Source organism: Gobio gobio, assembly GCF_949357685.1.
Source record: "Gobio gobio genome assembly, chromosome: 12".
NCBI lineage: Eukaryota > Metazoa > Chordata > Actinopteri > Cypriniformes > Gobionidae > Gobio > Gobio gobio.
Window position 1 is genome coordinate 42,510,639 of NC_137105.1, and position 270,117 is coordinate 42,780,755.

At 38.9% G+C, this 270,117-nt stretch overlaps 3 protein-coding genes and 1 long non-coding RNA gene across 4 annotated transcripts; 2 read left to right on the plus strand and 2 right to left on the minus strand.

Annotated features, from left to right (window-relative positions):
• Positions 1 to 39,620: 39,620 nt before the first annotated feature.
• kcnh5a (potassium voltage-gated channel, subfamily H (eag-related), member 5a) lies at positions 39,621 to 234,274 on the minus strand (the record flags this gene model as incomplete). Its single annotated transcript, XM_079831381.1, has 12 exons — positions 39,621 to 40,787; positions 71,821 to 72,017; positions 76,830 to 77,082; positions 84,847 to 85,046; positions 135,581 to 136,010; positions 142,796 to 142,888; positions 156,824 to 157,216; positions 159,659 to 159,774; positions 177,713 to 177,841; positions 187,727 to 187,833; positions 191,062 to 191,185; positions 234,202 to 234,274. The coding sequence occupies 12 exons, from the start codon at positions 234,272 to 234,274 to the stop codon at positions 39,621 to 39,623; spliced, it is 3,282 nt and encodes a 1,093-aa protein (XP_079687507.1).
• Positions 79,261 to 83,302, plus strand: LOC307135617 (uncharacterized protein; the record flags this gene model as incomplete). The annotated part of the gene is made up of 3 exons (XM_079832190.1): positions 79,261 to 79,266; positions 82,015 to 82,252; positions 82,451 to 83,302. 3 exons carry the CDS (start codon positions 79,261 to 79,263, stop codon positions 83,254 to 83,256), a joined length of 1,050 nt encoding a protein of 349 aa, XP_079688316.1. The 3' UTR covers positions 83,257 to 83,302.
• LOC307135671 lies at positions 180,464 to 181,996 on the minus strand. Its single transcript, XR_013817699.1, has 3 exons — positions 181,868 to 181,996; positions 181,694 to 181,753; positions 180,464 to 180,574 (listed from the first exon to the last, which is right to left on the minus strand). It is a non-coding gene; the product is annotated as an uncharacterized lncRNA (long non-coding RNA).
• Positions 234,275 to 237,417: 3,143 nt separating the features above from the next.
• On the plus strand, positions 237,418 to 266,993 carry rhoj (ras homolog family member J). The gene is made up of 5 exons (XM_079831659.1): positions 237,418 to 238,101; positions 253,383 to 253,441; positions 260,801 to 260,965; positions 261,333 to 261,428; positions 264,450 to 266,993. The coding sequence occupies exons 1-5, from the start codon at positions 237,888 to 237,890 to the stop codon at positions 264,594 to 264,596; spliced, it is 681 nt and encodes a 226-aa protein (XP_079687785.1). The 5' UTR covers positions 237,418 to 237,887; the 3' UTR covers positions 264,597 to 266,993.
• The last annotated feature ends 3,124 nt before the right edge of the window (positions 266,994 to 270,117 follow it).

Sequence of the window (270,117 nt, forward strand, 5' to 3'; positions counted from 1 at the left end):
ATCGGTGGATTAATGAGGTCTACACAATCACACCTGCCATCTGTGTTGTTGCATAAACCTCTCTAAAATGGAGGTTCATTTGCAAAAAAAAGTGGCGGGGACATATATTATTTTATAATATTGATAATATGTGTGAATTTTAATATGGTCATAATTTATGTGCCAAAAATGTTATATGATATTTGACTGTTTTTATGAATACTCTATGTGATGTATTGAACCGGACATCAGGTCTATTTGCTTACTAAAAAAATGAAATGTAAACCATAATATTTTGACTTGATATGCAATAAATAATGAAATAACCATTTCAGTGCTTTTCAACAAAGGAAGCTAAAATTATTCTTGCATTTTATAAATTAATAGTCATACACTAATCTAACATAACATGATGACCACTGACATTAAGTGAATAACACTGAATATATTTTTAGGTAGCAAGTGTCCTTTGTCCTCAAAGTTGATGTGTTAGAAGCAGGAAAAATGGGCAAACATAAGGATTTGAGCGAGTTTGACAAGGGCCAAATTGTGATGGCTGGACGACTGGATCAGAGCATCTCCAAAAATGCAGCTTCTATGGGATGCACCCAGTCTGCAGTGGTCAGAATCTATCAAAAGTGGTCCAAGGAAGGAACAGTGGTGAACCGGCGACAGGGTCATGAGCGGCCAAGGCTCATTGATGCACGAGGCTGGCCCGTGTGGTCCGATCAAACAGACATGCTACTGTAGCTCAAACTGCTCAAGAAGTTGGTTTTGATAGAAAGGTGTCAGAACTTACAGGACTTAAAGGATCTGCTGCCAACATCTTGGTGCCAGATACCACAGCACACCTTCAGGGGTCTAGTGGAGTCCATGACGGGGACCAACAAATCAGCATATTAGAAGGATTTCAGAAGGATCATGTGACACTGAATACTGGAGTAATGATGCTGAAAATTCAACTTTGACATCAGAGGAATAAATTACATTTTAAAATATATTCAAATAGAAAACAGTTGTTTTAAATTGTAAATATATTTCACAATTTTACTGTTTTTAGTGTATTTTTATTAAATAAATGCAGCCTTGTTGAGCATAAAAGACTTATTTTCTGTGTTTCTATTTAAACCTAAATTGTAGCTGTACCTCATTAATTTGCCACAAATTCCAACACATGGTCATAACATTACACCACACACAAACAACCCCCAGCTCGACAGCTTCCGCATTTCCCAAAGGTGTAGTAGGGGGCAAAACCGGCCATGGTAAAAAAAAAAAAAAAACAAGGTGTTGACATGTCCCTGTCATTAAAGATGCCTATGGACGGACAGTTCACAAGGAAAAAGCACAGTTAATTTAACACATCAGGCCACATTAATGTTAGCAGAAATGAGATATTCCCTGTTGTTCATGGCAGATTATGTGTGTTGCTGTTTTGCACATTTAAACGGTAACACTTTATTTTAGGGTCCAATTCTCACTGCTAAGTTGCTTATTAGCTTGCATAGTATTAGTATATTAGCTGTTTATTAGTACTGATAAAGCACATATTAATGCCTTATTCTGCATGACCTTATTCTACATCCCTTAATCCTACCCAATACCTAAACTTAAACACTACAAAAACTACCGTACTAACTATCAATAAGCAGTAAATTAGAAGTTTGAGGCAAAATGCGTATAGTTTATAGTGAATATGTGTCCCCATACTAAAGTGTTACCATTAATTCTGGAGACGTAACTGCACCTGCAACAACAGCTATAGTGGGAGCTCAGAAAAGAGAGAGACCGAAAGACAGAGATAGACAGGGCGAGGGTAAAAAAAACTTTTGTTGAAAGTATTTTATATGCAGAAAGTATTCAAACAAGACATATCTGAAAGAAAGAGACTTTCCCTTACTTGAATTTGTATGCAAATATAGCCATATAGTCATTTTCACAAAGAAAAAGGCTAAACAAACATTTGGCTACCCTCTAACTTTATCAAGCCAATTCCTAGATATATAACAGTTTTATTTATGTCCTGGTGGCTTTCTGGACGGATTAGACAGTGGTGGGACTTCTGGGACAGGAGACTGTAGAGGGAATATGGCTGAGAGACTCAGTGACTCCCGTCACAGTCATACCTTGAGACACGCACACATACACAGGGGACCTAAAACGCACTGGTGTGAATCAGATTTGAATGCCCCTCCCACCAAAACACAAGGGCCCAAGTGTGTGTGTGTCTGGAGGCGTAATTCTCACAAAAGTGTACTTCTCTCCTGAATTTCTGTATAATGTGAGAGCATGTGACTTTTTTCACAGAGAATACGTTTGTTGTCTAACACAAGCTTAACTAACAATCTGTTGTTTTTTCATATTTTTTGACAGATGTACATTCAATTGAGATTATTCACCTAGGACGTTATAACAATTAAAAAACGTTCTGCATAATAATGTTATATACTACCTGATCATTAGCGTAGTTCATTAGTGACTTCACAAAGCAAATAATTCACTGTTTAAACCATAAGTACAATATTGTGCTATGCATATTTTAGTCTTTAAATACATTGAAATTTAAATTAATACACAGGGCTGCTTTTTGCCTCAGCTGTTCAATCAGCTTCATGTCTTCAAATCACACTAGCATTCTCCCTAAATAAGAGCACTTTCACTTTTTATTGAAATAAGGTGCCATTTTGTATAATAAGATACTACATTCCAATTGGAGTATCATCACAGTTTCACAAGAAACTGTTGCTGGGTCAAAGACAAGACGTCACCATTTTGGTTTCTGCATCAAATTAAATTTACAAAAGTGATTTTACAGTATGTACATAAAAAAAACATTAAATGTTTCAAATAACAACAAAATATGGGTGAAATTAAGTGTAAAATTGTCATTCAGCGTAATATTTCGGACTTTATAAACATAAAATAAAGTTTAAAATATATATAATTTTTTTTTTCATTTTGCCTATGATTTATTCACCCTCAAGTCATCCTAGGTGTATATGACATTCTTCTTTTAGACAAATAAAATCAGAGTTATATTAAAAATTTTCTGCCTCTTCCAAGCTTTATAATGGCAGTGACTTGTTGGGTCATTTTTGAAGTCCATAAAAATGCATCTATCCATCATATAACTGCTCCACACGGCTCCGGGGGTTAATAAAGGCCTTCTGAAGCGAAGTGGCACATTTATGTAAGAAAAATATCCATATTTAAAACTTTATCGATTAAAATAACTAACTTCCGGCGGTCAGCGGTACGCAAGTCGACAAACGAACGCAGAAGCGCAGAAGATAGAGCAAAACAAAACACCGGTCATGAATTAGAGTCTAAAATGAGAAATGGCAGAGGATTTCAATATTAGAGAAGTGGGGCTTGAGTTTGTTGCCCAGCCCTATCCGCAAAAGGCGTCAAAGCTTGCGATGCTCATGTCCATCGCGTCAGGAGATACTCGCAAGTCGACTTGAACACCGCCGGAAGCTGTTATTTTTGTCTATAAAGTTTTAAATATGGATATTTTCCTTACACAAATGTGCCACTTCGCTTCAGAAGGCCTTTATTAACTCCCCGGAGCCGTGTGGAGCAGTTATATGATGGATAGATGCCCTTTTATGGACTGAAACAGCCATTCACTGCCATTATAAAGCTTGGAAGAGCCAGGACATATATACATCTGATTGTATTTGTCTGAAAGAAGAATAATGACGAGAGGTGTATGACTTCAAGTCTGAATGACAAGAAGTCATTCTTGGGGTGGGTGAGTAAATCATAGGCTAATTTTCATTTTTGGGTGAACCATCCCTTTAAGTGTTCAGAACATTGACAAAACAAACACTTAGGCCTACATTTAATCAGATTATTATATATTAAATATTACAGATGAAATCCAGTCATTTCAATAGGAATCAACGCCATTTGGAATTTCGCTTGAGGTACAAATATTTCCCCACACAGATTTTGTATCAGGTTTTAGTGAATTCGACACATTGTCCAATTTCACCTAATTTCACCCAAATCTTGTTAATGTGACTGCAATGTCTTTATGATAGTTGACATTTGACTAACAAAACATCCTTTAAAATGTTATGCAAAGTTATTGTATAATATGCGAAGAACCCAAATCTTATTTCTATCTGGAGTCTCTCTTAACGTCATCCTTGTTTTCTTCTTCTTCAGCTCTTCTTTCACTGCAGAGACCGAAGTCAGCGGGGCACTATTTGGAGCAAACCCAAAAGCTGAGCCAAACTGAGTCCTCTTCAGTCACTAAAACGTACAGTATTTTCTCTCATTCTGCTCGCTCTCTCCCTTTCTTTTATCCACTGTTCCATTCATTCAAAACACAGTCGGGGTCTCCAAGAGATCTCAGCAATGGTCCCTGACCTTCCCAGCCTTCTGTTTGCACTCTCAGGGGTAAACGAATGTGCAGCACTCAAAACAGAATGATTACTTTCACAGACGACTGCTTACCGACTCCCCCATTGCAATTAAATAACATTAAAGTTTAAGGTGAATTGACATCTTTAAAAATTAAGGAAGCAACAATATTGATCAGCTACTGTCCAGTATGGGGGACTGGAGGGCAGGGGGATGCTTCATCAGTGTGGCCGGTGGGTAATGAGTAAATATCACTGAGACTGCTCAATACAAAAAAATACAATTACCAGAATGTAGCTCAAAATTTTTACATTTTTTATAAATTATGCTTTTTTTTTACTTTTGCAAATAGTTAGTACAGTATAGTGTACAGCATTATTATTCACTGAAACGAATGGCTAAAAAAAGCAACCTCGGCACATTATGCTGAGAACAAAAACTATGTCCATTTCCTGGTTAGGTTGTTTGTTAAAACGGCAGACTTTGTTTTTCTTTAAAGGGAAGAATGTTGCAAAAAAGTAATTGCATGTCGTCTTGGCGGAACTGGGCAATTAGTTAGTTTATATGACAAGACACTGCAAATACTTTTCTTCCAAACTGCCCTTTGCAGCACCTCAGATTCTTCTTGTTCCAACATACAAATGCAAACAAGCACCTACATTTTACTCGAGTCCTCGCACTTTTCACTGCAAGCTTTGTGAGTTTTTGCAAGTTGTCATGTAAATCAACATTATGACCACACAAAAACATTTCCCCTCGCACAAACACTCAATATTTCATTCTTAATGTACTTTCCTCAGCACTTACTCGTGCAATACTGTCAGCCTGTGTGTTAATACGAATTTACCCACTTTTTCATGCTGTCTTTGCATGTTTGCTATGAAGTCTTGACACCTAAGGAAATTCGAATGTGCTTACTGATGCACTTTCTTGATTTAAAAGTCTTGAGATAAAAGTCTCAAATGACTACTAATTTCTTTTCTGTTCTTTTCTTTTCTCAAGAATCTTAAAAATACCTTCTACAAACGATCTGAGCTCAAACTGATTCTCTTGGGAAACTGAGGTTATGGAGGTTAGTTATAGAAATTGGTTGGCACCAGGTGCCTTGTTGCCAGGGCAACTAGTCAGCACGCGTGATTTCATAAAGTGAGAAATAATAAAGTTGCCGAAAGATTGAGATCTTTTAATGTTATGGCAATATGTTTGCAGTAACAACCATTCACCAGTGAGTTGACTCCAACTGTGTTAAAGTATCTGGGATAGTATAATGCAGTCAGAGGGATTTCTGTCATTCACATGTACTTAGTTGTAAATCTCACGTGTTTTGTATTTGAGTATTTACCTTGTTAGGTGTGCAGATACATAACACACTCTAAGAAAAGTCTGTAAAATGGGCTCCAATGTACTACTTTGTTAATATGAAGGAACTTTCCGTAGGCCTGTTGATTTTTCACAGGTGTTTTTGACCTGTATTCTGAAATATGCATTGCATCATGTTTTGTTTTAGGGTTAAAGGAAATGTCCGTAAACGTAAAGGGATAGTTCACCCAAAATTGAAAATTATCCCATGATTTACTCACCATCAAGCCATCCTAGGTGTATATGACATTCTTCTTTCAGACGAACACAGAGTTATATTTAAAAAAAAAAGTCCTGGCTCTTCCAAGCTTTATAATGGCAAAGAATGGCGGACCTGATTTTGAAGTCCAAAAAAGTGCATCCACCCATCATAAAAGTAATCCATACGACTCCAGAGTGTTAATAAAGTCCTTCTGAAGCGAAGCAATGGGTTTGTGTAAGAAAAATATCCATATATAAAACTTTATAAACTAAAATAACTAGCTTCCGACAGACAGCCGTAGGCATCGATTTATGGCGAAAGAGTCACCCTGACCTGACGCTTGACGTATTGATGAACACGGAAGCGCAGAGGATAGAGCAAAACAAAACACCGGTCACGAATAAGAGAAATGTAGGATGATTTTGATATAAGAGAAGAGGAACTTGAGTTTGTTCCCCAGCCCTATTAGTTTGAACCGCAAGAGGCATCAAATCTTACGCTACTCCTACATCCTACGTCATACATCGCGTCAGGGGAAACTCTTGGCGTAAGTCGACTTGCGTAGGCCGTCTGCCTAGTTATTTTAGTCTATAAAGTTTTAAATATGGATATTTTTCTTACACGAACTCATCACTTCACTTCAGAAGGACTTTATTAACCCCCTGGAGTCGTATGAATTACTTTTATGATGGATGGATGGATGGATGCTCTTTTTTGGACAAATTTTAGGACAGAATCAGGGCCGCCATTCACTACCATTATAAAGCTTGGAAAAGCGATTATATTTTTTAATATAACTCTGATTGTGTTCGTCTGAAAGAAGATCATATAGGATGCCATGAGGGTGAGTAAATCATGGGATAAAAAAAAACATCCCTTTAATGGATTATGTCCAGTCAGAAGGCTACCTTTTCCGCTATCAACAGATATTTGTCTGAGGGTGCTTTCACACCTGCCTCATTTAGTTTGGTTGAATCGTACTAGAGTTTGTTTTCCCCTTTGGTGCGGTTCGTTTGGTCAGGTGTGAAAGCAGCAATCGCTCTGGTGCTCACCAATAGCAGACCAAACAAGTGTACCGAGACCTCCTTGAAGAGGTGGTCTCTGTACGCTTTCAAACGAACTCTGGAGTGGTTCGTTTGTGGTGAGAACGTGATCCGACCTCGAACAGACCCAACTGCAAAAATTACTGATCATTTTTGGACTAAACCAGTTGCCATAGTCGCTGAGCTGTGCATTATGAGGAAGTGTTTGTTGACAGTTTGCACTTTAGCATGGCAGCTCGCAGACAAACTTGGAGTAGTGAGGAGGTGCGGAGCCTCATAGAAATTTGGTCTGATGGCCATATTAGGTCCCAACTTTCGAAATCTCAAGCCGCATCCGCGCTTCATTATAGAAATTTATTGTTTGCATATTGTGGTGTATACAAACAATGTAATATATTATGGCCAGGGACAAAACCAGCCCGTGCAGTCACAGTTTAGGAAATGCGCCATAACCAATGAGCGATGTGGATGTTGTCATATGACTGCATTTTGGTTCGTTTCAACTGGTTTGGACCAAAGCAATCAGTGTGATGTGAAGAGGAACCAAAAAAGCTGAAAAATGCTACAATGTATAATTGTTTGCCCTTGGTTCAGACCAAATGAACCGAACTAGAGATGTGAAAGCACCCTTACAGTGCTAATTCTAAATTGAAAGAAAGTCTAATGACATGGCATATAGGAAAGTTATCCTTTAATTTCTGTGAGAGAAAAGCATGATAAAAAATAAATAGATTTGCTGACAGGTTGATTATAAAACAGCTCAATAAATGTGGCCATTTCAGATCTTGTGAAGTGCTGTGTCATTGTATCTCTCAATAGAATTATACAAATTATTGTAAAATGAAACAGATGCAGATAGTTCTTTATTTTGAGAAGCTGAATTGAGTGCAACATTTGCATTGTAAAAATGGAACAAATAGTTGCCAACTCAAAGCTTAGCAACTTAGTAAGCAACTTCAAACAAAATAATGACTGAAGATGAATGGAAATCCGAAGAAACGGCACATAATGAGCCATCCATCTACATGCTGTTTACCTTCGGGATGTCACCATTGTTTCCAGAGGATTCATCATGCTATTCAGCATTATCCCAGAAACATATTGTGCCTGGCTGATGTTCATAATTCATCAACTGCCTCTAAGTGACTTGCACAGTGTCATCAGAAAATGGGCTCAGTGTAAATGTGTTGATCTTTCAAATGCGGTACACTGGATTGTGGTTCCTCATTAATGCTAGTTGGGGATATCAAACTTTCATCAGGATTGAGGAGATCAGTTACACATGCATGAGCCGGAGCTCCCTCATATCTGTATTCTCCCATGGCCGATTTTTAAAACACTCTTCTCACAAAGCACCCGAAATTGGGAAAAAAGGGCATGTTTGACATGTTTGACAGGTATTATCGGATTTAACAATTGTAACCTTCATTATGCCTTCAAGGAGTTTAAATTCGATGCTGACCTCATGTGCTACATGCAAAACCAACACACATTGCGATTTTATATTTTACGAATGATATGAGTCTTAAGAGGGGGTGCGTTTTAGTGAATCAAACCCATACAATGACTCTTATCATCCATTTTTAATGAATATTTAAAAAAGGCTTAAATCAGTCTGAAACACTACGCTGTATATCTTGTAAGCAAATGGGCTTATAACCGAATATACCCAAATGAATCGGAATCGAAACCAATCATGTTGAAATCCAAATGGAATCAAATTGGAGTTATATAAAATAGCATTTGCTGACTTATCCAGTGGGTGTCAGAGACTGTATGTACCAACTCACACACATTTATTCCACCTGAGGTTTCCTCACGTGTGCCGCCTGCTCTGGGCCAGATAAGCCTGACTCAAGGGATGAGTCCGTTTAATGGAGCTGAACACGCAAGCCCTTTCTGTATATCTGGGTGAGTGCCCCCATAAAGATGGAACTCTGTTTACTAAAGCGGGTAAATAGAGAGGAACCACAAAGTCATGCCTCATCAATCAGACCACACATAGAGCTGTTAGTGCCAGAATGCACTTACCAATACAGTCTGACAGTTCTCGCACCCTGTAACCGTATCACCCTGTATCCCAAGACAGGTTGCCCACTGAAGTTAAGCAGGGTTGAGCCTGGTCAGTACCTGGATTGGAGACTTCCTAGGAAAGCTGCTGGAAGAGGTGTTAGTGAGGCCAGCAGGGGGTGCTCACCCTGTGATCTGTGTGTGTTTTCAAACTGGGGACCGGGACCCCCAGGGGTCCTCCAAAAGGTTCTAAGAGGTCCCCAGAAAAGTTCAGAGAATTAAAAGACAAAGTAAAAATGTATGAAGTCTACCAAACATTCTAACGGTTTGCTTTGTGAGTTTTTCTCACTTTATCTTACTCGCTGTTAGGCAGTATAACGCAGTATGTAAGCTGCTTATATACATTTATTGTGAATTTTTTTTTAATTTTCTTCTCCCGGTTTATACATCCAACATTAAGTATAGGCAATTTAAGTTTGGAAACAATATGTTGTATTTATAATGTCACACTTACTACCTATTTATCTAACAGTTTGAATGTTTTTTTCATATATAAAAATATATAGATTAGAATGAAAGATTAATCATATTTGGGGGTCCTTGGCATCATAACGTTTGAAAACCCCTGATGGGGACACTATACTGTCAAAAAGCACCATCCTTCAGATAAGACATTAAACTGAGGTCTTGACTCTCTGTGGTCGTTAAAAATCCCAGGAGGTCCTTCGGAAAAAGAGTAGGGGTGTAACCCCGGCATTCTGGCTAAATTTGCCCATTGGCCTCTGTCCATCATGGCCTTCTAAACATCCCTATATACTGATTAGCTTTATCACTTTGTCTCCTCTCCACCAATAAGTTTGTGTGTGCATGGTGGGCGTTCTGGCTGCCATCGCATTATCCAGGTGGTGCTGCATTGGTGGTGGTTGAGGAGATTTTAACAATGTAAAGCGCTTTGTGTGTCGAGAGCCCTATATAACGAATTATTCTTATTCTTTCAGAACTCTAATTGCAGGCAATATTTAAACACACACACAACAAATTATATATTTGTTGTCTTTTATTTTTATTTATAAAGTTATTTGACCGTCAATGGAGAAAGAACGACTTTTAAAGATGGTGCAGTTATGACATCTACCAGCTGCAGTTAACAGGCTCATGCTTGCTAGCCAGACTTTGACCCTCTTTTAGTATTTGTAACAAGTGTGACCAATGTGGCAGTGTGTCCAAAAATACAAAACTGAATAAATAAAACCTAGGCCTGTTCAGTTGTCCTTTGGGCATAGGAGAAATTCTTAAATATTAAAACATAAGTGCTGATCAATGCTGGGGGCATCACTAAAAACCTTTGGGTTTTCAAGCCACACTTAGAAACCCTTGCACAAAAAAACCGCCCTCTCCCATACTGCAGGCACATCCCTACACACACATATTTCATGCATCCATGCGCACACACATTTACGTGCACACACAGAGTCTCCTAAAGTGATTACTCCTGACAGCTCCGCTTTCTGTGATGGGAAATCTGGGGTATTTGCATCTGATCCAGGCACATCTCTTTTTCCAATCCTCTCCACCAACAGGCCATTTCAGCAGAAACAAAAAGTGCCACATACCAAATAAAAATGCCATGAAATTTTAAAGATTTAGCTAAATTTCTTGTCCTTGAGCCCCAGGCATTTTTAGAGCTGACAGTCAAATGAATACAGGTATAACAGGGGGGGGAAATAATAAAAGGGGCTATATTTAAGGTCCGTTCACACCAAGGATGATAACTATAAAGATCACTTTCAGAACGATTTTATCCAGCTGATGAATGATAAAAAAAATGGAACGATGCCGTCCGCTGGTGTGGGCGCTAATATAGTTATCTGTATAGTTATCGTTCTTGGTGTGAGCAGGCCTTTATTCAGAAACCCTTGTTATTAGCGACACCGATGGCCAATAGGTGAACTGCAGCCGGCAACTTATTGCTCGATATACTCACGCCAAGATCTTTTTCATTCTTAGCTTAAAAGTAAAAAGAAGTTGTAAATATCTTTGCAGTGATATAACCTACTGTTAATGAAGATCCAGATGCTGTCCACGCTGCTGAAAAGCGACGTTCAGATGTTAATGTAAATATGTGCTGCACACTTGCTGTCCTCTTAATAACAAAATGAACACATGCCAAAACAGCAGTTAAGAAAGCATCTGATCGTGTGGATGTTTGCAAAAGCTCTGCAATTCACCAACATCCTTTCGACAGATGAGGTCATTAAAATGACACTGTTATGATAGTTTGACTATAAAGGATATTTGAGACTATAGACTGTATAGATCTGGCTATGTGAGATGATAGTTTGAATTATCCCTTTTCTTTGCACGACACGTTGACATTACAGTATAGAATGGCTCTTTCCTGCTTTTGTTTCATGTGTCATCACAGAATGGAAAAGAGGTTCTCGTGGGTGCGCGTAAACGTCACATCCTTTTGATTATCTCAGAAAATAAAGGATTTCCTTCACATAAAAATCAGAAAACCTCGGAAGTCTGGGAAGGGCGCGTTTTTTAAGTTTTGTTACAAGCTGTTCATATAATGGCAGTAAGAAAGTGAATAATACATGGAAATTCTTACATATAGCCCCTTTAAATGTGGACATTTTTGGACATGTGGACAGTTCCACTTAGTGAACAATTACACAGCACAGTGCAGTAAAAGTTATTAATGTCTCAGAAGTGCAGGGAGGAGACTGTCAAAGAGCTGGCTTCTCAGCTGTCTATGAGCAATATAATGGCTTTTAAAGGCAACCAAGCGTTTCCTGTTAAAGGTCCAAAGGCACCCAATTACTAAAGAGTTTTTAAATTAGTTTAATTGGAACAAGAGCTCATGAGATTATGTGCATTAGAAATGCTTTGGGGAAAAATGAATACAGAACAATCGTGCTTTCACGGTGAGTAGTCCTAACTGACTGCATAATAATGTATAGCAGTGGATCTAAATCAGGCGGCCGGGCCCACTAGGGGCATCAGTAAACTTCCAAGGGGACTCAAAATTATTTAAAATAATATAAAACAAGCATTGAAATCAGCAAAACAACCCAAAAACAAGATATTCCTTAATTTAATTCAGCCACACAACTTTTTTTTTGTTCTTCAGAGAATCAGGATTCCCATTGTCTTAAAAAATCTATAGATATATGAGGTAGCCTAAATTTAAAAGATTGAAATCTAGGCCTGGAAAAGTCATGTATAATAAAACCATGTAACTCAATGTTCTTCTAGTTATGCCAAGCTCTAAAAAATGTATTGGATCAGTTATACATAATAAAAAAAAATTCTCATTCTTAATCATTATCCAGTAAATCACGGAAAAGTCATGGGGCCTTCATTTATTGGTATGGAGAATGCCGGGCTTGAGGGGGAAATGGGGGGGTGTTATCTTAACCTTTCAACGCATACCTCGATCGGGTCTTTAGTGAACCGGGACGTCCTTCACTACCCTCCTCCTCATTCAATTTTTAAAGTCAGTCATCAACCTTCGTTGTATTCCTCAATCTATTCATTATAAACTATATGCCTGTTTTCCCATTAATTTTTTTGTACAAAGTGTGTAGGGTCGCTACCAACCCGAGGTGTGTAACAGTTTAAGTATATTTTTCTGCACAACAATAATTGAATCTTTGATGACTGAATAAGTGCAATTCACTTTTATTCCACAAGGCGGAAATGTCTGATACACAATGATGAAGTGATGTTTCACTCATAGTTACCGCAGGCAGAAAACAAAAGAATAGCGATTTACTGCAAAGCAAGCACTGAACGTAATCAAATATTAGTGTCACTGTCACTTGATGGTGGATCTGGTGAAGAAGCTGTCAACGATCAAAATACTGATTTTGAAGATGCTGACATTGATAGTTTTGAGAATATGTTTGAGATGGCGAATATGAGACAGATGCTGAATGTACTGGTAGATGAGCTCTGATGATGGTATAAAACATCGACTCAAACTGAACCCTTCCAAACTCCAAAATGAAACTAAATGCTTTATTTGATTCTTCTGTAAATATAATTTTTACTCTAATATCAGGAGAGTTTTATATTATTGCAACTGGTAATAGATTGCTAGGGTCGCTAAAGACCCGAATATGTAATAATAATAATAAGTGTTGGGGAACGTTACTTTGAAAAGTAATGCATTACAATATTGTGTTACTCCCTTAAAAAGTAACTAATTGCGTTACTTAGTTACTTTTTAAGAAAAGTAATGCGTTATGTTACTTTTACGTTACTTTTTCTCATCTGGGCTGAGGTTTTTTAACAACAATATTTGTTTGGGAAAATATAGGCTCTTTCACACCAAAATTTAAATTATAAGGCTGAAGGAAATGCAAATTCACACCAAAATTGAAGATACAGAACGTGTACAGAAGAGAGCACAGCTCAAACAAACCTTTCAGCTGTGCTGCCATTCTGGACTGCAGAAGAGTGGGATACAGAAAGTACATTGGTCAATAAAGTGAGATTAAATGCATACAAATATTTTATTTTTAACCTATTTAATTGGAGGTTTGCGTAGTGTTCTGATTTTGCATTTCACTTATTCATTTTGAGGAAAACTCAATCTGTTTTTATGCAAATGAACTCTCATGCACTCTAAATGCATGCTCACATTTAGTCTAAAACGACAACGCCTCTGCACTTAGGTGCTCCTGATTTCTCAACAGAGAGATGTCAGTCAATAAATGGGAAAACAAAGTAACTCGTGTTACTTATTTGAAAAAGTAGCTCAGATATTTTGTTGTAAATTTAAATGTAATGCGTTACTTTACTAGTTACTTGAACAAAGTAATCTGATTACATTACTCGAGTTACTTGTAATGCGTTACCCCCAACACTGATGATAATAATTGGTGAAACATTCATGCATTAAAAGATTTTCCATGGCTTTCCTTTTTGATCATATGACGCCCACTGTCCCATTGTTTTCATTTTTTAGTCCTTGACAGACCTTTACAACAGAAGATATAAGAAATGCATTGTCTGTTTTCCTTCAGATTCAGCTCTTCTGCTCTGCAGTATAGAGAACCATGTAGAATTGTTGTTCTTAATATAGAGCAGCGCTATGATACATCCACCATCGTACTGTATATAAAAAAAAGTGAATACCTGGATGGATAAATCAGCTCTTCTGCTAGTAAAGAAGCTTCTCTATGCGCTGGCGGAGGGCTTATTATTGGATTTTTTTTTTTTGCCCAGAGGGTAATAAGGCAGGGAAGGTAACAGCCCACAGGAATGAAAATGAAACCAGCAGACCCACCATGCCTCATCTGCCAATGTCTACTTATCTGTATCCCACAATTTCACATTCTCCTCCAGATCACCTCCAGATTTCCTACATATCTCAACACACTGAAAAAAGACAAGACATGCTCGAGTGACTTTAGAAGTAGAGGGATGAATTCTTTCTCTAGCTTGTCAGAAGTCAAGCTGCGAAGGCCGTCCTCAAGAGGTCCCACATTTCCCTCCGGGCATAATTAAATCAGTCTTGCAGGTAAAGGCATTCAAGTGGCCTATACTGTACGAGAAGAGGTATTTTTTCAGACTATAAAAAGTTTTAATTGTACTGAATATCCATTATAACATACCTACATTATAAAAATGGAATCATCTTGTTATGAACTGTGAACAGTTTGCCTGGAAAATGATATTAATATTCTGTTCATAAATATGTGATTTCTGTCATGCCAAGGTTCTTCAAACTGTGTCCAGGGACCCTCAAGGAGGTCCTTGGGGGTTCATAAAAGATTTAAGGGGAGATTTTGGGGGGCTGTCAAAGTTAATGTTTTAACATAAGATATCAATTTGATACATTTTAAGCTATTATTTTTAAACACATTTTCCAAATGTTGTATTATTGTTTAGTAATCATTCTGTTATCCTGAGATTAACTGTGATTATTTAATTCAATTGATAGCCATATGGTTAACTTAATCACATATAATTTTATGGGGACAAAAGAAAACTCCTGTTATGCAACAACAACAACAAAAAAAGGTAAGAACATAATTTCACATGGAAACTGTGACTGTGTTTTATATCTGTGCTGACAGAGGGCAGCACCCCTTTAAAAAACTCACTAAAAGGGCACTATAGAGAGTAAAAAAGAGTACTAGGGATACTAAGATGCTCACATTCTTAATTCATGTCTTCCGTGTTTTACATGGAGAGAATACAGGAAACAATGCATTACAATGCAGTTACCCAAGAAATAGAGTAATATCTGTTCATGTTCGATGCCAAAACCAATATTAACGCCAAACATTTCACGTTTTACTATATCTATGGGGGCGTTTGCTCGTAGGGTTTTGCATAGGGTTTACCAGGACCACACACACATTGATGGTGCATTTTATAATGCAACATCATAAAAAAATACATCCTGCTTTTTTACACTTAAAAAAATGCAATACGTTCAAATAAAGAACCAAAAATCCAAACTCTCGTGTCTTTAACAATTAAATGAATCCAAACAAACAAGTCAATGCTAGAAACAACCACCCAAAGCATTTGCAAGACGTTCAACACACATCAACATACAACCACAACATATTCAACGCATCAATCACAGCCCATACAAATCATAATTAGCCTTTATTTAAATCTAAAATGACAAAACAAATACTTACAAAACCTTCAAATCAGAATGAAAGTGTAGGACGATACGACACATCAGGCCAAAAGCCATTAATCCATATAACCATCCACTTTCACTGAAAAAAAAAAAAAAAAACAACTGATTGCAATTTTGGTACAGCATGTAAATGGAAATGACATGGCAGTTTCTTTAATATTAGATGGTAATCTGCTCTTTGTGCTGGTGTATAAGTGGATGGTTGTGTATGCTTCAGATGTCCTTCTTACATAAGACTGTACAGTGCCAAGCCACACCAGGCCTTCACAGTATGAGACTGTGTTATACAACTGAAGTACACCACCAGCACCACATTCATTGGTTTCACGAAATGACTAGACATGAGACTGACTTTCAGAAGACAAGATGATAGCTGGATCATGAACAATAATGAGTGCTGGTTTAAAACTGTTTCAAAATGTCAGGCATCTGCTATCCACAAGACAAGACAAGGGCCCAGTTTCACAAACAGGGTTTAGATTAAGCCAGGATTAGGCCTTAGTTCAATTACGGCATTTAAGTAGCTTTTATAAACGTACCTTAGAAAAAGAAAAAAAAAACATTACTGGTGTGCATCTTGAGACAAAACAATGTCACTGACATATTTTAAGATACACTATATTGCCAAAAGTTTTGGGACGCCTGCCTTTACATGCACATGAACTTTAATGACTTCCCATTCTTAATCTGTAGGGTTTGATTTTGGAGTTGGCCCACCCTTTGCAGCTATAACAGCTTCAACTCTTCTGAGAAGGCTTTCCACAAGGTTTAGGAGTGTGTTTATGGGAATTTTTGACCATTCTTCTAGAAGCGCATTTGTGAGGTCAGACACTGATGTTGGACAAGAAGGCCTGGCTCGCAGTCTCCTCTCTAATTAATCCCAAAGTTGTTCTATAGGGTTGAGGTCAGGACTCTGTGAAGGCCAGTCAAGTTCCTCCACACCAAACTAGCTCATCCATGTCTTTATGGACCTTGCTTTGTGCACTGGTGCTAAGGTATGTTGGAACAACAGGAAGGGGACATCCCCAAACTGTTCCCACAAAGTTGTGAGCATGAAATTGTCCAAAATGTCTTGGTATGCTGAAGCATTAAGAGTTCCTTTCACTGGAACTAAGGGGCCAAGCCCAACCCCTAAAAAACAAACCCACACCATAATCCCCCCTCCACCAAACTTTACACTTGGCACAATGCAGTCAGGCAAGTACCGTTCTCCTGGCAACCGCCAAACCCAGACTCGTCCATCAGATTGCCAGATAGAGAAGCGTGATTGGTCACTCCAGAGAACACGTCTCCACTGCTCTAGAGTCCAGTCGCGGTGTGCATTACACCACTGCATGCGACGCTTTGCATTGCACTTGGTGATGTAAGGCTTGGATGCAGATGCTCGGCCATGGAAACCCATTCCATGAAGCTCTCTACGCACTGTTCTTGAGCTAATCTGAAGGCCACACAAAGTTTGGAGGTCTGTAGCTATTGACTCTGCGCACTGTGCACCTCAGCATGCGCTGACCCCGCTCTGTGTTTATTTACGTGGCCTACCACTTTGTGGCTGAGTAGGTGCTTGATTTTATACACCTGTGGCCATGGAAGTGATTGGAACACCTTAATTCAATGATTTGGAGGGGTGTCCCAATACTTTTGGCAATATAGTATTTGTCGGTGGAGGTTGTTTGCAGTTAAAACCGCTCAAACATGCATTTTAGTCTGGGACTATTTTAAGCCTTGTCTTTGAAACCGGGGCATACTAACATAGGCTAATTTTAAAAATAGGGCTTTAATTTATCTTCATCAAAATCTTCAATCATTAACGGTGCTCCAAGTGACACCAACCATATGTAGAACATTATAAAGCTCTGTGTTGTTTACATGCTGCTGCTTCACCAGTTGTCACCAATCTATTTTTATATAACTGGCCTATTTAAAAAAACATTTGAGATTGTTACTTTTTATGAAAGAACAAATGAATGTCAAAATGACATTTATGTATGTTCTTGAAATATTGAAATATAGGTGACAGAATATTTATTTTGATCATAAATACTGTAAATTTCAGTAAGATTTTTCAGCAAAGACATTTATAATGTCGAATAAATGCTGTTCTTTTTAACCTTCTGTTCATCAAATCACTGTTTCCACAAAAATAATAAGAAGCACAACTGTTTTTAACATTGATAATAATAAATGTTTCTTGACCCGCATATTAGAATGATTTCTGAAGGATCATGTGACACTGAAAACAAAAAATATTACATAAAATATCTAATTTATAAAATAAATTGAAAAAATAGTTCCCTGTTTACAGTAACATATGGTAACTTAAATCTCAATCGATTTTCTTGTCTCATAAGGTTGAGTGCTGGTGGCACGACTAAAGTTGCCATGGAGACGCAGTGGCCCTATCAAGAATGATTGCCATGGTTCAGCTCTGTGGTAATACCATGGAATATAGTTCTCAATCACTGGCTTTATTCTTCCACTATCTCAGATGAAGTCTTCACCTCCTCATAAGTACAAAATCTGTGCCACATTCTCCATAACAGTAAAATGCAGTGTTGTTGTTTTACTTAATAGTTTTACTTCAAGAAAAGCTAATTTTTGTGACAATACTAAAAAAAGTCAATAGAAAAGCTACTTTTCTAAAACTTAACTTTATGAGATTGTTCAGCTCATACATTTTTTTTTCAAACCACAATATGCTACTTGTCTGAAAATGTGTGGTATTTAAGTAAACATAACTAAATTGCTTTTAGCACATCACATCAGGGTTTATCCGGACACGTGATTTACATGGATCTGCAGTGCTGGTATGTTATACTGCATATGTCTTCTCACAAAGCACTGAAGAGGAGCCGTCTGTCAGTAAATGCTAGCAGACTGTCATCATTAAGATCAACCCAAGGGATCAGGTATTCTGCTGTGGCACTGGAAGGGAAGTGCGGTATCTTTAGCATATGCATTAAGAGTGTATAGAGTCCCCATATGTGCAAGATGTGCTCATTATCTCTGGCTATTGTAAATCAGTCTGAAGTGGCGTCACTGGGGCATCTGCAGGTACTGAAAGTAAGAAAGCCAATAGCTTACAATGATATGTTTGTCTGAGCATTCGGCCAGGGGTGCGTTTCCCAAAAGCATTGCTGAGCCTAAAGTATCTACCTGATTTTTCAGTTCATGTGTCTGGCTTCCGGTGTCATTTGCTTCCAGTTAATTTTAGCTGTACAAACAGCTTGTTAGTGCAAACTGGTGTTTCTTACCATGTTATTTTAATGTATTGTATTAATTATAAACATGCTGGTTTATAGCGCAGATAGTTTTACAGTTTACTGCACGTTGATATATTCTTCTCGTTATCTCCCCATAGTGGCTAATAAAAATAAGGTGTTGAAAAATAAGGTGGATAATGCTTAGTGTATGCATACAGCCAAACGGACAGCCTTTTAACCCCTTAACTATCCCGCTAGCGGGACTCCTGGCACTCTTTTTTTGATAGCCTTTTTTCGTATCGTATATTTTAGTAATTATCATAAATTAGGAATCATTCCAAAGCCTACGGACTCAAAATTCATCCTGTGAAACCCATTGTGAAATCAGATGTTGCGTTACCGTGGAAATGGTACTCTAAATTCTTCTAGCGGGCTCCTCCCTTAGTGGGTGGTGTCATGTTTCATATTACAAAATGTATTTTAACTACTTTATAATCCAAATCTTTTCTAATCTTGACAAAACACATATCGTCGGTTCCAAATTTGGTGACTGTTCTGTGATGGAAGTGATATTTGGACAGAAATCTACAGGAAAATGCATACAAAAAAAACAATCAATGGAATGTGGATGACACCCGGTGGCTATTTTTGGTATAGCGCCTAAACAATGTCATTGGGACTTAAATTTTTGTGATATCAACTTCAAATTTGGAACCCAACTTGGTTAGACATATGGCTTTGATTTTATTTTTTTACTTTCATAACTTTTTCATACTTTCATATTATGAAATGCTTTAATCTGCTTAGTGTCTTCTTTAAAACATGACCAAAAAGGTCTATATTCCAAAGCATTCTTGAATTACAGGATAGTGCATTTTCATGACTATTCTCAAAAAGGGAGGTGACAGTTAAGGGCTTAAAGTATATTCAGTTTGATTGCATGTGCAAATACAGGTGCTCGACACATGCACACTAGAAAGTTCATCCTTGTTATCACTCTTTAAACTAGAGTTGCGAGTATCTCTTAATCCCCACACAAAAGCAATCATCATTGCAGTTGTTGTTCCGTCTCACTGGTTTCTTTTCTCCACACTTTCTTTATTGGACTGACATGTACAGTACAAGTGTACTACTGTATGCGAATGCTGTAATTTGCATCACACGTACTGTATGGATATCGTAGCATATATGTAAAATGGTCTTGATTACTCTTGTAACCTCCGTTCCCTGATGGAGGTAGTAACAAGACTCTGTGCCGATGTGATGACAGTAGGGGTTGTACTTAAAGGGGTCATATAATGCCATTTTTGTACAAGTTAATACGATTCTTTAGTGTCTAAATGAAAAGTTTGTAATATACTTTAATTCAAAATTCTCATTTAGTATTGTAAGAAAACACTCATTTTACCAGGTCAAAAACAGCTCTGTTTTCAGCAAGCCATTTCAGTGCATGTGACTTTAAATGATAATGAGCTTTGCTCACCCCGCCCCTCTGTTCTGTGGGGCGTTTTGACACAACACGCGTGGAGTGTTGCCTTGACAACAGTTAAGTGTATAATTTGGAGAAAGAAGGGCAATGGGAGTCTCTGAGGACACATCTGTGCAACCGTATCAATTTAAACCAGAGTTGGACCCGGAACAAGATGACGGCCCCAACGAAGTTTGACAATTAAGGCTCGAACAGGACGTTTCTGAATGGTTGGTTAACGTAATGTCACTTTGATCTATCTTTGTACTGGCAGGGTAGCGTAGTGAGATACGAATGTTATGTGTGTACTGATGTATACGTTAGTTCATTGACAGATTTTAGTGTTACCACATTAACTTTATCACCAGTGTACACAGTTTGTAATAACACAATAACCATTACGCGATGTTCATTATAAACGTGGGATTATGAATTATATTGAGAACGTCACCATACATAGAAAGCCTGCCGTAATGTAACTTACCCTGTAAACTTTAGCCACATTCATCGTGAAGTGTGCAAGCGATTTTCAAAGATTAATATAAAGGTTAATAAAACATTACACTCACTTCTTCTGGAGATGCAGCAGGAACACGAATAGTTGGTACCGATCCTTTTTTCAGGAGCAGCTTCTTAGCAAAACCTGCTTTATACTGAACCTCATTTATAAAGCAGTCTGGTGAGAAATGATTTGCGCAAAAAATTAAAGCATTGACGTTGATCGGGGGAGTATTCCCTTCGAAAACAAACTCAGCCACTGCGTCTTCAGTGGTTCGGATTTAGGAACATCAAAATGACTGCTGTGTTCATTATTACACCCAAGAACAGAACACCACAATCGCTTAGAAACCATTCTGCTCCAGCGTATCAACAATGGCGGACTATGATGACAGCTCGCTCAGGGCGGGTCTGTGTTGAAATGCTGCTGTCAATTAACAATTGTGGGAGGGGCATCCGACCGTGTGACGTCATACGGTCAGACGGCTCGATTTGAGACAGGGGAAAACATATAAGGAGATTAAAAAAAAACACTGGATGGATTTTGATCAAGGCAAGGCAAGGCAAGGCAAGTTTATTTGTATAGCACATTTCATACACAGTGGCAATTCAAAGTGCTTTACACAGAAATGAAGTTAAAATAGTTATAAGTGAATAAAATAAAAATATATATAGTATAATAGTTATAATAGGAATTAAAAGGAAATTAAAAGGAAATAAAAATAAAGATGAAATCCCCTATCTGGGGTGGAAGAAAATGGAGAGTCAGGTTTACTTTAAAAATATTTGTCAGGTAACTGTGTGTTTAGACAGTACCCTTACAGACAAATCTTCTTGGCCTAACTTGAGGGCGTTCTCTATAGATGTTTTACCCGTCAGAGCAGATCTAAACGGGTCTTCCTCGCACCGGAGGGAGTACTCAAAAAATATTTGTCAGGTAACTGTTAGGGCTGTGCAATTAATCGAATTTCGATTTCGATTTTGCCTCCCAACGATCACCAAAATAGTACAATCGAGAAAAAACGATTATTTTGCCATGTTCAGTTTTGCAAGAACACTCTTATTTTGTCTTGCGTTCTGAATGAAACGCGCACGCGCTCATCCGCCCCTCTCGAAGCCACAAATCTCTCTCAGGTCGTGAGTCTTGTGAGTCTCGTGTGCATATCATTCGCTGGAATTTAAAAACTGCGCGAGTAAAGATGGCAGAAGGAGGGCAGTTACAGCAGCGTTTGGTGAGCAAAAAAGGCAAAACCAACTCCGTTGTCTGGGAACAGTTTGGCTTCGAGGAATCAGACGACGAGCAGAAACATGCTACGTGCAAGATTTGCTACATGGTAGTGGCTGCAACGCAAGGGAACACCACGAATTTGTTTAACCACTTGAAAATTAAACAGAGTGACCTATGACAATCTAATAAAGAAACAAAAACTGACGAGATCAGGGGTGCCGTGTAAACGTCCTTTTTTCCCCTCATATTTTTCAAATAATTCTCTCTTTGTAAACTTTGTTCAATGCATGCGAGTGCTGCCATATTTTCGAATATGACCAGTCGTTTTCCCCCTCATCACCCGGGTTTGGTGCCAGAAGACGCGAATGAGAAGCCGCGCGCGCTGTGAGAAAATGTGTCTCTGTGCACTCATCCGAGAGCGCGCACACGTCTCACAGCGCGCAAATATTGAGTTCTCTTTCAAGTCTTGCTCTTGAACGGACAAACTCACACAAAACGTATGTCAACATGTCCATCTTGATGAGTATCCTAGCAGACATAGTCTGTATATGCCTTAAGTGAACTTTATACAGTCGATAAAGACGACGCATATCCGATCATTAGGTCTTAAAGAGGCAGTAGCCTTTACTGCTGTCTGTTTAATGTTAAACAACAAAAAACAAGGACATCATTCACTGCACTTGATTGAATAGCTTTTGTAAGTTTAATAGGATTAATCTTTAATTTATGCACTCAAATATGCAATGTTATTTTACATTTGATACATTTCTGGACCTGAAAACTAATGTTAGACGTACCTGAAAAGCATATCTAGCCGAACCATATTGTTGATCTTATTTATTTGTGGTTATAATTTTTACGCGAATACTTTTATACTTTGATTTGAATGTTATATTATTTATTTTAATAGTTCAAAAAGTACAACAAATGTTACAATTTCAATTGAATTGTTGAAAGGTGTATTTTTAATAAATACAACACATTCCCAAAGTCATGTGAAATAATCGTGTTACATAATCGTGATTTCAATATTGACCAAAATAATCGTGATTATGATTTTTTCCATAATCGAGCAGCCCTAGTAACTGTGCATTTAAGCATTACCCTTACAGACAAATCTTCCTGGACAGGAACACCAGGGCTATCTCTACTTTGTTCGACCGTCAGAGCGGATCTACACGGTCCTTCCTCTTACCACCAAGGCTATACAGATCTATCCGTCAGAGCAGATCATTATAAGATGGTTGTGTACAGGCACTGCCAACACACATTTCCGTACAATCAACTGATGGTACATACCGTAGAAGTGCATGTACCATTATATGACCCCTTTAAGAGCCCCAATCACCTCTGATACTTCAGAATAGGCCAATGAAAATTAGCAAGTGGAATTTGTATGCCACTCCCCTGGACATACAGGAATAAAAGGAGGCGGCTTGCTCCACTCATGGTAAGTGTTCTTTTTCCTATGAAGAAAAAAGGACTCTATGGAGACCACACCCTACCCAAAAGGAGATAAACATGTGAATAATAAATCACATGAGCTGCGTCCGAAATCGAATACTTCTCCTTCTATGTAGTATGCGAAAAACAGTACGCCAACAGAGTAGTATGTCCGAATTCATAGTACTCGAAAAACAGTAGGCGAAAATTACCCGGATGACCTACTACTTTCAGCTAGATTCTGAAGTGCGCATAGCATGCACACTTTACTATCCCATGAGGCCACAGGAGACGATTTATGAATGGAGGTGATGGGACGCAACTGAAGCTGGTAGGGCACATGATCAACATGGCGGATGTAGTACGTCCGGATTACATTCATACTACATTCATTCATACTATATAGAACATACTTCGCGAAGTTCGTTCAAATTCAAATATAATATCTACTCACGCGATTTTGGACACAGCCATGGACTTACTAAACAGGAAGTATCACGCATGGAAAGAAATCTCTGTGGTGGGTTCTGACTGAGAAGGAACACCCACAGTGAATGGAGACCATCAGGGAAACTGAACAGTGGAGAATACATCATGTGGGATTTCCATCAGAGAATCAGCTTATATGGAGCACTTAACCCAAGTACAAGGGCTCACCTGAAAAGGGGCATACCACAAGTAATGGGCCTGGCAGCTGATTCCTCCGGCAAATTTTAATACAGATGAGTGCTTGAGAATAGGTGAGTGTCTATGGTTTGTTGGACATCTGTCCGGTCCAAATAAATGAGCCAGGTGCACACTGGACACAGCAAGGATAAGATGGAGTCTGCCTTGACACAAGGGAGTGCTTATAAGTTTACAACTTGATCCCTAAAAGGGGTAGTGGGAACTTTGGGCACATAGCCGGGCCAGGGACTCAGGACAACGTGAGAGTATGCCGGGCCGGACTCAAGGAGCGCTTCGCTACCAGAGAGCACTTGTAGGTCTCCAACCCACTTAATTGAGGTGAGTGCGGTCAGAAGGGAGGGCGCTAAGCTCGAATGACTCCAAAGGCTCAAACAAAGCACTGCAGGGGCAGCAGCACCAAGGTGAGGTCTCAAAAGGGAATAAGTCGCAGTCTGGAGGATTTAACCTCTTCACACCACTGAAGAACCTAACGATCAGGTCATGTTTCCTAAGGTCTTACCGTCCACTGCATTGTGATTTGCTGCTATAGTGGCCACATACAGCTTCAAGGTGGAGGGAGACCTCTCAAACCTTTCCTGCCACTTCAAGCATACAGCAGCTCATGAGTGATGAATTCTATCACCGCTGGTGATAGCCTACTCGGGTCTTCCACATCCCGCCCAGGGGCCAGACGTGGAGGTTACAGAGGTCTGGGCGTGGTTGTCCGATTGTGCCCTGCTCCTGAGAAAGGAGATCCTTCCACAGGAGAATTTGCAAGGGAGGGGTTGTTGAAAAGAGCGTGAGCTCAGTGAAGTCTGGGTGGGCCAGTAAGGCACATCCAGCAAGACTTGATCTTGATTTTGCACAGCTCATTGGGAGAACACATAATTGCGCAGTCCCCAGGGTCTACTGTGCCAGGACATTCGTGCTGAGCGTAGCTTTGGTCAGGGAACACAATGTGGGCAGCGGGAGGATTTCTGGGAAGCAAACAGATCTATCTGTGCTTCACCGAATCGACTCCAGATCAGCTGGACTGCCTGGGGATGGAGTCTCCACTCTCCTCGAAGCGTCGCTACTGACTCCAAAGATTAAGATGGTGGGCGGATACCACTCTGGCACTTTATATACATCTCCACCGCTGTGTTGCCGTCCGGGCTAACACATGCTTACCCTGGATCAACTGCCGAAACCTCCGCAGGGCCAGCAGCCAGCAACTTGATTTCTGTCCAGGGTCCCAAGATGCATACAGCGCCCCAGCCTTTGTTGGATGCATCTGTTCTGAAAACAACAAAGATTTGGTAATACTTGAGTCATTACTAGTGGGTTACCATGATCTTCACTTTAGAATTAATTATACATTATGCATTATTCACATTATTTACGAAGCTGTATACAGTAGTTCTTAGCAGTACTTCAGGAGGTATAAAAAAAAGAATAGTTATTGATTAGCTAATAGTACATTCGACTAAGCACTATTACTTACTAATTTATTAATCAGAGTTTCTTGTTAGTTAATAGTAGTTAGTAGAGTGTTAATATTGCATTACTCATTTGTTCCTGGGACAGTATTCTAAAGTGTTACCCAATTTTCACTCAAAACAAATTCACAAATAATTACAACGAATCGGCAAGTAACACACTGAATTGAATGTGAAATTTTGAAGTAGAAAGACTGAAATAGCATTTTCTTCTGAAACACACTAACAATTTTATTTTTGTCGTTCACTTTGACAGTGAATCACTAGAAAGAATCAAGCAAACATACAGTTACAATTTTACACTTACAATACAAACATAACATTAACAATTTTTGGCATTCTCATCAATATCAACAGCAATATGTTGACTTGAGAAGCATTACCAAATGTTGTAAAAATGCATCAAATGTTTGATGTACTAATTAGATTAAAATACAACATTGGCCGGCAGCCCTTGGAAAGCTGGCAAGCAGGCTTTGATTTCAGTCCAGTAAGTATTTAGAGAAGCCTCATGTCTTCTTGCAAAGATGGTGTTTCTTGGCGAGACATCATACAGTGTTGAAACACACTGACAGATATTCAGATATTCTGGTATTCTGAAAAAAAGCTTTTCCAAGGAAGAAAAAATATAGAATATCAAAACGCAAGCTCTTCCTGATATTATTTTCACACAATTATAAGAAGCGAAGAGAATTATGTGGGTGGTAGCCTCAACTCTTCAGGAAGGCTTTGTGCTAAGTATAGCTGTGTTGCACAAAAATTGCATGTTTTATTTTGGCATTTAAAATGGAGTTATCTTGTGCTGTGTGTGGTGTTTGGAGAGAACTGACCATAAATGTATTAAGTGAACACAGCGTATCTCTGTTAGTTGGATAAGCAGCAGTTCTTTTTATAGTATTGTCAAAAAAACAAACAAACAATTTTTCGTTTGCTGGATTCATAGTCAATTTGTATGAATGTGTACAATATGCATACACTATACTGAGGGTTAGGTTTGGGGGTGGACTTTCATGCTTAGTTTTTTTCTCGAATTCATACATTTTCCTATGAAAATTATGAATTCAACAACAATTCGCCAAAATGTAAAACAGTTAGGTTTTGGGTTGGTATTGCGCATCTCTGGGCCAAAGCATGTTTCCTAGCCAGTAGCCAGCATCGATCCAATTATCACCCCCACCACCCCCTACCTCAAATTCTGCCACTGGCCCCCCCGATAAATCAAATGCACACCCACTTCCTGGCGCCGACTCTGTTCCTAGCACTGCTAGAGCATTCAGAATCCCCTTAAACAGTGCTGGAATCATGACGCAACATAATTGTAACATACACAACCTTGATGACATTTCCTCCCTCCCACAACAAGTACACATATCATGTAAATGAAGTATTGTCAAATTATTATGATGAAAAATGCTTCACTGCATTGCTTCTCAGTTTGGCTTGACACACATGAAGCTGCGTCATCTAGACAGTTAGTCTGATGGGGCACAGAAAAGCAGTCTAGTTTCCTTTTTCACTTTTCAAAAATACAATATTGCATTACTCCCTTAAAAAGTAACTAATTGCATTACTTGGTTACTTGGTTAATTTCACACCAAAATGAAAATAATAAGGCTGAAGGAAATGCAAATTCACACGTGTACAGAAGAGGGCACAGCTCAAACAAACCTTTCAGCAGTGCTGAATTACAGAAGTAACCTATTGGTTGCACGAGAAGAAAGTTTAACACTTACTTTTTGCTTATGGTTTAACTGAATCATCGAAGGTCAGCAGCAAGTACATTAGTCAATAAAGTGAGATTAAATGCATAAAATTACCATATTTAATTATTGGGGGTTTGCAAAGTGTTCTGATTTTGCATTTCAATGATTGTATTCATTTGGAGGAGTACTGCATCTTTTTTGTGCAAGTGAGATTAGTAAATGCAAACTCATAACTAAAATAACCATCATGCTTACACACAACGCCTCTACACTTATGGTGCGTTCAAGTCATGTCGTTAAGATCGTATTTACGAGTTCACATCATATGCACATGAACGCCATCACGAAGTCGTAAATATCAGTGGGAAGTTTGGGATTTTCTTTAAACCCCGATCTGTTTGAGTTGGAGGCATGTCTGTGAGAAACATGGCAGAATCAATGGATGCAACGTCTGTAGTTGACGGTCAATTTTTGTTGAAATTATATGTTTACTCGTCCTAGAAACTGCCATTTATCATGTGCTTGTTATAATTACAATTAGCCTAATATACACTCAGCTAAAGGATTATTAGGAACACCTGTTCAATTTCTCATTAATGCAATTATCTAATCAACCAATAACATGGCAGTTGCTTCAATGCATTTAGGGGTGTGGTCCTGGTCAAGACAATCTCCTGAACTCCAAACTGAATGTCAGAATGAGAAAGAAACCTGATTTAAGCAATTTTGAGCGTGGCATGGTTGTTGGTGCCAGACGGGCCGGTCTGAGTATTTCACAATCTGCTCAGTTACTGGGATTTTCACGCACAACCATTTCTAGGGTTTACAAAGAATGGTGTGAAAAGGGAAAAACATCCAGTATGCGGCAGTCCTGTGGGCGAAAATGTCTTGTTGATGCTAGAGGTCAGAGGAGAATGGGCCGACTGATTCAAGCTGATAGAAGAGCAACTTTGACTGAAATAACCACTCGTTACAACCGAGGTATGCATCAAAGCATTTGTGAAGCCACAACACGCACAACCTTGAGGCGGATGGGCTACAACAGCAGAAGACCCCACCGGGTACCACTCATCTCCACAACAAATAGGAAAAAGAGGCTACAATTTGCACAAGCTCACCAAAATTGGACAGTTGAAGACTGGAAAAATGTTGCCTGGTCTGATGAGTCTCGATATCTGTTGAGACATTCAGATGTCAGAATTTGGCGTAAACAGAATGAGAACATGGATCCATCATGCCTTGTTACCACTGTGCAGGCTGGTGGTGGTGGTGTAATGGTGTGGGGGATGTTTTCTTGGCACTCTTTAGGCCCCTTAGTGCCAATTGGGCATCGTTTAAATGCCACGGCCTACCTGAGCATTGTTTCTGACCATGTCCATCCCTTTATGACCACAATGTACCCATCCTCTGATGGCTACTTCCAGCAGGATAATGCACCATGTCACAAAGCTCGAATCATTTCAAATTGGTTTCTTGAACATGACAATGAGTTCACTGTACTAAAATGGCCCCCACAGTCACCAGATCTCAACCCAATAGAGCATCTTTGGGATGTGGTGGAACGGGAGCTTCGTGCCCTGGATGTGCATCCCACAAATCTCCATTAACTGCAAGATGCTATCCTATCAATATGGGCCAACATTTCTAAAGAATGCTTTCAGCACCTTGTTGAATCAATGCCACGTAGAATTAAGGCAGTTCTGAAGGCGAAAGGGGGTCAAACACAGTATTAGTATGGTGTTCCTAATAATCCTTTAGGTGAGTGTATAACCTAATATATAATGATACAGTGGCTTCATAGATGAATTAAAAATGTAAAAGATTCAAACTTACCTGATGCGCAGTCTTTGTTCTTCATTTTCTATAAGCAGAGTTAACAAACCTTGCTGTATTTTCGTGAAATTCATTAAAAGAAGGTACACCGCCATCTTCCTCCGACCAAAGACTTGAACGCACATGTCGTAAACACGACTTCTCACATCGTAAATACAAACATCCCAGGAGGACTTGAACAAATGGGAAAACAAAGTAACTTGCGTTACTTATTTGAAAAGTAACTCAGATATTTTGTTGAAAATTTAAATGTAATGCGTTACTTTACTAGTTACTTGAAAAAAGTAATCTAATTACGTAACTCGAGTTGCTTGTAATGCGTTACCCCTAACACTGCTTTTCAACCTTTAAAAATGTCCATATAATATTATATGCATATTTATATATTTTGTATTTTATAAAATTGTATTGCCCATCCATTACTAATATGTGTAGCACAACTTAACACTTGTGATTTTGGGACAGGGCTGAAGTCTTTTGTGCTCTCTTTACAATACTTCTTACCTCTGCGCAGTGTCAGGATGGCCAGTTATTCAACTCTAGTTGAATTCCACATTTGAAATCGGTGAAATTTGCCTGGATGGTTTCAGCGAATGAGCTTGATTTTGAAGTAACTCTCCAGTCCATCTTGAGGGATCTGATTATAGAAAATAGATTCAAAAGTCCTCAGGTCAACACTGTTGGCAAGGTAAGACATTTCCATGGAGATTATGGTTGAAGTTGTCAAGGAAACAGCTGCACTGTATCACAACTCGGAGACAAAGACGGGAGATTCTATTTAAGTTGGGTCATGGTGTCAGATCATTCTTTTGTTTTGTTTTTTTACATTTTAGATTATCAGAGACAAATTAAATAACTGAAACAGGACAATATCAACATAGTGGACAATATTAAAACAATGTGCAATGACATTTCTAATAATACAAAAACAAAGTGCATTGTAATACAAGTAAAATGGAAAAAAATGACAAGATGAGTAAATTAGCACAATTAAAGTTTTATTTTATAACATCAGTGTATTACACTGTATATAACAAATTATTAATATTCATGCCAGTGTGGTAAAAATAAACACTTTCCCCCCACCTCCCTCAGAAATATTTTCATAACAATATTTTTTTACACTGATAAAAAGGCAGTCTCATTTACAGTGGAAAAGGAGCTTAATAAACTCAGTGGTCACTGCTTCCAAAAGGGTAAGAGGAGCCTGGGCAGCACTTCAGCTATGAGAACAGATGAGCGCGGGGAAATTCTGCTGATGTCTGAAAACATGGTGTTCTGAAAGAAAGTGATTGTGATTGACCCTTCCTCCAGTGTGTGAATGAATTGATTTATCTGACACATATTTCTATCCTGTTAGAAGCTACTTAAAAAAAAACTTTTTGTAAACGAATAATATTTGCCTTTACAGTGCCTATAAAATATATTCACTTAATTGTTCATGTTTTATTGTTGCACAACACTGAATCGTTTGGCTTTTTGACAGCGGTCAGCAAACAAATGACTACTTTCAAAAGGTAAAGTGATTAAAATAATGATGAATATAATAATGGTATTTATTCTTTAATGTGACTCACCAAAATCATCGCTGGTGCAGCCAACTGGTTTGTAGTCATATAAATACTTGTGTTAAATGACTAGTTAAATGGATCTCACTTGTGTGTAGTCTCTGATGATTATCAATACCTCTATCTGCAAGGGCCAAGTTTTGGTACGTCAGAACTGCGACTAACATAAACCATGAAGAAAAACTAATATTCCAAGCAACTAAAAAAAAAAAAGAAGCACAAGCCAGGAAATGGATACAAAAAGTGTTAAATCAGTAATTAAGAAATGGAAAAGCTCTAGTCACAGCTTTATGGAGCGTGACAAAGAGAAGTCACTGTTAGAAAATGGCATACTGTATGACATCTCGTTTACAGTTTGCCAGAAGAAATGTGGGAGATTCTGAAGCCAGCTGGAAGAAGGTTCTGCTGTCTGATGAGACTAAAATTGAGCTTTCTGACCACCGGACTAGATGGCATGTTTGTTGTAAGCCAAACTGCACATGATCAGAAACACAGCCTCATGGGGATGCTTCTCTACGAAAAAAGCCCTGGCAGGTTTGTGAAGGTGGAGGGTAAAACGAATGCAGCAAAATACAGAGAGGTTCTGATGGAGTCCGCAAGACACCTGCGACTTGGGAGAATCAATTCCCAGCAAAATGGTGACCTCGTGTATAAAGCTAATGATTAGTATTAACAAATTCAAAAAGTCCTAGCTTGGATGACAGCCGAACTTAGCCCCGCACACAACATTTGAGGTCGGGTAGTTCGGTCTGGACTTGATCCGTTGTGGCGCAACTATGCTCGAACCAGAGCTGTTCGGACTAATCAAATTGTCAGGCCGGGCTTTATACGATAATGGACAGACGAACGTAATCATCCACGTCACCAAAGAGCGCTTGGGTTGAATTCGTTCTAATCCTAAACGGAGAACTTGTTCGTATATGGATTCGCCTTTACTATTTCTCTCTGAAATGATGATCGTGTTGGTAAGTACTCCGTGTATCCTTAAATATATCCTTGTCCATTTAATGAGATTATTTTATACAATTGCATACAATACGGATAACCTATGTTACTGAACAGTTGAGTAGTAAAGGACTATTTTCCTGCTTATCTGAACCATGATCTGAACGCACGCAAATGCTGCAAGACAGAACTAATCAATCACAGAGAGAGCGTATTCTGTATTCAAATAGAGCGGCGTTTCCCAAAACTATCATAAGAAACCATTGATGCTTTTGGAAATGCAGCCCAGAACAATACTCATCAGCAGACAAAAAACATATGTTTAAGTTATTTCCCAATAAACAAATAGAAATTGTAGCCTACATAGAATTACACTCTTTAAATGTAATGTTAAAAGTTGATATTGATCATGTTCTTTTCTGTAACTAATGTTCATATAAATCACATCAGAATAAAAAGGTTGCATTTTATGGGTGCAACGTCCTGTCACTGGCAGTCCCTTATGAAAATATTTTTTTTTACTACAGTGACCGTAGTTCAACTAGTGTTTGTAAATTTCTATGGTTACCACTACAAGTAAACGTATTTTAACCATGTGTAAACAAAAATATGATCTAACATAGGCATATTGAATGTTATAATACCTTTCAAATATGATGTTAAGTGGGTATCTTTATCCATTTTACTCTTAGTAATTTTAATAATTGAATAAATTAAATAATTAAAAAATTCAGTTTAGAAGTATCATATCGATATCGGCGATACTGGCCTAGAAAGTATTGGTATTGTATCGAAAAGAAAATAACTGGTATCGCCCATCCCAACTGTTGACAACTATGCGTCTCTCTGTTGCTCTGATTGGTTGTAGGTCTGTCCAATTGAGTGCAGAGGCATTTTCTTTCCTGGTTCGGTTGAAATATGCCTCCTAATCACAGTCCAATGGCGCAGTATCAGACTCATATTCTGACTAGAATTGAGTATGACGACGTCAGGCTAAAAAAGTCCAGATGTCGATCAAACTTCAGGAATGAATGGAGCAAAACTGTGCCAAGCAATAATTTTGTTTAACAAAGTTCTGATCAATTGGAAATGCAGACATTGGACATAAAATATTTGTATTAAAAAAGCCTAAATGTATCCTGTGAGGTTTAATGTTGTAAAACAATACAACACAACTTCCAATGGCATGAATTCTTTTTAAAGGCACTGTAGCTAATATTTGGTGAGAGACAATCAATATTCCTGTTATTAAATAAAGAGTTGTAGGTAAAAAAAAAATGCATTAAATTATATTTTCTTTAAATTCCTTTAGTTCCTTTAGGGTCTTTTTCATCATCATCCCACCTTTTGGTTTTACCTTTTATGTTTTTTTCCCCCCTTTTATGACTGGAGATATGGCAAATGAGTTACTATAAATCTGCTGATTGTGTTGCAGTGGCCAGCATGTATTGATAGTCAAAAACGTCCTGTATTGGCATGTGATGTCTTTTAATGAACAGCATAACATAGTATTTTGTGATGTGTTTTTTGTGATTTAGTGCCCAGGCCTCTGCCCATTTTGTGTGTGCATGAAAAGTCGCAGCAAAAACACTGCTTTGGCAGGCAAATATCATTCTCATTGGCATTAAGTTTTATACAGTTCAAAAATGCAGCATGCAGTCAGATGCCAGAGTCCAACGCCTCACCATCGGCTCCGGCATGTGTAAGGAACGGGCACGTCATCCCAAACCCTCCCCACTCCAAAAAGTTTCAATACCCAGTGGAATTGAATACCCTCATAATTTTCCCGAAAACTGTGTGTAATCCTCGGAACAGGCACCCTGGGGTTCACGCAGCGAGCCAGCTCCATTCGATTACGGAGACTTGCGTCGTCTGCCACACTATTACAGCTTTTAGCATCTATTATATCCATCTCTTCAATTTCATGGGAGATTCAAAGAATAATCCTTTCACTGTCTGTGCTCCTCGCTGCTGGGCTGAATGACAGGAAAAATAACTCAAACAGAATGAAGGAGCACAGGACACTGAAATCTCAAGGCATGAAACCAGTGAACGAAAAAATAATCAACTGTGTTTTATATTATGATCCTCAAAGTGTGAGATATTATTAGAGGATATTATTACACTGTGTCTACACCAGATGCAAGCGGCACGGCGTGTTGCGTCAAAAGCAAATAGAACCCATTATAATCAGTCATGCTGTCTACACTGGATGTGGCGGGACAACAAATCCCAAACAGTAAACTGATGCCCCATTCTATTTCTGATGTACTCCACTTTTGACATGAAGAACAAACAGGTTTGCATCGGCCGTTTTGTCGCGTCCAGTGTAGACAGCCTCAAGCTGTTGTGGCATGGCGTCCAGTGTAGACAAGGTGTAATTGTTATTAATATTTTCATGCTTCAAAAAGTTGTCCGCTTGAAAAGTTCACCCGGAGATGAAAATTCTGTCTTCCTCTGCTCACTCTCAAATATGACTTAAGCCCTATTCGGACGGTAATTGTTGCTCACGTGGAAGTCTGTAAAAATAAATTTGCATGCCACCCATAGACTGTAAAAAAAAATATGACCGTAGTGTCCGTGATGTCACCCGTAGGATTATGATGAGCAGTTTTGAAACTAAAGTAGGGACGAGCTGGCTGTTGCCATCTTGGCAGCGCGTCATCGCGCATCACTCCCGGATAACAGAAAATGGGCAAAGAGGCGGGACGTGGGCGGAGGTGAGGTGACGTGATGACTAACAGAGAGCAGATAAATGGCTATCCACCTGTCACTCATAGTGGCCACGCCCTTAATTATGCAGAACTTTAAGGCTTTCTATAATGTAAACGAATGAATTATACAAAAATTCACCCCCCTCACAGTTGTCATGAAGGGGAAAATGAGCCGTATTGACCAAAACCACAATTTGTACCAGGCTGTAAACATGTTTTAATCTGCTGTAAAGTTGGCCATTTTAACATGAGGCTCAATGAGATTCTCCTCCCTTCTTAAGCCTGTGCCTAGTGGCCAGTCGATGAATTGCAGTATAAGTCACTGCCGTATTGGCTTCAAGAGAAACTGCGTGAGGTTGCCGCTTGATGCCACCTCAGTGATAAAACTCGTGCATTCGGATGGTGATTTATTCACCGTTGGAGGAGCGAGTTTTGTGATCGGGAACGCGTTGCTCACGTGGTCAATAACATGATTGTATGCTGTAAATAAAATGTAAAATGCTTGGTATAATAAGAATAAATGCATATTTAATTTAATAATAGGAAAATAATATCCTAATTATAATTTAATTATTTAAATCTGTGCAAAATTAGAACAATATATATAGATGTGCATTATGCATGTACATTAAAATGGTTTTCTGTCTTGTATTTTGTCTCAAAATAAAGGATGTTATTTTATTCCACATGGAAATGAGCAGAAATAAGTGAATACAGCCTCTTATTTACATGAGGTAAACATAATGCAGCTTGGTTATTTAAACTTATATAATTGCTGCCGTAATAACGGCCAATTTCAAATGTTTACGTGCTTTTCTTTTTTGAGCAGTGATGAAATATATTGCTCTTGTAAATACTTGCCAGCATTTCAGTAATATAAAAGTCTAGATCTTTAAAATGCATCCAAATTACAGCGAAGCGCAACCGTACGGTGCTCTGCAGTGGTCAAAAAGGAAACTTTGAAGTGATATGTTCTTGAAAACTCAGAGATGTGGATTCGGACGGCGATTAAATTACCACACAACCTTGGTGTTTGTCAAAAAACAGTAGGCAATTCGGCCGGGGATTTTTACGCGGGTGGTGGAAGAAAAACACTGACATTCTGGATTCGGACGGCAGTAAAATCACCGACTAGCCCCTGTCAATGATGAAAATACCTTACGACCCCACGAGAAACAATTACTGTCCGAATAGGGCTTTATGTTAACGAATATACTAGCCCCTCTTTTCCATATAATTTAAGTTAATGGGAATCCAAGCTGTCAAGTTACAAAATATTGAAACAACACAAATAAGATGTAGAAATGACCAGTACATCAATATTTCTCATTTTGTGTCCCTCTGAAGAAAGAAAGCCATACAGGTTTGGAATGAAATGGTGATTCTCACACTACACCCAGTAAATTATATTTCTCTGAACACCGTCATCTTTCTCATGTTTATTTTGCTTAAGTAGCAAAACAGCGATGCCGAGTGTCATTTACATCAGTATAGCCCAATAATGCTTTTATCACCATCCACTTGTGACAGGTAATAATGGGATTGGGAATTTGAGCAGGATACGGATGTAATGTTATTAGTACAAAAGTTCTAACGTCTTTGGTCCCGATGAACAGCATAACCTCTGAAATGATGATTAGACAAAAAGATTAGCAGTGATCTAATATTATTATCTGAGCACTTATAGTGATGAGCATGTGTTTATCGAAGACAGAAGCAAATTAGGGAATAAGTAGAGGGATATACAATAAAGGCTATTGCTTTGAAGTACCGTTGAAGGACTGTTGCTTGTTTGTGGATTGCTTTATGACAGAACATTTTCATTTTAAAGTATCTATTGGCAGTGACAGTAAAATCAATACAACCACACTCCTGTTGGTGTAGTATTAATTTTAATAGTCACTCTTCTGAACCCCATTCACAACTGAGCATCCCTTGTGTCGGTATGAGCATCACCAGAATAGACTAATAACATTACAATAGAACTGATGGGAAATAAGAGGTGAAGGAGCATTACGCTATAAACCTTCTAAAGCACCCTTAATGCTGATATGCGGTGAGTCAACGCCTGTGGATATAATAACATAATATTAAGAAAGTTCCCCACAGCACTTTCAAATGACCATCCATTAGGTACTTTCAAAAACAACACCTTAGTAGGCGGTTTAGTGTGGCTTTAGTTTGGGTATTGGATTAAGATATGACGTTTTTGAAATATGCATCTGGACTGAAATTAATTGTGGGTGCTATATATTGATATCTATTGGGAAACAATACCAGGGATCCATGACCTCTTATATGAAACACACAATGTTGATGTCATGCAAAGAATTCAGTGCTTGTAATGCTTGTATAATTTCCAAATGACCTGAATGTGTTCATGCTTTCCCAAAATGCAGGCCCCCCCTTGGTGACTTGCACTTTGTATGTTTGCATAATTGATAAGGGAAAAATAATTAGTCCCTAGTCCTACCATGCCAGAGCTAAATCCATCCAGCATGCAGACATGTTCTCTCTGAAACATGTAAAACAGCTCCCCAAAAACTGGGCAAAGTCATTTCTCTCTTATCTATCATAACGTTCCACAAAATAAATACAAGGCAATAATGATAATGGAATTGGAAACAGCGGTGGTAATGAAATGGCTTTCGCATATCAAAAATGAGTTTAGTTATTGGATTATCTCCTTAATCACATCCAAGAAATCATCTAGGCAAACAATTTCAGGGGGGGGGGGGGGGGGGGGGGGTAGTTCACCTATTAAAGAAAGTTCTGTCATCATTTACGCACCCTGATGTAATTTCAAATCTCAATGACTTTCTTTCTTCTGTCATACACAAAATCTTGAAAGATATCTTAGTGTTTTTTTTGTCATCATACAATGAAAGTCTATAGTTTGTAATGCAATAGGCCTATATATTCAGTACACGGAACTCACTCACTGACAGACGGCTGCTTTCAAATGCTCAAGTGGGCTTTGTGAAGAGCACTTGCGGAAAGCGGTTGTGTGTGAGCGGTTAAATGCCCTTTCATCTCAAAATGCTTTTATGACGCAAAATTTATGTAAACACTGTCAGTTATGTCTTAAGGAATTAAACAGGCAGGACAAAACATCTGAAGTGTCAAAATATGGTTGAACTGTTCATTTGTGCAAATGCAGCCTATTAGATCTCCCGCTGTCTATGATGTCATCAGTAATAATCAAACAGCTGTAAAGCTGAGAAAAAGAAAAATCAATGCTTTTGACTGGAACATTCAGATACTTAAACACACTGTTTATTCCTTGTAATACGTTTATTTGTTCCTCTTTCATATTTGCTTGTATGTTTTGAAGCTATATGTGACCCTGGACCACAAAACTAGTCATAAGTCGCATGGGTATATTTGTGGCAATAGCCAATAATACATTGTATGGGTCAAAATTATCGATTTTTCTTTTATGCCAAAAATCATTAGGATATTAAGTAAAGATCATGTTCCATGAAGATATTTTGTAAATTTCCTGTAAATGTATAAAAAATGTATTATTAGTAGTAATATGCCTTGCTAAGGACTTCATTTGGACAACTTAAAAGGTGATTTTCTCAGTATTTAGATTTTTTTGCACCCTCAGAATCCAGATTTTCGAATAGTTGTATCTCAGTAAAAAACTGTCCTATCCTAACAAACCATACATCAATTGAAAGCTTATTTATTTTAAAAAAAAATTGACCCTTATGACTGGTTTTGTGGTCCAGGGTCACATATTTAGTCAGTTGAAAAATTCTTAACATACAACTGTTTTAATTAAATTTTTATTATGTAATTGTTTTTAAAAAGTACTTATAAAAATTCACAAATAAATTTAAGATTAAAAGTCAGTTAAAGGTGTACTATGTGATTTTTCCGTCCGCTAGAGGTCGCCTATTCAAAACAAAGGCGTAGCTTGATGACGCCAAGTTTGAGCGCAGAATCTTGGGACATGTGGTCTTCACCTCACAGCCGGTGGAAAAGAATCGGGATAAGACTCAGGCAGAAATCATGTTCACGGATGCGATTATTAACGTTACTGTAGTATGAAGCAGAGCAGCACCGAGTGTTGTGGAGCTGAGCAAAGCCGCTGGAGCGATTGTTAATAGAGTGAACGCAACACACGCCTCACAAGCAGCGGGACTTTTATTATGCCACAGTCGCCAGCGCCATTTCCGCTTTTCCGGTCATGAGTATGAGTAATGCAGCTCTGTTGATCATATTAGATACATCTGAGTGTGTTGAAAATTATGTTATGATGTTCCTCTGTGCGTTCGCTCGGCGGCTACTATGACACTTGTTGCAGTGAGAGTAAAGCGTTTCTGCAAAATAAAACGGGAAACCGAGGGTAACGCAGATATGACACAATTAACAGGCGACTCCCTCACACGTCCCGGTTCCTTGGTTAAAATTGCAATTTTCTCACCATTTACAAATAGTTGGAAACACTTGGGATATTGTAAGTACTCAACTGAACAAAATATATAACACTGGCCTTGTGGTTTTGGGATATTTAACTGAAAAAAAATTACATAGTGCACCTTTAATTAATTAAGAAATTTTTTTAGAATCGGATCGTGACTCAGAATTGGAATCGGATCAGATCATCAGGTGCCTAAAGATTCCCACCCCTAACTGGAGATAAATTCATTATGTATCATTACACATTCTTTGCTTTGGAAGTACCAAGTCATCACACAGTGAGAAACAATAAATCCTGTATAGAAAAAAAAGAGAGCTGTTATTCAAAATATCTTCTTTTGTGCTTTGGAGCTACATGAGGGTGAATAAATGGCAGAATTTTCTTTTTTGGGTGAACTATTCCTTAATATAACTGTAGCTATTAATAGCCATTTCACTATGAACAATGACCGATGGGGGTATTAACCAAGCCTGATTCTGCCTTACAGCAACCCAAGATCCCACATCTGGGATGTCAAGCCGTCACTCAAAGAGAAAATGCCCTGAAATATCACCTGGTTATATCCCGTTTACAATGTCAGAATAAAATCTTCTCCGCATGCAGCCGATTCCGTACGTGAACAAGCAACTACGATCCATAGAGAAGATTTCATTGGCAGGCCAGATTCCAGCTGGACATGCAAGTATATATTTACAACAGCAAGGATCCTTCCCCTAATCATCAGTATGCACCTTTCCTTCCTGAGTGAGAGGAAGGGAAGTTATAAATAAAAACAGCATATCAATATCTAAATATATTTCTCCTAATTCAAAGGGGTTCATCGTCCCCCTCCGTCTCTGGCGTGACAGGCTGAGAAAGGGCTAAGATGTCCTGGCACTGAAGTGTAGTTTTTGGTGAGGAGGTCTGAGGAGGTGGGGAAGGTTTCCTCTTCTCTGACAGAAGTCTCAAAATCTCCCCCACCTGGTCCTCCAGAGCTGCTAGCCGGCTATTTAACGTCTGGATGTCACCTTTTAGTTCCAGCTTTGCCTCATACAGGCTGTTTTGAAGCACGGCCTGTTCAGGGACAGGCTGAAATTGAATTTCCCGAAGGGTCACGTCACCCACTCCGGGACTGGGCTGATCGAATGGGCTCCTTTCCATAGAGGCCCTCTCGTTCGGGCTGCGTGAATCGCCTACCCGGTCAATACGCAAGTCACTCTTTGTTATCCCGCTGTCGCAAGAATCAGTCTTGTGTAGGGCAGTATTCTCATCAGTCTCATCACTACTGTTACCGTTTCCACCAGGACCCCTTTCGTTAGATCCCCCACCCTCTGCTTCCTGGCTCTTCTCAGTCTCTGAGATCAAATTCAGGGGCTGGGACACATCCCCCCACTCCTCTTCCTTCTGCTGCGGCTGCTTCTCTAGTTCCAGCGGAAGCATGGGAGATGATCCTGATGCAATGTTATGAAAACGCATCCAGCCTCGTCCCCTTCCTCCTCTGGGTCTCACGGGACTGGTTACCTTTAGACAATTTGAGTCCTCTACGGCAAAGCTGGGCTTGAGCTCCATAGCCTCATGGCCTTCGCTCCTGTTGGGTTCCTCAGTCTGAACGTAGGCTAGGGCGTTCTGGATCGGGGTTATCTGCGAGACTGTTACAACGCTAGAACCACTGTTCCCGTTTCCTGAGCCTGGGGCCCCGTTTTGCATGGTGGTCACATGTTGGTGTTGAAGAGGATGGTGGACCTGGTACTGGGGCTGATATTGCTGCTGATGAAGCTGGTGGGACAATGGATGGAGGTGATGTTCCACCTGAAATTGGTTCCTCTCCATGTCATGCTGGGATGAACCCTGCGTACGCATCTCCTTCTGCTGTTTAAATTTTTGGAAAAGTTTGCGGACAGGATGGTCCACAGGGATAGACAAGGTCACCTCGTTTTTCTGGTGTCTCCTCTCCTCTTCCTCTTTCTTCACATCGATAATCTTGCGAAAAACAATCTGTGGAGACACAATGATATGTAAGAAATCTGCATGTTTGGAGTCCTTGTCTGCACTGAATGAATTAAATAAAGACTTGATTCAAGCCCTAAAGGTGCAACAGATAATAAGGCATGAACAACTTTTATGCTGGTTAAATCATTCACTGACTAATTACATCCAAACAAGAACGTATTTGTCACGGCTAGCGTTGCAGAGAGTAAATTCGTAAATTATTCTTCACTCATGACCTTTACATAATAAGTAGATTGGAATAGGTCACCAAATATAACTTAACCATAAATAATTCACAGCTAAAAGGTTACTAATACCTTACACCTCTTAGCAGAAGATAAGGTAAAAAAAATCTATTTAAGGGAACTGCCCCATAATCCTGCTCCTGGAGGGCCACTGCCCTGCTGAGTTTAGCTCCAATCCCAATTAAACACACCTGATCCAGCTAATCAAAGTCTTACTAGACATACTAGAAACTTCCAGCAGGTGTGTTGAGGCAAGCTGGAGCCAAACTCTGCAAGACGGCGACCCTCCAGGACCGAGTTTGGACACCCCTGTCCTAGGCATACTAGAAACTTCTAAACAGATGTGTTGAGTAAATTTGGAGCTAAACTCTGCAGGACATTGGCCCTCCATGACACCCCTGCCCTAAATGTATAATTGTTGCAATTTTTTTCTGACACTGTTTGTGAAATATAAAGTCATACTGTGAGATATAAAGTCATAACTGTAAGAAACAAGGTTACAATTCAGAACTATAAAGTGGCATATTTCAGAAATAGGCACGTTGTGGTATATAAAGTCAAAATTGTGCGATATAAAGCCATTATTGGGAGATATACAGTCACAATTATAAGAAAGAGATATACCTAGTTATGCCATGAAACTATAACCCCCGGTTTCACAGACAAGGCTTGTTCTAAAAATAGCTAAAATGCATGTTTGAGCTGTTTTAACTGAAAGCAACTTGCTCTGCCTCATCTTAAAATATGTCAGTGCCATTGTTTTGTTTTAAGATTGTTTTAAAATGTTTTTTTTTTTTTCCACGGCACATTTATAAAAGCTACGTAAATATCCTAATTGAACTCCTGGCTTAGTCTAAACCCTGTCTGTGAAACCAGGCCTAGATAGCACAGGATGATAGGTCCTTAACCCTCATCTTTACCTCGGGTCATTTTGACCCGAAACTGAAATTGAATGTTCATCTGAGTAGTCCTAGACCTTGGGACTTTTGCCGCACTTGAACCACGATTACACAAAAAAATTGACTGGATTTGAGGAGTTTATGTGGTTGAATTAAAAAACAAACAAAAAAATCCTTTCCTCGCGGGTCACCCCCTTATGAATGAATGGAATGCGAGGAATCCTTCAGTATACATAGAAAAACTAACTTTTTTTTGAATGTCTACATGTGTATCTGAACGCATACTGAAGAGAAATTTCAAAAACTGACTTTAGAATCAAACTGAACAGCTCATTTGCTCCGCTATAGCCCCATTTCCATTGAAATAACCAGGAAAAATTTGTCCCAGGAACTTTTCCCCCAGACCTGTTGCTGTACTGCGTTTCCATTGTGGTCTAAAGTACCGCAAAGTTTAGTCCGGTGACGTAGTACTGCTCACAACTTTCCAGTTCCCGTTGAATTTCGTCCTCTGCACATAAGCTTAATAAAGCCTGAACCTCGTGGTCGGTCCATCTGTATTTTTTAAACTCCATTGCTGATTAGAATAGCAAACAACTCTTACTGTACGCACCGCAACAGACTTTTAAAAATGGTGGTTGAAATAAAATGCTGCGAAGAGTCAGCCAATCAAAATGCTGCGTGAACTCAAGTCCCACCCCCGAAAGTACCTGAACCGTGAAATAGTACTACCTCGCAAGCAGGTATAAAGCAAACACAGTTGACACATATCAACTGATAACGTGGAGCGTAAAAACTGAACAAAGGAACACATGATGAACATGAAAACTAAAAATCCATGATAATGAAACTAACAGAACATAATGGTGACACAGGGATGTTTTGAGGGGGAAATGTTTACCCGGAACTTCATTTAGACCCTGGTCCCTGTGGTCAAAACACACAGAATATCACTCCAAAGTCCCTAGTTCCTGGGAAAGTTCCTGCGGTGGAAAAGCGGCTATAGATATTTAAGGCTATCTAGTGGCAAGAGTCAGAAAATATCATGTTATATAATTTTTTTCCCCACAAGAGGTCGGCAGAGACACCCAAATTAACTCAATGTGAGATATTTTGAGCTGATTTGAGCTGGTTATTGCATGTATTAGAGTTATTTTGAATTTAAGTTGAAAGAATGTGCTTAAATTAGATTATTTATTGATAAAATCTAGAAATGTAAAGGTACAAAAAAAAATTGCATTAAAAAATATTATAAAAATGAAATTATATAAGCTTTCTGGACAAAAAAAAGGTAAAAGTTACAGGATACAAGGTCTCTATTGCATTGGCAGCCATTGAGCTTGCTTGCTCAGCATTTAAGTATTCTGGTTCATTGTTTGCTGGTCCTACAGCACGCTATTGGAGTTCCTCTGATATTCTCTATCCTCTACCAGTAGCAAAAATCTACACTTGCTCTGCAGCAGCAATAACAGCAGCAGAAGCACGTGCAGCAGATCTGGTTTGCCAAGGCCAAATACATTAACATTGTCATATTCATTAACATACCCAACTATCTATCCTGAGAGTTGTCATTAAAGAAATAAGATCACATTGAGACATACAGTCACACTGCAAAGTATAACAATAGGCTGCATAAAGATATAAAGGAAAAAAAAACACTTTTTACTGACTTTTTACTGAATGAAACCATTTTGCAATGCGATGTGTCCTGTTGTGCAGCCTGGTTTCTGTTTCAGCGAGAGCACTTAATGATTTACATATCAGTGTAAAAGATATCGCTCTCATGCTTGCAGCCAGCCATGGGGTCAAGTGCAACTGGCATGGTTCCTGAGGCATGACAGTACTGTGCAGGACAGTAGTACACAAATGAAACTAACAACACTGGAGATGTGCCAGGTGGGTCAACATTCAGGTTCAGGAATTACAACGGCGTCAAAAGTTATAGCATTTAAACCGCCTATACCTAGACGAAATCTGTACACTGTTTCTGAGCTTTCAGCCAGCAGCAACACAGCACCTCGCAGAAACCGACCGCCTGCCTGTCTTCCTTCCCTCCGCATCTCTTTCGGCTGTGTGTATACGCATGGCACTAGCTTTGATCGCATACATTTTAATTAGAGAGTGTTAATTAGCCACCCAAGCCCCCTAGCTGAGGACCCTAGGGAGGTCTGTACAGCCCCACCTGACATACTGAGGAGGTCATGCGGCCACACGGCTTGTTAGTTTTAATGGGATTTCATCACAAGTTCAAAACCAGCCTGGAATAATGCATTTTGTTTAGTTTAAAACTCACACTTGTAGAGAAGTCTTTATATCACTTACACATTATAGTAAAAAATATATATCATGAACTCAGAAAATTACTGCATTCTTTTTCATCACTATCACTGTCATGTGCGATAACATAACAGCGACCTTGCTGACTTAAAAAAAAAAATTCCCTCGGGCAAACATTGGTCTGTAGTGTTAAAAATAGAACAGAGCGTGTCACGTGCCCTTTAGTTATCCCTGTGCAGTCTTTCGGCACCCTGAAGTGCTGCGTCGCATGTCACTTCTCATCTCCCAGGAGGACTCTGGTAAATAATGAATCCAGCCCCCTTCTGCCTCTTCATATTATTTAAATGTCGCTTAGTACGAGCAGAACGAGATGGGAGTGATGGAATCAACTAGAAAAAAAAGTGGGCTAGGAACGCTGTGTAGCCAAATACTAAATAAGCGCTAGAGTGCAGGGTGAGAAAAGAAACAGAGGTGTGTGCTGTGATGAACGTTAAATATGCTTGGGAAATTGTTCTAAAAATTGGAAACAATAATCATCACATAGCTGATATTAACAGTTGTGACATTTAATTTGAATTCTGAAGCTAACAAAGGTCTATTTAGTCACTATTCAAATTGGTGATGCACTGATATTAAAAGTCTGGCCAATACTGATAAGCCGTATTTTTTATGTCACTACAGATTATTAATGGTCGATATTAAAATTCAATGGTATTTTGTCTAAATAAATCGAAAATACAAAAAAGTAGGCATTACACGTTACAGTATGAAAATGGATATTAATTTTGAGATTTGCTAAAGATTACATTTAACAGTGTATAAATTAGTAGTGTTCTTAAAGATCAACTTTAAAAGTGTTAGATGACAACAAAAGTAATCTAAAAGTAAAGAAAGAAAATGATCACAAACGATACCTGTCAATTAAAAATTACGATTAATCAATGTTTACATAATATATGTGTGGGTACTGTGTATAATTATTATGCATATTTAAATACACATACGTATGTAATATGTAAATATTTGCATGTATATACTGTATATATACTTATATAATTTATATATCAATATTTTATATATAAATATATATTTTTTAAATTATTAAATATATACATGCATGTGTGTGTATTTAAATAAGTACATAATAATTACACACACACACACACACACACACACACACACACACACACACACACACACACACACACACACACACACACACACACACACACACACACACACACACACACACACACACACACACACACACACACACACACACACACACACACACACACACACACACACACACACACACACACACACACACACACACACACACACACACATATATTATGTAAACAGCACTATTAAAATAAAATATATATATATATAATATTGCCAATAACCAATATGATACTGATATATAATGCATCTCAAGTTTAAACAGTTTAAATGTGTTGCTGAGCAAACTTTTAAAACAACCCACACCCTTAAAAGGGTGATGGGTAAAGCTGTTTAATAAATCTAAATAATCTTCTCTGTCCACCATTAAATACCATTACATATAAATGTGAAAATGCAGTGTAAGTGATGTGCATAATATATGGATGCGATATGATGTACCCATGGAATGATACAAAAAAAGAGCTGTGAATTATGTGGAGTGCCATTATGCCAGAATATAAAGAATTTACTCTTTGGGCTCGGCTACGCACACTGTTTAATTATTCCCTTTGTGCCTCTTATTGGATAATGACAATTATCACAATGCTCAAGCTATCTGCAGAGTAAAAGCAGAGACAGAAAAAAAAAACAAAACATGTGTCAACAGCCTGCATCTCTGCTACAGAGGAAAACTGATTAGGGATTTATAATGATCTCTTTGCATCCATGGGGAATTTTAATGAAGAATCCAATATTTCATTTACACTCTCTGGAGCCAGCGCTATTATTCTAACATTCTTCACCTGTGTGAAGTGACTTTTTTCCTCTTCCAACAAAGATTGTATAATTGGAATAATTGCACAGGCATGCCGGGTCAGTCTTGTTTTATTTAACACAGCTGTGAGTTCATTTCTGGACAGAAACTCAAACTAATGAGCTGTAGTATTAGTGTAGTGTTGCTGCATGTCTGAACACCAAAATCTGTCCAGCTAGCAATTCAACAGAACTGTCACAGTAAGAGTCACAGGGACAAATCTACACAGTATTTCTTCTAGATTTCCTGAGATAACATCAGCCCCACACAGCAACAGCGGCTCAACCAATGGCGAAAGTGTAGGGGCGGGGCTATCTGTTTGGCCAACCAATGGCAGACAATTTTGCCTGCCATTCAAACTTGTTCAACAGAGAACCTAAGAAGATTTTTTTATGTTTTGGCGTTGTGCCAATACACTGAAAATGAATGGGGTCCTACTGACTGTTTGGACCCCATTGACTTTCATAGTATGGACAAAACGTTTTTCAAAATATCATCTTTTATGTTTTTCATTCAGTTTTGGAACAACCTGAGGTTCTGCTGGGCAGTATGACCAAAAATTTAGATCACAGTATTTTTCTAAATTATATCGGTTTGGCGGTATATGACGGTATTTTTTTCCCCTATGCATGACCAGGTGTTAACCACATTTTCTACTAATTGAGAGAGGAAATACTGCCGTAGATTGACTGGAATGCCCTATTTTACTGTCACAATGCGTGAATATTGTAGAAAAATTCCACACTAGAGTTAATACAGGTTTGCAAAGCCACACAAAATGATGCTGTTGGGAGACAACAACCAATAAAACAAAGACCTGCAACACGCTCATTCCAGACACCTGAATATTAAAATATGACCACGGAGAGTTGAGGGCACCTTAAGCCTTTAAAAAATCTAGCCCTATATAACAAAAAACTGCCAAAACGAGGGAGAAACGGAAGAACATTTAAAAAGTCTAGAGATATTTTCAATACATTTAAGAGCACCACAGTCTCTGAATAAATGACACACGTCAGTTTAACACAGAAAGAATAAAACAGTTACTTTTTTGCCCATTCTTCTTTGAACTGTCAGTCTATTTATTAACTAACATCATTGTCTTCCGTGTGGCAGAATAATCTATCGTGTCATCGCGGTCGTGATCAGACGTACAGGGAGTGCAGAATTATTAGGCACGTTGATTTTCTGATCATATTTTTTTTCCAGGCACATTTGACCAATTCCAAACCACAGTAATCCTAATAACTACTATTGATTTAGTATTTAATAATGTATAAGTGATATATAATTGTTCATGAAGGCTGGAAATGAAAATCACCTTATATTCAGGTGTGCAGAATTATTAGGCATGTTTTCTTTTACAGATAAATTGAGCCAAAAAAGAGATTTAACTCAGACTGAAAAGTCAAAAAGTATTAAATGCCCATGAGAAGGATGCAATACTAATGCAATACTAGACATTGCAGTTAAGGCGTGACCATTGGACAGTGAAATGCTCGTTGATAGGTTGAGAGTGACTCTTGAAGGACCAGCACCACATCCTCTTGTACCACTGTTTGAAGAATTCATCTTCCAGAATCTGGCAGTACGTTTTGGGAGTTCATTTTTAGTCCATCTCTGCAAAACGGACTTCAGGATGGACTAAAATGAACTCCCAAAACGTACTGCCAGATTCTGGAAGATGAATTCTTCAAACAGTGGTACTAGAGGATGTGGTGCTGGTCCTTCAAGAGTCATTCTCAACCTATAAAACCTATAAAGCCTATAAAAAAGCAGGCTTCATGTATTTTACAACACTTCAGCTTATGATTCTTATTTAGTGGGGGTAATTTTCTAGGATTCTTTACCTAACTGAAGTCTCTGAGATCCTGACACCTTGCACTTCTGGAGACTCCAGGTAGGTTGCAGCTCTGGAAAATGGTGGCGCTGGAGACTAAAGGGTTCCTGATGGTTTCACCCTTAATTCTTCACCTTAATTCTTAATTCTTTTGCAGTTAACAGGTGTCTTTTCTCCGCCACATGTTTTTGTCAGATCCTGCTGACCCAACGAGCATTTCACTGTCCAATGGTCATGCCTTAACTGCAATGTCTAGTATTGCATTAGTATTGCATCCTTCTCATGGGCATTTAATACTTTTTGACTTTTCAGTCTGAGTTAAATCTCTTTTTTGGCTCAATTTATCTGTAAAAGAAAACATGCCTAATAATTCTGCACACCTGAATATAAGGTGTTTTTCATTTCCAGCCTTCATGAACAATTATATATCACTTATACATTATTAAATACTAAATCAATAGTAGTTATTAGGATTACTGTGGTTTGGAATTGGTCAAATGTGCCTGGAAAAAAAATATGATCAGAAAATCAACGTGCCTAATAATTCTGCACTCCCTGTATGATTGTTTCAGTGTCCTTTGCATACATTTCATTTGAAGAAGACGTGAGGAAATATGTGTGCATACACCCTGCTGGTTCATGTTTAGAGCACTAGAGTATATGAAATAGGTCCATAACAAACTTAAACGCGCTCGCTCCAGGAGTCTATATATGTGCTATACGATCCATGTGGAGACCGTTGTTAATCTCATCACGGCGCTCCGCGCAGAAACCGCTCTCTCGCGTGTGTAGTTTGAATTCTCTGCTGTAATCAAGGGCTGAATCCGAAATCCCCCCTTTAACCTGAAATAGGGCATTATTTGAGGGGACAGTCATTTGTAGTGGTGTCCGAAACCATAGTGGACGTTATTGAGTGCACTCATTCAATCTCACATTGCACCACAATAACGAGAGTACAGCCGGTGTACACACAAAGGCTGTCCGAATTCACTCACTCATTTTCATTCACTCCTTCAAGTGAACAATATAAGTGGATAACGTAGGGAATAGGGAATGAGGCTTTAGGGGGCGATTTCGGATTCAGCCATAGGCTGTGATGCGATCTCAGCTGTGCTTTCACTACAGTGCAACAGTGAAACGGGACCCCTCAGTGTTACGCTGTGCCGTGTTCCGAACGTTGTTTAAGCTACATATACCGGTATAATCAAAATTCATATCATAATAAAAATAACCGGTATACCACCCAGCACTAACCTGAGGGAGAGTAAATTTTTTTGTGTGAAACGTCCCTTTAAAGTGAACAACATTATCAAGAAAAATTTTCAAAGAGGTCAAGTTTACCAGTAGAAATTGTCAGTGTAACACAAACACCAACAACACCACGTGGAACATACTTGAGTGGTACTTGATGCAAACAGATATTGAGACAGAAGTAGAGCAGATCCACAAGCTCAAAAACAGGCTACGTGGTTACAGAGGACAAAAGACAACATGAATGATTTATTGAGCCAGCAGAATGTGCTTACTTCATCACACTTCACCTAATTTTAAAGTGCCCCTATTATGCTTTTTTGAATATTACATTTCATACACTGTGTAATATAGCTGTTTTGTGAATGTAAAAGGTCTGCAGAGTTTCAAAGATCAAAGTGCATGACAAATACAGTTATTGTCACCTAAAAGAACAAATCGATGCTGAACTGCCAAAACGAGTCAGCAATTCCAGTCTCACTTCCAAATAGGCATAATGGCAGCCTATATGTTCTTCATTGAAGAAGAGAAGAGTAGGCTCACGGAAAGGAGGGGTTTAGAGAAACTGGATCTTCGAATGAAGTGTTTTCAGAGACTTCGAGAAATGAGGTGATGCAGGGGGGGACTGGGGCAAAAAAGTTGCCTTGTTTTTTTGGCACAAAGCAGCACATAATAACCGGTCCGCAACACGTCAAGTCAAGTTACCTTCAGTTGTATAGCGCTTTTATAACACAGATTGCTTCGAAGCAGCTTTACAGTTATAATAGGAAATTCATTTTACTTTTGAAGAAAAGTTTTTCATCTCACCATAAACTCACCAGCTCATTATGCACAGAGCAATTTTAAACTCCACTTACTAACATACAAATATAGATGCTATTTATACAGAAATATAAATGCAATTTTTTATTGAAATGCTTATCATTAACATTAATAGTTTAATATCACTAAAGTTCAATACCTACCATAAAATCAGACTTAGTATGTAGTGCAGAATGTGGACTATTTTATGGTGCCTTTCTAGTGGTTATTTGTCCTTTCAGGAGCTTGACATCTGTCATTTTATGGAATAGAGCTCCAATTGTCCAATTGTAAAAATTAAAATTTAAAAATTATATCGGTCCTGAAGTTTTAAAATGAAAAATACACAAATATAGCCCTCATTTATTTTAGTATATGACACGTTTCTTCACGGGACATACTTGAATATGAAAGTTGCCAGTTTTACCAGGTTTTAGTGAAAATAATATTTTGAGTTTTATGAATAATTTTCAAATGACTGTGATATTACTGAAGAAAGCCTGGAAACAGATACACAAACATTCACTCTGATATGCAGGAAACTGCTACGTTAATGTTTATTTATGCATTGTGAGTCGAATAACGTGAATGGCATTACAATCTGAGAAATTTGAAAAGGTCAGCAGTAGTTTGCATCCCTGGAAATGAATGTGTATTGTTTAAAAATGTTTTAATCATAAACAGTCGGGAAATATTGCTGTATTGACTCCTCAAGTTCAGCTGTTTATCTTACCTCGACTCGCATTCAAGTGCACCGCTGCTCAGTTTCTGTGGACAATAAATCCCGCCTCCTTCAATTTGATTGGATATCTCAAACATTTTGACATTGACGAGCGCTTTTACACCACTGAGACTTATCAGGCTAAATAGATTTGAGTTTTTCCCCCTTAAGTGGGCTGCGCAGGCCATTCGTCTGGGCTGACGAAAGGAGGCTACATAAATTTACTATTATTCATTCTTCATATATATTTACGTAGCAACAGGCCGGCCCACTTTGTCCAGCGGCCCACCAAAAAAACCTACTAGTGCTCCCGATGGCCAGTCCGCCCCTGAGGTGATGTGCAGGGGCGCATTAACGCCAAGGCTTCCATGGGCTGATGCCCAGGCGCCTACACTGGGGAGGGACCTACTGGCTGCATGAAAATTATATTTTTCTAATAATTATTTGTATATATGGGAGTTTGCAGCAGTGACAACAGCATTAAACCAACTCACAAATTATCAGGACTCTCAACTGCATTTTCGGCAAAGCCCTGCTCTGTGAACGAAACCGGACAGGACAACCAGATTTCTGTAATGTCATTCAGTGCGAGAGAGCCGCCCTGCGCTGAACGCGTTCAGTAACTTGCATGTGGACATAATCTGCGTGTCATCTGGAGGATCCAGTCCCTGTTCCAACAGTGCTGCTTTAAAGACTCAATTTTAATTTCAGGAGGTTTTAAAATACGGGACGGAAAAACATAAATCGCAATATTGCTTAAAATGGGATTAGGGTTATGATTTAATTAATTAAACGCCAGCAGTGCATGTTTCAAAGTAAAGCTGCGGTGCTGTTGCACATTCTACGTGCTCGTGCTTTTAGAGCAGTTTTCAATAACCAACTAGCCCACATTTATACCAAGTGATTATTTTGATCTACTGCTGATGAATAATAAATATTTTGTATAATTTATGTTATTTCCAACTAGTGTGCCGTGACAGGTTGTCAGGTGTGCCGGGGAAAGGGGGGCCTACCGCAATGCTGTAGCCCAGGGGCCTTTGGTTATCTTAATGCCCCCCTGGCGATATGCAATGTATATTATGAGAACATTTTTGTTTTTTGACCTTGGATGTACTGTATATAAACCTATTGTAGCAGACATCCAAAACAAAACGAGGAACCTTTTAAAATACCATAATAAGTGCACTTATTATGAAACAGACTAAACATTCACCAAACACCTAACCAAACTGTTTAGTCCAAGTATAGGCAAAGATTAAGGAACAAAGTGAGCTTTTGTTAATAAGCCACTCTCTAGGGAGGATTTTTATATTAGTTTTGGTTGCTTTCCTTCAGAAGTTTAAGAGTACTATTAAACAATGTTTGTATACCTGACCAGTGTTGGGAAGGTTACTTTGGAAATTGAATAGGTTACAGATTACAAATTACCCTATTTAAAATGTAATCAGTAGTGTAACCATATCAATGACTTGATGACTAATAAAGTAATGTAACGGATTACATTTGATTATTTATCTAAATTTCTAATGAATGTTTTCAACTGTTAATCATTCTCAAATATTTAAACCAGGCAGGATTAACCTCTAAAAAACAGAGATGGTATTTAGCTATATTTAAGAGAGAAAACACAATTCTAGATCATTATACTGTAGTAAAAATCATTATGTTTTTCTTCTTACTGATATAAAAATAGTAAAAATCTGCATAGTATTCTTTTTACCACTGTGTGGGTGAAGGGAAAATATTATATTATACCATACAAGGCTTCAAGTATAAAGTCTAGTTTCATACTCACTCACAACCCACATAACATGCATGGTATTGTTTAAAAAAAAAAGTTCCCTTTCAGTCGGTCACTACGACGTACATCGGTAATACCGACGAATTGGGATCACTTTAGAGAGCCCCTATCAGCTTCGAGATTTAGAGAACAGGCCAATGGGCCATTGGCGTGCGAGATTTGCATCTCGCGCTCCGCCCCGCGGGTATAAACAGGAAGCGAGAGCATCACACTGACGTCATTCACTTCGGAGCCGAACGGCGTTGATGAAGCAAGCCTGCTTTTCTAAAAGAAAGCCTATCTGCAAGAAGAGAGATGCTCCAGAGAACGAGAAGGACGCTCTGTGTTGGCGAAAAGGCACAATCAGTGCGACCGCATGTTCACCGCTGCATCAGCATAACAAACTGCTGTTCTCACAGCAACTGTTGGTCTGGTGAGGGCGTTTGTTTCAGTGAGTGCACCACAGGACTGCACTTACCACCTGTGTGTTGCCGCGGTCTTCCCCTGGGTGCTTCAGCACTGTTTAAAGAGCGTTTCCTCACAAAAGAGCAACACGGGTGTGACACTGCGTCTTTTTCAAGACGTCATTCCACTCGTGCGTTTCTGGATGCGGTTGTTTCCTGTCCTGACGGCCACGATCCCTCTCGCATAAACATGTTGAGACTGTGTTCGTGGGTGATCCATGTTCTCTCAGGGGAACGGGATTACGTCGACGCGCTGGTCATCTCGTCTTCCGCGTGAGGGTTTGAGTGTTCAGCGCGCCGTGTGCCGTCTAGCTGCCGAGTGACAGCGCGTCACTCGCCGGCTACGCATGTTGAGACTGTGTTTGTGGGTGGTCTATGCTCTCTAATGAGAGCATAGCCACGTCGGCGCGCTGTTCGTCTTGCCTTTTTCGACGGACAGGCATACCAGTACAAAGTCCTGCCCTTCGGGCTGTCCCTGTCGCCCCGTGTCTTCACGAAAGTCGCGGAGGCGGCCATTGCTCCCGTGAGAGAGCGTGGTGTTCGCATCCTCAACTATCTCGACGACTGGCTGATTCTTGCCCAGTCACAGGAGCAGTTGTGCGAACACAGGGACATGGTGCTCCGGCACCTCAGCCAGTTGGGTCTTCGGGTCAACTGGGAGAAGAGCAAACTCTGTCCCGTACAGAGGATCTCTTTTCTCGGGATGGAGATTGACTCGGTCGCCATGACTGCGCGCCTCACAGAGGAGTGCGTCCAGTCGGTGCTGAGCTGCTTGAGTACGCTCAAACGCAGTACAGCGGTTCCACTGAAACATTTTCAGAGGCTCCTGGGGCATTTGGCAGCAGCAGCCGCAGTAACGCCGCTAGGGCTGCTCCATATGAGACCGCTTCAGCACTGGCTACACGACCGAGTCCCGAGATGGGCGTGGCACAGCGGGTCCCTCCGTGTCCAAGTGACGCCGAGATGCCGCCAAACCCTCACCCCATGGTCGGACCCTTCATTTCTACGGGCAGGAGTGCCTCTAGAAAAAGTGTCCAGGCATCATGTTGTCTCCACGGATGCCTCACCCACGGGTTGGGGGGCCACGTACAACGGGCTTGCAGTATCGGGTCTGTGGACGGGGCCCCAACTGCAATGGCATATCAATTGCCTAGAGTTGCTGGCAGTTCGTCTTGCTCTCAGCCGCCTCAAAGGGTCGCTCAAAGACAAGCACGTTCTGGTCCGGACGGACAGCACGACGGCCGTTGCGTACATCAACAAACAAGGTGGTCTACGCTCCCGCCGTTTGTCCCAACTCGCCAGCCATCTCCTCCTGTGGAGTCAGAAGCATCTGAGGTCCCTTCGTGCTATCCACATTCCGGGCCTGCTCAATTGTGCGGCCGACGAGCTGTCACGGTTGCCAGTGCTTCCCGGAGAGTGGCGACTCCACCCCCAGGTGGTCCAGCTGATTTGGAGTCGCTTTGGGGCCGCACAGATCGATCTGTTTGCCGCCCACGACACGACCCACTGCCAGTTGTTTTATTCCCTGTCCGAGGGGACCCTCGGCACGGATGCACTGGCACACAGCTGGCCCCGGGCTCTGCGCAAATATGCGTTTCCCCCAGTGAGCCTTCTTGCACAGACACTGTGCAAGGTCAGGGAGGACGAGGAGCATCTCCTCTTGGTAGCTCCGTACTGGCCCAACAGGACGTGGTTCCCGGAACTAGTGCTCCTCGCGACAGCGCCTCCTTGGCCCATTCCTCTGAGGCAGGACCTTCTGTCTCAGAGACGGGGCACCCTATGGCACCCGCGTCCAGACCTCTGGAAACTCCATGTCTGGTCCCTGGACGGGACGCGGAGGTTCTAGGTGACCTACCGCAAGCGGTAGTCGACACCATCGCTTCCGCCAGAGCCCCCTCTACGAGACGGCTATATGCGTTGAAGTGGAACCTGTTCGTCGACTGGTGCTCTTCTCGCCGAGAAGACCCCCGGAAATGTTCGATCGGATCTGTGCTATCTTTTCTTCAAGACGGGTTGGAGCGAAGGCTGTCTCCCTCCACCCTCAAGGTATATGTTGCCGCCATCGCCGCAAGCCATGACCTCGTTAATGGTGAGTCCTTAGGCAAGCATGATCTGATCGTCAGGTTCCTAAGGGGAGCGAGGAGACTAAATCCTCCTCGCCCTTCTTCTATACCCTCTTGGGACTTGACTCTGGTGCTGACCGCACTGCAGAGGGCGCCCTTCGAGCCTTTACAGTCAGTAGAGCTTAAGATCTTGTCTCTAAAGACAATACTCCTGATTGCATTGGCCTCAGTTAAGAGGGTAGGGGACCTGCAGGCATTTTCGGTCGACGAATCGTGCCTGGAATTCGGGCCGGGTGATTCTCAGGTGACCCTGAGACCCCGGCCTGGATATGTGCCCAAGGTTCCCACTACTCCCTTCCGGGACCAAGTGGTGAGCCTGCAAGCGCTGCCTTCGGAGGAGGCAGACCCAGCCCTAGCTTTGCTCTGTCCCGTCCGTGCTCTCCGGACTTACGTGGACAGAACGCAAAGCTTCACGACCTCAGAGCAGCTCTTCGTCTGTTACGGAGGACAGCAGAAGGGAAAGGCTGTCTCCAACCAGAGGATGGCCCACTGGATAGTGGATGCCATCATCTTGGCGTATGAATCCCAAGACGTGCCCTGCCCGCTCGGGGTTAGAGCTCACTCCACCAGGGGTGTAGCTTCTTCCTGGGCGCTGGCTCGTGGCGCCTCGCTGACAGACAATTGTAGAGCTGCGGGCTGGGCGACACCCAACACGTTCGCTAGGTTTTATAGCCTGCGTGTAGAGCCGGTGGCTTCTCGTGTGCTCGCTTCCCATAGTCAGCTTCACTGAAGTGCCCGTTCTAGTGTCGGCTTGCTGCGCCATTCCCTTCCCCTGGAACGGATAAGTGCGCTTATTTTCTCCAGTCGAGTTCCCCAGGATTGGCGAACCCTGTTGAGTCCTCCGCACCCCTCGGCAGTCGGATGTTGCGGAGCGTCCGACGCCAGGTCTGGCACTCGTATGCATTGGTGGAACTTGTGTCAGGCTGGGTTCCGTATGTCGTGACTCCTACGGCGGTCCCATAGGTGTATTCTCCACGGTACAGCTCCCTACGGCGAGCTCGTGTCTTTCCCTTGGCAGAATTCCTCTGCCGTCTCAGTACGGTGTCGTCCCCCGCCTGCATTAGGCCGGGGCCTCCCCTGGGACTTCGTATGTTGAGCTGCCCACGGCCAGCCCATACGTATTCTTCCACATGGTAACTCCCTCTGGGCATGATGTGGCTCCCGCAGCGTCCTTCGGGCACGCTTTCCCAGCGTTATCCAATCAAGTCTGCTGAATGGGTCTTGCGGAACAGCAGTATGACTCTTCTGGCGTGAATCTTCCCGCCCGCTTCAGAACGGGGTCTGAGGGGCTCTCGCTGGGCGCTGGAAGTGGTAGTAACTGTGGCGTTTTCCATAGGGATCCCAATTCGTCGGTATTACCGACGTACGTCGTAGTGACCGACTGAAAGGGAACGTCTCGGTTATGTATGGTAACCCTCGTTCCCTGAAGGAGGGAACGGAGACGTACGTCCCGTCGCCACAGTTCCTTACCATCACTGCATGGCCGAGTCACTAGTTCGGCTCCTCAGTGAAAAACGTCAGTGCGATGCTCTCGCTTCCTGTTTATACCCGCGGCGCGGGGCGGAGCGCGAGATGCAAATCTCCAACGCCAATGGCCCATTGGCCTGTTCTCTAAATCTCGAAGCTGATAGGGGCTCTCTAAAGTGATCCCAATTCGTCGGTATTACCGACGTACGTCTCCGTTCCCTCCTTCAGGGAACGAGGGTTACCATACGTAACCGAGACGTTATATTCCACCTAAAATATTGTTTTCAATATTCAATGACCAATCATTGTATAGTTAAATATAAATAGCTCTATTTTGCAGGTCAAAACGGGACAAACTAATAAAGAGATTTGTCCACCAGGTGGGGTTTTAAGTTATCATTCATCATAGGAGATGCTTCCTCAGGTTCGACTTTGAAATCTTCTATGTAAATAGCATTATTACTTCTATGTATATATTATAGCAATAATTGCAAACATATTTTGCAACTGTTATATTTGCACACTTTTCTAATTCCTGGATTAAACATTTTTTACATTTCCAGCACTGGAACGCATTTTTATCACTCGCCATTGTGGCTACTCTCAGACAGGTTGTAGCCTAAAGTTTTCAGCAGAAATGTGGATTGATGTAATTGGCAGACGTGGTGCGCAGCAAATTCAAACTAGAACCAATCAAAAGCATCAGAATAGCATCGCTTTACTAAACGGCCTTTAGATGGCAGGAGGCATTGTGCACAACAGAAACAGGCAAAGCAACAAATTAATATAACTCAAATTATCCTAGCTTTTTACAGAAAATATTCAGATGTAACTCCATTTGAAATCGTTAACATTTTATTAAATAACTGTAATTTAATTACACATTTTTTCTCAGTAACTGTAACAGATTACATTTAAATTTTTCTGTAAATAAATTACATAACTCAGATTACGGACCTAAATGTCCATGTTATGGACCTAAATTACATTACAGTTACTCTCCTACACTGTACCTGACACATGCAATACTTTTAAACAAAGCAATTATGAAGCTGAACTATTTAGGAATTGCTCTCAAGAGATGTCCAATTTAAATGGTACAGTTTTTCTTGTATATGGCTAAAATGAGCACTGGGAAATACTGTAAGAAACTCATAACAGCATTTTATCAAACAGAAAACAGAGTGCAGTTCTGAGAGTGAGTTTTCTCTTAATTGCCTTTCCTCTTTAATGCACCTTCAATTTTGGCTAAGTGTGCTAAATATATTGAGCCAAATATAGAAGGATGCTCATTTTTCATTATAAATTAAAATACAAACTTAAAATTAACATGATCATTAGGTTTCACACAAATTGTGGATTCATGCAGCTCAAGTGCTACTGTCATTAAGGCAAAAGAGAGACAAAAGACATTCTGAGAGTATTCAATTAGATAGATGCCATAGAATAGAAGCAATTTAGTGGTTCTTTGTTTTGCATGGCAGAGGTTTAAGATGTGTATTAGTCATTATTAGTTCTCATGCAACACGTACTGTACAATTATTCAGGCAATATGCTGTCTGATAAGTTAAACTCTCAAATACTTGTTTAATAACTACTTTTAGTTAAACAACAAAAAGGGGCCCGGAAATATTCTCACAATCTTGTTTATTCCCCTTGGACTGTGGCTGACTTTGATAAATACATGAAGAGAATGAGACGACACTTTCATCACTCATAACAAGAGCCACATGGAACATAACATGCCCTGACAGTGACTGAGTGACAGACAGCAGGAATGGTGACAGTTAACCCGCCCCGCCGTATCCTTGGGGATGAGGTGGATTATGAGAAAAAGGCCGTAACGTTAAAAAATCAATTTCTTCTCATCCAGGTTTTTTATTTATTTTTATGAATACCTCTTCCTTCTCACAAAATCTATTGATATGCATTAAGGTAAACACTATAAATAGATGCTCGTTCTAGTTGTTTTGCTACTGATTAGATTTACAATATTTACTTTTTCATTTAAATTGGTTATTGATGGTAAAGCTACCAAAACAATTTTGGGTAACACTTTATTTTGCAGTGTCCATGTTACATTTGTTACATGTACTTACCATAGTAATAACAGTAAATTATGCATAATTACATGCAACTCAAACAAATCCTAATCCTACCCTAACTCTATACTAAGTTCATGTAGTTAATCAATATTACTCACTACTTAAATATATAAGTACACTATAACAATGACTCCTTAAAATAAAGTATAACCCAATTTCGTCATGTTGACATCACATCTTTGAAAATTAAAACAAAAGTAAACCCTAGTTTGGGCTATAATGGGAATAAGTAAGGCTGTTACTAAGTAAAATGTTAAAAAATGAAACAATATACTGTAACAAATTCAAAGAATCACTAAAATAAATAAATAAACCAAATAAATACATATATTTTAGTTCAGAAGCACTTAAATGTAGTTAAGTGATATTTACAGTAATGAACCTTGAAGCCCTTCACATGTGATTAACAATGTAAAGTATGGAGAGTTTTCTAGTTATAAAATACCATGCAAACTTTTATATGAGCTTTTTTTTATTAAGCCTGTGTTCTCTTGGGTATTCTGATTCAAGAGAAGAAGAAATGTGATAAACTATATACAGTTTGTGTGCGTGTGTGCACATGTACTGTAAGAGTAATTTATATTTCATATGTAGCTAAATTATGCTTTACTGGTTTGGTGTTTATCATTCTTTATTGAGCAATAAGCAAACCAGCAATGGAAAATTAATCAAAATGTCAAATGCACAGCATGACGGCTGACACTTCTTGTTCTTGAGAAGCATGAAAACATCTCCCCTTGTTCTGGTTTGCATTGTGACGTGGTTTGAAAAGGTTACGAGTCATATTATACCCAGGTGCAGAGATCTTTTTTTTGTGTGTGTGTGTGTGTATTACATGATAATCAACTCAAGGTTTATTTCTGTGCCTGGTTTGAAATTATTCAAATTACTCACATTAGCCCTGCTGAGGTGTAGTAACAGCAGCTGTTGAAAGCCTTCCAGTCTCTGCGGTCTTTCGTACAGCTGATGTAGCTTAAGTGTTGTTAGAAACTGTTGAAAATACATCCAGTTGTAGCTGAAGATAAATAAAGTATCTGTTGACTGGAATGCCAGTCTAGGCAAGTGGTTTAAAGCTGAACCTAATCTGATCACAGTCACAGCTCTGCTATACCATGACCAAAATGTTACTATATGGTTACACAAATAAAATCTTTAGGCTCACTGTGTTAGAGCGGGACTGGAACTCAATTTTGAAAGATGATGAGCACATCTGCTTTAAACAAAAAGTCTATGATAGTATATCAGCTGAAAATAAGCCAAATGTTGTAAATAAATAAAGGGGCAAATAAACTGAAAAACGAGTCCCACAAGGGTACTTGTTTTTATGGTTGTTATAGTAAATGTTTGGGTGTGAAATAACTTACTGACAATCGCTGCAGGAGATTTGAAATGTTAAGAAAATATGCCCACGAGTTTTGAAAGATTCTGATGATTTTTCTGCCGTGCAAACTGGTGTAACAGCAAAAAGCACAGGGAATTGAAACAAAAGTGCACTGAGTCTTCCAACACAGCAAAATCCAACAGTGTAGATTAATGGGATCTGGCAAGCATTTATCCTTCCTTCGCAGCCCCCCTCCCATTCAACACTCCTCCGCTTTGCTACTTTAAGTATAGTGGGATGCTGAAGATCTGCCAGAGATGGGGTACACTCCACCCCCCTCATCCCAATGCTGAGGCATCACCAGCCCAGGAACACCCCGCTCAGCATTTTCCAATCAGCAGACTACTGCCCACTATACAGGAGTCAGGACTTTGATAGTCCCTCTCAGACGATCACGTCCATTTCTCTGCATTCAGACATTCAAGTGCCTCTTTACACTCACCTTTAATGCTTCCTGTCAAAAATACAATGGCTACAGAGAGCTGGTGCCATTTTACAAGCTATAAAATTAGAGTCTCTGTTTAGGGATCAATACCTATCTTGGCCTTTGCTCCCGGAGGCAAAAAGCTGCATTTAATCAATTCATGTCTCTGCCTACAGACCTGCCAGCCAACTTCAACAGAAACTACAAAGTCTGAAGGATCATTTCCGGTTCAGCACAGATTTAATGACAAGCTAGTGGAATAAATCTCAAGACACTAACAAAGAAGAATATCAGCCAAGAGTTGATAAAAAGAGTTATAATATTATTCATTCAAATCTTAAATGAGATATTACCTTTCTACAGATATAGAAATAAACCGCAAAGAAAATAAGGAAATAACTTTCCCACCACTAGGTTTCATGTTCGCTATATAAAGTTTTTAGATATCATCTATGTGTGATCTTTATGCTGTTCAGGATTATTGAATTTATTTAATGTCTCCACAAAGTTCACAGAACTTAATAAGAACGGAGATCAGGGCAAATGCAGCTTCATGGATACTTTTGAAGTAATTTTGGTACACTGAGAAATTGCCTTTGAAGTTTAGATCAATCCCTTAAGTAATTCTGTAAGAGAAGCCTTATGGCCCATTAGAGTTACTATTTTTATCCATAATGTCCACAGTGGCTATAGGAAATGTTATAGTGATCTACTTCTTTTGGGTCCTGCCCAGTTTCCAGGAAGCATATCTACAGATACCTCATACTGCAGACACTGTGCCCCTCTGGCAACAAAACGGGACAGCTCTAATTGTTTCTATTCATTATTTACCAAAGAAAAATGGAAAAAATGTGTCTTGCCTCTTTGGGAGACAACGGACCGCTTTTCTTCCACAACATCTCTCAAACTGATCTAATGCTTGAATGTTCTTTGTTTCATGTTTTTAGATGCCCATGTATGCACATATAGACACACAACAATATGTAATATGCAAATTCACTATATTTGTGGGGACTTTCCATAGACGTAATGGTTTTTATATTGGACAAACTGTATATTCTGTCCCCCTACACTAACCCTACCCATCACAGAAACAATTTTCAAAAAAACTAAATTCTGTACCATTTATAAGCTTCTCCACAGGGTCTCCACAGTGACACAAGTCCCCATGAGTCTGTGTGCATTCAGGTTTTTATACTGTACAAACTGTATATTCTATCCCCTTACACTAACCCCATATCCTTAAACCTACCCATCACAGAAAACTTTCTGCATTTTACATTTAAAAACAAAACAAAACCTCATTCTGTGTGATTTATAAGCTTGTTTCCCCATGGGGACCTAATTTGAGGTCCCCACGGTGACAAGTCCCCATGAGTCTGTGAGCATTCAGGTTGAAATCCCCACCGGGATAGAAAAACATGTACATGTCGTTTTTTCATGTTTTATGGGGACTATCCATAGACGTAATGGTTTTTATACTATACAAACTGTATATTCTATCCCCTTACACTAAACCTACTCCTAAACCTACCCATCACACAATACGTTCTGCATTTTTACATTTTCAAAAAACATCACTTACAGTAGAATGATTTATAAGCCGTTTTCCTCATGGGGACCAAAACATGTCCCCACACAGACAAGGATTTCGGATATTGCCATTTTTGTGGGGATATTTTGTCTCCATAACGTAGGGTTTACCTGGACCACACACACATAATTGTTGATGCTTCCAAGTGTATCACATGTCCTTTTTACAAATTCAACAAAAACCTCATACGCATCGCATATCTAAATAACATCCCTCGGGCTCTGTGACAAATCAGCACACAATGTTGAGTATATCACAGAAAGCCAAATGTTTACAAGGCATAAAAAATGTATGTACGAGATCAATGAATGCACAAACGTCACAGTTTTTGAAAAGATTTCACTTTAGGACAGATAAAAATAGCCACACCGGTCACCAAACAAATGAACTGTTCTATTAAGCACAGCTTTATTATCTGCGTGGACACACCGTTTGCTGATGATTTCTGCATGAATCTTTCTCTTGTTGCTGAGAGAGCATCTCTCTGCCTGTCCTGCTGGTAATGGAGGGGATGATAAAGTTGCTTCGCCCACCTTATTGGCAGGGGTTTGCAGCTTTCCGAAGGCCTTGTAAATCTTGTTAGGAGGAAAGCGTGGCAGGTGTGGAGGATTCTGCTTCCTCTTTACGTTTGCTGCCGAAATGATTCAGCCCGGGCAACAAAAAAAAGACTCCGATCTGACACTAATCAGCAGCCAAAGACAAACAGTTGTGTGCCCAGCAGGCAATGGTGAAGATTCGTTTGAGATTAGTTTGGATTGTCTGCTGATCTAGCAAAGGTTTTGTCTAGTGAACATGTGGCCTCGGAACGGGATCGACATCCTCAGGCCTTTTGAACTGTATGCTGTACAAAGCTGTCTGTCAATTTCAAACAATCAAAGGTCATCAGTTCAGCAAAGCTTAATGTGGTCTACTCTAGCCAAAATGAACCAAGTTTGAAATTGACTTACTTTAACTGAAAAAGGAAGTTCACAAGAACAGTCCTTTACAGGCCAATTGCACCACAAAGCAAATCCATGAGTGGATGTAGAGCCGTGGAAATAGTCACTCACTAACACCCTATTGACCACAGGCCTGGGGCTCTGCTGCTCTTTTTTGAGTGACCTTTCCTTTCAGAGATATTTACAGGGCTTTCACTGAGCTTTTTTCCTTCCAATCAGAACCTCAGTGAGCCATTCAGACATTGACCATAGGAGATAATGAGGGAGTCTGAAGGATAGCTGAAGAAGTGTTTAAAGAAAGTGTGAGAACTACGGCTGTGAATCTTTAGTTTTTATAATTATGCTGCCTCAAAACATCTTTCGCACAATGCCAGAGTGCATTACCCTATGAAAAAGAAGTTTAATAAAGTGTGCTATTAATATACTTACTTTAATCAAAAAATAAGTATACTTTCAGTCTACTTTTTATGTACTTCTCAGAAATATACTTAAAATTGCACTTAAGTGTATACTTGACTTATACTGACAGAAAAGTCTAATGCTGCATCCCAATTCACATACTATCCGTCCTAAATAGTATTCGAAAATAGAATTAGTATGTCCCAAATTGTATTATGTTGAAAAGAGTATTCCAAAGACACCTGGATGGTCTACTATTTCCGGTCAGAATTCGACTTCCACTTGCCTAGACTGGCATTCTAGTCAACAGATGCTTTATTTATCTTCAGCTACAACTGGATGTACACACTCTAACGGCTGATATTGCCTATAACCCATTGCGAGTTGGAACTACAAAGAACTACAAACGTAGATAAAAAGTGTTAAAAAACTACAAACATGACGGGTGTGCGAGTCCGACAGTTAAGTAGAGAGGTTTAGATTAAGGGGCTTGAGTGATCAATTATCAGTATTTAATCTGACGAAAATATATTTATTCAATGTTATCCACATTATATTTCACCTGCAGCAGCATTGAGAACTTTTGTACTGATAGATTTAGACATTAACTTTTAAATGCATCATTATATTTAAAGGGGTGGTAAAACACATTCTTTTGAAGGCTTGACTGTTTGTGGGGTGCACTGTAACATGTGTTCATGCTTCGTTTTAAAAAAAATTGCCTTATTTTTCATATATTTGACCTTTATTCTACACTGCTCTGTCCCTCCTTGTAAAACGGTCTGATGCTTTCCGGGTTGTATGAAGCCAGTCCCTCAAAAATACGCGATGGGCTCAGATTGGTTAGCTGGCCCAGTGTGTTGTGATTCGCTAAACGCCTAGTGCACGTATGTCGGAAACGTCACGCCCCTTACCTTTATCGGAGGCTGTGCTTTGGTCAGTGTTAGAAACAACGGCGTCAATAAAACCATACCAATCTGAGCCCGAATCAGACCCAGAACATTTGAGTGAAGATGATCGAGCAGAACCTGTTCAGTCCTCAAGAGTAAAGACTGCGGATCTATAATGATCGCTACTGAATGGCACTTTAACTTTTGTATTTTTAGAACGATTATAGCCAAATATCTGTCACAAGAACTAACCCAAAACAAACACTAAGCACTGGCTTAAACTAGTAAGTTAGCCAAATCACACACAGAACCATGTTTAGCATGCCTGTAGATAAACAATACATAAAAGCTCTAATCAAAGAATCATTTACACTAATGCCAGGTTCGCTGTTGAGATTTTAACGTTAGTATTTGTAACGTTAGGGGCCCTATTTTAACGATCTGAAACGCAAGTGTAAAAACGCGAAGCGCAAGTAACTTTGTGGGCGGGTCTCGGCGCTGTTGCTATTTTCCCGGCGGGATAAATGGCTCTTGCGCCCGGCGCAAATCTAAAATGGGTTGGTCTGAAGTAGCTTCATTATTCATAGGTGTGGTTTGGGCGTAACGTGAATAAACCAATCCGAGCGTCATCCAACATTCCCTTTAAAAGCAGGTGCGCAAGTTCCATTATGGATTGCTATTATTATGGCGTATTTACCAGGCGCACGCCAGGAGCGGTTCACAGCCGAGGAGACTGATGTTCTTGTAGAGCAGTGAAAGACAGAGAAGTGAAGTTGTAATGTTGTACATTATGGTAAAGGTGATTTCACAGTCTTTTTTTTTTCAGTCTTTCAGTTTTTTCAGTTTTTCAGTCGATTTTTGTTCCTGGTTCTTGACGGACAAACCAATTTGTCAGATGTCCTTATATACATATATGTCTTGCCACTATTGGGCAAACAGGTCTTATCCTTAATTATTACAATTAGCCTGAATCATTTGTAAGCTAGATTTATGCCTATTTTTTCACATCTTCGTGGCACACCACAATGATTTCCGTCATATGACGGATGAAGATGAAGATATCTCATGTGTTAATATTTTTTTAGTGTAACAATTTATGATTTGCAAAAATAACTGTTGCATCTGTGTAGATTACATGAGCAAAGTGTATGCGCGTTGTGCACGCTATACATTATGGTCAAGCATGCGCCCTTAAAATAGCATAATGAACAACGCGCAACGCGCCACTGACTTTAGACTAGGTTTTTTCTGGTCAGTGGCGCAATTGTTTAATGAAACAGCAAAATAGCACCAGGGATTGTTTGCGCCGGAACACGCCTCCTTTTTTGCGCTGAACCGCCCAGGGAGCGCAAGTGCATTCACTAGTTTAGCGGCGTGCTTCTGTGGAGGGAAAAGCGCGCTTTGCGCGGGTGCAAAATAGGAATGACACATGCGTCGGTGTACAAAGTCAATTGCGCTGGGTGCAAGATAGGGCCCTAGGTGTTCGTCAGATAACGTTAAGTATGAATGAGCATTTAACAGACTGGTTTGCAGAACAGCGCTGTCATCTGTTTACTTCCTTGCTACAACCTATTACAGGAAAACACATCGATGAAATATAAATCAGACTTACAGGTTGTGGTCCGTGAACAGCTTCTGTTTGTAAATCCAGCTTTCAGGACAAGCCGTTGTGCATATCCTGTATTGAACTCGCGAAGTTTGTGGAAGTTTGTGTTGTCCTCCGTGAAATGTGCAGCGCGCGCGTCATGCATCCACGCACCGGCAGTGTTTTTTTCACGCAGCTGACGTTCTGCAAATCTGGCATTGAAATCGCGAAGACGGTGGATGTTCTCCTCCGTGGATGTGCTGCAAGGGAGCCCTGCGCGTGCCTGATTCCCCGCTGACTCAAACACACGTGCATATAACATGTTTTATTTTAAACGCTCTGCAACGCACCCCCGTCCCTATGAAGGCTGAACAGAGCAAGTACCCCAGACCTGCAATCCGGATGAAAATAACAGCGTTTCCTTGGCATCGCGGCAACAACACTCCAGCCTACTATACCACAACAGCGCCGCGATACAAAATGGCCTCACCCCCCCTTATTTCATATTCCCCGGAGGAGGGGTTTATGTAAATATTGGGCCTGGTGATGTCAGCAAAACCTGGGTGAATGTGTAGTAGTCCCTAGCGGCCGTTTGCTGTAGTCCTTAGAAACTGATTTCTTTAAAAGCAAATATCTCCCTTTGCTTTAAACTTTGAACGTTGTAACTTTGCAGATGTTGTTTATGCTCAAGCAGCAACATTACACGTTAGCTAAAGTTAGAATAGTGAAATCGTGGTTTACCACCCCTTTAAACTGCAATTATGAGGAGAGTCTCTGCATTAAAGACCCACAAGTGGCAGATCAACGTGCTACTACATTTCTCTCCCATATGGTAGGAAATTAAATTGAATGTGGAGGATTTTAAGTGTGACGATGATTGACAGAGCTGTATAAACAGTGACGGGACGCACATAACTAAGCAACAGATGTTATAGATGACGAAGTAGTATGTCCCGAAGCTTGCATACTCTTCTGCTACACACTTAAAAGTATGTACTTTTTCTTCACAAAAAGAGTACATACTTTTAGCTTGTAGTATAAGTAGGCGAATTGGGACGCAGCATAAGTATATTTGGCCTATAACTACTAGTACTCAATCTTTTGATCGATATATCCTTAAAAGTATAAGTATTTTGGCTTGTAGTTGTGTTTAATCTTTTGATTGAGTAGCCTATTAAATACTTTTTCTCATAGTTTTACATACAGTCTTATAAACTTAAATCGTTTGAAATAATTGATTTACAAAGAAAACTGATATGTTCCTAATTCTGAGTATCTGAATTTTTGCTAGTCCACTGGTAGTGTACATAGGAATTCACTTCAAGTCTACTTTACTCTTTCCCCGCCACTGACTGAATTTTCTGGCTATCCATGTTTTCATTGTTAGGGGGCGCTATTATGCATCTTCTAGTACAGAATCTCCGGATCAAAACACAGGTGAAGAAGCATAAACACAAAGTACACTTAAAAATATACTTGAACTTTACTTAAGTATACTTCATAAAATGAACTTCTTGTTACTTGAAAAAGTCCAAAATGGTGGACAAGGTATGTCACTAAAATAGTCCAGTGCAATGACAAATTGATTATATTCTAGGGCTGGGCGATAAAACGATAACGATATGTATCGCAATAGACACGTAATCGATATCAATAAAAAATGCGCTCAATAAAACGTTAAGATTTTTATTTTTTTCTTCGTTGGAAGAAACCGAAGCAAGTTTGGTTGCATGAACAAAGGCACTCACTCTCTGGTAACCTAGCAACGTAGGGAGTGACACGCTAACAGCCAATCATGTAACAGTATCAAGTTTGGTTGGGCCATATCGTTGTCTCGTCTCGTGTTGGATTCTTCAGTAACAGAAACGCCGTGGAGTGATAAGTGGAAAATGAGTGCCGCAGCGAGCGAGGAAAATGTAGATAAAACAGGGAAACAAGTCAGCTCACCAGTATGGCAGTGTTTTGGATTTTATAAGTCTGACCGTAGTCAGACCAAACTTGTTTTACCACCTTAAGCCTTGTTTATACTTTCGTCTGTCTCTGCAGCGCGAGCCTCCGATGATTGCGCGCGCACCTCGTCCGTTTGGGGACGTGTTTATACCCGCCGTTGTGCTATTCTTTGAAACGACATGGAGAGGTACTCTGCATCAGTGCCTTATGACAAAGCATACAAAGAAATGCGCCAAGCCCTATTCTATTCACACATATTATTTTAAACAATGAAAATAACTTAAAGTTTCCACCTTTTCATTGACATCATGCTCGCCGTTATGACTAGTCGGGAAACAACGTGTAGTCTGACATGTTTCTTGTCCACAACACAACAACAATTTATGAGTCAAAATTGCATTATCTGACACAGTGACGCATAATCTGACAGTGATTATCGTAGCAGACAAAAATATTGTGTAGTCTGAACCCGGCATTAGTCTTTTCATTTTAGCAATGCAAGTCGATGTTTGGCCAACACCAACACAACGTGAACAACATTGGTCATGTTGTGTGTAGGGTGAAGATATAATGACAATGACTTCATAATTATTAGTAGGAGGCCACACTTCTTGTTATTATGCATGATAAATGTGTGTGGTGTGTACGAGTCGGTGTGTGTGCGTGTATTCCCGCTGATTTGACTCATGCTTTATTCAGAGTGTGCGCCGCGGGGGCCGTTCCTCCTCAGTAATGCCGGCCCATCAGCAGCGTTACCCAGTCGACTGAGCACAGCGGGGCAATGGGGCGGCCTCTGTCACTCCACCGACAGAGAAACCAACGCTCTGCCCTTAAAACACTTCACACTATTTTCACCTCACCCTGGTCAGTATAATTGATGGTTCTCTGCTTGCTGTAACCTCTGTGGTAAGCCTAAGTTAGGATATTCAAATAATAATCATCAGCAAAACCCATCAAAAAAATAAACAGTATGTATATTAAAAGACAAGACACGAGAATATTAATATTGCAACAAGAATTTTAAAAATAAAGCAAGTCGTCTACTAAAGAAAGTTGTACCCTGAGCTCCACAAATCAACTGCATGCAAAATTCATGAACTCAGTTACTCAGAGACCTTGAAGAACCATAAACCTTTAAATCAATTAATTTGTGCCCTTAGCAAAATATCTACTCATTAGACAGGTCCTCTTTTGCTGTGGCCAGTGGAAAAATGTATATCGTGGCACTGTGATTCCTCTAAGAAGTCCAGCAGCTCTATGAAATAATTTACCAAATTTAACTTGTTTACTTGGGAGAATGCAAGATCTCCTCCCTCATTATTTAAAGATGACATTAACACACCTAATTTCAGTGCATCGTTTCCTCAATGATAGAGATTAGATCTAGCAACAGAGGAGATCTTTGCATCTAAATATAGTTTTACACAATGCTCACTAGTAATTATGTAACTCAATAGCAGTAAAGTGCACAGCTGAGGTCTCCTAATTGTGTTGTGAGTGCACAGGGTCTTTCTTTCGTCAAGAGATCCAAAGTTCTCCATAGGCGGTCTGTCAGAATGAATCATTTATGTATTTAAGGAATGTGAGGTCAGGTCTGAAAGCCACAACAGAGCTCTGAACTCATGCCAACACAGCACACAGCAGGACGGCACACCACACATTCAGGTCAAAGTGCACCGGAATGTGCTTGAATCTCTGAAACAAATAAATCTGATTGATAAGACATGGAAAAAAAATTATATACAAAAATTAGCGCATGCGATAAATTTTTTTCAGTTGAATGCGCTAAAAATATTTAATGCAATTAACGCAGCATCCGTTCTTTATGTCATCCTTTGGCTAGCGTTACATTATATGATCACGCTCTTCATTCATAAATGCTTTTAAACCATTCAAGCACGACAAGAGAAGTGTGTGACACAACGCACAGAAAGACGCACGTCAGATCGTGTGCAAAGACAGCGCATCTGAATCGAGTTCTCATTCGAGAACAAACAATAACACACAGAATTGTCAGTTTTGTCATGTATTCTCATAAGAGCAGTCTTAAATGAGTTAAATAACATCTTAAATGAATGCAGCGGCAGATCTTAAAGTGACAGCAGCCTAATAAACCAGTTGCTGTGATGTCTGTCATTTGCTAATCAAAGAACAAAGGTAACTTGTAATTGTAGCTTTAATTAGGATTAATCTATATTTAATTTATAATTTATGCAGTTAAGACTATAAAGTGTCTGATAACTTTATTCAATTTCTGTATATTTCCAACCTGTAAGACAAGACTAATACGTGTAGAAATTGATAGCTTTCAATTATACTGTAAATGTTGAATGTCTATTGTCTTTTTCATAGAGACATCGGTAGCAGTATTAGTATCAGTGATACTGGCCTTCATTCATAAAAAGATGCCATTACAACAAATATTTTAAAATATAATGTCTTTAAGTTGTTTCTACATTAATTTGGAGTAACTGTGAAATTACAATTACAACTGTGGATTACAATATAGCAATAATATATATATATATATATATATATATATATATATATAAAATAAGAAAAGTGAAATGGAGGTTTCAAGAGCAACAACATTTTCATGAAGCATTGCATTTGCCACATTTTGCCTAAAATAAATGACAATCATTTAAAATGCATTTTAAAGGATCGAATTTCTCTAATCACAAATTATTAAATTAATTAGTGTTTTCAAAAGTTAACTGTGAGGTGCGCATTAGAGGACAGCAAAGGTAATCTATTTGTTATTATATTAATTATGATCTATATGTAAAAATAGAGGAAATAAACATGAACAATCAAATTTCCAATATTGACCAATACCTACTGATAGACTAAAAATAAAAATAATGCTGATAACCAATATGCTATCCATATGCCGAAAATCCCTAGCAATTTTTTAAAATCTAATTATGTTATTTGCAATGCTTCAAGAGATTGTTGTTTAATTTTTCTGGTTTTCATATGCTGTACTTTTTGCTTTAAAGGGGTGATTGATTATGATTTCAGTTAGTGTGTAATGTTGCTGTTTGAGCATAAATAGCATCTGTAAAGTTACAACACTCAAAGTTCAAAGCAAAGGGAGATATATACTTTTAAAGAAATTGCTTTTTAAGGACTACAACAAACTGCTGGTAGGGACTACACAAGCTTTCTCCCGGGTTGGTGACATCACTAACCCTGATATTTACATAAACCCTACCCCCGGGAACACACAACAAAGGGGGTGAGATTATTGTGACAGAATATGCTAATCAATGACTTGAAGATAGTTAACTCCACATCAGCTACATAAATTAATCAACTAACCATTCAGAAACGTCCCATTGCATTCTACATGTTGTCACTTCTTCTCGTCTCTCCATCATTGTGCAACTCCGGTTTGAACATAAAAGGCTGAACAGTTTCATTGCCAGTCTTCACGAGGTAATCAGAGCTGCTAACTGGAGCTCTTGAAGCTCCGCCCCATGACCAGCAGCTCATTTGCATTTAAAGGGACACAAAAACAGCATGTCTTTGCTCACCCTCAAAAAGTGACCATTTTAACATGCTATAAAAATTATCTGTGGGGTATTTTGAGCTAAAACTTCACATACACACCCTGGTGACATCAGATACTTATTTTACGTCTTGTAAAAAGGGGCAATCAACCACCCCTTTAAATCAAGGTTTATCATCATGTAATTTGCAGAGCAAATGCAATTTTGCTCAGGTTTTTAATGTCATGATTTTTACATGCCAATGCAGAAAATGAATGGGAAAAAAGCAGTCTTGAACCAAGACTGGATAAAAAGTAGGCGATAACGCATTATATTCTCCAAAGCTTTTCAACTATCAGAATGGATTCAGCAAAGTCTATTGCCTTTAGAATGTGATATTTGGTCAAGAGAAGTGTCGGTATGTGGCGCTTACCCGCTTGCGAAGGTTGCAGGTGAGGATGAGATTTCGGGAGAAGGTGTTGGCGAAGGCTGTGTAGAACTCCAGCACTTTGAGTAACGCGTCCCTCCTGATGACATGCAGGTCGCAGTACGTCAGAGCCCTCACATTAGCACAGGCATGAGCCAGTGTGGATTCCTTCCAGAACACGTCACCAAACACATCGCCCTTACCTGGGACAGACGAGAGGGATTATAGTTTTAAATGACACCATTAATAAAGTTGCAGGAAAAAAGCATGTGAACCCTTTAGCTTTTCTTGGATTTCTGCAATTGGTCATAAAATGATTCCAGTGAATTTTCAGCATCATTACTCCAGTCACATGATCCTTCAGAAATCATTCTGATTTGCTGATGTGGTGCTCAAGAAACATTTCTTATTATTATCAAAGAGTTGTTTAATATTTTTGTGGAAACCGTGATTTTTTTCTGTATTCTTTCATGAATAGAAAGTTCGAAAGAACAGCTTTTGATCAATTTAATGTGTCTTTAATTATTAAAATGTTAAAATGACTTGAAGATCGGGTCACATTCAATGACACATTTTTTCAGAAATGGTTCACATAAGTTTTACTGCAACTGTAAATATTGATAGTTCTAGCTATGGGGCTTGTATTTGACCTTTTTTGTGTACTCTGAATCAGACAGACTGACTTGATCTTACTACAGTAGGACATAAGTATCTTCTAAGTTCTCACACCACGCTCATGAGAGAATCAGTACAAAGTACCCAGTGTTCAGAGCTTTTGATGAGGGGCATCATTAGGAGCCCAGCAGGTTTAGTCTTCTGGGTTCAAGTAAACGCCTTGGGGCTAATTAACTAACAGCACTCGCATCTTATTTCATTTCATAATCATTAAAGTAAAAGAGCATCTGATATGATTCCCCATTAGAGAAAAGAGGCATTAACTTCCTCTGTACAGTGTTTCATTAGGTCTAATGTCACATTATTTGTGGTTACACCATGTCAGTGAAGAGCAAGTCACATTCTTGTGGCAGTGGTACATCAGCAAGGCTCGCGAGATAAAGAGATCAAAATAATAGTCCAGTCAAGGAGAAAGAGAAAACTCTTAAATATGCACACGTGTTCTTCACAACAAAATAGCCATCTGTTTTTATTGTTCATAGTGGAATTGGTTTCAGGCTCAGAGTTAAATACAGCGTTAGTAAATGTAGCAGAGACATTTGGAAAAATAAAGCTACAACACATCTAGAAGATGCACGGGCCAGGATTGTTGTTGCTTTCTCAAATTCCAATAAGATGTTTACAAGCCTGGACTTCCTCATCTTTTACGAGAGAGGTCTGTATTTGTGCTTAAAAATATGCCTGTTTCTCTGGTCATCGTTATAGCACTGGCTGCACTGAGGCCGTGTGAACTATCAGTACACATCCCTGTGAAACAAAAGACTCAACAATCAATTGAAGGAGAATCGGCCCCCACAGTTCCATTACAGCAGGATAAGACGCCGTGGACAGAGTAACAAATGCCACATATAGCACACGGAGTGGACCGTGGGCTTTTATGTTACTTCAGAGAATGAATGTTAGCGAGTTCACTGTGCAAAACCCTGTGTGAGAACCATATTTTAGGATCCACTGCGTTAGTATTGTGTCCTTTATACGTTTATTTTTCTGCACTTATCCAAAGCTTTATATGTTTTTGGAGCTGTATGTGCCCTCAGGAAAAACCTGCAGAGCACTTAAGTATTACAGTACTACAATCTGCCAAATTTTGCAGCATTAGCCTTTCTTGATTTTAATGAGAATGCTGGGATGTCGTGCAGGAATTATTTATATATTGAAGTAAAACAGATTCTTTATTTATTCAAGAATATCCAACCTGCTTAAAAACCTGTGACCATGTCTTATGCCACTGAATATTTCTTAGGGTGGCTTAATTTTTGTACAGGGACCTATTTTGGCCATTGCTATTAAACACAATGGTATTTAACATTTTCACCATTGCAACTGGACAATGACCGTGAGAAACCAAGGAACTTAAATATACAAGGTGACAAACTTAATTACAAACATGTGTGTGCGTTAAATTAGTATCCATGACAACCGATGGTGGTGGGAAACTAGAACAAAGGAAACAGGTAACAGAAGAGAAACAAATGAAAGCCCTTGAAAATGAAATGAATACTAACTAGACATGACAGAACTCCCCCCTCCGGAAGGCAGCTCCCGACGCCATAAAAGAAGAGAGTAAATAGTACTTTTAGGAGGGAGAGTCATAACAGGTTTTAGAAGAGAGTACCATGGTGGATCTGATAGAGGGAGGAGCTAGGGAGGAGATTAATGCAGGCGGAAGCAGACAAAAGTCCCAATTACAGGCGGCAGAAGAAAGTACCAGGGTGGATTAGATAGAGGGAGAAAACAGGGAGGAGGCGATGGTAGGATGATGCAGATGGAAGCCTAGAGCACAGGTGGTACAAAGGCCCATGGCGGAATGGTAGAGTTAGCGGCCCAACCGCCAGCGATAGAGTAGAGAGACCTAGGCGAGGCTGAGGCCATAGGATCCAGAGGCCTATGCGGAGCCACAGAGTCAAGCACTTGAGGGTGTGGGTGGACTGAGGTGACTCCAGTGCGACCGAGGACCAAGACGGATTCAGGGGTGAGGCAGAGCCCGACAGAGCCGAAGGGACGAAGCACAGCAAGAAGCCTAGAAGTCGGCGCCGCAGCCAGAGTGACGTCTGACCAAGTTAGAGTCGATGTTGAAGATTTTATTATTTAGAAAACTAGTAATTTAATATAATATAAGCTGTATGTGAGAACACTATTATATTTCAACTGTGTGCTGACTGAGTGGACTTTTTGAAGCCTGCAGAAGGCCTGAGGTGCCTCCAGGCGACAATATGTCTACAAAAGACTGGATATGTGTGCTGGGCTAATATATGTTTGCTTTGTATCTTTCTAGAGATTTTTTCTCACTATAGTCCCCTTTATCTTGCTCACTGGGGTTGTAAGGCAGTTAACGCAATACGTAATCTGTTTACATACATTTATTGTGACATTAATTTGCTTATACAAATCACTTTTAATTGAAAATGTTCTTCGGGTTTATACATCCAACATTAAGCATAGCCGATTTAAGTTTGGAAACAATATGTTGTATTTATAATGTCACACTTACTACTTATCTAACAGTTTAAATGTTGTTTCATACATACAAATATATAGATGGATTTTAGGAAGGGTGTCCCTCATAAAAGGTTCATCATATTTGGGGGTCCTTGGAATCATAAAGTTTGAAAACCCCTGATGTATAGGAAGAATGTATGGTATAAATGTGTGAGCAAAGCAGAAGCCTGGAGTTGTCTCCTGCAGGAGACGAAAAATAAAGCCTTTCTGAAATCAAAGATCTTTGAAAAGTGATATTTTACAAGAGAGGAAAAAATCTACAACACCGACTGGGAAATGGGCTGAGGTATTGAATTAAGGGAATGGCGACGTGAAGCAAAGCCATGGGATCCACACTCCAAGTCAGAGCTGGTGCCCAGAAGCTCTAAGGCAGATACAACTTAAATGATAAATCCAATGTTAGAGCTGAGGGAAGGCATCAGCGAAGGTGGGGCCGAGAAACCACCTAGCCTAGGCAGAGGAGGTGGACAAGGGAGGCAGGGTGGGTGTATTCTCCACAGGGATTTAAGCTGGGCAAGACCAATGGCAATGAAGTCTTTGAGCTGGGCAGGACCAGCGGCCATGATGGCTTTGAGCTGGGCTGGGCTGGGCCGGAACAGCGGCGATGAAGGCTTTGGGCTGGGTGGAATCAGTGGAGGAAGGCTGTCATCTTCCTCAAGCTCCTCTGAACATCCCACAGGCTCATGTGTAGAAGTCGGCCCACACCTGGTCAGACAAGGCGATGACTTTTGGTTCCAGGATGTACGTGGCTCTGACTTCATTGCAGGCATTGGTATAGGCTCAGGGTCCGTGACGGGGGTCAGCGCAGTGTCCAGCTCTGTGTTGGGCTCAGGCTCCTTTCCTGCCGTGGGCGAGTCCTCTGGCTCTACAGTGGCCGTTAACGCTGGCATCAGCAGAGGGTAAGCACACTATAGACACCAAAGGTTCTCCTCTCTCTAGGTTCCTTTCTCCATGTTCTGCAATTCCAGGGGGCTAAAATAGTTAGCCCCTGTCCAATACAGAGACTTTAATGTCTCACATCATTAAAGTTTGTTTTTACAGCGAGTTGACAAAAGCGGGCAAAGTACTTCACGATAGAGAGGTCCTCACGGGCTAATTCACTGAACTCGGCTGCAAAATCCTTCTTCTTTTCTGGTCCGATATTCTGTTACATTTTATCCCAGGGATGAAGAAGGTGGGCGAAGTATAACTTGATTTATTAACATAAAGAAAAAACTCAGGCAATACACTAACAACGAACACAAGCAAAACAATACGAACAGAAACACAACCCAGACCATGACAGTGAGAAACAGAGGAACTTAATGAGGAAACATTTTTTTACAGTGAAGACAAAAGGAAGATTGATAACACTTTATTTTACAGTGTCCTTGTTGCATATGTTACATGTACTTACCATAGTAATAACAGTAAATTATGCATAATTACTTGCAACTAACCCTCAACCAAACCGTAATCCTACCCTAAACCCTATAGTAAGTACATGTTGTTAAATAATATTACTCAGTACTTAAATGTATAATTACACTGTAACAATGACACCTTCAAATAAAGTGTAACTGGACAATTTGATCTTTTATAATTTAATTTCATTACCTGAAGAAACTTATTTCACTATAAAAAAAAACTTTGGAGCAATGAAAAGGTTCTACGGATGTAAAAAGTTCTTCATGGGACTATCAATGCCAATAAAGAACCTTTATTTTTAAGAGTGTATATTTGTGTAATTGGATTATAGTAACTGATAAATGTACCAACTCCCCAATGTGACAACTAACCCCTGAGGTCTCCCTTGAATTGTTGTTTTTATTTCCAGAGTGGAAAGAATGATTTTAGCTCACCTAAAATGGCAATAACCTCATCATCCTGAATGACCTCCAGCGATCCAGACACCACGAAGCAAAGAGTGTCCACACTCTCCCCTGCGTGGAAGATGAGATCTCCTGGAGCGCAGTGTGTAGTCTGGAACTCTACCGCCAAAGAGCGCAGACAGCCGTCACTGGCCAGCCGAAAGGCAGGGTGCTCGTTGAAAACCTGGCGGTTCAGGTGCACACAGATGTCTGCACGCATGTCCTTAGGACAGATGGACAGAACCTAACAAGAAAGCAAGGAAACCTATGTCTTAATGACACATTCTCTCAAACGTATGTACAGTACACAATGAAACTCTTATAGTAGCTGAGATCATTTGTTCTATTTTTGACCAGCAACTGCATATTAAAGATATTTTTGCTACAAAAATAAGGAAAAAGTGAAGTATAAATCAGGGATAAAGTACAATACCAACCCCTTCGTATTGATTCCAAAGCTCTTTGCTTAATATTTGGGTCCTGATCCCCCTCTCAGGGTTTATGCTACATTAATGAACAGCTGATTGCACATTAACCCACTTATTATATGGCTACTTGTACAAAATAAAAATATATAAATAATATACATATAATATAAAATATTTAAAAGATAAAATATTTAAAAAAGTATATAAAATATGAATGAATGAAAAGTGATGAATGAATGAATATTGATAAGTAAAAAAAATGGAATGTGGAAAATGGAATAAGTCAGTTATTAAAATAATAGGCTACAGCACAGAGTTGCATTGGTAAGCAGAGAGTTTATTTGCCGTTGCTTCACTTCATTACTTAGGCTAGAAAAAAAAGAAAAGAAAGTCAAACAGAAACATGTTCAGTTGGTGGTATTTGGAAATGTCAGTTTCGGAATATTTCACTTGTGTGCTGTGTACAGTGAGAGCTAAATTAACACTGAGCTGGAGAACTTATTACAAAAAAGATCCAGAATGTTTGTACTGTAATGCTATTAACATACTAAAATGAGCTGCCTTTAACACAATTGATTAACAATTAACTTTTATGTATAATAAAAGATGATTAGAACTGATTCAGCCAGTTAATAAACATTTCAAAATGTCACACCATGTCAAATAGGGGTTTATGGAGATTGCTAAGAAAATATGTATTATCTGTAAATATCTATATCTATATCTGTCTGTTTCTCTTCATACATTACATATACAGTATATCTCCGAGTGGATTTGATAGTAACTGTAAAATAACTGACAGGAGCAATAATGTGGATTCATTTAAAACCTTTTTTTGCTGTCTTTATATCAGTATTAATTTTAGACATGTTGCAGCAGTGTACAATTATTTAGAAATATTATTTGAATGCATTGACCAAAAATTCTGTGGGTAGGTATGAATATGTATGTGTGTGTAAATGTGGCATGTACTGGACGCTTCATAAGCTAATGTTTCCATTATAGGCAGAAGCACATGCAGGGCGCTCAGTGCATGGATCTAATACACTTTACTTCACCAGAATGCAATTAAAAGTCTGCAGAAACCAATTATACTTTGTGCCTCAGTCACCTGTACAGGATCTTTCTGGTCAGGCCTATTCTATGTTCAAATTTGAACGTAATTATGCCATATGTCAATAAATGGAGAGGATTTCTCACCCCACGCTGCATTAAAACCAGTTATGAGAATCCTTTATAAGTCTAAATTTGAGCCAGGGGTTGAATAGATCTACTATATTCCCTGAGGCTTGATGCCTCCTGGGATATAATGCAATTTCCCATTCCTCTTCTAGAACGAAATAAAAAACGGGGTCTTGATGGAGAGACACTTACACAAAAAGATAGATTTTTTTGTTTAACGTTTCTGACAGAATGCTAGCATCCATCATAAAAAAGAACGTAAATGATTTCTCTTTATTTTTGGATTTTTGGAAGAGAGGATAGAGATCTGATCATGAGCCGTTATTTATGTTACCACTATAAAGAATAAAGAGAAAGTAATTAAACAATACCTTTCATTAGGGGCCAAGCACCGAAGGTGTGTGTGTATTGTATCCGTTGGCATTCTTCTTCTTCCGCTCTGGAATTCTATGGCAGCCCATAGAACCGCTCGCGGGAAAGTTATGAAATTTAACACACAGATAGAGGACAGTCTAAACTGTCACCATAACAAATTTGGCGTCTCTAACTCAATCCCTCTAGCACCACTAACTGTCCAAAGTTTCATGTACATTTGTGCTAATAACTTTTGAAAATGTTTCTTATTCCTTGGCTCAAGATCATTTTCATTTTCCGTCGTGAATGTTTTTTGCCATTTTGAATCTTCCGAAAAACCTACTTTTGAAAATTGAACCAGATCATCTTCAGACCATGTTGAAAAGTTCAAATTCAAGTTTCATTCGTCAAACCGTTCTCAATTAACACGCGATTTATTTCGAAAAAATCACGCCAAAATGGACGTGAGGCTGTTTGAACGCAACACTTTAGCTATTTTTGCTTATAACTTCTGAAATTTTGGCCAAAAATCACAAAACTGGTCTCTGTAGATTTGGTGTTGCATGCCGAGACACACAATACCCAATTTTCCCATATCGGACATTTTTAATTTTGTTGTAAAATGCTATATTCTGTTGTATTCTGTTGTTGTAAAATGCTAGAGAGAGAAGCACCGAACATCAGGGAGAACAACTAGTGTGTGAGTTTCTGTATTCATTTTCCTCACTTGATCTGTAGTTCAACTTTTGTTTAGAACATTGTATGTGTGCTGTAGTTGGCCGTTTGTTGTAGTCTCGTTTGTTATCGTTTGACCTCGTGCGAGCTAACGCGTTTCACTGGGCGTGGCCATAAGCCAGCGTGGTATTTAGAGCGTGCACTGTTTACATTGTGTCAGAGAGAAGCACCGAACATCAGGGAGAACAACTAGTGTGTGAGTTTCTGTATTCATTTTCCTCACTTGATCTGTAGTTCAACTTTTGTTTAGAACATTGTATGTGTGCTGTAGTTGGCCGTTTGTTGTAGTCTCGTTTGTTATCGTTTGACCTCGTGCGAGCTAACGCGTTTCACTGGGCGTGGCCATAAGCCAGCGTGGTATTTAGAGCGTGCACTGTTTACATTGTGTCAGAGAGAAGCACCGAACATCAGGGAGAACAACTAGTGTGTGAGTTTCTGTATTCATTTTCCTCACTTGATCTGTAGTTCAACTTTTGTTTAGAACATTGTATGTGTGCTGTAGTTGGCCGTTTGTTGTAGTCTCGTTTGTTATCGTTTGACCTCGTGCGAGCTAACGCGTTTCACTGGGAGTGACCAGCTGTATTCACTAACGACACTTACCGTGAGTATAAATTGAGTAGTACTCCGCGGCAGCGGAAGCGGCAGCCCTCGTGTGAAGACCGAAGAGTGTAAAGACATCGACTCTACTCTGTGCGACTCCACTCGAGCAAGGACACCGACAAGGCACTTAAGTATAGCTTTCCTTCTACTTTGTCCACTTTTGTGTTTTGCTTGTTTTCATCTGTTTATTTGTCTGACCTGTTTTCATAATGTGCTTCCAAATCTCTACTATTACCACACACACCCGTAAATCACGCTCAGGAAATTCTAGACGCCGTAATCCCAATAATCTGCGTAGTGTACCTATTTCCTCTGCTACATTAATGTCCATTCCAATTGGTCTCTGGAATTGCCAGTCTGCTGTAAACAAAGCAGACTTTATTTCATCTCTTTCCACTCATTCACATCTCAGTCTCATGGCTCTAACTGAGACATGGATCAAACCAGAAGACACTGCCACCCCTGCAGCTCTCTCAAATAATTTCTCTTTTTCACACACCTCTCGCCCGATTGGGAGGGGTGGAGGTACTGGTCTGCTCATTTCAAAGGATTGGAAATTTGAGCCCATCCCTTCTCTATCTGGCAACAGTTCATTTGAATCACACTCAATCACGATCACTCACCCGGCTAATATCCATGTTGTAGTTATTTATCGCCCTCCAGGTCAACTGGGTAACTTCTTGGAGGAGTTGGATATGTTACTCTCTCACTTCCCCGAGGATGGCACTCCTCTGGTACTGCTCGGTGACTTCAACATTCACCTTGATAAACCACAGGCTGCAGACTTCACCACTCTTCTGACCTCATTTGACCTTAAGCGAGTATCTACTGCAGCTACTCACAAATCAGGTAATCATCTGGACCTTATCTACACGCGCTACTGCTCCACCGACGACCCTTTAGTTACTCCATTGCACACCTCAGATCACTTTCTCATCACTCTTAACCTCCTACTGACTCCTGACACAACACACACTCCTCCCCAGATCACCTTTCGGCGTAATCTACGCTCACTCTCTCCCTCCCGTCTATCCACTATGGTTTCATCCTCACTCCCTCCACCTGCTCAGTTCTCAGCACTGGACACTAACAGTGCTACTGACACTCTTTGCTCCACTCTAACATCTTGCTTGGACAACCTCTGTCCCGTTTCAACCAGGCCAGCCCGCACCACTCCCTCTGCCCCCTGGCTGTCTGATGTTCTCCGCGAACATCGTTCTGGGCTCCGGGCGGCAGAGAGGAAGTGGCGAAAAACTAAAAACACTACTGACCTGACCCTGTATCAGTCTCTCCTTGCTTCTTTCTCTGCTAATGTCTCCACTGCTAAATCTACATACTACCACAACAAAATCAACAACTGCTCTGACTCTCGTGCACTTTTCAGAACATTCTCTTCACTCCTTTGTCCTCCTCCCCCCCCTCCTTCATCAACTCTTACAGCTGGCGACTTTGCATCATTTTTCACAAATAAAATCTCCTCCATCAGCAGCCAATTCTCCGCACCACAAACCGACACGCACATCTCAACAACCATCACACATACGCTCCCCTCTTTTTCTCTGCTCTCTGAAGCTGACATCTCCAAACTCATCCTTTCCAACCACCCCACTACCTGTCCACTGGACCCTATCCCCACTCACCTCCTTCAGGCCATCTCTTCTTCTGTTACTCCTGCACTCACTCACATTGTCAACACCTCTCTTCACACCGGGACTTTCCCCACAGCATTTAAGCAGGCTCGGGTAACCCCACTGCTTAAGAAACCCTCTCTGAACCCAGCACTTTTAGAAAACTACAGACCGGTATCCCTTCTGCCTTTCATTGCAAAGACACTCGAGCGAGTTGTTTTTAACCAGCTCTCTACGTTTCTTGAACAGAACAACCTCCTGGATATCAACCAATCTGGCTTCAAAAGTGGCCACTCAACTGAGACTGCCCTGCTCTCGGTTACCGAAGCACTGAGACAGGCAAGAGCGGCTTCCAAATCCACAGTACTTATCTTACTGGATTTGTCTGCTGCTTTTGACACAGTTAACCACCAGATACTCCTGTCAACTCTCATGGAGATGGGCATCTCAGGAACTGCTCTCCAGTGGCTCAAGTCTTACCTCTCAGGTAGGTCCTTCAGAGTGTCATGGAGAGGTGAAGTGTCTAAGTCACATCATCTAGCCACTGGAGTACCCCAGGGCTCAGTGCTTGGACCACTTCTCTTCTCCATCTACATGTCATCACTGGGAACTGTCATTCAGAAACATGGCTTTTCCTATCATTGCTACGCTGACGACACTCAACTCTACTTCTCATTTCAACCAGATGATCCCACGGTTGGTGGTCGTATCGCTGCCTGCCTAACAGACATTTCTGCCTGGATGAAGGAACATCACCTGCAACTCAACCTTCCAAAGACAGAACTGCTTGTGGTCTCAGCCAACCCAGCACTTCATCATAATCTCTCCATTCAGCTAGGATCATCAACCATAACTCCGTCCAGGACAGCCAGGAATCTTGGAGTTGTGATTGATGATCAGCTAAAATTCACTGACCACATTACTGCAACATCCCGGTCCTGCAGATTTGCGTTATACAATATTAGGAGGATCAGACCCTTCCTATCAGAGCAGGCCACACAACTCCTGGTCCAAGCTCTTGTTCTCTCCAGACTGGACTACTGTAATGCTCTTCTAGCGGGCCTTCCGGCATGCACTATCAAACCCTTGCAACTGATCCAGAATGCAGCGGCAAGGGTGGTCTTTAACGAGCCGAAGAGAGCGCACGTCACGCCTCTCTTCATCAATCTCCACTGGCTGCCAATAGCTGCTCGCATCAAATTCAAGTCACTGGTGCTCGCCTTCAAAGCAACCACTGGCTCTGCACCAATATACCTAAACTCGCTTGTTCAGACTTACACACCCTCCAGGAGCTTACGGTCTGCCAGTGAACGACGCCTTGTAGTGCCATACCAAAGAGGCATGAAATCACTCTCACGGAGCTTTTCCTGGACTGCCCCCACCTGGTGGAATGACCTGCCTATCTCAATTCGAGCCGCCGAGTCTGTAGCCATTTTCAAAAAACGGCTAAAGACACGTCTTTTCCAGCAGCACCTAACCAATCAAGAATAGCACTTAACATTCCATTCGATTCATTTTCTGTCTGTCTAATTTATTTAAAAAAAAAAAAAAAAAAAAAAAAAAAAAAAAAAAAGTTGTGTGTTCTGTGTTAGATTAACTGAGACTTGTTACAGCACTTGCATACTGTAGCCCTTGACCGTTCTAGTTGCTTCTATTGCTCTCATTTGTAAGTCGCTTTGGATAAAAGCGTCTGCTAAATGACTAAATGTAAATGTAAATGTATATTCTAACGCATTGGTGTATCGTTATGAATCTCGGCACGTGTCTTCGGCACCATGCCTTGAAGGTACTCAAAAAGTTTGAGGCAGCGACACCTTGTAGTCAAAAGTTATAATGAAATTTCCAAAACTTTTGATTAAATTTGCCAATTTTAATAGACTTAATAGATTTCTTGGGTCATGCCGAGAACATAGATACCAGATAACTTCCTGTTCGCCATTTTGATTTTCTTTTAAAACCTACTTTTTCGAACAATTCCTTTTGTTTGTCCGATTTTCACCAAAATCGAATTGTATCATCTTCAGACTGTGCCAACAAAAAGTTAGGGATTTCGTGTTGATAGACAAAACCGTTTTCGTATAGCGCTGCAACAAAGCTGAGGCATGATGCCAAAATGACTCTGAGGCTGTATCTCTGCAATGCTTTGGGATATTAATACCAAACTTTGCATGTGTCATTGTCACCTTACTCCAGGGGTGTCCAAACTCGGTCCTGGAGGGCCACTGTCCTGCAGAGTTTAGCTCTTACTTGCCTCAACACCTGTCTGGAAGTTTCTAGTATGCCTACTACGACCTTGATTAGCTGATTCAGGTGTGTTTAATTGGGGTTGGAGCTAAACTTTGCAGGACAGTGGCCCTCCAGGATCAGGATTGGACACCCCTGCCTTACTCTGACCACAACACATCAGTTTCATAACAGCGCAACCTATTGGCCGAAAGTGATAATCCATTAAAACACATTACTAGTGATTGTATTAGATTTTTCAGGCATTTTGCCTAAAATCATCTTAATATGCTTTTAATTGCTCATTGTTGCAGTTGGTCTGATGCTTCCAGCCATGTTGGCTTGACTTGTCGTGTTCTTTGCGCTTGGCCCCGATAATTGCTGCTTGCAGCTATATTTATCAGTGTTTTTTTAAAATGTGTCTTTCCCAGTCAACAAGAACTGGTGGAATCAGCCACAATCGCTGTCTGAAGAAATTAAACATGCATAAATAATTAATAAATTATGCAGACCGTTAAATTGCAAAGTTTCACACATAATTGTTCGATAAAAAGTAACAAAAATGTATAAAAAAGACCCACAAAAGAAAAGAGGCTATTGATTTTTTTATGGTGACAAATTGTGTGGGGTTTAAATGCCCTATAACTTGTATATTTATTAATTACATGATTTTCAATCAAAAATATCCAAACTTTGCATTTCTTTTTACACTAATCATATTTCTCCATTCAAAAAAATTTAATAAGCGAAAATAACAAATTTCCCTCAAGGGGGCTTTTCTACACTTTGTACCCTACATTTAGATCTCTGCACAAAGTATGTGTTAAGTGCATCAGAAAGAGGAACAGGTTTACTCACCTTTTCTGTGTCTATGCCTTTGGTCATGGCCCATGTTGACACAATGTAGTCCATAACTCTCTCACTCAATCCTTTAGGCACCTGATAGAGCTTCAGGAAGTCTCTCACATTGTTCAGCATCTCATGGTAGCGATTGGTGTTCGTGTACATCTGCTGAAAGATGGTGGTCACGTTTCCAAAGATAGTGGCGTACAGAAGAGCTGCAAATCAGAGAGGGGAGAGAATGAACTACAGGGCACTTTAGAAAGCTGCTATATATAAAAATCAAAGGCTAGACTCAAGTGAGAGTGTCTAAAAGTATCTGAAGAGAAATGAGGGCGGTCAATCGCTGGTCGAGGAGAGTTTTATATCGATGCTAGTGTATGAAATAGAGATCAGATGCAATTTGGACATTCTCTGTGTTTTAAAATCAATGTAATATACCTTATCAATCACAAAGTAAAACCTGCAGTGCTGTTAAAAACATGATTCTGACTGACAACTGAAAACAATCATTTAATTTCCTAACTGTATGCATGCACATATTTTTGGATAAAAGCTCCTTGCAAATATTTTCACACAAAATTCATGTTTCATCAATAATTTTACACCGCAATTGGAGCTACAGTAGGGCCAGCCTTCGCTCCCCACGTGCATCAATGAGCCTTGGCCGCCCATGACCCTGTCGCCGCTTCACCACTCTTCCTTCCTTTGACCACTTTTGATAGATACTGATTACTGCAGACCGGGAACACCCCACAAGAGCTGCAGTTTTGGAGATGCTCCCAGTCCCAGTCGTCTAGCCATCACAATTTGGCCCTTGTCAAACTTGCTCAAATCCTTATGCAAGCCCATTTTTCCTGCTTCTAACACATCAACTTTGAGGACAAAATGTTCACTTGCTGCCTAATATATCCCACCCACTAACAGGTGCCGTGATGAAGAGATAATCAGTGTTATTCACTTCAGTGGTCATAATGTTATGTCTGATCGGTGTATATAAATATATATATATATATATATGTGTGTGTGTGTGTTTGTGTCTGTGTGTAAATATACTGTATATATCAGCAATTATTAGTGAATGACACAATATAAAATGAAAAAAAAAATGTAATCAAACTTATTATTGGCTCCTAAATATGCCAAACGTCAAAGAAGATTTCAAGCCTTCACAGAAATATCTTCAAAGCAACAGCTATGAAGCTTTTTGTTCTTCTAATATATATTTGCAAGCAGACATTGGCAATATCCCCCTAAATCCTATCCCAACGTACACCCGAGCGTTTCCATGGAAACACAGACTAAAATAGTTTCTGAAATCTATTGTTATTTTGTTACCAGTATGTTCTCAGAGGGTGGACAGGGAAATGGCTTAGACAGAAAGGATGATCAGCATCGGCAGAGAGGTAAGATTCCAGTGGAAACCGAGAGGTGTGGGTAATGCACTTTAAATCACATCAGTGATTGACAAGATCCCAGTCATTCAGAGAACAGAGCGGGGTCTGTGCACCAGTCTTCCTTTGCATTCAACCTCTTTTGACATGCATTCCAAAGACCAGCGGGAGCTTGATCAACATTAATGGTCTATGCAAACCAAAGCATTAATTAACTGCCCATGTGAGTGAACGCAGGCTGAGTGATGATAATAGTGTTTGCACTCTGATGCAGCAATTCATTTCTAGCCAAGATACCAGTGATGCAGATCAATTTTGGGCCAATGATTCATTCGTGTGACAGTCATCTGCCTGTTTTTACTAGTGTAATCAATATGAACGAGCACAATAAAGAGTCATCAACAGCGACATATTTTAAACTTGTCTTGTGCGTGTAAGACGAATACGTGTCGGCCCACATGATAACACACACCTGAATGATAACCAACAGGGCACAGACAGTGTCATTTATACACACAGGCAATTGTAGTACAATAAGTTCAGTTTTACATAATGTAAATATGTGTTTGATTGGCAATTAAGCGGGGATTATACAGAGCTTACAGTTAATTGATAGGCTTGTTTTTTCAGTGGCTGTGTTCACTGTTATTATAAAGGTCATGCAAGAACATGATGAACAACAAGAAACTGAGCTAACGCAATAGGGAATTGCACTCCATTGCATAGACTGTGAAAATTGAACATTTAGAGCTAACAAAAGAAAACAGAGAGAGAGAAAAAATTTGAAACAATAAGGAAGCTCATAAAGAACATGGGAAAGGAACTGGGTAAAACAAATTAACGTTTTACGGTTCAAAAGTTTCAGGTCTGTATTTTTTTTTGTAAAGAAATTAATATTTTTATCTTGCAAGAATTCATTAAATTGGTCAAAAATTACACTAAAACATCTGTAATGTTCTTTTGAACTTTCTATTCAGTAACAAATCTTGAAGCACTCAATGGTTTTCAACATGGTGATAATAACAAATGTTTCTTGAGCACCAAATCAGTAGCCTGGCTCCGCCCTCCTACGTACTTCCGCTCAATTTAAATTTTCCTTCAGTACTCCGTCTGGGATTGCGGTATATTCTCTGGTTTTCTCCGGTCAAATTTTAACCGGTCCAATCAGCGAACAGAGGGAGTGGCTGAGAACGATGACGTTGATGTTGTGCGCTAATTTGAGATGACACATTTCACGACCATTCTGATTCTGATGAGCTGTTCTGAAGCGCAAAGTATGGTCGAGATGGCCGTTGCCATTTTGGCAGCGCGTCACTCCCGGATAACAGAAAATGGGCAAAAAGGCGGGACGTGGGCGGACCTTAAGTGACGCGATGACTAACAGACAGCAGATAAATGGCTATCCGACTGTCACTCGAAGTGGCCACGCCCTTAATTGTGCAGAACTTTAAGGCTTTATATAATGTAAACAAATGAGTTATAAAAAAATTCACCCCCCTCACAGTTGTCATGAAGGGCAAAATTAGCCGTATAGACCAAAACCACAATTTGTACCAGGCTGTAAACATGTTTTATTCTGCTGTGAAGTTGGGCATTTTAACATGGGGCTCAATGAGATTCTGCTCCCTTCTGGAGCCTGTCCCTAGTGGCCAGTCGATGAATTGCAGTTTAAGGCACTTCCGTGTTGGCTTCAAGAGAAACTGCGGGAGGTTGCCGCTTGGTCACGACCAAACGTTAGCGATTAGTTATGGCAGATCCAGAGTGGCTCTGGGCAGATCCAATAGTTTTAAACTTCAACAGAGTACCCGCCTACAAGGAAGTAAACGCTTGTCAATGGAGAGTGGCCAGACTCTCTGTACAAATGAAATGTACGAGAGTCTGGTAGGACCAGGCTACCAAATCAGCATATTAGAATGGTTTCTGAAGGATCATGTGACACTCATAGAGGTTTGGAACAACTCGAGTGTGAGTAAATGATGACAGAATTTATTCTAAGTTTTTGAGTGAACTATCCCTTTATGCTAAATTAAAAATGCAAAACTATAATAACTTTTTCTCTTGTATGGAACAGAAAAGAAGATATTTAGCAGAATGTCCAAGCTGTTTTTTTTCCCAATCAACACAAGTGGACAGCTGTGGAATTGTCCATTAGCAAAGATGGCATGATGATGTGATTTGGAGGGGGGATGGTGCACATGGAGTTAATATTCCATCTCTTTAGCTCTGTAGTCTTACTTGCTCTCCATGAGCATCAAGCCCCATCAATTCTGCATTACTTCGCATTCATGGCCTAATCAAATCTACTGAAGACATGATAGTGGGTGGTCCCTTCACGAGAAGGAAATATTATATCCCTATGGGTGTTGAATAAATGTTGATTGATGGAGTCAAAAAATGGTTGCGTGTTAGCCAGACATCATTCCTCATCGCCATTTCTGGCACCATCGTTTTCATAAATGTCTTCTCTTCTCCACTGAAGCAGACATTTTCTCATTAGGTCAGGGTAATAGCCAATTTGATGCCATTTTATGCGGCGGTAATGGGAATAACAAAGGCCTTGCAGATGCACTTTTGATGATGGCTGATGGAATAAGAAAGAGTGGTACCGGACTGGAGAGGATTTTCGATTGCACTGGATTTATTATGCGCTGAATGCAAAAGGAGGAAATAGTCAACCTTGCCCTTTGCAATTACAGTAAAATGATACATGTGCCGTGGAGGAAGCATGCCTTGTGTCATTTACTGTTTTCAGATAGATGGGTTTTGAACTTTGAACTACTGAGTGCATGTAGAAGGTCCACCTATAAAAATGTTTGTGCAGGTCCTGAAACAGCCCATAATAAGAAAATACAGTTTATTAGAATCATTAAAATATTCTAACGCAAGGTTTCCCCAACAAAGGTTCACAGCCGAATAACAATGATTCGTTTTCTGTAGATGAATGTATCCAAAAAGTTGCTCACCTGTCTAAAAGCGTCTTTTGTGTTTTCATGGTTTCTACAAAATATTTGTAAAACTGGTTAAAAATTCTCTGGATTTAAACATTCTTGGAAATGTTTGGGATAATGTAAGGACACATCAACAAAATATACAACATTGTTCTTGTGGTTTTTGGAGATTTTAAAGGGGTGGTAAACCACGATTTCACTATTCTAACTTTAGCTAACGTGTAATGTTGCTGCTTGAGCATAAACAACATCTGCAAAGTTTCAACGTTCAAAGTTTAAAGCAAAGGGAGATATCTGCTTTTAAAGAAATCAGTTTCTAAGAACTACAGCAAACGGCCAGTAGGCGACTACACACATTCCTCCAGGGTTGGTGACATCACCAGGCTCAATATTTACATAAACCCCTCCTCCGAGAATATTAAATAAGGGGGGGGGATGAGGCCATTTTGTATTGCGGCGCTGTTGTGGTATAGTTAGGCTGGAGTGTTGTTGCCGCGATGCAGAGGAAACGCTGTTATTTTCATCCGGATTGCAGGTCTGGGGCACTTGCTCTGTTCAGCAGTCCTTGGGACGGGGGTGCGTTGCAGAGCGTTTAACATACAGCATGTTATATGCACGTGTGTTTGAGTCAGCGGGGAATCAGGCGCGCGCAGGGCTCCCTGCAGCACATCTAACAGAGGAAAACATCCACCGTCTTCGCGATTTCAATGCCAGATTTGCACAACGTCAGCTGCGTGAAAAAAACACTGCCGGTGCGTGGATGCACGACGCGCGCGCTGCACATTTCACGGAGGACAACACAAACTTCCAAAAACTTCGCGAGTTCAATACAGGATATGCACAACGGCTTGTTTTCATCGATGTGTTTTCCTGTAATAGGTTGTAGCAAGGAAGTAAACAGATGACAACGCTGTTCTGCAAACCAGTCTGTTAAAAGCTCATTCATACTTAACGTTATCCGACGAACACCTAACGTTACAAACATTAACGTTAAAATCTCAACAGCGAACCTGGCATTAGTGTAAATGATTCTTTGAGTAGAGCTTTTATGTATTGTTTATCTACAGGCATGCTAAACATGCTTCTGTGTGTGATTTGGCTAACTTACTAGTTAAAGCCAGTGCTTAGTGTTCGTTTTGGGTTAGTTCTTGCGACAGATATTTGGCTATAATCGTTCTAAAAATACAAAAGTTAAAGTGCCATTCAGTAGCGATCATTATAGATCCGCAGTCTTTACTCTCGAGGACTGAACAGGTTCTGCTCGATCATCTTCATTCAAATGTTCTGGGTCTGATTCGGGCTCAGATTGGTGTGGTTTTATTGACGCCGTTGTTTCTAATGCTGCTTTCACGTGCTCTCGGAATTATCGTAAATACGAGTTTCCTAGGTAAACATTGCACATGAACGCCCTCACATTTTGAAACTTGAATGCTATGAGCTCGTAATCACGACTTCAGAAATCGGAATTATCAAATTTCCGATAGCACGTGAAGGCAGCATAATACTGAACAGCCTCCGGTAAGGGCCGTGACGTTTCCGACGTGCACTGCGGTTAGCGAATCACAACACACTGGGCCAGCTAACCAATCTGAGCCCACTGCGTATTTTTGAGGGACTGGCTTCATACAACCCGGAAAGCATCAGACCGTTTTACAAGGAGGGACAGAGCAGTGTAGAATAAAGGTCAAATATATGAAAAATAAGGCTTTTTTTTTTTTAAACGAAGCATGAACACATGTTACAATGCACCCCACAAACACAGTCAAGCCTTCAAAAGAATGTGTTTTACCACCCCTTTAATAAAAAAATCATACATATTGTGCCTTTAATGGTAAGAGATAAATATTTGTTTTCAGCAACGAATTTGGGTAGAAACATATGTCATATATATCATTAGAAAGTAAAAAATTGTCTTGTGTGCAATTTAAATATATGTATATAACTCAGTGCTGATTATTATATCTGAAAGTAAATAGCAATTGAATCTAACAGTTTGGGCTCTATTTTTATTTGTTTTACATAATGTTATAGTATTTATATTTTGATTTAAATTAAATTAAATTTGTATTAAAGAGTATACATATTTTTGTTGAAAATGTTCATTTTAGTGTCAGAGGGGAGATACAGAAAATGGACCTACTTAAATACAAGTACTGTTACATATCTGTCTGTTTAGACTTTAAGTTATGTTTTGTTCATGGACTTCCTGTTTTCGTTTGTCACATGATCCTTTGTTCAGTTTCCCACCACTCATCTGTCCCCAATTAATTAATCCTCGTTAGTTCTGTTCAGCTGTGTCTTGTCTGTAGCAATTATGGACGCAGACATATAGATGAGTTAATCTTCCAATGATTCGATCAAATTAACATCCTTTTCAACAAAGCACAATGCAGCTCCAGGAAACCATCATCATCACGAGTGAGATGGGGGGTTTGTTTCTGCCCGGAGCTACTAGTTCTGACTTCCTATGGACTCGCCACCAAACTCAGTTAAAAGAGGACAAAGGGCTCGTGGTTGTCACAAGACAAAGAAACAACCAGACCTCTGTCTTTGCAATGACCGGTAAATGAACTCCACGACACAGCTAAAAAACTCCAAGTAAGCTCACAGAAACTGTCACATATGGAGTGCAGCAAATCACGGATTATTGGACTTTTTCATTTCAAATAGCCTTCGACGTAGCTTGTTAGTGTGTTTACAACTAATACACGTTAGTTAGACTATTAGGCATGTATATTACTCACAATTCATGCAATTATGTAACTATTGAATGAGTGGATGAAAAAGCATCGTGTTTGGTACCGGTGCGTTCGTATGGGTATAATCCAACAGATGAGCTGAATGAAATCTTTATAGAATTGATCATGTCCTTATAGTAAGAAATTAGGTCTAAATTTACTCTCTGCTTAAGAGCAGGAAACTAAATTCTAGAGATAACCTAATTTTGTGGGAGGGGTGGAGACACAGTCACCCCTGAAGCCTAATTGGCCAGAACCCATCCAGGGGATGGGCAAATGTTTGAGTTTAGTCTCAGAACACGAACGAAAAGTTCAGTTCTGTTCTCAAGTTCAGTTCTCAGTTCTGTTCACAGTTCTGTTCCCTACAGTTCTGTACAGTTCAGACCAGAAGCAGTGCAGAGTCCAGCTCAAGTTCGGTTCCAGTTCGGTTCGAGCTGGTTCGCGGCCTGTTCGCAGTTCAGAGATGAGCTAAGTCCTAGCAGTATGACCAGAGAGAGTCCAGGAGACGATCTGACGATCGTGACAGACCAACTTCAGAGAAAATGGGTTAACAACGATTTCATTCAGGCCATCTGCTTTTCTCTCACTTTCCTTTCTTTTACTTAAAGTTTATTTTATTTCCGCTAAGTCTCGGGTCTGTTAAGTTTCGCCGTAAAAGTCTCTCAACAACGAGTTTCTAACAGCGCGCTCCAACTTCAAACAACGCCCACAAGATTTTCATCCAGCCGTCAACACCCCACGTGTTCGGCTTCCCCAGACGTCAACCAGACCTTCAGCGAATCAAAGATCCGGGAAAACCCCTGTCCAGCCAGGAGAAGGGAATTTCCCCTTTGTCAGACGACACGCGAAACACGAACGCAAGTAACGCCTTTTTGATTCCAAGCTGAACTGGTGCATTAGATCAAATGTAATAACCCTGCCTAAGAAACGATAGGAGGTTAAATTACTGATCAATGGTTTCTTCAGGTCATGTTTCATAAATGCATAGATTGCTTAGGATTTCATAATTTCTCTCTCTTAGAACTTATTCTTTCCTCCCCTTCTTCCTTTCTGCAACGTGTGAATGTGCGAGTGTGTGTGTTTATGTTAGATATTAGTTTGATGTGTTAGATTAATCAATAAAGTTCCGTTTGTATTCAAAGATAACTGTTCTTGTGTTATGTGCTTATCAATTTAATGTCTTGAACTGCCGATCTAAGTTACCTGGCTGTTAAATAGTGTTTCACTATTGTTCGGATATTAATATCCGCTGCAGAGTTGATATTTACGGCCCGTTCAAATGAACGCTAGAAGAGTCATTTGCTCGGCTGTAAAATAGACTCTCAAAATTCCCTATGAATTCATTCATTTGAGCTAAATATACATGTTTCCCTTTAACAGAGCCCCCTTTAAGTCCTTACATATCGGCGGACGAATAAGTTAAGGTGTAAACATTAATTCTGAATTATTTATACTACATAGTGTCATTCGAGTCTTTCATTTTAATTCAGTTCCCCGTTGAGTTATTATTTTATCTGACTCATAGTCGCTACAGTATTGGTGGAGAATGCGGGCAGTTTAACCTAAATTATAAGCATATAAATCGAGATTTTATCTTTGAATTACATTTTGAGAGATCAGACCGCTAGACGCGTCTGTCTGTGTGTAGGCGCGCTCGTGACGCAAGCTGCGCGCGCGCCTATTTGAAAGCTGTGTTGAATGAATGAGGAACGCTGTGTAACCCAAGTCTGTCCCTGTTCTAAAACTGCATTAAAGTAATTTAAGATCTGAGATCTCACACTATACGATAAGGTAAGAATTAAGCGTGTTCCTTAATTTCTAGAATGCCTCGTTTATAGCCGAATTGATGTCATTGCGTGTTCCAGTGTCATTAAATAGCTAACGTTATACGTATATCAGTCAGCCAGAGAACTGAACGAACTTAAAACTGCATTAATTGAAATACCCTGCGAGGAATAATCTCCTCACAGCGCGATCAGATCAAGCGTGTTCCTTGATCGATTTATTACGGCCTTATATGATTTATAGCTATTAATTCAGTGCGTGTTCCACTGTAATTCGAAGAGCTATATCTTCCCTGTGCTAATGTTAAACAGTTAAAAACTTGCCGGTTTGTATATCCGTCTCGTATAACACTGCGTGTCCCAGTGTGATTTAAAGGAGAATGATTTGAACCCAAGTAAAGCTGACATTGATAGAATCAACAGTAGAAGAAAACCTGTTGTTCTATATGCACATAGATCCGCCGAGATCAATAGTGTTCTATTTACAGCGCAAAACTGTAACATTGAACTGTAACTGTAAAGTTTAATCTCACTCTTAACAAACTGAGTGAAAAGCCCCACAGAGCAAAACCAGCTACGAGTGGTGTTCCTTATTTTGATTTTCATTGATGAAATGTGCCGACGTTTCACGTAATACACTCGATTGCACGTGCTAAACTTATGTGTAACTTTACAGGGTGAAAAGCGCTGACTTTTCTAGTTACTCCTAACTTTACCCTGTCTGCAATTCACATGTTTGCCGCTAGCGTTTGTTTTTCGCCATAGTCACGACTGCGGCACGGAAGTCAACCAGCGCTTCCGGATAAACCCAGCGCATGCGCAGTGCGTCGAAGCCATATTTGTAAACAAACCTTACGGTAGCTAACAGCTACAGGCTAAGCTAATCGAAGCAGTTGTTTACATTGAAGCCTAAATGCTAAAGCTTTAGCATTAGTTTTAGGTATCAACCGTATTAACATACGTGTAAATGCAGTGTCTGTTTGAGTCACTTTAAAGTGATTTAACCATTTAAACACCTCAACTTTATGTACACTGTTGGTCTTTCTTACTTTTCTCTTATCTTTCTAATACATTACGTTATACTCTACTTTAAGGGAAATATTGGTTCACAATTGTTAGTTACTTTACCTACATTTTACTTGAAGAGGAAAGATACTGGTTTGCAATTATTAATTGTTAAGTTCGAATTTAATGAAAGAAAAAATTCAAGATTCATTCCTCAAAGTCATGTAAAATGATTTTAAAGTTATTCTAACTATTCTGGAATTTACTCATTTTCAGAATTTCTCATTGAGACCCAATTACTTTAGGTATTCGTCTGGAACTTTAGAAGTTCAAGTGAACCACTAAATTGATATCTATTACCAAAACCTTTTGGACTCACACTTATTCATTATTTTTATTGCGTTATACCCTCCTTTATCCCCTCTTCCTATTGTAGCTATTCACTTAGCCACTCTATTTTATTTACTAATTTATCTCTTTATTTAACTTCCTTTTTTGTAACACACCTGAGCCTCAATAGGAGACAGTGCCAGATTCCTACGAGTTTCAAAATAAATCAGAGACAATCCTCATTGACTAAATATTTATTTTGGGTGATTAGTTGACCATCAACTATCAACTTTATACTCGTAGTCAGACAAAGGCTTCAGAGCCATTTGTGGGGCCGGATCTCCTTGCTTTCCTCCCTTCTCCTCACGTCTTCCCTGTTCTGTCCTGCTCTATTCAATTTTATTCTTCATGTTTATAGGGAACAAGCCTGGAAGAATCATTGATCATTTCTAAAAGAAAGAAAGAAAATTCTTCCCAGAGAAACAAACCAGTAGGCATTTGATTGGTAATCAAACCCTCCTTTGTTCTCCATGCTTTCCCTGCATTTGTAAACGCAATTTAAAATTTTGACATATCTAAGTTCATTTAACAGAGACAAGTGTTGAGCCACCGTCGCCTTCAACGCATCCCTGCGTAAGCGGTCCGCCTGTAAGGTGTGTGGCGTCAATCCTGTCAGACTAAGGAAAGAGGTATCAGCATTATTATTGTATTATTTTACTCTGTAACATAAACAATAATATTGTTTCTGTTTTGAAAAAAGATTTTCATTGATAGGAAGTAGTTATAGAAAAAAAAGAACTTTTTCTCCCAGTGAAAGTTATTTTTGTTTCTTTCAATTGAAATAGGTTTTTAACCTTTTCTCTCTTCCTCCCTTACTAAGCTGAGTGACATAGTCCTCGCATCACGATTTGGAAACAGCTTTTCATTGATAGAATTTTCTTTTTAGAAAAAAAGGAAATTCTCCAAGTGAAAAGAAAATTGTTTCAATCTATTGAGATTTGTTTTAACCCTTTTCTCTCTCTTTCCCTTACCTAGTTGAGTGACAAAGCCTTCACATCACTAGCCTACCTGTCTACACTGAGACCAACACTTAGTCGTCACAACACGCCACTATTGGTGTACAATCACTGAAACGACACTTAGCTGTCCCACCACACATAGGCTTATACCCCACACAGATCTGTGTCAGTCTCTTCTCCCAGCGTACCAACATGTCGCAGACGACAAACCCCACTGCCCAAGGGGAAGATGTGGACGCCTGTCTCAGAGGCATTACAGACTGCCTCATACCAAAGACAATTGAACTGTTATTATTTTTAATAATAATCATGATTCTGAGAAGGTTCCTGACACATGATTCAAGCCAGAACAACAACCACATGGAACTAGCCAAGATCACCTGTTCCCTAAGCAACGCCTTCACAGCCCAGCTGAAACTAAGCGACAAGCACATCATCCACCTTCAAGAGGAGCTGACACGTGCCCAAAACCGCATAGACAAGCTGGAAGTGAAAGTCCAGGACGACTTCAAGCGTCAGACCACAGAGTTCCTGAGAGAGCTGATGCACACTCAACGCTGCACAGACCAGCTCAAGGCTAAAGCTCAAGACAAACTCAAAGTGCCTGACGAAGTGGAGCAAGAAACAAAGAAACCAGTTGACAAGCTCCAAGAAGCCCTTGCAGTCGCTGAACGCGACAAACAAGAGTCAAAGACTGCACATAAACACCTGTTAAACCAACTCCAGTCTGCTGAACATCAGCTAGAGAAAGCCAACGCTGATATTAAAGACCAGAACTCTAAAATCAATGCTCTGGAAGACAACCTTGAAAGGTACAGCACTGAGATGGACCATCTGATCCGACAGCGAGACGACACCAACGACGAGCTCTACACGGTCAGATATGAACTCAATCATGCTGTCAAACAGAGACCAGAGCCAAGAAGGGATAGAACTCCCTCAGCATCACTACTGCTGAGTAGAACACAGTCTTCCTTCCAAGAACTGCCATACAACGGAAGAAGTGAATGGCCGCAACCCAAAGCGTCACCGGCCTTCACCACAGAACTTGTCCCGGCCAACAAAAGAGAGCTCATCCAAGCAGCCTCCGAACCTGCACAAAAGATGACCTTTGAAAACCTCGACAAGCTCGCTAAGAACATCACCCAGTTCAACCCAAACTCCACGGAGGGCCGCGACATCCAGGCCTACCTCCAAGATATTGACTTCTACCTAGAGGCAAGACCTCAGGTGACCGACCGACACAGGTTATACCTCCTCAGAGCCACATCCAGTCCCGAGGTACGAAGCTTTCTAGATCGGCAACCTGTTCACGTAAAGTACAACTACCAGCTACTACGTGGGACGCTGACCCAAGAATTTACAGGCCCTGAGTCTGAACACGGACTGTTAATCGCCTGGGAAACCAAACAAGGTCGACAAGAGACTCCCCAAGCCTACTACAGCCGTTTCCGACAAGCCTACTTTGGTGCATATAACGAACCTGAACTTGAAGAGGATTTGAACTTCAAAACCATCTTCCTGAGAAACTTGCACCCTGGAGTGAGTCGTCATCTAGGCATCATGGCCTGCCCAGACACGATGACAATCCAACAGCTGCGTGACCTGACACACAAGGCCTACATCAAACAAAAGATGGCCTCAAAGAAAGGTTTGAAAACATCCACAGTGTCAAACTCCGTCAGCCAAGACCCAAGCCTTGCACTGGACGACACCCAGTGGCATGACTACACCACAGTCCATCTTAAAGAGTACAGAGAACGTGACTCCCATGACAGCTACCACACCAACCGCTGGGAAAAGCCATGGGACCAGCCTCGCTTCTCAAGAAACCCTAAAGATGCCAAAGACCATCGCCATCCCACACATTCCAGAGCATCTAACGTGGGTAAGCGACGACAAAACCCACCTCGGCACCACTCAGTCGAGCACAGCACTGAGTACGCCGAAGAACAAGACTCTCATGCCAATGCCAGATCCAAACAACCAGACGGCCGTGGGCATAAGCAAAGCAGCGACTCACAAGAAGTCATGCAGCTATTGAGAGAATCCCTCAAATGCCATGAAGAGGACAGGAAATGGGATGAGTCAGATTCTGATTGACACGCCTTCCAGGAAAGGGGGGACCAAAAACAGACTAGAACAGATCTGACCATACATCCACTAACATTACATACACTACATAACTTACATACTCGCTAACATACAGAAGTTAACCACATCTGCCAGGGAAAACATTCAGCAAACATGTTCTTCCCACAGGTAGAAACTAGCTTCAGAAACTAGCTTAGCATGGACCCGGCTACACTCATCATAGGAAACATTGCACAATCTACCCAACAAGTAGAACACCTCTCATTAAGTTAGGGTACACGACACCTTAGCTGCACGAGTAGTTGTAGGCAAGACCTAGAGACACTCAACTGTTTTGTTTTGTTTCACCTCTTCCTTCCCTCTCCTTCTTCTTTTATTAGGTAAAATGCCTGTCTACCCCATAAGGGTCAAGGTCACGATATAGGGATTGATGCACCACGCCTAATATCGGCAGGCCACCTTTGAACCAATGTGAGCTAGAGAGCTCCATGATTAAGAGGTCACCTCATTTGTACCACAAATGATGTCACCACGTCATGAAGAAAGGTACAACGGTCTCAACCTAGTACGATTTAGAAGTGAAGAAAACAAACAAAACAAAAGTTAAACACAGAATTTGGTCAAAGAGTCACCGTACCGAACCAAATTAGAACAACACCAAAGTTAAACTACATTACGTCGACACGATAAACCGAGGAACGTTAAAACGTAAACTTCAAATTAACCTTAAGTTTAAAGTTTAAAACTGTTAGTACTCGAATAATCTAAGGCCCTGCACCAGTACAGTGGCCAATCATGGAGGTGTTGTCTTGTTGTTTGTTGTGTATTGTGTCTGCTTCTTCTCCCTGTGTTTCTACAGCGTTCGCCGATGTCTTCATCCCAACACATCGCCTAACGAAGGGGGGATTATGTAGCAATTATGGACGCAGACATATAGATGAGTTAATCTTCCAATGATTCGATCAAATTAACATCCTTTTCAACAAAGCACAATGCAGCTCCAGGAAACCATCATCATCACGAGTGAGATGGGGGGTTTGTTTCTGCCCGGAGCTACTAGTTCTGACTTCCTATGGACTCGCCACCAAACTCAGTTAAAAGAGGACAAAGGGCTCGTGGTTGTCACAAGACAAAGAAACAACCAGACCTCTGTCTTTGCAATGACCGGTAAATGAACTCCATGACACAGCTAAAAAACTCCAAGTAAGCTCACAGAAACTGTCACATATGGAGTGCAGCAAATCACGGATTATTGGACTTTTTCATTTCAAATAGCCTTCGACGTAGCTTGTTAGTGTGTTTACAACTAATACACGTTAGTTAGACTATTAGGCATGTATATTACTCACAATTCATGCAATTATGTAACTATTGAATGAGTGGATGAAAAAGCATCGTGTTTGGTACCGGTGCGTTCGTATGGGTATAATCCAACAGATGAGCTGAATGAAATCTTTATAGAATTGATCATGTCCTTATAGTAAGAAATTAGGTCTAAATTTACTCTCTGCTTAAGAGCAGGAAACTAAATTCTAGAGATAACCTAATTTTGTGGGAGGGGTGGAGACACAGTCACCCCTGAAGCCTAATTGGCCAGAACCCATCCAGGGGATGGGCAAATGTTTGAGTTTAGTCTCAGAACACGAACGAAAAGTTCAGTTCTGTTCTCAAGTTCAGTTCTCAGTTCTGTTCACAGTTCTGTTCCCTACAGTTCTGTACAGTTCAGACCAGAAGCAGTGCAGAGTCCAGCTCAAGTTCGGTTCCAGTTCGGTTCGAGCTGGTTCGCGGCCTGTTCGCAGTTCAGAGATGAGCTAAGTCCTAGCAGTATGACCAGAGAGAGTCCAGGAGACGATCTGACGATCGTGACAGACCAACTTCAGAGAAAATGGGTTAACAACGATTTCATTCAGGCCATCTGCTTTTCTCTCACTTTCCTTTCTTTTACTTAAAGTTTATTTTATTTCCGCTAAGTCTCGGGTCTGTTAAGTTTCGCCGTAAAAGTCTCTCAACAACGAGTTTCTAACAGCGCGCTCCAACTTCAAACAACGCCCACAAGATTTTCATCCAGCCGTCAACACCCCACGTGTTCGGCTTCCCCAGACGTCAACCAGACCTTCAGCGAATCAAAGATCCGGGAAAACCCCTGTCCAGCCAGGAGAAGGGAATTTCCCCTTTGTCAGACGACACGCGAAACACGAACGCAAGTAACGCCTTTTTGATTCCAAGCTGAACTGGTGCATTAGATCAAATGTAATAACCCTGCCTAAGAAACGAAAGGAGGTTAAATTACTGATCAATGGTTTCTTCAGGTCATGTTTCATAAATGCATAGATTGCTTAGGATTTCATAATTTCTCTCTCTTAGAACTTATTCTTTCCTCCCCTTCTTCCTTTCTGCAACGTGTGAATGTGCGAGTGTGTGTGTTTATGTTAGATATTAGTTTGATGTGTTAGATTAATCAATAAAGTTCCGTTTGTATTCAAAGATAACTGTTCTTGTGTTATGTGCTTATCAATTTAATGTCTTGAACTGCCGATCTAAGTTACCTGGCTGTTAAATAGTGTTTCACTATTGTTCGGATATTAATATCCGCTGCAGAGTTGATATTTACGGCCCGTTCAAATGAACGCTAGAAGAGTCATTTGCTCGGCTGTAAAATAGACTCTCAAAATTCCCTATGAATTCATTCATTTGAGCTAAATATACATGTTTCCCTTTAACAGAGCCCCCTTTAAGTCCTTACATATCGGCGGACGAATAAGTTAAGGTGTAAACATTAATTCTGAATTATTTATACTACATAGTGTCATTCGAGTCTTTCATTTTAATTCAGTTCCCCGTTGAGTTATTATTTTATCTGACTCATAGTCGCTACGCTACTGTTTGCTATTTAGTTCTCTTGTCTCCTTCAGTCTGTGTTCGGTCTCGTTTATGTATAGAGTGTGTTGCTACATGTCTGTCTCCCGAGTATACTGTTTATTAAAATTCGTTTGAGTATTCTACTTACCTGTCTTTGTCTTCCTGCCTGAGCACACTGTAAGAAGTACCTGTTTTCTTTTTTTAGAAGTAGCAATGTGTATTTGAACTGCATGTCTTAAATGGTGCAATAATGTTGCAGTAATGTGATGTTTGTGTTTTTTTATTGTTGCAATAGATGTAGAAATCGTGAAATCATGATATTTTTATCAGACAATAATCATACAGTCAAAAATTCACATCGTGGCATCCCTATATTAAGGTACTTTGAAATTAGTTATTTTTTTCTTAACGTGCATAATCATGAACCTTGTTCAATATTGTTATATTTTTTTGAAAACAAGGCCTAACATCTAATATCTCAAGTCCATATATCTTCTTTTAAGGATGTTTACAGAAAGACATTCTGAGTAAGTCATATAAATGATTTTTTTCAGTGTTGAATCACAATTACAGTCCTTTTGAATAATGAGCACAGTAAAGGATCTACACTAGGCACAGTGATTCCCAAAGGCATCTGGGTCACAGTAACAGTCTGTTCAGGCAGGTGTTAATAGCAACGGTTTTGATTCATTCAAATTCGGATCTTTCATACACTCAGCTTTGCAAAAAGCTCAGTCTCAGAGCGATCCCTCAGAGCATCAAATGAATGATTCATTGCTGCATTGAAGAGGTGGCAATCTCTAGGATGTGACAGTGATATTAAGAGTGATGACAGCACTACAAAGCGAATCCCTTGTAATAGCTCCACTGCTCCATATCCAAGCTCTTATTAAATATTTACAGAGCTGACTCATGCGCTGCTCCAGTGAGCTGTGCTGCCCGGTGGCACAAAGTCGTGAGATGCAACCCCGCAGAGTCCACACAATCCCAGCACGAGTAATTGTGTTGAACACACCCCACCCCCCCCCAAAAAAAATAAAATAAGTGCAGCAATGCAGAGCCATATTAACAAGATTAGGAAGGCGATGACTTAATACATGTAAGTACAGATGATTGTGCAGGGCTGAGTCCCAGAGCTCCACAGAGCCTTGATTTTGTTACGCGCGAGAAGTGGGCCTGTGAGCTCTGAGATGTATGTGGAGGAACTCAAATGTACTGTGTAGTCAAGCTTGCTATTCAATTTCTCCTCTGGCCAAAACTTTCACACACAGAAAAACATTGTCTGTGCAGTGTTTGCGATGTATTGAGAGACTGTAATCTACTAGGGAAAAAACAACCTAAATGCATATTATTTTATAATTTTTATAATTATTATTATTTAAATAAATTATTGGAAATTAGCCACGTGTAGAGTTACATTCAAGCTATTTTAAGGCATGAAAAAAAATCACAGGAAAAAAAAACATTTAAAGATGTCATTTCGGTGATCAAAGATGAGTTTTAAGGGATACAATTATGGACTACAGGGGGACTTTAAACATTTTAGATACTGATTAAGAATAGGCAAAATGGCATATTTTAGTGCACAATTGTGGCATTTAGTGCTTTTAAGGTCTCCGCAGTCATTTCTATTGAAGAGCTGAAGAGCCTTCATCAGCATGGTCTGTTTTGTGCGAGTCTGTGCCTCTTTGAAGTGTATATTAAGACTGTGAGAACTTTAACTGTATCACAGCTTGATCAGGATGAACAGAACCCCCGCGAGCAGGTGCCGAAAGACAAGTGTTTGCAGTCACCAAATTGACATCAAATTCAGATCTACGCAAGAACTTACTGTAACTTCTTCATGGAGAATAAAGTTTATCATAATAAAAAAACTGGTTTAACCCTTCTAGTTTCTTTCTTAGGAATCCACAGCATTTCTGACTTATTTTGCAAATTGTGAGTTTGTTTATCGTGCTTCTGCCAGAATTTCAACACCATTTTGAGAATTATTGCAACATCTTTAACAGTAATTGAGCTAAGGAGAAATTTTTTTCGCTCTCTATCTGGAATAATGATTAACACTGATTTGATGATGTTAGCTTAACCTTAACGGATTTAGATTAAAGGTCAAAATCAACATGTCGTACCTAAACAGGTATTTGTTCTGGAGTAATTGCTCTAAAGTATAACAAATGGAGGGACAGTCCCCCTGGGGCAACCTGGGGTTAAGCACTTTGCTCAAGGGCATAGTGGTAATAGAGCCATGTGCTGCACTTTAGGCGTTAATGAGTATGTGATTCTGACCGAAGGAGACCAATTAAATGTACAGTTGAGAACAACACTCTGCCGGTTTCTCTGACAGTCTGACTTTATCGCTCAGTATATATAAATAAGGACACTGATACAGCCGTATGTCTGATCATGAACGCGATGACACAATGGATTATTCTGATACACAGAAGACAATGATGTAGACCGAAAATTCATAGTTTTGTGGGGCCTTGCAAACCTGTATTAATTCACTCGTTATGACAGTAAAATAGGGCATTCTAAGTCAATCTACTGCAGTATATCCTCTCTTAATAAGTAGAAAATGTGGTTAACACCAGGGCTGGGTAAAAAATATTGATTTCTCGATTTTAATCGATTAAACTTTTATATGAACCGATATCGATTCTTAAATCCCAAGAATCGCTTAGTCATTCTGTATTCAGTTGATGTATGAATGGGACATTGCAGCGCCTCCCATCCAATAAATCGCAGTAATCTTTGTGCTTTGTTACTATTAATATGAAACAATGTCTCAGATTTCCAATTACGTCCATGAAATGTAAAAAAAATACAGTTTTGGCGCTGTGGCGTGAGATTGCTCTGGCTTAGCTCAAGAGAAGCAACAGCACGGAGCGCACATGAACTGATTTTCTCTTCCGCCTTAAAACCAGTTACAACGTAAAATAAACATGAATGAGCATCTGAAAGTGTGTTTCAGTGTGCAATGTCATGTAACGTCACATTTACCTCAGAAAAACCATATCCAGTGTCCATAAACTCGTTAGTCATAGAAAAATTTACTTTAGAGAGGAGCATTTTGCTAAATATATGCACCATATTACATATTCATTATAATTTTTTTTATGTTTTTCAATATTTAATGCATGTTTGAATAAATCTGGCAAGTTTATTTGACAGCCACCATTTAAATGTTTATATTTCAAAAAACGAATTGGAGTAGAAATATGATTATGCAGGGCTCCAGACTAACTTTTTTCACTAGGAGCACAGTGGCCCCCAACTGAAAATTTTAGGGGCACAACCAGAAATTTTAGGGGCGCACACCGTAAATCAACATGCTAACCAAATCTACTAATTTCCACTGTATTACTAATAGGGATCTGTATCGTTAAGGTTTTAATGGTATTACTACTCTTACCGATACTGCTTATCGATCCGGTACTTTAACAGTATTCTTACCGGTTCTTTTTTATTATACTTTTTTTTTTTTTTTTTTTATAAAAAAAAAACATAATTAAGAACATAATTAACATGGCTTTATAATCTGAAAAGTAAAATATCTATAGCAAAAGAAACCGCAAAGTTTGAACAAAATATAAAACATCTATTTGTAAATGGACCAGTGTGCAGGCATTCGGAAGGTCTGCTAACATTAATATTACAGTAAAGAACAAACCTGCAAAGAAATCTAATACAGTAATGAAATGTAAAATAACACTGCATAGTTTTCACTGTATAAATTGATAGATTAATGCTTATAAAAGCTAAAGTTATTAATTCAAGAGATGTGAATATTTTCTATTTGCCTTTTGTTCGATTCGAATTAATGGCTCAATCGTCAGCAGGTTTATTAGACGCTGCCCCTTTAAGACCGATTGAATGTATAACTAATATCATATTCTCCTATTTCTCCAAACTATTTATGCCCATTTAAGATATAAACTGTTAAAATAACTACTCTCCAATCCGGTCATTTTGACACCGGCTATTTGTTGTTTATTTGATGGTTTAGACGCGCACACGAAGCCTAAAATATTAAGTGCAAGTCGGTCCATTTCGCAGCACACACACATAAGCCGCCTTGAAGTTGGAAACAGCGTCTCTTGCGCGGATTATTGTGCATTTAATAGCTCTTTATTATCAAACACATTCCACAGTTTAGCAACAGTAGAGACTGCAGTTTACAACAATCACTGAATCTGACGTTTAGTTTAGGTTTAACAAGAAATGACAGCGCAAGGCTGTGAAGGGAAGGATGTCGCGCTCGACTGAACACGGCTATAGGAATAGTTTTACCTCATTCCATCTTTTTATAATTCTTGGAAGCCAAAATCGAAAATAAAATTAGATTAATATCACAGCACATCCCTAAAGTTTAAGCAGACTAAACTTTTGTTTAGTTCTTGGCCATCGTCACTCATTAAAGCTGACTGTGGTGTTGTGTTCGCGTAGCTCCACGTGACATAGCTCGTTCGCTTTCTCTCTCTTCTGGATTGCGAAATGCATCACGGACAAATGGTTTAATATTCTCTCATATAGAAACGGCTGGCAAAGATAGAATTTGCCAGACATAACGTCTATCAATTATAATTAGTAAGTGTATTTTCTTAATTTCTCCAGTACCGACAGCAGGCAAATTTACAGGTCGCACATGTGCGACTGGATGTAAAATTCAGTTGCACACTCTCAAATTTTAGTCGCAAAATGCGACCATTTGGTCGCACTCTGGAGCCCTGTTATGTAATTGTAAGGTTATTATAACTTTTTTATTATTTAAAAAAACTTTGTGAGTGTAATTTAAGTGTTTGTACAAATCAGTACATATTTACCTTCAATATTATAGTAGGCTAATGTAGCCTAGTATAGGCTGACCTCCGACTCCCATAGTTTACTCCTACATTAGTTAAGAGATTTGTTTTCCTTGAGAAAATTTGCCATGTATTGTACCTTATATATATATCCACAATAATCAATATTGAATCAAATCAAATCGGAGTCAAATTGAATTGCAAGCTTGTGAATCGAAATCGAATCGAATTGTGAAATTTTGTTACAATACCCAGCCCTAGTTAACACCCAGTCATGCATGGGGAAAAAAGTACTGTCATATAACAAAAAAACATTATAATTTTGAAAAATACCATGATATAAATGTTAGGTCATACTGCCCAGCACTACTCAGTGCTACTGCCTATGAGAGGGGCTCTGAGCAGAGACGATGGTTGACTATACAGCATACAGTGGCCTACATTTATGTGGACTTTTCAGGGAAAAGCCTCCATACTTTATGTTCAAATATACAGAGCTAAAAGCCATGTTCATATTTTTTTTTAGTTCAAGTGAATGTGTGTTCGCTGTTTGCTGACACATCACACCCTAAAGCAAAGCACACACATACCTGCTAAATTCACCCACATTCTCTTCGAAAAACACATATATTGTTGCAGGGGATAGTTGATCTGTGAGCTGTGTTAAATGTTAACAGTGTATCCTCACCTCATCCTCACCTGTCCTAACATCTATTTAGCCCATCACTAGTACTGTCTATCTATCTATTTCGATTTTAAACTAGTTTAATCATTGAGTGATTTGTGGTTTACAACAGAGAGGTGTGTGTCAAATTGAAACACTTCTCCCTGGATGTTGCAGTGCTGTTTAATACAGTGTCTGGGACCGGGAGTAAATGCAACTCCTTTGAGCTTGCGTTCCGTTATCAACTGCTCCGTGCTGAAAACAGCGCTATTTTTTTATTTCTTTTACTGACGAGAAACTGCTTCAGATGACAGTGAACAGAGCTGTCCGAATGAACACGAATCGATTCAGACCATTATGCAAGTGTATTTGGTCAATTTACCAAAAGGAAAGAATCGACTAAAAAAGAAGGATTAATTCACACTGCCAGGAGTTGGGGGTGCCCTCGGGCCAGATGGAGATGATTGGAAGGGCCGCTATTTGAATAGCCCTGATCTACAGTATCTACCTGTCTGTCTATATATCTATTTATAGTATCTATCTTCCTTTCTGTATTTCTGTCTTTCTGGCTTCATCATCTACCTACCTATCTACCTACCTAGCTGTCTTTCTATCAATCTACAGTGTCTATCCATAGAGGGTATGCACGTGACGTCACCAGTGACTGCGGTTATGCCCAATGAGTAGCAGCATTGGTTTTCAGCGTGAATGCAGAAAGAGCTTTGCGATTGACTGTACAAATAGATTTGACAAGAAATCAGAGGTATATTTAACAGAATGCCGAAAGCTACAGAAAACAGAAGCAAATCGATCGCTGCAATTCACAGAAACTACTGAACTCCAGGCAGCGAAACATGGATTTGCAGCTATCATTTTGTGGCAAAACGCTGGATAAAATCATTCCCTATATATTGTATTGACAACTTATCAATTAAATATTTACCATCTTATATTCTGCATAATTGGATGTTTTTAAATAACTATACAAGGTTTAGGGCTGGACGATACCTTGATATATATATATATATATATATATATATATATAAAACTTTGATAAAAGTGATCACCCGGATTTAGACCTACCTATGTTGTATTTATATAAAGCGTATGTTCACAGGGAAATTTGCTTTATGTTTTTCCAGCGTCAAAATCAGGCACATATAAATGTCCGGAAACACGATTTCTGGCTGCATGTCAATATCCATGGATCACTGGATCTTTGTAAGAAACACTTATAGAGTCCATCCTTTAGTTTAAACTGATAATTGTTTGTTTTACTCGCATTTTCACAGGTTCCCCTATTAAATCCAGTCACGCAGCAGACTCTTTGCACTCAGTCCAGCTGAGGGGGGCGTGTTCTGGTGGGAAAGTAACGTCAATGCATTCCTTCTATAGTATGTACTTACCTACATATGTGTCTTTCTACAATATCTATATACCTACCAACCTACATGTCTGTCTATCTATCTGTCTAGTACAGGGGTCTCAAACTAATTTTACCTGGGGGCCACTGGAGGTAGACTCTGGGTCAGGCTGGGCCGCATCAAGTATTACACATAAAAAGTGTTTAAAGTATTCCAAAAAAAAGTAGCACAACTGATCCAATCTTCTCATTCTTTATTATTAACAGTTCTTCAACATGAATGTTTCTTCTGAACATGAACAGTTCCTCTTAATTTGAACTAAATATATATAGCCTATAGAAATGAAATCATGTAATATGAAATAATGAATGATTTTTATTTTATTTGAAATAATAGACTAATTCACAGCAAGGCCGTAACCAGGTCAAACAGAACAGTGAGCGAAATTCTAGGTCTAATTCTAGTTGGGAAATAATCTTTTTGGGACTATTTGTAAACAATATTTGGATTAATTTGCGTGAAATATAGGCCTATTATTAGTCCCGATATTCTTCGCATGAGTGAGTGAATAAATACATAGATCCGCAATTTACTTACAGATTCCCTAGTGGTCTGGTGGTAGAATTTTTGTCAACCGTGTCAAAGGTTCCGGGTTCTAATCCGCTCTCATATAGTTTTTCAAGATGTTCATCAATGATTGACACGTTTGCATTTTGTTTTGTGATTTCACCGAACGAATAGAGTCTCTCTCAGCAACGGCATTAAGCGATAGATTGACGTGCTCGTCTGTGTGTGAAGACTGTGCAGTGAGCACGAGCCAAAAGAAAACGTAAACCCCGCCTACTTTGATTTGATTGGCCATCTCAATCATTTTGACATTGACGAGCGCTGTTAGACCACATTCGTTTCAACTGTCAGCTTCGTTCGTCTGTTTCTGTCAATCACGCGGTGTCAACCAATTATACTGCACGAGGGAGGGGCGAGCCAACTCTCTCTCTCTCTCTCTCTCTCTCTCACACACAGGAGGCAGCAAGCATGGCAAGCACGGCAAGCGCAGCACATGGAACGATTCAGCAAAAAGGTGCTTTTCAGATCAACGCGCGGGCCGCACTAACACTAAACTTAGATGTCAAGAAGTAATACCTTTCCGTACCAGCTGGTGGCAGTAGTCTATTTTCGTCATTCAAAGCGGGAAACCGGAAGAGCTACAGGGATATAAACAAAGCAGCTCAGAATCTCACTCACCACAGACAGTCACTTCCGTTTAGTTTTTTTCTCGTGTACTGGTTCGCTAGCTGAACAGCCAATCAGAATGATCAGATGGGCCGACTGACCGACAAGCACGGGTTCAACATGTCAAATCGGCCGAAAAATAGCTGAGGAGGACCAACTTCAGCTGACGGTGCGGAACACACCGATAAATCTTAGTTGGCAAGCTCTTCCTAAAATGCAGAACAGTGCACTCCCTGAAACATCTCTATACCTTTATATATAGACATATCTTAGAAAAAAGAGAAAGAAATAGACTTGATGGTCTTAGGGTTAAGTTAAATTAATAGGTTATACATTTTAATCAATGGTGCTGTTTTGGGGTCTTAAAAGAACAGAAAGTGAAACATTACATTTGTTTATAGCTGTGCCTAGCATCATATACACTTTAAAAGTAAGGCCAAATGAAAGGAAGAACTATGAAATAAGCCTTCCGTCATAACCAGCGGACTTGAGTGAGCTCCAATGATCAATCTCTGTGCCATCAGCAAAAACAAATACAAACAGTTGTTACTGCCTCAATGCGAGCACTAACCACCATAAATACAAATCAAACCACAGTATAACTCTATATATCTGTAAAACCCAAACAGACATAGATTGAAATTAAAAGCAGAAAAACTGATGCGAGAACGAGATGAGAACTCTCAGATCAAACTCTCCCACTTAATGAAGATGTTCAAATACATTCTTCAAAGTGATATTAAAAGACACTTCCTTTCAAGAAAAGATACATGTGATGAGATATTTTCTGTCCTTTCTCTCTCTTCCACTTCTGTTCATAAATCATCACTGGAAAACAGTTTGAGGTTATGTGAGCCCTGACTGACTGACTGAAACGTGCTGCACTCCTCTCCCTAGATGTACAGACGCAAGACTGCTGATGTAGTGATGGGTAAAGACGTCTGAATAACGTGACTCAGTGCTAATGAGGTTTATATTAGCATTCTTTCAGATTGATGAGTCATCACCCAGAGATCTCCCTGAGCATGATTTATTCAAGAGGAGAAAGGAGTTGTTCCTTACACCTCTGCAGTAATGATCAGTACGAGGGAAATGAAAGGTCCATCCGGAAGGCAGAGGTTAACAGAGATTTGATCAAGTCATATATATATATAAAAAAAATAGCTAGAATCACATAAGAAATTTCCCCCACAGGACAAAGCAAACAAAGACCTCACGATTTCTCTGTATTATATAACAGTCTTGAGCAGTGTACTGAGCTTATTTAATACACAGTCACAGCCAGGTCATCATACAGACATGCCACTTTCAGTTCCCTATTTCTGCGTGAATAAATACATGTTATATACGCTTTGTTTACTTAATAGGTGAAGAACATATACTCGGCTCACTAAAGGAATTAAGCAAATCGGGTAACGAAAAGGGAAAGAGATCATTTACAAATCTGCCCCAATCAAGGAGTGGAGGATGCCACATACTGTACATATTGCTCTTTTCATTTTCAAATATAACAAGTGTTGGGTTGGTGAGGCATTATAATGAATCGTTAATTATCAAGATTACTTCAAAATATTGAGGCGACAATATTTGTGTACTTTATCATAATTACAAGTTAAAGCAATACTGTATGATAATAAAATCTACAGTGCTGCAATCTTTCATTGTTTAGACTAATATTGATTTATATAGCAACATGCTTGGAAAATTCCGTAACGGACAACACTGCTGCCTATTAAGTTGGACTACGGTTATTATTACTGACTGTTTACTTCGTTATATTAGTGAATACAATTCATGTTTTAGCATGAGTTAGGCTTGCTGCGATAGCCTGTTACCAGTGTTACATAGTGTTCAGTCACAAGCGGATTACATCACTTGCTCACCGTGGCACTGCCCCCACCGTCATTTAGATTTTTTTATAGTAATACAAATTATTTAGTTAAGTTAGAGAACAGACACTACAATTAAAAAAGTGAGCCCATCTGCTCATTTCAGTCAGATTTCATTTATCACATGACGAGAGTGAGGCGAGCTGACTGACAAGACGATGGAGGAAGTTTTGGTTTCAAAGCGAAATATAATAATTGCCTATTTGGCAATATTTTGGATTTAAACCCAATGCTAATACACTGTAAACATTAACACTCAAAATCCTTAATTGGTTTGAGTAGGACAAACTTAAACAAATTAGTTCGGTTATGAGTAGAACTTTCTTTTTCTTTTGAGTTCACAGCACTGACATATTTCAAGCAAACCGAACTGCTTCATTGTTTTGAGTTGTATGAACTCATTTCCTTTAATTTAGACTAACTTAAGTGTAACTGAAACTGGGCTGGGATTTTGCTTTGCTTTGCCCACCGCACTCAAAAGGAAGAGTAAATGCTAAAATTAAGTGTTCTAAAATGTTTTTTGTGCAAGATTAATGGAAAGGGAAATTTTGTAGTGATTCATGTTTTGTTATGCTAATTTCTAGGGGTGCTCCGATTGATCGGCAACCGATCTTGATCGGTCGTTAATCGCTTTGGGATGATTGATCGGCGGTCTCCAAAAAGGCCGATCTCATGAACCGATCGCAGCTGACGACACATAAACCCGCACCTGCCGTGAGAGCTGGGGCATGATATGCAGCGACACGGTCTCATTCTCTTTCCAGCGCGGGTAAAATAATTATAATGCTGAAGGTGAGGTACAATTCATATTTCTATATTAAATAACGCAGTCATTTGAAAACTTTCTGTGGGACGTAAGTTCACAAACGGCGTGCGTGAATCACGCTCTCTCTCTCCCTCAGAATGCTCAAATGGCTTCACATCAGCGCATCGCATGTGCACTAAAATCGAGCTGCACAGTTGACACAGGATTTGCCACTTTGCACAATCGAGGCAGTGTCGCATCGTCACTAAAGTTTATCATTAGCCAGTCCCTCCAGAAAAACGCGATTATGCGATCGCGTGATTTAACGCATAATCAGCCAAAGTCCGCATATTCATGCGGGGGCCGCATTTTTTCAAATACGCCGCACTTTCGCCGCATAAATTGCCTATTTCCGCGTGCAAAATATGCGGGGCTATCATGATTTCATAATCCCCGCATTTTCGTTGCAAAAAAAGTCATATATATTAGCAGAAAGTTGAAACATTTTCGTTTACTTCACACAAGAGCCGCCATTTCCGCCTATTGCCATAGGAACGTTTTGAAGTGACGTGATTACCCGACGCGAACGTCATCGAAAAGCTTCAAACCCCGTGGAGAAACCATAGATACCGGTGAAACCATGATGAAGCACAAACTCCCATTGGCCAACAAAAATAACAGCAAAAGAGCAAAGCAGTTTCCCTGTGTGCTGACTGATTTCAAAACACAGCATCATGAAGCTTTGAAGCGTTATGAATCAATGAGTCGATTCAGCGCGTTTGAAGCGTTATGAATCAATGAGTTGATTCAGCGGTTTGAAGCGTTATGAATCAATGAGTCGATTCAGCGGGTTGGATCGCCAAAGTCACGTAATTCAGCAGTTTGACACGCGATCCGAATCATGAATCGACTCGATGATTCATAGCATCATGATGCTGTGTTTTGAAATCAGTCATCACTATATAAGTCGTTATTTAGTTTTTTTTGCACACAATAACTATTATCGTCGCTTCATAAAGTTATTGTAGAACCACTGTAGTGAGATGGACTTTGTAACAACGTCTTTAGTAGGCTACCTTTTATGGGTCTTGAGAGTGTACATTGTGCCAATGGAGGCCTTTCTGAGCCATTGGAATTCAACTAAAATATCTTAATTTGTGTCCAACAACATAAAGGGAAGTCATTAATGACAGAATTTTCATTTTTAGGTGAACTAACCCTTTAAGAGATTGCACTTTGTGCATTGGAAGCACTCAAATGTCTGTTTTGTATAGCGACATCTGTAAAACAGGAAGTTATTTATTAATTTTTTCAGAAGTTGTAGCATATTCCTTTTGTAAAGCTACAGAACTTGATTGACTAATGTTTTGTAAATTTGAGCCATTATTAAGGTCTTCAATAAAACAAGATGAGAACTTAAATATTCCAGCACTTTCTGTGATGTAGTGCTTTTTTTCTCTTTCTCATCAAACCGCAGTTTTTGCAAGTTCCCGCAATTTTATCGCATAAAATTGCATAAATATCCCGCATTTTTCATCGCATTTTTTAAGAAAACGTGCCGCATAATCAAGGATTTTTGCCCGCAACAATCACAAAAAAAAGCCGCATTTTTCTGGAAGGACTGATTAGCATTTATTTTTAAGTCTTGCCAGTGTTCAAACCGCTCAGCACTCGCGCGCACAGTCTGGAGAGACACACACACACACACAGGCCATCTCACAAAAAGCTTGCGAGTACAAATTGCGCTGAAATGGTCAGATACACACAAATGTATGTACTAAATTACCGTCTTGACGAGTGTGCACGTAAACCCCGTCGTGACTCGCGAGTGAACGTTTGTGCAGCTGCATGTAACCGTATCCGTGTTCGCTCTTAAAGTGACAGCTGTCTAATAAACTGCTGCTGTCTCTGAGTTTCTCTTTGTCTTGTGTTGTTTGATGAACCTTTATGACACTCACTGCTCTTGAATGACTAACTTTTGCAACCTTAAGTGTAAGGATTAATCTAATTTAATTTATTCAGGGAAGACCAATATTAATTTACATTTGATTTCTTATTAAAGGTCTTTAGTATTTCTTACCTCAATACTAATGTTAGACCTACCTGAAAAATTATTTTTAAAAACAAAAATGCACTGCATGATCGAATATTTAGGTGAGATAATTATATACATTTATTTGGGAAAGATGGCCTACAGTAGCCTTAAGTTATCTCATTTTCTAAAATAAACACTTGGTGGTACTTCAAGATCTTGACTCAGTTAATTTAGAGTTAGTTTCATTTCTACAAATGGTGCAAACTCTGCAAGATTATAGATAAAAGATTGCCATTCCCCTGCCATTCTGTGATCGGCAATCGGCAGATCATGATCTTGGTGATCGGTAATCGGTGATCGGCCCCAAAAATGCTGATCGGACCATCTCTACTAATTTCGAAGAGTTTCTGTTTCCCAGATGAGGAATAGGGTCTTATCTAGCAAAACGATTGCTCATAAAAACAAAACAAAAAAGAATATACTTTTTAACCTTAATTGTTCATCTTACGCAGATCTGCGAGGTGCTATGGATGACGTAATCACGTCGGAAAGGTCAAGCTAGACGTAGGCAGAAGTACCGCCCCCGTTTTTACAAAGCGCTCGTGTGAGGACCAATACAAACGCCCTTTAGCAAAAAAAAAAAAAGAAAAAGTAAAACAATGATATCGGACGATTTTGAAGTTGAAAATTTCGTGTTTTTGGTAAAGTGTGTTTGTATTAGTCTTCACATATGCGCTTTGTAAACACGGGGGCGGTACTTCTGCCTACATCTAGCATGACCTTTCCGACGTGATTACGTCATCCTTAGCACCTCGCAGAGCTGCGCAAGATGAACAATTTAGGTTAAAAAGTATATTCATTTTTATTTGAATCGTTTTCTTCTAGATAACACCCTATTCCTCATCTAGGATCACGCAGAGCCTCTGAAGCCCATTGAAGCACTCTGAAACTGCATTGATTTGGACCTTCAGCATTTTGGTTGCAATTGAAAAACATTATTTGATGAAAAATCCTGGAATGTTTTCTTCAAAAAACGTAATTTCTTTTCGACTGAAGAAAGAAAGACATGAACATCTTGGATGAGATGGGGGTGAGTAAATTATCAGGAAATTTTTAATTTGGGGTGAACTAATCCTTTAAGTAAGTGCTATACCATGCAATTGTTAACATGTTAGCAAATTATCAAGTTGGGATTTTCTGAATTAGTTTCTTATAGCTAGCAAAATATTTCTTACCTTAAAAAAAAATCTCATTCAACTTGAGTTCTGACAACGCATTGATTAGTGTTTACAGAAGTAAATAACTAATTTGATTTGCAAATATAAAAAATAAAAAAGTGAATTCACTAAATATTCGATGTTAATTGCTATCAAAATGTATGAGTTAGCTAACTCAGTACTTCAAGTTAGGAGCAATTAACATGCATGAGTACAACAAACTCAAAACCTGATAGTTCTGTTGGGAACATCATAACCGATTCCCTCAATTTTTTTAAACTAGCCAAACTTATTCGGGTTTACAGTGTAGTGAACCTGCAAACATTGAGGCAATCTGTAAACTTTGCCTGATGAAGGTGGCAGAGGAAGATGAAAAAGAGTAACAAACTGTAACAAGTGTTGTCACACTTCGATTAGTCGGTGAGAAAATTTCCCATCACACCCCTACAGCAAGTGTTTAGTAAATTAACCCAACAGTATTTCTGATACGATTCAGTCATTTTTCAGCCCTTATAGGGCGATGACCCAGATGAGTCAGTAATTGTAAGTTAATGCAATGCTCTTGTGCTTGGAGGAATAAAGTCGGCTCAGTTCCAGCATCAGCCCAACAGCGATAGATGCCTTAACACACCCGGTCAGGTTCAGCAATTACTACAGAGCCTGGAGGCAGACACCATTTCTGCCCATCACTCTATTTCTATCTTCCTGTGTTGTACTTCTCTCCTATATCATTTCATATCGTCTCTTTTCTGCACTTTGAAAACGGCTATAAACATATGTTGTCCTCTAATAGTAATAGATTCTAATAAGTAATAAAAACAATGTCAACTGCATTATGATAAAAAGTCATACTATGGTCATTAGTCTGAATCTCACAACAGCAAGTTCTTGGCACATGACTATGACATTAGAGTCAAAAAAGCAGAGTGAGTTTGACAGTACATTCCTTCACAGCTGTCATACAGCATGCAGCCTGTGACTCCTGTGTGCTGTCATCCAGGGTTTGCTCATGAGCAAGTGCCACATTCACAGTCAATCTGTAAGGTGTCACTTAAGCTGAAGATTTGTAAAGTCCACAGCAGGGTCAAAAAACAAACAAAAATAAATAAGGGCTCCAGGAAAAATGCTACCAAATGACCAAAATGATATATGGGTCATTGACAAATAAAGCTAAATCTTTTCAAAACTGATGTAATGCATTTTTTTTTTTACTTTGGTATACAGAGGAGTTCATGGTTGACTCAACGACTGCAAGGTGCCCAGGTCCTGTGGCTGCAAAACAAGCCAAAAAACATCAACCCTCCATCAGTGTGATGGATAGTTGGTATGAGGTGTTTGTGCTGATATGCTGGTGTTTAGTTTTTGCCTGACTTGGCGCTGTGCATTATGGTCAAACATCTCCACTTTGGTCCCGTCTGTCCAAAGGACACTAGGTGCGTTTACATGGAGCACTGTAATCGGTTTAAAATTCCAATCCGAATGAAAATGCTCCATATAAACACCTCAATCGGAATAAAAATGCCCGAACCGAATTAAATTGTAATCGGTTTGAGAGGGGTGGGATAAACCTTTTCATGAACCGATCAAACGAAAAATTCCACCATGTAATGACCTGATCCGATTACTTTGAGTGTACGTCTTTCTGTGGCGTGATCATAAATCAGGCCGCGCTCACACCAGGCTAATGTTGACAAGAGAGGAAAGTTCATTTTTCTGAGGTGTTAAACTTTTTATTTCGTAACAAGTTGTGAACATAATGTTGGAATAATGACACAGACATAGCCTGGCTACACCATCTCATCTTGACAGCGTTTGTCCTAGGCTTCAACTGCGCCTGACAGAAGATTGTAATTTTATGAGGTGATATATATATGATAAATAACTTTTAGAACTGTATAAGTCCTGGTGGCCGTTGAGAATTGCAATGGCAACGGGGAACATTCAAGCTGCTGGAGACATGTGTCGACATTTCTCTCTGTTTCTCGTAAGTTATATTAAAAAAAAAGTTCAACAATTGTTTCAAATTGGTTAAGTAACAATTAAGTAAGCACAGTCTCCTTTAATTATACTTTTGTTAATATTTATACCTTTGTGATCATGGTATCTTTCCTTAATCATCTGAAATATCTATGTGTTTAGTATTTAGGCCTATCTACTAGTAATGAATGATGTGGAGCAGGTCTTGAATGCTTTCATTCATGTTTCACCGTACTATATCTTGTTCTTTTATTAATCATTTGGGTGCATTTTATTGTTAATTTTGTGTTTTTCAAAATAAATGAATTGAATTCATCATTCATAGCTGTTGAAATAGCCATTGTATAGGACACAAATTAAGTTAAACTACTGTATGTTTGCCTACAGAAAAATAAATAAATAAATATAAAAAATTACCAACACAGAACTACTGATCCACGAACGTTGCAGTTACTATAACTGGCAACGTTACGCATCTGATGCGGTAGACAAACTGTGTGCGCATGTCACAAAATGATTACGATTGAAAGCTCAAAAAAAGCACATGTAAACACCCGATCGGTTTAGATAACATCTCATGTAAACAGTCCACTGAATCTTTCAATTGGAATGATTTTAATCGGAATGACAAAAAAGTGGTCATGTAAACGTGGCTACTGTTCCAGAAGTCTTCAGGTTTGTTCGTTGCAAACCTAAGCCGTGCTGCCATGTTCTTTTTTAGAGAGAAGAAGCTTTCTCCTGGCAACCCTTCCAAACATGCCATACCTGTCCTGTCTTTTTCTAATTGCACTGCCATGAACTTGAACATCCATCTATCCAACTATCTATCTATCCATCCATCCATCCATCCATCTATCTAACCATCCATCTACCTACCTACCTACCTACCGGGGCTACACAATATATATCGGAATTTTGGAAATATTGCAAATGTACATATCGCAACAGCGATTCATATCTGAATGATTTTAAAAGGCTACTTCAACATTGTGAAAAGTGTACGTTTTAGGTCGACGCATACAGCAGAGAATAGACTGGGCACACGACTGTTACTTATGTGACTTGCTTGATGTTAAAAAGAGTTATTAAACGCAATAACTTGCGAAATACAACTCCTTGCAGTCTCGCGCTGTCTGCTGTCTTACACACACCCCGAAAACGTGCGCACAAGCCGTCTCTCTGAAAGCGTGTGATCCCTTCAGTTCTGTTTCGTGTCTTGTTACTCGAACTGTCAAATATACACACAGTTATGTCAAAATGGCTGTCTTGATGAGTATTCATGAAAACACAGTCGGTTATGCTTTAAGTGAACGATATCAGTTGAGGAAAGAAACCGAATACGTGTCAACAGGATCCGTGCATTAGGTCTTAAAGTGACAGCCTGCTAATACAGTAAACCTGCCGCTGTCTGTCAAACAACAAAAGAACAAGAGAAAATCACTCAGTGCTCTTGGCTGAATAACCTTTATAGCTTTATTATGTATCAGTGTATATTTAATTAATGTGAAGACTACTGTTTTTTGTTCTTATTTTTAATAACAAAGATTAAAATAACAAAAATAATTGTCCACCCCTAGTTCAGGTGTCTTTGTTTACCTAGATGTTCTTGATTTTAAGTTTTAGGTTGATATAACTATATATTACCAAGTCAAGCAAAGAGTTTTTGGTATTTAAATATTGGCATTAAATACATACATACATACATACATACATACATACATACCACTTACAATCAACTCTAGGTTCTAAAAGTCTCTAAACTCAAGTTTATTTCGGACAACTTTAAGTCCTTTATGCATTTATTGGAGCACTCAGTCTTTCTCAATAGTGAGGTCAGCGATCTCTCTCAGCTTACAAGAACAGATTTACAACATGCTCTCTATCTTCCCGAAACGAACCCTCTGCTGCATTAAGTAACCTCCTCCTCTCTCTGCATCACAACAATCAATATGCCACCTCAGAGATGCACTAAAAGAGTCCCCTAAAGCAGAGGAAGACCAAAATAGAGTCTATCACTCACCTTTTCCACATCTGCCTCTGGTTTGTACTCGTTTTCAACTCATTAGGCAATAGAAACAATTAAATATCTTGACATGTACATAGTTCACAATATTTTCTGAACTAACCAAGGGAATTATGAGTCTCCAATTTAGATGAAATAATTTTACATGCAATCATAATATAGTGTATAATGCTGTTCTTAAATTAGACACAATTTGACTCAGCTGTTTATACTGTTTCTGTACAAAATATTGATTGTAGGGTCAATATACCTGTCATTTGAATGGACTGCTCAAACTACGTATATGCAAGATCAATAAACCCTGTGGACCTTAAACCCCTGACACATTCTAGCTCCCACTTAAAACGCTGTACATAATGATGCATTGCATAATACATGTCCGCCACTGTCCCTGTTTGCTGTAAGACATGATGGGCAGGCAATCTAGTTTCTCTTTCCCATGACAGCAGCAGGGGGAAACAAAGATTTGATTTCGCATAATAGTGCAAAGCCAACATTTCTTTGCAGTGTAAACAACAGATGATCATCAGATGTGTGCATACAGGAGAGAATACTCATTTGAGTAATTATACATATTTTTTCCCAATGGGTTCGATTGCCATTCAAATAGAACAATGAGCTTTTTGCCAGGTGCATTGAGAGTAGGGCTGTCAATACAACTTGTTATTTTTGTACAATTAATTATATAATAAATAAATACATGTAATTATGTCCAGTAAGCAATGCTAAATCCCATAGTAAGTAATAGAATGCTAGTATATCATGTCATTAATTAGATTTTTTTGAGCTTTTGACATATGAGAGGTCTTTGTACCATTAAAATATCCTGCAAGTTTCATAGCTTAAAACGTCCTCCTCATTATAAACAAAGCATTTATTTAATCTTTAACATCCTATATACTCAGAAATAATATAAAATAAGAAAAATGCTAAATATTTCTTAGCCAAAAAGTAATAGCAATGAATAACACCAGTAATAAGCTATTATTAACAGCAAATGCTTTGTTAAAACAGAAAACAGCTGCTTTCAGCCTGTCACCATCATGCAAACATGAAATATCAAACATACAGTAGTAGTTATATACAGGTTTTTGCATTCCATTGAGATATTTTTCATATTGTCTTTATGTTTGGTGGATATTTTTTGACATTTTAAAACTTATGCCGATATGATACCATGTTGATATGAACTGTGTTATGTTATTTTCAGAGCTTTTAATGTACTCTTAATATAAAAAGAAAGATATTAAGATGTATTAATCTTTAACAAGTTACCTTTTGGTAAGAGGACCTCAGAACTTTGAAACCAGAATTAAAGGGGAAAAAAAATTACTGAAATGAAAAATAATGAATGTATAATTCTTCTAAAGCATGGGAGAGAACTGGTCTTGTTTCCAAACAAAGGGGAAAAAATACATGTATATCAGTATCGGCTATTGGCCAAAATGAGTTGAAAAAAAATCGGCATATCGGATAGCGGAAAAAATCCAATATCATGCATCCCTAAGGTAAACAATTTCATAATGCTCTGTCTGTAAATGACGGTTCCATAAGGATAATGTTTCAAAACACTAACTTGCGTGCAATATCGCGGGGGCACAGATACTGTTTCCTATGCAATGACGTTAGCCAATTATAACAGTTGCCATTTACTGACAAGCCTTAAGGATCTATGGGTTAAAATGAGTTTTTCTTTTCATATATATTTGTTTTTTTGAGCAAAAAACTTTAACATTATAAATGAACTTCGAGTAACATTTAAAAATAAAAAAATCCACGTCATTTCCCTCTAAAATGTTTAATCGCTTGACAGAGCAGCTACTACCAGAAGAACATGGTTTTACAGGAAATGCAAAGGGAGAGATGGGAAAAACAGCATCTGGTCAGTCGGCGCTCAGACACAGTCAGTAATTAGTGAGAGACGGTAGATCAATAACTTCACAAACGCAGGAATGGATCACTGTATTGCACCGAATGAACAAGCTAACAAATCACCTCTATTTGCGAATACTGCTGCTTATTGACATATGAAGCATGAAGCAAAAGACATCCAACACAATACTGTGCAACTGGGGAGTGGAAATGACTTTCCCAGTGGGGTGTTTCAGACGTCTTGTCATAAGTAACACACATTCAAACTGTCTAACATGCCCCACATTTTTATGTCTCCTTGACATTATAGCTGTTAAATGATGCTGACCAATCTAACTGTTCTTATTCCCTTCATTATTTATCATTGCCCTTGTAAAACAGAAGTACACTTAATAACAAAAATAACATTTTAAAAGAATATACTAAAGAGAGAACTGAATGTAATGTTTTCAGACACTTAATTGCATGTTAATTGCAATTAAATGAAAATGTATTATAGTTTAAATTCGTATTAAATGTAGGGATGCACCGAATGTTCGGCAACCAAAATGATTCGGCTGAAAATAGCAAAAATTGCACTTCTCGGTGAAAAGACCGAATAAATTTACAGAACAATGACGTTTTTGATGACGCGATCAAATATAGAAACCAGCGCATGTGAGAGAGAGGCAATATATTGGCAAACGCTCCAGTGTCTGTAGAACGTCAAATGTATCCATTTACAACATGTTTCTGCAGCGGTGACATAGTTGTTGATCTCTTGTACGCAATGGCCAATGTGTTTAAAGTTAGTCAGATTCCACTCTCTGCTCAAACCGCCAGAGTTTTTATTCAGTGCTGAGCTATACCTCAGGCTCGCAAAACCTCTCATGAACAAATAAAGTGTAGACACGAATCGAAGTAAGATATTATTTGTGCATTGTTAGCAGCTTCATTGAACTTGATGAGCTGACATAGCGACAGCGTTTAGTGATCGTAAATGGAACGGCTCGCTTTCGAGTCTACAGTCTATATCATCAATTGAATAAAACTATTGTTTTTCATGTTGCAAATAGGATTAATGGCCAATTACACGCTGCAAAGTTTTGGAAGTGACATAGTAACACATTAAAGGTCCCATGGCATGGATTGTTTTAATTTTTTTAATAATGTTTCCTGAGGTATACTTATATTGTTAGTATGGTTTTTCCATCAAAAAATTTCATAATTTAGAAATAAAAAGCATTTTTTCTATACTGATATTAGCCCTCTGGCTTGAATGCTCTGTTTCAAGGGGCGTGTCTGATGTGAGACTTTAGTGAAAACGCCCACTGTTGTGATTGGCTGACATCTTTGCATTTGAAATGAGTATTAGATTATGTGGCGGAGGGGGCGTGGTTTAGCGAGGTCTGCAAGCGCTGCCACAGAGAGAGACGGACTGCATGTGGACCAGAGAGACCTTAGAGCTGGAAAAAGATTGCTGAGAAAGTTTTATTGTACTTAGTACTTTAGTTGTTGAGAGCGCAAGTTTATTTTGTTTGTATCTGAGAGTTCTGAATAAACACGAGTCCCAATCACGCGACACCGTCTTCTTCCTCCTTATTCTACGAACTTTGTAACATGTGGAACCCCTCTCGAATACTTTTACTACGTTTTTTTTACCATCACACCCGTTGAGATGAACGAATCGTCAAAGTGTTGATTATAGCATTATTTTTAGATATTTTCCCATCACATGAAAGGCTGCAGTGATGAGCATTGAGTACACAGACAGTCTGTTTATCGCGTGAATGCAGTGATCTCGTCATTGCAGCGTGTTTTCTCTCACAAAATGCTTTCACCACAACTAACAGCAAACACGACATTGACTGGAATACAGTAAGAGCTTTGTGCAGCATAGCAGCGTCATTCATTATAACGGCAGTTTGGACAAGTGTGCAGATACACTCGCTATGTGTGATAGACAGATCCGAACATTATAAAGAAAATGTTCTTTGATCGCTAATCTAGCATCTAATCAAAATTTAAATAACAGATTTGTTTCATGCTACTAACAGAAACGATGTGAATTTGATAGTTTTAGTCACTGGCTTGATTCACTGATGCATTACGCTTAGGGCATCAAGACGGCCAGCGGCGGGACTGACAGAAAGAAAGTCTGTATGAACTTGAATGATTAGCTACACATCAGATATCACTGATCACAGATCAGGCATTAATGAATAATGTTACTCACTATTTGTGGCAGTGCTGTCGAATCCATATGGTAAAAGTCTGTTTGTAAAGCCTGTGCTGACGTCGCGACTGATAAACGGAATCCATTTTCTCCAAATTCTCTGGGCGGGCAAAGCAGAGGAAGGGGGGGTAACCGTTCCCTGTATGATGGCATATAGGGAAGATTCCAGATCGGCTCGTCTGAGCTCTCATTTTCTCAAAGGCAGAGCAGGACACCCAGAACTCGGTTTACACCTATCAAAATTTCTAGCCACTTGGGGACCATATACTGGCTAGGGGAACTCCTAATAATGTTAAAAAACCTCATAAAATGAAAATGTCATGCCATGGGACCTTTAAAAGCAATGTAAAGGCAGACTAATAGATTAATAGAAAAATATTTGTTGCAAAATATTTTTGAAATTCTAAATAATCTTAAATGTCTCCTTGTACAATCATTGCTGTGGTGGAGCCGTTGCTTAGCCTACATCTGCACTTTAATAGAGCACCCTCAGTGATTTCAGACGCACCCTCTGTGATTTCAGACGCACCCTCAGTGATTTGATCATGATACCTGTAGACATAATAGGCCAAAGATAAGATAAGATGGTATAAGATGGCCATATATATATATATATATATATATATATATATATATATATATATATATATATATATATGCATGTATATTTGTTTTTTTGTTTAGTTTTATATATATATATATATACATTTATTTTAAGTTATATGGTGCTTTGTTTGTATAATGTCTGCTGGAATGCTAAAAAATTTTCAGTGTTAAATAAATATTTTTAAATTGTAGTTTTGTAATTAATTTATCTTTTAAAAGCAAGACAAAATAGTAAAAAGCTATTTTTTACAATGTAATTTATACAATGGTGAAAAAATTTGCTAAATAAATTGAAAATTTCGAAAAAACGTGTTTGGTAATCGGCCAAGTGTTTTATTATTATTCGGCTTCGGCCAAGAATTTTCATTCCAGTGCATCCCTAATTAAATGCAACTATCTGAACTTTAGAGTGTTTCCTGTCACACTTCCGTATACTGAAGTACATCTATCTATCAAGCAATTTCATAATTTCTTCAATTGTCTTTGAAATATGGCCAATACAATTAAGTTTTTCACAAGGATTCTCTACATCCCTTTATGAAAAATCATTACATTATAAGATTGCGATATACTTCGCAGATACTCAAGCATCTCAAGATTTTATATTACGCATGAGATTTTACATGAACTGAACAAGGCAACATGCAAAGTAACATTAACGATCTTCTCATATGATGCTCATATTTGCTGTGGGGTCGTTAACAGATGCTCCTGTTGTTTGTTGATATGCTGAGAATGCACAGACACTTGCTGACTTTAATGCCACTTTACGAGATGTGATTCCATTAGACATAGATCTGTTTCCTCTGGTATTGTCTGCTTCACTGAAGGCAAATGTCTCCCCTGTGCTGACAGTAGCAGTCCCCTACAACAGTAGATGCTCAAGGATAGCTCAAAATGAGCCACAGAGGGTTATTACGGGTACTGCAGACTTCTATGAGATGAAGAAACTATCATATCAGTGTACTAGGAACACATAAACCTTTAGAAAGCCCCTGTGTGTGACCATTACTGCTGACTGAACTGTACTGCATTAGAGCTCTGGTCACTGCCAAAGAATGGACAAGGTTTATCTGTAGATTCAGGACCCATGAGCCAGTGGTCACATGACACTGTGGCCCCAAGGAGTCCTGATACACAAGAGCATCAGTTTCCTTACTCAGCACACACCATTACTCTTATACCGACAGTATTAAAATTGCTCGGATTCTTCTGAACTTCAGTCAGGTATGTGTCTTACACCATTCTCAAGAGAGTGAGTACATGAGGTAAAGAGAGGTAGATGTGGACCAGACAATTTATGTAATGTCTGTATGTTTTATTAATCAGTTCAGACAGGTCTTAAAGGAATAGTTCACGCAAAAATGAAAATCCCCTCATGTGATTCCAAACCCATTTGATGTTACTTTTTTTCTGTAGAACACAAAAGGATAATGATTGAAAAAAAAAGCACTTTAACAAACAACAACATCCATCCTTCGGATGAGACGTTAAATCGAGGTCCTGACTAGGGTCAGGGTGTGCCATATCATACCGTCCACGATAATACAGGTAGGGCTGAACGATATATCGTTATCGTATCTATATCTAGATATGAACTTTCAAGATATTACTATCGAAAAAAGCAACAATATAGACGATATAGATTTCCCCTCTCCGCGTTTGCCCTGCATACAACTCTGGCAGTCACAACAAACATCAGTTTTACGAGTGCCCTTGAATGCACCGCTAAAGCCAGCGCGCGCACACTACCAGGGACGTGGAAACTATATTGTGAGGGGGGGGGGGGTGGGGGGGGTGGGGGGGGGGGGTGGCATTTCCATGGTGACGCGTCATTGCTTGTCATGTGACACACCGCAGCGCTGAATGAATGATGATCTGCTTTTATGTCATTTTTTCTTTTTTTATTCAGAATATTCACAAATGTGTTAGCTATGGCATGAAATATCTGATATTTCGATTGTCAAATACATGCAAGTGGAAGTATATTGTTGTTTAAACACCTTTATAACGATCGCGTTAGTTGAGCTGTATGCGCAATGGGCGCCGTCGTGTTAGTTTGTGCCGCAGACGCAGTTCAGAGAATCGGATCTGTTGGATTTACAACCTCTATGTTTACAACACGTGAATTCATCCACTTCTCCTGAAATACTTAAAAGTAAGTGGCTGGTGAACTGGGAATAGAATAGAGTAAACATTGAAGTTACTTACACAATGTGTATCTGATATGAATAAAACATGTCGAATTATAATGGAAAGGATTATTATTACCTCTTCCATAGACATCAGTGTGTATTTTACAAACTCTAAATGTATTGTTTTTTTAGTACTTATGTGAATTTATATGTTTGAAACCTAAAATAAACAGTATGTGGTTGAAAACACTGAAAAGTTGTGATATATGACAGCTCTGAGCGCGCCTGTCTCTGGCTAAATTCAACATTTGAATTTAGCAGTTGATCATGTGATGCACTTGATCATACGCTCCAGGGACCAGCCTAGACTGATTACACCTGTGTGATCGTACGCGCGAAAGGCTTAAAAACAATACATTTTCTGACACAAATTTTTGAAATGTAGGCTTAAATCAAACACATTTTAATTCAGATTTTGGTTTTCACCGAACACGTAGTCATATCGTATTGTATCGATATCGAGATATGTGGCATGAAAATCGAGATATGAAATTTTGTCCATTTCGTTCAGCCCTAAATACAGGTATACATTTTTACATGATAAAAAGTGTCATATCACGATATCAATGATATAGCGATGCGATGACGTATGGCGCATTTACGTTCCCTAGCGCAAACAACAACAACACCTGTCAGAGTATACACGAAGAGCAGCATGTCAGCCTCCGATAACGACTTGTAACCAAGTAGCTCGCTTTTTAGGTACTAAGAGGTCAGCCCTCTTGACAACTGACTAAACATTGACAACTTAAAGCTGCTATTGATGTTTGCAGCGCAATATTTGACTGGAAGGGTAACATTGACAGTTATTTTCATCAGTTACGGCTCGTTAGATCTAGCATTCTGCCTTCTTTGAATCAGACACAGACACAGAGATACACAGTTTCCTACTAATCTCTAACCGTTTATCATCATAATCTCCTCCATATCACTTTGAAATACAGCGTTCTGTGCAGAATTTAAATGGGTCCGATATGTTTTGTTGTCTACGCTGACTTGCGCATATGATCCGCGCTGCATTCTTGTGTCTCTAGTCTAGACCAGATCCGTTGGTGTGTGTGTGTGTGTGTGTGCTGTAGCGGTGCAAATGAAACTAACGTAAAAACCTGACTTAATTTGCCTCAACTGAAAGCATATTTACACTGTCTGAATCGTTTCCTATCGCAAATATAGTGCGCTATGTGCCATTCATCATGTAGAAAATAGTAAATTTGTGCACCAGTGACCGATTTCAGCCGCAGCTTCAGCGTCATCAAAATCTGTGATCCAAGTGAGAGACTGTACGTTTTGAATGCTTATATCTCCTAAATGCTAATTTTGTCCTTGTTTCAGAACACACCATCTTATTCCTAACCTTAAGGCTAACATAGTCATACTAAAAGCTAAAAAACTTTCAGGGGGCCTTTAAATGTTGTGTTCTACAGAATAAATGTTATATGGGTTTGGAAGCACATGAGTAATGATGACAGAACTGTCCCTTTAAGGGCCCCAGTAGCAATACTACTTGCCCTCTCTCAGTCCTACAAAGATACATACAACCTTATCAAGCCAAGAAGCACAGGATTTACATTGAAAAAAAGAAGAACAAAGCAAATTTATACAACAAGGGAGAAGAACAAGAGCCTAAACTGTAGCTCTAATTCACTTAAACAAAAAGGCCCTGATCAGCACAGCTGGCTTTAACATGGTGATTAGTCTAATGGTAATTCCACGGATCTAATATAAATCCAGTCCCATTCATACCATGCATTAAACATTTATTCTCCACGACCACACAAAAAGTACATCCACAGATCCGTGATTAGCACAATTATGACTCGGCGAACAGGCAATTAAACTCAGTTTGTGTAAATCCGCCGGTCTTTACGAATTCATATGGTTCATTAATGCAAAATGTCTGCTTCATCATAATTTAGTATAAGCTGGATTTGGCTAATGTAGTACAACAGAATACCACGCAATGCACCATATTGTAGTGCTGTGAGATAAATCCACAAACAACACAAGACTTTCTCCCCATCTGCTGTCATTTGTGTTCGCAGAGAGAAGTATGACAGAAACTCAGACGGTGCAGAACAACCAAGCAATAATCCAACAGCAAGCACTGCGCTACTACACATCAGGAAATGATTCGCACTGCGCCCCACTACCGCCTCGCTGACGGGACCAAACGTCTCCCATAGTCTATTTTAAAACATAAGACAGTACCCAGATTTCACTTCCACTGTTAATGAAATTTGGTAGGCTACATGGTTTTCACTACGAAATGGAAAGCCAATTGTTATATAATTTTAATCAAGCGATTCAAATTTTTAATCTAATTAATTACACAATGTGGCAATTAATTATTCTAATTAATCGCAAATTAATCGCCCATCAAATTTGGCTGAGAAATTATTACCAAAAGATCATTTAAAGTCATTATTGTGTAAAAAAATCAAATAGACATTACAAAAAGCTTCAGAAAGAAATATTTTTGGGTAAACTATACCTTTTATTATTAATATGGAAATATGAAATTTTACTCTAAGTAAGTAACTGCCAGTAGGTGGCGGTAAATGTATAATTGAGTCATTCATCCATTAATCAATAAATGGTTCTGCACTGGCGGGAACAATCGCGCTCTGACGCGGACCACAACAAACGTGCCCAGTGTAAAACGCCCCTCATATCTTGAATTTTATGGATGTAATCGATAAATGTTGATTTTGACATTCTAACTGAATTCTATAGGCTTCATCACATAGTGAGTCGTTGCCCTGCTTCATATTCTTCATCAATCAACTGTATGAAATGTGTGACCTAAGCAGGTCTGGGGCGGGGCATGTGCGTTAAATGCGTTAATAATTTTAACGCGTTATTTTTTATCGTAACTAATTAAGCTAATTAACGCGTTAAATCGACAGCCCTAATAATTATATAATTCAGATGGGCTACAGATTATTTTTATGGTATGCCAAAAAGTGTTTCTTTTTAAAATGTACTCGTTGGTACATTTTATAAGTATTTACCATATTTTAAATACAAAAATTACAATATAAAAAATATGCAGTATGAAAATTATTTTCTTTATCAAAAAGGTACATCTTGAAAAACAGGGGAGGGGGGGTCGTCTTATAATTAGGGTCGTCTTATATTCGAAACAATATGGTACTACTCTGTTGGCATACTGTTTTTCACTAAACAGTATATTAGGGAAGTATTCGATTTCAGACGGGTATTTATACTCTTGTGTTTCAGTCTGTAGTTGTTGGTCGTTGTCTTTACGCTTTACGTTTAAATTACGTAAATTAATTATGTGTCCCGGTTGGATTATTGTCTATGTCCTCTCCTCATGTTTGGATTATTGCCATTGGCTTCTTGTTTGGACTATATTTGTGTTTGTGTGTTCATGGTAAAAAAGATCCTCACTTCTCCTCTTCCCGGCATACCATGACTATAGCATCCCAGTGATCCATAGGCCTTGTTGGGTGTAACTAGATACTAAGTAATTAGTTACTGTAATTAGTTTCTGTTAATGAAATTGAACAAAATTTAACAAAATACTGTGTATATACTGTAGAACAATTATATATAATCAGGGATGCAAATGGGTGAGGGGTAAAAAAGGTGAAAACATTTCGTGGAGGACACTTTTGTTTTCTTTTTCTGTTTTTTTTTTATATATATATATTTACTTTTCATGCTCATTTATAGAGACTATTAAGTATCTTTGCATCTGCCTGAAAACTAATTCTAACAGGTAAGAGGTTTGTGTTTTATGTAGGGCAAAACAACCCTTTATAAAACACAAAAAAAGGATTCAATAGATGTGGGAGCTGAATACATAAAGAAAACAAAAAAAAGAAGACAACAACCAGATAAAATGTAACACTCAAATAACACTCAAACCTGAAAACTGAAGATCCCACTGGCTACAAATGCATCAATATGAGATACTTTGTACACCAACTCGTAAGTTAAACCCCATTTCTTCTGACGTTTAGCCACCAGAATTTCAAGGGCCCGCTTCCTTTGTTGACATGCAGCAAATGTCTCCGCCTTGCCCGTTTTTCTTTGACACATTTATTTAAATTTTAATTTATTTTTATTACCTTGTAATGTCACTTCACAAAACGAGAAGAAAAAAAAAAAGAACGGATCTACGCAAATCTCGTAGGTGACCTATTTTGATCTCAAAAGAGTTTGTATCTATGTATAATACAATAGTGGAAAATCAAAATTTAAAGTCTAACTTTAAAATGCATGTTTTTATGTATTCTTCTCAAGTTAACAAGAATAATTTAACAAGACTTTTCAAGTGAAAAGAGCCGTTTCATGTTTATCCTTGAATCACTTAACTAGTCGAGGTCTAAGGGTGTGAACCTACACTGGTCTCACGGTTTGGTTCGCTTACGATTATCATGCCATCGATTCGGTTCAATTCGATATCACGATGCATCACAATGCATTGACGATGCACTGCATCCTCGTGTATACAATTTTGTCAGCCAGTTAATTTTACCTGCTCAAAGAAAACACGCTTCTTGAATGTATAAAAAAAAACTCAAGTCTGGGCAGAGAAGACAACAGGAGCATTTAGAACAAATACACAAAATACTAAAAGCCACTTCAGGAGGTGGTCTGGGCCTCATTACAGTCAAAACTAAAGTCTGAATGCATCTGGTTGTTGAAACCACATATGTAAATTCTACTTGCAACAATGCTAAAAAATTTTTTACGTGTGAGAGCGTGTTATGGGCTATATGATATTTTAAAGCCAGATATGACAGCGCTACTAAAGCACGTATCTCTTCATTAAGCCAGCGCACAAACTACCACAAATAAAGTCGTAGGTGCTCAACACACAATCATATTCATTAAAAGTAAAGAAACCCAATGATCTTACCAGTGCTGTTGCCTCACTCTCTCCTATTGCGGTCTTTGATTTTGAAATTAGCTGATGATCAATAAAATGCAGCTCATATCTGTTGTTTTCAGTGACGTGAACTCCATTAAATCTGCATATAGTGCGGGAATTGAAGATCGGATTTATATCCGTTTTGCATTGCATTTAGTTGTATTTTATTTATGTGCCCAAGTGTAAATGAAATCGTTTTGATAAATCAGATAGCTTTGATTAGATAGATTTTGATTCGTGTGTTCTCCAGGTCGTCCTTACCAGGTTGTTCATAAAAGCCAAAATGTGCCCAGATGTCGGATTTTAAAGTAGTTGGAGAATTTTAATTACTCGAACTCGTGTCTCGCCTCCCTCTGCCATTGTATGCTACCGCGACACAGCACGTACGCGACAAATTACGTCAGGAAAATAATCAGTTCATTATAATCGGTTAATGAACCGATACTGAATCGTCCTCGTCTATGCATCACGATGCATAGAAGAAACTATTAATTTCGACACCCCTATCGAGGTTGATACAGGACTTAGAAAGTAATTATAAGTAATGAAATACTTTTTGGAGAGAGTAATTTGTACAGTAATCTAATTACACTATTGAAGATGTAATTAGTAACTAGTAATTAATTACTTTTTTAGAGTAACTTATCCAACACTGTCAATAGGTCAAGCGGTTTGGATAAATGGATGGATGTTTATTTTTTAATGTCAATTTATTTTGTTGAATTAAGTTGTAATCTTGTGAGGATGTTTAAATATTTTTAAAAAAACAAGACAAAAACACTCATTAAGAAAAAAATTTTTGCAGTGATGTTTTGAAAAAGGCTGACTCATAGTTGTCTCTGCATATTAAACAAGGATATAAGGTACAATTTTAGCATCAAAAAAATTACACGCTTCGTCTTGAATTGTAATCCAACAGCCATTTAATTTGTCAGATATATTGCACAATATGTCTCTTCCTAAACTACGTATTTAGCAGCGTTCCCCGCTGACTCACTCCTGGCTGCAAACCACACGCCATTTCAGCCAAAAGCTACTAGTCACAGCTTAGTTTACTGTAGCTCATGCTATCTGCTAGACCTGTGGATCTCTGAAGGATTGCTGATGGAACTGCTCAGTAACTCAAAAGCTGACCTGCACTGCTACAGTGCTTCCTTGGAGAACTCTGAAGATAACAGCAAGTGATTAGGCGACGAAGCGCAAAGTGCAGCGTTACAGTCCGGGGAGGTTTAAAGCCTGCACAAGCTTATTCATTTTTGATCAAATGTAGGAGCTTAGAGAGAGATGTTTCAGGAAATGCATCACAGGTCTTATTAGGACATGATGCAAATGTTTTTCTAAACAGAAATCCTGCAAGGGCAGAAAATTGTTTTATATCAAATTATGTGATGTTATATGATACATATCAATGTATCGATGCTTTTAAATAGCACTTAAAATTTGCTGACATGCCCTGATTGGTGAGAATATAATAAGCACTCCGCTGCAGGACTCGACAGTGTCACCATTTCACTCGCATTTGCGACTAAAAATAGATGTGTGCGAATTGTACAATGTATTTTGGAGCATGTGTGCGAATAAAAAAAATCCCTGCGGATAAGTTCTCTTAAACGTAAGATCATTAAAATACTTTAAATGGTATAACAAGCGCCTTAATGATCATTTTAAAGCATCTTACATTTTGGGGATGGAAAAACAAATTGCGATACTGCCTAGTTTGATTATTAAACTTCAAAAGGCTATGATTTTATTAAATAAACGGAGTGTCTTGTTGGCAAGTGCTATTCGCACTAGCTCCGCCTAACAATGCCTGGTTGGGCCAAACAAGATTTTACAAAAAGGTCATATTTCAACGTCCTCAGGGGCGCAATTAGTAAAGCGTAAGGCTTAAGGATTCTGGTTTTGACGCGATCGACTCGGGTTCAAATCCGCCTTTTGCAGAGCTCGCTCTTATCCCTTTTCTCATCACAAAATACATCGTAAAGGCATTTACTTGCAATAAAAATTAAGAAAAGGTTCTAAATGTGGAAATAAAGTGCCTAACGAAATGTTTAATAATAATAAAAGCATTTATTGTGTAGGGTTAGGGGAAGGTGTAGGAAGGGCTTTTATTGTCCCATTAAGGCGGCATCCATTTAATAATGTTATTATTGCATCTTGTTAACACACAACAATACTGAGGTGCAAATAGTATGTATCTGTCAAAATAAAGTATAAATTGCATGTAATTACTATTTACACATATTGCAAAGAACTGTAACTTTTACATGGTGTAAATAGAATATATCACTATTTTCACTTAGTATGCTATTTCACTTAGTAAATAGCATCTACAGAATCTAGAATCTCCACTTTAGTGCAAATAGCAGCTGCCTTAAATAAATATGAGCGCTTTACGTTTCAAATCCTGAATGTGGCACTGTTGCGCGAGCACAATCAATAGTGCACATTTATGCCAAGCGATTGCTTATGAACTAATGCAGATCAATTATGACAATGTTTACTTTACTGTGTTTATATTGAAATATGTTGTATACAGTTCTAAGAATGCATATTTTATCTCCCTCATCAGATTTTGAATGAGCATCCTGCAATAATAAAGCACATACATTTCAAAATAAGAGTCCCGTGTATTTCAGGCTTGTTTATTAAATAAAAGTACCGCAGTGTGTCCAATTTCCACCCCGGATATTATTTGGTTACACAAACTGTATGTAATTTCATTTCATTTCCATTTTATTTCAATTAAATATGATTTTTATTTTAGCTTAGTCACAGGAAGGAAAGACTATTTATGATTATTTGACACATATTATTAAATTGATAGATTTTACTAGTATCTGTATTATTTTAGTTAACAAACACTAAAACCATAAAAAAATAAATGTTAACTGAAATTAAAAAAAATGAAAAAACAGACATTTAAAAAAAATTACAAAAACAATAACAAAACAACAGAATTACTAAAACTTTTAACTAAGATTAAAATGAAAGCAGAATTCAATTGAATTCAAAATATTAACAAAAACTATATAGTATGTCAGTGATACTAAAATAACATTAGTATGGCAAAATCTGTTACAGTGTGTTGTATATATGTATATATATATATATATATATATATATATATATATATATATATATATATATATATATATATATATATATATATATATATATATATATTAGTGCTGTCAAACGATTAAAATATTTAATCGCGATTAATCGCATTAATGCCATAGTTAACTCACAATTAATCGCACATTTTTATTTATTCTAAATGCCCCATTTCTTTTTGTCCCATTATTTTTTCTTATTTTAATGCTCTTATCAACATAGAAAAGTGGATCGGCTTGCTTTGTTCAAATGTTTGTTTTATTGAAAACAACATTGGCATACTTTAGTGTTCGATTTCACACCAACATTCTCACTTGAAGCAGTCATTCACACTTGGAGCAAATAATCGCTCACACAATGTAGCACTGTCCATCAATAAAAGGGTGAAAAAAATACTTTGTTGCACAAACAGCCCCTTCAACAGCCCTTTCTAAGGGATCAAAACAGGGTGATACAAAATAAAATTACAAAGTGCACATGCAAGGTAAACTAGGACTCCGCCTATAGTGCAGTTAAACCAGGGGTCGCCAACTAGTGAACTCCGGACCGCGAGATGCGTCCATCCGGACCGCAAAGCCTTTTGACGTAATGAAACAGTTAACGTTGCAATGCTCACTGTTACTACGTTCACTTCAGACCCAGACGCGCGGTCAAGCATGCAGTGAAGAAGAGACTGATGGTGCGCTCACACCGGACGCGAATGACGCGACATGCACGCCGCTTAATTCGCGCCGCAGAATGTCTATTTGCGTCTTTGCATTGACTTAAATCACTCGCGCAAAACGCTTCATTCGCGTCCGGTGTGTAGACTACGCACCATCAGAGCAGAAAGCAGCGCTCAAGACAAGCACTTTTAGTTGAAGACCCCTGAGTTAAACCATGGCTTAATACGTTTCTCATTTCGGCATCTCACGCTTGCCATCCACGTCTACTGTTTTAATGGCCGAAACAAGTGTGGGCAGCCGCAGCGTGCCTGATGTTTTGTTTCCGGTCTAGCTACACCCGGAGTGGTGTTGTAGTTTTTCTAACGTTACTAGTTGTTGCAACAGCATGTGAAAAAACTACAAAGTTTGTTAGACCAAAAAGAACGTTAATCTCGCGATAAAAAAATTAACGCCGTTAAAATAGGTTTGCGTTAACGGCGTTAATAACGCGTTTAACTGACAGCACTAATATATATATATATATATATATATATATATATATATATATATATATATATATATATATATATATATATATATATATATATATATATATATATATATATATATATATATATATATATACAGAAATAGTTAGTTGCGCCCCTAAAGTTTCTAAATGCGCTCCTAAATTTTTCAACTAGGAGCACAGGTGCTCCTTGGGAAAAAAGTAAACGTCAAGCCCTGCGCTGATGCTAATTTAAGTGTATTCCCAACTGAGAAGCTCAGCTTAAGTTTATTTGATCATAATGTACAGTATATAAAAGATTACATTTAACAGTTTTTAAAGATTAAATTTAAGTGAGTGTTGGAAGATGGCAAAGGCAATCAAAAACTGCCATGCACAATTAAATATAATATACAATATTGAGCATCACCCAAAACATCTCCAATATCGGGCAATGACTGGTACGGCATCGATATATCGCGCATTCCTAATGTCCGTGGATTAACCAATCATCTGAAGCTTAAGCTGTCTAGTAAAGCATCCATGAAGCAAGGAAAACATTTAGTGATACTTACAGCCCACCATCATCATGGCCACAGAGAAGATCTTCTCCCCATCTGTAGTAGGTGCGATGTTCCCAAAGCCAATGGTGGTGAGACTGGTCATGGTGAAATAGAGAGATGATATGTAGAGCGTGTGCTTATTGGGACCACCCTCCCACTGGCCAGAGCCGCTGGCATTGTAGCGGTACGGCATGCCAATGCTGTTAGCTAACTGATAAAGCCAGCTGTCCGTCTTGAGGCTGTTGGTGGCCTCATCGATGACCTCGTAATCACCAATGCTGTACCAGATGCAGGCCAGCCAATGTGCCACCAGGCCAAAGACACACACCAGTAAAACTAATACAGCAGCACCGTATTCCAGATAGTGGTCCAGTTTGCGTGCCACTCGACCCAGGCGGAGTAAACGCACCACTTTCAATGAGCTGAACAGGCTGCTGAGACCCTGGCAAAGAAAAAGAGAGATGAGCCTGTTAAAACTAGCCGACCTACAGATACAAGAAAAAAAATAACAACACCTAAGTAGGAAGATCTGCCATGAATAAATACAAATGTGCACATCTTGATCATTATTTTCAAAAGGTGAAAAATGTTTTCACAAATCGTCACCTTGGAATTATAAAGTTCTGACATTTTTGTTGAAATTGAGTTATTCGCATATTCTTATTCTGTGACAACTTATTACATTATGTGATTTAGAAAACAAAAAGGTTCTATCAACAAAGTTAAATGGAATGCAAAAACTTTAAAGCTCATTTCAAAAGCTAATCTCAAAACTGGTCAGAATGCAGATAGAACATTATAATTCCAAGGTGGAGAAATATTAACTATTAATTCATAAATATGATGTATTTTAGTGGGTATACATGGGTCTGCAGGTTCTCTATACTTTTCTGTTTTATGTTTTCCCCACGTTACTACACATTGGACGCATCAAATGACTTTGGCAAACAAAGATTTTATAATATTTAATAATATAAATTAATTATTTTAATAAATTATAATTATGATATTTTAACAACTACTTTAATGTTTTATAAGAAATAATAAAAGATTATCCCAAACTAGTCCATTTTCAAGAAATATATCCTTTTAATAGGATATTTTTCATGATATCAGGATCAGGATATCAGGTTTATTTTTGACTTAATGCCTCTAAAAATTATTAAAAATAAAAATAATTTAGAAATTAATTATGTTCTTTTTAGAAGAGTTGTATTCAAGTTATAGTATGCGGCAAAATATATTTATGTATATTTAAATAAATTAATAGATCCAGACAAATATAGAGCATTATTGTCATATTATATCCAATGAAGACGAAGATGATTATAAAAAAAACTATTTTAAAACGAAAACTCCGTTTTCAAATCTATCCGGATTAATGTAGACGTAGCCTGAGTGGTGACCGAGGGTCTGTCCTAGGCATGAGTGATGTGTCTCTAAACACTTGATTTCAGAATGTTGTCGTGTGTTTGGATTTTGGAGGCATCACACACCCCAAACCTGACGGGAGTGCAGTAACAGTGCTTGCTCACTTAGCCCGGCTTCCAGAGATGAAATATGGATTTGTCTTTTATTCTATTTTATTTTTTATTTCCTTTAACTGAAACCCTAAAGAATCAAGATGGATATTGCCTGTACCTCTCACTGAGAGAAAGCACATGTTATCAGTATGTTTTGGAAACTTTTTCTGGTTAGGACCAGCCCTCAAGCAACTCCAACCTTGAAGAGACAGTGTAGTGTATCTGTGTGTGTGCACAGTATACTGTGTTACAGATCAGTACTGGAGGTGGATTACGGGCATCCTAAGAGATGGGTGGACTTGTTGTTCTGGGCAAGCTGGCACCTGCTCCAGAATCTGGAAGGTCACTACATGCCTAATTCCGGGGTGAAAGCGTCAACAAGTGATATATGTACATGTGAACCTGATTAACTGACAATGTGTGGAAATTTACCATGATTGTTAATTTTCTCTGAGCCAATCAGAATCATCCACCTTGCAGTAATGACGTGGCTAGACCTTGAAAACAGTATAACTGTTGAGAAATTGTATGTAGGATAGGCTGGTAGAGGGAGCACGGCCTACAAACTCCTTTTGAGACTTGAAGCTGACTTCTGGTGATGAAACCGCAAACTATTCTTCAGTAAATTTCTCTTTAATTAATTGCACTCCTGACTCTTGGTCTTCATTTTTCACTACTGGTCCTGGGTCCTAAACTGTTACTATGCACATTATTGCATAGGTTTGGCAGATTACATGCCTCTCTGTGTGCAACATAAACAAATCAGACTGAAAAAAAAATCTGGGTTAAAAAGCTAACAAACATAAACATAAAAGACATAAATAGGCACAAATAAATATAGGCTTACATTCATAAGGCACACTTGGAAAGACTTAGTTAATACAGATCATGACTTTAAGCCAGGTGTGGATTTCAAGGTGAGATCTTCTATGTTCACTTGAACATAAATAATTCCAGGTTGATGGGTGTCATATAGCTCCAGAGACCTGCTCTTTCAGCCTATAGCCACTTTGATCTGACACCTTTCATGTCAGAGGAGGAGGAGAGGACGGATAGCTGGGGTTCCTTGCCTGATCCTACAACTCCACACGTCACATCCAAAGAGAGTCTTAGATCTCATGAGTGAACATGGTTGTTTTATTGATCAGGCAAATTCTTTTAAGCTTATGAAAGATAACAGCTAATAGTTTGGATGTATGTTGTCTAGTCTGTGTCATTAAAGGGTGAAATAAATATAGTCTTTTTGGCTCTGAAAGCAAAATAAAGAGGATGCTTTCACTCAGCTACGCCCACACTTGCACTGTATCCCTTTGAACAAAAGCTTAAACATTGCTTGTCAACTTCAGGCCAATGCAGATTATAGGTCTCTAAAGAAGAAAAAGCCCACTCTGATTAACATATATTTGTTAAAGTTTTCTTAAATGAACACAAATACAGCATTAACTCATTGGTAGGCCTACAAGGAATGTGGAGCAATTATCTGCAAGGAAGGTGTGGGAAGATCTAGACTAAATATGGGGTTAAACGGTTCAAAGTGCTACAATAATAAAGGGCCACTTCACAGTGACAGAGGTTTAATCACTGGAGTTTGCTCACTAGTAGGTGTTTCTATACAAATGCAATATCAAAGTGAATCAGGAATCAGATCACATGACACGCTTGCGCTCTCACTGGTTGTAGCCGCAGCACTTTTTGCTCATTTGCGTAGCATCACCAGTGGTCACAGTCACTCCCATTGAAAATGAAAGACCTGTTCCAGTGTAGCTGAACCGACTATTCAATACGATAGTTTTGATAATTGTTTAGATTATGTAATTAAGCCATAATTAGATTCATTTCAATCATGGCAACTCTTAAAAGAGTTTTAGCATGTTAATGAAAATGGAAAAGTTGATGTATTTGGCCTTGGCAGACTAGATCTGCTACGTTTCTGCTGCTGCAAAGCAAGTATGGACTTGCTACTAGGGTTGTCACGGTACCAAAATTTCAGTAATCAGTACCAATACCAGTAAAAATGTGCAGTTCTCTGTACCAATTATGGTATCACAGCAAAAACTGTCAAATTAAGTACTTTAAACATTTTTGTCCCATTGTGTTCTGTGTCATTGCGTTCACGCCAGAGTATGTGAGCGGAGTGGAGTGGGAGCGGAGCGGCGTGATTTTAAACGGAGTGAGGAGCGGATTTTTAAAAAAGTTTTCACTCGCTCTGAGAGCGCTCCACTACCGCTCAATCACGAGCCCATAATATAACTGCATTTTTAACCAGAACTCGCACGTTTAACACATTTAACAGATGATCACTCAAATCAGAAATAATGTAAAGGTTATGAAGACGGCGATGGACATGAGTGGGATGTTATAGTTATAATTTTTTGTACCTTCTACATACTGAATATGATTGGGTGAAAGCACATTTTAAACAGGTAGCACTTATTCACACATGCAATCGCTCTCTCTAATGCATACAAACAAATCTTACAGTGCTAAGCTGCTTACAGTTATCTGTATCTGATTTTGAATGAGCAGAAATCTGTAATGTAGTGACCCGTAGATAAAATAACTGATAAAAACTTTTTTGTTAAATTTTTTTCTTTCCAAACAAAATTTGCAGTGCAAAAGCAGCAATGATATTTAACTTTTAATGCTGATAAAGCCTAGCCTGGATGCCAGCCGAATTTAGCCCCGCCCACAATTTTTTTTGCTCGGGCAATTCGGTCTGGACTCGCTCCATAGAGGAGTAATTATGCCCGAACAGAAACTGTTCGGACCAATGAAATTGTCAGGGCGGGCTTTAGACGATGATGGACAGATGATAAACAGTAACGTAATCATCCACGTCATCGAAGGCTCTTGGGTTGAATTTGCTCTTATCCTAAACGGAAAACTTGTTCGTATATGCATTCACCTTCACTATTTCTCTCAGAAACGATGATCGTGTTGGTAAGTACTCTGTGTATCCTTAAATTATTTTATTACTGGCAAAGATCGTTTACACTCATATTTTTCTTGTAACGTTACTTAATCCAGCGTGCGTGCAGACAGGGTTTCCAAGTGTTTTTGCAATGTCGCGCACAATTGCTACTCAAAACTATAGCCCAAAACAATAACTTTCCGGGGTGTTCTCCGGAAAAAAATGGCGTTTGGTTGGCAAAATATGTTATTTTGGCAAGGTTGCCTGCTAAAATTCGCATTCCTGGGTTTATATAATCACATAATTGGGGTCGCTTCAACCCGCGGACATGGAGAAAAACACGGACTTGGCAACACAGTGCAGTTGAGTTCTGTTGACATTTGACAACTAACGTTACGCGTCGCTCCGTTGCTCTGATTGGTTGTGGGTCTATCCAATTGAGGTCTTTCCTGGCTCGTTGAAACGCGCCCCATAATCAAAGCTCAATGGAGCGGTACCAGACTCAAATTCTAACTAGAATTGAGTATGGCCACGCCAGGCTAGATAAAGCCTAAAAAGCATAGCATGTCGTATGAAAAAAAATGTGCACACTAGTGTTCCAATAAACCACGTTGAATCTATCTCCTATTGTTTTTTTGTTTTTTTATTTAATGTATGTTATAATCCAAACTTTTGTGATATTTCAGAGCTTACTTAAATACTTTAGCCGCAAATTTCCTCGGAGCGAAGACGAAGCAGTGTTTCTGATATCAGTGAGTGAGAAGCGGGGAGAGGGAAATGGTGAACCCGGAGCGGAGCTGGAGTGGAGTGATTATTGAATGCTTAGAGCATGGAGGGGAAATTGCTGCCGCTCCACTCCGCTCATATACTCTGGTTCAAACGCTCAACAGATGATTGTGATTGACAATGCTCAACACTTTTGAAAAAACGGTGTAAATAGAAACCTTTGCCGCTCAGAGAGCGCTCAAACATGAACTAGAGCATTTGAAAGCAGCATAAATCAGTGGGTACTGAATATGCCCTGCACTCAGCGGTACAGCAGAAATGCTGGTAGTGTCAAATCTTTTTTTAAGTACCGACTAGTACCAGTACTACCGGTACGTTTGACAACCATAAGCCACGTTTCCACAGAAGAAAGTTTGGTCGAGTTCACGGAGCAGTTTGATTGGTTGACTCCACGCAGCATTTCATTTAAACCACCATTTTTAAAAGTCTGTTGCGGTAAGAGTTGGTTGCTATTTAAATCAACATTTTAGTTGATTGGAGTTTTAAAAAATATGTCAGATGGACCGACAACAAGGTTCAGGCTTTATTAAGCTTATATGCAGAGGGCGAAATCCAGTGGGGAACTGAAAAGCAGGGTTTTTCCTGGGACAAAATGGTCTTCGTGGTGGCTGAGAGACATGGTCATCCCCACACGCACACAGTAAAAAAGTACCCTACCCTGGTGATCTGCAAGCCCAACACTGACAATAAATTTTAAATAAATGCAAAGAAACAGTTTGTGATCTCATATTATGTAAGATCGCTTACCTTGATATTTGTTTATTTTGTTCCTCATTGTTTACTGATAATTATTTTGGTATATAATCATATCAATATTAAAAAGTAGCATTAAAAAAAAAAAAATTCTACCATAAACAATTGAATAAAATTAGCAGCTAGCTAACAACAACTAGTTTCTAGTTTCACCTCACTACAGTCCAAACTAAATTATTTTATAGGTTGTTTTCTACACATTGTCAATAAAAATAACCATAAAATACTGTGGATTATTAAGACTAATTCTTACTAACCACTCTTGCTAAACGGGGTAAGTATGAACATTTTATTGTCTTCTAGAGGATAACTGGGAGGTTATCTGGAGGACAAAATGGAACAACCCGTTCTCTGCAGACACTTGATGGAATTCACATTTATAAGCTGGCAGAGTGAAAACGAGGGGGTGAGAAGTAAGTATACATAATTGTTGCATCCTCAACAGCTTTGGACTGTCAGCCCAGAACTGTTTATAAATAGTGATCGTGGTGTGTACCTCACAGGTTTAATTAGCATTTCCTCCACTGAGCATTTCTGCTTTTTTGTTCCAGCCGTCACATAATCAAAAGGCTAATTTTTCAAACATGCTTTATGTTCCTGAAAGGAGCAATTTTCCCTAGACACTGACACGGAGGAAGGAAGGTAAAAATAGATGTGTTCATTCTGCAATATTGCATGAAAACCTAAGGCTTTTATTACGCTAGCAAAAAACTGATGCTAATTTTGCCAGCACAGTCAACTCCCTAGGCAGAGCAGCTCCTAATGGATACTTTACAAAGCAATTTATCATTTTGAGGGCCTCTATCTAATTTGCAACTGTGCTTATGTAGCATTTAGTAAACCATAAAGTTTTTTGTCTTTGTCTTTAAGGCCAAACAGATGAATAGCTGAAAGGGTGTGAACATTAGAAGGTTATGTGTGCTCATAAATGTTCAGTTAGATGTGACGACCCCAGTGATGTACCATGGGATAATGGAAGAGAAACATTAATGCCTATTGGTGAAACATGTTGCGTGTGGTTGTGTGTGTCAGGGCATGGAGAATGAAGCTTGCTCCGTCTAATTTGAATTGACTCGCATCTAAAATCACTTTAGATAAACAAACACACTAAGGGGAGCAGCATTCAGAGCAACCTTAGCATAAATTAGAGAGCCATTAGTGCATCTCTGTTCAACATTGAATAGGGGAGAGGTTACTGAACTGCTGTACAAATGAGAAAATGGGGAACAACACAAGAAAGGAGTGCGAACTTACAGGCAACACCGAGTCCTCCGCACGTGTGGCATTGCGTGGAGAGTGGGCTCCAGCTGGCAAGTGGCCCACCGCAGAAGAGTCTGCAATGGGATCCTAAGTCAAAAAGACAGAGGCAGACGTTTCACATCACGCCAAACTGCACTCTCGCATGCATATAATAAGCTCAGAGATGGACTTCGGGATTCAAGAGACCCATTTACAGTTATTAGATCTGGACAGCAGCACACTGAACGTGTCAAAGTAATTAGTATGAACAGAACAGCAGCTGTAGGCAAATTCAAGATGCTAAAAAAAACCCACGAGCGTTATATAACAAGTGTCCTATAACAATAATTGACGTTCTAATCTGAACAATGTATAGTGTGAAATGATAGAAGGAATAGTGAACTTGAGAATTCTGTCATCACTCACTCACCTTATATTGTTTCAAACTTTGTGGAACAAACTAAATATAGAATGTGCATATTGCTCTTTTCCATGAAAACTATACAGTGACTGTCAAGCCAAAATTAATATATAACACACTTGTATATTATATTCATTAATTGCTCACAGACTGATATTTTTAAAGGTGTATTTCATTTAATTTTGATGATTATAACAGACAACTAATTGAAAATCCTAAATTCAGTATCTCAGAACATTTGAATATTACTTGAGACCAATATAAAGAAAGGATTTTTAGAAATCCTGGCCAACTGAAAAGTATGACCATGAAAAGTATGAGCATGTACAGCACTCAATACTTAGTTGGGGCTCCTTTTGCCTGAATTACTGCAGCAATGTGGCGTGGCATGGAGTCGATCAGTCTGTGGCACTGCTCAGGTGTTATGAGAGCCCAGAGTGCTCTGATAGTGGCCTTCAGCTCTTCTACATTGTTGGGTCTGGCATATCGCATCTTCCTCTTCACAATACCATATAGATTTTCTATGGGGTTAAGGTCAGGCGAGTTTGCTGGCCAATTAAGAACAGGGATACCTTGGTCCTTAAACCTGGTACTGGTTGCTTTGGCACTGTGTGCAGGTGCCAAGTCGTGTTGGAAAATGAAATCTGCATCTCCATAAAGTTGGTCAGCAAAAAGAAGCATGAAGTGCTCTAAAACTTCCTGGTATACGGCTGCGTTGACCTTGGACCTCAGAAAACACAGTGGACCAACACCAGCAGATGACATGGCACCCCAAACCATCACTGACTGTGGAAACTTTACACTGAACCTCAAGCAATGTGGATTGTGTGCCTCTCCTCTCTTCCTCCAGACTTTGGGACCCTGATTTCCAAAGGAAATGCTAAATTTACTTTCATCAGAGAACAATTTTGGACCACTTTTTTTCCTTTTTGTCTTTAGCACAGGCGAGACGCTTCTGACGCTGTCTGTTGTTCAAGAGTGGCTTGACACAAGGAATGCGACAGCTGAAACCCATGTCTTGCATACGTCTGTGTGTAGTGGTTCTTGAAGCATTGACTCCAGCTCCAGTCCACTCTTTTGTCTCCCCCACATTTTTGAATTAGTTTTGTTTCACAATCCTCTCCAGGGTGCGGTTATCCCTATTGCTTGTACACTTTTTTCTACCACATCTTTTCCTTCCCTTCGCCTCTCTATTAATGTGCTTGGACACAGAGCTCTGTGAACAGCCAGCCTCTTTTGCAATGAACTTTTGTGTCTTGCCCTCATCGTGCAAGGTGTCAATTGTCGTCTTTTGGACAACTGTCAAGTCAGCAGTCTTCCCCATGATTGTGTAGCCTACAGAACTAGATTGAGAGACCATTTAAAGGCCTTTGCAGGTGTTTTGAGTTAATTAGCTGATTAGAGTGTGGCACCAGGAGTCTTCAATATTGAACCTTTTCACAATATTCTAATTTTCTGATTAATTAAAATAAATAAATGTTTGAAATATATCAGTCTGTGTGTAATGAATGAATATAATATAAAAGTTTTACTTTTTGAATGGAATTAGTGAAATAAACCAACTTTTTGATGATATTCTAATTATATGACCAGCACCTGTATATATATATATATATATATATATATATATATATATATATATATATATATATATATATATATATATATATATATATATATATATATATATATATATATGTATAAATACATACATACATACATACAAACAGGGCTTGACATTAACTTTTTTGCTCACCAGCCACTGTGGTTAGTGGTTTTCCAAAGTTACAGCATTTTCACAGGCCACAATTTTGCTGTTTGGAAATTAAATTTTATATGATTAAAGTTGACTTTGGAATGCTTAAATTACTTGATTTCGAGTCATTTTACTTGATTTAGAAGATTTAAAACTAGTGCTAGGCAAATTAACGCATTAACGCAGGCGATTATTTTTTTCCGTTTAACGCATTAAAAATATTTAACGCAATTAACGCAGCGTCCGTTTTTATATGCATTTTTGCCCAGCGTTACATTATATGATCACACTCCTATTCATGTAAATGCTTTTAAACAATCTAAGCGCGACAAGACACAAGAGAATGCGCAGTATGTCAATGTCCTGTCTGTGTGGATGCGTCTCATGTCAGCTCATTGAGGGACACCCTGACACACACACACACACACACACACACACACTCCACGCACAGACAGACTCGAGTCAGTCTCGTGCACACATCGAGTTCTCTTTTGCTCTTGAACAAACAATAACAACAACACAGAGAATTTTGCCAAAATGTCAGTTTTGTCAAGTATTCTCATATTAGGAGTCTTAAATTAGTTAAATAACGTCTTAAATGAACTTGTGAGAAAATGAGATACCCGTGACAGCGCGTCAGATCTGCGTCATTTTCGGCAGCGGCCAATCTTAAAGTGACAGCAGCACTGATGATGTCTTAATGTTCATCAAAGAACAAAGGGAACAGAGAAAATTTTAGCTTTAATGATGATTAATCTATATTTCATTTATTATTTATGCAGTTAAGAAAGGTGTTTGATAACTATTAAATTTATTTATGTCTAACAGAGAAGGCCACAGTTACATATAACATTTATTATTTATAATGGGTTTATGTAAAGATTGTTTTAAGTTCACTTAAACCAAGTTGTTTTTTTAAAGCCTAATAAATGTTGAAATTGGTAGCTTTCAGTTATACTGTAATGTAACGTCATTAATGCATGTTTCATAGAGACATTAGTATCAGTGATACTGGCCTTCATTCATAAAAAGATGCTATAACAACAAATATTTAAAATATGCTGTCTTTAAAATGTTTCTACATTAATTTGGAGAGTAACTGTAATGATTACAATATCAAAATATTAAAAACTTGTGATCAATCGTGATTAATTACAGAATTTTTTTTGATTAATTAGTTATTTTTTTATCGATTACCAGCACTATTTAAAACCCTTTCAAACTGAGTGCAGAGTGACCAGCCAAATCAAGACTACATTGTTTATCAGCTGGTATGTGCAGGTGGGCAAGGAGTGGGCAATATGAGCATCAGGCTAATATGAGAAATTGAATACGAGTTATTTTTGTTATAGGCTATATAAAAGAACAAAGAATCAAATTAGCATTTATTAAATTACATTTATTTAACATCTATAGTTGTTTGATTAATATTAAATGACAGATAGGTATTTAATTGGGCTACTGAATGCACGGACGTTTTATTCTGACACATTTCCAGTTATTACCCACCTGTTTATGTACACTTAAGCCATAACCGACTGTGTTCATGCGAGATACTCCACACGATGGACATTTTGACATCTGTGTGCACGTGTATTTGACTATTCAGGCGCAAGGAGAACTGATCGTGCGTACGACAGAGAGAGCGCTTCTGTTGTGTGTCATTCAGCGCGATTCCGCCTATCCCGCCTTCACTAACTGCAAGTTAATCAATAAAGAATTGTAATTGAATTGTAACTTTGTGATACGACGGTCTTGGCATTTCATTTGTTGGCTGAAATTATATTCAACCTGCCGAAGTGGCTAGTGGGAGTGGCTGCCTTACCCGCCACAGCTGAAATCTACCTTTGCAAATCTGCATTTGGCGGGCTGGCGGGTGTTAATGTCAAGCCCTGTATACACACACATATTGTTATTTCTGGATGCATATATAACAAAAAACTGGAGAGCTACTTCTTAAATGTAAGAACTTCTTAATTCCCTTTTATTTTCCACAAACGAAAGAAAGTTTGGAATGAGATGAGGGTGAGTAAATGACAGAATTTCATTTAATATATATCCCTTTAATATTTTGCAGAAAAAGAGCAAGTATTATACAACACAAGTCAAGAATCCAGAATAGCCAATAGACAGGGACAAGAGGTCCACAGGGGACACAAAGACAGAACAGGCTCCTGTTCAGGAAAACATCTGACAGCTGCACATCAATCCCCATGACAGACAGCCGCACTCTTGCCAACTGCCTGTGCCTTCAAATATTTATAACACACTTTGCAGCATTTTATTATGAGCAGATTTTTTTTTTATTATTCTTAGTGGCATCACAACTTTTCTGTTTGAGAAGGCAAAGGCATTTAAGAGCATTTATTAAACTGCAAATAATTTATTGGTCAGTGTTTTTGCCATAAAATCTAATAAAAATAAATAAATATTCTAATTATATAATATTTAATATAATAATTATATATAATTAATATAATAAATAATATAAAAATATAATAAATATAATATAATATTATAATTAGGGGTGTAACGATTCGTTTTAACAACGATTCGATTCGTATCACGATTTGAGGTTGTCGATACGATTCAAGGACGATATTGGTTCATTTAGAACGATACGATCCGAAACGATTCAGTGACTTGAAATCGATTTTGAAATCGAAAAACTTTTTAGCCAAAAATTGTGTGACTGAAATAAATATCTGGATACTGCTCAGTGCAGGTGAAGCTTCCTAGATTCCTGTTGTTTCTTGTAAGGGAATCAGGTATCAATTATTTATGGATATAAACAAACAAGTAAACAACAATTAATGGCAAATGCATTCAAATTTTATTTGAATAAAGTGCAACCAACAGTTTAGGTTGAATTAACAGGAAGTTAACCTTTTCTGCTCTCATTTTCAATTTTCAATACATTTTCAATAAAAGCACAGTAAGTGCAACCAACATTTCAACAGTAGGTTAACCTGCTACTTCTGCTTTTGTTTTCCAACATAAAAATATTACAATATTAGTATAAAAAATTAAGTGCAACTAACTACTCTTCAGGTTTAATTAATAGTAGGTTTACCTGCTACTTTTGCTGTTGTTTTACAACATTAAAATAATACAAATACAATATTAATATCAAAAATAAAGTGCAACCAACATTTCTTCAGGTTGAATAAACTGGCTGAACCTGCTACTACTCTCAGTTTAATAAACAAACAATATTTAACAAAGATAAAATGTAACCAACTACTCTTCAATGACTCTACAGATTTCTTTTTCAAAAATATCAACATGATCTGACCGCAGAACACTTCTCTGTGCGTTCACTATGTCGCCAGCAGTACTAAAAACTCGCTCTGCTGGCACACTGGTGCCAGGAATGCACAGGTAACATTTAGCAAGGGTTGAAAGTACAGGTAACACGTTACTAACTTAGCTCTTTCTCCTGGTGGCTTGATAATTTCTCGCACGTTGGCTTCTCTGCCATCCGCCATGCTATGTTTTGTTTACTTCTGCTGCTGCTGGTGCGTTGCGATGATGTCACAGATAGGCAGACTTAATCGAGTAACGTTTAACGGCTTTATCATTAAAAGTGCTAAGAAAAAATATCCATATAAAGTCTGACGTGCTTAAATCCAATGCGTTATCTCCTATGATCGATACAATCGATTGATTACCTTTTAAAACGATGTTAGATCGATATATGTCGTCCGGAAGGCCAACTTGCCGAGCACAGATCAATGTAGTTAGATCATAGGAAAATAAATCGATACATCGATGTAGTAGATGAATCGTTACACCCCTAATTATAATATTAGTGCTGCCAACGTTAATGCATCATGCAATAAATGTTTTTCAGTTTAACGCGTTAACAATATGTAACGCAATTAACACAGAATCCTTTGGCTAGAACGAACAATAGCACACACAATTATGGCAAAATTAAACTTTCAATTACACTGTTATGTTGAATGGTTATAATTAATTTTTAAAATTTTAAAAAACATTTTTTTCAAGACATCAGTAGCAGTATTAGTATCAGTGGTACTGGCCTTCATTCATATAAAGATGTATTTAAAATATACTGGCTTTATGTTTTTCGACATTAACCCCTCACTTGTCACCCCCAATTTTAGCAAGTGGGGCATTTTGACATACCCCAAATAAAAGGGCTGCTGCTCGCAAGTCTTTCTGAATATACACTTAAGTAACATATATCTAGAAAGCCAACGCTTAAGAGTTTACAATTCAAGACTCAAAATCGCATGTCATATGAGTTTTTAGCGAATGCTAAGATAAGATGCTATCATTATGTTATTGGCCTGTAAAACACATACTTGCAATCTACTAACTAGTCTTTCAACTGCTTAATTCATACTCTATTGTTTTCAATCAATGAAACTTTTACATGTCTGTCATTAATGACTTAATCCTCATTATTCTTTTATAGTATTTATTTTGTTTGTATTGAGCCATTATAGCCTATTCAGGCATTCTGGATTGGCCATCAACCCCACATTCATCCCACTTTACATTAAAACCTAAAAAGTCTTTTTAGCAAACAGACAAACAAAAAAGCATGCTTTTGGTACCTTATGTGAAATAAAATATATCTCCTGGCGTGACAGGAGATATATTAGCATTAGCATCAAGCTACATAACACAAAATAAAAGATTAATATTACACTTTAACTCCAAACTCCCTTTAAACAGCCAGCGAGTGTTTGTATTTAACGTTACTTCCGATTGCGGCGATATAATATGGGTTTCAGTGATGTTCAATGATGTTAAAATGTTATATTTAGCATTTTATATGGAGCTAATCGCTACACCTGCTTAGCAGTTAGAATGTAGACATCCATTATTGATATAAAATAGCCGAAATCACATAAAAAAAAATCACACAAAAAACTTATGCCATAGTTATCGTGTGTTTATTAGCTTCTTAATTCACGCATAGAAATGTAGAATTGGTTCGTTCTTCACAGGGACAGAATGAGGAAGTAAACACACAGAAGAGCGTCATGCAGAGGGCAGGATTGAGTCACGTAATATGATTGACAGCTCTAGAGGCGAATGACTGCATGATGACTCATATCTGACGCAAATCAGGAAGAGGAGAGACAGAGCTGGCTCTGTATACTGTTTCAGCTCTAAAGATTGGAAAATTCAGTGGGAAATTAATAGAAATGGTATTCTGTATGACTAAATATTTTGCAAACGTGATAAATCAATACTTCTCCAAATATGCGCACTTTTGAACTAAGAGCTGAACTAAAATCTGTTCTTTACGAGCTGTGTGGACACGACTGAACCGCTGCAGACGAGAGAGAATTCATTTGCGTGTGATATTCGATTCAAAATATCTTACATTACGGATCGATTATATTGCACTCCTGACATAAAATAATAAATTAATGTCACTGCAACCCAGTTTTATCATAAACAGTGTTCAAATATCAAAGCTGTCCTTAAAGAAGTCCTTAATCTGTCTAATGATACTGAGTTTAAAAGTAATACCAGATAAAGTAAACTGTGATGTTTTAACGAGCAGTGAATGTTGCACAACAGTAATCTGGGGCCGTCGGCAATCTTTGACACTCAAGGGGTTTATTTGGAGATTAACTGTGAAATTATTACATTATAAAATATTTTAATATTTTAACTTGGTAGGTGTTCTTAATCATGATTAATCACAGAAAAACTGTGATAATATAATATGATTTATAATGTAATATAATATAATTAATATACTATAATATAATTAATATACTTTTATGTGCGGATTTTATTGGTAAACTAATTATTACTTTTAGGGTTGATAATTTGCACTGCCATGGCCAAAACCCCCTTTGGTTTTCAGGGCTCAGTGGGCATCCAGCATCAACACCTGCCAGCTCAACAAGTGTCCTGTTGAGGTTGCGGTTTGTTTTAGGTTTGGGAGGCAAACAGAATTCATTGGGGGGTCAGCTGAGAAAGCTGGATATGACATTTCAACAGCAGTTGTGTCAGAGACCATCAGCTTTCATAAAACACACTCTGCTGGTAAATATATACAGTATGCATAATATAAACATGCACATTGGCATGTATCCACATTCAGAAGCACACACATGCATAAATGCATGGGGAAAACCGTGATGTTTTACTCAACATTACTTTCATTCCCTCCCTAAATTCCCTAATGCTTTTGAGTTTGATCAATCAAATCTTCTATTTCTCTGTTCTCCATCCTTTTAATTCTCTATCTCGATCTGTTTCCTTCTTTATTAAAACTTAATCTAAAGCGGTCTTAGACGAAGATGTATGTCATCTCACACTATTAATAATAACGTTTTTTTAAAAGGTTTAAAAAAAAAAAAAAAACCCTTCTTACCAAGAACCATTATTGCTGTATTGAGATGCTATATTGCTATGTGAAAAGTCTTTGATATTAAATTATACGTTTTTCACCTCAGCTTATTGGTTTCTGGGGCTGGGGTTTAACGCTCAAATCAAAACTTTTTAATAACTTGTGACTGTCTTTTGACAAAGATAATAATGTAAGGTGTAAGAATAGCATGGGCTTGAAACTTGCAAATACAGTACAGTTATGGAAAATTATTAAGTTGCAACATCTTCCACTCCAGAGATTACAACACACAAGTGGCTGTAATTTTGTTTGATTTTAAGCTTAAGTGTATTTCTTTGGATTTCATTATATTCCTTGATGGTAAACTAAAGAATGCAAAAAGCTATTGAACATAACACCCAAATCTTTCCTGCTGAATAGTTCAATACCATCTCACTAAAAGTGTAATATGAATTGCATTTGATCGCAGAATTATCACTAAGCTAAATGAAATAAAGCAGCCGCACAAACAGACATTATTTCATCTCCCATATTTCAACTACAGACCAAGTATCTGAGATGTAACCTTAACGGAACTCAGCCTGTACATGCAGATTTCAACCACATCAAGAGTGATAGAGCAGTGCCGTCCCAGATGACACAGGAACACTTTACTAAGATTGGGGCACACTGTAGTTTTGGAACTTCATTGTGTTCCAATGATGCAGAGACTAATGCATTCCAACAACATCACCACAATGGGAGAGGATGCCTGTTGCCTGGGCAACCGTGAACTTATGGGTATCAGTAGGAAGCCGAAGAGTTCTTTTATTGGATAAGTATATCATTCCATGCATATGGATATTAATAATGTAAAGAAGCTTAAAGGAGAATCCTATTTTATTCTGAATGTCCACAGTCAGTCACCCAATTCAACCCAGTCATTAGGACGCCTGCGCCTATTTAAAGTTTTTGGGATGATCACTTCCTTCTCAGCAGTGTAATATTAGTTGTACTGATGCTTCCAGACAGGACAGATAAAAAATATGGCAAGTAAAACCTCCCGCAGATCCTCCAGAAGAACTCCAAGTACAAAAAGAGCACTGGAAGAGCTTTAAACCAAAAACACAAGTGTAAGAGTTTATTCAGGAACACTATAGCACACTATAATTTATTTCAAGAACACTTAAGGGATAGTTCATCATTCAATTACTCATGTCGTTCCAAACCTGTATGGCTTTGGCTTTATGGATATTTTAAAGAAAGCTGGTTACCAAACCCATTCATAATAATAATAATAATAATATTTTTTTACATTTAAATAGCGCTTTTCTGGGTACGCTTTACATATAGAAGGGTGGAATCTCCTCAACCACCACCAATGTACAGCATCCACCTGGATGATGCGACGGCAGCCATATTGCGCCAGAATGCCCACCACACACCAGCTTATTGGTGGAGAGGAGACAGAGTGATGAAGCCAATCAGTATATAGGGATAATTAGGAGGCCATGATGGACAGAGGCCAATGTGCAAATTTGGCAAGGATGCCGGGGTTACACTCCTACTCTTTTTCCGAAGGACATCCTGGGATTTTTAATGACCACGTCTCATTCGAAGGACGGATATATTTCAATATTTCCATTCCAATCAATTATATGAACAAAAAATAAATCAATGGAAGCATTTCTCAAAATATCTTCAGACTCCAGGATTCAACCAGCTCACTTCTTACTGAACTGTCTGGGTGGGTGAGAGACCATTTAGACTAATGTCCAGTACAGTGAGCAGCCACTGATACGGAAAGAGATGGCAATAATGGATATAGTTTTCATGTCAGCGTTTCAGCCACCAGAAATGTTGAGGAGGGGTCCACTAAATCTCAATCCTTTTCGGCGTGAAAAATAAAGCATTACTTACGCGTACAAAAGCACGCATTCGCATTCAGCAGCACCGGGGAAAAAAAGCTGCAAGGAAGAAACTCTTCACAGTAAGAGATGGAAATGTATGCTTGAGAAGTCCTGTGCACACAGTAATTACCACAAACAAGATCCACAGATAAATAATAACCAACTTTAGTAACATGGAGGAGGATCAATTACAATGCGAGCACAGAAGAGCTGAGCACAGAAAAATTTGATTGGAATACTCCATAAACATAAGACCAAAGGTAATAAAAGCAAAGAAGATGAAGGGCTATTGATTTGTGCGTTTGCCCATAATTGGCCATCAGAGAACAATCAAATGTGTTACATCTGATCAAATAAACTGTAAACAAAAGATTTTAGTTGGCAGTAATTTGGATGAAAGACATAATGCACAGAGTAAATTGTCTCAAAGTCTTCTGCTGTTAAATCATAATTTTTGCTAAAGTATTTAGTTAAATGCCCCTTTTTAGAATGCGTCTGAAGTTTCAGCTCAAAATACCCCATGCTATGGATTATTTATTATAGGATGTTTTGAAAGCCCCTATTTAGGAGAGAGCAAAAACATATATTTTCGTGCATGTATCTTTAAATGCAAATTAGCTACTTCTCCCCACCCCATTTTCCAGAAGAGGGCGGAGCTTTTACAGCTCACACAGCGAGTAGAATTCTCAAAGATGGATCAAAACCAGCTGTGTGTCCAATTTCATATTCAGAACATGCAAGTAACGCACGTTATATTTTGTGAATGTGCTGGTTAGGACGCTATACGGCTAAAGTTACCATTGGCTCTGACTGTATTCACGGAGATCAGCGCTACGTCATTAGTTTTATTAAGAAGTAATACATTTGTGCTTCTGAATCAGTGTTAATTTCGTTGACGAATAATTTTCGTCATAATTTTCGTCAACGACCTTTTTTCACTGACGAAAACGAGACGATAACTAAATAAAAACAAGTGTTGGATGACAAAAACTATAACGAAAATCAACTGTCATTTTCGTCAACAAATAAAAACGAGACGAAAAGGGACGATTAGGGAAGAGATCCAGTCAGAACTGATATCCTGTGTAACAGATGCGCACATTTGATTTGAACTGATCTAACCGCTGGAGAACACGGCGCTGTTGTGCTTCTCCAGGCTCACACATCCCCAATCCAGCGCTCCAGAGAGCTGTTTATATAGTAATATGTTTTAGACGGTTGTAACAATGCATATTTTATCTCCTCATCTGAAATTGAATGAGCTCCTGCCACTGCAATAGTGAGGCGAGATTTCAAAATAAGAGTCCCTGTGTATTTCCAGCTGGTTTATAATTAAAGGAACTGTATGTAGGATTGTGGCCAAAACTGGTACTGCAATCACTTTCAAATTACTGTAGAGCGGTGTATTCCCTCTCCCCCTCCTTAGACATTTTTTATCCAAAAAGTTTGTAGCTGCAACTGTGGTAACTAGAGCAGAGCTGGCAACCCGGATGCCGAAACACTACTGACTTTGTGATTGGTATTTAGGTGGAGGGTGGCGCTTCAGGTCAAAACACAACATGTCAACATCAACATCAGTTGAGGGCTGCAACTTCACTTTTAAAATGACAATATCCTGGCCGGACAACTGTTGTCAGTGATATAAGTATTTGAAATTAAAATGATTTCATAATGTCTAGTGACATATCAGGGCCATTTTATGATTAATTGAAATACATTTCTTACATACAGTTCCTTTAAAAGTCACGCATTATAGATTCGTTTTTGCTTACACAATAAACTGTATTTAATTTAATTCCCATTTAATTTATAGTCAGGAGGAAAGACCAGTATTTGACACATATTAAATAAAGTATCAGGGTTATAATAGTTAACTAAACCATTAAAAAAAATCTTTGTTACTTGAATTTAAATAAATGTTAACTGAAATTAAAAAAATAAATAAACAAACTTATTTGAAGCTTTAGCTTAACATGATATACTAACTAAAACAGAAATACAAAGTTATAAAAACTATATAGATGTTTTTAAAAACAAACAAAAAAGTGAATTGAGCTCTTTCGTGTATTTTTAATGTCAAAAACAAAATGATGTCAAAATGTCAGTTCAAGTGACAGTCGGTTATGTAATACTTAAATGCTTAATGTATTACAATTTAACTAAACTCATTAGATTTTAGGAGACTAAATCTACTGTAGATTTAGTCGACTAAAATCTTATGATATTTAGTCGACTAAAATCTTATGCTATTTAGTCGACTAAAACTAGACTAAAACTAAAGACAATTCAGGTGACTAAAATATGACTAAAACTAAATGGCATTTTAGTCAAAAGACTATGACTAAAACTAAATCAAAATATGCTGTCAAAATTAACACTGGTGCTTCTGAATTGTACAGAAGGTGAGCATTTTCGGGTTACAAATAACAAGCTCTGGTCTCTGTACAGTTAGAGACAATGGCAACTTTAGCCACGTTAGCACATTCAGACAAGCGATTTGCAAACACAAAAAGTGCGGTACTGGATATGAAGTTGGATATGTGTTCTGGATATGAAGTTGGATCACGAAGAGTTGGTATTGATCCATCTTTGAGAAGCAAGTCCAGTGTACAATGAGTCACACAAACATATACGAATTTGGCTAATTTCTTGGGCACATTGCCTTCACAAATGAAATGAATCCACTGTATCCTCAATGGCTCAGATGCCAGGAGTTTATTATTAAAGACAAAAACAGAACAGGTATCATGTTTAAATAGCTGAGACTTTTATGTCTAGCTGCTCTAGCGAGGGTATAAACATTGCGGACTGCGTGCGGCTCACTCAGGGTGGGATCTATGCTAATAGGGCAGAGATTGTCACAAGTGGGCGGGGCTTTTCCCTACAATGACATCAACTGTGTTTTCAGACACTGCTTCTGATTTATGGGGATTATTAAAAAAAAAGGAGTGGGTGGATTTTTACGATTATAGGGTGGTTGGTGGCACACACAGTGCACACATTAAAGTTCAAACCATGTAAAAGTGAATTTTGCATAATAGGTCCCATTTAAGTCATTATCACAGCAGAGACAAATAAAGGCAAATATTTGCTGATGTTAACACATCATTCATAAATCCTCTCCAAAAGAGTGTGATATACTTTGGCTAGGGATGGGAATCATCAGGGATTTAACCTTTCTGGTAACGATTCAGATTACTCTTAAAGATTCCTTAACAATTCCATTAATGATCCTTTTAATGAATAAATGATTATTTAACTACTGTATATATGACGAAATAATGTCAATGTCAAGAAAAAATGTCTTATTATTAACATACATTGTTTAAGGTTTCTTTGACTATGAAGTTCAAAAGAACAGCATTTATTTTAAATAGAATTATTTTATAACATTATTAATGTCTTTACTGTCACTTTTGATGGTTGGATATTGTGTGTGTGTGTATGTGTGTGTGTGTGTGTGTGTGTGTGTGTGTGTGTGTGTGTGTGTGTGTGTGTGTGTGTGTGTGTGTGTGTGTGTGTGTGTGTGTGTGTGTGTGTGTGTGTGAGAGAGAGAGAGATATGATTATTAATATTAATATATTAATTAAAATTACAAATTAATATTGCTTCAATAAAAACTTGTGCTTACCTCATCCACGTTTTCAAAGGCATTGATGATGTCATAGGGCAGGCAAGATAGCAGGTCTATGACAAACCAGGTCTTCAAGTAGTTCATACGTATAAGCTTTGGGTCAGATATGACCTCTCCCCCAGGTCCCACAAAAGTTGTATGAAAGTTCAACACAATATCCACTAGGAAGATGACATCCACCACGCTGTCCAGTACCAACCACACCAGGTTGTTCTGTTTGGTCTTAAATGACACATTATAGGGCACCATGATGGCCGTGTAGAAGGTGAGGATGAGGATGACCCAGTCCCAAGTGGTCTTAAAGGTGCAGTAGTGCAATATAATGTGAGGTGGAGTTTTAGGAGCCTCTTGCTTGTATTGAGGAAGGATGTCAGAGCCCAGCTGAAGAGCCTGAATGAGTTAATAAAAAATATATAGAGAGATGAAAAAAGGGGTCAGATGTTGAAATTTGTAATCACCAGCATATGCATTGGATTAGAATTGTAATGTTCTGGTGTCACCACAAGGTTTCTTAACTGCTTGACTAAAACCTACCTTTATCAACCAGCTTTGCTAAAAAAAAGTTGGATATGTTTTGCTGGTTTATATCATGCTATACTGGCCCACCTGGATTTTTTGCCTTGTTTTTTTTAGTAAACATATGCAAACATCTTTAAAAAAAGATGCATTTATTAGCCGATTTAAGCATAAAGGACCATTCACACCATAGACGGTGACAATCACTAAAAGTTTATTATAAACTATAAAATAATAATAATGAAAATAGCGGTATCACAACCATAACGACACAGAAGAACGATATATTTGAAATCACTTTCAGAATTTTTTTTTCCAGCTGATGAAGAATAAAAACATTGACAGCCAATCACACAGCTTAAAAGAGTTTGAGCAGACGACAAAACTACAGCAAACAATTACAATAAACAGAATATTATCGCCTGTTGGTGAGAAAACTATCATTACAGTTATCATTCTTGGTGTGAACGGGCCTTTAAAGGGTTAGTTCACCCAAAAAAATTCTGTCATTAATTACTCACCCTCATGTCGTTTCCAACCCGTAAGACCTTTGTTCATCTTCAGAACACAAATTAAGATATTTTTGATGAAATCCGAGAGCTCGCTGATGTCATGACCTTAATGTTATGAAGCAATGAGAATACTTTTAGTGCGCAAAAAACAAACAAAAATAACGACTTTATTCAACAATTTCTTCACGTCTGTGTCAGTTTCCTATGCTGTTGACACAGTGTAAACAGTGCAGCGCTTCTAGTTACGTCAGAGCTATGCCAGAACGCCGGCTTACCATTGGCTGACGCTGTTCACGTGAGCACCACGACGCATGCGTGTGATGCTGACCAAGCGGCGACCTCCCGCGGTCTCTCTTGAAACCAACACGGAAGTGACTTAGACTGCAATTCATCAACTGGCCGCTAGAGACAGGCTGCAAAAGGAAGTCAAATCTGTATCTCCCCCATGTTAAAATGCCCAACTTTACAGCAGAAACAAATATGTTCACAACCTTTGTACAAAAATTGGTTTTGGTCTATATAGCTAATTTTGCCCTTCATGACAACTGTAAGGGGGGGGACATTTTTTTTATAATTGATCCGTTTAAATTATATTAAGCCTTAAAGTTCTGCATAATTAAGGGCGTGGCCACTTGAGTGACAGGTGGATTGCCACTATGGTTTAGCTAGGTGGGCGTGGTTTCAGCAACCAGGCACCTCAGCTCCATCCAGGTCCCGCCTCTTTGCCCATTTTCAGTTATCCGGGCGTGACTGCCAAGATGGCAACGGCTGACTTTTAGGCTTCAAAAATGCTCTTCGGAAATCTACGGGTGACGTCATGGACACTACGTCCATATCCTTTTATAGTCTATAATGCTGACGCAGGAGCTGGCCAATGTAAACTGCGTAGGAAACTGACACAGATGTGAAGAAATTGTTGAATAAAGTCGTTATTTTTGTTGGTTTTTGCGCACAAAAAGTATTCTCATGACTTAACTTCATAACATTAAGGTTGAACCAACTGTAGTCACGTGGACTATTCTGGGCCTTGAAGAGCTCTGGGTCAGAGAGCTCTCGAATTTCATCAAAAAGTTCTTAATTTGTGGGTTACGGGACGACAGTAATTAATGACAGAATTAGCCTGTTTGGGTGAACTAACCCTTTAAACCTCAATCAGTTTTGTTAGAATTTTGCTTAAACCAATGCCAATGGAGTAAAAAAAATCTTAACATATAAAGTACGTTTTTTTACTATAAAATAAGACAATGATTTTTTTTTTGCAGTGCAGCAAAACCGCAAAAAAATTATGCTGGTCTAAGCTGGTCTTTTCATTGTCAAAATTATGCACTGTAAGGAATATATACTATACTGTAACTCATGAATTAAAAGGCCATTCATGTTGTAAGGGCACCATAAGATATAATACATCCAAGTTTTAGAGAAATAAAGCTTACATCAGCAGCTATTGGACAGCTGAGTCAACAATCATTTGTCTGAAAATGAAGTCAGACTTTATTTCTGCAATGTGGGACTGAAGACAAAGACAGCTGACCTTTTGTATGTGCATATAGATCATATGTGTGTGGGTCAGTTTTTTCCCTACATTGTGAGGCTTAGATGTCTCCAAAAAGACAGTAAATGAAAAACAGCCATAAAACCTGACCACCCAAAGGTCCAAGCGAGGTAAAAAAGCTCAATACAGTTTTAATGAAAATTTAAAAATGCAAAAAGGCTTCTATGAAGGTCAAGTTTATTGTTAAGGGACAGAAAATATCATTAGCTCAGTATAAAATTCAATGGACACTCACTGGTGTGTGACACTCACCTCTGCCAGTCGTGAATGCTTGTGGCTGACCTCAGTCTTGTTCATAGGCGTGAGCTGCTGAAGTGTACCCCGGCTATTGGTTAATGCCCTGGTCAGCCTGGCAAACTTGGTCCATCCTGCCAGACAGATCAGCAAAATGGTGTATCAGCAACTTGGAACATTTTTTTGCTTGTTCTCTACCTTTCTTCCTGTTTACTTTACCCACAAACACACTTTCCCACATAACTAGTAGCCCTGCTGGCATCACGCTCCACAAAAAAAGCAATGGCCCATGCTTATTTCTACAGAGGTTCCTTCAATTGCTGACACCAGTGAAAATTGTTCTTCCCCATCCCTTCCTTCCAAATAAAGTCAAATGTTTTGTGTACCCACGTCCTCATTTCGTCCCAAGTCTATGCCATCAACATGTCGCAAAGTTAACCAGCCTACTCTATCCTCATCTATTCACTTTGAGATTGTTATGAACCTTTGGGGGGCCTTCACAAAGGCATAATGTTTCTTTATGACTTTAAAATGAAAGCATCATGACATGGAGGAGACATGAAGGGAAAAGTTGTGTTCAATGGGGAGCCTCGTTTGAAGCGAAGACTTTATATATAGGAAGACAGTGCACTCCGATTACTTATGAATGGGAGAAAGTGCAACGCTTAATATGGGCGAATAAGCCCTGCCTTCTGAAAAGAGCCAATCGTTGATTAGTAAAGTCATCGCGTCGCTGCCGTTAGAAACTCTGGTTGCTTTAGAAACAGCAGTGTTCCGAGACGCATTAGCTTTGTCCAGACTGAAAAATGCATTTTTTTCTCATGATTGGAGCGTTTAAAAACATTTATGAGACAGTTGTTGTCAGATTTCATTGGTGATGTAGAATATGACATTTAATCGTAAGTTTAGTGAACAGTTTTGGAGCATTTGATGTTTCCCCATTCAAAGAGATAGGAGCTACACTTGCATGTCCGAGAGGCGTTTAAAATATGGCCATTGAGTAAAACGACTTGTCTTAAAGGGATAGTTCATCCTGAAAGTAATCTTTTTCTCACCCTGCTGTTGTTCCAATGCCCTATGTTATTCTATCTTTTTCGGACCTCAAAAGGAGAAATTTTGAAAAACGTCCTGCATGTGCTCCTCCATATAATGGCAATGAATGGCGACCAGGCTAAAACTTTACAAAAAGGATACAAAAGTATCACGCAATGATACAGTAATGATACTGCTGATGGCTCACATGCACTCCCAGAAACGCGCACAGAGTAACGTCCGAGCTCAGTATTTTGACTGAATAATACGGTTTCTTTCTCGCAAAACCTTACAGTATGCCTCCTGAACACTTTCCATATATGGCACAAGTCTCACTGTGTCCTTCCTTACGTGATACTTTTGTATCTTTTTTGAAAGTTTTATACTGTTTTCATATCAGGGTGAACTATCCCTTTAAAGGGACTTTTTAAAAGTCATTGCTTTCTCATTAACTCTTTCCCCGTCATTGGCGGAAATTTCCGCCATTTATGAAACACCGCTCCACGCCAATGATGGAAATTTCCGTCTTTCTGTGTTTTCACTGTTATAAGGTAGAGGGCGCTATGACACATCTTCTGAAATCACTGAATCTCCTGATCAAATGACATGTGAAGAACAAGCAGAAACAAGCGATATCATATGTAAGCAGATGCTTATGTAAAATAACGCAATCATCAACATTAAACGGCATAAAAATCAAAACTTCCTAATGTTACTGAATGAAATGTCGACCGAGGACGAGCTATAGGACTGTGAAGCTTTGGGTGTGTTGATGGACTCAATATACTCTATCTATATTTTGATCATCGTTCTGAATCCGATCTGGATGTAGTCTTTGACAAAAATGTCATTTTATAAGCTTTTTGCTCAAAATGAAGCTAACCTACATTCAAGTGTTGAACAGAGGGTCTGTTTTTTCTTTTGATATATTGCATGTTCAGATAGTCATACAACAAAATATTCTGGGGGTCATGAGAATTTTGTGAAAATGATCAAAAATCCTGGCGATTGCTGGTGGGTAAAATGTTAAAAAAGACTGATGGGAAGTTTATTTTCTTTTGAGCTCATTGACCCTAAAGTGAGTTGAGTCAGTTGAGTCCTGCACAAGATCTTCACCAACTGATTACAAAGTGTATGCTCCAATGTAAATGCCATGTTTTACCACTAATCTCATCCGTGCTCTTTTTGCTTTCAGAATGGACGGACCATTTTTAAAAGCTTAGAGGGTGGGAAAAGAAGTAAAATTTTAATAACAGTGCGGCTCTCCCATTTAAGTCACATCTCATGAATGTACAAACACAACAATACAGTACCAGAGTTAGTCTGAGCACATCAGGGCTCTTGCAGCCACTCTCTCTCATTACAACAGGGGCATAGAGGGGAAGTCTTTCTGTACGGCCGCATGAACAATGAACTCAGTGAGGGGATAAGGAGGGGAAATCAGCCGTGTGCACTTATTGGTAGGATGTATGAAAATAGCACGCTGGTCTGTTCAAGCCCATTCAGCGGGGAACAACTTTATGTTAGACCGAACTGGCTACTTGTAAGCTAAAATAACTTTCTGAGTTCATTACAAGTTAAACTTAATCAATACAAGTCAAGAATTTATGGAATAATCTTTTCTACCACAAAAAGTAATTTTGACTCATTCCTCCTTTTCTTTCTTACGGAGTCACTACAATGGAACTGTATGTGTCCTATTTGAGCTGCAAAGCTGTTTATATTGTTAGTTTGTAGTGTAACATTGTCAAGGTGACAAAGTTGTAAAAGAAGTTTAGCAAGTGATTTCTTCAAACTAAAATCATGTTAACACTCAGTATTGTTTAGGGTTTGTGGCGTTTATGACAGGGGAAAAGAAAGAGACAAAAAATGAACTATGTCACAGACAGAAGGAAGAAAAGGAAAAAAACAATGGATGGTTCGGGCCATCTGGCTGTTTTAGGGAAAACAGCCACTGCACAGGACCCCTGAGGTCTCTTCCAGATATAGTCCTTCCAAAGGGGAAAAACGGCACTAGGTAGCCTGTGCCGAGCATCCACAAGGCTAAGCCTCAGAGAAGTCTCGGTTTGGTCATCGCAGCCTCATAGGACACTATCAGACCTAAACTACAATGGAGCATATGTTTGCCCAAATGCACCACATCTGGCAGAAGAGTGGCAAACAAGGTCAGCTAGACTGCAGACATGTAACAGTAAGGAAACAAAGACTAAGGGGATATTTCGCTTAGAATTACACCCACTGATAACAGCATTTATTTGCACATGATATTTGCATTGTTTTGCCGCCCAATTCACTAAAGGAATTAAGCAAATAAGGCGATGATGCACATGAACAAACTAATTCTGAATGCAATTTTCTTCAGGGCTTATGGCTCATATAGTATGATATAAAAGAACATTGAGCTCATAGATGAGAAAACGCCTCTGTTTTATTCAGAGCTCCAAATATTGTGATGCAAATCTTCAACAGTATAGCAGACTATAAAATACATATGAATATTCGTTGTCACTCTATAGCTCAAAATAATATGCCTTACTAAGATGATATTTAAATCCTTAGTTTTATGATTAGCAAAAAGACATGTGTACCACAACCTGAGGGGGATGTTTTTAGAACTATATTAAAAGGCATTTAGTATCAATCAGACAACAGAAGGAATGCAGTAGATTGTGCACAACTGGTTTTTCCAGCTATTTGTTTAGCTTTTTTGATATTGTTTATTGCTTGCTTTGTGCTGGCAGTATAGTTAAACTGTTATATATTTATTTTATATCTATAGCTCTGTCTGAACTAGGGCTGCATAGATAAAATCGATAATAATCTATAATGAAACTCATTGACAACGATTCTCATTATCGATTAGTCGGGGTCTGCCATCTGTGCGCGGAAAACTTCCACCAGTCGTGCCAAATTACAGCACTGAATAACGCATTTCTATGGGCAAAATGCATCTAGAAATAGTGGAGTGGAAACAGAGTGAGCTGCTGGTAAGATACGTGATTCAAGTGCCCAAAACATGAGAATCCTTTATATTAAGCTTCAAGCTAATGCATTAGCATTTAACATATCCTGTCATGCGCTTTGACAGATGTCTGTGCATCTGCGTCCTCAGTGCACAACGTTCATTTTACAGGTTATATCCTTATCTGTAAATGTTGCTAATTCACGTGGGTATTTCCATGAAAGCATTAAGCTTCAAACTTCACTGAACGAGCGGCGGGTGCAAGTCAAACAGACAGAACGCAGTCGATAAGGAGACAATTAATATTCAGCGCAAAAACATTCATTAAGCTGAAATATCTGCTGTTGGACGCTAAATTTAGGTTTAAAAGTCAACATGTAATTCACGTATTTTATGAGAGTAGTAACTGTAAAGGGATAACAGCGTGTAATATACAAATATTAACCATTTTATTATAGGATTTATTATAGTAAAACCATGTTTTTGGCATATTGATTATTTGTATAACCACACAAATACCATAGTAAAACTATGGGTTTGAAGCAAAACCATGGTTCATTTGTGGTTACCATGGAATAACTATAATAACCCTGTTTTATTTATTTATTTTTTGTCTGTTTTATTCACTGTAAAACCATGGTTCCTTTATGTAATGGTAGATATATTAACTATGTGTGTTTTCAGAGCACTCAGCTGACACGTTGGTTTGAAGGACGGCATTGGGCAGGATGTGGAATAGTGTGTTTTGTCAATAAAATAAAAAAATGGGCTTTTATCCGCTCAATCGATTAATCGAAAAAAGAATTGTCCAACTAATCGATTGTCAAAATAATTGTTAGTTGCAGCCCTACTCTGAACCTAACCATAAACACAGGTTCTTCCTTTTTGAGTGCTGCTAACTATGTTCCCTTGAACCTCTGCTGGCTAGCTCTCAATTTATGCTGATGTCAATCCCGAGGTCCTAAAGTAAACATTTGATAAGCTGAAAATCCTCTCCAGGTAACTATCAGATGCTTACAGAAAGATCTGGAAGGATCTCAAAGGGTTTCACTGTTGCCATGGAGCCCATATTCATTCCTCGTTTTACCTTCCTATTTGCTATTATTTGAAGTTTGTGCCCCTAGGTAAGTCACCATCAATGAGATCATGCTGATAGGTCAGAGGTCCTCAGAGAGAGGACACACACTCACTTGTGGGTTTAAATACATTCACAAATCATTTAAACGCTAGGGACGAATACACAGTCTACACAACATAACCCTGTGTTCATTGGGAGCACTGATGCCTAATGGTGCTTTATTATGCAGATGCTTTGCATATTTCATTGGACCACCAGTGCAGAGCAGAGCCTTACCGACAGGAACACTATTCCAGTGGGATTTTGAGCCCAGCATACAGTACATGGAAACACACATGAACACACATACTGTACTCTTGCTTTTAGCTCTATCCTCTCCCCAGGGGGAGCAGAAACAGTCACATAGAATGAAGCTCTGAGGAACATCTCTATTATACAACTAATTACAAAATACTTCCTGTGATGCAAATAACACTAAAAGCTTGCTAATTATAATAACAACAACTTTATTTTCTATAGTGCCTACTCAAAGCGCTTTACAGTATAAGAAAATATAAGAAAAGTAATAAACAAAATACAAAATAAATAAAAAGGTGGAATAAAATAAACAAGAATCCAGCAATGATTACCACAATCAACAATAAGCTAACTTAACTAACTTGTCTTTAAATGTGTTTTTAAAAACTCCAAGAGACTGTGCTTCCCGAATTTCAAGTGGAAGTTGGTTCTACAACCTGGGGCATTTATATAAGCTCTAATGAATGTAACCGTTCCATGGTGGACAACCAGCAAACCCTGCTGAGAAGAGCGAAGACTTCGGCTTGGAATATAAGATGTTAAAAGTTGAGATAAATACTCTGGGGCCAGACCATGGAGAGTTTTGTAAGTAAGCATGAGAACTTGCATGAGAAACGAAACTCTGTACTTAACAGGTAGCCAGTGTAGTGACTTCAGGACGGGAGTAATATGATCTCGAGTTTTGGTCCTAGTTAAAATTATAGCAGCAGAATTTTGAACGTACTGTAACTTATTTAAAGTATGCTTAGAAACCCCAATTCATAGTTTTCAGTCACGTGACTGTCGCCGGGGCCCTGGAGGGCAAAACAGCCATAGAACTGCAGCGCAAGCCTGTCAAATTTCCATCTTAAAAACAAAAATATGTGAACAATATGCAAGTTTTGGGAATTTGTGATCCATATACAGAACCTGCTGCAGTATTGCAGTATTTCTAGCACTAAAAATAGCGAGACGTTTTTAAAACGCTTAAAGCTACACTATGTAGCTTTTCCGTCCACTAGAGGTCGCCTGTTCAAAACAAAGGCGTAGTTTGATGACGCCACGTTTGAGCGCAGAATCTCGGGACATGTGGTCTTCACCTCACAGCCGGTGGGAAACAGTCAGGATAGGACGGATTATTAACGTTACTGTAGTCTGAAGCAGAGCAGGAGCTGAGTGTTGTGGAGCTGAGCAAGGCCGCAGGAGCGATTGAAGAGCGGGACTGTTATTATGGCATAGTCGCTGGCGGGACTTTTATTATGACACGGTTGCCGGCGGCACTTCCTCTTCTCCAGTGCTGAGTGTGAGGTAACGCAGCTCTGTTTATCGTATTAGATATATCTGAGTGTGTTGAAAAGGAAGTTATGGCGTTCGCTCGGCGGCTGCTATGACACTTGTTCACAATGCAGTGAGAGTAAAGTGTTTCACTGAATAAAACCGGAGACCGAGGGTGACGCAGATATGACGCAATCGACAGGCGACTCCCTCACACGCATAGCTCACACGTCCCGGCTCCTTGGTTAAAATAGCAATTTTCTCACGATTTACAAATAGTTGAAAACATTTGGGATATTCTAAGTACTCAACTGAACAAAATATATAACACTGGCCTAGTAATTTCTGGATGTTTTACTGCAAAAATCCTACATAGTTCACCTTTAACGTGAAAAACACTTATACGGTGAGTTGCACCAATAAGGACTAAATTAAGCAAAGTTTAACGCTAATCAAGGATTTGTTGATCTGGGTTTTACTTTAAATTGAGTTGTGTTGCACCACTTAATTTTAAACACAGATTAACTATGTAGAAAGACTGTTATAATTAAAGGTCCCGTTTTTCCTGATTTTTTGAAGCTTTGATTGTGTTTACAGTGTGCAATATAACATGTGTTCATGTTTCGCGTGTAAAAAAAAAACAGTATTTTTCACACAATTTACTTATCTGTATACCGCTGTTTTCACTGTCCTAAAAATGACTTGATGATTTCCTTGTTCTATGAAGTCCCTCCTTCAGAAAAACGTAACGAGTTCTGATTGTGCCAGCGGTTCCCGTGTTGTGATTCGACAGCAGCCTAGCGCATGTTGCCCGGAAAGGTCACGCCTCTTACCATAACGGGGAGATGAACGCGCTCAAAGTACAGCGTCCCTGAAGGCCAAACAAAGGTGATTTGACTCCGGGATGAAAATAACAGCGTCTCGACGACATGGCGACAAACGCAACACTTCCTCTTCTCCACGTGGGAGAGCAACAAGACCACGCCCCCTTTTTTGCGTATTCTTGTGGGCGGAGGTTAGTCAACAAACTGTTCTATTGTCATTAAAGCAGGATGTACAGGGATGTAGTCCAAACCGGCCATTTGCTGTAAGCTTTGAAAGGGAACTTCTGTTAAATAAAATATCTCGCTTGCCATTGAACTTTGAGTTTTATAATTTTACAGGTATTATTTATGCTCTAACAGCAACATTACACACTAACTAAAGTTTGAAAAATGGGAACACAAAGAACAGGACCTTTAAAGGGCTGATCATGCAGCATAGGCAGGTGAACCGACGCCAGGCTAAAAGAACTATTATTAGTGCAACCCACCCTTAAAGTGCCTTAATGTACTATAACAGTTATATTAAAAGATTAAATTCAGTTTACACCTTTTGATTATGCATACTATATACAGGCGAGCAGATGAGCCAAGAATATGAACGCAACACGTTTTCTTTATAATGGTTTTCGATGGAAAAACCTTGTGTTGCATTAATATTCTGTTCATTTGCTATTGTACAAAGTATGCAACATCAATCATGTATATTGAATTTGGTCTTTTAATATCACTGTCTTACAACATTAAAAATGACACAAACCTGGTAAAAATGACTGGCGGGTAATGGAGGAAAGCCTTGTTTTGCTCTCCAGGTGGGCGTAACTATAATGGTGTGACGTCACATGAAATCTATGAATAAGTAGCTCATTACAATAATCAATGCGAGAGAAAACAAATATGTTAATTAAAGTCCCCCTGTGGTGAAAATTCTAATTTTATTTATATGTCAATGTGGTGTTTTTAAAATGTTCTCTTTAAAACTGCAGGGATCTGAAGACAGTCTCAAAAACGTGGTTTTACAACTACCTTGTAACCAATTTTGTCAACGTGCGGGCAGGCTTTCGCATATCATTAACTCTGGCCGCTCTGAAGCAGTGGAGTCTCAAGAGAAGCCAGGTTATCCCGGTATATTTTTATCGGGTAGATTTAGCAATATAGCAGGTTTATGACGTACATTACAATGTTATGGTGAACTATATGCCTTTCTCCACTGACGTTCTAAGTTGTTCAAAGCGTTTCTAAGGATGCTGATTTTTAGAAGGCAGACTGAGATGGTGAATGGGAACATGGTTTGTGTAACATTAGCAACACATTATTAGCTGTTTATGAACATAGTCAAGCAAAAGGCTAATCATATAAAATACCGTTATGTGTCTGACGTTGCAAAGAGCGATACCATTGTGCAGCGTTTATCTCAGTAAGTTGACCGAGTGGGTCTCTGAGCTGGTGTGAGCGGAGTCGGGGCTAATTAGCATATTCATGAATCCACGTATACTAAATGAAGCAAGGGTGTAGAGTTACATTCAAGCTATTTTAAGGCATGACGAAAAAAAATTTAAGGAAAGAAACAATTAAATAAGTCATTTTGGTGATCAAAAATGAGTTTTAAGGGATAAAATGATTGTCTACAGGCAGGGGTGGACTGAGGCAAAAAAGTGGCCCTGGACTTTCTGGCATAAAGCAGCCCATCACACCCAGTCATGCCATAAACCCACCAGCTCATTATGCACAAAGCAATTTTTAACACCACTTACTAACATGAAAATATAAATGCTATTTATTTTTTATATTTTTATAGAAATTCTTATTAACATTAATGAACATAATATCATACTTTACACTATAATTTGTCTTTTTTTCTGGTGCAGATGGCAAATAGTAAGTAACTTAAAAAAAATTACATATCCCTTTTACATACATTGAAGTTTAATATCAGTAAAGTTCAATACCTACCATAAAATTGTTCCATATGACACAATGCTCTGGTCTAGAAGACTTAGAATGTAGTGCAGAATGTGGACTGTTTTATGGTGTCTTTAAGTGGTTATAGTATTAGTCCTTTAAGGAGCTTGACATCTCCTGTCATTTTATGGAATGGAGCTCCAATTGTGGAAAAGAGTGTAAAAATTCTTATATTTATGAAAAATATAGCATATTAAAATGATTTCTGAAGGATCACGTGACACTGAGGACTGGAGAAATGATGCTGAAAATTCAGCTTTGATCACAGGAAATTATCATTTGACAATATATTCACATAGAAAACAGCTATTTGAACTTGTATTAATATTTCATAATATTTGTGTTTTTACTATATTTTTTATCAAATAAATTCAGCCTTCTTTCAAAAACATTAAAGACTTGATTATTCAAAAAAATTTATCGCCAGTGTGTAAAATAATGCATGTGAACTAATTAGCTAGTTATATTTTTATTTTAGTATATGACACTTTCCTAACATGGGACATAGGCTACTTGAATATGAAAGTTGCCAGTTTTTACTATGTTTTAGTTTGAGAATGGTATTTTGAGTTTTAGGATTCATTTTCAATTGATTGTGAAATTACTGAAGAAAGCATGGGAACAGATACACAAACATTCGCTCTTATCTGAAAACTGCTATGCTAAGGTTTCTTTGTGCACTGTGTGACGATTCTGACAAATAACGTAAATGTAATTAAAATCTGAGAAAATTGAAAAGGTCAGATAATTTGCATCCCTGGAAATGAATGTCCGTCGTTTAACAGTTTTTTTTTTTTTATCGTAAACAGTCGGCAAATACTACTGTATTGTCTCGTCATGTTCAGCTGTTTTTCTTACCTCGGTTCGCATAATTCAAAGCATTAAAAGTGCCGCACTGCTCAGTTTCTCTGGACAGTAAATCCCGCCTCCTTCTTTTGATTGGATATCGATATCTCAAACTTTTTTGACATTGATGAGCACTTTTAGACCACTTTAGAGTCTTTTTGCCTCAAGTGGGCCATGCGGGCCATTCGTCTGGGCTGATGGAATGATATAGGCTACATAAATGTACTATAAGTAATTCTTTATATATATTTATGTAGAAAATTGATAAACTCCCGGTGCTCTAGATGGCCAGTCCGCCCTTGACTACAGGGGGACTTTTCTGCAGCTGAAAGGGATAGCATGGGGAACAATTTAGCAATATATCTGATATATATATAAAAAAGAAAACGTTTTTTACACAAGGGTCAAATGTCAATGAGGAATCAAAGTTCACTCCTAGATTCCTTAATTTTATCTGAAACTCAAGTAAAGAACCATCAATGATAAGAACTATGCACGATATAAGAACTATGCACAATACATGGAATTCTTTACTTCAAAATCAACAGTGGAAGCAAAAGTCTAACTTAAAGGAACAGTTCATTTCATCCTCATATTATTATTATTATTTTTTTTAATTGTTACGTTAATAAACATTAATAATCTGATATTATTGAAAGTGATAAATGCTTATGTATCACAGTTAAAAAGTTTGGGGTTGTAAGAGTTTTAAAATTGAAGGAAGACTATTATGTTCACCAAAGCTGCATTTACTTGATGCAGCAGAAACAGTAATATTATTACAATTTAAAATAACTGCAATATTTGGTACATTTTAACATGTAATTTATTCCTGTGATGGCAACATCATTCTAATATGCTGATGTGGTTCATTTTGGTGATTTTTGGCTTATTATACCTGATACTGCACTCTCTCATCATTACGTCCACGTGAGCTTTTCATCAAGCAATTCTGAATACACACCTGGAGTGTGACGTTTAACAAATGCCCCTTTAGAACAACAGATCTCATATTTACCTAACAACAAGCTCAAGAGACGTGCCAGGCTATGAATAATCTGATTGTGCTGTTAATATTTATTAGTGCATCAAGGGTCAGGAGCGGCATAGATTAACATTTTGATAAGGGCAAAGAGTCCTTCATTTACAAAGTAATCACTGTAGGTGATTTGAATGCCTGATAGATGCTTAAATAAAGTTTGTGGTTTGGTGTGGTGATAAGCAGCTCATATTCTCGACACAGCCTTCTATGTCAAAGGAATGTGAGTGCAGTCGCCTGTGATGTATAATTTTCTACATTCATAAATATTTAATAAAAGCCATATGGATATATATGGCCAGGACTGTTTTTTGTTAAACAACAAAGATATGCAGTAATTGGTTGAGCCCACAGTTACACTGAAATCACTGTCTTCATTGACATTTTCAAATACCATGTGACTGCAATTGCCAAAGCAGGTAGATTATAATGCAAGCACTTTAGCTAGACCATAACATGCTGCCTACTGCAGAGAGGTTTCATTTCACCACTGCTTGTGCATTGGAGGGTTTATCCATCTGATTGGCTGCTATCAATCTGATAGATAGTGATCCTCGCTGAACTTTAATGCCACTTGCTGTCGCTCTGTACACACCCACTGACAAGAGACTCAGCTGGGCACAGGTGCCCTGCCACAAAGTGACAGCAGCTGCTATCAAGTCTCTGAGGGGGAATTCCAAATATATATATAGTTGTGTGTGTGTGTCTTTAAAGAGCTCCTGTGTGGGCTAGGATCACTGTCAAAGGACAAGTGCTTCAGTTTAGCAGTGGCACAAACTGACAAGGAAAATAGCCACTGGTTTATAAGAGATCGAGAGAGAGAAAAGCAGAAAGAGAGAGTAAATGGAGGAAAAAAGTGGGGTCTGACAAAGCCTATCAATCATAAATACACACATATATATACAAGGACCGCTCTACGGCTGACTGCAGTGCTGCCCATAAGCAGCACTCTCCAACATAAAGTGACAGCTTGTCGATCTCATTATACCACACTGTTAAAACACATCCAACCAGTGGCGAGGCTATAAGGGCCAGGGTGGCACTGCTACACTCAGATTGATGGCTGATCCACCCAATCAAATGAGACACTTAAAATTAAAGGGTTAGTTCACCGAAAAAGGAACATTTTGTCATTAATTACTCACCCTCATGTCGTTCCAAACCCGTGAGACTGTAGTTCAAATTAATATATTTCTTTATCGTTAAAGTAGTCCATGTGACTACAGTGGTTCAACCTTAATGTTATGAAGCGACGAGAACACTTTTTGTGTTAAAAAAATTATGACTTTATTAAACAATTTCTTCTCGTTTGTGTCCGACTCCTACACTGTTGGCATTAGGGATGCTCATATTGACCATTTAACCGTTAAATGTCCTATGGCATGAAAATGTCATTTTATGAGGTTTTTTTAACCTTAATATGAGTTCCCCTAGCCTGTATATGGTCCCCAAGTGGCTAGAAATTGTGAAAGGTGTGAAACCGAGTTCTGGCTGTCTTTCTCTGCCTTTGAGAAAATGACAGCTCAGACGAGCTGTTCTTGAATTTTCCTGTTATGACTTCATCCAAGGAAAGGTTACCTCCCCTTCCTCTGCTTTGCCCGCCCAGAGAATTCGGAGAAAATGGATTCCGTTTATCAGTCGCAATGTCAGCACAGGCTTTACAAACAGACTTTATTATATGGATTCGACAGCACCGCGACAAACAGTGAGTAACAGTCTTCATTAATGCCTGATCTGTAATCAGTGATTTCTGATGTGTAGCTAATCATTTAAGTTCACACAAACTTTCTTTATAGATTGTTTAATGATCGCCGTCTTGATGCCCTAAGCGTAATGCATCAGTGAATCAAGCCAGTGACTAAAACGATCGTTTCTGTTAGTAGCATGAAACAAATCAGTTATTTAAGTTATTAAACTACAGAGAGTGATCAAAGAACCCTCTTTATAATGTCCGGAGCTGTCAATGACACGTCGCGAGTGTATCTGCACACTTGCCCAAACTGCCGTTATAATGAATGATGCTGTTATGCAGCACAGCGAAGCTCTTACTGTATTCTGTTTTTGATGTAAAAATCATACTAACAATATAAGTACACCTCAGGAAACATTATAAAATAATAGAAAAATGCCATGCCATGGGACCTTTAACCGAAAGTAAGAACTTTGACCGATTAATACTATCAGTTAAAAGATTTAAATGTTTTGGGTTTTTTTTACGCTTTTTTTTTTGTTTCTTTGTTTGCTGCATGGTTAAAGAAAAATATGCTGTATTTGTTCACTAACCAGACATATTTCGCAAAATTAAGCAATGGGAAAGAAGAAGCCTACTGTGTGGGATCATTTTAAAATACAGCAGTAGTACAAGCTCCTGACTGGTGGAAAGCAAATGAAAGGCGCTGGCCACTCTAGCGAGGCGTTATCTGTGTATTCCCGGGGCATCAGTGCCATCTGAAGCCTTGTTTAAGGCTTTTCGTAGTGTGGTTTTGGTCAAGTTTACTAAAGTAAACATTGTCACGTATGTTCTTCTCGCCGCTGTTTCGCGAACAATTATAGAACAATTACCCCAAGCCGCCCTGTCGTTTCAAAGAACAACACAACGGCGAGAAATGAAGGAGCAGCAGAGGCTCGCACTGCGGAGACAGACGAAAGTATAACTGTGCGTTCACACCGCCGCCGGCGAGAGCGTCAAACTTCGCTCTGGCCGCCCTGCCATCGACGCTGTAGAAAGATTTGTGGACGCGCTGCCGCTCTGACGTAGATCGAATGCTTGGTCTTTTTTGAAACTGCATTTAAAGGGGCTGCAAAGCAAACAATCATGTTGATCGGCGTTTGTGCTGACTGACCACAAGTAGGGTATAACCGTATAATATAACCTCATGAAATCATTTAAATGTGACAGTAAAAAAAAAGCAGATCGATGGAAAGAACTTAACAATTATAGTTACATGTTTGCTAACGAAATAAACCAATTAAAAGCAATTTGTGTGGTGTATAAATAATGTCGCGTGACTTCTTATCAAACCCGCTGCACCAGCAGTGATCAACCTCTCCTCTATTTTGCTTGGGAACTAATGTGGTCGGAACCCAAGTTTACAGCACTGCGTTCTCTGGAATCGGAGCGGAGCACTTCTACATTCCCATTGGTTGCCGCCGAACCGCGTCATGGCTCATTACCATAAAGTTGACCTGATTTCAACTCTCCTCGACGCCCAAATCGTCCAAGACGCGCCGCGCCGCTCTCGCCGGAGCTCGCCGCCGGGCTCCCATTGAGAATGAATGACTTCCGGCCACTTTGACGCTCTCGCCGGCGGCGGTGTGAACGCACAGTAAGCGAGACTGGAGAAGGTGTTTTCTGCCACAGGTTTATCTGTAAACAGGCTGCGCTCCAGACTAACCCACATCACTTAGAGATGTTACTTTTTTTTTTTTTTTTATGTTTCAACCATGCAAGGTGTGGATTGAGGTAAGCCCGGCTATTTTTATACAGGGTATATACAGAACTTCTTAAGTTGAATTTAATACCTTTTACTACCTTTTTTAATACCTTAAAAATATTTTTTAATACCAGCGCGACTTCAAGCTGCAACTATAGTAGCGTAAATGAAATATCTTTCCAAATGGAATAACATATTGCATCACAATGTAACGAGGTCATTATAACTTAACATCAACTGCCCACAGAGATGAGAATATAAATAAAGACAGAAGAGGAAGGAGACATCTTCTTCATAGTTCGTGCAGTGTACAGAGGGAAACGAGAGCAATTTTCACGGCGCAATATCGATTTTTTTTTCTTTTTCGTTTTAAATCATGAAGGCGAGTCAGTGGATATCACACAAAAACGCAATGTGCGCGATAGTCGGTGAAGTCTCAAACCTAGTCTTTAATTAGTAATTTATATTCTTAATATTTCTCTTGTGGGCCATATTGTGAAACAAATTAGAAGAGAAGTATAGGCCCATTTCGTGTTAAACAAGTTGTTTTTGAAATAAAGCTGGTCTTACTTTCTGATAACACTGATATTATTGTAGTGTTCTGACATATTATAGACTGATAATCTTTTTAATTATAGGCCTATAATTCCTTGATTAATTGGGCAAAATGTATTTAAAAAATAATGAGGAGTAAGCTAATCTATCTATTCTTTTATTATGCAGCGTCGGTTATGCATTGATGCATTATGAAATTATCACGGGGGCAAATTAAATGTAATATCAATTTAATAATAAAAGTAGGCCTACCCTAATAATAATAATAATCATTTATATACATAAATTGTAAATGCTAAATCCTCTTGATATCGATAGCTGATGCATTTGATAGGCTCTCTCTCCGTTATAGGTTTTTCGCGCATATTTCACTCGTATAGTGAGCAGACAAGTCGCGCTCGACGATCCGAGCCATGGTGTGAGCACAAACCGTGAGCTTTGGCTTTACATCGCATGCGATCTACTCGTACAGTGTGAGTAGATAACCTTGCTGAAATCGCACAGTGTATGCCCAGCTTTAAGCAACTTGCATATATCGAAACAGCTCTTCAATGCCATCGCTCAAATATAAATAGTGGTGTTTAGTTGCAAGGTCTACACACCACAGCACCTGATAGGGCATAGCGTCTGCTGTCTGACGTCTGTCACGCACCTGTTGATGATGCTGCTAGGACTAACGTTAGGCTACTGCTGACTGCAGTGGTTTGAATCGGGAGAGCAGTCGGGGTTGAGGGCAAAGCAGTGGAGGTTGAGGTCGTTGATGCATCCGTAGCGCAGAACATTGATATGGGAAGCTGCTCGCTACGTCCGCGCATCCTAGCTTGGAGGCTGCTATATGATTACATATGCGATTTGACGCTAGTCACCCCCACCCAGGTTATATTAATTGTCTTCTTGCAAACGTGGCAATAAGCCTCGCGGCTGTTGCAAACTACTGGCCTAAGCCAGTCTTTAAATCGTGAGTCCTCCAGCCAGAGGTCCGAAAACTTGCATTTCCCCATGCTTTACTTACTGAATGGAAGTGAGCTCATGCTTTGCAGCAAGCCAGCCGGGTACCCAGTTTGTTTCAGCGCGCGCGCGAATGAACACCACCTCACATGATATCGCGCAGGTCCTACTCTCAACATATAAATAAATCCACGCGAATTTAAGAAAAATAAAAAAGGCCTGTACTTAACACAAATTGAAAATGTATCTAAAAAAATTGGGCTCGAAAATTTAATACCTCGTCAGATGACGTTCACTACTTTTTAATGCCCTTAATTTTGGCTAATTTAATTTACTACCTTTTACAACCCCGCGGACACCCTGTTATATGACAAAAAATTCTGGTTCTTCAAAACTTCAAACGGATTCAGAGTATTTTGAATTTGTCATCTTAATTTGTAATTAATTATTTCACTTAAAGTGAGCACCATGATGCATGCGTGTGATGCTTACGCAGGAGCTGGCAAATAATGAGGCAGCGTTCTGCCGTAGAACCCGGAAGCTTAATTCGTGTTCCGAAGATGAACCAAGGTCTTGCGTGTTTGGAACGATATGAGGGTGAATAATTAATGACATAATTTTCATTTTTCGTTGAACTAACTCTTTAATATACATGAATTAAGCAGATGTCATTCCCAAAACTTTGCAGTGTGTACCTGGCTGCTGGTCAAGCATGAAATAAAAAAATTCTGAATTGGTTATATATCGCCTTATAATCACTCAAAAGCTGTCACTTATCTTAGTCACCATGACGTGATCTCATGAAGTTCTGTTATAATTAATAAAGCTGTCTACATTGTAAATAGAAACATATGACACTCTTCAAAGTGCAAACACTAATACAGATGGGATATTTTGACAATGTGCCATTATTACGGAGAAAACTGATCCTAGACCAGCCGTTATGAGCAGCTTTGGCATCTAAAAGCAATCAGAAGCAACAGCAGGCAGTGGTTTGAGTGGGGAAATTCCACGCTAGTCTCAAGTCTGTGGCCAGGGGAAGGCTAAGGAGTGCATCTCAATCAGCTCCCTAGTTCAGTAGTCAGGGAACTGATCAGGGAGTCAGTCATTTTACGGGCCATCTAAATAGCAAAATCCTTCCGGTGCACTGAAACGCTTGCTCACTAAAAAGTCCCGCAGTGCACCATGAAAACCAGGGAGCATCGATGCTCACTATGTTCCCTTAACAGAAGTTCTGAAGCATAAATAAACATAAATCACGTGAGCCAACTCACTACCTATAATGGCAATTATTTAAATACAAACCATTATTCAATTATATTTCAGCATAAACATACATCACTAGACAGTTCATGAACAGAATCTAGCTAACATTTATCATTTATTTATGGCTGAAATGTTTCACTTATATGTATAAGCGACATATTTATCATAATGTACTTTAAAAATGTTAAAATATCTTTAAAATAAGATCATCTACTTAAAATATTGTATAAAATATTAGGGATATTATTTTTGAATATATTATGGACTTTTTTATTTAAACCTCTCAATTTTTGTAAGCTATACTTCATATGTATACTTTTTTTTAAATGAAACAAACAAACAAATAATACAAAATTAATAAATAAATAAAAGATCAACCATTAAATCAACTGACAACTGGGGTGCTGACATATAAAAGTAAATAAAATATCATTGCTCATCCAGATTACATTTCCTATGCAGCCATTTGAAAAAAAAAACTAAACATAAAAACACGTGTCAAATCAAGTTTTTTTTGTGTGCTAATACCATTTCTACAACAAAAATTCTACAATCAAGATGAGGTTTAAAGTCCTTACCTCTGGTGGTCTCATCTTCAATGGGCTGTTTGAAGACCGTGATATCCTTAAAAGTGCACAGGAACAGGACCACCTTATCGTTCTCATTCCTGATGGGGGCCACCTGCATGTAGAGCCACACAGGGGTTCCTGACAGCACCGGACGAACGCAATGAGAGAGGGCAGAATGAAAGGAAACGAAAGTATGAAAAGAGGTACGTGAAAAGAAGCAAATTGAGGGTTTAAAAGAAGTCATGAACAAGAAGATAAAAGAAATGGATGAAGATGATGAAAATAGTGAGGGAAAGTGAAAGTGACAGAGACATTAAAAGAAGGGAATGAGAGGAATAAATGATGATGAGATTATGGTGGTGAATAAAGATTGCAGGAGAAAGAAAAACGAGGAGAGAAAAAGGAGACAGAGATCATTGAGACCAAGGTCCTCGGTTCACCCGTATGAGGAATATACTGTGAAACCCGTTTGCCTAATGGGTCATTACATTTGAGCTTAACAGGGCAGCTTTATCTTAAAGAGGCTACATGGGGTGATATATTTTTATAGTAACTACATTACAGAGATTCAAGAGCAGAGAGGATGCAATTGTGCCCAAAATGCAAGATGCCTCGAGGTCTAAATGATCAAATAACTCAGCAAATATGTTGAGTTTTTAGGGACGGGCACGAGTAGCCGATAAACATTCATGATAATAAATTTCCTGAATTTTTACAGAATGTAGATAAGGAGAGCGGGCGTGCACACACACACACACACACACACACTACTCGACAGCTAAATGGTGCGCAATTGAACAGAACAACGCAACTCAAGAGAGTATGTGATTTCAGACGCAGCCATATAGCCGAACACAATAAAAATTACACATGATGCATGCATATAAAAACCGACGTAGATATTTTTTTTACTATCTGCACAATTACCCTGAATACTCGAGTAGACAAAACTACTACAATGCCCATATCTATTTATAGTAGGACACCTTTTTTGCGAAAGAGTGAAGAGTTTCACAATGACATAGCGTCTCTTTTGTCTGCCTTTAGCTCAGGGGCGGAGCTACGATCAACAGCTTGTCCACCCAGGCAAATCCTTGAAAATATTAGGGCTGTAATCAACCAAAGAAAATCTTGGTCGACTGAAGTCCTGAAATTTTCGACTAAAAATCGACTAAAATAACGTTAGGAAAAAAAAAAACCTTAAATGAATAAGCTGCACACTGTGCGCAGTACTTGCACTGCATGAAAAAAGGTGTATCCGGACCAGGATACTCCTGTATACACTGCTGAAATTCGGAAGAATCCAGGAGTATACTGGCCGGATAGGTCAAATTCCATGGATCCGTATATGTCCGTATTCATCCGAAATGGTACCAAATCGGATGTATGTTGTGGCCGTATACTCCCATGCTACAGCCATTTGTTGCCATGGCAAATAATCCCATCAAGTTTTTCCCAGGAGACATTTTCACACCTCTAAACAGCTTTGCCTTCCACCCCCTATTGGTCCTTCATCTCAAACTGGATTGGTTGTTTTTTTTAAAACCACTCCCAAAACCCAGACTGCTATTGGAGAACAGGACGCATTGAAAACCCAGTCAAGTGACTTTATTGGTTACTTCTAAGGCTAAGGGTGGGCTAGGTTTTGTAGCATAGGGACTTGATTGGTTATAGGCCAGCTATGCAGATTTCGCTAATTAATATATAATATATATATATAAAAAATAATCCCCTCTCCCTCCCAAAAGAAAAATACACACAAAACAATTTGAGAAAGTCTGAAATATTTATTAAAAAGGTATATATAAAAAAAAAACATTCTTAACAGCATTATAAACGAACATTAAAACAATGGTGAAACAAAAACAAGTGAACTAAATGTATTTAAAAGGGATGAAAATGTAAAGGAACAAATGTAAAAATATAAACAGTCCAAAGAACATAAATATACGTTAAATTGAATTGGTAAAGAAACAAAAAGGGAAAAAAAATTAACAAAATGCATTTAAAAGACAGATGTAAAGGAATAAAATACACAGTGAACATAAAAAGGAAAAGAATAAATATACAAATTAAACAATATAAAATGAGAACAATAAATTTATAAGACAAAAAAAAGTGTATATAAAATACACATAAATATTCCAAGTAAACAATATAACCAAATTAAAAGAACAAAGAGCATTATAAACATACATTAAAATGAATGGGGGAAAAGATAAGTGAACAAAATGTATCTAAAGGAAGGCGACGTAAGAGGAACAACAATACAAAACGTGGAGATCAAAAGCAACATGGACATCTAAAAAGGAACAAACATACAAAGTATACAATCTAAAACGAGACAAAGAAATCTATAAATTAAAAAGTGTATATAAAATATATGTAAATGTTCTATATATGGGAACCAATAAAAGTATAAGTATATAAACATAGGAATAAAGAAAATATAAAATGGAACAATTGAATATTAAAATTATAATTATAAAATAATTGTGACCAACTCTAACACAATGTTGTTTGAGCTAGCCAAACCATCCACACTGGCCTTCCATCAACAACAGCATCATCATCTTCATCTTCATCAGGTCTATAGTTGCGGTCTTCCACAGGTTCTGTGTTGGTTTGTGCAACCCTGGACCTGGTCTCCAGCAACTGCAAAACATGACAGTAAATTAACCACTAAAACTCAGAGAGGAGTATAGTAACATTCTGGAGGGAAAAAGCTTAACCGGTTTCTTAACTTACCCGTCTCTTTCTCTGACGGTTCTGTGTGATGTTCTTCATAGTGTTTCTTTTCTGGGCCTTTTCAGACTGAGCCAAAGAATACTTCCTCAGCAAAGTCTCACAAAATAAAATACATCTTGCGACCTGCCAAATAATACATTAATAATATATAGTTAATGCCAATAAAAGCAAGTAAAACAATTCAATTAAAATGTATTTGTATAGCGCTTTTCACAATACATATTCAGGGTTTTTCCTGGGTCAAAAATGGTCTTCGGTGGTGGCTGACAGACATGGTCATCCACACACACACACACACACACACACACACACACACACACACACACTCATATCAATATTAAAAAAATGAACAAATAGCCTAATTTTCTGCCATATACAATCAGCTAGCTAACAACAACTTTGTTCTGGGTTCACCTCACTCCAGTCTAAACTAAATGATTTTAGGTGATTTATTTTACTACACATTATGAACATAAATAAGCTGAAAGACTGTTGATAATTAAAACTAATTCTTACTATCCACTCTTGCTAAAGTGGGTAAGCACACTTGTGTTCTCATTTCAGGTGTTGTTCTGAGTAAATGATTAAACTAATTCGTGAGTTCAGTGTTGGGCAGATCAGTTCTAACCAGTCGTTAAAATGATTCAGTTCAAAGGAGTCATTAGGTGGCAAATCGGACATTAGCAGACGCGTTGTGTGTGAATCCCGTCTTTAGAACATCGCAAAAGATTTGTCAACACACAGAAAACACTACATAACCGGATAGGATTTGTTTCCTGTTTATTTAAAGTATGCTTTATGCAGCTGGTCAGAGAATCAGTCAATGTTTTTTGAGCGCATTTCACACCCAGCGGTAATTAAAGGAAGACGTCTGATAGCGCCACGTGCAACATGGATTCGGTCTTCCGACCTTTTGATTTTGATTAACGTAATATGTGAAACATTAGAAAGCTAAGAATGCTTATTTTGAAGACAGAGAGCGTGCGAGCGGGAGGAGCTCACTGGTCGTTCTCTCTGTCACTCAGTTAACTCAAGTGCAGCAGTCATCTGTTCTACATCACTCATAAATCACAATAACTCATCAAATAAGGCTTTGGCGGGACAAAAATTTGTTTTGGCGGCCGGCAAAAAATTTTCAATGTAGGAAAAACCCTGATATTGTTTCAAAGCAACTTCACAGAAAATGCATGCGTCTACATTACAGAAAAAAACAGAGAACATTAAAATAATTTTTAAGATTACCTTTTACACATTCAGGGTCAACATCTGTAAAAGTTCTTCAGGATCATGGATCCAAAACTTCTGGATCATGAGGGGGGAAGAAACATGCACACACACAAATGAATATTAATTTGTTTGATAAAACATTAATATTAATTATCAACTTACGGACAAGGACTTGCAAAACATACTCACCAGGCCCATACAAAAACTTCACAGTAGATCCAAAATCCTGGTTTGCCTATAATTTTTCAGAGTCCAAGTATGGTGGTTTCCTGTCCTCTCTGTTGAACAAGTGTACATGACAGTGTTCTCAGATTACTCATTCCAAAGCTCTGTTACATTTTATGACAAGCTTGATCTTAAAACTAGCTGACAGTAGGGATGGGCATTATGACCATATAATTATACATACATGAGAAATTTTATTTTACAATAACGATATCACAATATATTTATTTTGATGGATTTTTTATTAAAATGCTACAGAATAATACTGCTTTAAAAGTCTTCACTGTATGATATTCAATTAATTAATATCACTTGATTCTTAAAGAAGCAGAAGGTCTTCTCTATTCTTTTGTTTTATTAAAATGATAACAAAGCTGCAGCCCCTTTAAGAACGGATGCACATAATGACACGCATCCAGGATTCCCCACGTTAACTTGAACTGTTTGACTTTACTTAAGACATAACTGACTGTTTAAATCAAGTGAATACCTCACATGACAGGCTTACTGAGATAACTGTGTGCATTTTACAGAAAGATAATTGATTTCGGGATCGCATGCTGTCTGATAGAGGCTTATTTAAAAACACATGCATGTCCCGTTCATTATTCTACATTCATGCATGTTTCCTTGTCAAAATGTCAAAAAGTTTTAGTACAGTCAGTGCTGCGTTATATACGCTATATTCCCATTCCGCAATATAAAAAGGTAATGTTAACGTTTACAGCAAAATCGCTAACAATAGTCAGTATCATCAGATCGCCATAACACCCAGCCCTATCTTAACAATATTACAACACAACAAAACACAGAAACAGAATATGTAAGTTAATCACGATTAGCATATGACTTTAATGCACTAACGTTATATCTTGATGAGCAGTAGAAACAATATAAAGGGATTTACGTTACCTTCTGCCGTCTGCTGTCCGCCATTGGAAACTTAGTCTGTTCGTATTCATGTTTTTTCGTTCTCAGTCGACATCCCACCATCAAAATTCGTCCAAAATAAGATTTTAACAGGTTTAAATGGTCCGTGCAATGCCATTAATAGACCGACGTGAAGATTAGAAGCCGCGATCGCGTCGCGTCCCCGCGAGCCACGATCAACTCCAACGGCAACGGCAACGAGTGTATAATTCAAACTGAAGGCGCGCACTGTCATTGGCCAGATTTCTGAATGACGTTCAGATTGACCAATCACGCTCAAAAGAACACGGAAAGACAGCAAATAGCCTTGCAAATATAGAAAAAACTTGTTTTAAACAACAGTTAGAAAATGTATATATTTATTTTTATTTGCTGTTATATTGAATTAATTGGTCAAATGGTGTTTTGTGGTGTGGGCAGAAGTTTCAACCTGGAGAGCAGTGCAGATTTGTACTCTTTAAAAACAATTATTGTTTGATATTTAGTTTGCTATATATTTTGTTATATTTGTATCCAGAATTGAATGTAAAAATACACCTTCACTGTAAAACAGAAAATTAAATTAAAATATCTTAATTTAAATAAGGAAAAATCTGTAAACTAATAGTGTTTTCTCTAAAACGTTTAATGTAAATTTCTGTGAAGTTTTTTAACTTTATTTGACTTAAGATATTTGACTTTAACTTTACGGTTTTTGTTTTGCAGCTGTAGCTGCTGTTTTTTTTAGGTTTTTATTTTTACAGTGTAAATATAAAACTAATAAGATTTACTTCAAAATGACAAAGAATAATGTTAAATTGTTAGTATGGACATAAACATAAATCTTTAATATAATGAGCTAAATATTGTATTACAGTTGTTAATTTACAGATATTGTTTGTAATTTTGCATGAATTTGTTATTTATGAAAACAGAAAAATAATACAGTTATGTTCCTGTATAAAAAAATGAGAATTACTGTAGTTTGTCATTAATGATATAATCCTTAAAATAACAGTCAAGTTGTTTATTTAGATATTGTTTGTAATTTTACATCGTTTTAAACATAATTCAAAATTACAAGAAAATACTGTAAATAAACTGAAGTTTTTTTCTGTAAAATTAGGATTATTTTTATTGGTTGCCTTATTTTTATTGGTAACCTTATTGGTTGCACCTACATCTATTGTGAGTGGTGGATTTCAAACCTCAAAACGCCCCTCTTTTGCAGCGTGTTAAAGTTAAGAATCTTGGAGTGACACTTTTTGTGAACAGTTGCAGAGCTGAAAGATCTGCTTGTGTTTCTGTGTTTCTTGAGCAAGTGAATCCCTGCTCTTTTTTATTCCATATTTTTATTTTGAGCATATCAGTTTTTGGTGTTTTTAAAACAAACTTTTTCATTTTCCACATTTCATCTCCTCTTTATTTAATTCTATTATTGCCTACAATTTGTAAAACTTTGCAAAAATTGTTTGGGGATAGTCTAAAATGTTTGGTTAATTATCCTTTGTTAATTCCATTACATTTCTTTGTTTATTTCATTACATATTCAGATTTTTTTGTGAACGTATATGTTCAGACAGGGTTTTTATTTTGTACTGTTTTTATAAAAAATATTTGATTAAGAGACTCTTTTCATGCAGTGGTTTTAAGGCCCTGCCACACCATTCTGATGGTTTGGCCCAGACCCAGGCAACGTGAACCAACCCCACAGTCGGCTTTAGTCATTGCTAGTTCAGTTTAGTGTTTCAGGGCCTTAAGAATTATTTTTTCTGTGCAAAAAGCTTGTTTGCTGTAGCCTACAGTAGACCAGAGATAATTCTCAATCCTGAAGTCGTCCCCTGCCCCCCCTCCCTCTGAGAACAGCCAGCACAAGTGTCAGTCATTAACATATGAAAGGTCTTCTTCACACCTAACAGTCTTCAGTCCTAGCACACCCAGCAGTGTTTCAGCTGTATATGTCCGTGAAATTTCACGGATTCCTGTATACGTCCGCATACGTGAGGTTTCCGGGTTTTTCTGGAAATATACTGTTCCGTGTTACTCTGATCCGCTTTTTCCCACATACATCCGGTAAACATCAAATTACACAGGAGTATACCATGCCCGGATAGTGCCGGATTTCAGTGTTTTCATGCAGTGTTGGTAGCCTTGTTGTCTCCCTAAATTAATTATAAATAAACATAAAAAACTAGTAGGCTATTTGCAGTATATTAAATAGTTTTTGAGCTGATTATTTTGCACTGAAATTAGTCTGACACACGAGTCTGTCGGCTCTGACAGCGTTGCATCGCATGCACCTGCGCAATATCATAGCCTATGACTTCCGAAAATATAGCACTATGTGTTGTCAACTAGATATCATCACAAGAACTTTTGAGGAATATGCAACATAATTTAGACAATTGTTTTTGTTATATGTATTATAATAACTGACAGACACTCATTTCAGCCGCTCTGTGCAGCTCAAACATATGAGCTCAGCCTAGCTCAGCTTCGCGGCTGAGACACGAATAGACTATTAACTTAAAGCTTTTACTCTTAAACACAAAAGGCACGTCCTCTTTAATAAAAAATAAATATTTATTAAACAAGCCAGATCAAGAGCAGAAAAAACGCTCTCACAATTAAATAAATAATATACAAGAAAACTAGCCTTCTTCAATCTGTCTCTCTCGCCAGTGGGTTGGGCTAATCCAAAATAAGTGAAACAATGGGGGTGTTCTGAAGGCAGACTGTTACCTGTGAAACAGGGGTGCTCTGAAAACACCCCCATTAGCAATTAGTGCTTTCCACCTGATGAAATGAACGCGGCGCGGCAAAACTAATTAAATGAACGTGGCTCGGCAAAACTGATGAAATGAACGCGGCAAAACTGACAGTACAGATCCACTTATAGCGCGGTGTTGTGAGGCTTCCCCTCATGTGTATGTTGATGGGCGTTCCTCAAGTTTACCGCTTTGGGTGTACGTTTGAGCCAGCGGCCCAGCGGGGAATGAAACACAAAGGACCCGCGAGAGACTTCTCTTCCCCAGTGGGTTGGGCTAATCCAAAAGAAGTGAAAACAATGGGGGTGTTCTGAAGGCAGACTGTTACCTGTGAAACAGGGGTGCTCTCAAAACACCCCCATTAGCAATTAGTGCTTTCCACCTGATGAAATGAACGCGGCGCGGCAAAACTGATGAAATGAACGCAGCAAAACTGATGAAATGAACGCTGCAAAAAATCGACCAATCAGAATTTTGGTCGAGCCAGAACGTATCAAACAATAATCGACTAATCGACTGGGAGATTACAGCCCTAGAAAATATATTATTTTGTATAACACAAGTTTAAACGCAGTTCACTGGCTTTAAAGGGGCTTTCACACTAGACACATTTGCTGTGGTCCTGAGTGCGATTGTTCCAGGCGGCCCCAGCAGAGTTGGTCTGGTTTCACACTGAAGCTGCATCAAAGCCACTTGAAGGCAAGCCTGCAAGGTTACCAAAAAAGTGTTGTGGTACGTAGGGAAGGAGAGCAGATGCGGGGGTTTTTTAATGGATGTCAATGGAGGATAGGCTTCACCAAAGACTTTATATATAGGAAGACATTTTGCTGCCAAAACAACCCTGACCCGGCGAGGCATGGACTCCACTAGACCCCTGAAGGTGTGCTGTGGTATCTGGCACCAAGATGTTAGCAGCAGATCCTTTAAGTCCTGTAAGTTGCGAGGTGGGGCCTCTATGCATCAGACTTATTTGTTCAACACATCCCACAGATGCTCGATTGGATTGCGATCTGGGGAATTTGGAGGCCAATTCAACACCTCAAACTCATTGTTGTGCTCCTCAAACCATTCCTGAAGCATTTTTACTTTGTGGCAGGGCGCATTATCCTGCTGAAATAGGCCACAGCCACCAGGGAATACCGTTTCCATGAAAGGGTGCCATGAAAAGGTGTACATGGTCTGCAAAAATGCTTAGGTAGGTAGTACGTGTCAAAGTAACAGCCACATGGATGGCAGGACCCAAGGTTTCCCAGTGGAACATTTCCCAAAGCCTCACACTGCCTCCGGCGACTTGCCTTCTTCCCATAGTGCATCCTAGTGCCATGTGCTCCCCAATTAAGTGGCGCACGCGTACTTGGCCATCCAATGTGATTCATCAGACCAGGCCACCTTCTTCCATTGCTCCGTGGTCCAGTTCTGATGCTCACGTGCCCACTGTTGCTGCTTTCAGCGGTGGACAGGGGTCGGCATGGGCACCCTGACTGGTCTGCGGCTATGCTGCCCCATACGCAACAAACTGCGATGCACTGTGTATTCTGACTCCTTTCTATCAGAACCAGCATTAACTTCTTGAGCAATTTGAGTTACAGTAGCTCGTCTGTTTGATCGGACCACACGGGCCAGCCTTCGCTCCCCAAGTGCATCAATGAGCCTTAGCCGCCCATGACCCTGTCGCCGGTTCACCACTGTTTCTTGCTTGGAGCACTTTTGATAGATTCTGACCACTGCAGACCGGGAACACCCCACAAGAGCTGCAGTTTTGGAGATGATCTGACCCAGTCGTCTAGCCATCACAATTTGGCCCTTGTCAAAATCGCTCAAATCCTTACTCTTGCCCATTTTTCCTGCTTCTAACACATCAAATTTGAGGACAAAATGTTCACTTGCTGCGTAATATATCCGACTTATTAACAGGTGCCGTGATGAAGAGATAATCAGTGTTATTCACAGTGGTCATAATGTTATGCCTGATCGGTGTATACATACACATATAATACAAATAGAGAAATAAACTTTGTCTTAAGCCATTTTCATTAATTTGTGGAATTCAGCTTCTTTTATAGAGCACAATTGCATCTCTACACACTTTCAATCTTCTGCTAGATACAGCAGGCACAGCTAAACAATCAGAGCTGGGAATACTCACTGTTCTTCTTATACAGCAGCACTTCAAAGCAATTGGATTCATAGTTATCAAAGGTCTGTCTGACTTTGTCTATTGTCTTCTTGTCTGTCAGCTCGCCATACATGAAGCTGCCGGGAGGACAGAGAGACAAAAGAGTAAAAGTCAAAAAAGGTTGTGAGAGTGGGAGAAGTGGGTGGGAAAGGGAGAAGCAGGAGATGAAAATGAGCAAGACAAAGAGAGCAGAAAAAGTGAGTTAGGGGAGCGCGCACACCTGTGTGGCACACACATCCGCCCAGCAAACTCTACCTTGTCTTTCACTGTCAGTTAATTCACAGAGTGTGCACAAGGGGGAGTGGCTGATGACATGGGCTGTCAGTTACTGCAGCCGCTCTATTTAACTTACGGAGGCTGGACAAACAGTAGATACGAAGCCCCCGTTCTGACATGCTCTACACCTTAATGTTATGTAAAAGGAAGGAAACATTCAACTTTAAGGTTTAGGAATATCAAACAGCAGCAAAAACAAGGTATTGTTGTGGGTTTAATCAACAGAAGTTCTTGCAAAAATGTGCAAATAAGGTGTCTGTAAAAAGTCTGAAATCACATTGAAAATCTGGCATTCAAAATGTGATTTTAGCTTAGAAAAAGCCTAGATTGGTTATAGGAAACATAAAATGAATAAGAAGTCATTAAATTTGCTCATTTGTGACACTGATCATGTGAACTCCTTAGTCCAATCCTTTGTATTATTAAATATATATATTTTTTCCAATTCAACTGTTCACTGAAATTGATATGCTTGTAACATCATTTTGAATACAAAAAAATGCATTAAAGGGATAGTTCACCCAAAAATCTGTCATCATTTACTCACCCTCCAGTTGTTCCAAACCAAATGTCTTTGTTCAAAGATATCTGGAAGAATTGACTACAATTTTATTTATTTTTTGTATTTTTTCCTACTATGGTAGTCAATGGGGGCCAAAATCTGCTTGGTCACAAACATTCCTCCAAATATCTTCCTTTGTGTACAGCAGAACAAAGACATTTATTAGGGATGCACAGAATGTTCGGCAACCAAAATTATTCGGCTGAAAATAGCAAAAATGGCAAATGTTTGCTTAAAACAACCCAATTGCTGGGTTAGTCCATTTTCAACCCAACTTGGGTTGTTTTTAACCCAGCATTTTTTAGAGTGTATAGCAACCAGCGCATGTGAGAGAGAAGCATTAAAGTGTCGGAGATTGACGCAAAAATGGCCGTTCGCAGACACTGTCTAAGCACCCTCAAATGCAAGCAAGAGCACCCTCAGTTGATACTGTAATAATATATTGACAAATGCTGCCAGTGCATATTTGTGTCTGTAGAACGTCAAATGTATCCATTTACAACGTGTTTCTGCAGCGGTGACATAGTTGTTGATCTCTTGTACGCAATGGCCAATATGTTTAAAGTTAATCAGACTCTACTCCCTAATCAAACCGCCAGAGTTTTTATTCAGTGCTGAGTTATACAAGCTCGCAAAACCTCTCATGAACAAACAAACAAAGTGTAGACACGAATCGATGTAAGTAAGATATCTATTGTGCCTTGTTAGCAGCTTCATTGAACTTTGTACTTTGTGAGATCGCGATGAACTGACATAGCGACAGCGTTTAGTGATCGTAAAATGGAGTGGTTTTGGCTTGCTTTCGAATCTACAGTCTATATCATCCATTGAATAAAACTATTGTTTTTCATGTTGCAAAAAGAATTAATTGCACGCTGTAAAGTTCAGAAAGTGACATAGTGAAATAGTAACACATTAAAAGCGATGTAAAGGCAGACTAATAGATTAATAGAAAAATATTTGTTGCAAAATATTTTTGAAATTTTAAATAATCTTAAATGTCTCCTGTAAACTCACTGCTGTGGTGGAGCCGTTGCTTAGCCTACATCTGCACTTTAATAGAGCACCCTCAGTGATTTGATTATGATACTTGTAGACATAATAAGCCAAAGATAAGATGGCCAAATAAAAATATTTGTTTAAATGTATTAAGTTATATGGTGCTTTGTTTGTATAATGTCTGCTGGAATGCTAAAAAATGTTCAGTGTTAAATAAATATTTTTAAATTGTAGTTCTGTAAATTATTTTTCTTTAAAAAAGCAAGACAAAATAGTAAAAAGCTAATTTTTACTATTTAATTTATGCAATGCTGAAAAAATTGGCAAAATAAATGGAAAGAAAATCATGAAAACCAGGTTCAGTATTCGGCTTCGGCCAAGAATTTTCATTTCGGTGCATCCCTAACATTTATACAGGTTTGGAACAACTTGAGGATGAGTAAATGATGACAGAAATTTTATTTTTCGGTGAACTATCCCTTTTAATAGGAAAATGCCAACTAGAAGCATTACAAGTAGTTTCAGACTTTTGGATAATACCATTTAATGATAACAAATTAGACATAGACCTACACAAAATTGCTTAAATTATCATTTTACTGAATATTTACTTCAGCACTTCAGCTTTCATGAAACCAAAAATGCAGAGATGTATGGTGTATTTGAGTTTTGAGGCTATAAACTACTCAAAGTAGTTTTAGTATCAAATCTTCACTCTTATTGCATTAGCTGACAAAGGCTTGTGCCAATTCTACCTCAAAACTCCCCTTGAATCCTGAGTCAATCTGGAGTCATATCACAGTCTGTAGGCAGATCCATATCACTGCATGTAGTTAGAGCCAAATCACTGTAGTCAGTATTTCTATTTCTGCTCTGATGATTGGCACCTTACTGAGTTTATTTAGCGCTAACAAGGTGTTCAGTGATGGCTCAGGAGAAATGCGCTCTCTGAGTGGCTAAATGGCGCAAGCAGACTCTACTATGGCTTGATGCAGCTGAACTGACGTGAGAAGTGTGCTTTAGCAGCATTGTTAACTCAAGCTAAGTGAGAAAATGACACTTCTGTCTCTAACACTTCACCAAATCATGAGAGAAACATCCTCACTCTTGTGATGAGTGAAACTGGCAGGAATAGTGAGGTTAGCCCTCACGTGAGGGAAGAAAAAAACATAACAAAAAACTCTGTCCTTCCACTACTTCACATTCTGCACTGCATCAGTTTTAATTGATTTAGCTTCAGCTATCCGAGCATAATCTCTGGGAAAGTGTAAAGTGTGTGACGCAAGCTTCCTTTCCGTATTCGAAATAATGTAATTCTGTAAAAACATATCATTTAGTTATGATGCACATACACTAATGCATTTTTGAATCCTGCATACCTTAGCCTGAAAAGTTGCAAATATAAATTTGTATCACATCACTGCCTGTCCTTGACTAAAGAATAAAGACAGGTGGGAAAGGCACTCACCTGCAAGTGCTGCTCTTCTGCATGACCTCTGCCCTGTGGTAACCAGAGAGCTTGCAGAATCCGTCATTACTGTAAACTATAGGCCACTCCACGATTTGCGCATTCCCTAATAAGAAACTTGTCTCTGCAATGGAAAAATAAGAGAAGGCAGAGTTACACATTTATTAATGTGCCTACATAAAGCAATAAGCCCCAAGAAGCTGGGGTTTACAGTGAATTTATAACCAACGCCCCTTAGCTGTTATAAATTCACAGTAAACCACGGCTTCACGGGGCTTATTGCTTTCATAAAACAGTTCCCACACAATACAAATATTAAAGCCAAAATATAGCCTATGTATAAATGTAACTTGTAAAATCACTAAAAGCCTTCCTTCCGCTGGAAAAAAATAGTCCCTGTCCGTGAACAGCAACAGAAGTTACATTATTACGCCATTAGATGGTGGCAAAGACTGTCTTTATGAGGGAGTCAGTCAATGGCGAAGACTTTTATATTGAAAGGACTGTGAACATGGTGAAGACGCAACTGACAAATGCTTTGACTAGAGAAAACCCCTTAACTCTTAAGGAAAAGATATTGCAGCGGACATTCATACAGATTTTTTTTTTTTATAATGAACGTAGGACTGACCTGAAGGAATATGCTAAATCTGAATGCAGGTAATACTCTTCTACATAATACAGTAAGCTTTAATGAACAATAGCAATTGAGAACAAACATGTTTACGTGGTTGCTGAGGGTGTTGCGCAGTGATTTGCAGAACCGCTGAGCGAAGCGGTCATGGCCGTGTTTTATTCTGAATATAAAACAGCTATTGACCAATCAGAATCAAGGACTGGAACTAACCATTTTATAATAACTATAATAGTATATGTAGATTTAGTATTCATATTATTGTCTTAATACATGATTTTAGACCAGTTAAAGACCAGTTTATGTCCTGGTTTTTATTGCACTTCAGTAAAATCAACTTTATGGTCTTAATAGAATTAAAAACACTTTAAATGGTTTAATAGTAAAATGCATGCATGTGTCTCTTGAGGAAGAATATTGTAGCAGGAGCTACTTATCTCTGTTCAGGGGTGTCACTCACTAGGCCCATTTAACCAGGGTTTATATATTATATCTAACGGAGCTTCACCAGCTCCGGTTTGCTTGAGAACAACAGCATGACTATGCTCGTCCAACAGCTAAACCAGCACTAAACACTGAGGGCCGTATTTTGACAAAATAAGCGCAAGGTCTAAAGCGCATGGCACAAGTGCATGTAAGGTGTGTCCGAATCCACTTTGGCTAGTTTAACGACTGGAAAAATGTTTGGCGTGCCCGGCGCATGGTCAAAAAGGGATGTCCCTATTCTTTTAAAGGGTAACTAAACCCTAAACCAACTTTTTTTAGTTAATGATCTGCGAGACTGGGGCTTTATTAGTGCTGTTCATTGATTCGAGTGAATGTTTTGACATGTGGGTATAAAGTGTTTTAATTCTACAATATATGGTGTAAAAATGTCTGAGTGCTGCCCTCTTAAGGTTGAATGGTGGCTACTGCAGTTGAATTTTCCTATTGGACGTTGTTGGTGATCGTGACGTATGATGGTTCTTCCAACGGCTCACTACCCACACCCCTGGCACGAGCTCACCACGCCCTAAGAAATGCTACTGGTGTCACTCCAGTCATTCTCCATCTTTGCGAGTCAGACAGCTGTCTACCAAACCGTCACTGCGGGTCTCAGGTGCACGCCCCCCGCTCAGCCCTGCCCTCGGTTCGTCCCCTCTTCCAGCATTTTTCAAATGAAGTTAGGCTCTGAGCTGGGGTTGAGTTACCCTTTAATAAGAGTAATGGGTGTGTTTTGGGCATAACGTGCAATAAACCAATCAGAGTCTCATCTCCCATTCCCTTTAAAAGCCAGTTGCGCTTGCACCATGGCGGATTCGCTATTTACATGACGGAATCTGCGAGCGGAAAGACTGAACGCTTCTCCAGAGAGGAATCCTTTTATTTTTAATAATTAAAAATGTTTGTGCGCTGCTGCCCTGTGTGTTGTAACGGTGACGGCCCGATAAATTAAAAAAACGAATAATTTTACATTTAGATTTCAGTCAATTAATTCGGGCACCAGACAGGCAATCCTGTCATATTTTAAACAAATAACCCAGATAGCATGAAATGCCACTCGTTACATAAATCAACTCAAAGTTCAATATAAAAATCACAAAGAACATAGGATGTGGTTTATAAAAGAAGGTTGTATTTCACAGAAGGGAAAATTAACAACAACAAAAAAACAATAACCACAATCCACTCTCAATTCTGGTTGATAAACACAAACATAATACATTTTATTCAAATCATTTTCATTTCAAAAGTACCAGATTCAGGATATTCCCATAAACAAGATAAGAAAACAGTAAATATTTTGGGGCAAAGAAAAGAAAATGGCAAAACAAAACTGAAGTCAAAGAAGAAAAACAAATAAATTAAATAAGATGAAAACAAAAAAATGGAGATACACTACTCACGTCTTAGTTTGAGTAGGCCTACCGTGTTAATACTAGGGAGTGTGGAAAGTGCTGGGGTGAATTGTGTTAGTGTGTGTGTGGGGGAAAACCAGCCGGTTTGTATGCAGTGTCAGTGATGCCACAACTTTCCGCAATAGTGAGTCTCTTTGTTTGGGAAACAGCACGGATGATTCTGACGATTGTTAAACCAGAGTGTAGCAAACGTTTGGCGCTGGAAACATCTTGACTCTGGGAGTGTGAGTGTTGGAACTACACTCCCGCGTCCACTCCAGCAACGGCCCAGCGTTCAACCAGCGTTCTGAGGAATAACGTCACCGCCACCCAGGCAAGTGGAAATACGTTCACCTTCAACTTTCTTTTACGATTTCGTGGAGTTAACACCACAACAACAGTTCTTCCATTTAATGTGGAGTTGTTGGCTTCTCAGCGGACATGGATTGAGGCTTTTCGGTTCTCACTTCTCCAGCACTCTAGCACAACCTCGAACACCTCTATCCACAAAAAACTCTCTCTTTTTTTCTCCATTTTCCATTTAAATTCCTCCTTCTTCTGATTACCTCATTTCCTTTTCCAATTTGGCAACGGAAGTGGGCGTAGATTACATTTGTTTTTGTTTTTTGTATTTCAGCTTTGTTACAGTGTGTAATACACACATTGTGCACCCGCCTATAGACCCACATTACTAACGCGCGAAAATATTGCGTTGGTCAATGGCGCAGTCTATTTCAGCTGCCTCAAAATGCGCCTGAACACACCTCGTTTTCAGACCAGCACGCCGATGGGTGCGCAAATGCTATTTAAACAACGCCACGGACATGGACATGTAAATGATAACCGCGTCAGGCTGAAACTACCAAAAACACTTGCCGGGTGTATGATAGAGCCCTAAAACCACACATATAACATTTAGTCTAATCACCTGAGGAGTACAGACTCATTTAGCACTCCCCTTTCAATGACACTTTGTTGAAAAGAAAAAGACATAAGTTCCTATTTTGGACTTAATTTATGGAAACTGGCTTAATTAGTTCATCCCTTCATTTGACTAATTTAATTGCAATGCACTTGCAGTCTTGACATCAATGTAATGGATGCACTGTGGTCTAGCCATAGCAGGTGGGTTAAAGACCTGCTGAACATTGTTCCTGCGAGACTATGCCATTAAAGTGACTAAGTCATCCTCTCTAGTCTTCATTAGCGTTTTAGTGAGGCTAAAACCAGCTGACTTCAGCCTCCCATTGCAGGTATAAAAATAGCCAGGCTATAACAGCAGAAATCAGGACACAAATTGTTACAGAAATGTCTGTGACAATACAAATCCTTACACACATAAAGACACTCACAAACAGAATCGCCTTTGCTCACACATACACGCAAGGCTTTTATACTGCGGCAGAGCTACAGTTCTCTCTGGACACATGCAGTCCCCCCCTGAGGAAGAGAAAAAGAGAGAGAGAGAGAGAGAGAGAGAGAGAGAGAGAGAGAGAGAGAGAGAGAGAGAGAGAGAGAGAGAGAGAGAGAGAGAGAGAGAGAGAGAGAGAGAGAGAGAGAGAGAGAGAGAGAGAGAGAGAGAGAGAGAGAGAGAGAGAGAGAGAGAGAGAGAGAGAAAGAGAGAACGTGGCATTTGACACAGCCATTTAAAAAAAAGTGGCTGCTTCTCTCCTCCATTGAATAGTCGCCATTATCTCTCCTCCTCCTCAGGACCAGCTGAAAGGAGAAGCGGAAAGGATAAAGTGGAGTGCTGTCCCCTTGAGGAAGGAGAGAGGAGACTCATTACAGCGGTCTCCATGCCATGGCCCCTGCCCTTGGATCAGGGGCCAATTGCGAGGAAGTACTCCCTGAGGATGCAAGAGACCTAGATCCTGTTTGAAGATCAGGGCTCTGTGATATGATAATCATGTAATGCTCTGTCACTGATGATATATCGTATTCTCAGCCAAGACAGCACGTTCAGACCAATAAAGATTCTGCCAAGAAGTCAAGCATTAATAACTAATATGGAAAAGGATTTCAGGCGAGTGGAGCAGTCACTTCCACAGCACAAAGATAACGCAAGAACAGGTCATAACAGTTTAACATTTTTATTAAAATCTTCTTATTTGTTAATTTTTTTGAATTATTTTTAATAAATTTTAGTTTTCATTAATTTTACGTAGCCCTTAAAAAGACATGGCGAAGGAATTTTTTATTTATTTCAATCAGAGGTGTAAAGAGTACATGAAAAACATATTGTAAGTAAAATTACGGATACCTTCCAGCGGACATGACTACAAGTCACCAATTTCAAAAACACTCGAGTAAAAGCCTTAGAGTCTCTGATTTTAACAGTACTTCATATTTTATTTTATTGCGCCTGAATGTAGGCTCAAATATGCATTAGTCAACACCTAAGAGACATGCCAGTGAAAATCAAGAAAATGTTGATTTGTGAGGAGAGCAATCACATGTTTATTTTCTAAAGTTGAAAGAAAACTGAACACCTCAATATTGCGATCGACACAATGTCTACAAACGCTCAAGTCTCAGTTAAGCTCAAGTGCTCAAAAAGGGCATACGTTAAGCAATATCCTTCAAAAAGTTCTCTTCAATATAACGTAGGGCTGTAACGATTTGACCAAAAATAAAAACCTCGATTAATTGAACATTTGACCTCGATTACGATTAATGAACGATTATTTTGCCTTTTTTTTTTTTTTCGTCATAAGGTTTTTGAGTAAGTTAACTGATAAGGTTTGTACTGTAAATATTTTCTACTATTAAAGGTGGGTTTTTTTTTTTCTAATGAAAAAGTGCATTTCTTTGTGATTTTAAAATACTTGAAGGAAACGGTTCACTTTCAGCAGTTATTGTCTATGGAGCAGATTTCTGTTTGTTGTACATCAGATACAGATAAATTAACACAGTAGGTATTTATTTGAATGCATTCATGAGAGAGTGTTTGTGTGTGTGAATTACTCATACCGTCTCTATTCATTATGAAGCTGTGGTTTGTACTTACTTCAAAGGTATTAAAATAACGGTTGCGTTTCTAAGCTACTTTAGTGACTTTACTTTAGTCACAGGACAGCGTTGATCCTGCGTTTCTGCGCTGCTCTCTGCGCGCGATCTTCACGTGATGTGCGAGCTTCTGTCCGAGTGTTCGTTTGTCACAATAAATCAGGCATTAGTTCAACATAATACACATCTGATGGTCGAAACTCGCTTTAATGTTCAAACTGACAGGGCTTAAACCACATACAAATGACAAAGTTTTGTGACGACGCAGGTGGGCGCGCGCGGTATCGCGTTTAAACGCATTTACTTGACAAACTTTACGAGCACGAAAGTGAAAGCGCCTTCGGGTTTTGCGCGCGCCGTTTAAATCGCAACACCAATTAGAAACGTTGGGGCGGGCTTTACACGATGACGACAGCGCAGCAACGTTGAAGCAGATTTGCCGCCGTGGAGCATCACTCGTTCGAATCAGCTATCGCGTATGTTTTAAGCGATTTAAACTTTTCCTTTTCGTTAAAACCCGAGCAAAGAACAACACTCGAAGCCTTCATATCTAAAAAAGATGTTATCGCTGTCTTACCAACTGGATTCGGCAAAAGTCTGATACCAGCTTGGCCCTTTGGTGGCTAAACGAATGGGTCTTAGCGAGAGCCCTCTGGTAGTGTTAATGTTTTACAAAATATAGTTTTAAGTCCTTTTCAGGCGAGAATGTAGTTGTTTAAAGCTCAAATCTGTGGTTTATTTAAAAAGAGAATGCCGTTTTCGGAGTTGTGAGCTCCAGTGGTTCAGCGGCGCTCAATCGCTCATTAACCCCACGAGAGGCGCCTTTCCTCGGCCAGTCCTTCTGCCATTGGCTCTGATGTCTCTGTAGTGGTTAAACATAAGATATGATTTGTCTCGTCTTGTGTAGATCTAACGGCTGATCTTTGTTTCTCTGTGTGTGTGTGTGTGTCAGCGCGTAGGCTATAAGAACAGCAATTAACTGACCTGTATAAACTGTGTAAAACATGCAGTTACTATAGTGATTCTGAGCATCTATAAACACAGATAACTGCTCCTGCATCTCTGTGTGCCTTCAAACTGCACTTGATGTGACTGACGGGGCGGAGTCACGTGAAAACCGAAATAACCGACATGGGAAAAATACGTCGGTTAGAGGTTCTGAATGTCGGTTTCGGTTATTTTTCGATTAATCGTACAGCCCTAATATAACGCATCAATATTCAATTCAAAGCGAAATGTAAAAGCAACTATTTAAGCGAGCTTGTCATTGTACTGTTTTGTTGTTGTGTTTTTCATTAAGAATAATATTGAACACACCATTCGAGCATTTCATTCCTGAATTGGTGCTTATTCTAAAGCGATATTAAAATGTGCACGGCCGAATTAATTGAAAACATTCGTGCTGCTCCATACCGTTATGAGTGCCTGTGCAGTCGTGCACATTTTACTTTCGGTTTAGAATTAGCGATTTAAAAGCCCCCGTATTACCTGTGTTGTCACACGTCGATTAACCGGTGGGAATATTTCCTCACTGTCACATCCCTACTTTCTGTTGAAAAGTTTGGGTGAGGAAGGGCAAAACGCACAAGATATCAATGCCCGGTACAGGGTTTTTCCTGGGTCAAAAATGGTCTTCGGTGGTGGCTGACAGACATGCTCATCCACACACAAACAGTAAAAGTACCCTACTGTGAGCCCAATACTGACAATACATTTAAAATAAATGAAAATAAAGTTTTTTGCTTATCTAATTTTGATATCTCATATTATGTATGATCTCTTGATGTTTGTTTCTTTTGTTCCTCATTTTTACACAGTTTACATTGTTTAGTGATAATTAATTAGGTATACAATCATATCAATATTAAAAAGTAGCATTAAAATGTATTAACAAATAGTCTAATTTTCTACCATATACAATTCAATCAGCTAGCTTGCTTTGTTCTGGTTTCACTTCACTCCAGTCTAATCTAAATAAAAAATGTTAGGTAATTTACTACACATTATCAATATAAATACTCAAAATAAGCACATGAAAATACTGTGGATTATTAAGACTAATTCTTACTAACAACTCTTGGTAAATGGGGTGAGCACACTTGCATTCTCATTTCAGAAGAGTTCAGTGTAAATGATTATACACTGATTCGTGAGTTCAGTGCTGGACAGATGAGTTGTTTTAACCAGTCATTAAAATGAATCGTTCAAAGTAGTCATTAGGTCGCGAATCGGACATTAGCGGACGCATTGTGTGCGAACAACGTGAAACATTTGTGTTAAAATAGAGAACACTTCATAAGGATATTTTTTTCAGTTTATTTGAAAGTATGGTTTATGTCTAGCCTGGGAAAACCCAGACAACTTCCGGCAAATTTAGATTTACTCTGCAAGTAATCTGGCAAAGAGCCCATTCAAACCCGTTTCTAATCCCTAGAAATCGCGGCTTTTTTTAAAGGGGTCATAGAATGGTACATGCACTTTTACAAGTTGATTATACGGAAATGTGTGTTGGCAGTGCCTGTACACAACCATCCTATAATGATAAAAATACATCCAGTGTTTTTTTTTAATCTCCTTATATATTTTCCCGTCTCAAATCGAGCCATCTGATCGTGTGACGTTACACGGTGTACGCCCCTCCTAAGATTGTTGATTGACAGCAGCATTTCAACACAGACCCGCCCTGAGCGAGCTGTCATCATAGTCCGCCATTGTTGATACGCTGGAGCAGAATGGCGTCTAAGTGATTGTGGTGTTGTGTTGTTGGGTGTAATAACGAACACAGCAGTCATTTTGATGTTCCTAAATCCGAACCGCTGAAGACCCAGTGGCTGCTGAGTTTTGTTTTAGAAGGGAATATTCCCCCCGATCAACGTCAATGTTTGCGCGAATCATTTCTCAGCAGACTGCTTTATAAACGAGCGTCAGTATAAAGCAGGTTTTGCTAATAAGCTGCTCTTGAAAAAAGGATTGTGTTCCTGCTGCACCTCAGGAAGATGTGAGTGTAACGTTTTATTAACCTTTATATTAATCTTTGCAAATCACTTGCACGCTTCACGATGAATGAGGCTAAAGTTTACAGGGTAAGTTACATTACGGCATGCTTTCTGTGTATGACGTTCTCAATATAATTCATAATCCCACGTTTATAATGAACAACGCGTTATGTTTGTTATTACAAACTGTACTCGGGTGATAAAGTTAACGTGGTAACACTACACTAAGCTTACTTTTGTACATGGTTTATAACGGTGTCTGTTACTGATTAAGAAGTAATGTAAAAAAAAAAAATCTTATAACATAACATCAATCTGTCAATGAACTAACACATCAGTAAACACATAGCAACTACACTACTCTGCCAGTACAAAGATAGATCAAAGTGACATGACGTTAACCAACCATTCAGAAACGTCCTGTTCGAACTTCGTTGGGTTCGTCATCTGTTCCTGGTCCGACTCCGGTTCAAAATGATAAGGTTGCTCAGATGTGTCTTCAGAGACTCCCGTTGCCATTATTTCTCGAAAATATACCCTCAAATGTTGTCAAGGCAAAACTCCACGTGTGTTGTGGTGTTGTGTCGGGTCGAACCGAACGCCCCACAGAGCAGAGGGGGCGGGGTGAGCAAAGCTCATTATCATTTAAAGTCACATACACTGAAATGACTTGCTGAAAACTGAGCTGGTTTTGACCAGGTAAATTGAGTGTTTTCTTACAATACTAATGAGAATTTTTAATTAAAGTATATTACAAACTTTTCATTTAGACACTAAAGAATCATATTAACTTGTACAAAAATGTAATTCTATGACCCCTTTAAAATTTGATCTGCCGTTTTCGGAGTTGTGAGCTCCAGTGGTTCAGCGGCGCTCAATCGCTCATTAACCCCACGAGAGGCGCCTTTCCTCGGCCAGTCCTTCTGCCGTTGGCTCTGATGTCTCTGTAGTGGTTAAACATAAGATATGATTCGTCTCGTCTTGTGTAGATCTAACGGCTGATCTTTGCTCTCATTAATCTAGAATTTGTTCCCAGACAGATCGTTTTGTCTGAGGGCAAAGTGAAGTTTCATTACTTTATATTTTTTATCTATTAAACTTTACCCTTGTAGTCTCCTAGCGCTGACTTTGACTGAATTGCTTTATTTATTGTATAGCTTCTTATTCCTTTTACTTATACTTTTATAATTGCTATTGATGATCACACATAAACTGACATTTAACAAAAAGAGACTGGGTTGTGTTTTATGTCATATTTAATTTATTACAGTGATAATCATAGCCTATATTATGCCTATATTATGTGTGTGTTTTTTTTAAATGTAAACGAAAAGAGGCTGGGTTTTTTATATTTCGTTTTGTTATAAACATGCATTGAAGATAATATGCATTGCCTGATTATCTTATATATTTATAATAAAACGAAGTATAAAACACCCTGCCTCTTTTCGTTTACATTTTAAAAATAATATATTAAACATTAATATGTGGTTTAGGTAAGGTGACCAGATTTCTGAAATGGAAACCAGGTACATTTCCTATTTGAGAACACAAGTACAGACAAGAACGCATATTGAGAGACGTCCACGGATGTAGTTTCACGATTTTAATTTAACAATGTAAATATTCTTCTGTCACTCACATTCAGTTATGGAATGGCTTCGGATGAATTTGTATAATATAAATGTTATATTAAAATGTTAATGTTGAAAAATGTGGGATGCTCTACCTGTTTCTGCCGCATATATGCCCATTGAAAATGAATTTTAGTACAATGCAAATAGCCTACATTAAAAAACCATATATGTGTACTACTGAGCTTTAGCCTACGTGATTTGTGTCATGTGCAGGTGCGATAGGGTGTCGGAATGGTAGGCTATATGTTTATACTAATTAGGCCTACTCTAGTAAAGTATAGATACCCAAAATTTCTACTAAAGTAAGGTAATAAGTATTTGTACTTCGTTACTTGACACTTCTGCATACCATCATTGTCTCCCATCATGTGCAAACATACATCTCTAGCAGTCTCTTAAAATGTCTTATTTAGAGTCTCATTGTCCTTTCATTAATGACTGGTGTATTACTTTGTATAGGCTACTTTTTTAAAAGCAGATCAGACAGAGTGATTAATAGAGAAATAAAGGCCTAGATGGGATATAAGTCTTTTCTTTAGCTCTGAATCTACAAAATGTCAGCTGCAGCACAACTTCATAGAATGTCCAGAATGGCTTCACTGTGACATCACCGCTTAAAGAATTACAATGTTCAGACACTATCTAACACTCGGTCTGCTTTCCTCGGTACTGCTTCATTTAAGACAAGTCTGTTTTCTCGATTGCAAGATTCGTTCTGCTTTAACAATTCAGTCTGCGAGTTGCACTCTGCTTGGTTAATATACAGTTCAGCCGATATTCTGCGAAAATCAAGCCATGCTGATCACTGCTAGTATGCTGCCTTTACGGTACTTCTTCACCAAGGTACACCTAAACAAAAGCCAGCTTCACCAAGGCACCGAGCAAAAACAAATTATCAACAGGACAAAGAAGGGACAACTGGAGTGGAATGTCCCAAAACATCCAGGTAAGTGCATTGTCACTGTGCCATCTGTCGATCTGAGCATATATTCAAGTAAATTGAGTAAATTATTATTTATGCAGTAAATTATCTATCAAATGTGCTTTGATGTGTGCACAATTTGAATGTTTTGTTTTATTTGCTGCTCTAGGCCTTGGAGTCATTCTTAAAAAGGAGGAAGATGCTTTGTTTAGGGCGAGCCCAGCTTTGAAAGGTGATACACTTCATCAAAATCCTTTAACTTCTGGTTTATGATGTAATGAAAGGGTGGTTTTGACCTTTAAAGATAGCTTAATTACTTTTTCCCAACAGTGCAATCAAACAAATATGAACATCTTTAAATCACAGTAACCATTATACTGATAAATGAAGACTTCAGATGCAAAAGCCTCTGAGTCCGTCTGATGTTTTTCTTTAAAATAAGCATTTTTGTCAGGCTTCTATGTATAGGTTTCTACCTAAGTACCGGTACTTCTGAATGGGCTGAGGCTGGGATTTAGTGGGTTTGGAGTGAAAGTATTTTATGAACGTATACTATATACGGAGAGCATTCATTCAGTATTGTTATCTCATTTTTGACCGAGGTGTAGGGTTGGGTACCGAAATCAAACGTGCTTTCGCGCTTTGGCTGAGCCAGAGACAGACGCTCAGCGCTGGTCACATCACAACTCATGACAACTATTCAGTGTTTTCAACGACATCATGTTTATTTCAGGTTTCAGACATTAAAATGTTCATAAGTAGGCTACTAGCAAAAAACACACACTGATGTCTATGAAAGCGGCAATGACAATCCTTTCAGACGGTTATAATTTGACTAACGTTACGTGTTTTATTCACATCAGATAAATGCACATTATATAGTAACTATATAGTTTACTCTATTCTTCTTCCATTTCACTGGTCACTTACTTTTATGTATTTCGTGAGACGAGAATGAACTCAAGTGTTGTAAATCCGACAGATCCGATTCTGAGGCGCAAACTAACATGGCGCCGCCCATTGCGCTTTATATATCAACTAACACACATTCACTCACACATTTGAACATCAGATAGTTCGTGACACAGTTAAGAAGTTTGTGAATATTTTGAATAAAAAGAAAAAACGAAATAAACCCGATACAGCTGAGCTGTCAGCGCTATAGGGCTCGGGCGTATGACGTCATTACTTTGCGTGGCGGCCATGTTGATGGCCTCATTTGCTGCTACTCGGACTACTGCGCACTGTTTATAGACGTGCTCCCTCTCAGTCGTGTGTCTTAATTTGGCGTTATTATTGGAAACCATGGTAAACCGTTGCTGCATTGTGGGGTGTAACACTAGATCACATAATCGCCATGGGAAAAAGTTCGAAAATGGATTAACTTTCCACCTCTTTCCTGCTTGGAGACGCAACCGCGGAGACCAAGTATCCGAGGTAACAAAGAGTCGTCGGCTCGCTTGGATCGCGCTTGTAAGACAAACTGTTACCTGGGGATATGGTGTTGGCTGATCGCGGCTTTGACATAAAGGACAGTGTGGGACTTACGTGTGCCGAGGTAAAGATCCCTGCTTTCACAAAAGAACGCTGTCAGCTGGATGCAAGAGATGTGGGGAGCACAAGAAAAAATGCCCACCTCCGAATTCACGTGGAAAGGGTGATTTGTAACCGTCCGCAACAAGTACACTATTTTGTCAGATAAAGTACCGATTCACATGGTGTTGCCAAGCAAGGACGAAGACATGACATTCCTCTGTAAGATTGTGTATGTATGTTGTGCTCTGACAAACATGAGCCCTAGCGTTGAAATAAAATAAATGTGCATTAAATACAGCCATAAGTGTCTGTTGCATCCATACCCACAATCTTCAAAATAAATATACTTAAATCAATATAATGTGCAAAAGCAAGAAGTGTCACACAATCGCAATAACCGTATAATGTGCAAAAGCAAGAAGTGTCACACAATCGCAATAACCGTATAATGTGCAAAAGCAAGAAGTGTCACACAATCAGATATTTTTCAGTGTTTATTTGCAAGTAGTGCAACCCGAGAACACAGAACGGTGCAGAATGCTTCAAGGTAAAAGGTTAACGTTACATAGGCTTCATGGTCTGCAGCTCCTGAACCCATCCATTTGTGAACTGCAAATTTCATATGAATCCAAACCGTTAATAGTTCCAATTTTGTCCATATACCGGTCCATGGCTTCCCTATTTAACGTATCCCGGTAAATTCCACATCCTTTTCGGGATTTTAACATAGTTTTTCTTTCTCCCAACTCTGCTTCTCCTCGTTCGATTTGCTGTATGTTTACATTCGCGAGGCCATCAACATGGCCGCCACGTCCCAGAATGCAACGCAGCGCCCGAGCCCTATTGCGGCTGCTGTGTGTCATGTGAGAAACATGACGCGTCACCATGGAAACATTAAGGCGATGTGCAGTGCCGGCCCGTTGCATAGGCGGAATAGGCAAATGCTAGGGGCGCCACTCATCCATAGGGGCGCCAAAAATGTATTACTGATACTATTTTATTAATATTAATTTGAAATATTACCAAATAAAGCGCAAAAAACTTAACTAAGTCCCCCGCATCTTCCCGGTCCGCCTCATCAATCTCCCCCCGCCGATCTTGAAGTGCGTCAGAAATACAACGCGCGATCAGTATTTGTTGTGTTGCGTCGCCTCTCGCCGCATCCAACGCAGACAGGATTGCTTTCATTTTTTAGGGTGCTTGGCCGCTCGCTCCAGGTGTTGACACGGTGTAAGTTGCCTGATTATTTATGACGGATGGCCGAATTGTAGTGTCAAAAAAGACAGAAGCCCTCTGAAGCAGGGAAGATAAGGAATACACTGCTCTTCTTACTTAGTATTTGTGTTTTGTTTATCTAAAAATTCTTAAATCAAGGTGCATTTACTAGATAAGTAAAATGACAGAAGATATTTTTCTTGTTTAGGCTACTTGAAAATACAATCAAAATGAAGTGAGTTTTTGCTTAAAACAAGCAAAATTATCTGCCAATGGAGTGAGAAAAATAATCTTGTTCCTGATTGAAATCTTGTTTCTGTCCCAAACAGAAATAAGATTATTTTTCTCACCCCATTGGCAGATAATTTTGCTTGTTTTAAGCAAAAACTCACTTCATTTTGATTTTATTTTCAAGTAAACAAGAAAAATGGCTTATGCCATTTTACTTATCTAAATGCACCTTGATTTAAGAATTTTTAGATATTTGGACTGGAAACAAAAAAAGATTCTTGTTTAAATAAGAAGAGCATTTTTTGCAGTGTAAAGACAGAAGTAAAGTGATGTAGGCAAATTAATGAACAGTTTATTTAATTGCATAGTAGTAAAATACTAATGTTTGCTAATTAATTCCAGTTATTTTTACCTTAAACTTTATGCAAGCAGCTGTTCTGGGTTCTCCAGAGGCCACAGCCAGTGTGATTTTGTAAAAAATAAATAATATAAAAATATTAAACGCATGTAATATCACTTTTTTAATAGCCTAATGTTTTAACTCTGCAGTTGTGCAGTTTTAAGGGAGTTTTAAGGGGGTGTATATCAATTTTAAAATGTATTTGCCCAAATTAGTAATGATATTTATATACAGGTTTATTTAAAATAGCAACATTTTATGTAATATTCACATTAGATATCTAAATTTCTGTTTAATTCCTGGTGAAAACATGAATGCTCATAGTTTAGTGGAATATTGCTGCCATCTACTGGAAAACAAACACTTTTGCTAGTTCTCAATGAATAGTTTGTGCATGAATGCTAGATGCACTCTTGCTCTTTGTGTTTAGGCTGTAATGTGGCATAGGTGCAATTTTTGTATAGTTTGACTATCATCAGCCTTTAAAAAATAAAAAATAATAATAATAATATCATGAGCATAATGACGGGGTAGAATGGACTGGACATCATATAAAACAACAAAAATAAAAAATAAAACATCAATGCATTACAAAAATAAAACAGTACGAGTGTTTCCAAAGACTGATAACGTGTAGTGCTAAACCTTGACACAAGGGGCACCAAGTAAAATCTTGCCTAGGGCACCAAATTGGTCAGGGCCGGCCCTGGCGATGTGTTCTAAAATATTTAGCCAGAGAATATGATCATATTTCAAAATAAAGCTGAAGCTCGAAGCTGGTTTGTAGCAGAGCAAGAATACAGACGACTGCTGTTATTACTGTAACTGTTTAGAGTTATATTAGGCTTGTTGTAGTTGGGTGGCTTAGGTTTTACTGTGAATTTGTAAATATGTCAATTATAATTTGTAAATAAGTAAATTGTGTTTTGTATTTATTTATATTCATACATTTAAGTATACATTAAACTTTTAATAAATGGTTCAATTTAAATAATAAATAAATAAATAAAAAGCCATTTAATGTCATCCACCTCGTTTGGTGGCCTTTAAAAAAAAAAAAAGTATCGGTTCAGGCACCATTTAGGCACCAGAACCGTTTTAAAAGTATCGGTTTGGCACCGGAATCGAAAAAAAACCAAACGATACCCAACCCTACCGAGGTGGCTTTTAGAGGCTTTTGCCTCTGAACTCTTCAAATATAGCTGCAAGCAACCATTACCGGGGCCAAGCACAAAAAAGACAATAGGACTTCAGGGTTTTTCCTGGGTCAAAAATGGTCTTCGGTGGTGGTTGACACATACACACACACACCCTACCCACGTGATCTGCGAGCGCAATACTGACAATACATTTAAAAAATGCTAGTAATTTTGATCATGTTATTTTGATATCTCGTATTATGTATGATCTCTTACATCGACGTTTGTTTCTTTTGTTACTCATTTTTTACACTATTTAAAGACAATTGTTTTGGTATATAATCATATCATTATTAAAAAGTAGCATTAAAAATTAACAAATATCCTAACTTTCTGCCATATGCAATTTAATAAAAATTATCAGCTAGCTAATAACAACTTTGTTCTGGTTTCACCTCACTCCAGTCTAAACTAAATGATTGTAGGCTATTTATTTTACTACACATACTGTTGATAATTAAAACTAACTCTTACACCCACTCTTGCTAAATTGTGTAAACACACTTGTGTTCTCATTTCAGATGCGTTCTGAGTAAATTAATAAACTGATTCGTGAGTTCAGTGTTGGACAGATCAGTTGTTCTAACCAGTCGTTAAAATGATTCGGTTCAAAGGAGTCATTAGGTCGTGAATCGAACATTAGCAGACGCGCTGTGTGTGAATCCTGTCTGTTAGAACATCGTGAAAGATGTCAACGCACAGAAAACACTTCATAACTGAATATAATTTGTTTCCCGTTTATTGAAAGTATGCTCTATGTCCGCTGGTCAGAGAAGAGTCAACATTTTTTGAGCGCAATTCACACCCAGCGGTAATTCTAGGAAAAAATTGTCCGAATGTGCCACGTGCAGCATGGTTTCGGTCTTCCGACCTTTTGATTTGGATTAATATGTGAAATATGAGAAAGAGCTAACACTGATTATTTTGAAGACCCAGAGAGTGCTCTGATCATTCTCTCTGTCACTCAGTCACAAGCGCAGCATCTATTCTACATCACTCATAAATCACAATAACTCATCAAATTAGGCTTTGGCGGGACAAAAAAAACGTTTTGGCGGCCGCCAAAAAATGTTCAATGCAGGAAAAACCCTGGGACTTGCCAACATGTCTGGGAGTGTCAAGGAGCCATTGAAGACATATTAAGATAATTTTAGGCAAAATAGCAGTAAAATTATAAATACAGTCGATTATAATGATTTAATGGTTTATCAGCTTTGACCAATAGGTGGCACAGTTCCGAAATTGATGTGGTGTGGTCAGAATAAGGGAACAATGATACATGCAAAGTTTAGTGTCAATAAGTCAAAGCATTGCAGAGATATGGAGTCATTTTGGCACCATGCCTCAAATTTGTTGCAGCGCTATCCACAATTTTCCTACGCCCCATGAAGCCTTGCGTCAAAAGTGGGAACGTCTTCCGGTTCAAATTAAACAAGCGGGACTTTATGCATTTCCATCGTAGTTTATGCGCACGTTTTCGTATCGGATAGAAAATGTATCCGACTCAAATGAGCGCATACATTTTTTATGTGCATTTATAGAATTCATGCGCATCTTGGCGTTTCTATTCAGCATTTTTTTTTTTTGATGCAATATCGTTATCCCAAAATGTGCATAAAAATAGGTGCCTTTCAATTAATCATAAAATGGCCCTGATATGTCACTAGACATTAAGAAATCATGTTAATTTCAAATATTTATATCATTGACAACGGTTGTCCGGCCAAGATATTGTCATTTTAAAAGTGAAGTTGCAGCCCTCAACTGATGTTGATGTTGACATGTTGTGTCATGCCTGAAGCCCCACCCTCCACCTATCTACCAATCACGAAGTCAGTAGTGTTTCTGCATTCGGGTTGCCAGCTCTGCTCTAGTTACCACAGCTGCAGCTACAAACTTTTTGGATAAACAATGTCTAACTTTACGAAACCTAAACGACCTCGTTATGAATCAGAAAAACGTTGTGACAGTGTCCGAAATAAAACAAGGATTTGTATAAGAGATGCCTTTGAAAGATGTAGACGGCTGAAAACGGAGAATAATTTGAAGACTGATGCCAACGTTGCTAATTTTCTCCTGGACAGGTAACGTTAAGGTTCATCTATGTTTGGCTAACTTGTAACGTTACTTAATGTAAATGGACATTTCAAATATTCATGACAGTCGAACAAAGATATGCATGTTCGTGCAAAGTAACGTTAGGTTAGCGCAGATGGAGGAGGTGGGTCATTGAATTGAAAAGGTAACGTTAAGGAATTGTTTGGTAAATAAAAAAGGCGAGTCGTCATTGCTAACATTAGTAATGCATTATCAGAGCCCGTTTCTCTGTCATTATGCTGAGACGCTGAGGAAAACAACATTAGCACGCCTATTATGGCAATGTGAAAACGTATTTGAGACCGTAGCCTAACGTTACCTCATATTCCTCATTCGTTCTTCGCATATATAGTGGACAAAACATGCTGCAAGTTGACCTGTAAGACCATTGCTAATGTTATTTAGCTTTGCTGTAATTTTACTATAATATACTATAGTATTTTTTCATGTGGGAATGTACGAGCGTTCATATTTACGATTATATTTGGCTAATCGCCATAAGTAAATTGCGATTCATAATTACTTCACAAAACATCGCTCTTGAAGCATAAACATAATTAACAGAAAGAAAAAAACGTACAGTGTAGGACTCGTCACTTGCCATTGAAAGCTCCGTGTAGCAGCCTACGTTCCTGCTGGATCCTGCAGCCTATCTGGCAGCCTCGAGTCAGGGGAGGGGGAGAGGGGATACACCGCTCAACAGTAATTTGAAAGTGATTGCAGTACCAGTTTTGGCCACAGTCCTACATACAGCTCCTTTAATGAATGAAATAAACATTGTAGCGCACCTCCCATCCAATAAATCGCTATAATCTTTGTGCTTTATTACTATTGATATAGAACAAAGTCTCAGATTTCAAATTAGGTCTATTTTTTTACGAAATTCAAAAGCATAAATACCGCTTTGGCGCTGTGGCACGAAATCGCTCTGCCGCAGCTCAGCTCAAGAGAACCGGCAGCGAGGAGCAAACATGAACGGATATTCTCTTCCGCCTTAATACCAGTTACAGCGCAAAGTAAACAAGAATAAGCATCTGAAAGTGTGTTAAAAGATTACAGGATAACTTACTGAAATCCGTATCATGTCACATGGAATTGCTCAAGTTTCAACCGCAGAAAGACTTAAGCAAAATGGCTAATAAGTCAACAATGTCATGTAATGTCACATTTACCCCAGAAAAACCATATCCAGTGTCCATAAACTCGTTAGTAAGCTTTATTCAGCTAGAAAAAAATAACTCTAGAGAGGAGTATTTTATTTTGATAATTATATGCACCACATTACATATTCATTGTCATTTTTAATGTTCTTCAATTTAATGCATGTATGCCTATGAATAAATCTGGCAAGTTTTTATGACAGCCAAATGTTTATATTTCGAAAAACTAATTGGAGTATAAATATGATTATGTAATATTAATTGTAAGATTAATATTATAACTATTATTATTTTATAATAAAACATCATTTAGAGTAATTTAAGTGTTTGTATATAAATCAGTTAATTTTTTACCTTCAATATTAGTAGGCTAATGTAGTATAACTGACTACCATAGTTTATAACATAGTTCAGAGATTTGTTTTCCTTCAGAAAATTTGCCATGTATTGTACCTGATATATATCTAAAGTAAGCGATATTGAATTGAATCGAAAATCGTATCAAATCGAAAGCTTGTGAATCGAAATCTAATCGAATTGTGAAATTTGTGTCAATACCCAGCCCTAATAGGAACGCAAACAATTTCAATAGGTGCCTCCGCAACTTTCGGTGCTTGGCCCCTAAAAATGAAGTAAATTTAAAATGATAATAGTTTCTGCTTTCTTCTTTTTCCACAGTGTCTGAGACTCCCACTAACTTTCAGACTGACGCTGCCTCTGAAGTCGACGCTGCCTCACAGGTTGACGCTGCCTCTCAGGTCGACGCTGCCTCTGAAGTCGACGCTGCCTCTCAGGTCTACGCTGCCTCTGAGGTTGACGCTGCCTCTCAGGTCTACGCTGCCTCTGAGGTTGATGCTGCCTCACAGGTCTACGCTGCCTCTCAGGTCTACGCTGCCTCTCAGGTCTACGCTGCCTCTCAGGTCTACGCTGCCTCTCAGGTCTACGCTGCCTCTCAGGTCTACGCTGCCTCACAGGTCTACGCAGCCTCACAGGTCTACGCAGCCTCACAGGTCTACGCAGCCTCACAGGTCTACGCAGCCTCACAGGTCTTTGCTGCCTCACAGGTCTACGCAGCCTCACAGGTCTTTGCTGCCTCAAAGGTTGACGCTGCCTCACAGGTCGACGCTGCCCCTCAGGTCGACGCTGCCTCACAGGTTGACGCTGCCTCAAAGGTTGACGCTGCCTCACAGGTCGACGCTGCCTCACAGGTTGACGCTGCCTCACAGGTCGACGCTGCCTCACAGGTCGACGCTGCCTCACAGGTTGACGCTGCCTCACAGGTTGACGCTGCCTCACAGGTCGACGCTGCCTCACAGGTTGACGCTGCCTCACAGGTCGACGCTGCCTCACAGGTTGACGCTGCCTCAAAGGTTGACGCTGCCCCTCAGGTCGACGCTGCCTCACAGGTTGACGCTGCCTCAAAGGTTGACGCTGCCTCTCAGGTCGACGCTGCCTCACAGGTTGACGCTGCCTCACAGGTCGACGCTGCCTCAAAGGTTGACGCTGCCTCTCAGGTCGACGCTGCCTCAAAGGTTGACGCTGCCTCTCAGGTCGACGCTGCCTCACAGGTTGATGCTGCCTCACAGGTCGACGCTGCCTCAAAGGTTGATGCTGCCTCTCAGGTCGACGCTGCCTCACAGGTTGACGCTGCCTCACAGGTCGACGCTGCCTCAAAGGTTGATGCTGCCTCTCAGGTCGACGCTGCCTCAAAGGTTGATGCTGCCTCACAGGTCGACGCTGCCTCAAAGGTTGACGCTGCCTCACAGGTCGACGCTGCCTCAAAGGTTGATGCTGCCTCACAGGTCGACGCTGCCTCAAAGGTTGACGCTGCCTCACAGGTCGACGCTGCCTCAAAGGTTGACGCTGCCTCACAGGTCGACGCTGCCTCAAAGGTTGACGCTGCCTCACAGGTCGACGCTGCCTCAAAGGTTGACGCTGCCTCACAGGTCGACGCTGCCTCAAAGGTTGACGCTGCCTCACAGGTCGACGCTGCCTCAAAGGTTGATGCTGCCTCTCAGGTCAACGCTGCCTCAAAGGTTGATGCTGCCTCTCAGGTCAACGCTGCCTCAAAGGTTGATGCTGCCTCTCAGGTCGACGCTGCCTCAAAGGTTGACGCTGCCTCACAGGTCGACGCTGCCTCAAAGGTTGACGCTGCCTCACAGGTCGACGCTGCCTCACAGGTCGACGCTGCCTCACAGGTCGACGCTGCCTCACAGGTCGACGCTGCCTCACAGGTCGACGCTGCCTCACAGGTCGACGCTGCCTCACAGGTTGACGCTGCCTCACAGGTCGACGCTGCCTCACAGGTTGACGCTGCCTCACAGGTCGACGCTGCCTCACAGGTTGACGCTGCCTCACAGGTCTACGCTGCCTCACAGGTCGACGCAGGCTCTCAGGTCGACGCAGGCTCTCAGGTCGACGCTGCCTCTGAGGTCGACGCTGCCTCTGAGGTCGACGCTGCCTCTGAGGTCGACGCTGCCTCTCAGGTCGACGCTGCCTCTCAGGTCGACGCTGCCACTGCCACTGCCACTGCCTATCCACTGCCACTGGATATGATACAGCTAATACTTCTCAGACATCCAATGTCTCTGAGACTGCCACTCCCCGAAAACCTGAATCCATTTTAACTTCCACCATCTGTCTTATTCTCTATATGATATAATAAAAAAAAACTTTTGCAGTGAAAAGCAATGCTGTCTTATTTCACTTTCACTGAAATAGCTTTTTTATAATTTGCACCAAAATGAAATGATAATGAGTTCAAATGCATTGCATTCCATCTGTTTGATGCTCTACACTGAAAAAAAATATATAACGTTGATTCAATCTGAAACATTTTAGGTAATAGTTGAATTATACAATATTGAATTATGATTCAATAATTCAGTTTTTTTTTTTACTTGAGTCACCATAAATCAGTACATTTGGATAAAAGCGTAATTTCTTTGCCAAGGAAAATCAGTCAGTACGTTTACATGGACAACAATACTCCGATATTAATCTGATTAAGACCATACTCTGGTTAAGAAACTACCATGTAAACAGCTATTTCTAATTACCTTAATCCGGTTAAAGCCATACTCGAATTAAACAAAAATCGAATTAAGACATGTGGAGTATGCCTATTTTAGTCGCATTATCGAAGTGCATTGTAGACATGTACACACCTTTATCTAACTATTAACGCCATGTAGGAGTTTTCGCCGCATTTTGTGACAGGACACACACACACACACCAGGCAAGTGCAGAGGGGAGGGCTTTGGGGGCTCGAGCCCCTGCCCTTTTTAAAAATGTAGCCTATCAAAAGTGCCCCTCTCATCAATCATCAATAATATTGTGACCAATAAAACAGAATTTGAATTATAATTAATATAACAGCGCGTACAAAACAGTAACAAAGCGCTCAAATGTCCCGTTTATCTTTTACGTAGCGTTATCTGTCAGTCTGAAATGTCGTTGCCATGACGTGTTGCTATGGTGCGTGTCTTATGCCATTCAGTGAACGCCTTTGGCTCGATGGCAGAAAAAAACAATCCAAACAATCACGATTTTGAAACCTTAATTTTCATCATTAATCAAAGCTATTATTCGAAATGTAGGCTGTCAAGAAGGAGGCAAGATGGGCAGTGTCTCTTCAAAAAACATATATATATATATATATATATATTAGCATTAAAATGTATAAAAATCACTCTTTTTTTATAAAGGAACACTGTCCAACAGTTACAGCAGTTTGCTGTACACACTACTTCATTATAGAGAAAATAAATGAATAAACATATATAGGCCTAATCATAAGCTATGACAAAAATATGAGTGGATAGTTACAAAAATTACAATTACACAAAGTAATTCTTGAAAAATATCTTTGGACTAAATGTATAAAATCTAAACATGTTAATAAAAAGGTACAGATTACATTGTGTTCTTATCAAATGCATTTATGAAAAACAATTTATAATATTAGATTTATATATGAATTTGAAAAATTATATAGATGCCTACAAATATAAAATTACAAAATGTTTATTGTAAACGTAATGAACAGCTTTTTAATGGGGCAACAAAGATATGATAGATACGAGAGAACAAGACTGGGTTTTAATAATATTTCAGTGCACAAAACCATTATAATATGAAAAGCTTCTAAACAGAGCGACACAAACCGCTTATGCGCATCCCGGGTGCAGAATGATGCGCTTAAAACAACATTGAGTCAGAGTGTGCAGCGCGAGTGTGCATTGAAAAGTTCACGGCACCCAGAGAAGAGATGTTGAGCGCACAAATCCTAGTCTATAATGTATATCTGTCCACCAGTTCACTGATTATTTGTTTCTTCACAGTTCTAAATTCCAGTTATTGTGCGTGTGATGGTAATTAATAGTCCATGTGTTGTCACCGTCACCGAGTAGTAGCGAGTAGGTTACAACATCGTTCAGAAACAGCTAACGTAGATAAACTCCAGCCAGATAAAGTCACTTTACGCAAATCCACAGCCCTTTATCTACAGATCAGGTATAATAATGGGCATTTATCATGTGCTGCCTGTCGTAACCAACCGAACGTGACGCGCTGTTTGAATGCTGAACATCCGGAGGTCGGCCAGAGTCTCAGATGTTTCTCCGTCGCTCTGCATACGTCATCTCCCTCATCGCTCTGATTGGTTTTAGGTCTATCCAATTGCGGCATTTGAGCGACGCCCATTGGTGACGTCCCTTTGGAAATGATTTGTCTATGCAGCTTTGCCAGACCATAACTCAGTTACTACTGAGAATGGTCTGGTTTTAACCAGGCTAGTTTATGTCAGCTGCATGTGCGAAATGCCTGTCAGAGAAGAGGCAACGTTTTTTGAGCGCAATTCATACACAGCGGTAATTCAGGGAAAACATTTACCCAATGCGCCACGTGCAACATGGATTCGGTCTTCCGACCTTTTACCATTGTGTCAGTTCAGTTGATTTTGATTGATATGTGCAAATGAGAAGGGCTAAGACAGTGCTTAGTTTGAAGAGAGTGCGCGCGTGGGGGAGGAGTGCTCATTCTCTCTGTCACTCAGTTAACATGCACCCTGTCACAAGCGCATCAGCCATCTACATCAATTTATACTAATAATATAACTCATCAAATAAGGCTTTGGCGGGACAATTTTTTTTTGTTTTGGCGGCCGCCAAACAATTTTCAATGCAGGAAAAACCCTGCCTGTAGAGGGCAATATCACTTCTTTTGTAGCAAAAATAAACTGCTGCAGAAAAAGTTAGGTGCCATGCAAAATGTAGGGCAAATTCCAATTGGCTGTGAACATCCTAGGGCTGTCAAAATTGCTAAAAAATGACGTTCGAATATTCCCTCTAAAAAAAGCACGAATATTCGAACTATTCGAACATCTGGTTGCGCATTTTATCAATGACGCGCATTACGTCAATAACAGGACAAATGAATACAAAGAGACATAACTACTTATATAGGTACTTATTTAAGTTTAAACATATTTGACAACGTATAACCTACACAAAAACAAGTAAATCAACTAATGGCTAAGACCGCAGACCTCACTCTCTCTCGCCCTCACGCTCTCTGCGCATAACGGTTTAAATGAACACACACACATTTTGAGGCTGATCAAGAGTTTTGTGCAAGCAATTTAAGGTCGCGACTCTTGTCCCAAATATAGCAGGCTTCATTCAGTGATTGAAACAAATATTGATATAAGTTTTACAGCATATTATTGAACGCTCAGAGCGAGCTGTGCTGTGGTAAACATGGAACTTTTCCTTGACATGAAACGGAAAATAATCAAACCAGTGGAAGCAGTGCATTTATCCTTCATTCATGCAATATCTATTCAGTCAGTACCTGTTCCATTGCTTGACAGAACTCCAGCCTGCCCCATCCACGACACTGATCGCTCTCACGTCCTTACAAATGAACTAAATTAATTTCTCCGTTATGGCCTCTTGTCGTGTTGCAGACAGAGAAGCTTGTGGCGGGCGATGCAAAGTAAGGCTGGTCCAGTTTGCACATACAAATTAGTTGCTTATATGTACAAAACGAGCCTACAAAAGCATAATAAAGAATAAAGAATAATAGTATAAACTGTATAATAAACTGTTTCATAAAGAAAAGTTCACGAAGCTAAGTGAAAACTCACTAAAGTGTTTAGTGAAATTAGGAAACATTTAGATATCATAAATTGAGTTGTATAAGTTAACGTTACATTTCTACATACATTTTGTTCTCATGTCACAAGTAATATCAAGGTTTATTTTGATCTGTTTTACATGATTCTTTTGTAGTGTGGTTTTCGGTGAAGTGTACTAAAATAAATATCGTCACCTGTGCACACATTAGCCCACTTCTTCTCGACGCTTTTCCTGATAGTTTATAGAACAATTACTCCGAGTCACCATCTGTCATTTCAAAGAAAAGCACAACGGCGAGCGCGTCAAATATAAACACCTCGTCCGTTTGGGGAGGAGCGCGCACAGTCAGCGGAGGCTCGCGCTGCGGAGACAGGCCAAAGTACACAAGGCTTCAGGCGCGCTAGCGCGTCCACTCGCAAAGCAGACAGCCACGCCTCTACTACCGCGGGCGTTTTTTTTACACATTTTTTTATTTATTCGAATATTAATTTTCACCTTCGAAATTCGTTTTTTAAAAACTATTCGAATATATATTCGAACTTAGAATATTCGTTGACAGCCCTAGAACATCCGTATGCCATATCCACTCTGAAGGACAGAACCCTTGAAGTGGGGATTTTGTCGGGAGCAAGGGCGCTTGTGTGTCCATTGTGAAGCCATTTGGAACGCACTCGGCGATAGGAGCAATGAAAAACCACATAATTTCCTCATAAGCTTCACATGGAATGATACCATGACAACTCTCGGCAGCGACAACAGGAATATCTTATTTTTGATGTTAATATAAATGCACATTTACATGAAGATTTTAAAATATGCTTTGTGTGTGTGTGTGTGTGTGTGTGTGTGTGTGTGTGTGTGTGTTCCCGATCTGCCCTTAACTTCATAAGTTAAGCAAAAACACATTTCTTTATGAACCTTTTTTAAACTTAATATGAAATACATGACGAAAATGTGTGTAGTATATCACAACAAAACAAAACAACTTGAATTTTTCTGTTTATACGTTAAAGGCTCACTGAAGTGCCTTGAAACGCGCAACATTATTCAATGTGTTGACTTATTTCCACTGAAACGGGAAGACGGGGCAGGACATATCGAGCAGCTCCTCCCCTTTTTTAAAATGGCCAATAGCCTTTTGTTTATATCACAGCTCGGCCAGAGCTGTTGAGTTCGGTAAAACCACAGTTTCAGTTTCACGGAAGCGGTCACAGCCTGCCCACCAATAGTGACAGAAGCATTGTAAAACAAGGCCTGGCTGGCCATTGTAGACAGTGTGACCACTCGTGAGATAGAGCATCCTGCCCCAACAGGAGAGATGCAGTGACGAGAGCTACTTTGTGCCACCTTGATGGTTCTGGTGAAAAACTGTCGAGGCGTTGTGGGACTGAATGAGGACATGACGGCCTGCCTGATCCAGCAAGAAATATACTAGGGCTAGGAAGACCACACGCATTTCCACGAGGTTGGTGTGGTCCCAATATTTTAAAGTTGTTGTTTTTTTCTTTTTCATATAGTTTTTATTTTATTTTTATTTTTTTAAGGTCCCATGATGTAGATTTTTATTTTTATGTTATGTTTCCTGAGGTGTACTTATATAGTTAGTATGATTTAACATCATAAAATGTCATAATTTAGAAATAAAAGGCATTTTTCCATCCTGATTTTAGCCCTCTGGCTTGAACACTTTGTTTGAAGGGGCGTGTCTGCTGTGAGACTTCAGTGTAAACGCCCACTGTTGGCTGACATCTTTGCATTTGAAATGCGTATTACATGTGGAACCCCTCTCGAATACTTTTACTACGTTTTTTTTTACTATTACAGCTGTTGAGATTAACAAATCCTGAAAGGGTTGATTATAGCATTATTTTTAGATCTTTTTCCATCACATGAACGGCTACTGTGATGAGCATTGAGTACACAGACAGTCTGTTGATCGCGTGAATGCAGTGATCTCGTCATTGCAACGCAATTTTTCTCACAAAATGCTTTCACCACAACTAACAGCAAACACAATATCGATATGAATACAGTAAGAGCTTCGTTGTGCTGCATAACAGCGTCATTCATTATAACGGCAGTTTGGGCAAGTCTTAAGATGGCGCCGCCGTGCTCGGTCGCCGTTCAGGTCGCTCCGCTAAGACTTTGCTTTTATTTATTATTCTACTCTCTTTTACTCTCTATTTTTTCCAACGGATCATCTGCTTTGATCTGTTACGACAGCAAAACACTTCTGGAATTTGGTTACCGCTACACTGACCTGTTTCAGGACACTTTCTCCAATCTTCCATCTGAGATTCGCCGGGACGCCGAGTTGAACAATGGCCACTCGAGTCGACGGCGAAGATTCAAAAAACACCGCGGGAAACGCGCTGGGATCCGCAACAGACTGAGAAAAAGAGCATTCAGTCCTCCTCTCCCGAGCATTTTGCTCGCAAATGTCCAATCCTTGGAGAATAAGATGGACGATCTTAGAGCCAGGATAAGTTTTCAACGGGACATGAGAGACTGCAACATCTATTGTCTGTCCGAAACATGGCTCACGCCAGCGGTCCCGGATACAGCCGTGACGCCGTCCGAGAACTTCTCTGTTTTTCGGATGGACAGAACAGCCGAGGCCGGGAAATCTAAAGGCGGTGGAGTGTGTTTCATGATAAACGCTGCTTTCATCGTCGCGGGTGATTTTAACAAAGCTAACCTAAAGAAAGTATTGCCAAACTTTCACCAGCATGTCTCCTGTCCCACACGAGGAGCAAACACACTGGATCATTGCTACTCTCCGTTTAAGAACGCCTACAAAGCTCGTTCACAGCCAGCTTTTGGCAAATCGGACCATGCCGCCATTTTCCTCACACCGGAATATAAACAAAGGCTCGTTCAAGAGCCCCCGGTGAGGAGGGAAGTCAAACGCTGGTCATCCCATTCAGAGATCACGCTACAGGCAGCTCTTGATGACGTCGACTGGGACATGTTCCGCGCGAGTTCTGAAGACGTCAGCGAGTTCACAGAAGTGGCGCTCTGCTTTATCAACACACTGACAGAGCAAGCCACACAAACAATAACTATAACGTCCTTCCCTAATCAGAAACCGTGGGTGGACAGTTCAATCCGCACTGCAGTTAACACGCGCACTATCGCGTACAATGCCGGTCTCCAAACGGGGGATATGAGGGAGTACAAAGCTTCATGTTACGCCCTCCGGCGCGCCGTTAAAGCCGCAAAACTCCGCTATAAAGACCGAGTGGAATCTCATTTCCAACTCAACGACTCCCGGCGGATGTGGCAGGGACTGAGGTCCATCTGTGCTTTTGGAACTAAATCCTCTGCAGAGGTGAGAGCTGATCCGTTGCTGGTGAACGAGTTAAACTCTTTCTACGCTCGCTTTGATGGTAATCGCGGCAGCGCGACTCCGGCGAGTGACGCGTCAGAGAGAGTCCCTCAGAGCAGCAACGGTCACGTGATCTCTGTCTCGGAGGACGAGGTTCGGAGGGCACTCAAACGTGTGGATGTCAGGAAAGCTGCTGGGCCGGATGGTATTTCAGGTCGTGTTCTGCGGTCCTGTGCTGATCAGCTCGCAGGGCTCTTTACATCCATATTTAACGAGTCCCTTGCTACATCTGTTGTCCCCACCTCCTTCAAACGATCCTCCATCATCCCTGTACCTAAGATCAGTAAACCCTCTTGCCTAAATGACTATCGTCCAGTGGCTCTCACATCTTTAGTCATGAAGGTCTTTGAGAGACTCATTAAAAACAACATTTGCTCCTCCATTCCTGACACTTTGGACCCTCTTCAGTTTGCCTATCGTCCCAATAGATCGACTGAAGATGCCATCTCTCACGTCCTTCACTCCTGCCTCACTCACATCGACAGCAAAAGTGGGAACTATGTCAGGCTGCTATTTATTGACTATAGCTCAGCCTTTAACACCATAGTTCCCATTAAGCTAACACACAAACTCCTGGATCTAGGCCTGAATTCTTCTCTCTGCCTCTGGATTGAAGATTTCCTCACTGGCAGACCCCAGGCGGTGAGAGTAGGCCAGTTCACCTCCACCTCCATCACCCTGAGTGTTGGAGCTCCACAGGGCTGTGTGCTGAGTCCCCTGCTCTACTCTCTCTACACCCATGACTGTTTGTCCACACACAGCTCCACCTCGATCATCAAGTTTGCTGATGATACTGTTGTCCTGGGTCTCATCTCCAACAACAATGAGACGGCATACTTGGACGAAGTGGAGCAACTGACATCATGGTGCCAGGACAACTGTCTCTCTCTGAATGTTAACAAGACCAAAGAACTGATTGTGGACTTCAGGAAGAGACAGCATCGGTCATACTCCCCTCTCATGATCAGCGGGACACCGGTAGAGAGAGTGAGCAGCTTCAAATACCTGGGTGTGAACATCTCCGAGGATCTGACCTGGACTACACACATCCAGACACAGGTGAAAAAAGCCAGGCAAAGACTGTACCACCTGCGCCAGCTGAGGAAATTCAGGGTTTCACCAGCCATCCTGAAAACTTTCTATCGAGGGGCGATAGAAAGTGTCCTGACTCAGTGCATCACAGCGTGGTACGGGAACAGCACCAGTCACGATTCCAAAGCCCTGCAAAGAGTGGTGCGCTTATCCGAGCGCATCTCAGGCTCAGCTCTCCCGTCTCTGCAGGACATCTACACCAAACGCTGCAGAGGTAGAGCTACTAAAATCATCAGAGACATTAATCACCCTGCAAACTCTCACTTCACCCTGCTGCCATCTGGTAAGCGCTTCCGTAGCCTGATGGCAAAGACTGAAAGACTCAGGAGGAGTTTCTTCCCCCAGGCCATCAGACTCCTGAACTCAGTCACGTGACTTCACTTCACCCCCACACACACATAAACATCCAGTTTAAACATTAACATCCACATACTGCCATTGCACTGCAATTTACTTTCCTATTGTTACTGCGTAACAACCTGTAATAAACCTTGCACATTATACTTCTTTATATATACATATATATATATTTATGTTAACCACTTATTTCTAAGTCTACAGTTGCTCACTTATCATATCCACTTATTTTTTTATATTTTTATATTTTAATTTTTATATTTTTATTTTTATCTTATTTCCTATTTTTATCTTTTACTTGATTTATTTATAATTCTACTTATGTTAATACTTTTTATTCTAATTTTATTCTATTTCTATTTTAATTTCTTGTAACTGTTATTTGCACTGTCCATGGAGCGGACCTGTTTACATTTCACTGCCAGTTGTATATTGTGTATATAACTGTGTATGTGACAAATAAATAAAACTCTTGAACTCTTGCAGATATACTCGCGTATGACGTGTGATTGACAGCTCCAAACATTATAAAGAGAGTTCTTTGATCGCTCTCTGTAGTCTAATCACAATTTAAATAACAGATTTGTTTCATGCTACTAACAGAAACAATGTGAAGGTGATCGTTTAGTCACTGGCTTGATTCACTGATGCATAAACAGTATTAAACGATTTAGAAAGAAAGTCTGTGTGAACATGAATAATTAGCTACACATCAGAAATCACTGATCACAGATCAGGCATTAAAGAACACTGTTACTCACTGTTTGTGGCGGTGCTGTCGAATCCATATGATAAAAGTCAGTTTGTAAAGCCTATGTTGACATTGCGACCGAATTAAATGTAAAAAATAATAAACTGAATCCATTTTCTCCAAATTCTCTGGGTGGGCAAAGCAGAGAAAGGGGAGGTAACCTTGCCCTGTATGACGACATTCAGGGAAGATTCCAGATTGGCACATCTGAGCTTTCATTTTCTCAAAGGCAGAGCAGGACACCCAGGGCTTGGTTTACACCTATCTCCATTTCTAGCCACTGGGGGACCGGCTAGGACAGGGGGACTCATATTAATGTTAAAAAATCTCCTAAAGTGAAATGTTCATGTCATGGGACCTTTAACAAAACAACACTGGTTGAAAAAAAATTGTAAATAAAAAATTATTATGAACATAATTTAGTTATAATTAAAGTTATATGGACAAGGACAATTGAAACAATATTCAAAATGGGTTTTTTCAACCCCTCTATAAAGCAATGCAATAGACAGACAGATCCATCTCAATGCAAAAAGAGCATCCATTTCACAGGCTATATGAGGACACAGCTGGTTTGTCAGGCAGCATGTAAAATCAATGGAATATTGAGACTAGAAAGACTTTAATCTTTATGATCTCACTCGAGGCAAATGAACACTCAGGCTTACCTGTGTCTCTCTATTGAATTAGTCTTGACGGTTTTAAGAGCGGCTCAAGTCAAGTCACCTTAAATAGCCCAAGTGGTTGTAACACACACATTGATCACACTTCCAGATCCACATGAAGCCTACGGCAGTCCATCAGCGCTTTATGTGTAATATGGGATGCTGCCGAAAGCTTATTGTGTAAATGGTGAATAAGAGGCATATTGACAGCGATGAAAGACTTAGTGATGTGCGTGCCAAACCCACGTGGGAGGCCAACAGACAGCTGCTAGGTTGCTCTCCACAATTCCACAGCAGTGTGTTTACAGGAAAAACATTTCATGTTAGCACTCACATGGCCACACTTACTTATATACATATCATTTTATTTCCGCTTTACTTGCTCACTCACACAAACAGCTGCATCTTCTTTGCACTTATACATAAAACCAGGGCTTAAAAACTGAAAAAAATATCAAATATCCATCGGTTCACTCCGAGCAGAATCAATATTTTAGCGTTTCTGTTTTTGCGTTCCTTAATAAACATTACTGTTCCGAAAACGGTTTGATTTGAAAAAATACCGGTTAATAACGTTATTTTAATTTAGCCTATACTTTAAACAAATATGTATAAATAAAGACTTATATTCACTCAATAATAATATAACGCATGATAATTAAACTTGAATATTTATTTCATAAAATTTTTAAAACCACAATAGAAATACATGCATTAATTACAAAGCATAAACAGCGGGACAAATATTGACCTGTTTTAATGGAGCGTTAGACAATCGAAAGTGGCCCTCTTTTGCCTAATTCTTTTCAGAAGAGTGATAACATTCTTTGTACATAACTTTTTTTCAATACGACTTGTTTTAAAATTTGCATGAATAAAGAATAAATAAACTGGATAACCATTGCTCTTTTAATGCACCGTCAACTGCTAATTTAAAAGCAAACACTGCGCAACACGTCCTTGCATCACATAATCAAATTCAGTCAGCTAATAAAGCTTGATAATTTAATGCAATATAACATACCATTTAATACGAAGCATCAACCGTCTATATAGAAAACATTGACCTGTCCTGTATTGGCAATCTGAAAGACTATAGGAAAAATGTTTAATAGATGCTAGTAGCCTGCTTGGATAGGCTTAAACGGAATCCATAAACTAGCCTAAATCAGTCTATTTGAGCTTAAAGTTCGTACTGCTTATTTAAACGTACAAAAAGAATGTCCTCCAATACCTGCACTTTCATTGTAGACCTTAGCGGGGAAAGAAATGTACTTGAGGCATGAAAATGCGCGCTCTACACTGACTTGCGTTACCGGTAGATTTATAGATGACTGCTGCGCGGGCATTTCACTCACGCTTGATACGTCAACGTCACACGCTGTTCTACTGAATTCATGATTGGTCACTGCCAAATTAAAATATTAAAGAGAACGATAAAATAACGTTATTAACCGGTTAATGGTCATTTCAAATTAACGTTTCTGTTCAGAACGATTCAAATTGATTTTGATTTCGTTTTTGTTCCTCTTAAAAGTTTCTGGTTTTCGTTTTCGTTCCTTGAACCGGTTCAGAGCCCTGCATAAAACGCATGAAATGCAACATAATAAAATGCACTATGAATAGAAATTGAGAATAGTTCAAAATCAATGCTGAGAAACGTGATGCATTTTCAATTCTGTTTAGCCATTTTGCACTGGATGACTTTCGCACCATTTACACTGCATCGGACCCAATTCCGATTTTTCCCTCTCATGTGGCACAGATTGGATATGACATGTGAACGTGTACGCAGGAAAAAAACACATAAATTCCGATATCCTCAAATCGGATTCCTGCCTCACTCAAATGTGGGAATAAATCCGATATGATTCTGATACGTGCATTTGCGTCTGCCATGCAATTGGTCAAATCTGATATTCCCCAGTAAATGTGAATCGTACATCATTGAAAAAGGGACGGAGGCAAATGAGGTCAACTCAGGTGAACACAAACTGCGATCACATTAGAGGTCGACCGATAGTGGATTTTACCGATACCGATAACTAGGTTGGACCGCACTTGCCGATAACCGATTAATCAACCGATAGTTTTTAAAATGGATACTGGATAAAAAAACATAAGTAAAACAGTGCTGAACTTTATAACAAGAAATAAAATAAAAAAACAGTACTGATCCACGAAAATGTGCTACATTAAAAACATATAAATATGAATATTAAAATGAGAAGTTCTAACAGAACAAATTCTTCAGAAAACAATTTAGACATTAAAATATTACAGGTCAAATTTGTTTCTTTACCTATAACCTAGAAACATGCATGTACATTTCATGCACGTACAAGTCCCTATGCAACAAGGATGTATAGCTTACATTAACTATATGCATTATGCATACATTTTTACAGCATGTATTAATGTGAGCAATACAATTGTACCTTGATCATTCATGTTAGTTCAGTGCATTAATCAAGGTTACCAGATAAAATAAAAATTCCAACTCAATTTAATGTTGAAATTAACATACTAACAATGAACCATACTTCCACAGCATTTATTAACCATAGTTAATGTTAAAAATGGAATCTTATTGTAGTGTTAACATTTATACAAATCCAAACAGTCTGCTTTTTTAGAAGGAGATTATCTAATAAAAAACGAGTGCGTTTCTGCTTTGTTTATGTTTCTGTCAGCGGCATGATGATACAGTTTGCTTTCTCACATCACTAATTTTATATATGCAACATTTGGGTCGGACTTGCGTGTGTTTTTATCACATTGTTTTAACTGCTTGAGATACTGCTAATGTTAGCGTCCTCTTAGCCTTGTTGACAAACATACACACTGATGTTATTTACCTTTTAATGGAGCATCTAGTCAAGAAATTAATTACTTTATAATGATTTGAAAACAAGTACTGTAGTGTTCTGTATGTTTCGCTGTCGTCAGCACGCATCTGATGTGTCAGAGCTCTCCGCTCAGTGCCGCCTGCAGCCTCACGCAGTGTTGCCAACTATTTTCCAAGGAAAGTAGCTAAAGCCTGCCCAAAAAGTCGGTAAATGTCGCTAGATGACGTCATGCGTCAATTAGCATATCCGTGACGTCACCGCGTTGTCCTTGCGTTCTGCCTGCCTAATGTGCTTTCTCTTTTAATCCGTGCTCACATACCGTATTTTTAAATAATATAATACAGCCAACTGTCCAATAAATATGTTCTCATTTCCTATATCTTTTTTTTCATACAGTAGAACGTGTATGATATAGTTAATGACTAAATGTTTTTTTAACAATCTGAATTGAGAGATGTCTGAACCTGGATTAACTAAAGCTCTGTGATAGTGAGTAATATAAGTGATAAGCACAAGAGAAGAATGGAAATCATAACGGGTCAAACTAAATTCTTTAAATATAAAACAAAGGAAGCAGATAATTGATTGGTCCGTGGCAACACTGTGTGCTCATGTGTAGCTCGCTCATTCACGTCTGTCAGCTGCTGTGTGTGTTCAACGGCACGCGCTGCTCCTCTCAGCCACAGCCACTCACTGAACAGGGTAAACGCAGAGAGAGGTGTGACGACAGGGAGAAAGCAAGACCTCACACTCGCAGAACAGTACTGGCGACATTTGTAAAATAAAGTAGCTGACGTTAGTCCAAAAAGTCGCTAGATTTGTCGCTAGTCGCTTTTTTGAGAAAAAGTCGCTAAAAGGGTCTGAAAAGTCGCTAAATGCAGCGACAAAGTCGCTAAGTTGGCAACACTGGCCTCACGTGTGAATGTAAACACGAGGCGTCAGTGAGTTTTTATTTCGCCTCTAGAGGCGGCTCTCGTGCTATATGGTAAATGGTAAATGGACTGCATTTATATAGCGCTTTTAACAGACCTACGGCCATCCAAAGCGCTTTACATTTTGCCTCACATTCACCCATTCATACACTCATTCATACACCGACGGCGGTGTCAGCCATGCAAGGCGCCATCCAGCTTGTCAGGAGCAACTGGGGTTAGGTGTCTTGCTCATGGACACCTCGACACTTGGTCAGGTGGAACCGGGGATCGAACCACCAACCTTCCGGTTTGTAGACAACCTACATGGACCACCGAGCCACTGCCGCCCATATAATATATAATGCCAGCAGAGCAGATCCTTCTCAGAGCTCTTGTACTGTGTAATGACAGCGCACCCTTCTCAGCTGCTCGAGCAACGGACGCAACACGGAAAAACTATCGGGTGGATTTTTGCCGATAACCGATTGTTCCGTCATATTCTCGCGCATGCGTCGTGGAGGCACACGCGGAAGGCAATAACAAGCTGGATAAAGGTGTTATTTTGATTTTTTTTGCACACAAAAACTATTGTCGTCGCATCGTAAGATTATTGTAGAGTCACTGTGGTGAGATGGACTTTGTAACGACATTTTAAGTGCCTTTTATCGGTCTTGGGAGTATAAGTGTACTGAATGCCAATGGAGGCCTATCTGAAGCCTTTCTCAGCCATCAACTTTCAACAAAAATATCTTAATTTGTGTTCCGAATATGAACGGAGGTCTTACGGGTCTCGAACGACATAAGGGTGAGTAATTAATGACAGAATTTTCATTTTTGGGTGAACTAACCCTTTAATCTGCAAAACCGATGAATCGGTCGACCTCTAGATCACATGACACTAATGACACTCTTTTTTCTCCGCCTTACGAGAGCAATGTTTTGCTGACCTCCTCAGAAAAAGTAGATGAGAAAATAATCGATATCGATAAAATCGATTAATATAAATATGAGGACTTTGCCTCCTCATTTTAAAACACCACGCACACCACTGATAAAAACGTTGATTGGTCTAATTTTATACCGAAAAGTAAGACTGATTACCCCTTGGCTAACTGCTAGTTGGTCAGACTAGTATTAACATACTGGCTATGTTTATACAACTGGCCAAAGGTCCTGATCTCATGCCACAGGTCAAACATCTAACTACGCAAGACTAAAATAATGCTGACAATCAATACACCTGCATCATCCACGCAATTTCTTCCTGTTGCAATGCATGTCAGTAATATAGTTCAATATGAAGCTGGTTGTTCAAACGGCACTCTTAGGCTAGTAGCAACAACATTTGAGGGAAATATGATTGGTCTCACGTGTGTTTTTATGTATTAAAAATCATTCACATTTCTTGGCATTCGTGACTCAGAAAGCATGCTAGAAAGATTTTTATTCCTTGACATTTGGAATGCAGTGTTCTAGCAAGAAAGACAGGCCATGATTCAGATTCAAACTTTTAGGTTTGACAAAAGAGGGTAGTAGACTTATAAATTGCACTGATTATTAAACACTGTGAGGAAGACTCTGCTTTCAGACCATTTGTGACCTTTTCTCTGGCTCCATCGCCTCTCACTGTCATTCTTTATCTCTCTATAATTCTCTATTCAATTACGGCATGACACTTTGTGTGTGTCAGCATTTGACTTCATTACTTCCAGCAAGAAGAGAGATGTCCACGGCATGTACATTAGGAAATAACCACTGCCAATCTCCGACCTAAGGTCCTGCCTCAAGCTAACGGCTTTGAGGAGAGTTGTCGATTTAATCTCGTACACTTTGGAATTCCAATCGAGAAGGTTCAGACCAGCAGGTCTGACGAACTTTGAGATTTCCTGAGGGCTAATATGTCACTTTTAAATAAAGCACATTTGTATAAACTGCCACAGGTGTGCTTCAGCTTCCAAATGACCCGTTTTACTGTTTAAATGCTGTAAAAATATCTGGCCTCGCTGACTTAGGATCAAGTCAAAGGCGAATCAGGTTGAGAAACCCAGTCTCGTGAATCGTTCACTGCTTTCTGAGTCTATGGAACTGTGTGTAACGGGACATACACTACCGTTCAAAAGTTTGGAGTAAATGTTTTATTCCGCAAGGATTCATTAAATTGAGAAACAGTGACAGTGAAGACTTTCTATTTCAAATAAATACTGTTCATAAAAGTCTCATCAACCCCAAACTTTTGAATGGTAATGTAGATAGTGAGCCGCATTGTTTTTTTGTTTTTACTTCTAAAGGGTTAGTGCGACATATTGAACTTGCCTGACAACACAGCGATGCTGTAGAAGAAAGCCCAGAGCGGCTTGTACTTTCTGAGGGGACTGTCAGAGATGTTCTACCAGTCTCCTAGGCTATAGATGGTGGGGCAATTGGAGACTGTAACAAACAATTCACCAAGCTCCCTACAGCTGCCATTAGGAGGTACAAAGTGTCTTCTCCTGCACTCATCTGCATGTTACTCCTGGCGGTCACTGCAGTGGGGAGTAATGACATCGAACAAGCGTACATTCTTCTATTTTTGGATCCATTAACATAATGCATTCTGATTTTTCTCTGTGTATGTGATGCTATTGCATTGTGTGTGTTCGTTGCACTGCTTACGTGGAAGCAGGTTGGAGTACCTGCTTCTGGGTGAAAGGACGACTACAGGGAAAGTGGAAGAAGAAACAGATCCTATTAAGATAAACCTATATTTACACGGAGTACACCGTTCTTAGCGCCTGTGATCTTTGTGAAAACGATTTTCTGTTGGCCATTATGGATCCCAAGCATGTAAAAAGACTATTTTCAGTTTAGATACACATCAGATATTGGTTCCCTCTGGTTTACTGAACACAAAACACAATCTGTTCTCAGTACTGGTAAACAGTTGTTAGCACCTTTTCCTTTTTTTTTTTTCAGTTTTTCTAATCTACATTCATATCTTTTTCCCTCACTAGTCGTATGATCCCCTTAAGGGTTTTTTGGTTCTGTCAAAAGTTCACCACACAAACCCTACTTTATCAATTCTTCCAGCTTCCCTTTCATAAGTTTGTTCTCCATCTTATTTATTTTACTTCTGTTTTTAACTGTAAACATCAATTTTCTGTGTGTGTATGTGTCTCTCCTTGTGAAGCGTGCATGTATACCTTACACTGTGACAAGCATTACAAAAGAGCAAGCTGAGGATGGCCGGGGGCAGCCATGCTCAGACGAGCCGTGGTACATTGCATAAGCCTCATACGCAATACGCAAATGAACAGTTCTAAGGAGGTAGGAAAAGAGAGAAAAGAAATGAGTGCAAGAGTGGTAGAAAATATATAGCACTGCATACTGAAAATAACAACGTCAATAAAAAGAATAATAATTATTTGTATTATAAGTATTATTAATAAAAAATAAATATATTAGGGTTGTCACGATTCCTCAATTAAATTCGAGTACTAGATTTTTAAAAATCCTCACAATTTACACGTGTCGAGTAACCGGGAAAATACCGAAAGTAGTGCATTCCACAGATGAGAATCCATTATTAGACGATGCATTGAAACTATTTAAAAACCATACTATAGCATTGTGAATTCACAAAGGATGCGATTCAATTAAATAAACATATGCCCTGCGTGTTTAATATGCACTTTAATTATTTACATGCATGTAGCTTGAGCGACTCATTGTGTCTCTGTTTTGCTCCACATGAACTGTTATCATTTACATGCTTGGAGTCCGTCTCAAACTCAATCTATGCATATGCTGTGAGTTGCTTATAACGTTCTTCTGGGAACGCAATGTTTTGAATTTCATCATATTTGTAAAGTAAATCATTTATCAGTCGACGCCAACACAGGACAATATTACGATATCAAAACAAAAGTTTAAACCCTCGCTCTGAGTTTGCATGTCCACATATTCTTGTTCAAGAAATTACAGTGGCTGTAGCATTTCTATCATAAAGGAGTGGCCAAATATTCAAGATTAAAGGTGCAGTGTGTAGTATTTATGAGGATATATTGACAGAAATGTAATATAATATACATAACTATGTTTTCAGTGGTGTATAAAGACCTTACATAATGAACCATTATGTTTTTATTACCTTAGAATGAGCCATTTCTATCTACATACCCCTTACAGTCAGCAAAGTCACTATTTTGCACCGTCATTTTTCTACAGTAGCCTTAAACGGACAAACTTCTCTACAGAGTGCTAGCTACTCTCTGCTGTCTCAGACGACATCTTTGTCCTGTGTTGGCCACCGTAGCTTCTCTATGTGCTTCGAAAGGGAGGGGTGAGCGGTGGACGGTTGCAATCCGCAAACCTCACCGCTAGATGACGTTAAAATTTACATAGTGCACCTTTAAGTTAACATTTGAATTAAATGTTGTTTGGCCAATATTAAACAAGGGAGTTGATCTGCTGTTATATGGGACAACGACAATCGCCAGGCCGTTGGCACCTGCAGGCATTTGTTTATTTTGCTATAATACATAAATAATGTAGATGATTGTTTATATTATGTATTTTAACAGTGTTGTTCTATAAAACTATATGATTACTTGCTTTTGATATGGATTTGCCTCATTGTTTATGTATTTAAAGTCACCAAAAAACAGGCTATTGTTTGCTTAGGTCTATATATTACCACAAAAAAGAACTGATTACTCGATTAATCGTCAAAATAATCAACCAACTACCAAAATAATCGTTAGGGGCAGCCCTAAAATATATAATATAAAAAAATATATAATTAAAAAACTAAACAAACAAGCAAAAAAAAACTGAAACCATACTACCACATATAAACAAACCTTATATCAGGTGGCTAGACTTCCGCATTGTCAGTCATTTTGACAGACAGGTGGTAAAAATTCCCTCATCTAGGCTTGGTATTTAACCAGTAAATAGTATCTATTTTTGTTCACATTTTCAGTTTTATTCACGAATTTACAGGACAAGCATATAGGCTATGTTATGCACTTGTTTATTTATTAAGAGAAAGTTGAACATGTGTCACTTTTCAGGTTTCATCATGAATGTTTGTCCAATAAATTACAAAAAAGCTTTGTGCTATGTTACTTTTGATATGAAACAAACTCTCAGCTTTCGAATTATGTCAATTTTATCACAAAATTCAAACAATTATTACCGTTTTGGCGCTCTTTAATGTGGCGCGAGCGGAGCACGTGAACGCCATCTTTACGTTACAGAACGAAACATTAATGAACGTCACAAAATATGTTTGAAAGATACACTCCGACTTACCGAAATCCGTATCTTGTCTCTCGTGTAATCGATGAATCAGTGTTTCAACCGCAGAAAGACATCCATAAATCGGCTTGTAAACACTAGTCACGTAACTCAGAAGCCGTTGACCATAATCGTCAGCAAGAGCGAACTCGCCAGCTAGTGGACAGGGGTGGGAATTACAGTTACATGGATCACCCTCAGTGTAATCTGTCAAAAAACGCCTTTCAGATTTTTCCGTAACTGCTAAAAAAAATTCCGTCAATGACGGAAAATGTTCGGTTAACGCGACCTCTGCATTATATTTGCAATTTATCCTAGGAATTGTCCGCCTTAATTGCTAACTGAGCAGTTGACGGCAAGTTTGTAAGGTAAAAAGCCTTATAAATGTTGACTTTGTTTGCCCCCCAGCTGTGTTTCCCGATTGCCCTAAGTGGGCTGGCAAAACTCAAACAAACACCACTGTACCCAAACAAAGGTCGCAAAGGAGAACCATAGAGGAGCTGGGTAGAAATGAGGGACGGAGACACAAAGCCTCAGAAACACCTCAGCCGCACTCATGAAAGCCTTCATTATTTTGAGGTGGACCTGCTGCGTATGACTATATAAGACGATTTGTGAAAAACAAATTGCTTGAACAATTTAAACTCTTGACTGAATTATGTTAAGAGATTGGATATTTTTTGGCTATTATATTCTGTCAATAATGAAGAGTTTTGACAGCTTGGATATTTACAATCCTGCCAAGTGCAATTTAAAGCCTGGGGTGTTTGGGGGTTTCAACTAAAATTATGTAGAAGGTGCTAGTCTTTTAAAGTCAAACTAAATCATGCCTTTTGGAATATATTTTTTGAAACTTTACTATCAACTTCAGACACCATAAAGATTCCAACTACTTAGATCCAGTTCCTCTCCAATTTATTCCAAAAATCACACACCACTGGCTTATTATAGTTGCAAAATCAGATTGTAATGATCAGCTCTACAATTCTAAAACATCACAAGAATATTGTAATGTTCGTGCCATTTTAAAACTATCACGGTCGGCATGGAACCTCGGTATGAGCTGGCAGCTCATTGGCAGCATATCAGCACTTCAGATATATCTTTAAATGTACCTTGCCTTGGTGAAATTGTGGGATGGATGAGGATCTTACTTTGCCTTTTAATTACACTCAACCTTTTTAATTCTTGGCATTCCATTACATACTTCTTCTTGACTTTTTTTCTATGATTTGTGCCTACTGACGGCTGTGAATGAGTTCATTCATCCAGATACAGAACGCATGGACTTCAAAAAGCCTATGACAAGAAAATAAATGTAAATTCAATTATCCAGCCCATTCAAATTCTGTCAGCATATATGAATTAGTAATGGGACAAGGGGAGGATGTCCAAAAACAATATGAGATGTGCTCAATAACTTCATCTGCACTAGAATTCTAAATTCTGCACTGATTAAACATTAAACCATGATCACAGTGACGGGAGCTCATAGAATACAGATATCGGCATCTCAGTGACTGTGATCAGGATTTATTAAAAAAATAATGTAGAGCCTTTTTTTCCAAAAAGATACAAACTCTGCCTCAGATTTGGTAAAGAGTGTGTGGGAGATCTGGAGACCCTTGGAGGTCAGAGAGCTGCCCACAGCAAATGTCAGGGTATGGTATTATGAGCTGAGGGCACTGCATAAAAAAAAAACGCACACGCATAGTTTATCAGACAGAGCTGTCCGGTCTCAATATACAAAAACACCCAGATTTATGCCTTCAACTTTCAAGTATTTGTGAGACATCTGTGCAGGGATATTAATAGCTTTTGATGCAGTAATCATGTGTGACCTCTGCTGGTGAAGTCAAACCTATACAGAACCTGTGGCAGATTCACACGGAAAATGTACAGTATGTGGCACAAAATGACTCTCCAACTCACACTACAGCCGACAAGAAGATCCACCACAAAGAAGCCGAGAAAAACAGCATCACTTTTAAATTAACTTTTGCTATAATCGAAAATTATTTAAGCAACTGAGAAATGAACATGGATGAACCCATGATGATTCTAGACCCTCTTTGACTGTTTGGATGAAATTAATAATAATAATGTTATTTTTAATAAAACTGAAAATGCATGCTATTAAAAAGTGATTACAAGGCATAACTTGATTATTTATAACAGTGAAGTTCCCGTCATCAAACACAATAAACTTGAAGTAGCAGTTTAAATGTTTGGTTTAAAGTTTAACACTAAAGCTAGAAAGGAAATGGTCGTTTGCGTAAAAATACACGCACTTTTCACAAGCGTCAATTGACGCAAACAAATGTTTCCCCGTGTGAGATTCATCCCGACTGTATTGTAGATGTCATAAAATAATAAAGTCTTACTGACGCATTAATACATCATTGCTGATAATTAGCAGCAATAATAAAGGTAATGTTTTGGGAAGCGGTTAGACAATGTGCAATCATGTTTTGCTCACGGTTGTTTTCCTATTTTGCAGCTTTTTTTAATATTACGCATCAAGTTTTTATTCATCAAATAAAGAAGAGTGTCTAGAAGTGACTATACGTAGGCTATACTCGCGTCGTGTGTAAATATTTAAGCTTACTTTGATCAAATTAGGTTTCCCATTTTTATTAAAAGCTACTTTTACGCACAATTCTAAGCAAATACACTATTAAAGTTGAAACCAAACAGACCTAACCACCAGAGAATGTACACATATCTTAAGACATCATGAGACTTTCTCGCTTTGCTTTATCAGGTTCTGCGATCTGAAGAAACCGATCATCTTACCACTTGAGCGACGGACAATATTTTCCAAAAAAGTGTTCTGTGGTGCCACCAGTCCTCTTTTTCCCCCGTGCATTCTTTGGCCGGGAAACGTCTGTCAGGCTCGCGGACTTGGTGAAAGCTCTAGTCGTTAAAGTGATGCAGGCGGGATGGGAATCTATCGGTGGGATGGAGAAGATCATGGTAACGCTGCGCCGTGCCTGACTGTTATGGGTCCTTTGTACCACAGAGCGCTCGCAGTTCTGCAGGCTCCGCGCTCCCCGGGTCTGCGCCTGCGCACTTGCAAACTGTAACAATACAAATGGACTGGCACAGGAATCTCGATGCCCGGTGCCATGGAGATAGTCTCATGCAACAGATGGTGCCAATTGGGCGCGATTTAGAAACATGAAAACTCAGTCAGTGTTACTGTAAATGGAAGTAATGTCAGCTTAAGTGAGCCAAAAGTGAATTCATGAACAGAAGTCTTATAGACTGATGATATATCCGTAGGCTACACTAAATTACACCAAATTGCATACTTTCTATGATCAATTTTTTAAAGCCTAAAAGTTGACTTTACTCAAAACTGACTGTCAGCCTCACTCATGAAAGCCTTCATTATTTTGAGGTGGGCCTGCTGCGTATGATTATATAAGATATATAGGGGGAGACCGGGGATGGTTGTAACATTTTTGACCTTTCTGTCTATATCTTGGAGTACTTTTAAACCCATTTTGTTCGAAATATGATTCAAACTAGTTTCAAGTGTCTGTTATTAAATTACCAAGCTATTATCTTTGCAACACAAACAGAAAATGAATGGTTTAGTTTCAAACACGAGGAGTGAAATGTTACAATTCACCCCTAGTCTGGGTTGTAACATAACCTGGGGTGAGATGTAACATTATAATAGCCACCGGGGTGATAATGTAACATAATGAAATAAGGATTATGACAAAAAAAAATATTTTGAAAGTTTTTTATTCAACGTTGACTTTTCAATATAACGGGTGTATGTGTGTGTGTGTGTGTGTGTCACTCTCAGTCTCAGTGTGTGTGTCTCTCTCAGTCATCGTAATTGACCATACTAAATTGAACAATTTGGGATGTTTTTCTTGTTCCTCAGTATAGAACCTCTTTCCACTGTGGTATACTCTTGGCAGTTCACCTGATCCCTTCTCTTCTAACTTATTCCAAGAATTAGGCAAACTGAAATTCAAATAAAAAAAATATATTTTCAACAACATTTTCTCGGGGTAGGTTATAACGTTTCATTGTTGTTACAACCCTGAGTCTTGTTGTTACAACTAACCCAGAGTCATATAGCCATAAACTATAGCTCACCTTACAGCTAACAGATAAAACATTAGCACTAACAACTTAGATGAAAAATATCTACACAGACACACAATAAACATAATTTAACAAGCAGAAATTCCCATAACAAAAATAAACAAAAAAAAAAGTTACTTTCGTACCTTGAAATTGTTTTTTCCACTCTAACATCTGCTGTGTCTGCCACAGGGCTCTCATCACATGTGGAATAAGGACTAAACTGAGAAATTGTTGAAAATCAATTAAATTCAAAATCTTGCAATTGTTACAACTGACCTGTGTTACAACCATCCCCGGTCTCCCCCTATAGCCAATATGAAAAACAAATTGCTTGAACAATTTAAACTCTTGACTGAATTATGCTCAGAGATTGGATATTATTTGGCTATTACATAGCTGTCAATAATGAAGAGTTTTGACAGCTTGGATATTTACAATCCTGCCACGTGCAATTTAAAGCCAAATGCAAAATTAAAGCCTGGGGTGTTTTTGGGTTTCAACTAAAACGATGGAGGTGATCCACAGAGCGCACGCAGTTCTGCAGGCTCCGCGCTCCCCGGGTCTGCGCATGCGCAATTGAAAGCTACTATAAAAATGGACTGGCACAGGAATCTCGATGCCTGGTGCCACTGAGAACATGAAACCTGCAGAGTTACTGTAACTGAAGGTAATGTCATCTTAATTGCTCTTAATTACGCCAATATCAATGGTGAATATTTGAGCTGCACTGTTACATTTTTTTGTGAAATTACAGTAGGCTTAATAGTTGCATTACTTTCACAGTAATTCAACAGCAGGAGCACTCTTGGAAATGTCTTGCAAAATCACTACATTCATGCAGCACGCCATGAATTATGCTGTGGAGCTTCGTGATTCTTGTTGGTTTTATCTGTGCTGCGGAACTTATTTGTGTTTGTTTGTTTTGTAATGTTCAGAATTTATCTTTTTTATTATTATTTGTTGAGTCACCATTGTTGTGTTTTGTACGTCGAGTATTGATGTGCATCATTAGGAAGAAAAACATTTTTGTGTTCAAAGACAAACCTCAGCAGCGGCTTTACTATTGTGAAATATATAAATAACACTGATAGTATAATAATGGCTAATAATAGTATAGTTTGACTAACTTAAAATCAGCCAATTATCTTTATTTTATTTTGTCACACTTCTTCAGAAATTTGATTATGAATACAAGGTCTAAGATCCATGGCAAATGGAACACTATAATGGTGACTTCAAAACTGTACTAAACAATATAATTTATTACAGTGACATGCATGGTTAAAGACAACAACAAAAATCACAACAAGAGCAGTATTACTGTGATGCTAGCACCAGTCTGCTGTTGATTAACAGTAATTAGTAAGAAAATGACCCAGCATGCATTCATTTCACTGTACATTTCTGACTACAGTATTTTATAAATAATATTCTTCAATCCTGTGAATTCCTGGCATTTGTTTTACAGTGTATAAAACTTTCTATGATCGTTCACCAACATTCTGCATGAATTAGACTGAGGTTAAAACCAAGTTTATCATCACGAGACTTTCGCCACTGAAAGAAAAAGAACACAGAATAAATGAATTTGATCTTTTAACGAATAGATATTTAATTGTCAAAATGATTAGGCTATTGTGGTTTATTATTGCTTGACAAACACGAGTCTTTGTGAATTTCTTAAAGAAAGAGAGAGAGAATGAATGAATGAATGAATGAATGAATGAATGAATGAATGAATGAATGAATGAATGAATGAATGAATGAATGAATGAATGAATGAATGAATGAATGAAAATCCAAGTCAAGTCATCCTTTTCTGTGGCGCCATATTTTAGGAAATGCAGTTAGATTGGGGACGTCCTCCCAGCTCCCGCCCCTCCTGTGCCGCTGAAGTCCCCTGTCTGAGTGGGCTGCGGACAGAGCCCCTATTGTTCCCAGCCCACTCCTGCCTAATATGGAATTCGCAAGGAAACCAATGATTTCCTGACACTGACGATGCGTAGCCGCGTAGGGGCGAATGTGGAAAGCTGTTTGGAGTATGAAGGGAGTAGCTAATACAGGGTCACCGCCATGGCTTTTGAATTGGTTTCGTCGTGGGACCTGCAAAATGTAAAATAACGGTATGCAAGTTGTAGGAGTTACCGCGAGTTTTCACGAAACTGCAGTCGATGGCGCCGGATTGTTTCGGAAGCGCGAGCTAAAGCGTGGGTCACCTACTTGACGGATTTGCCTGCGTCCCGTACACGTAAACTCGAGTGTTTAAACCGGTCGAGCGAAGATTAACGTCTCAAAGATTGATATTTCTGTCGAGCGAAGACTTGGCTACCTGTGGTGAATATAGTTTCTGGACTTGTCCAACTAACGTTATCATGCCTACTCTCAGCTCGAAAAGTAGGCAGAATGCGGTGGAAGCGGGTGAGGATGGAGGCAGTCACAGCAATCCTATCGATACTACGACCAAGAAGATGTTGAAGTGTGTTGTGGTCGGCGATGGAGCGGTGGGAAAAACCTGTTTGCTGATGAGTTACGCAAATGATGCTTTTCCCGAGGAATATGTGCCAACTGTATTCGATCACTACGCAGGTAAGATGGTTCCCAGCTCAAATCATTTAATTGGAATTCCTGTTTATGAAGTGCACTTTACAGTATGTCTACCTAATCCTGTCAACCCCCTACAGTCGGGTAGGGGACGGTCCCAAGAATAGCTTTCTGAACGAGGAGATATCAACTGCCAGAGCGAGGACTGCAGGGCCGACAGACTAAAAAGTACAAACGGGGTACGAATAGTTTAGGGTCTGACCCTGCTAATTTAAGTTAATCAAAAATGATACGCTATTATACTTAAGGAAATTAAAAAAAGTATTATCTTCATTTAAAAATATAACGTTACATACATTTCAACAGTGTTGTTAATTAACACGATTTAAATAGATGCTTGCAAACTTCCAAGTTGAGGTGGGGGAAAAATTGGTAACCATAGCAACAGTACGTACTCGAGCGCTTTGCTTTCGAATTATTAAGCAATATTACTAACAAAAATATAGAAGTGAACTTCTTTCAAGTAAGTTAGTCTCCGTTTAACGTAACTTTACTCTTCTAGGGACGTTAAATTACAATTTATGTTCCGCGATACGGGTAAATAGTAGCGAGCTGCATGAAAGCTCGAGTGGCGCAACCTGTTGATCACTAAAGCTGACGAAATCGTTGTGAATACTGTCTGTATGCATCATATCTTTGTGGAACCACAGAGGAAAACAAATGTGTTGCAATCCATTAAGTTCGCCATATATTACGTCTTTTTCTCATTCTCTCTGACTAGCACGCGTACACGAACGCACATTGGTTTCTCAATCTCTGCAGAGGAAAGCCCCCATGACACATGCATGCTCTGAGAATCCTATGAGGGTCAAGTCCTAATTACACAGTGGCAGACAGGTCAGCTTCAACATCCTCTGAGAGTGGCACTGCTCCGTGAGAACAGCAGGGCATTTCCCTCATAAATACACTTCTTGAAAGAACTTATAGGAAGAAATATTACAAACAATATCTCTTACTATCAGTTGTCCCCAATCAGTTCTCCCACACTCTCCAGCTGAAAATTCGCATGTTAACACTTTTAAAGTGTGGAGTGCTACAAAAGTAGACCTTCCCAATGCAAAGCGTGGCTTTTTCCACCTTCATTTGGTGTTATTAGCAGTGGGAAATATTATCATTTTTACAGACTAGAGAGAAAAAGGGAGGACACGGTTTGTACAATCTCTTATTCCGCATCTTCATAATGTAAAAGTCTTTGTGAAAAAAAAAGAAAATCTTTATGGCTCTCTTTGTGAGAGTTCTTTTATTGGCTTAAAAATCTTAAAATAGATGTAGTCAAAGGATTTTCTTTCCCTTTTTCCTTCTTTCTAATGTGCTGTTTGATCAAATAAGGCATGTTTATCTGGGCTGTGCCAAAAAGAAGAACTCTTTTCCTTTTTATGAGATTTTAATAGTATCCTGTGTTGTAATTTTCTCCAGCTGGTCAGTGCAGGCTCAGGACATAAAGACAGACTGAACTGATTCAAGGAGTGAGTAAAGCTTTTAAACTCTTGGGAGTTGAATGAGGTGGAAATATTTTCAAGGAATGTAATTCTCGGTCAACTCTTCTGGTTAAATTAAGCTGATGAGTTACGATGAGGGAGGCCGTCCAGAGGACACTTAAATGGATGTTGTCACAGACCAAAAATGTTAACGAAGACGTGTTAATGAAAAATAAGGGGACTGAACAGCGTCTAGCCTTATGTTTTTAAAAGGTGTGTTGAATATTAAATTTTTTCTCGATATCAATATTTTTTACAATACATGGTTATGTTAGTGGTGCATAAATTACACACTTCGCCTCTAAGGAAATGAAACGGTGCTCATAAAAAAAATAGAGGACACATACAGGCATTTTCAGTTGGTTCCATTACAGTGTGCTGGCAAACAAATTGAATTCATGGTATGTAAAATTTAGAAGCACTTAAAAACTTTTTATATCTGGAATGCCGTCCTTACAGTACATGAAAGTAGCAATTCATGTAGGTTTTAATTTTGTAAAACCCTCTTTGTTGTTGAGTGTCCATCAAATACTCTGCTGTTCTATGATGAAGATGAATTAAAAAATTATTTAATGGAATCATTTTATATTGCCTATCCAGAAAGAGGCGTTTTTTGGTATCAGCACTATATAGTTCTTCCATGTATAGAGAGAGTGTTGGCGAAAGGGGAATTGAGAGAGAACAGAGACAATATTCTTCCAGCGCCAATCAATCACTTACATTCATATTATGCCCCACTACTGTCTCCACATTGAGAGAGCATCATAATAAGGTAGCGAATTGTCACATAATGGCTTAATGTCCAGGCTAAAGAGCACAGAGCTCCCATTGTAGGCCACTGAAAGCGTTACTGTGCTGCTATGCTAGAGTTGGTCTTAAATGAAAAACTCTGCATTTATTCCATTCATGCTCCAACAGTAATAGAACAGTTTGCAATAGGAAGCATTGGGACTACTGCAATCAAATTATCAGTGAAAGTATGCATCTTTTTCAAAATGTATAAACTCAAATTGTGATCTGAGCAATCCCAGCAGCATTTGGAGATATTTATATTGTAAATATTAAATACTTATTCCTGTGTTGGCAAAGCTGAATTTTCCGAAGTCATTACTCTAGTGCCTTCAGAAATCATTCTAATATGCTGATTTGCTGTTTAAGAATCATTTATTATTATTATTAAAAGTGTTGTGAAAACCGATACACTAATTTCAGGATTCTTACTCTGGGTTCGGCCCAAATTCCGAGCTCAAAGCCCTCCCCCAGGTTGGTTGTGTTGGTGGCTTAATTTAAACGGTTAGTTCACCCAAAAATGAAAATTCTGTTATTAATTATTCATAATTATTCATAATGAATATGAATATGAATGACAAAGAAATGAAGACATTTTTTATGAAATCAGAGAGGTTTCTGTCCCATCATAGAGATCCAACTTAATCCAGGTTCACACTGTATGATTTTGGCCATGATTTGGTCGTCTGAGACAAATCCTAAAAGATTCCTCTGATCCTACACTCTAAAAAAAAAAAGGTTCTATATGGCAACAAAAATGGTTCTTGGCTTGTAATCATAGGGGAACCTTTTTTAGTGCTATATAGCACCAATTTTGGTGCTTCAGTGGTTCTTCAGAGGTGCTATATAATACCTTAGTCAAAGAACCGCTGAAGAACCACTGAATAACCAAAATTGGTGCTATATAGCACTAAAAAAGGTTCCCCTATGATTACGAGCCAAGAACCATTTTTGGTGCCATATAGAACCTTTTTTTTTTTTAGAGTGTAGGCTAAAATCTAAAGTCTTTGATCGCTAATTGTTCACCTACAGCCAATTAATGACCGTTGCGATCCAATTTTACCTCCAACAAAATTCTGTCAGTGTCAGAAGATTTGGTGCACAGTCCTGCAGTTTGACTTTCCCTACGACGACTTGTCAAATTGCCTTTGTTTTTCAAGATAAACCATGACCAAAATTAACGTTTCTTAGCCACTATTTCATTCCCGCATGTAATGCAGCTCACTGTCACTGAATGGGAAGGGGTTGATGATGTAAAACTTTGGAAAAGTTGTCATGCCTGCATCCATTTTTAACACATCTTGACTGTCATACAGTCTGACATTAATGACAGCTGAGATCCCACAGTGTCTCTGACAAGCAGCAATCGTATAGGACTATTATAAATCGCACAGTGTGCGCCCGGCTTTACACATTCAAGGCCCAAAACAGTTGTAAAGACTTCTTTAAAGTAATTCATGTGACTCCAGTGGGTTAACCTCAATTTCATGAAGTGACGCGAGTGCTTTGTTAGCGCAAAAAACATAGCTATTTACAAAAATATTGATCTGCAACGTGTTCACCAGAGCATCACGGAGCAAACGTGTTGTGTTCAGAGCAGACTCGCGTGCCAACACAACGCACATGCACGAGTGTTCATGAGAGCACCACAGCGCATTTTTTGCGCTCATAAAGCACTCATAAAATTGCTTCATTGCTTCATAAAATTGAGGTTAAACCACTGGAGTCACATGGATTACCAAATATTATATTCATATGGAGTGATCTGACATTATATTCTTTTCACCAGAACCACTATGATTACAGCCTATGAGAGTCAAAGCTCAACCCAAGAGTATGAGGGACTATGGTTTCCGTCAACAAATCCCATGGGATCAGAATTCCCTTGTCCAAAACAAACCAATGACATTCCCGGTCCATGACACAGTGCCTGCTAATGCGTTTGAGATGAGTCATCGTCTAGTGTGGCTCACACTAGACTCCCAACAAAAATCAACTAATCCGCCAATTATATTGCATTGTAGATATTGCCACATGGTCAATACTGAAATGCATACAGCTGTGAAGCTAAAGTGTTTTTTTTTCTTTTAGTCAGGGACAGGATAGGAAAGTAGCAGCTCGTATTTTTTATCCTTGGTTTGGCAGATCTATAAAGCATTTAAGTTCTTTGAAAGTTAGTTTTTTAACTAACTTTATAATTTCACTATAAAGAAGAATATTCTGAGAACTATACAAAATAAAACAATAGCCTATCAGTGTTTATTAATCCATAATAGTTTAATAGTTCAATTAATACTAGGGGTGTCGCAATATACCGGTATTGGCGGTAACCGTGGTATTCAAAGCACGAAATATCGACATCATGTTAATTTAGGGTGTGGCAATAAACCGGTATTGGCGATAACCACAATATTTAAAATGATTAGCCCGTGTTTTTTTTACACAGTGGTTCAGCCATAAAAATAGTTCAGCTTTGTTTTTAATGTCAAGGTAGTTATATTTAATTTAGTTTCTTTATTAAGTTAATTTAGAAAAAAATTTGAGCCATTTTTGTTTGTTAAATTAAAGTTTTGTTTTTTTTAAATAATGACCAAGCGGCCGACAGTGAGTTAACCACTGTTTGATCAATTTAGCCTCTCAAATCAACACTTGACTTGTCTTGCCTATAATAAAATTTATAGATATAAAACAGTTCAAGCATATCACAATGTTAGTTTAAATGTTTACTATCACCACACCACAGTAAAATAGCATTTTTGACAAGCTGAGGCAGAACTGATGCTGCTCGCAACGGCGCTCACAAACGAAACGGGCTATAGCCTACAATCTAACCTAAACATATAAAAAATAAAAAAATCATGCAGGTTGTCTTACCTTACACCTCTCCGCAAAATGAATATAAATCCGATCTTCAATTCCCGTGCTATAGGCTCTGCAAATTCAGTTCACGTCAGCGAAAGAAAAACATTCAAGCTGCATTTAATTCATCAGCTTATTTCAAGATCAAAGGCCGCAATAGGAGAAAGAGGGACCTAAGCACTGGTAAGAGCATTAAGTCTCATTCGTTTTAATGAAGATGATTGTGTTTTTGAGCATCTGAGACTTGGGCTACTTTCAGTTTCACTGGTGGCCGTTTGCGTGTTTGCTTAATGCTTTAGTGATGGCTCATTTGTGGGGATGCGTGTTGCAGTAGCGCCGACTATGCCTATAACACACTCACGCATTTATTTGTAACGATTTGCCAGGAGTAAAATGTTTTTATGTGGTTTAAACAACCAGATGCATTCACGCACCAGTTTCGTCTGAAATGCCATCCAGATCACCTTCTGAATTGATTTCTTTGAGTGATCAGATTTAAATCCACCTCGGAAGAATTTCGGAAGACATTGACTCCTGATGTCTTCACAATATGATAGATATCTGATCAGAGAAAATGAATGAAGTGAACAGGTGTAAAAAGGCCATAACTCTTGCAGCTGCACTGAAGCAACGCTATTGGCTGCTGGCGCGGACTCTAAACACCAGTCAGACGGTTGCGGTATCATGGGCTCGTGTTGTTTCCACCAGTGCAGCACATCTCATAGTTTCTTTTAATTAATCAATGTCTATTTACATAATGTATATTCTTGAATTTGTATTTGCAATCTAGTCATGGCCAATCCTGTTCGTAGCATTTATGTTAATATTTATTCATCATACTGTTGAAATGACAGTATTTTCTCTCTTATTATTTCATAGGGAGCTTCAAAGAAGATGCATGTGCCCTGTGTTTATCAGTATCCAATTATGTTCATTATGTTATGTTCAAAGAAAAACTAAATAAACAAAGTAAAAATTAATTTGATAACTTTTTCCCCCAAGGTTTCTATAGATATCGCGAAATATCGATATCGTGAATTATTTTGGCCACAATAACGTGGTGTGAAATCTAATATCATGACAGCCCTAATTAATAGCAGAAAAGTTCTGTTGAGTTTTGTTCTGGTTAAAGACGTATTTTATGTAGGGACGCACCGAATCCAGGATTCGGATTCGGTCGAATATTGGGCTTTTTGACGGGGTTCGGTTTCTGCCAAACCTTAGAATTTTTTCCACCGAACCGAACCCTAGGCTTGCAATACGCATGCTATGCTGGTCGACGTAATGATGCCGGCGTTGATTACGGGAAGGTGTTTACTAGTGTTTACCTTGCGAGCAGGGACTTTCAGAGGGGGAAATATGTACCTGGGACTAGGGCTGTAACGATTTGCCCAAAAATAAAAACCTCGATTAATAGAACATTTTACCTCGATTACGATTAATGAAAGATTATTTTTTTTATTTTTTTTATTTTTTTTGCCCTCATAAGGTTGAGTAAGTTCACTGATAAGGTTTGTACTGTAAATATGTTCTACATATTTATATATAGAACAGGTGGATTTTTTTTTTTCTAATGAAAAAGTGCATTTCTTTGTGATTTTAAAATACTTGAAGGAAACGGTTCACTTTCAGCAGTTATTGTCTATGGGGCAGATTTCTGTTTGTTGTACATCAGATACAGATAAATTAACACAGTAGGCCTACATTACATTTATCTGAATGCATTAATGAGAGAGTGATTGTGTGTGTGAATTACTCTTACTGTCTCTATTCATTATGAAGCTAGGGTTTGTACTTACTTCAAAGGTATTAAAATATATGCCTATAACGGTTGAGTTTCTAAGCTACTTTAGTGACTTTACTTTAGTCACAGGACAGCATTGAGACAGCGTTTCTGCGCGCGATCTTCACGTGATGTGCGAGCTTCTTTCTGAGTGTTCGTTTGTCACAATATATCAGGCATTAGTTCAACATAATACACATCTGATGGCGAAACTCGCTTTAATGTTCAAACTGGCAGGGCTTAAACCACATACAAATTACACACTTTGTAAGGACGTAGGTGAAAGAGGTCTACCTTCAGGGTCAGAGACGCGACACGGCTTGGCTTTCTGTCACAGAAAAAGCTGAGCACTGAACGGATACGTTTTCCGTATTGTTGTTTTTGAATAGTGCACAATCGCTTTAAATGTTGAAACTGGCAAGCCTTTAAACGCATGTACTTGACAAACTTTATTAGCACGAAAGTGAAAGTGATCTGGCTTCAGGGCTTGCGCGTGCCGTCTGTGTGTGTGTGTGTGTGCGAGCGCGTCAGCGGTAGGCTATATGAAGAACGGCAATTAACTGACCTGTATAAACGGTGTAAAACATGCAGTTACTATAGTGATTCTGAGCATCTATAAACACAGATAACTGCTCCTGCATCTCTCTGTGCCTGCAAACTGCACTCGATGTGACTGACGGGGCGGAGTCACGTGAAAACCGAAATAACCGACATGGGAAAAATATGTCGGTTAGAGGTTCTGAATGTCGGTTTCGGTTATTTTTCAATTAATCGTACAGCCCTACCTGGGACTTCATTTAGACCCTGGTTCCAGCGGTCGAAGCACACCAAGTACCAGCCCAAAGTCCCTAGTTCCTGGGGAAAGTTCCTGCGGTGGAAACGCGGGTTAAGTCGACCGTTAGAATGCAGGCTGTGAGAAAGTGAAAATGGAACTCATGAACAGAAAACGTGTTGTTTGCCAGTACTTTAAGTCAAAAGAAGGCGATTCAAGTCGAGCCACCTGTTCAATTTGCAATGCCGATTTCTCATGGTGGCAAGGACCCTAAACAATAGCCACTGTTAAAACATTTGCATATGAAACATCCGAAAGAATACGAGTTGTGCATGAGGGAATCTACAGACAGCAGCCAAAATGCAGCAACTTCAGGTACGGCAAAGGAAGACAGTCATCCTGGAATAATGTTGCCTACTCTTTTTTTTACAGTTAAAATAAAATAAAATTATAAATACACTGCTGTGTTTACTTCATTAATGTGTTTACTGTTATAATGGACTGAGGATGGGAGTAGGATTCGGTATTCGGTTTCGGCAGAATCTTAACCAGTGGATTTGGTATTCGGCCGAATCACAAAAATCTCGGTTCATCCCTAATTTTATGATTTGCTGCCTATGATATCCCATAATCCTATGCATGTGGTTTGATGGTTAGTGGTATGAACATGCCAGATTTGGTTAGTGGTTGGTTGGTGGAAAAAGCAAAAGTTGAAAATGATTTGAGTGGCTGAAAGAAGTAAACCTCCTTTTGAACTTGTCACTTCTACTTAGTGGTAAATGTTTACTTGATTATGTCTAAAGCTCACTTGAATTTGTTCTAAATAATTTCATTATTTCCTCTGTTGAACACAAAATAAGAATGTTTCAACTGTTTTGTCCATAACAGTAATTTTTTTTTCTGTACTACAGAAGACTGAAGATTACAGAATTTTTGGGTAAACTGTCCCTTCAAGTAATATTATAAATGTCAATATTTCTGAGTGTAGAACGAGATAGTTCCTAAATAAGTAATTCAATAAAAGCTGTGTGGTTGAGCTTGTTTAAGTTTCTTTTTGCTGAGTGGAAGTACTGTCACAAACCATTCATCTTATTACGAGTGCTGTGTAAGAGCCTTACAAATTCTTTTGGCTTCAGAACGCAAGATTAATCACATTAATGCCTTTTATTTTACTTATGCTATGCAAAATGAGTAGATTATGTACACTTCAATCCTCTGGCAAGCACAGTTCTTCAGCTACAGGAATTAAAATTGCGATAAAACCCTGTGGCTTATTTTGGACTCTGACCCACCAATGCCTTCAAAGAAATACTAGCCGTACAAGCTTCTTTAGAAATCACACTTCAGGAATGCCAACCACTCGAAAAACATACAAACCCCGCACTGCAAGCACATACTGGATATATTTGGCATGTCGACGTAAAGGTTTTGCTTCTTGGTCGAAGAGCAGATCTTATAGTATACTGCATAGGAAATTATGTGGATACAGTATTTACAAGTCCTAGTAAACATGATTTACAAGAAGAATATCTATCTTTTCAAACTTTTTTTTAACGGATTTGTTAAGGTCAACATTTAGAGTTAATTTGGACCAATTCTGCTTTTCTAATTAAATTACATTTCAAATCATTTTAATTCTATACTTCTTTACATTCAAATTTGAAATGCAATTCTGCAATGGAATACAATTCTGAACTGGAATTTTCTTTTCTCTTCTCAATCGCTTTGGCACAATTATCAAATTTCTCTTAAAACAATAGTTAAATAGTTCAATCAAAACCAGTAATAGATACCAGAAAAAATCTGTTTATTTCTGTTCTGGTTTTGAAGATGTATTTTTATTATTTGTTGCCTGTGATATCCCATAATCATATTTATGTTTTTTTATGGTTAGCAGTATGAACATGCCGGATTTGGTTAGCGGTTGGTTGGTGGAAAGAACAAAAGTTGAAAGTGGTTGAAAGAAGCAAACCTCCTTTTGAACTTGTCACTTCTACATTTCGAATAATTTTAATTCTACTTTGCTACATTCAAATTTGAATTGCAATTCTGCAATGAAATACAATTCTGAACTGGAAATTTAATTTTTCTTCTCAATCGCTTTGCCACAATTCTCAAATTTTTCTCAAAACAATAAGTTCAGATTAGTTTTTCTAATTTGTTTAAGCAAATTACTTGAGGAGTGGATTTAAATTCACTCTTCACAACAGTTTTCCATCATGTGAGCCATCTCATACAAAATGATTCATTCAGTTATCAAAATCTGGACAGTGTCAACAACAATTTCATTTGTAAATACAGTGGCGAGAACAAGAATTTGATACACTGCAGATTTTGCAGGTTTGCCGACTTACAAAGCATGTAGAGGTCTTTCATTTTTATCATAGGTACACTTCAACTTTTTAATTAATTAATTAATTAATTAATTAATTAATTAATTAATTAGCATTTTATTGCATGACATAAGTATTTGATCACCTACCAACCAGTAAAAATTCCAGCTCTCACAGACCTGTTAAGAAGCCCTCCTGTTCTCCACTCATTACCTGTATTAACTGCACCTGTTTGAACTTGTTACCTGTATAAAAGACACCTGTCCACACACTCAATCAAACAGACTCCAACCTCTCCACAATGGCCAAGACCAGAGAGCTGTGTAAAGACATCAGGGATAAAATTGTAGACCTGCACAAGGCTGGGATGGGCTACAGGACAATAGGCAAGCAGCTTGGTGAGAAGGCAACAACTGTTGGCGCAATTATTAGAAAATGGAAGAAGTTCAAGATGACGGTCAATCTCCCTCGGTCTGGGGCACCATGCAAGATCTCACCTGGTGGGGCATCAATGATCATGAGGAAGGTGAGGGATCAGACCAGAACTACACGGCAGGACCTGGTCAATGACCTGAAGAGAGCTGGGACCACAGTCTCAAAGAAAACCATTAGTAACACACTATGCCGTCATGGATTAAAATCCTGCTACGCACACAAGGCCCCCTGCTCAAGCCAGCGCATGTCCAGGCCCGTCTGAAGTTTGCCAATGACAATCTGGATGATCCAGAGGAGGAATGGGAGAAGGTCATGTGGTCTGATGAGACAAAAATAGAGCTTTTTGGTCTAAACTCCACTTGCTCGCTGGAGGAAGAAGGATGAGTACAACCCCAAGAACACCATCCCAACCATGAAGCATGGAGGTGGAAACATCATTCTTTGGGGATGCTTTTCTGCAAAAGGGACAGGATGACTGCACCGTATTGAGGGGAGGATGGATGGGGCCATGTATTGCGAGATCTTGGCCAACAACCTCCTTCCCTCAGTAAGAGCATTGAAGATGGGTCGTGGCTGGGTTTTCCAGCATGACAACGACCTGAAACACACAGCCAGGGCAACTAAGGAGTGGCTCCTTAAGAAGCATCTCAATGTGCTGGAGTGGCCTAGCCAGTCTCCAGACCTGAACCCAATAGAAAATCTTTGGAGGGAGCTGAAAGTCCGTATTGCCCAGCGACAGCCCCAAAACCTGAAGGATATGGAGAAGGTCTGTATGGAGGTATGAAGTTCTGCTTTTCTGATGTATCAAATACTTATGTCATGCAATAAAATGCAAATTAATAACTTAAAAATCATACATTGTGATTTTCTGGATTTTTGTTTTAGTTTCCGCCACTAACAGTTGAAGTGTACCAATGATAAAAATTACAGACTTCTACCTGCTTTTTAAGTGGGCAAACCTGTAAAATCGGCAGTGTATCAAATACGTGTTCTCCCCACTGTAATGGTCAAATGGCCATGGTGAAAAAAACGTATCATTTTGGTGGCATTTGCCAATTTACTGACAAAGAACTTGAATATTTTGGGTAAGTTGCTACATTCCATGTTAAGACCGTTTCAAAAAACGAGCCAAAGCAATTGATAACTTTTTTGAGGCATTCTAAGTTCAATTCTGAATGATGCACAACACGCTGATTACCAGATTCCATTTTAGACACCAATACATTTATTTCTAAAAGACCATTTTATGGGAAATTTGCTGGATTGGAAGATGGACAACAGTCCACCATGAAAGAATGGGTGTCATTTGCGATTGAGCAGTGAAAGCAGCTACAGTAAATGGTTAGCGCTTGAGACCTAATGCATCTGTGCTGGAATGGAAAGTGTCTAAATTAAATTTGCAGTCTCTTGCTATTACCATGTGAGTACCTTTACAATTCGTTGTACTGTTCTCATGGGCTGAAGCTCTTGAATGCAGATAGTGGATGACTCCAATGTCGCAGGCCAGTCTGTGAAAGAGAAAAGAGATGAGAAAGTTGAGGCCCGGAAGGATGTAGATGCTTCTGACGCCCCAAATCACGTTTCACAACTGTGGGTTAGGCTTGAATGAGACATTGATTTTTCTCCAGGCCACAGAATGGGGGCTGGGGATTGCCGAGAGCTTGAGCCTCATGGGGAAAAGCAGCTGACCGGAGAGAACAGCTGAGAGCCTGATTCACAGTCACTAAACCTTCTTTGTCTCCACCGACCTGTATTTTCTTTACCGCAGCTGCTACTTCTCTCAAACTTTCACCCTAGCCTTGTTTTGTATTAGTAGTTCTCATTTACAGGTAAAGAAAGAGTCAGCGAATCAATAAGTGAGGTAAAGCTTGTTTATGTGCATTTGCTCTTAGTTTACACTCCTTATTTAGCCCGGCCCCAGAAGGGAAAGAGAATCGTGCTGGTAAAAAGACTTGCCAGGGACAGCTGATACGCAGCGGCAGACTCAAGGCCACTGTTTCAGGTTCATCTTCACAGTCTACAGGGAAAGAACTTCTAAGCACATCTAAACAAAACACAGCTTGGCTAGATTCCCACAGCTGCAATGCCTCGCCCCTTTCTTTCAGAAAAACACCACCCTGGAGGTTCTTGCATACGACGGTCCACGTGGCTCCTCAGTGACCCGTATTGAAGCTACGCTAGGAACATTAGGGCTAGTGTTGCTTTGAATTTATGTCTCGTCTCCTGTCACATGCATGTTCTGTTTTGTGATTTAGTTGTCTTTGTGTTGGAGTAAGTTTGTAATTGCTTCTAGTTTACTAATTATTTATGTCCTCCTGGTCCCCTGCCTGTTTGTTTCTATGGTTACAGATGGATTTGAGTCCTCAGTTCAGGTGTGTTTCGTTAATCATCTCGTTTGCTCCTTTGTTTGCCCGTCTACTTAAGCCCTCACTTTCTGTTAGCCCCTTGTCTAGCATTGATGTTGTTTGTTGTTTCTTTCTCCTGTGTAGCCCCGTGAGTTTATAATTAAAGACTGTTTCAAGGATCCCTTGCCTTTGTGAGCCATCTACTACAGCCAACCGTGACATCCCCAGTGTTGAGCACATGATTGCTAAAATTAGCATTGGAATTAGCAATCGCTTAAAGCGGTGTAAGATACGACTGAAAATTTCATTTGAATTTTAAACGGGGTGCATAGTCTCTTGTAATCATAATTTATGAAACAAACATGCCCTGTCAAGTGAAGCAAGTAACATTGCTTCAGCTAGAGTAAGCACTTCTTTAGGTCTTCAAGGATTTCATATTTGTTTATGACTGACTAGGTCTGTTATGCAATCAATATACGCTATATTGCCAAAAGTTTTGGGACACCTGCCTTTACATGCACATGAACTTAAATGACATCCCATTCTTAATTCGTAGGGTTTAATATGGAGTTGGTCCACCCTTTGCTGCTGTAACAGCTTCAACTCTTCTGGGAAGGCTTTCCACAAGGTTTAGGAGTGAGTTTATGGGACTTTTCTTCTAGAAGTGCATTTGTGAGGTCAGGCACTGATGTTGGGTGAGAAGGCCTGGCTCGCAGTCTCCAATTCTTCCCAAAGGTGTTCTATCGGGTTGGGGTCAGGACTCTGCAGTCCAGTCAAGTTCCTCCACACCAAACTCGCTCCTCCATGTCTTTATGGACCTTGCTTTGTGCACTGGTGCGCAGTCATGTTGGAACAGGGAAGGGGACATCCCCAAACTGTTCCCACAATGTTGGGAGCATGAAATTGGCCAAAATGTCTTGGTATGCTGAAGCATTAAGAGTTCCTTTCACTGGAACTAAGGGGCCAAGCCTAACCCCTGAAAAACAACCCCACACCATAATCCCCCCTCCACCAAACTTTACACTCGGCACAATGCAGTCAGGCAAGTACCGTTCTCCTGGCAACCGCCAAACCCAGACGCATCCATCGGATTGCCAGACAGAGAAGCGTGATTGGTCACTCCAGAGAACACGTCTCCACTGCTCTAGAGTCCAGTGGCGGCGTGCCTCACACCACTGCATCCGACGCCATGGAAACCCCTTCCATGAAGCTAATCTGAAGGCCACACAAAGTTTGGAGGTCTGTAGCTGTTGACTCTGCATGCGCTGACCCCCCTCTGTGATTTTATTGACCCCGCTCTGTGCTGTTGTCCCCAATTGTTCCATTTTGTTATAATACCACTAATAGTTTACTGTGGAATATTTTGTAGTGAGGAAATTTCATAGGTGGCAACCTATCACGGTACCACGCTTGAATTCACTGAGCTCCTGAGAGCGACCCATTCTTTCACAAATGTTTGTTGCAGCATCTGCATGCCTAGGTTCTTGATTTTATACACCTGTGGCCATTGAAGTGATTGGAACACTTGAATTCAATGATTTGAAGGGGTGTCCCAATACGTTCGGCAATACAGTGTATCAATTTTAGAAAGTGTTTCCTGTTTGGTGAACTAATCAACTTTTCTCATAATAAAATATTGTGAAAGTCGTTGACGTTACTTTCTTTATCCCTCCTTGAGAAAGATGAAATAAAAGATTAATTCCCTCAAAATTGCTTAACGTCAAGGAATGTTGGAGAGGTTGTCTGTCTTTTCCAGAAGTTTCTTGACTCATCCAGGCAGCTAGAGCTATAGTTTGCAGGATGTTCTGTTTGGTTCTGTCCTTAATTTTCATGACAGGAAGGTGGTTGGAAGCATTCATGGGTATCTGGCTCAGTACAGTTGGTGGGTTATTAAAAATTGGGTCAAATCCTGAGCATTAATTATGCCATCCCAGGCATCAGTATTTCATATAATCATGGTGCCGCTGTCACTCTTTTCAGCATTTCTCTTAGCCTCTCTTTCTTCCTTTCTTCTCTCACACACATTCCTTTAAAGTTAATCAGCCTTACCACTACGTGCTCTAAACGTCGAGTTAGAGAAGAGTGTGGACACAGTGGATAGTATCTGCAGGTTGTTTGATACCTCAGTGAAACGTCGAGTCCAGCTGTTCTCCTGTTCTCAGCAGTGTCTTTCATCTGGGTTTTTTTCCTTTTACTTGAGTCAACACAGCCGTTCTCTCCCCCTCATCACCCACAACACAGAATGAAATATGTACGCACGCACACACACCGCTCTTCCCTCCCTGTTTTCCAAAACCGGTCACCCCTTGCTGTTGACAGCTGCCCTGTTCCAAATCAACCTCCGTTCCCACCCACAACCAAACAGCAGGCCCAGAGTTCTGGAAGTACTTCAGAGGGATGGGATACGGGATGTGTTTTACAGATTGTTCTTCTTACATGTATAATGAATCTGTTTTGTTTTGTTTTTTACAGTGAATGTAACAGTATCTGGGAGGCAGCACTTACTGGGATTGTACGATACTGCTGGACAAGTAAGTTAATGCTTCTGAGGTCTATATAACACCAATTGCCCATCTGCTTAAAGGGTTAGTTCACCCAAAAATGAAAATTCTGTCATTAATTACTTACCCTCATGTCGTTCGACACCCGTAAGACCTCCGTTCATCTTCGGAACAGAAATGAAGATATTTTAGTTGAAATCTGATGGCTCTGAAAGGCCTCCATTGGCACAATGGTACGGTTCACTCTCAAGACCCTTAAATGGTACTAAAGACGTCGTTACAAAGTCCATCTCACTACAGTGGTTCTAAAATAACTTTATGAATCGGCGACAATAGTTTTTGTGCGCAAAAAAACCCTAAATAACGACTTACATAGTGATGACGATTTCAAAACACAGCATCATGAAGCTTCGAAGCGTTATGAATCAGTGAGTCGAATCATGATTCGGATCGCGTGTCAAACTGCTGAAATTTGGCGATTCAAACCGCTGATTCGACTTGCTGATTCATAACGCTTTGAAGCTTCATGATGCCTTGTTTTGAAATCGTCATCACTATGTAAGTCGTTATTTAGGGGGTTTTTTCGCACAAAAACTATTATCGCCGATTCATAAAGTTATTTTAGAACCACTGTAGTGAGATGGACTTTGTAACGACGTCTTTAGTACCTTTTAAGGGTCTTGAGAGTGAACCGTACCATTGTGCCAATGGAGGCCTTTCAGAGCCATCAGATTTCAACTAAAATATCTTCATTTCTGTTCCGAAGATGAACGGAGGTCTGACGGGTGTCGAACGACATGAGGGTAAGTAATTAATGACAGAATTTTCATTTTTGGGTGAACTAACCCTTTAACAACCTGAGTAATGGCCCGTTCACACCAAGAACAATAACTGTTATCATCCACACCAATGGAAAATGACAGTATGTTTATATGTAAGAAGTCCGGCATACGTCACCAAAGAGAATTCTGTCAATTTACAGGAAAAGACTAAAGGCTGATTTATACTTCGCTGTATCCTCTACGCCGCAAGTTACGTGTTGGTTTTCATTTATACTTCTGCGTTGTTGTCCGCGTCAATGTGCAAATACACATGCAGACTGCTATCTCCACCGGCATGTTGATGGTGTAACCCACAGTATCAAAGCAAAAGCCGAAGAAGAAGCAGCTTGTTGTGTACATTGTTGGAGTAGCAGCAGCAGTGATGGCGGCAAATAGATAGCAACTTTTCTTGCAGCTCGAGTTGTTGTATCTAATACAAATTTAGCATCTCTAGTTGATTAGTAGAGTTACATAAGAGGCGATCTGGCGCTGGAATGCGTTTCTGAAATCATGCCGAGTGCTCGTGGCGCTGTTTTCAGTATCGGTGGCTCGTAGGGCTGTCAACGAATATTCTAAATTCGAATATATATTCGAATAGTTTTTAAAAAACGAATTTCGAAGGTGAAAATTAATATTCGAATAAATAAAAAAATGTGGGGGAAAAAAACGCCCGCGGTAGTAGAGGCGTGGCTGTCTGCTTTGCGAGTGGGCGCTAGCGCGCCTGAAGCCTTGTGTACTTTGGCCTGTCTCCGCAGCGCGAGCCTCCGCTGACTGTGCGCGCTCCTCCCCAAACGGACGAGGTGTTTATATTTGACGCGCTCGCCGTTGTGCTTTTCTTTGAAACGACAGATGGTGACTCGGAGTAATTGTTCTATAAACTATCAGGAAAAGCGTCGAGAAGAAGTGGGCTAATGTGTGCACAGGTGACGATATTAATTTTAGTACACTACACCGAAAACCACACTACAAAAGAATCATGTAAAACAGATCAAAATAAACCTTGATATTACTTTTGACATGAGAACAAAATGTATGTAGAAATGTAACGTTAACTTGTACAACTCAATTTATGATATCTAAATGTTTCCTAATTTCACTAAACACTTTAGTGAGTTTTCACTTAGTTTCGTGAACTTTTCTTTATTAAACGGGCATTTTTATGCTCTTGTAGGCTCGTTTTGTAAATATAAGCAACTAATTTGTATGTGCAAACTGGACCAGCCTTACTTTGCATCGCCCGCCACAAGCTCTCTGTCTGCAACACGACAAGAGGCCATAACGGAGAAATTAATTTTGTTCATTTGTAAGGACATGAGAGCGATCAGTGTGGTGGATGGGGCAGGCTGGAGTTCTGTCAAGCAATGGAACAGGTACTGACTGAAGAGATATTGCATGAATAAAGGATAAATGCACTGCTGCCACTGGTTTGATTATTTACCGTTTCATGTCAAGGAAAAATTCCATGTTTACCACAGCACAGCTCGCTCGGAGCGTTCAATAATATGCTGTAAAACTTAAATTAATATTTGTTTCAATCACTGAATGAAGCCTGCTATATTTGGGACAAGAGTCACGACCTTAAATTGCTTGCACAAAACTCTTGATCAGCCTCAAAATGTATTTGTTCATTTAACCCGTTATGCACAGAGACGGTGAGGGCGAGAGAGAGTGAGGTCTGCGGTCTTAGCCATTAGTTGATTTACTTGTTTTTGTGTAGGAAATACGTTGTCAAATATGTTTAAACTTAAATAGACTACCTATATAAGTAGTTATGTCTCTTTGTATTCATTTGTCCTGTTATTGACGTAATGCATTGATAAAATGCGCAACCAGATGTTCGAATAGTTCGAATATTCATGCTTTTTTTTAGAGGGAATATTCGAACGTCATTTATGAGCAATTTTGACAGCCCTAGTGGCTCGTGCACAGACAATCGCTTCAATTGCTTGCTGTTGCGGAGACTTTGTTGGTTCCGTTGAAATCACAAAACGAAATGCACCCAAATGTGTCCCTGTTCTTGTATACAATCACTGATTAACATCTTTGGTTTTAATGAGAAAATAAATCAACTATACACAGCGGATCTATGCATTTATTCACTAACATAAAGAATCTCTGGACTACAAAATATTGTGTTATTTATAAATGTAAGGGTGAAACTATCATCCCATTTCTGGACACACACACACTCCTATCTCCGGTCTGCATAAAATTGACGCGTTGTTAAATTTTTGGCTACGCGTGCAACACACAGCCTACTACATAGCAATGGCGTACACTCGATGCAGAAGTATAAATTGGGCTTAAGTTATGATATTTTTATTAAAATTATGAGGTCCAAAAAAATTTATTCACAATAAGATCTATATCATGCATTTCAAATCTTTTCGACCTCAAACCTTATTCATGCAGTAGCAAAACCTCAAAAAGACTGACTGCACTCAATGCATTTCAACTCATTCAGACATTCATTATGTTACCAAATATCAACCGAATATAGCCAAATAAAAACCGACATGGCACAAAACAAATTGATGTTAACTTCAACCTTCCTTACTAAATAGTCTAATTTCATTATGCAAGAAATGGCACAGGGGATTCACATTGATACTAAGTGGCGTTGTGGCATCGAATCACTCTGAATTTAAGCTCTTTTTGCATTACAGTCACGTTTAATGGCAGAATTTACAGCCTGTTTTGAATAATGTTGTAAATAAAGCTGCAAGCAGTGACTTGAAATTACAACAAACCACAGGCTGGGTTGTTTTTATCACTGTCAGCCCACCATAATGACTTTGATTTTGGCTTATTGCTATGATTCTTCAAAAAGAAACTCGCATGACCAGTCAGATACAGCCTGAAGAAATGCATCTAAATCAAAGCCCAGCTGTTTACTTTTCTTGTGTGTCTAAAGTCATCACAGAATCAGCCGTCTCTGCAGTACCCATATTATTGGACCCCAGTTGTTAAGAGTTGCAATCCTGTAACGGATTACAACGTCTGAAACATAAACATAAAGAACTTGTGACTCTTATCCAGTGACTGTAACATCAAAATAAGCCTTACATTCAATGTAGTGTCAGACAAAGTTATTATAGTTCTTATATATATTTATTAGCATGTTTAATTCAAAACTAAAATTGACTTTTTTTATTTAAATTTTAGTTTAAGTTTTATCAGTTTTGTTATATGTGCTTTTGTCATTTTTATTAGTTTTTGCATTTTTAAATATTTCTTTTTAACTTAATTTTCATTTCAGTTTTAGTAATTTTGGTTATTGTTGTGGTTAGTTGACGGCAACATTTATAATTTATGCTTTTTTGTTTCTTTTTTTCGTTTATCTAATATTTTACATTTACATTTATTTAATTACCAAAAATGATTAAAAAAGTTTTTTAAAAAAGTTTTAATTAACAATATCAACACTGGCTTGGTTGTTGTATCATATATCTTTTAAGATAAAAAAATATATATTTAAATAAATATTTAAATAAAAGTTAAGAAACTGGAAATGACACCATTACCAATCCAAAAATAAAAATGTAGCATTTTTGACATTTTTGTAAAGCTGTTACTGAGTTTTGATCATTATAAAAAGCTATTTAAATAGCTATTATATAATCACATACTAATTCTGTTTTCATAATTGATCATTACTGCCATTACTGTCAGCTTGATAAGATTGCCTTTATAAGTAATTATATTACAGCTATAAGGAAAACTCTATTATAAGGACTTGCTGATATTGCACAGAAGGTCGGCATTAATTTAATAAGATGTATGTATGTATGTAAGAGTTTCTTACAGAGCATACATTTGAATAAATAAGGGAATAAACAATTCTTTTATATGCAAAAACATGCAATATGTACAAGGAGAATAGCATTATGTGCATATTTTACAATAGATGTCTAAGATACGGCACTGGTATGAAGTGCTATATGGGTACCAATTTGCATAACAGTATAAATATACATATTCAACAACAATGCACTGAGGGTCACTTTTTTGACTTTTGGTTTTGCCTGAAATTATAAAGAAAGCTAAAGTGTGAGTATTACTATCCAGCATAATTATGTAAATGTTTCTTAGGACCTTTAGCTGTGGCAAGCACAGTATGAGCTGTAATGACGAATGTTTGCTGTGTTTCAGAATTGAACAGACTGACTAATGTAGAGCGCAGCACATCGCTGTATAAATGAAAGTTATATAATTCAGCACATCGACTCCTATAAGCAGTTCACTGATACAGAGGAGCATTTGTGTGATGTCTGGCCCTTCTCGTCTATTGATCACTGACTAAGAGATCAATGGCACTCAAGAAGAACTGACTTTTTTTACAAGATTCTGGCGCTGGTGCAGACTTGTCGTTCGGCACTGACACTTTAAAAGCCTAATGTAAATTATTTATGTTCATTTGCATTTCATAATAAGTGGCAGAATAAAGTCATGCATATAAATGATGCTTAACTTGTAACCAGAACATTACATTTAGTGATTCAGGGTCCTCATTTTTAATATGCATTTTTAAATGGCCAATGTAAAATACTCATACATGACACTTCTTTACACGTAATGGTTTAGTCTGGTGATCCCCAAACATGGGTGTTGGGGTAACAGCTAAGGACCCAGGAGCAGTAGTGAAAAACGAAGACCAAGAGTCAGGAGTGTAATTAATTAAAGAAAAATGTACTGAAGAATAGTTTGCAGTTTCATCAGCAGAAGCCAGCTTCAAGTCTCACAAGGAGTTCTTAGGCCGCGCTCCCTCTACCAGCCTACCCACCTCCACCTATCGTACATACAATTGCTCAACAGTTATACTGTTTTCAAGGTCTAACCACGTCATTACTGCAAGTTGAATGATTCTGATTGGCTCAGAGAAAATGCACAGTCAGTCACGGTAAATTTCCACACAAGGATAGATAGCAGAGCATATCACTAAACTAGGTAGACTAGTTGTCGCCCCATCACTCGAATTAGATCATTGTTGACCTCGGAGGTTGCAGAAAGGCGTCTTCAGGTCTGGTGCCATGTCCATATTCAATATCGGGCCTGCACCGATCATGCAACGCACACACACAAAAGCTCCCTAGAATCACAGCTCTCCCAAGGTTGGAGAGTCTATCTAACTAACTATCAACAAAGCACTTCACCAAAACATGCTGATAACATGTGCTTTTCTCTCAGTGAGAGGTACAGACAATAGTACAATTGTATTCATACAATTCTTTAGGGTTTCAGTAAAAGGAAATATAAAATGAAAGACAAATCCATATTTAATCTCTGGAAGCAGTCACCGCTCCGAGACCAAATACTAACTTGAGAAAATATAAAGGAAGAAACAATCATTGATTTAAGCAAAATCATAACTGGAAAGAATCATTAAAATCATAATTATATAGGAGGATGAATATTGATATTATATATATATATATATATATATATACATAATTATATTGAAGCAGCGGTAGATTCCATAATCTTTCAGGGGTATGTGCATACCAGGTTGTAGTTAAGCCATTTAAACCTATAAAATGAAATTACAATTTGTAAGGCCCTATGATTTCTGCAATGCGGAAAACACGGACGGAACTACAGAATCCAGTCATAAAAATGCTGAATTTCACAGAATTTGTAAAATGTTTGATGAATAAATAAAAAGCACACAAATAGTGAATATAGATGGTGTTTGTGAATATTCTGCATGTCTCTGTGTGAATGGCACAGATGCGCAGTTTCATTTACCCCCCCCACACACACTGAAGCATGCGTGACGCTCGCTGTGTTTTCAGCCTCTGTTGCCTCATTATATGAGAACATGAATGCATGAACTTCATCTCAGCATTTTACAGTTTCATTTGAGAAACTATCGTCATATCACAAATACACAGAAACTCAAAGGTCTTCATGGCAACCTGTCAAAATAAAAGTTTTGTTTAACTTGAAATTGTGACAAATATATGACTGTTGTGATAATCATACTAACACTAATAATAATAATACATTATTTTTAAAACGTAATTTTTTTGTGCAGCACTTTGTATGACGACAAAGTTTGTTTAATTTCATATGCTTAAAAGATACATTAAATTAACGTTTTATGCCTTCATTTGATCGCCAGAAAAGTTAAAATACACAAACACAGCACTAAGAACTGTAATATTGTGAAATATTATTAGACTTGAAAATAAGTATTTTAATATATTTAAAATGTAATTTTTTCCTGTAATTGCGACGCTGAATTGTCAGTAGCCATTATTCCCGTCTTCAGTGTCACATGATCCTTCAGAAATCATACTAATAGGCTGACTTTCTTCTTAAGAAACATTTATTATTATCAATAATGATATTTATACTGTTATGTAAATTGAGCCTGACTGATTGGGTTGTGACTGAAAAAGAGTTGGAAACACTGATTTAGAAGCTTTAACCTTTAACTTAATTATCTGCCCTCTTTATATTATATTTTGTTTTTTCCAAATGATCTTTTGAATCATATTTCGGTTGATAAGATGTCTAAAGCAGGTCTTACTACACTCATCAATTTCATCTTTGTCATTTGTTATAGGAGGATTACAATCAGCTGCGGCCCCTCTCTTACCCCAACACAGACGTCTTTCTCATCTGCTTCTCCGTCGTGAATCCAGCTTCCTATCACAATGTTCAGGAGGAATGGGTACCTGAGCTCAAATCCTGCATGCCTCATGTGCCCTACATCCTCATTGGAACACAGGTGCAACAGTTTCTTATTCAGACAGTGATGTGATTTTTTTTTATTAATAATAATAATAATAATGTTTATATCAGATCAAATAATAATAATTTTTTATTATTATTGGAAATAATTAGTGTTGTTGTTGTTGTATTTATATTATCAGATCAACCATTAATAATATTAATGATAATGATAATAGTAATAATAATAATTATTTATTATTAGATCAAATATTGAGCTTAGTCATCAGATAAAATAAAATAAAAAAAATCTGAATATTTATGAACTGTAGAAAAGATCCCAGAACATTCCGGTATTTTTTAAAGTAAAATACCCAGCATCGGTCTGCAATTTATTTATTGAACTTTTGTTCTGTTTCATTCAGATTGACCTGCGAGATGACCCAAAGACACTGGCACGTCTGCTCCAGATGAAGGAAAAGCCACTGACCTATGAACAAGGCCTCAAACTAGCCCGAGAGGTGATGGGATTTTCATACTTTTGGTGGTTTGGCTTAAGCCGCGTTTCCACTGAAATGACTTGGAACAGTTTATCCCAGGAACACCCCCCCCCCCCCCACCCCTTTTTTTTTGTTGCTGTCTGCATTTCCATCGCGGTCTAATGTAATGAAGATTAGGCAAATTAGTCCGGTGACGCAGGACTGCGCAAGACTTTCCAGTTCCCGCTGGATTTCGTCCTCTGCATATAAACTTAAAGGATTTTTCACTTCAAAATGAAAATGTCCTGATATTTTACTCACCCCCATCTCATCCAAGATGTTCATGTCTTTCTTTCTTCAGTCGAACAGAAATTAGGTTTTTTGAGGAAAACATTCCAGGATTTTTCTCCCCATCATAGACTTCCATGGCAACCAAAATGTTGAAGGTCCAAATCAATGCAGTTTCAAAAGGCTTCAGAGGCTCTGCACGATCCCAGCCGAGGAATAGGGTCTTATCTAGTGAAACGATCGGCCATTTAATAAAAAAAAAAAAAATGCTATACGTAGGCGGTAGGGGTGGGAGAAAATGTCGATGCATCGCAATTCGTTATCCAACGATTCAGAATCGATTCTGTGTTCAATTCAAACTGCCACTTCACCACTGTGTGCGCGCGTGCGGTCACTGGCCAAACAGAAAAACCCAGTTGATAGGCAAACGTTCGTATGCTGGTGAATTGGCTTTGTTTAAGATAAAATGGACAAACTACGACCTGCTCAGGGGCGTCGCACCCGTGGGGACACTTTTCCCGGTGAGAGGGTTGAACACCCACACGTTTTATGCAGTTTTCCGCAGTTTTTCACAAACGCCTTACAGCAGTCGCTCCTCCGTTTCTCTGGCCGCTCAGCTGCCTCCCCATTTCAAAAATGGATTTTGCTCATTTAATGCAAAGTTTTTAATTTCAAAAGCATTTCTAAATTAAGTTCGTATTTCCAACAATCGAAAGTGGTGCTCAAGTAGGCTATGCGGCGCTTTCCTGCCATTAATGCTTAATAACACTCCTATGTCTCTGATTCGGTGGCCGGGACATAAACCTACCAACATCCATGGCATAATTTTTGGAATGACTTATCGAATATTGCTGAACTACTGCACAATGTTTCAAACGAATGAAAAATTCTGAACAAAGACTTCGTTTTGGTGAGTGATTCGTTAAATGTCTCTAACATGACTGTTGCAGCTCAGCAAGTTTTCCCATGTGAGATGTTATGCGCACACACTGAATTTGGCTTCTCAGCGAGCGCTAAAGTTGTTTTTCTTCTGCATTAGCCTATGTTTCAGGATTTTTTTTGTGGCTCTAACCAAAGTAAACTTTTTTTTGCTTTAAAGCAAAAAAAAATTCTTAAATTTTTTGTTAAAATGTTCTAAAGAAACTGAAAAATTGTCACACTTAGTTGTAAATTGAGAACTGTTTATTCTTAATGATTGTTCTTTGCAATTGTATGGCTTACTATGTTTCATTAGAGCTTGTTAATATTGAATATAACTTTGTTAATAAAATAAAAGTATTGAAAGAAATCTTCATAATCATTTTTAATATGGCAATACTGTCAAACAGATATTCTAACTAAAAACAAAACACAAATTAGCTCCAATTTTGGTTAAAATGTAAAAGGATAATTAGTTACCAAAAATGTATGTTAAGATGTATGTTACTCCCAGAATCGGAATCGGATCGAATCGTTAAGTGCCTTAAGATTCCCACCCCTAGTAGGCGGAAGTACCGCCCCAAGCAAACATGTAAAGAGTAATACAAACATCCTTTAGCAAAAGACACTCCATCTTCAAAATCGTCCGACATCGTTGTTTTACCTTTTTATTGCTAAAGGGCGTTTGTATTAGTCTTTGCATGTGCGCTTTGTAAACACGGGGCGGTACTTCTGCCTACGTCTAGCGTAACCTTTCCGACATGATTGCGCAATCCTTGGCACGTCGCAGAGCAGCGCAAGATGAGCAATTTAGGTTAAAAAGTATATTCTTTTTTTTTTAATTCGAAAATGACCAATCGTTTTGCTAGAAAAGACACTATTCCTAACCTGGAATCGTGCAGAGCCTCTGAAGCTCTTCGAAGCGCATTGATTTGGACCTTCAACATTTTGGTTGCCATGGAAGTCTATGATGGGGAGAAAAATCCTGGAATGTTTTCCTCAAAAAACGTAATTGCTTTTCGACTTAAGAAAGAAAGACATGAACATCTTGGATGAAATGGGGGTGAATAAAATATCAGGAAATTTTAATTTTGAAGTGAACTAATCCTTTAATAAAGCCTGAACCTCGTCGTCAGTCTATCTGCCCCTTTTTTTAAACTCCATTGCTGATTTGAAAAGCATACAACTCTGTGCAGCACAGGAACAGACTTTTAAAAATGGTGGTTGAAATAAAATGCCTGGAGTCAACCAATCAAAATGCTGCGTGAGAGCCCAATTCCCACCTCCGAAAGTTCCTGAACTTTGAAAAAGTACTAACTCGCGGGCAGAGACTTTTTGAGGGGGACATTTTTACCCGAAACTTCATTTAGACCCAGGTCCCTGCAGTCGAAACACACGAGTACCACCCCAAAGTCCCTAGTTCCTGGGGAAAGTTCCTGCGGTGGAAACGCGGCTTTAGTTATCAGTTGTTTATTCTTGATCAGTCCAGGTTTCAAAAAACAGAAAGCATGTGTAGCAAAGCACTTAAAGGATTAGTTCACCCAACAATGTAAATTCTCTCACCCTCATGTCATTCCAAGCCTGTATGACTTTCTTTTTCATGCGGAACACAAAAAAACATGTTTTGTTTGAGCTGCTTTTTTACATTCAGTGAGAGTGAATGGTGACCACATATTCAACATGCTTCAACTGCTTTGATGATCATTTTAGGAGCTTGATTGCCACTTTTTCCTTTTGTGTTCTATGGAAGAAAAAAGTCATACAGGTTTGGAACAACATGATGTTGAGTAAATAATGACAGAGTACTTGAGTAAAGCTAAAGCGGAGTGTTTTGTCTTCAAATATTGTTGTCCACAGATTGGAGCCCAGTGCTATCTGGAGTGTTCGGCACTGACTCAGAAGGGACTAAAGACAGTGTTTGATGAGGCCATCCTGACTATCTTCAGCCCAAAGAAACAAAAGCGGGGCTGCGCGGCCTGCAGGAGCTGTTGTGCTATCGTGTGAGGATAAAACATCTCCAACTGTGAAAACCCACACTCCTCCAAAGCTTCAGGCAGTGTAACAGACCCTAAACCACCTCCAGTCTGCTGTACATCCTTCCTTTCTCCATCCGCCTGTTGTCCCTCAGGACAATGAGCGGTCTTGCCCTCGGTGTCTCGTGGAGAGCTTCCAAAACAAGTGCCTTAATTTCTCCCCACGTTGCCTTACAGAATTCACTTCTCAAGCCAAAGAACTTTCAGACTAGAGTGCGGTGACTTGAACCATTGTGGCGCGACGTTGCCAATTTTTCAATCAAACTAACTTTTTAGATTCAGCTCTGGGCCATTGTATTTTTTTTTTTTTTTTGGAAACCGACTATATTATATGGTTTCTCGAGGCTTATGAAAAAAATGAAAATCCATTCCTCCACGCAAGCTGTTTTTTTCTCAGTCACCTCAAATCAATATTGCGCTCTTTCTGGAGTCAATGCTTCAGCAGTTCGAGCTAGTTAATAAGGGAAATTCTCTGGAGGATGGCCAACTCATCAATAGAGGTAGAGCAGAAGGAAGAAGAGAGAGAGCGAGTGTAAGAAGTGCATCTTTACCACAAATCAAAATTAGCGACTAACAATTACTTCTAACCGTTACATACCTGCACATCCAAAGACACAAACAATAATACTCTAAAAAAAAAGAGTGACAATCAAGGTTACTATGTGGAGACTGAAGTCTGTCAGTGACGGGGTAAAGGGAAACTGTATATTGTGACAGCATTAGCCCATGAATTATTTGTATTTCCTTGGGTTTTTAAAACCGAGATGCCCGGAAGTCTACATCAGACCTTGATCTTTATACAATGTAGATGTTGAACAACGATGCCATATAATGGTGCTGTAATTATTATATTTTTCATATGCATTTATTTGATTTTTGAAGTATAAATGACAGGTCAAATAGAGATTTTTCTGTATTTTATCTTCATAAACTACTCTCATTGTCCTCTATTAAAAACGAGCCGATGGAGGACTGTAAAGTGCCACTTAAAAATCAAATTGACTAATCACCAGTGTACTAATCCCAAAATTAAAATATAGATATCATAAATCACTTTCCAAATTAAATGAACAATTTAGTTAAATGGTCAATCATTTTAAATGAGATTTTTTTATAAATCATGTACAAATAGCTTTTTTATCCAAATTATTTTAGTTAAATTACATTTTAATCATGAATCAGCGTAGTCCAAATATCTTCCCTTGTGTTCAGCTGAAGAAAGAAATTCATACAGGTTTGGAACAACTTGACAGTGAGTAAATGATGACACAATTTTTATTTTTGGGTGCACTATCCCTTTAAATGTCAACGGTTGACTTATTTTTACATTTTAATGGGGATTTTTCCTTTTTAGTCATATTATTTTTTTTATATTTATTATTTTATTTTTAAGTGGCAGTCTTAGTACTCCATATGATCCTATAATTGTGAAAAAAACACACCCTATCACTCCCTATTTCAGCTGAAATACTGGTGTGTTTACGAAGAACCAGGCTTGTACACTGTCCAACTGTTGTGTTTTTCCTCTGGGTAAAGCCACCCCCATATTTTCCCCTTTAAAGATCAGCTCAAACACAAATGGCTTTGTTCTTCAGACTTGTTTTTTTCCTCATGCGTGTAGTGTGGTCATGCTGTAAAGTGCAGTCCTTCCCTTATTTGACCTTTTTAAAATGAGGACGTTCCCTACTGTATTTTGGTACAAGTGTCAAATAATATGAACAGTATTATGTGTTGCCCTTACCTTTTTGTTTTGGACATGTGACATAATTTTTAGGTATATTAACCATCCGCCAAAGCATTTAACTGATTGAAAACTTGCAGTTCAAGTCACTCCACTTACCAAAAGCCTGTAGACGACCATGTGTTTGGACACCAGAACTGGTACCGATTTCTTGTGATTGCTCTTCACATCAGTTGTTCCTTAGTTTGACCTCAGGGACTTCTTTCCAGAGCCCGCTAGGTGCTAGCGACCTTCCTCGGGCTGATGAATCAAGCCTGCTCCACAGAGAGGAGGAAGAATGAGCCTTCATTCACTTGCCTTTAATGTAGCATAGAGTTTGTGTCTTCACTCATTTTAAGTGCACTTATGACACTGTGCCTTGCATTGTCCTATGCAATCGTTTATATACTGTAATGCTAATGAGAAGACCAGTTTTCAGTCGCTGGTTGAAAGAGCTATAACTTGAACTCAGTCTTGAACTCAACTGTAAACTTGTATTTAATATTTTTAATAAGGTTTATTTTTTTCTTTGAATTTCATGACATGTATTGGTTTATATGCTTAAGAAACGTGACCGCTTTCTTTGCCAAAACTAAAAATGTGTTGTAAATATACACAGAGTGATTAAAGCTTGTGATAAAACTTTTGAAACTGTCTTTGACTCGCATTTTGATCCAATTTTGGTCACAATTCTGCACTGTCCTCCTGTCAGAGCTGCTTTAAAGTCACCTTGAAATCAAAGTTGACTATCATTTATTATAAATGATTTATCCGTGCACATCATTATTTTATTAAAATTGCCCTCGTAATCTTTGATCGAAATAACTTTCTCCCTCTTGCAGTGACATCTCTTCTCTGACATGTTTACTGGCGCAAGGGCGGGACAACCTGTCACTCACATGACATCACAGCAATAGCAAACCACAACCATCCAATCAATTCCTTAGAGACAAAATTAAGTCCCGCCCTGCATCAAAATCAAAACAAACAATACAATTACATTCAAAATTTCAACTGCTAGAGGGAGGTACTAGCCTTACATTGTCATACTCAGATTGTAGTCAGAATATGAGTCTGAAGGCGGGACGATTTTCGCGCACGTTTATCGCCGACGTTTAACGCCTGGTGACTAAACAAAGGGCGCCAATGTGAGTGTGCACACTAACGAGCAAAACGGCAGGTGTAAAAGCGTCATTTAAAATAAAAAAACGCCTCTGGTTGGTTTTTGTTATTTTGACGCGGCGCGTTAAAAACTGTCTGACCAATGAGATCAGCGCTTTTGTTCATGTGCCTGGAGCTGCTGAAGTGACAGTAAAACACGACTTGGTGGCGCTCAAGCACAAAACGCTCTTGCCGAGCACACATTGATACGACGAAGAAGCAGTAAGTAGAAAAAGAAGAAAATGAACTGCTAATCCTGTTTGCCAGTTAGCAAAATGTGTGTGAATGGTTTTGGCCATAGACATAATATATCTGGTTTTGGCAAGCACGTAAATACTGTCTCTCTTCTTCTTCTGTGTGACAAGCGAGTGTCAGAAGCGTAAAGTGCCGCAGCACCACCTTGTGTACCGGGAGCGCTATTTACTGAATGTGCACGTTCACTCGGCGCATCGCCAGTGAAAATCGTTTGGGTGTGAACATTCAAGATGCACCAAAAAACATCACGAAAAACGCTGGCGATAAGCGCGCGCGATATTCGTCCCGGTGTGTACAGGCCTTGATACTGCTCCATTGAGCTGTGATTATGGGGCAAAAATGCCTCTGTACTCAATTGGATAGACCTACAACCAGGGAAGTTAACTAGTTAACTATCTAAGCGACGCATAGTTGTCAGCAGACCTCAACTGCACGTACGCTGAAAGAAGTAGAAGAAGAAGGTGAGTGTAAACGATCTTTGCTGGTGTTTTAAGAATTTAAGGATACACGGAGTACTTACCAACACGATCATCATTTCAGAGAGAAATAGTAAAGGCGAATCCATATACGAACAAGTTCTCCGTTTAGGATTAGAACGAATTCAACCCAAGCGCTCTTTGGTGACGTGGATGATTACGTTCGTCTGTCCATTATCGTATAAAGCCCGGCCTGACAATTTGATTAGTCCGAACAGCTCTGGTTCGAGCATAGTTGCTCCACAACGGATCAAGTCCAGACCGAACTACCTGACCTCAAATGTTGTGGGCGTAAATAAAAAAATCAACAGACCCAACAGTCATGACATGCATGCTGCTGATTCCATGAAATTAAATCATTAATCGAAAAGGGTGTGTTCAAAATAATAGCAGTGTTGAGTTCAATTAGTGATCAATTAGCTAGAGGTTATTCATTCTGTGAAAAAACTGGGCTGAATCCAAAATCGCCCCATTTACCCTTAAATAGAGCATTATTTGAAGGGACAGCCATTTGTAGTGGTGTCTGAAACCATAGTGGACGTTATTGAGTACACACAACGGCTGTCCGAATTCACTCACTCATTTTCATTCACTCCTTCAAATGAACTGTATCAGTGGACTAAAGTAGGGAATCATGATTGAGGGTTTAGGGGGCGATTTCGGATTCAGCCCTGGTGTCAAACAAGTGGCCCTGACGAAGACAACAAATGTTGTACTGTGCATTTTCTCTCTGAAAATCTGGGTAAAATGGGTCGTTCCAGACATTGTTCAGAAGAACAGCGTACTTTGATTAAAAAGTTGATTTGAGAGGGGAAAACATAAAGAAGTGCCGAAAATGATAGGCTGCTCAGCTAAAATATCAAATGCTTTAAAATGGCAACCAAAACCAGAAATACGTGGAAGATTCTTTATCCTAAACCTCATGTACAGGTTTAGGATTAGGCAATCAGGTAGCGGGTTCAACGAGGGGGGTCATGATTTGGCAGGAAGCTGAAATTCGGCAGAACACCGGGGCTGCGTTTAACTCCACTTTTAGACATACACTCTCAAACATCCCTAAGCACTTCCCCTTGGAGAATCCCCAACACCATTATAAAGTGCGTTTACCTTCGTCAAGTGGACGAGGGAAGTTCATTTGGACACACCCTCGACCCCTCGATTTTGACAGAGGGAGCTGTGCTGCCTTCCAGTTCGTTTGTATTATGCCCTTCACTTGCTAACTTCCGTCTGTCTCGTTCACTTGGCTATGTGCCCACTACTGGCGGAAACTTTGCAATGGGCTGAACTGGAACATCCTAAGCCCTTGATCACTTGGAATCCACTATGGAGTTGATTTTTTTCCCCCTTACGAAATTGTTTAACGCAGCATTCTATATGTATATAGGTGTGTTTGGGTTGTTTTAAATGTTTTTTTTTTTTAAATAATTAAAATATCGAGTTGTTTTGTGGTGGGGTAAATTGTAAGTTGTGGCAGGGATTCCCCCGAGGAGAAGTCCTTAGGGAAGTTCGCAAGTGCGTGTCTAAAAGTGGAGTGGAACACAGCACGAGTCTACTCAACGGCTGCGTCCGAAATCGCGTACTATGTGACTAGGTACTACATTTGAATTTGAACGAACTTCGCAACCGTTAAAAAAGTATGTTCTATTTAGTATGAATGAATGTAGTAATCCGGACGTACTACATCCGCCATGTTGTCATGATCATGTGACCTACCAGCGTCCCATCACCTCCATTCATAAATCGTCTCCTGTGGCCTCATGGGATAGTAAAGTGTCCATCGTATGCACACTTCAGAATCTCGCCGGAAGTAGTAGGTCATCCGGGTACTTTCCGCCAACTGTTTTTCGAATACTATGAATTCGGACATACTACTCTGTTGG

What these genes read in the sequence shown, in the direction of transcription:
- rhoj (XM_079831659.1), top strand. Translation starts at nt 237,888, where the DNA reads ATGCCTACTCTCAGCTCGAAAAGTAGGCAGAATGCGGTGGAAGCGGGT. An exon ending in TGTACGATACTGCTGGACAA is followed by an intron (nt 253,442 to 260,800) that starts GTAAGTTAATGC and finishes CATTTGTTATAG; the next exon opens with GAGGATTACAATCAGCTGCG. An exon ending in GCCTCAAACTAGCCCGAGAG is followed by an intron (nt 261,429 to 264,449) that starts GTGATGGGATTT and finishes TGTTGTCCACAG; the next exon opens with ATTGGAGCCCAGTGCTATCT.